Genomic DNA, 288,358 nt, shown 5'->3' with positions numbered 1-288,358 from the left:
TGACTATAGTATGGTATTAATAAATTCTTTTCATATACTATTTAATGTAACTGGCAATAAGGCAGCAAAGGATCTAGATCTGCAGGCAGCCTGACCTAGAATGAAGCAAAGCATTCGTAAGGTTCCTCTGTATAGAAAAGCAAAGGACCGTCCATAGGTGCTTTCAAGTGACAAAAAACACACTAGTGCCAGTTGTGGCATCTTCCAACATTCTGAAAAATCACTGACTTCTGCCAAACACCATGGCCTGAGACCAAGCATCTGAGCATGAGAGAAGATAACCCACACTCCTGCAGTGCACAAGGGAGAGAAAGAGAGAAACCATTGGCTCAGTTGTGATCATATGACATTCAGCATCACATGCTACTCGTATTGCAAGACATCACTCATTTATCAAGTTAAAACTTATTAGAAATGTTTGCTCATCTTGCAGAAGACTTGCAGAACAAGTTACTCACAATCCAGGATTTTACTGTATATAGACTTTCCCATAAGATGACTTTTTAGATCTGATCTAAATGGAGTTCATTATTTTTTTTTTAATTTAAATCAGAAAAACATGGTGAACAGGAGGCAGGAGAGAGGAAGAACGTAGAGATAAGGGGGAAAATGTATTTTTCATCCAAGAAAGATTTTGGTGCCAAATGACCCCTAAGCAAGTAGACCAATGCCAGATAAAACTGAGGTTCAAGGAGGTTAGGGATTTCCTGAAGTCAACCAACTAATCAGGAACAAAGCGAGGACTAGAATCCAAACCTCTTGGCAACCAATCTGGTAGGGTAGGTTTCACTGTACTTAGTTTCCAAGATAGTTCATTGGCATAAAATTAGAGTCCATGATGCTTTCTCAGATTTAAAGAAAAGGATCTAAAAGAAAACAACACAAAGAATACAGCAAAAGTCCTTTGTCCGGTGCTATTATACCCAATAGCTATGTTAAAAAGATATCAATATTCAGTAAACATATGAATTTTGGTTTGGCATCTTCAAAGTGGAGTGAGAATATATTACTTATTTAGCGAACACGTATACCGTGTTTCTCATATGTCGGCACTGTTCTAAGTGCGTTTCAGACAGTAACTCTTTTAGCCCTTGTCTGACAGAGCATTCAGCTGGTCTTTGTCCCTGGTTCTTGGGAAACAGCTGCCAAATCCTGGGAATTATCTCCAGTGAGAGGCATGTCCTTATTATTTATGGTTTTAATGTATAGGTATATATATCACTATATTCAACATTCCCATTTTCAGGTTACACGAATAATAAATTCCTATTTAGAGAGGGGATAATCCTAGTTTTTTCCTGTTCTTCTCAATGAAACATTTGGAGATACAGTTTAGCAGATGTGCCCGCTTATATGATGTTGAAGAATGTCCATGTTAAAGGACAAAACAGAAAAGAACATTTCAGAGAATGAAGAGAAATGATTCTTTTTTTTTTTTTTTAATTTTTTTTTTCAACGTTTATTTATTTTCGGGACAGAGAGAGACAGAGCATGAACGGGGGAGGGGCAGAGAGAGAGGGAAACACAGAATCGGAAACAGGCTCCAGGCTCTGAGCCATCAGCCCAAAGCCTGACGCGTGGCTCGAACTCACGGACCGCGAGATCGTGACCTGGCTGAAGTCGGACGCTTAACCGACTGCACCACCCAGGCGCCCCGAGAAATGATTCTTTAGAGAAATCAAAGATGTTAGTAGGGAATGTAGAATTAAGAAAAGAAATAGCTTTCTAAGACCTTCTGGTGAATTTCACTGAAGAAATATTTCACTTCAGCATAGTATCTGCTAAAATGAATTAGAGAAAAGGGACTCTGCCAGCCTGCACGACCAAGCCCTGACTCATCTCAGCTCCTAAGCTGCATGGAGGTCTATGGCTAATTAGACAAAAGTGACTCCAAAATTCATATGGAAGTACAAAGGATCTAGAATAGCCAAAACATTTTTGAAAAAAAAAAAAAAAAAAAAAACACTGGAGGACTTAGACTACTTGATTTCAAACTTACTATAAAGCTACAGTAATCAAGACAGTGCAATATATATAGATCCATGGGACAGAATAGAAAATCCAGAAATAAACCCTCATATTTATGGTCAATTAATTTTCAACACAGGTGTCAAGGCAATTCAAGAGGAGAAAGAATAACATTTTCAACAAATGGTGCTGGGACACCTGGATACTCATATACAAAAAATACTCACATACAAAAAAGTACTCATATACTCATATACAAAAAAAATAAACCTAGACCTTAACCTCACACGATGCACAAAAATCACCCTCGACGGACTGTAGACCAAAATATAAGAGCTAAAACTATAAAATTTCCAGAAGAAAACATAACACAAAATCTTTTTGACCTTGAGTTAGGCAAAGATGTCTTGGAAATGACACAAAACATAAAACCCAGAGAAGAAAAAGTTGATAAATTCAACTTCATCAAAATGAAAAACTCTTGCACTTCCAAAGATACAATTTTTTAAAAAGAAAAAGAAAAAAAAAGATATAATTAAAAAAATAAAATATTAACACAGACTGGGAGAACCCTTCCAATGGTTGAATTATATAGACTTTTTAGTATATATCACTGAACAATACCATTAAAAAAAATCCTCAAACCAGGGCTTCTGAACACTCAGAGGTACAGGGTTAAACATAGTGTTACACTGAAACATTCATTTTACTCACCAATAATTTCAAACATTAATGTTAAACATTATTGTTTCATGAAAACAAACATATATGCTATAGAAATTGGTAATAAATGAAAACAACCCAAATGCAAACAGAGGATATTTACTCACAGCTTGTTATAACAAGGAAGCCAGCACCCATCACTTGGGTTTGGTGGAAACCCAAAAGCAGGCACAGATGTGGGAAAGCTTTGTCGTGGAAAAAGGGAAGACTTCGGGTGTGCTCTGGTTGGAGGTTGTTGCTGTGGTAAAGCAACTAATTAAAAGCAAGTGGGTCATCTTATGTGATTGGTTGGTAGAGTGTATCTGGCTTTATCTGGCTGGTCCTGAGTTGGAAGTGGAGGCAAAAACAGGGAACTTGACAGTTACACAGTCCTCACCATTCTGAGCTGTCTGTTGCACAGATTGTGGTTTGGTTTCCAGAACTGGTTGCTAAAGATATTGTGGTTTGGCATTCAGGTTTCCTACAGGGGTCAGAGTTCTATTGTCATATATGCTTTAGCCACTCTCTGTTTCTATAGCCAGTCTCTCAAGAGTAAAATGCAAAATCTGACTAGCAAAAGACAAACATTGCATTAGGTCGGATGAACCATACTTTGCCCCTTCGTTCTTCCTCTCTTAAAAGCCCCCTCCCACTTCATGCAAATAGACCTCCAGCAATTAGCTCTACTAGTTTTTCACATCATCTAAAATTGTCTTAAATCTAAGCTGATGTGACCACTTTCCCCAAATTTGACATGTATCCTTGATGAGGGGGACAAGAGCTTATCTTTAGAGAAAGCCCTCTTCATGCCTGTGGTCTCTTACATTTCCTCCCTCTACACAACCCCCTGAGAATAATGGTGGGGGTCACATTTGTATTTTGTGATTGCTTTATATGATTCTGCATATCATTTGGTTGTTATTCATAATAATTGGAATAAGAAGAGTTACCAGCAACTTTGCAAGTGTTAATTTAATCCCATTTTATGAGATTATCATTATTATGCCACTTTGAAAATAGGGAAAGTGAGAGGCGCCTGGGTGGCTCAGTCAGTTAAGCATCTGACTTCAGCTCAGGTTATGATCTCTCAGTTCATGAGTTCGAGCCCTGCATCAGGCTCTGTGCTGACAGCTCAGAGCTCAAAGCCTGGAGCTTACTTTGGATTCTGTGTCTCCTGCTCTCTCTGCACCCACCCCTGCTTGTGCTTTCTCTCTCTCTCAAAAATAAATAGGCATTAAAAGAAGGAGAAGAAGAAGAAGAAGAAGAAGAAGAAGAAGAAGAAAGAAAGAAAGAAAGAAATGTTTAAAAAAAGAAAAGAAAAGAAAATAGGGAAAGTGAGTCTTGGTAAGGTTAAATAATTTATCCAAGGTCACCAGTGTCTGACCAATCAGGAATTCAACCCTAAGTTTGTGTGATGGCAGAGACACAACTTTAACCATAATTTTTGCCATTAGAGAAAGCAATGACGCATCTAATTGGAGGTATTTTTTTCTGGATTCAAACACAACAAATATTGCCTCACCCCACTCCTTCAGCATGTTCTGTGAATGCTCTGATCTTCTGGTGCTGTCAGCTCTTTTCCGCCCTTCAAGTCACACCTGGCACATAGTAAACCATGTCTTAGGCAATTTTCCTCAGACTCTGAGGCAAAATTCCTACAAAGTCTTAGAATCTCTGTTAGTAATACTAGTGGCTCCTAGTTTCTCAACCCTTAATAATTTGGAACAAGTATTGATTTCTAAAGATACAGATAAGGTACCATATCTAATTTTGTTGGATTGGTTATTTGGATTTCTGCATGTGCCACTGAAAGTAGCAACCCAGAAAGCTTTCAGAAATGCTGGTTGTGAAGAAAGGAGGGCTAGAAGCATCTTTTCTCTTCAACACTTTCACCTCTTAATAGTTTCCTTTAGGGATCCTCCCATCCCAGCTCCCATCCATCCCATTTACACCCAACCCACTATCAAAATAAAGGAAGGTGCATCGGGTTATTGAAGGCATCCTCCAGTTTACAACGTTCCATGTGTAATTGCCCCCAGGCCTAGCCCACACTCACGGCTGGCACAGCTCACTAGGACAGTTAGTCTGTGACAGTTTTATTTTAAACACGTCCCCTGTAAAACCATGCATTATTGCTAAAGAGAACATGCACAGCCTTGGCCTACTAATTTCTAGTAATAAGACAGATTTTTACCCTCTTGATTATATTCCTTTCATAAATCTCACTTTTCCACACAGATCCAAATCTCCCACAAAACTGTGCTTTGAGGATTATGTTACTACAAACAAGCTGTTTGGTTTCATTTCAATTAACTTATCCCTCACTCTTCCTGGCTACAGTGGTTCTCTCAGCTATGCCTCCTTCCTTTCATCCCAGTAGACTAAGAACTGTTTCCTTACGAGCACCATTCACAGAGGACCTCATGAGAATCTCACACCAATCCTATGAGGCGAACTCACTAGCCATCTTCCAAGGGTGTTTTCTCTCTTGCTTCGTAGACTATCTTCTGTTGAGATTATAATAAAAAAAGAGAATAATAAATACAGAAGAAGAGCTGTTATACCTCAAAAATCTAGGGTGTCCTCAACAGAATGTATCCCTTACAATCCAAAAATTTCGTATTTTAAAATCAGTGCAGTAACTTCTTGTTCTCAGCTCCTTACCCTAGAAAATCCTCAACCAGTGTGATGTCATTAGTAATGAGGGGTGTTGAAATAATTTTAATAGTAATAATTAGAATGTCAATCACACAAATGATTTACTTTCTCTTCTAAATCAAAATAGAGTCAAGGTTATAGTATATAGTACTGCTCTCTCACTCTCATGCTTTCCTACCTGCTTTCTAAAATTGGAAGAAATAGTTGAAATTGCAGGTAGAAAGAATTAGACATAACCTGCAATTTATTTTTCCTCTGCCACATCCCTTAGTGAGCCATCATTAATGATATGCCATTAATAACTACAGCAATTATGAATCATTATAGTGTTCTTGGTGCTGATTTTGTGTTTGGTTCCATTTTCATTTTAGTTTTACCCATGGATAAATTTTTATTAAGAAAAGAGAGATAGGGGCGCCTGGGTGGCGCAGTCGGTTAAGTGTCCGACTTCAGCCAGGTCACGATCTCGCGGTCCGTGAGTTCGAGCCCCGCGTGGGGCTCTGGGCTGATGGCTCAGAGCCTGGAGCCTGTTTCCGATTCTGTGTCTCCCTCTCTCTCTGCCCCTCCCCCGTTCATGCTCTGTCTCTCTCTGTCCCAAAAATAAATAAACGTTGAAAAAAAAAATTAAAAAAAAAAAAAAAGAGAGATAAAAAGAACATAGCAAGGCATTTATAGCAGAAGTTTTCAAGTATCTTCTTTGTAAAGGAAAAAGGAAACTTTTTTCAAAGGGAGACTTTTGTAGAATCCCAAAATATAAAACAGGTAAAGGTGAAATTGCTCTGATCCAAACCCTGGGCAGGGGACCAGGCTGCCTACTTAGCCTCTAGCTACTCCCTTTTGCTGACACCTGAGGCACATCCATGGAACCCCAGGATTCCACTGACCATTTTTAAACCAGTGATCTCCATTGACTTGATAAGTGAGCCACAGTGATGCTGTTGACATTGGTTGGCAGTTCAAATGACCAAATCAAGTGAAGACCAAATGATGATGGTGGTGATACTAGCCATGATGCTCATCGTATGATGGGTTAAAAATCCACAAATAATCTTTTTTTTTTAATTTTTTAACATTTATTCATTTTTGAGAGACACAGACAGAGCGTGAATGGGGGAAGGGCAGAGAGAGGGACACACAGAATCTGAAGCAGAATCCAGGCTCTGAGCTATCAGCATAAAGCCCGACGTGGGGCTCGAACTCACCAACTGTGAGATCATGACTGGAGCCGATGTCAGAGGCTTAACTGACTGAGCCACCCATGTGCCCCCAAAATCCATAAATATTCTTAATTAGCAAGAAGATATATTTAATAATAGTGCCTTCTTGAAGAGATAGCTACACTCCCATGTTCATTACAGAATCATTCACAAAAGCTAAGATGTGGAAACCACCTAAATGACCAACAACAGAATGAATAAAAAAATATGTGATATATAAATGTGCATATATATATATATGTACACACGATGATACACACAGTGATACACACACAAACACACACTGGAATATAATTCAGCCTATTATTCAGCCTTAAAAAAAAAAAAAAAAGGAAAACCTGCCATATGAGACACATGGATGAACCTGGAAGACATTATGCTAAGTAAAATAAGACAGACACAAAAAGAAAAATACATCATGTTCTCACCTAACCTATATGTGGAATGTAAAGGAGTCAAACTCATAAAAACAGAAAATAGAAGGGTGATTGCAGGGGCGGGGGTTGGGAAGGCGAAAATGGGGAGACATTAGTCAAAGGTACAATGGTATAATTGTGCATAGTATTCGTTGCTTTATATTGCCATAACTTTTTCAGAAGGTCAACATCCAGACGTACCCATTCGAGTGTGTTGTGGCAAAAAATGAACATGTTGAAATAACCCATTTCCATTGTTTGAAGCACTTATTCATAATCTACTTTATCTTTTATTATCCTTTCATTCAGGCCTTGATTCAATTGTTACAAAACTGATTCAGTGAGTTCGTAAAATAGAAAAATGTTACAGTTTAGATAATTTACAAAATTAACCACATACGAAAATGTATCAGGAAAGAAAATTTGTCAGAGAAGGATTTGTCCTAAAATAGAATCTTTTGCATTTAGAAGTCAGCAGATCAGAAAAAGAGTATTGAATTCAGTACAGATCTACTTCAATTTATGGTAGGGATTACATCCCAATATTCTAATAAATCCATCATAAGTCAAAAATGCATTTAATACACCTGACCTACCCATCATCCTAGCTTAGCCTAGCCTACCTTAGATGAGTTTGGCACACTTACATTAGCCTACGGTTGGGCAAAATTGTCTAACACAAAGTCTATTTTATAATAAAGTGTTGACTATCTGATGTAATTTATTCAATACTGTGAAAGACAGTGAAAGTGAAAAACAGTATGTTGTGTATGCACAGAACTGTCATGTTTGCATCAGTTTTTTACCCTCATGATCATGTGGCTGACTGAGAGCTGCCCAGTGCCATAGGAGAATATTTTACCACATATGACTAGCCCAAGAAAAGATCAAAATTCAAAATTTATGGTTTCTACAGAACGTATGTTGCTTTTGCATCATTGTAAAGTCTAAAAGTTGTAAGTTGAACCATCACGAGCCAGGAATGTGTTCTTCATTATTTTTCTAAGATCATTTTTTTTCTCCAAATTACATGGTTAAAAACTTGGAAACAATATCAACATGCTTCTAACTATGCTTTTTTTTCTTCTGCAATACATCTTTCCTATAGTCTACTTTGCACCACACTCTGGGATGTGTAAGCAATCCCCATGGAAAAAAAGAGATTCAGCTATGCTCTGTGCTCTTTAATTTTATAATACAACTGTTTCAATATACATAAGTTAAGAAAAAAGAGAAAGGAAAATATTTCCCTCTTAGTTCAGACCTTGCTTGGAAAATGGGCAAGGGTAGCAATCATAAATTATGAAGAAAGTTTAAAATGCAGATGGTAACTTTGTCAAGGCATATCAAAATCTTCCTAAAGGTTATCTTTCTCAAACTAGGCTTGCTATCTTTTTTCTGTATTTACTTTTCATATGGCCAAAGCAAGAATTATTCATAGTGTAAAGGAAAATCGTTGAGAAGTACCTTATGTTTTAATTTCCAATTCATCCTTGTTAGGGTTTGTCTTCTTGACCCCAAAGAAAAATTTTATTTCAGAAGAAATAAACCATGGCTAGTTAGTAAACATCTAAAAAGTAGATTCCAAATTTTGCTAGCAAAGTGAGAACTGAATAATAAGTGCTCAATATATACATTTGTTCAACTAACTAATTAACTAATTAATATATTAGACCCAAGAATTTCCCTGTCTCACTGGCCTTGTGACAGTGCATTAGATGGGAAAGAAGACACAAAACACCCAAACTAAGCTTGTTTCCTCTTCCTTCTGAGAAGCAAAAAGGTAAAATTTTTTATCCTTAGAGTTACTGGAGAGGCTCCTTTTTCCAATTTATTCATCGTTCACTCTCTTTGTGTATTCTTGCTGGTCCACATACACATTAATAAACTCTCAACATGTGCAGAGATAAATTTTAGATTAAGATACAGACTATTTGTCTTGCTATAATAGTGGACTGTTAGCCTTTTCAATATTGTTTCAACTTACATATTTATTTATATCCCAATTCATCCAAATAGAGTTTGAAATTTCTTACTTTCCTAAGACCTTTGCATACCTCATTTAATTAATCCTATCCAATACTTACTGAGGAACTGTGGGGTTTAAAAACATGAAGAACAAGTTGTTCCTGCCTTCCAGGAGCTAAAAATCTAGCAGAATAAAAAGATACAAACACAAACCGTGCTAATAACTGATATAGTAGGTCTAAGATAAAATATGCACTATGAAAGTATTGGGAAGACAAGAGGTATTCTATGATGAAGTCAGCTAAAACGCATAGCCATTCTACTTCCTTAACCCTGACAGCAGTTGCCAGTACTGATTCATTTCAATGTCTCACATCTTCGACATCAACATATAAGCATTTGTGTTAATAAGGATGATTTTGGATCATCAAGGTGTGGTTAAATTATTTAAATATTTTTTTTTAAATTTTTTTTTCAACGTTTATTTATTTTTGGGACAGAGAGAGACAGAGCATGAACGGGGGAGGGGCAGAGAGAGAGGGAGACACAGAATCGGAAACAGGCTCCAGGCTCCGAGACATCAGCCCAGAGCCTGATGCGGGGCTCGAACTCACGGACTGCGAGATCGTGACCTGGTTGAAGTCGGACGCTTAACCGACTGTGCCACCCAGGCGCCCCTATTTAAATATATTTTTTATGCTAAAGTTAGGAAGTATATCATACAGTTTTCAGGATTTTGATTAGGTTGAGTTCAAATAATTTTTTAGCTCATTTTTTAACCTTAAAGATGTCCATAAATGGAGTTTACACAGAACACCTAATTCCCCTAGGACTCTGGATAAACTGAACGTGGCTGCATAGTCTTGTTATTTCACTTTATGCTCTAACTCTTTTAAGTATCATGTCTTTAAATAAGAATTCTCAATAGGATTATACACATTGTTTAATATAATTCTGGCCAAGTACTAGGCATTCAATGTTTCTGATAAGTGTACAATTTGAAGTATCTCAGTAAGTATTCATTGTTCATGCAAAATTCAGTGCAGTTCAGATAATATTGAGAACAACATGCATTACATCTCATTTGTAAAGAAAACAAAATGGAACAACTGAAATACCCTTCAAGAAGAAAATAGTGAATAAATTACAGCACATAAACACAAAATATAGTGCTTCCTTTAATAAAAATTGAAACACATTGAAACATTCCTATATAGGAAGATGTCTTCAAGTTTTAGCTTCTCACCAAGATGTAGTAAGAGAAACAAGATTTACATTGCCCCCCCCAAAGAAACCAACTCAAAAAACAGACAAAAAATACGAAACAATGATTTGCAAGACATGGGATATTAGGTAATGAACGACAATGGTCCTGAGAGATAGGTAACAAAACTTATGACTTTATTGCAAAACATTTCCAAGCTGAGGTACAAAGTTGGGGTACCCAGAGAGAGCCCATTACTTAGTTCCCCCGAGTTAAGAAGAGAGGTCTGAAAGCCTGGGAAGTCAAAGACCCTAGAGTTCATAGGGTAGAGTACTATAAACTAGAGAGATGCACACAAAGAGCTCTGAAGATTACAGAGGGTCCTCCTCAAGTCTTCAGCCACATACTCACCAATACTGACATGATTGTCTACATAGAAATTCCAGTGGATTCTACATAAAAGTTCTAGAACTAATAGATCCGGTTAGCAAGATTACAGGATCAAAACACAAGATCCACACACAAGAATCTAATGTATTTTTATATACCACCAACAAACAATTAGAAACTGCAATTTATCATTTTAAAAATATAGCATCACACCCCATGACCAAATGAAATTTATGCCAGGTATGCAAAGCCAGTTCAACACTCAAAAATCAATTAACGTATATGATACCAAAAGTACACACAATGAATGCAAAAATCAAGGAGTGGGACTACATGAAATTGAAGAGCTTTGCACAGCAAAGGAAACAATTAGCAAAACAAAAAGTCAACCAACATAATGGGAGAAAATATTTGCAAATCATATATCTGATGAGAAGTTAATATACAAAATATATAAGAAACTGGTACAACTCAAAAGCAAAACAAAAACAAAAACAAAAACAAAAACAAAACCCACAACAACAAAAACCTATAACCTGATTTAAAAATACACAAATGATCTGAATACACATTTTTCCAAAGAAGACACACAAATGACCAATGGGTACATGAAAAGATGTTCAAAATTACTGATCATCAGGGAAATGCAAATCAAAACCACAATGAAGTTTCACTTTATAATGTTAGGATGGCTGTTATCAAAAAGACAAGACACAGCAAGTGTTGGCAAGGGTATGAAGAAAAACTGTTGTATACTGCTGGTGGAAATATAAATTGGTACAGGCATTATGGAAAACAATGTGGAAAGTTCTCAAAAAATAAAAATAGAACTACTATATGATCCAAAACCCCATTTCTGGGAATATATCCAAAGGAAATGAAATCAATATCTCAAAGAAATATCTGCACTCCATGTTCATCTGCAACATTAGTCATAATAACCAAGATAATGGAAACAACCTAAGTGTTCATCTGTAGATAAATGGATTTTTAAAATGTTTCTCTCTCTCTCTCTCTCTCTCTCTCTCTGTCTCTCTCTTTTACACACACACACACACACACACACACAGAGGCACACGTGCACTCACACACACAAAACAACATATTATTATTTAGTCATAAAAAAGAAGAAAATTCTGCCATTTAGGAGAACACGAATGAACATAGAGGACACTACACTAAGTGAAATAAGCCAGATATAGAAAGACATATACCAAATGATTCCACTTATATTTGGAATCTAAAAAAAAAAAAAAAAAAGGCAGACTCATTGAACCAGAGAGTAGAACAGTGGTTACTAGGAGCTGCAGGTGAGGGAAATGGGAAAGTGTTGGTCAAAAGATACAAAGTTTATGCAGTTATGCAAGTTATACAGTCATGCAAAGTTATATAGTTATGCAAAATGGATACTTTCTGGATATATAACATACAGCATAGTGACTATAGTTAATAATACTGTATTATATACTTGAAATCTTCCAAGAAAGTAGATCTTAAATGTTCTACACACACACACACACACACACACACACACACACACACACACACACTGTGTGAGTGATGGATATGTTAATTAATTTGATTGTGGTAATCATTTAAAAATACTCATGTATATTAAATCATCACATGATTAAAAATTTTGTACAACCTAAATATATACCATTTTTGTCAGTCACACCTCAATAAAGCTGGGGGAAAGAAAGAAAAAAATCAATTAATATATTTTATCCACATCAACAGGTTAAAGAACAATTACATGATCGTATTAATAGATGCAGAAAAAACTGACAAATTCAATTCCTATTTATAGTACCAACCCTCATCAAACTATAAATAGATAGGAACTTTCTCACCTTGTTAAAGAAAATCTACAAGGGGCGCCTGGGTGGCTCAGTCGGTTAAGCGGCCGACTTCGGCTCAGGTCATGATCTCACGGTCTGTGAGTTCAAGCCCTGCGTCGGGCTCTGGGCTGACAGCTCAGAGCCTGAAGCCTGTTTCAGATTCTGTGTCTCCCTCTCTCTGACCCTCCCCCATTCATGCTCTGTCTCTCTCTCTGTCTCAAAAGTAAATAAACGTGAAAGAAAAAAATTAAAAAAGAAAATCTACAAAAAACCTATAGCTAACATCAGACTTAATGTTGAAAACCTAGAAGCTTTCCCACTAAAATCAGGAAGAAAGCAAAGATTTCCTCTCTTACTGTTTCTTTTCAACATCACACAGTAAGTCCTGGCTAATGCAGTAAGATAAGAAAAGGAAGTAAAAGATATACAGATTGGAAAGGAAGAAATAAAACTCTTTGTTTGCAGAAGATATGATTAGCTATGTAGAAAATCTGACCAAAAAAAAAAAAATTCCTGGAACTAATAAGTCACTATAGCAAAGTTTCAGGATACAAAGTTAACATACAAAAGTCAATAACTTTCCTATTACCAGCAATAAACAAATGGAATTAGAAATTAAAATTACAATACCATTTACGTTGGCACTCCCAAAAATGAACTACATAGGTATAAATCTAACAAAATACAAACAAAATCTATGTATAAATACCTCTGATGAGAGAAATTAGAGAAGAGCTAACTAAGTAGATATTTCATGTTTGTGTGTAGGAGGACTTATTATTGTCAGATATCAGTTCTTCCTAACTTGATCTATGGGTTTACTACAACCCCAATCAAAATCTCAACAAGATATTTTGTGGATATTGACAAACCGATTCTAAGTTTATATGGAGAAACAAAAGATCCAGAATAGCCAATACCACACTGAAGGGAAGAACAAAGTCAGAAGACTGACACCACCCCACTTCAAGACCTAACTATAAACCCACAATAATCCAAACAGTGTGGTATTGGCAAAAGAACAGACAAATAGATGAGTTAAGCAAAATGAAGAGTGCATAAACAGACCCACACAAGTATAGTCAACTGAGTTTTGATTAAGGACCAAAAGCCATTCAGGGAAGGAAAGATAGTCTCTGCAACAAATGGTACTAGAACAACTGGATATCCATTTGCATAAAATGATTATAGATACAGACCTTCCACCTTTCACAACAATTAATACAAAATGATTCACAGATCTAAATGTAAAATACAAAATTCTAAGGAGAAACATAGGAGAAAATCTAGAGGATCTTGGGTTTGGTGATGACTTTTTTAGATATAACACTAAAGCATACTCCATGAAAGAAAGAATTAATAAGCTGGACTTTATTAATATTAAAAACTTATGCTCTGTAGGGGCACCTGAGTGGCTCAGTTGGTTGAGTGTCTGACTCTTGATTTCGACTCAGGTCATGATCCCAGGGTTGTGGGACGGAGCCCTGCCCTGGGCTCCATGCTGAGAGTGTGGAGCCTGCTTGAGATTCTCTCTCTCTCTCTCTCTCTCTCTCTCTCTGTCTCTCTCTCTCTGCCCCCTCCCCTACTCTCTCTCTCAAATAAAATAATAAAATAAAATAAAATAAAATAAAATAAAATAAAATAATAAAATAAGATAACATGCTCTGCAAAAGATACTGCAGAGAGAGCGAGAAGACAAGCCACACATTGGGGAAAATGTTTGCCAAACACATATCTAATAGAGGACTGTTATACAAGATGCACAAAGCACTCTTAAAACTCCATAATAGAAAACTAACAACTCAACTAAAAAATGGGCAAAAGAAGGGTACCTGGGTGGCTCAGTCAATTAAGCATCCAACACTTGATCTGGGCTTAGTTCATGATTTCAATGTTCATGACTTTGAGCTCTACGTTGGGCTTATGAGGAGCCCGCTTGGGATTCTCTGTCTCTCTGCTGCTCCCTCTCCCACCTTAGCTCTCTCCCTCTCTCTCAAAAGTAAGCAAATTTTTTTTAAATGGGCAAAAGATCTGAACAGACACTTCACCAAAGAAGATATACAGATGGGAAATTAGCATATGAAAAGATGTTCCACATGATACATTTTTAGGGAATTGCAAATTAAAACAACAAGAAAGCATTGCCCATCTATTAGAATGGCAAAAATCCAGAACACTTACAACAACAAATGCTGGAGAACATGTAGAGCAACAAGAACTCTCATTCGCTGCTGGTGGGAATGCAAAATGGCATGGCCACAATGGAAGACAGTCTGTAGTTTCTTACAAAACTAAACACACTCTTACAGCATTATCCAGAAATCATGCTCCTTAATATTTAACCAAAGAAGCTGAAAACTTATGTCCACACCAAAACCTCTGTCAAGATGTTTATAGCAGCTTTATTCATAATTGTCAAAACTTAGAAGCAACGAAGATGTCCTTTGGTAAGTGAATGGATAAGTAAACTGAGGTACATCCAGACAATAAAATATTAGTTGTCACTAAAAAGAAATGAGCTATCAAGCCATGAAAAGATATAGAGGAAACTTAAGTATGTACTACTAAGTGAAAGAAGCCAATTACTAAGTGAAAGACCCACACAAATATAGTCAACTGATTTGGCTGTATGATTCCAGTATATTTGACATTCTAAAAAGGGCAAAACTTATAGACAGTGAAAAGATCAATGTTTACCAGGGGTTAGAGGGAAGGGAAGGATGAATTGTGGAGCATAAGGAATTTGTAGGGCAGTGCAACTTACTATATGATAGTATAATGGTAAATAAATGTCATTATACATGGGCTAAAATCCATAGAATGTACAATAATGAACTCTAGCATAAACTGTGAACTGTAAGTAATTATGATGTAATAGTATAGGTTCATCAGTTGTAAGAAATGTACCACTCTGGTTGTGGGATGTTGATGGTGAGGAAGAATATGCATATGTGAGGACAGAGAGTATATAAGAACTCCTGTACTTTCTGTTCAATTTTGCTATGAACCTAAAATTGTTCATTAAAAAAAAACAAAAAAACTCTTCTTCTTTTTAAAGATGGAATCAAAGGGCACCTGGGTGGCTCAGTCAGTTAAGCATCTGACTCAGTTTCAGCTCAGATCATGATCTCACGGTTGTAAGATTGAGCCCCGCATTGGGCTCCATGCTGAATGTGGAGCCTGCTTGAAATTCTCTCCCTCTCTCTCTGCCCATCCCCCACCCTCACTCTCTCTCAAAATAAATAAATAAAAATTAAAAAAAAAAAAAACAACCACACAACACCACTGAGAGGAATTAAGGATCTAGGTAAACAGAGAGATATACCATGTAACAAGGTGGAACATTCAATATTGTTAATATTTCAGTTCTCCCAAATTGATGTATAGCCCATCACAATCAAAACCAAAATCTCAGCATAAGTTTTTGTAGATATTGACAAACTGGTTTGAGAATTCATATGAAAATGTAAAGAACCTAGAATAGCCAAAATAACTTCTAAAAAGAACAAAGTTAGGAGGTTAACATTGTCTCATTTCAAGACCTATTTAGAAAACTACAGTAATCAAGATAGTGTGGTAATGACATAAACACAGACAAATAAATGAAAGGAACTAATTATAAAATCCAGAAATATATCCACACATATATGGGCAACTGAATGTTGACAGAGGTACCTGCAAAGGCAATTAAGTGGAATATAGGAGTGCAGATAATACTGACTGCATCCTTGGCCCACCATCTTGTTCAGGATGACCTCTCTTGGGGCTATGTGATCCAGGCCCCCTGAAGATGAATACACATACCTTAGAAATGCCAACCATGGCTGGAATGTAGAGAGGCTTGCTTTGGCCATCTGTGAATCTGTTCGAGATAACATAGTCTTACCCCTTCCTGATGCACAACAGGTAGCACCATAAGATCGAGTTAAATGTTAGCTGTCAGTTAAGATCATGCAAATCCTTTGAAGGGCATGGGAACCCTCTGTTCTCACTACAATGCCCTCCTGGCATCCCCTTGCTCTATAAAATCTGTAGACTGACATCTAAACTGAGCGGAGAATAGCTGCACAGCTCCAGATTGACATCCATCTGACCCTCCCTGCCAGTCAGTTACCCTGAACAAAACTCTATGTAAACTGTGTGGAATTGCCTGCTTTGTTTTTTCGGTCTCAAATTGTCTTATCAGTTTGGAGGATGCTTCACAGTCCCTCCCCTCTTCCACTTTCTAACAATTAGCCAACCAACCAGGCAGGAGATGGAAACAGAAATAAGCATGGGTCACGGGGCTGTGCAGGGAAAGCCCAGTGTCTGTGGGGGAAATCCCAAGCTGACCAGCCACCTTCATGTCAGGAGGGTTGGCCAAGCCTTTGAGTGTTTGAGACCAGTAAGCAAGCTCCCTGAAAACATCCAAGGGATTGCTGGATAGCCCAAAGGTGGGGGAAAGGAAATGGAAACGGGTAAGTGATTAAGCTATTGCAACAGTAACCCCAGCCTTTGCTCTGTGCGTTACAAGACTCCACAGAAAAGGAATTATGAGTAAAGAGTGCTTTGAGACCTATCTCCCTATCTCCCTGCTTACATAATAAAATGTCCTTCGCTTTCAACACTCCTTTGGGTTATGTCCAATTTAATGTACCCCAAATGACGAACCCTTTAAGTTGGGTTATAAATTTGGGCGACCCTGGCGAGACCTGTGGGCGGTTTGTGTGCCTGGGTGGTCTGAGAGTGGGAGCAAAGCAGCTGGCAGCAGACCTCATTCAGTGCTTAGTCACTCTGGACAACTGTCACCTTGGGTTCTCAACTAGGACCATCCCATTTTGCCCCTGGTGACTCTGAGCTCACTGACCCCGTGACCTGAGGGGTGAAGTAGCCACCGGAACACCCTCTGTTCAGCACCTGAAGAGACCGACAGCTAAATGAGCTTTGGCTCCCCCACGATAATCAGTGCTCTCCGCTTTGTTAATCCAAAGACTAAAGGAACACTCTGGGGAAATGTTTTGAGAGAAAGACCCCTTCAGTAAAAGGCGATGTGGGATTAAATGTTTGTTCCTGTTGAGCCTAGAAATCCCCAGGTGAAGGAGGTCACAGGAAAGGTTTTAAAAGGATTATACCACAGATGATTTTAACTCTCAAGGGGCCTAAATGAGGATCCTTTAAAATACCTAATTCCTGCATTTGTGGACCCAACTTGAGAAAGCCAGCCACTAAACTAAACAATCTGACTGGGATGCATATTTTGATTGGTATTTTGAAGCTTCCAAAAACACTTCAGGATACTATCCATGCAGAAAACTAAGAAATAGGATGTAACCCGAGGGGAAGAAGCAAATGGAGGAAAGTAGAATCAGATGAGTAGATGAATCTACAATGTCATTTGAGTTGCAGCCCAGTTCTTTGAAGATGTGAAAGCAGTTTTGCTTATCTTACAAAATTTTACAAAGCTAGAAAGGCAACTCTGGAGGCAATCCAAAGTTCACCGATTCCTTTACTGATCCCAAAGCCTCCCCTATTTATCTTAAAGGCTTGTAAATTATTGGCTTTGAGAAACCAAAGTCCTTTTCAGGAAAACTTGCATTCTTTCTCCATCTTAAATTCTACAACTTGTCTGGTCCTGGAAATGCAAACACAGCCTACAATCACCTGTCACTGAAGGAAACAAAAAAAGTGGATGGGGGTGGGGGTGGGGAGAATGCTTTTAAAAAAACCAAACTGCTAAGATGGCTCTTGTGTCCAAACTCTAGCACAGTCACCTCAAGACTAATTCCAGGGACAAATACAAATCTTGGAAATCTTCTCCACAACTATAGGGTCTTTACATCTGTCTCTGTGTGTATCCACATATGTGTTTGTAAGTGTGAGATATTTTTCTGCCTCCAAATGGTATTGCTAAAATTAATTTGTAAAAGAGATCTATTTAGGTGGTTTAAAGGCAAGCAGTTACAAGCAACATTAAAATTATTAAAAAGCATGTTTCTAGAAATTATGAAATACATTTATAAATTTGCCAATCCAAAGAATTCTGGTGTAACAGACAGTTCACCATTGCTTACTACTTAGTTTCAACTAGAAAGTAAAGTTTCTAAGCATTAAGAATTCTAATAAATGTAATGAAGACTACTAGAAATAATAAGGGGGACAACTCTCTATGCAAGGAAAGTAAGGTATGCGTTTTTGGTAAGAAAGGGATAAGAGGTGGGAATACATTTTTGTTGAGGGAAAAGAAAGTAATTTTGTCCTAAAATGAGACTGGTTGTTTGGAGGGAAAACTTAGGACAAAATCTAAATAAAAAAGAAAGTTGTAGAAAGTTTGTGAAATAGGAATCTTTGGAAAAGAATATTATGCATGGTCAGGACGAAGACTGAAATGAAAGAGATTTAAAAGTACGCTGGAATAAGATTGGAATTTGGCTTTTCTCTATTAAGGTAAAGTTTTCTTAGATTATTGGTCTATTCTTGATAAGGAATTGTAAACAAAGATTTTTTTCTTTCCCCAGAAAAAAACAAAACAATAGTTTCTGTATTTCTTTTTTATCAGGTCTTCAAATACTTAAGAAAACCGAATCTTACCAATATTAAAAAACTAAGTTTTGTTAACAACTATGTATTTGCCTTAAGAATCTCTTATTGCCACCTTGGTTAATTAGGCAATTGAGTTTTAATTTTTATAATGATTTGTGCTCCTACTTAGGCATGTGTTTTAAAACCTTCTGACATTTTTAACAAACTTTCCCAAATTCAATGACCGAGCGAAGTTCTCAACTAATTAGGCTCGGTATGTTAAGTTACATGGGAAGTAATGTCAAATAAGTGATGATAAACCTTCTCTGGTTATATTATCTTAGGTTATATTATAGTTATGCTATAACTATTCCAGAAATCATATAAAATTCTAAGATTTTGATATGTCCCGCTATAATGTCATCCCTTCCAATTCTAATTATTGAAGTGTTGTATGTCATAGAAATAACCAAATGTTCGTGTCAATTGCACTACAATGGATTTTCATCAGGGCTTTAACCATGGCCATTTTTGGGTCTTTTGTTATTTGCAGTTATTGCTCTGATGCTTTTGCAAAATGTGTTTTGTTTTCAAGAAGATTCATGGAGAGAACTTTTGACAAATACAGGTTTCTTATACCCTTAAGATCATAAAACTAAGCTGAGTAAGAATTTCTGGAACTAATGGAAAAACTGAATTTAAAAGAGCAAGAATGATTAACATGAGTCTGAATGAATTGAGAAAAATGATTATAGTTTTTTTTTATCATTCTTACTTAAAACATTACCGGTTCTCTAAGGTTTGGTCTTCCAGATTTAAGGAAACAGTTATCTTTTTCTCCCTACCTGATCCCTCCAAAATTTGGAAATTCTCAGTGAGCATTTTTACACTCATGGCAATTATAAGTACTTGCATATGTTCAGTAAGAATTTGTACTCCTTGTAACGGGACACCATTGGAAACATTGGTCATATTACCAAGGCTTTGACTAAAATGTCATATTTAAGAGATATGCATAGACTCAGACCAGATAGCTTTAAGGAGCTAAAGTTGACTTTTTGGAATTAGTGAATCCTTTTGGGAAAATTGGCCTGGTACCTTGCTTACAGAGTCCCTAGGAACCTTAACAGGTGAGTAAAGAAGGTCACTTTCTGGCAGGCTCAGGAATCTCAGAATATTTGGTGGACCTCAAGAAGAGAGGAAGTAACCCACATGTATAGGTGTTATAGGCAAGTCTGGTGGCGAATGTTTTGCTTGGTTCTTAGCCTTAAAAGGCTGTTAAACACTCAATCTGAAATTCCTTATGGAAAGTTCCAGCAAAGCAGATTTAAAAGAACCTATATGGCCAGCCACTATTTTTGCTGTATTTATGTAAATTATTAGGCCAAGTTTGTGAAAACTGGACTTGTCTCACAAACAGATTAGTTTTAGTTTGGCTATCTTTGATGGAAATGAGGGTGATTTTAGAGAGGAAAAAATTGTGTTTTAGTAACACACCTTTACGGGTGTTAGATTCTAGTTCTGATTAATTGTACTTGGATGTTTCTTGTTTACAATTAATTGTCCTTGAATGTGTCTTGTTTACCTATAAAACTGATTTGGATCCTGAATTCTTTTAGTTTCCTTGCACATCTGGCTAATTTTCTGCCTATAGGCCCAATTTTGAAAGCTCACCTGTGGGACTGGCTCCTGAAACGAGACAACTGTTTAACCCAAGTGACCTCGTTATAAAATGAAATGAGATGCTATCTAAGACTATATATGAGAGTTCTAGGGGTGCCTGGGTGGCTCAGTTGGTTAAGCATCTGACCTCAGCTCAGGTCATGATCTCACAGTTCGTGGGTTCAAGCCCCGTGTCGGGCTCTGTGCTGACAGCTCAGAGCCTGGAGCCTGCTTTAGATTCTGTGTGTGTCTCTCTCTGTCCCTCCCCTGCTCGTGCTCTGTCACTCTCTCTGTCTCTCTCTCAAAAAAGAAATAAACATTAAAAAAAATTTTTTAAAAAAGACTAAAAAGACTATACATGAGAGTTCTAAAACAATGGCTCTTTTATTGGATGCAAGCCAGTTTCCATCCTCAAATCCTGACCTGTGCCCCTTTTCAGTAGGAAGTAGCTGGAGTGGTTATCACTCCATCCCTCCAGAATGAGTAATGGTGAAAAGCCAAGGGTGGTATTGGTTCATGGAGACCGAACAGCTACTGTGTTGTTACTAAATGAAGATTTACCATATCTATTGGTCCTTTAAAACATTTGTCTTATTATCCCTGGCCCCACACTGATGATGTCCCTCCCTGGTGCCTCAAGTAACCATCTCCCTGTCATGGGCCACCACTTATGTTGAAAGTCACAATCACTCTGACTGCTGGGTCTACAGAACGCTGAACTTAGTGTCTCATATGCAAAAGGATATTGATCACGTGAAGATCTCTTTTGCTGATGCCTTCACTAGATGGCTCACCTCCTTTTTTTCTTAATAATTTTTTAAATGTGTATTTTTGAGAGAGCAGGTACAAGCAGAGAAGGGGCAGAGAGAGAGAGGGACAAAACATCCAAAGCAGGCTTTGCACTGACTGGAGCAAGCCAGATGCGGGGCTTGAAATCTCAAACCACAGTGTTTTGTCTTAATTAATTAATTAATTAATTAATGTCACATTGCTGTCTTGTTACTGCGGCATCAGGATACAAGTCACCTCCTGACACGTGGCTCCAGGGTCATCACAGGAGAATGGCATGTACAAGACTGTAGTGGCCATAAAGATGTCAGAGGTGGAGTGTAGGAATGCTGACAACACTGACTCCATTCTCGCCTTCCATCTTGTTCTTGTCCAGTCAAGGACCTCTCTCGGGACTATGTGTTCTGGGTCTTTGGAGATTAATATACGTATCTTAGAAATGCCAACCAGGGCTGGAATGCAGGAAGGCTTGCATGAATCTGTTAGCACCTGTGGCACCACAAGATCCAACTAAATGTTAGCCATCAATTAGGTTCATACAAACCTTTTGATCTCACTACAGTGCCCCCCTGGGCATCCCTTCAGCCCATAAAATCTGTAGACTAAGGTCTGGACTTTGTGGAGAATAGCTGCACAGGTCTGGATTGCCATCTGCCCAATCCTCCCTGTCAGTAAGTTACCCTGAATAAAACTATGTAAACTCTACGAAGTTGCCTCTTTCATTTTTCAGTCTCAAAGTGACTTCTCAGTTTGGAGGATATTTTGCAGTCCCTTCCGCCCTCTCCATGTTAGAACATGGAGAAAGGATGGTCTTTTCCAATAAATAGAAAAAAAACAATCGGATGTCTAATGGAAATAAATAATTCAATCCATACCTCAACAAACATAAAAACTAATTCAAAATGGATCACAAACCTAAACTTAAAACCTAAACCTACGGAGCTTTTAGAAGACAAGATGAGGTAAAACCCCTGTGATTTGGCTTAGGCAAACTTTTTCTTACATACATAAAAAACATAAACCTTAAAAGAACAAACTTGCAGCAGCTATAGAAAACTGTACAAAGAGTCCTCAAAAACTTAAAAATAAAACTTGTTTATCCAGCAACTCCACTTCCAGGAATTCATCGAAAATTATTGAAATCAGTATCTTGAAGAGATACCTGCATTCCCATGGTCCCTGCAACGTTATTCACAAGAGCCAAGATATGGAAGTAACCTAAATGTTCATTGGTGAATGAATGGATAGAGAAAATACAATATATACATATAACGGTATATTATTCAGCCTTAAGAAAGAAGGAAATCGTGCCATTTGTGACAACATGGATGAACCTGGAGGACATAGACTAAGCAAAATAAGCTGGTCACAGAAGATACCTGCACGATTCCATTTATATGAGGAATCTAAAATAGACTCATGGAAGCAGAGATTACAATAGTGGTTGCCAGGGACTGGAAAGAGGGTGAAATGGGGAGCTGTTATTCAATGGGTATAAAGTTTCAATGAGGCTACATGAGTAAGTTGTAGAGATCTGCTGTACAACACACTGCCTGTACTCAGTGATAACGCATTGGGAGCTTCAAAACGTGTTAAGAGGCTAGATCTCATGTTAAGTGTTCTTATCACAAACAAAACAACATAAAACAAAAGGACACAAGGAAACTCCAGGAGATGGTAAATATGTCTTATCACCTTGATTGTGGTGATAGTATCAGCAGATGTTTGCATGTGTCCAAACTCATCAAATTGTACATATTAAATATGAACAACTTTGTCAATTATACCTCAATAAAGCTGCTTTTAAAAAAGAACAAACTGATAAATTCAATTAGGTCAAAATTAAAAACTTTTGCTCTTTGAGGGGCACTTGGATGGCTCTACTGGTTAAGCTTCCAACTCTTGATTCTAATTCGGGTCATGATCTCATGGCTAATGATTGAGCCCACATCAGGCTCTGTGCTGACAGCATGGAGGCTGCTTGGGATTCTCTCTCCCTAGCTATCTGCCCCTCCCCTAACTTGCACGCATGCACGCACTCTCTCTCTCGCTCTCTCCCTCAAAATAAATAAACACTAAAAAAAAAAAAAAAAACTTCTGCTTTTTGAAAGACACTATTAAGACAATGAAAAGTCACAAACCAGGAAAAACTATTTGCAAATCATATGTCTGATAAAAGACATATCCCAGAATATATAAAGACCTCTTAAAGCCCAATAATAAGAAATAAGAAATAACCTAATCTTTTTAATAGGCAAAAGATCTGAACAGGCACTTCAAAGAAGATGTATGAATGCCTATTAGTACATGAGAAGATATTCAATATCACTAGACATTAAGAAAAAGAAAAATAGAACCACAATGAGATACTACTACTTGTCCATTAGAATGACTAAAATTTTCAAAAAGACTAACCATAGTAAGTGTTGGCAAAGATATGGAGGAACTAAAAGTCTCATACCATGCTAGTAGGAATGTAAAAAGGTAGAACCACTTTGGAAAACAACATGGCAATATCTTTAAAAATTAAGCCTAGGGTCGCCTGGGTGGCTCAGTCAGTTAAGCGACCAACTTCAGCTCAAGTCATGATCTCAAAGCTTGTAGGTTTGAGCCTCACATCGGGCTCTGTGCTGACAGCTCAGAGTCTGGAGCTTGCTTCAGATTCTGTGTCTCCCTCTCTCTCTGCCCCTTCCCCACTTGTGCACGTGCGTGCTCTCTTTCTCTCTCTCTCTTTCTCTCTTTCTCTCAAAAACAAATAAACACTTTTAAAAATTTAAGCCTATATATGCCTTTTGATCTTCTGAATCCACTTCCAGGTATTTACCCAAGAGAAATAAAAGTATATGCCTTTATAAAAGCTTGTATGGGAATATTCACAATAACTTTAGATTCAATAGCCAAAGACTAGAGACAACCCAAATGTCCATCAATAAGTAAATGGATAAACAAAGTGTGCATATCCAAGAGTGAAACTACTAAGGAAAAAAATAATAATAAAAAAGAAGAAGAAACAAAGGAGGAAAGAGGAAAGGAAAGGAAAGGAAAGGGAAGGAAGAAAGGATGAAAAAGAAATTAAAAAATGAAATATTGACACACATAATGACATGGGTGAATATCAAAATAATTATGGTGAGTGAAAGAAGCCAGCGGAAAAATGAGGGCATACTGTATGATGCTCTTTAAATGAAATTCTAGAAAATGCAAACTAATCTAAAGTGACAGAAAGCAGATCTGTGGTTCCTTGAGAAGGGGAGAAAAAAGGGACAAAAGGGAAGGCTTACAAAAGGACACAAGGAAATGTGTGGGGTGGTGGGCGTGTCCGTTACCTTGATGGTAGTGATGATTGGACAGGTACATAAATATGTCCAAAAATACCTAGATATGTGCAGTTTATTACATGTCAATTTTACTCCAATCAAGCTGTAAGGAAAAATAAATACAGATTAAAGCCCAACGACAAAATAAAAAGTCCTCTTCTGGGCTCCCCCACTTATATCAGTGGCGGTAGCTGGCAACTTGTTACAAGCCTCTGATCCGACAATCAGGGTGTTCAATGGACCATGTAATTCTCACAACCAACCACTGACCATCTCTGCTCCCCTACAAGGTTTCTGGGATGGTCCTTTGTGCCCCCACTAGACTGTATACACAACACCCACATAACACTCACCATCCCGATTGTAGTTACTTTCCCAAATGCCAAAGTTCATTAAGAACAATATAATGCTGGGGCACCTGTGTGGCTCAGTCGGTTGAGCAACCGGCTCTTGATTTTGCCCCAAATTCGGGTCACAGTCTCATGGTTCATGGGTTCAAACCCCGTAACAGGCTCTGCACAAGACAGTGTGGAGTCTGCTTGGGATTCTCTCACTCCCTCTCTCTCTCTCTCTCTCTCTCTCTCTCTCTCTGTCTCTGCCCCTCCCCTGCTCATGCTCTTTCTCTCAAAATAAATATAAATAAACTTAAAAGAAAAAGAACAATATAATGCCTTGTTCATCTTTACTCCCCAGGTCTAGAATGATGCCTGGTTCAGGAATAAATCTTTAAATCAGAGAACAAACTGAAAATCTTGGTGGAGGTTTTCCTTCTAAGGTGCTTACATTCTTATTGGGGATCTACAAGTTTTGGCAAATGTCTTTTTTTCTTGGCCCCACATAGTACATACTGTGCCAAAAATAAATTCGAAAGCTGAAGAATAAACTCAATCAGAATTTAAGGGGTTATGTTTAAAGCTCAGACTCCAGAAGATCTTTCGCAGTCTGTGTACTCAAAATAAAAAAAAAAAAATTAACTTTTGACTCTGTCGCTACTACTGTGTTCAAAACACAACATGGTTTGAAAAAGCCATATTTGACACTAGGTTTCTAAACAGTCTTTTTCCCTCCTTGTGTAAATGGGCCTTAAGTGGTTACCGTTTTACCTCAATGAAAACAAAGAGCAGGCAATTTTTCCAGACAGAAAATTGCTGAGAGATATGGTTAAAGTGTGTGAGATGAAGAACACAGAACTGACAGGCCACACAGCAGTTGGTAAGTAATGAAAACAAGATCCGAGGTAGAATGTCCAAAGAGAGCCAGGGAAGGGCTCTTAGCTTATAAATGGGGAGGAGTGATTTGCCTAGTAATCTAAAAACGTATTTGCCATGTTAGTGCAATTCAGTTCAATAAACACTTCTCTGAGAGAGTGCCCTTCATAAGCAGCCAAAGAACATTTTCATAGCGCCCGCCATAAAGGTAAGTATCTTGGACACAGAGAGACCGTCTTCTGAAAAGATTTTATACTTAATTTTTATGATAACATACCCTGTAGCTTTCAAGGTACTTTTACAGGCTTTGTTTCGAATGATCTTCACCCCAAAGCCACGGAGGAGGTAAGGAAGGTATTTCACAGGGAGCTGGAGGGGCAAAGTATAGTGCCCAAGGTAACATTGTGAATTAGTGATTGAGCCTGCCCTTGAAACAGACCTGATTATTATAGCTATACTCTTTTCCATTCTTCCTCTTTATTTTGCTGACCTTTAAGAAATTTAAGGATATCATCTCCTAATCTGGAAAAAGAAAAAAAAATTCCTTACTTAAACCCTTCAGGCTTCTCCCTCTCTTCTCTGCCCAACTTTGAGAAAGAGGATGAGCAGGGGATGGGCAGAGGTGGGGGGACAGAGAATCTGTAGCAGGCTCTGTGCTGACAGCAGCAAGCCTGATGTGGGGCTTGAACTCACGAACCTGAGAGATCATGACCTGAACTGAAGTCAGACACTTAACTGACTGAGCCACCCAGGCGCCCCTCTGCCTAACTTCTTGAAGGAATTCCCTGTTGATACTCACATGCCTGCCATCTGGCCTCCACCCTCACAACTCGTGAAATTACCTCTCAAAAATTATCAACAGTTGCTAAATGCTCCCCACCTCCTTCAATGTGTGGCTCTGTTAACTATAGTTTGCTTTTTCTAAAAACTCAAAACCTACCAGATCATCAACACATAAAGACAGAGGAAAATTAAACAATTCTGAGGCTTTTTAGATTTCAAATAACGATAGTAAATTATTTTTAAAGAACCTTTATTATAGCCTCCTGTTTTGTAAGCAAGTACTAGATGATTCCATATATTGGGTCTCATTCTATTTTCACAATAATCCTGGGAAGCAGACTTCACCCTCGCTCTTTCACATCTTAGAAAACTTGGATTCAGAGAAATTTAAAAGCTGTATCCAGTGTAACAAAATTGCTAAGTGACCAGTTTCCTGATAATAGTGCTTTTTTCCTTCAAGTTATAGCTACATTTTCCTTCCACGACCTGGCACTGAGATGTTTTGTATAAATTAATTTTCCAGATAACAGAAGTTTACCAATAAAACAAACATTTTAAACAAAGGGTTTTTAAAATCATTTTTATACAGATACCTTGCCAAAAATGTGTTCTTATACAAAGATCATAAACATAATTTAAGTTCTCCTTAATGCCACAGTCACACTATGAACATCTGTTATATATTCTGTTTATATCCATTTTTTATATTTCTGCTTCCTCATTCAGCATTACAGTCTTGTTAAGATCTGCTGATAGTTTGGCTTTTTATAATTATTTCAAACTAACTAACATCTATTCTGCATTGCTCTTTTAAAAAGTATTAACCAGGTAATAAAATAACCAATGCACTAAGGACTACTTGGAAAATAGAAGTCAAATTCTTTCTGTGTGAGATCAAAAGTACATTGTTTGCCTTTGGTTAAGGGCTACTTTGAGACATGTTTGGGGAGAGGGGTTGTTTGTTTCCTTGTTTGTTTATTGGGATTTTGTTTGCCCTGTTTGGTGTTCCCTGTGGCATTAATGAGTATTTCACTGAGAAAGAATTACATGGGTAAATACATTTGGAAAATGCTGTATATGTCTTAACCTTGAATATTCGCAAGGCATACGAGCTTCTTTTTTCTTTAACTGAAAAGTACTCCAGTATTTCCCAAATATATCTGACTGCGGGACCCTTTCCTATCTCACAAGAACCATGCAAGAAACGCTCTTCTACAAGTATGACCTTGTTGCAAGACCAACCGCTGGATATAAAGGATATAAAAAGTTCAGATAGTAACGAATATTTTTAATGTTATGTTCTTTATGAAGGAAAAATAAAAACAAACTTCACTACCAATGCCTTAGAAACTTTTTACAGAACATATAAATGTCTTTTTAAAGAACATAGAAATGTCTGTGACTGAAGTAACATCTTTTCATTATCATCAGTGAGCTTTATACAATTTTTCATACTTTGTTCATCCCATTGGTCTTTATATATATAACTGTTAATAACTATCTAGCTGTTGATAGCTAAATAGATGAGAGACAGATATAAATATAGATCTAGTTATAGATGTAGATACAGATATTAGGTTTCTGTCTTGCTCTATTTTGGGAATAGAGTCTGACATATATCTTACAGTTAGTAAGTGCTAGCTACAAATTTATATTAAGTCAGCACTGAATAACAAATATTTGGACAAACCATTTTTTTAAACAGTGAAAACAGGATAAAAACATGTTTGAGCCATGAAATTTTACCAGTTCGTGGCGTTTTCACCATCTCTTTCAAAATTTACCACCATCATAATGATGCTGTGATTACTATTCCCTCCTTGAAGGCAGTGACCTGAATAATCATAATACTAATAACATGAGTAATAACACCAAATGAATCAGAATATTGACTTTCCCACAAAATGATGTTTTAGATCTGATCTAAATGAAGTTCATTATTTTTTTTTTTTAAACTTAAATTAGAAAAACATGGTGGACAGGAGGCAGGAGACAGAAAGAATGTAGAGATAAGGGGGAAAATGTATTTTTCATCCAAGAAAGAATTTAGTGCCAAATGACCCCTAAGCAAGTAGACCAATGCCAGATAAAACTGAGGTTCAAGGAGGTTAGGGATTTCCTGAAGTCAACCAACTAATCAAGAACAAAGTGAGGACTAGAATCCAAACCTCTTGGCAACCAATCTGGTAGGGTAGGTTTCACTGTACATAGTTTCCAAGATAGTTCATTGGCATAAAATTAGAGTCCATGATGCTTTCTCAGATTTAAAGAAAAGGATCTAAAAGAAAACAACACAAAGAATACAGCAAAAGTCCTTTGTCCGGTGCTATTATACCCAATAGCTATGTTAAAAAGATATCAATATTCAGTAAACATATGAATTTTGGTTTGGCATCTTCAAAGTGGAGTGAGAATATATTACTTATTTAGCGAACACGTATACCGTGTTTCTCATATGTCGGCACTGTTCTAAGTGCGTTTCAGACAGTAACTCTTTTAGCCCTTGTCTGACAGAGCATTCAGCTGGTCTTTGTCCCTGGTTCTTGGGAAACAGCTGCCAAATCCTGGGAATTATCCCCAGTGAGAGGCGTGTCCTTATTATTTACGGTGGGCCCTGGTAGTTAATGGTAATGAGGTGATTCATGGTGGAACCCAGATGAGTTTCTGCTGAGGAGATGACTCAGAACTGGGGCTGGCCATGTCACCAAGACCACGTGATTAGAGGGTTGGGGCTTTGAGCCAGGTGACAGTACTCCAAACTCTGAGAAGCAGAGAGGAGCTGGAGATTGGGTTCAACAGTGCAGCCGTTACTTAGTCATGCCTCTGTAATGAACCCTGAGTGAAACTGTGGCAGCAAAGCCGCTCAGGTGGGCTTCCCTGGTTGGCCATATTGCTGAGTATTGTCACACATGGATGTGCACAATGGGGCTCCACAGAGAGAAGATGCTTGGAATCTGCCTTGTATTTGGACTCCTCCCAGACCTCACCCTAGGCATCTCTCCCTTCAGCACATTCTGATTTGTATCCTTCTGCTATAATAAAAGCATAGTCATAAATGTAGCTCTTTCTTGAGTTCTGTGAGTCATTGTAGCAAACTCTCAAACGTGAGAGAAACTTTAGCAGAAATCCTCAATTGTAGCTAGCTACTCAGAAGTGAGGGTGGCCTGGGGACCCTGAACTCATGGCTGGTGTCTGAAGTCAGAGAAGGAGTCTTATGAAAAACTGTGCCATTGACCTGTGAAGTTTGGCCTAACTCCAGTAGTTAGCATACAATATCATTGCAGCCACAAAGCAACCTAATGAAACCGAGGCTATTTATTATCCCTATTTTTATATATGAAGCAACTGAGGCACTGAGTATCACCCACCTGCCAAGTGGGTGAAGTGGATTTCAACTCAGGCAGGTTTGGCTCCAGAGTCCATGGTTGTATCCTCACCATGATACTGCCTCATGCAAAACGAAACAAACAAAACAAATGCAAATGCAGGATGCTTCAATTTTTTTTTCAGTTCTTTATGTTTCTCTCACCCACATCTACTTGGAGAGCAATCTTTTTTTAGCAATTAAATTTTATTGCATCTCTACACATCATTCAACTTAAATTTTCATGGAAATGATAGTCTCATCTTTTTGCCTTTATATTTCATCAGTTTACATTGTGTTTAAATAACTTACATAATTTCAGGTGCAACTGGCATAAACAGATTTGGGGAAGAACAACACCCTCTGTAAGCAGACAGTTCAAATGGGGAAAGCAAATGCGTCACAGCTTGCCGGAAAGTAGTCTTCTAAAGGTGAGTGTGCGTACGGCCAGGCATCAGGTTTATGTACAGTAAGAATTATGGAGAGAATGAAAAGCATTAGTGAAAAGGAGGAGCCAGGTCACAAGAGGTCTAATGTGTGAAAGAAAAAGTCTGAAAGGACCACACCTCCTATTGGTCCTTTCCACTGGCTCACTTTGTGAACCCTGTTCTCACTCAGAATGGCATGTGTTCCTTTGGTTTTCTCTATTTTTCCACTCTCTTAACCCTTTCCAGGTTCCCAACATTGATTGAGAGCCAATTCTTTATTAACTTATGCATGATTCCACCACTAAGCATGGCAATTTGACCAGCATTATTCCAGGTGCTTTCACGTCCATCACCTTCATTAGACCCATTTGACAGATGAGGCACGGCTGGGAGGTAAGTAGCTTCCTGAATTTGTTTCCCATCCCCCACACCCTCTGAGACCCTTTACCTCTCTACCCACTTTGGATCTTAACCTTTTTGGTGATGTTGTCACTAGTGCTCTGGAATCTGCAGGCCTTGAACTTCACTGTATTGACTTCATCCAACCTTGGGAAATATCCTGGGTCCCAAAGGGCAAGGATGTATCAATGCTTTTAGCTATGGAATATTACAGGAGAAATGTTCCACATGCCCAAACTATCTGAATCATCCCCAGATTTCTCCAACTGAAAGAAATTATTTCTTCAGGGAAATTATCATAAAGTTTTATAATTATCTTTTAGCACTTAGAAGTATTTTTGCACATCTCTTATTTGCCTTTTTTAGACAACTGTTGCTCTAAAGCTCTTATCCGTTCGTTCAACAAATATTTAACTCATGCAGTTTCTTGTCTATTAGTATATGTGACCTTGATCAAATTACCTGCAGGTACAGGTGGGAGAGCTCCTGTTTGCCACTTTTCTACTTATGCTCTAAGAATCACTAAGGTGACATTTTCTGAGAATTATACAAATATCCTACCCACAAGATGGGCAGTAAATTCTTCAAAGAGAGAGTCCGTTTCCCATCAGAATTTAAGAGGCATATTTGAATTATTTTATCAATACAGGGATAAAAACAGGTAAGAATTTCTGTATAATAATTTGAAGTTAAAGCAAATTTAGTTGCAGCTCTGCTTTTCAGAATCAATACAAGCAGAGTCACTGGAGTGTTAGTGATTTAGTTCAGCCTGCTTTTCCCCCTAGATAGCCCATTTTAAATTTCCCTTCTTCTTGATTTATTCCTCAGGTGGTAAAACCAAACTGTTCTCAAATATAACTAGCACTTGAGTCCTCTGACAGAACAAAAAGCTACGATACGACCATAACCAAGATTCCTTTCTAAATTTCAAAAGAGTACTCCTTAATGGTCAGTAACATAAAGGCTAGCCATGACCTCAGAAAGCAGCCCCACACACTCTCATGTTAATTAACTTCTTCCTCTGGATCCAGAAGGATGGAATCCACCCTGTTTGAAAGATCATACATGCCCACAGTTAGTGGCATGGACTCCCACATTTACAGAATGCAGCCCCACGGAGCTATAGGAAGGAGCTGCTAGACAGAGACTAGAGAATGAGGTCTAACACTGACCTACACCACATTCTATTTTCAATTTCCTCTATGTACTTCATGTCTTTATTAGCCATTAGTGGGACATTCAAAAGGCATCTTGTTAAGTTCACAACCTACATTAATTCTAAGCTTACAATTTGGTACAACTTGTCTTAGAATTGAGTCATGATTGAATAAGGAATGGCATTTTTGGAAGCCCTCAAAAATAAGGAAGGGAAATGGAAGACTTTTGAAAGGGTTATGACACTCTTTGTACATAAATACTTTTCGTAGACTAGCCTTTTATAGATTGTATGGAGTGATTATTTTTCGTGAACCAAAGGCTTAATCCTCATGGGGAGAAATTCTTGACTAAAAGCAACTGATACCTTGCCAAATTCAATCTACTGAAAATAATATCCATTAACTATTCTGCTGAACCCCAACTTTACCTGGTCCTACCATCCATTAATGCTGAGTCATGATGAGACTTAAGGCTCATGATTTAGAGGTCACTATGTTACATATGGGAGCAAAAGCTCATAGGTACTATTCCTCTTCGTGGTTAAAGTGATGTTATTGACAACTGTATCCCAAGACCTAACTGTGTCTCAATCTTGATTAGCGTTTGAGCAGATCTTTGGCAAACCTCTAAAGTAGCATTCTAGGGTGACAGATACTAAGTAAACTTCATGTGGTAATCATTTCACAGTATGTGCGTATATCAAATCATTATGTTGTATATATTAAAGTTATACAATGTTAAATGGCAATTATATCTCAATAAAACTGGGGAAAAATAAAGCAGCATGCTTGGTGGTGATAGTGGTGGTGATGACAGTTTTAATGGAATTTACAAACTCCAGAAGGACATTTTTTTTTTTTTAATTTTTTTTTCAACGTTTATTTATTTTTGGGACAGAGAGAGAGCATGAACGGGGGAGGGGCAGAGAGAGAGGGAGACACAGAATTGGAAACAGGCTCTAGGCTCTGAGCCATCGCCCAGAGCCCAACACGGGGCTCGAACTCACGGACCGCGAGATCGTGACCTGGCTGAAGTCGGACGCTTATCCGACTGCGCCACCAGGCGCCCCAAACTATTTCTTTTAAAACACGAGGCCTGGGGGGACGCCTGGGTGGCTCAGTCGGTTAAGCGTCCGACTTCGGCTCAGGTCACAATCTCACAGTCCGTGAGTTCGAGCCCCGCGTCGAGCTCTGGGCTGATGGCTCAGAGCCTGGAGCCTGCTAACGATTCTGTGTCTCCCTCTCTCTCTGCCCCTCCCCGTTCATGCTCTGTCTCTCTCTGTCTCAAAAATAAATAAATGTTAAAAAAAAATTTTTTTTTAATAAATAAATAAATAAATAAATAAATAAATAAATAAATAAAACACGAGGCCTGGGGCTTTTTGTTATACAGTGGTAGAAAGCTAATACAGTTACCAACACAAAGATAACTGATCAGGGTATAAATATAATACTTAAACTATTTTTTAATTTTTTAATTTATTTTGAGAAATAGAGAGAAAGCGAGCCAGGGAGGGGCAGAGAGAGAGGGAGAGAGAGAATCCCAAGCAGGCTCCACACTGTCAGTGCAGAGCCCAACACAGGGTTTAATCCCACAAACCGTGAGATCAGACATCAAGAGCCAGACATAAATGGACTGAGCCACCCAGGCAGGTGCCTTTTTTAAACTATTTTTATTTTTTTATTTTGAGAGATAGAGAAATGTAATATTTGACCAATAAGTAAATACTCAGAAAATTATTGGTGATAGAGAGTCCTATGCCTTATCTTTCCTGATTATTGGTATCATTCATTTTGTATCACTGTAACAAAATTCCTGAATTTCTCCCCTAAAAAGACTGTAAAGAAAAGTAGCAAAACAAACTGTGAGGACAAAGTCAAAGTGTTGCTAGTGTAAGTATTAAAAAAAAAAAAACAAAAAACAGATACAGGATCAAACTTGAATTGTTCTTAGTCCAACTGGCGTGAAAACCTTTCAAAATATAATGTATTTGCGGAAAGCATGAATTAAAAATGAATACTCTATTTGTACTTCAAAAGACATTTTGTCCTTTATCTTCATTTCACCAGGTGAAGCCAATGCTGGACTTGGATTTCGTCTTATCCCGTGTAGCCTGATGAATAAAAAGCAATTACATGTTCCATGGACAAGAATTCTTTACACTGAAAGGATTATATTTATTAACTTTCTTTACTGAAGGTGTAATTGCACATTTCTAGGTTTCAGAAAAGTCTGAGAATAGTGTTTCCAAAAACCCCTAGGCCTGAAGTCCAACTAAATGCTCATTAGTCCTCTCCCTTTTAATTTGTTATTTCTACTCCCAAACCTAATCAGTGTCTGTGGGCCAGTCTTCCAGATGCCAGGCCTTTCTTTTTCCAGAATCCACACTAGGAAAAATGCAGCAGAATAAAAAAGCAGTTGAAGGGGAGCCTGGGTGGCTTAGTCGGTTGAGCACCTGACTCTTGATTTCGGCTCAAGTCATGATCCCAGCGTTACAGGATCGGGCCCTGTGTTGGGCTCTGCACTGAGAGGAGATCCTGCTTAAGAGTCTCTCTCTCGGGGCGCCTGGGTGGCGCAGTCGGTTAAGCGTCCGACTTCAGCCAGGTCACGATCTCACGGTCCGTGAGTTCGAGCCCCGCGTCGGGCTCTGGGCTGATGGCTCAGAGCCTGGAGCCTGTTTCCGATTCTGTGTTACCCTCTCTCGCTGCCCCTCCCCCGTTCATGCTCTGTCTCTCTCTGTCCCAAAAATAAATAAAAACATTGAAAAAAAAAAATTAAAAAAAAAAAAAAAAAAGTCTCTCTCTCTCTCCCCCTCTGCCCTTCTCCCGCCCCCCTCTCTCTAAATACCTACGTACATACATACATGCATGCATATGTACATAAATATTTTGTTTTAAAAAAGCAGTTGAAGCTTCAGAGCCCAGGAACGGCTGATGAGATTTCCCTTGTGTTCGCATCCCCCAGGGTTCTGTTCTGAGACTTTGATTCTTCTCTTTCACGCAGTTTTTTCTGCGGTGTCTCAGGTTCCGTCCTGACCTCTCATCACACTCCACTCTGATGGTTCTTAAACTTTTCAGGGTAACATATCATAAAACTTCAGAATCACTATCCCCAGTAAAATGCATATGAAAGTTATTTTTTTTTTTTAAAGAGAGAGACAGACAAACCCTTATCTATATTTAGTGAGTCAAAACACTACATTCTCTGATAACTATACTTTAGTTTGGGGATTTTCAATGAAATCTGGCCTCAGACGTCACAGAGACTATGTGGCTCTAGCAGAAAGCACAGCCGCTTAAATCGGTGACTGTGAAGTTTTGCTTTCATCAAGGAAAGTGATTTCTCTCCATTAAAACAGCTGAAAGTTAACTATGAAATCATCAGTACATTAAGTAGGACACACTGAAGAACAAAGCAACTATTGGTATATGTGTCTTCTAATACACGGCCAGCAAGGCAAAATGGAAAACATGGCAATCAAAAGTTTGTTTTTGGTTCCATCACTGTGCTAACCCAGATAATTTTTACAGATCTCTGATCCTAAACGTCCTCACCTGTAAAATGGATGCAAGACTCTCTACTTCCTAAGGTTATGGTGAGGATTAACATAAATATATAGTGCCTACACATAAGAAGCACTTGATATAGGGTAGCTTCTCATAAATATGATTCTCAGAATCTTCACTAGCTCCTTTAAAACATGTGCCTAATCTCAGAGAACAGATTAATCTAATAAAATGCAGAAGTTTAACCTGGGCACGAACACTGTAAAGATTTTGATACCCACATCCTCCTCCCTCCCTTCCATGCCCATTTTTTTGGTATGTCCACTATACCCTATAAACATTTCCATCGTGATAGCACTTCACTGGTATTGTACTTATTTTTTTTTTGTAGCATATCTTTCTCCTCTCTCCATACTGTCCATTCTCTAAAGCCAGGAGCTTAACACTTTTTCTCTGGAGAAACCCCCACACCTAACACAATTCCTGACATACATACTGAGTAGTCAATAAATGATTGAGGAATAAGTTAATGAATAAACACCAAACCCTTCAGAAACTTCCTTTACCAATGATCATTAACTCCCTATTGCTCTGTCTTTGGTAGAAAATCATTACCGGGGTGCCTGGGTGGCTTGGTCAGTTAAGCAGCCGACTTCGGCTCAGGTCATCATATCACAGTTCATGAGTTAGAACTCTGTGTGGGGCTCTGTGCTAACAGCTCAGCGCCTGGAGCCTGCTTCAGATTCTGTGTCTCCCTCTCTCTCTCTGCCCCTGCCCTGCTCACACTCTGTCTCTCTCTCTCTCTCTCAAAAATAAATAAACGTTAAAAATTTTTCAAAAAAAGTCATTACCAAATTCTTGGCTTTTCTCCTGCGATAACCTCTTTGCAAAGTCTCTACCTTCTTCACCTACAGTCCCTGCCCCTTTTCCCACCCCCATCCTACCCCCTACACATACAGGCCTCCCCCCTTCCTTTTTCTTTAATTGAGGTACAACTGACATAAAACATTAGTTTTGGGTGTAAAACATAATGATTCAATATTTGTATATATTGTAAAATGATCATCACAACAAATCTAGCTAACATCTCTCACCATACATAGTTACAGAGTTCTTATTTAATTTTTTTTTTTTTAATTTGAGAGAGAGAGAGAAAGAGCACAAGTGGGGGAGGGGGAAGAGGAAGAAAGAGAGATTTTAAGCAGCCCCCATGCTCAGCACAGAACCCAATATGGGGCTCAATCCCACAGTCCTCAGGTCATGACCTGTGCCAAAATCAGGAACCAGACACTAAACCCACTGAGCCACCCAGCTGCTCCCAGAATTTTTTCTTGTAATGAGAACTTTTAAGATTTCTTCTCTCATCAACTTTCAAATATGCAATACAGTATTAACTATAGTTGCCATGCTGTATATTATATCCTGATGAATTATTTTAGTTTTTTATTTATTTTTAAGTAATCTCTACACCCATTATGGGGCTTGCACTCATGACCCCAAGATCAAAAATCACATGGTCTTCTGACTGAGCCAGTTTATAACTGTTTACAAACTGTCTAAGTTTGTAACTTTAGACTCCCTTTACTCATTTCACAACCACACCCCTGACCCCTGGTAACCACCAATCTGTTCTTTGTATCTCTAAGCTTGGTGTTTCTTTGGTTTGGTTTGGTATGGTTTAAATTGCACATATAAATGAGATCATGTGGTATTTGTCTTTCTCTGTCTGACTTCTTTCACTTAGCACTATACCCTCTAGATCCATCCATGTTTTTGCAAATGGTAATATTTCATTTCTTTAGGGCTGAATAATATTCCATTATAAACATATACCGTATTTTCTTTACCCATTGATCCATGTATGGACAGTTAGATTGTTTCCATATCTTAGCTACTGTAAATAATGCTGCAGTGAACATAGGGGTGTAGATACCTTTTCAAGGGAATATTTTGTTTTCTTCAAATAAATACATACCCAGAAGTATAACTACTGACTCACAGGGCAGTTCTAGTTTTAGGAGTTTTTTCAAATATAAATATAATTTCTATTTATTTTTGCTGTAGGTCTTGGCTATGGCATCAAAGGTGGCCTTGGTGAGGTCACACAGGACAGTAGTATAGCTCCTGGCCAAGGTATAGCACAGTGGTCTAGATGATGACAGTGCAGGGTGCCAGCACAGAGCCACAGTGGCAGGTCTCCTTGCAAGGGATGGTATGGGGTTTGCTGATCTTGTTCACCCAGTAGCTTTGCTATACAGGATGATGAAGAGTTGGCATTAGGGGTGGAAGAGCTACCTCCTGGGAGCACCTAACACCCAGACCGACATGTCCATTGTAATCCCTGTTGGTGACAAATGCCTTTATCCTGGTCCACTGGCCAACACAGGTCTGCTTTTACAACAGGCATAATCTTCAAAACCTTATCCTAGAAGGTTTCCTAGATGCCCCAGGAAAAAGTCAATGATCTCAAATTCCTTGATGTGCAGGGAGAAGAGACAAATCTCCTCCACAGACTTGATCTTCATGTCTCAACCAGGCAGCCCAGTCTGGTGAAGGGGATCCACTCCTTGTCCTCAGCCTTGACTCTAAGAGCTCTGTGACCTCAGCCCTAGTTCCAGATGCTACCACGGAAGCCTCTAGAAGCCAGCACAGCCTCCCACCAGGATCTCCCTAGAGACTCTGGGACCTCCAGCAGCACCAAGAATCATCCACTATTTGGTGTTTCTCAGTTTTCCTTCTCTCTCTCTCTCTCCTTGCCTGCCTAAAGACTCTTAATTGTTCAATTGTAACAGAGGAGGTGAAATTGTCTTTTGCTTGGGTATATCATTCAGCACACTTTAGTCAGAAATAAAGCTGATAGAAGAAAACCTTTACATAAGGTTCTTTTTACCTAATTTTCTCACCACGGGCAAATGTAAGAGACATATGAAATCCACCCAGTTCACTTAGTCTTTCATTAAATAAAACTGAGATGTGGGCCATTTCAGTGCTCTGTTCTTATTCTCTTTCTCTCTCCCCCCACTGCTGTCCCCCACCCTATTTGCCTATTCCACGGATTCTGAAATAAGTTTAATTACTTATTTAATAGCTTGCATGGTATGTGTGCTTAAAAACTCACAAGGGAAAAAAAGAAGTGACTACAAACATTAAGAATACAAAATTTGGGGCGCCTGGGTGGCGCAGTCGGTTAAGCGTCCGACTTCAGCCAGGTCACGATCTCGCGGTCCGGGAGTTCGAGCCCCGCGTCAGGCTCTGGGCTGATGGCTCAGAGCCTGGAGCCTGTTTCCGATTCTGTGTCTCCCTCTCTCTCTGCCCCTCCCCCGTTCATGCTCTGTCTCTCTCTGTCCCAAAAATAAATAAACATTGAAAAAAAAAAAAAAGAATACAAAATTTAAACAGAGGAAACCAGAATTTTGCCTCATGAGTGGTATTAGTTGCTCCTGAGGCATCAGAAGAAATAATGGTCTTGTAGAGGTTCCTCACTCATTGCTGGAAACACCTGCACACCTCCAGGAAAGACCACCTCTCAATGTGCACCATTGAAGGCTATTTTCAGTCTAAGTTTTTTTTTTTAATTTCTGTGCTTTAATCTACCTATTTTCAAGCTGAATCTAATAAACTGTTGGTAGTAGAAATAAGAGACAGTCATTAATTCAATCTTAATTCCCCTGAGATGTAAAAAAATTAAGCCAGGATCAGATGGAATTTAGTTCTTACTTTTTATAATCATAAGAAACAAATTAGCCACTCCTGAGATAGTTTTAGATCAGATTTAGAGCATCAGAAATCTTTTATATTTCCAAGCATTTTGCTTAGTTAATTTTCTGGGCAAAATTTCAGGATTTTGTAGCATATTTAAAACTCCCATGACACCAATTTCATTTTCTTTTAGTTACTTAATAGACTTAAAAAATTGTTTTGATGCCAATTCTTACTTGGCAGAATCTATATATCATTCCCAGCCAATTCTTCATTTTTCAAAAATTCTTGGGATTAGAGTAAAATTGCCAAATTTAGCAAATAAAAATGCATAATTCCAAGTTAAATTAGAATTTCATATAAATAACAAAAATTTTTTAGTATAAGGATGTTCCAGGCAATATTTGTGTCATACTTATACTAAGAAATCATTCAGGTGACTTGAAACAACAGAAATCTTCTGTCTTCTGGAAGCCAGAACTCTGAATCAGGTTGACAGCATGGCCACAATCACCCCAAAGGCTCTGGAAGAGAAACCTTCCTTGCTTCTTCCAGGTTCTGGTGGCTCAGGCATCCTTTGGCATATAGCTGCATAACTCTCATCTCTGCCTCTCTTTTCCCATCATGTTGTTTAGTTTTTCAAATCTCCTTCTACATTTACCAGACATTAGTCATTGGATTTAGGGCCCACTCAGCTAATCTAAGATGATCTCATCTCAAGAACCTTAACCACATCTGCAAAGACCCATTTTCAAGTAACTGAGCATTCACAGGATCCAGGTATTAAGACATGAACATAACTTCTGGAGGTCTACCATTCAACCTGCTACAGAGGAAAATGGCTAAAACTCCAAATACCATCTGAGGTTGATAAATTGATGGCTCAGGTATAACACGCAGTACACCCAAGTCAGAAATGAAACTAATAGAGGTAAATTTGTATAAGGTTCTTTGTACCTGATTTTCCCACCATGGGCAGGCATAGTCTTCAAAACCTCATCCTATTCGTAAGAAGCATGTGAAATTCACCAATTCATTTAGTCATTCATTCGACAGACATTTGTTAAGCTCTATTTATGTTCCAGTGTCAAGAATCAGAGGTAAATCAGACTTTCCTCTTAAGGATCACTTTCTAATCAAGAGACAATTGATTAATCTATAGGTAAACAAATAGGCTTGTTATATTATTTAATAAGTGCTATGAAGGGAATAAACAAGGTGGCTGATAAGGAGTAACTGGAAACAAGACATCTGCTTACAGCAGTCAGGAAAGGTTCTCAGAAGAGATGACATTTGTGCTGAATGTCAAGAGATGAGGGTAAGCCAGCCACACAGAGATCCTTGCAAAAAAATTTCTTAGACAAGGAATAGTGGGTTTAAAGGTCTGAGGCTGGGAATGTGCTCTAGAAAAAGGTAGAAGCCAGAGTGGCCAGAACATGCTGACCAGGCAAAAGCATAGTACAAGAATGGGGCTGGATAGACTAGAGCCTGGACGTTGCTGGGTCCTACGGGTCATGATGGAGAGTTTATACTTTACTCTCTAGAAATGAGTAGACACCAAAGGGATTAAAAAGAAGAGTGATGAGCTTTGTTTTATATATTTAAAATTCAGTGACTACTCTGTGAGAAATGACTTAATGAGGCAAGAGTGGAAGCAAGCAAACCAGTTAGGTTATCACAGTAGGCCAGGCAAGGGATGTAGAGTATTGTTAGGAATATGGAAAATAATGGAAATCATTTGGAAGTCAAACTATCAGACTCACTTACAGATTACATGCCAGTGGTGGGAGACAGAAGAGGAAACGATGACACCACCAATTATAGGGCATAAACTTTCCCAGCTAGAAAGTACGTCACCCAGCCTTTCTTGCAGTTAAGTGTGACCTTGTAAATTCTAGACAGGAGATGTGAATGGTAGCAGTATGAGCAATCTCTGGGTCACATCCACAAAAAGAGAGGCTCACCTTTCATTTCCTCTTTCACGCTCCTCGGTGGCTGGGAAATGGGTCACTTAAAGGAGCTGCCCTAAATCTACTGAAAAAAAGTCACTACCGTCCAGCATATTTGGTTGGATAGTCTCACTGATAAGGTCATGCTACCTTCCCTGGACTACCTGCATACTTTACTCTCTGTTATCTGAGAGAGAAGTAAGATCCTACCTCACTTAACCCCCACACTTTAGTTTTGGTTGCAGTACCCCTGTTTATACCCTAATGCCCTCAGAAATGCTGCAAGAATTCCAAATTCTCTTTATTTCTAACCTGAATGTTCTCTGTGCATGTGCTCTCTTTCTTGATTCCTGCCAAGACCTGGGTTCTGTTCTCTTGGATAATGTGGGCCGGAGCATCGGGGATCATTTGAAGCTATGTTAATGGGAAGAATTCCTTCTTCCACAGATTCTAAAGTGAAAAGGATTTCCTGTTGCACAGCGTCATGACAGGTCTTGTACAACACATTAAGTGTCACCTCAGGTGCAGAAAATTATGATTGTTAACTATTCAAATATTTAATACTAAATATCATGTTGATTACACAGGGGCTTAACATTCAAGTTAAGATTTGTTAATTAGGGGTAGATATTTAACATCTGCCTAGGAATTCCATTAGGAGACTGAATCTCTGAACTTACAACATTAACTATAAAAAATTAAATTAACATTTAGTGAAATGATATTATATAAAGTGTATTATTTCCGGGGCACCTGGATGGCTCAGTCGGTTGAGTGTCCGACTTCAGCTCAGGTCATGATCTCATACAGTTCAGGAGTTCGAGCCCCGCGACGGGCTCTGTGCTGACAGCTCAGATCCTGGAGCCTGCTTCAGATTCTGTGTCTCTCTCTCTCTCTGCCCCATCCCCACTCATGCTCTCTCTGTCTCAAAAAAATAAATAAAACATTAAAAAAAATTTTTAAGTGTATTATTTTCCACTTGTATATTGCACTTACTTTTCCATTATTTCTGGCTTACAGTCTAACATGAAATGAATCCTTTTGGTTAACTTTAGCTGTATTCAGAGTATATACAATTTATAGTTACTCTTCCATGTCTAGGATTTTATTTTATTCAAAGTTAATTAAACACACACACACACAAATCTACCCCATCACTGCTGTTAGCAGGAAGAACCATAAGAATTATTCTTCCGAAAACAAGAGAAATCACAACACTTAAAGTACATTCAGGGGCTTTTTAAATCTGTGTTTTGGTTTTGGTTTACATTAGATTAAACTATATATAATTATCTCTCAAATATTTGTAATTGTTAAATATAATAAAATTAATAAACATAATTAAGATGTTTTAACCTCATTATGCCATTGTCATAACTAAAAATGAACCCTTAAGCATCTTTTTCAAGTAAAATGTTCCTTGAAGGAAAATATCGTGTTTAATTAATATTTGTTACAAATATTTAAACTTCACAGTTGAAAGGGGCTCCTGTATATTTCATCAAATTTTTACAATAATCCTAACCATTATCATTCATCTTTGGTAAAATAAAAATTTAATGAGATTACATGAATTGCCCAAGTTCACTCATCTAGCAAATGGAAAAGCCTCATTCCCAGGTCTTCTAATTCCAAGTTCAGTGCTCTCAATACTCAACACCCTGACTGGAGTCTAGAAAGATCCCACACTTAATGAAGTATTTTGTTACGCTAGATAATGTTTCATAATCAAAGTAGGTAATGCTATGCAATTACTGACTATATTTTCTGTTTGTCAGAACCTTCTTAAATTATATACTAACTAATTAAAATATGTATAAATAGCAAAATTAAAATAGCAATAATAAAGTATATATTATACATTAAGGAATTCCAATATGTATAAATAGCAAAATAACAGTATATTCTTTGAAGAATTCCAATCTTCTTTTTTAGGCTTGTTTATTTATTTATTTTGAGAGAGAGAGAAAGCACACATGCAAGTGGCAGAGGGGCAGAGAGAAAGAGAGAGGGAGAGACAGAATCCCAAGCAGTCTACATGCTCAGCATGGAGACTGACACAGGGCTTGATCTCATAATCATGAGATCATGACCTGAGCCGATATCAAGAGTTAGATGACTGAGCCACCCAGGCACCCCTCAATAATACCAGTCTTTATGTTACCCCTACTTTGCCCACTTGAAACTGTCTGACCACAATGATCCTGAAAATTATGAAGCTGATAGACAAATACTCCCTTTCTTCCCATCTCTCTAGATTACTTCTCCCATTAAACATCCTCCCTATCTCCATTAAGGCATTTAATCCTTTGGTTCCTTCCAGTTCTCTCAGACCAATCATCCCAATATGTCTTCTTTTACTTTTTTACCCAGCCTGGTTCTCATTGTGCCATTTTCACAATACATAGTTCATTTACTGCCATACTGGTTGTCCTCGATCTCTTGACCCTCAGTAGGTCTCCATGTGCTGATTCCCATAGTTCACTTTTTCTGATGAAACTTCCAGAGAACTAATGTTATTATAAAAAATTACAAAGCTGTCACAATTTATTCATCATGAGTTTGTAGCAGCAAATCTTAGCTGAGCCCTTCATCATCTTTTTCTTCAGCTTATTTGACAAACAACAAGCATTTGTTGAGCACTTTCATAATGCCAACTATTGTGCTATGATTTTAGGATACAAAATGAATAAGATAAGCTTCCTGCTCTGGAAGAATTCATAGTTTCATATACCCACCTAAAACTTCTTTGAAAACTCTTCTACTTTCAAGCCTCCTCCTCATTTCCATTACATATCTCAGTCCCCATCTTACCAAAAATATTGACATCACTAACCTGAGCATCTTCAAAACCTTTCCACTTCTTCCTGAATCTATGTATTGGTCAGGGTTCTTCAGAGAAACAGAACCAGCAGGATATATATACATTGTTGAAGGTCACTGAAAGGACATGACTGCTGCTTGACCCTCAAGCTGAACCTGAGCAATCCAAGTCTCCTTAAATACTCCCCTCGTTCTTGGAATGTACCTTCCACTCACTATTCCTGCACTAGGAGCCGCTTCAAGGATGCAGCCTTGAGAGAGTATGTGTTATTAAGACTATATGGACTTAATACGTGACTGAACCTTCTAAGCTTTCTGCATAGATTCTTATGATTCTGGCAGGTAGGTGAAATCGACTTGTCATGGCCTACCAAGATAAATCTCATATCTAAGTCCCCTTGCCTAATAAGACTGCTACCTACCAATCTGGAGTGGTCTCTTTCTTAGGTCTCTCCTTGTCCTCCATGTACAGACAGGAGCCAGTTTCATATTTCACCCAGAAGATTCCTAAGATTGTGAACCAACATATATGCAGAAACAGAGATTTATTTTAAGGAATTGGTTCACACAAATGTGGGACTGGCAAATGTATTAGGCTGGAGACTACGGGAAGAGTTGATATTGCAGCTCAAGTCCAAAAGCCATCAGTAGGCAGAATTCCTTTTTTCACAGGAACCTCAGACTTTGCTCTTAGGGCCCGCAACTGATTAGATGAGGCCTACCCACTTTATGGAAAACAATCTGTTTTGCCCAAAGTCCACTACATTTAAATGTTAATCACATCTAAAAGAATACCTTCACAGCAAAGCCCAGACTGTTTTTTGACCAAACAATTGTGTACCATAGCCTGACCAAGTTGACACATAAAATTAACCATCACATTCTGTATCTCCATAATTCTTTCTCCCCTCATTTTACTCTCTCAACAGGTATTCTGCTTCCTTGCAATTGCTAACCCCTCCACATGAGCTCCTGAAGTTTCTCCTTCTATCTTCCTCCAAGAATTTTTAACAGTCTCTCCATTTGCACTGGCTCTTCTTCTAGGTAAATAGGCTCAAATCTATTCTACCTTTAAAGAAACTTTCCTCATTCCAATCCATTCTTTGATCTCCTTAACTTCATGATCAAGTTTCTTACAGAATTAGTCGATCTGCATTTGTTGCTTTTACTTATCACTGACTCATTCCTCCTTACTTGAGGCTTTCTGGCTTCATTCCCATGACCCTTTGAATCTGCTACCTCTTCCGTTTAGGCTGCTCTCAGGCCATTCTTAGGGAAATGCAATTCTAGGTTCTGATTCTCCACCCCCACCTGTCTCCAAGTCTCACCACAAGGTCACGCAAGGGACTTTCTGCACTGAAGGGGAAGGATAGGAGAAGGATAAATGACTCAGAACTCGAAACCTAACAAAGTTTGATAATATTATACTAAATAGCACCATTTTTACTAAATAATACTGGTTATCAGGAAGAGAAGCAATCTTTCAGTCACTGAGTAAATCTTTCAAAGAGATTACAGAATATAAATTTTGTAGAATTACTTATAAATTATATCTATGACAAGTTGAGTATCTCTGCATATGAGGTTTTTCCAAAGCATAATTATAGATGATTGATTACCAGCTGCATCTGTGTCCAATAATGGAGAGGGTTGATTCAGACTAACAGAAATCTACCCAGAAAATACCTTGCTTAGAAATAATCCTGGGCTACAGAAAAAAAAAAAAAAAAACAAAAACAAAAAAACAAAAAATAAAAAACAGAAAGAAAGAAAGAAAGAAAAAGAAAAAGAAAAAGAAAAAGGAAAAAGAAGAAATATTCCTGCGGTGCCTGACTGGCTCAGTCAATGGAGTACATGACTCTTGCTCTCGGGGTTGTCAATTGGAACCCCATGCTAGGCGTAGAGATTACTTAAAAATGAAATCTTTAAAAAAGTAAAGAAAAGAAAAGATTCCTAATTAATATAGTCATCTTAACTGTAACAAAAATACACAAACAAGAGGGTCTCAGAGATTAAGTATATTACTATTGAAATATACATAAATAGGAAAACACAAAAAGAAAACAGCTCTTGCTTCTCCTACAAGACAGATCACAAATGTTAAGGAAAAGGCTGGCTTGCCTAGGAAGATGCAAGAATTGCTGAAATTCCCAGAGATACAGTTAATTTTTCTCTCAGTTTAAAGTTAGTGACATAATCAGAATGAGAAAAAGCTCACTCTCAGGTTGTTCTAGAAAGGGGAACTATTAGATGAGATAACCTGGTAGTGGCATATAAGTGTCCTGTAAGCTAACAGACATCCAAATTCGTTTCGGAAGTATGGCAAAGGGATATTTATGAATGCTTCGGCAAAATGAAACCATCTTACCCAACCCCTTCTGTTTCAGGGGATGTGGCTTGAAATAGCTAGATCTTTGCAAATGAATAATTTATAAAAGCTCCAGTAGCCTTTGAATAACATAATTTAAAATGAAGTCGTTACTGAGTAAAGGGAAAAAGAGGAACTCCAAATTCCTCTAATTTCAACATGGATTATCATATCGTTTCAATTTAAGATAATCTAATAACCATTTTAGTTTATTGCACCAGTCTCAGATAAATCCCTGCTTATGCAGCAGCCAAAGTGTTGCACGGAAGTTAGAATTCAAAGGAGCTTAGCTTGAACAAACTAATCTAAGCCGAGTCCTGGTTTAAGTCCATTTATAAAATGAGTTTTATCATACATTGGTGCATTTTTTTCTAAAACGCATTCTGATTCTAGTTTAAAAAAAAAAGGTCTAAGTACAAACAAGAATTAAACCTGACAAACCATGCAAAAAAACCAATAGACTATCATTTTTCTTTATTGTGTCAAAAAGAACCTGTTTTATGTCACTGACATTCTTATTTAAAAGTTCATGTTCTAATTAATTATACTGGAGTTACATAAATATATCATTATCACTGATTTCAAATTTTCTATTAACAAGTCTAGATCTAAGAAATGAATAAAACAGAGCTAGACTAAAATAGTCTTTCTACCCTCTGAAAAAGAAAATCATGCCCACAGTAATACAGTGATCAATCAGCTGGTTAGCACCTCCACAGTCCTCTTTCTAAATATATTTAAACATCTCATTCTTAACACCTCGAACACCTCACATGGGCTTAAACATTTTTTTTTTGCATCAGTGCTTATCTGTGCCCCTTGAACATACTTATATTATTATATGTAAAATACTATATAAAATTAAATTTGTGTACATGTATATTTACTTACCTAGATATTTAAATACCTTGAAGTACAGATTAGTTTGTTCATCACTTTCTCCCTAGTACATAGCAAATCATAGGCTCAAAATTGAATTGAATTGAATTGAATTGAATTGAATTGAAGAGCTATTCACAGATTTGGGGAAGGGGGGGAAGGAGTGTTAGAGGAAAGGAACACTGCAATAAAGGTCCTGAGGAAGGTAGAGGTAACCAATGTATATGTAAATCATAAAAAAAAGCATTTCTAGACCTCTACTACTTGCTTATTAGTGGGTTATTGTCTTTGTGCTGTTCTTTTTTTTTTTTTTATGTGCTCCTCCCACATTAACGTTAATGCTGGGTTTCTTTTTTTCTTTTCTTTTTTTTTTTTTTTTTTGTTGTTTCTTCCCCCCAGCTTTATTCAGGTATAAATGACAATTCAAAGTTGTATATATTTAAGGTATACAATTTGATGTCTTAATGTATGTGTATGTATTATAAAGTGTCCACAATTAACTATTAACAAAAACTAATATTCCAAAAGCTAATACATGGTGTATATGTATATGCATATATAAATATGCCATTTTCTTTATCCATTTATTAGCTTGACAGACATTTAGGTTGTTTCCATATCTTGGCTATTGTGAATAATGCTGCAGTGAACCCAGGAGTGTAGATATCACTTCAAGATCCTGATTTTCATTTCCTTTTGACTATATATTCAGAAGTAGGATCAAAACAGTGTGGTCCTGGCATAAAAATAGACATATAGACCAATATAACAGAATAAGAAAACTACAAATGAATTGAACCATTTAGGGTCAACTGAACTTTGATAAGGGTGCCAAGAACAAAAATAGGGAAAAGATAGTCCTATCAATGGTGTTGGGAAAACTGGATAACCACAGGCAGAATAATGAAATTGGACCCCTACACATATACAAAAATCAACTCAAAATGGATTCAAAACTTAAATGTAAAAAAAAAAAAAAAAAAGAAATGGAAAAAAACCTCTAAATGTACAGCCCAAACTTGACATTGGTCTTGGCTATACCATCAAAAGAATGGGCAACAAAAGCAAAAACAGGCAAATAGGATCACATCAAACTAAATACTTCTACTTAGCAAAAGAAACAATAAATAGAGTGAAAAAGCAACCTTAGAATGGGAGAAAATATTTGCAAACCACATATCTGGTAAGGGTTTGGTATCAAAATATATAAGGAACTCAGACTCCATAACAGAAAAACAAATAACCTGATTAAAAAATGGGCAAAGTATCCAAACAGACATTTCTCAAAAGAAGGCATACAAATGACCAACAGACACATGAAAAGGTGCTCAGCATCACTTACCATCAGGGAAATGCAAATCAAAACCACAATGAGATATCACCTCACACCTGCTTGAGTCACTTTTATGAAAAAGACAAAAGATAAAAAGTGCTGGCAAAGATGTGGAGAAAAGAGCACTTCCATACACCGTTGATGAGAATGTAAACTGGTGTAGCTTCTATGGAAAACAATATAAAGAGTCCTCAAAAAATTTAAAATAGAACTTTTTTATGTTAGTACTGGGTTTAAGACTAGACATCCATTTATCCCTCAAAACTTCTAAACTCAGTTTCAATCTTTCCATCCTTACTGGGAATGCGGCCAGGCTTGGTCCCTGTCCCATTCCATCTGATTGGGCCACTTCCCTGAGCACAGATACGTGTCAGTGTTAATTAACGATGCATAATTCATAACTCATAACCAAGTTATTTTAGCAGAGGTTTCCCTCAGGGGTCCCAAATAAATACAAACACTGGCTCCTATGATCTTCCATGAAGCCTTCTTCTCTTCATTATTCTGATTTTTTAGTAAAAAGCCAACCAACCTGACAGAATAGGAAATAAGTCCTGGGAAAGAAGGAGAACAAAGCCCATTTCAAAGTCAGGCTTTTTGTTCAGGATTTTGCTACAAACCTCTATTGAGACCTCTTGTAAACTTGGGGCTTTCCCCCTTTTCATTTGTAGGTAAGAACTACAAAGGTGAGGCCCTTATAATGGAGGGGAGAAAAGACTGGAAAGGCCTCCATTCCACTAGAATTCAGACACAGAAGCTCTTAAGTGAAAGAATCTGGAAATTAAAACCTTGGCCTATTATACGCCCTAAGAATGTAATCTCACCAACCCACACTGCCTCTCTAAGGGCTTGATTTAGTCAGCTTTCCACTTCCACACCTTCTAATTGTGGAATTTCCTTTCGTTTTAATTCTCCTCAGGGCCAAACTCTGATTAAACTAACACATATGGTTTCTAGGATTTTGAAACTGAGCTCCCTCGGCAAGAAGCTACTTAGAGAATAAACCAGTCAGCCCTCTCCAGTTTTCCCTGCCTGAAACAGATAGGGCAGTACCCCAGCAGGCAATTAATTGACCCGGGCTCCCTTGCATTTTCTCTCCTGTGCAAAAGAAACAAGACAAAAATCCTCTGGCAGCTACAGGCTGGATATCAATTTACCACCAGCTCAGCACATTCCAAGTTAATGTACTTAGCTTTTTAGAGATGAGTACAATGCTAACATATTACTTACATCTCCAAGATAACCTTACTTTCTAAAACTTAATTGAAATTTTCCCTTTTTTAGAGAAAGAGCACTGTTGCTTAAGTAAGATTTACAGAAAGTAGCCTTTTCAAGATGACACCCTAATGTGTCAGAGAAATGGCAGCTGGCAGGAAGGCACAGTAATATGGAGACTTGCACGTTCATACTAATAACAGAACCACTCACACTGGCACTTGACTTCTCTGGTCTCTTGAACACACAGGCTTTTCCCTGTCTCTGCCTTTCTCCCAATAAGCTTAGAGCTCACAAACCTATTTGTCTTTTGCTTCCTACTTTATCTCTGTGTCAGTTGGTAGTTTTAGCAAGTCTGAAACTTTTCCATATCTAAGGAAAGAGGGGTAAGGATATTTCAGCTTTCTAAGTCTTGTGCTCTGCAAGTTCATATGTATATCCACTCATTGTAGTTTACTGAGCACCTGCACACTATATGTCAGGCACTGTTCTAGACCCTGGGATATAATATGGAATAAGAAAGACAAAGTCCTTGTTCTCAGCTCTCATGGAGTTTCTGTTCCAGAAGGAAAGTTCACAATCACTTTATGTAGTTTAAGTTCTATAAAGAAAATAAATCAGGGAATGTGATGGAACATGATTTGGGCCACTTTTGTAGACTGGAGCTGACATTTGAATGACAAAATGAGCTAGAAATGACAAGATTGGGAGCAAAACATTGTATGTACACAGAGGGTATGGTAAGTTCAACAGGCCCTAAGTTCAGGAGTGACCACAGCCTGGTTGATGAACAGGAAGAACATCATTGTGGCTGGAGGGTACTGAGAAATGTAGAACAAGGTCAGGCAGAGGAAGAGGAGGAACTTAGAGTATAGACGTTCTTAAAACCACAATAAAGAGTTCAGAATTTATTCTAATAGTAGAGGGAAAGCATTCTGAAGTGGTTTAGGAATTTTAAATAGCACTTTTGGTACTGTGGAGAACAGATGATAGAGGGGCATTCAGAGAAACCATTTAGAGGCCACTGCAGATGTCCACATGAAAGACAGTCGTAGCTTGTCCACATGAAAAATGGAAAGGTGAAGAAAAGTAGACAGATTTGAAAAAAATTTTTTGAAGGTATAGCTGTCTGAACTTACTGACAGATTGTATACAGAGAGGGAAGGAAAAAAAGAAATCAAGTAGCCATTTACTTGAGACAATTAAAACATGGGTTTGACTTAGAATGGATTTGGTTTGCGAAATTAGGAGGTATATTGTGGACATGCTAAATGTCAGATTCCTGTCAGCCAAGTGGAAAAGTCAAGTAGGCATTTGGACATTCAGTATCTCCAAACAGTGCTCAGAATTTTCTGCAAAGTCAAGATAGGGCACTCTTTCACTATGGACAATATCTGCGTTGGGTGATTCATTTATCCATTTATTCAACCAACATTTAACATCTGCTGTGTGTCTGTCACTCTCTAGGTAATAGGAATATAGGTTTATAAAATGAATGTTCCCTCTCATAAAAGTTACCATCTAATGGGAAAACATAAACAATAAGCAAACAAATAAACAAGAACATACCAGATAGTGATAAATGTCATGTGAAAATAAATCTCAGTGGTAACACATGGGATGCGATGATTTTATTATAATTATGTTCCTTTTATGTGAATATACGTTAATTATTGGCATATATATATTGGGGGGGGGGGTGGAAGAAGGATTAATGTTTTGGCCATAAAAGAACCAGCAATCTGTTCAGTTATCTGGCATGGGCTTTCAGGTGAAACACAGATGCTCAAAATTCAGAAAGAAATTAGAAATATATTCAAGTAGAAGAGGTAAAACGAAAAAAGACATTTGGTAACAATCTAAATTCAGCCTAACAAGATTATCAGAGTTCTTTTTTTCAAGTAAGACTTTATGACTATCCATCTCTTCAGCTCCTTTTACGCTTCTAGACAAAAAAAAAAAAAAAAAAAAAAAAAAACTACAAAAATAATAAAATATTTTTATCTGCTTCTATAACCTGATTCTATGTGAAAATACCCAGAGGGAATTTCCATTCTTTTTTGCCTTAAAAGTCACTGATATTGCTTCTCTCTAGTTTACTTCTCTTGATCCTTGATGTTCAATTTCCTTCTCCCTGACTAGTGATATCAAGTTATCTCTATCCCTGAGAGAAGGACAAAGGTCAACACTAAAATAGTTGAATCTGTTGAGTGAGAGAAGTCACAAAAGGTCTCAAACCAACTTTGGCAGCTGTTTTTCCAAAGCCAAAGAAGAAAGTGAGAGGAAAACTAATAACATGGAAGCTGATACAAATCTGATCCTAACATTTTATCTACCTCAGAAAGAACGATATAGTCAAGTATTGGAATGTTGGGACTCTGAAATCACATTTTTAGTATAAGCTTAAAATAGAAGAGTAATATTCTGAAGACTATAACAAAGAAAGTTTTACTGTGAGATTTCCTATTTGATTTGTGGCAATAATGTTATAACAAAAAAGTTCAAATAAAAAAAAAGCTTAATAAATGACTATTGTCTTCCAAAGTGCAGTTGCAAACCACCTTTTATCTCAGTGCTATGTATTCTATGCAATGAATTAAAAAATAAAACTCCTCTAACCTTACTAATCCTCTACAAATCTCACTCCTGATAAAACACCAGCAACAAATCACCAGTCTACCTAAAATACAAAATACAGTTTAACTCTCAAAACAAAGTTACTGAAAATGATCTTTATGGTCAAAAATTAAAGGGTAGTGATACAGCTCCTATTCCAATTTCCAGCACTAAATATTCCCTTATAAAACTTCATTGCAACACATCCCCTCTTGGGAACAGGTTTCCCGTAGATAATCCAAATTAGAGACATGGATTAAAAAAAATCAGAATCAGATTTTGATCATTATAATAGAAACTCTTTGCATAACTTGATGGAAATGGAATGATAACAAAAGAGTTTATAAAACTCTAATAATATCCCACTTAACTAACATCATGTATCTTCTTAAAGTAAAATTTACACTTAAGGGTATATACCAGTATTTTCATTTTCAAGATTATATTTCCATTAAAAACAGGCAAGATATAGTCTCTACAATATATCCTCTAATATATTCTTTAATACTCCCAGATGCAATGAGAAAATAAAAATTTTCATTCTACTAAATATTTGTCCTTTGACAAACATCTCTGTATTTCTCGCTTTTCAGGTGTATCTCCTAAAATGGCAATGTTCTTTTATTTACTTCTGGGCTAAGTATACCAGCCTTAAAATAACACCAAATCATCACTCTTAGAAGACATTTTATTAGTCAAATGTGGCTGTAGGAATATGAAATAGAATACATACCTAATTGATAACAAGGTAAAGAGATGTGGCAATAAAATTGAAGGACCATTAATCTGTCACTTCATAATATTAGCATACTTAGAAGCCAAGATGTTCAATAATCAACCAACACTAAATAGATTAGAAAATCATGTTTCTGCAACTACTTTCCTTTACTTGAAAAGAGGTAAAATCCTACAGTGAAGACAGGCTTTTCAATCTACCTATGATGACTTCTAATAGAATTATCTACCTGTTAATACCATTTCTGAGTTTTTGCTTTTTTATTTACCTTAATTTTGTTTCAAATAATTTTACTGCAATATTGAGCCTAATTTTTCCTGAAAAACTCATAAGATCAATGAGACAATTAGAAAAACTATTTTTCAGAATCCATAGTTTATAGTTAAAACTGGCAGACAATAAACAACCTGGTTGTGCCGATAATCTGCAAAAGTGGATGTGGGCAATGGGAAATGCCAGGCCAAGGTTCCTTGAAGGGATCCCATCTTAGTATATGTGGAGCCAGTAGAGGCTTTGGGGCAAAGAACGACCGGTTCCTTTTTTTTCCTTTTCTTTTCAAATTCTTATTTAAATTCGAGCTGGTTAACACACAGTGCAATATTGGTTTCAGGAGTAGAATTCAGTGTATCATCATTTATATACAACACCAGTCTTCATCATAACAAGTGCCCTCCCTAATACCCATTAACCATCTAGCCCAACCCCCCCCAACCATCTCCCTCCATCTACCCTTAGTTTCTTCTCTTTGTTGTTGTTGCTGTTGTTTATTTATTTATTTATTTTGAGAGACTGAAAAAGAGAGAGAATCTTAAGCAGGCTCCACGCTCAGTGTGGATCCTTACACAGGGCTTGATTCCACATACCCACAAACCACAAGATCATGTCCAGAGTGGAAATCAAGAGTCAGACATTTAACTGACTGAGCCATTCAGGTACCCCAATTTGTTCTCTATCTTTTAGAGTCTCTTATGGCTTGTTTCTCTCTCTCTCTCTTTTTCCCCCACTCCCATATGTTCATCTGATTTGTGTTTCTTAATTTCCACATACGGTATTTGTCTTTCTCTGACTGACTTATTTCACTTAACATAATAGACTCTTGCTCTATCCACATTGTTGCAAATGGCAAAATTTCATTTTTTTTATGGCTGGGTAATATTCCATTGTGTATATATACCATGTCAAGAATGACCAGTTCTAACTAACTTTTGGCAGGATCATCCTGCTTACTCAGTAGAGAAACAAGAGTATTGTTAGAAATCATAGTTCCTATGAATACTTGCCCTATATCACTAGATCATAACAAAATCTAAATATCTTACTTAGGTGACCACTATGAGACAACTTTTATTATCTTTTAAAATATATTAATATAAGCAAAAATAATCTATATTTGACAGTAGAAACTTAGTCACATGTCATTTACAATTTATAATTATCTAAAAGTTATCTTGTTAATACTGCTTTCACCAACAGTAGTGCTAATGCTTATTGGAGAGAAAAGTTAACATGTTTACATTTTGTTAATTCAACAAATATTTACTGAATACACCACTATGTGCCATGCAGAATACGAGATGTGGAAAATACAAAAGTGAGGGAAAAAACATTATCCCCCTTTTCACAAAATGTCTCCTGGTAGTAGTTACAGTAAAGTCTCTTGGAGAGAAAAGAGGTTTTACTCACTTTTTGTGAGAGAGTTTCAAGTTCAAACCTTCTGGTTGGAAAACACATTGTCAGAGGCTTTTCAGGCATTTATCAATACCATATTGATATTCACACAACCATTCCTTCTTCAGCTATGTAGATGAGACGAGAAAGATCTGAGGAAGTCAGCTTGAGCCACGAAACAAAACAAAACAAAAACCTCATTATTTATCATCACATTCAGTTTTATTTCCTTCTGCAAAACTATAATACCTAACATTATCAGCCACTTTATTTACCATAGTTCACAACAAATAACTCTTGGCTAGTTCCAAAAATCAAACTCACCAAGAAATGATAAAAAAAAAAAAAATTGTCACTATTGAGAATATGCAAAATAATTTGCTAAAACCTCTAAAAGTAATTTCTATAAAGAAGATTTTAAGACATTTTAAGTAAAGGCAGCAACATCAGAATTCTTTTTCAGTGAATACAATATTTATTTGAATGTAAATTTCATGTTATATTTACTAAAAAATAAGTCTCATTAGAAACAGATGTTATGTAGTTTATTGGCCACATTTATAATGGGACATGCGGTAGGCAAGGATACTAAAAATACTGTTCATCAGTTTTCAGTATAACAATTTATTTAGCTACTAGTTGTTCCCTGAATACACACAATGGGTATACACACACACAATATTAACATATCAGTGGTTGGGCTCACCAGCAGCATCTGGAGGAATAAGAAAGTCCATCAGGTGCTAACAGTTTCAAAAATGGTTTATAGGTGGAATACCTCCCTTCCATTGCTTTGGTGGTAATTTCATATGACCAATCCAGACCTTTTTTTATATGGGCACTACCATTTTGGCAGACCAACCACTATCAAATGGACTACAGTAACGACAACACAACACAGGCAACTGAACCAGACTCTAATGTATGATTAGGAACCACAGTAGGATTGAAATAAGTAAAATCCTATCCGTCTCGTATTCTATGAGTAAATCATAGAAAGCTTCACAAATAGGTGTGGCTGATCATCCAAGCCTAAGAAGCTCCATCATCAACAGATAGAAGAATCAATTATCAATAGGGCTGCAAATCTACTGAAAGAGAAGGCTGTCTCTCATATGTCAAAATAGAGTGAATGGTCCCAAGGTTACAAGGAAATAGACTTCATGATTTAAAACCAAGTCTTTTGCAATAGTCTAGATCACAAGCAGATGGGTCATTAGAAAAGCTCTTGGGTGTCAGTACAACAAAGTGACTGGTCCTCAGGAAGTGCCCTACTAGGGCAGAGACTGGTGTCTGATAAAGGTGTAGGTAAAGAGGGGAGCCATAGAAGGCACCAAGAGGAGTGCATGAGACCTTGGAGGCAACAGTGTAGCTATCTGAGAATCAAGAACTATGCTGAAAATTTTTAAATAAAAAATATTTTTAAAGTCTTCCCTATTGGGAATGCAGAGTACAGCCACTCTGGAAAACAGTATGGAGGCTCCTCAAAAGTTAAAAATAAATCTACTCTACGACCCAACAATTGCACTACCAGGTATTTATCCAAGGGATACATGTGTGCTGTTTCAAAGGAGCACACATACCCCAATGTTTATAGCAATGCTATCAACAATAGCCAAAGTATGGAAAGAGCCCAAATGTCCATCAACAGATGAATGAATAAAGAAGATATGGTGTGTGTACACACACACACACACACACACACACACACACACACACTGGAGTATTACTCGGCAATCAAAAAGAATGAAATATTGCCATTTGCAACTATGTGGATGGAACTAGAGGGTATTATGCTAAGCGAAATTAGTCAGAGAAAGATATCATATGACTTTGCTCATATGAGGAATTTAAGATACAAACAGATGGGAAGCAAAAATAATATAAAAGAAAGGAGGGGGACAAAACATAAGAGACTCTTAAATACAGAGAACAGAGTTACTGGAGGGGTTGTGGGTGGGGGGATGGGCTAAATGGATAAGGGGCATTAAGGAGGACACTTGTTGAGATGAGCACTGGGTATTATACATAGGGGATGAATCACTGGAATCTATTCCCGAAATCATTATTATACTATATGCTAACTAACTTGGATGTAAATTTAAAAATAAATAAATAAAATTAAATAAATAAATAGATAAATAAATAGGAAAAAACATACAACCTCAAAAAAATAAAATAAAGTCTTCTCTGTTTAAGTTTTATAAATATATATATATATATATATATATATATATATATATATCTTACCATGTAAAAGACATATTTGTTAATGCTTCTTTGTGTCTCCCTTGTGTTGAAGGAAAAAACACAAAGGATTTCCATATACATGGGGGCTAGAGTTTCCTAGGGAGAGAAGCACAGCCATAGGGGCTGAGGTTGGTCCTCAGTGCAAAAGACAAAATGACAGAAATCAAGTGAGTGGTACAATTCTGGGAAAGAGCACTGGGGTCTATTGGAATCACAACCACTGACCCTCTGGAGATTCTGTTCCTAGATCTCCCTTACTTAAATCTCAGAGGGCTTTTTGTTCTGCTTCTATCAAGGATAACAGCTTCCCTGAAACAACTCTGTTGTGTTATTGTTGTTTTATTATCACTGTTTTCCCTTCTACAAGCGTGATACTGTGCAATACAACAATTTCTTTGCCGACTTCAGTAACTGCATTCCTGAAGTCACTGCTGAGGCATGTGTCCCAGCTAATTTCTAGGCCCCTGTAATTTAAACCCTTCTGCTGCTGGATAATTGGACTAATGCCCAATAATCCATCCATTAAAACAAAATCTGTTTATTATACTGTCCAAAGTAACAGAATTTTCTCAGACTCAAACATAATAACACAAAACAGCACAACTTCTGAAATCAACTTTAATCCAATTGTTTATTCATACTGTGTCTTATACTGGGAAGAGTTTTCAAATGACCATAAAACTGAAAGGAACAATCCAAATGACAGCCCTACCTTAGTTTAAAGCTAGGTTCTCTTTTCTGCTTATTATGGATCTTTGATAAGAAATACAATTGCTGAGAAGTCTGTTTTGCTTGCTGTTTGCTATGAGCATTGTGAGACCTTTCCTGAATGTAACCCGCTGTGTAGTAGAATGGGTTGTAAACCTTCCTAAATGTAGTCTGATATGTAATGGAATGAGTGATTGTACATAAATTAACCGGCATTTCTCGCTTCTGTAAACCTGCTTGCTTAACACATTCCTCCCCTTCCCCCTTCCCCTTCCCCCTTCCCCTTTTTCTCTCCCGCCACAAGTAACGGACAAAGCCTTCCCGCCAAAGGACAGACAAAGGACTCCCAATCAGAAAACAACAAATGTCCTTACTTTAAAATCGACTAATCAGGGCCCTCATAATTTGAAACCTCCCCTGTGCTATTTGTCTCTGTCTATAAAAACGCTGTACCAACCCTGATCAAGGCCTCTTGCGTCACCGGCGACGAGTGCGCAGAGGACCAGGTTCGAACCTGCAATAAACGACCCTTGCCGCTTGGCTTTGACTTACGACTCTGGTGGACTTTTGTGGGAGGTTTCGGAACTTCGGGCATTACAAAAACCAGTCTCCAGACTGAGGATTGCACACTAAAATACCTTTAGGGGCAGCAAGAAAACCTAAGTGTATGAAGTACACACACAGAGCAATAAAGACATGTGGAAGTTGTTGCAAACTGGTAAGTACATTCAAACTTAAAAAGAATTTTTTAAAATAAAAAAAAATAAAAAATAAAATAAAATAAAATAAAAAGAATTTTTTAAATGGTTGTGCTGGCCAAGTAAAACATGTCCACAACGAAATTCTTTAAATTTGTAGTTGTATCCAGAAGCATAGCTGCATAGCATAGGTTGGTTAATACTAATCTTTAAGCGGTTGGTACTAAGAAAGAGTTAAATAGCACTACCATAAGTTGATACACAATGGCCCAAAGCCATACATTGCACTAGACAACAATAATCACCGAAGGACTTTAATTTCAGGAAGTTGATTTATATTTACATTTGCCTTATCACCATCTTATCTTCTAAGACATTAGCTGTGTTCTTTTCCTTCTACTCTTCTCTCCATTTCTTTTTTATAGCTGCAACTTCATTATCTGATTTTTTTTAAAGTCTTTGACCTTGTTTCTATGTTCTAATTGACAAGTCACTTCCTCCCAGGTACACTCCCTATTATTTTTCGAGCAAACTTAAACATTCTTCCCTAGGATTTTTATAGTTTATGTCATTTTTACATCTTTCAGAGCGAATTACAGATTTCTGTGACACTTTGTGGGGTGGGACTATTTTTTTTTTAATGTTTATTTATTAATTTTGAGAGAGAGTGAGCAGGGGAGAGGCAGGAAGAGAGGGAGAGAGAATCTCAAGCAGGATCCATGCTCAGCAAGGAGCCAGATGTGGGGCTCAATTTCAGGACAGCAAGACCACAACCTGAGCCAATATCAAGAGTCAGTTGCTTTACTGACTGAGCCATCCAGCCACCCTGGCAGGGATTGTCTTATTCACGTATATGTAACTAACACTTAACACCACACTTAGCATGTAGTATATATATAAAAAATGTGCATAAAGGAATAAATGAAGGAATAAATAGGTTTATTAGTTAATGTTACAAGAAAATTTAAGAATGCAAAATAATTAAATTCAATCCCATTCAGTCTATGGATGAGCAGAAAGTTCCAGAGCTTGTCCTAAAATTTCTTTTCACTATCTCAGTCACCTTTATTTCAAAAAGAAAAAGCAGACCATTTATTAACATTAGCTTTTTATGTTATTTTACTAGAATGTTCTTTATAAATTGGTCCAGGTTCTCTTACTTGGCAAAATGGAGCTTTCATCATACATTAAAGTTTAGCCTATGTGACATAAAGTGACATAAAACCACTGTCACTCACTCTTCTGAAATGCATTAGTGCATTAATACTTCTGGAGTCTTATCCTGAGTTATGGTTTGTGAGAAATTAGAGCAGATGAGTTCAAGATTTAATCTTCCTCTTCCCTATTGACCTGCCTCTGACCTTGTGGCTGCTGGAATCAGTGACCTAGAGCCTTCTTCTGCCTTTCAATTGCATAAAATTACATATATTTTTCAATGTAAATATTTTATTAGTGTTAAAATGACTAAACCCAAAATACTGATCACTTGTGACAAAATTCAGTATAGGAAAATCAAAGATCTCTGTAAAAATGGAAGTTTCATGAAAATCTCAGTTTCAAATTTCCATTTCAAGTATATCCATTTTGTTTAATTCTTCCATTCATTTATTCATTTATCAATAGATTTGTATGTTCAGTGCCTACCAAGTGCCAACTAATGAGCCAGATATAGACAAGGTAAAGCCCTCATGCCTGCCATAGCCAAAGGGGTATATAAACAAGTAAGTTAATTATCACAACGTAGTACTGTGATCAGGAAAAGTACTAAGTAAAGGTTGGGAAGGAGAGAGGAAGAAAATGCTTCAGGCTCAAAATGCTGAGGCATGCAGAAAAACATGCATTTAAAACAAGTATTAAACATAATCTCCAGGGAAAGAAAACAAAATGAGACCAGAGAGAAAGGAAAACATATTTGTAAATATTTATCTAATCACTTCTCAAATTTCATACTTTGTTATGTTTACAATACAAAACGTTTAGTTTGAAACTCATTCTGAAGTCAAGTTTTAGTAATGGAGAAGTAGTTTATTTTGACTAAGCCCCTGAAAGATAATAATCATAACTCTCAACAAAATATGGGGCGCCTGGGTGACTCAGTTGGTTAAGGGTCCAACTTTGGATCAGGTCATGATCTCACAGTCCGTGGGTTTGAGCCCTACATCAGGCTCTGTGCTGACAGCTCAAAGCCTGGAGGTCTGTGTCTCCCTCTCACTATGCCTCTCCCCTGCTCACACTCTGTCTCTCTCTCTCAAAAATAAATATTCAAGGGGCGCCTGGGTGGCTCAGTCGGTTAGGCGTCCGACTTCGGCTCAGGTCTGATCTCACTGTTCATGAGTTCAAGCCCCACATCAGGCTCTGTGTTGATAGCTCAGAGCCTGGAGCCCTCTTCAGATTCTGTGTCTCCCTCTCTCTCTCTCTCTCTCTCTGTGACCCTCTCCTGCTCACACTCTGTCTCTCTCCCTCTCTCTCTCTCAAAAGTAAAATAAACATTAAAAAAAAAAATTTAAATAAATATTCAAAAACAAAAATTTTTTGACTCTAAACAAAATACATTTTAAAAAATAAAATAAAATAAAACACCTATTGAAGACACCAGAGAGCAATCATAAGCAGGCAGAAACTGTAGATTTTAGACCCTTAAGAGCAATTAAACCACATTCATTGGGTGAGGTGCACATTTTCATGGCTTTTCCCCTGGGGGCACTTCCAGTCCACATTTGATGCAGGGTGGAGAAAACTCAAGCAAAAAGACAGTATAATAAGAAGTCAGTTAATAGCATTCATGGATCCCAAAGTAGTTGGTATTTGATGGGGGAATCCAAAAAAAACAAGGCAAAAGCCCCTAAAATCTACATATAAATTCTCTTAAAATTCTTGGCTAACTCTGAACCAATAATCAAGAACAATTCGAAGAGATCAGAACTGCTAGAAGTCTGAAATTGCAAAAAAATTATTCACTGCACACCTCTTGGGGAAACAAAGTTTAGAGTCCAATCTTACAAAATTAGAGGGCTTTAAGAGAAATTAAGGCTTTTCAGTGTTAAAAAGAACAGCTTCAAAATGGAGTCACCTACATGTTAAGCCCCACCAAGACTTAATACCTAACCTAATTGTAGTTTTAGCCCCTCCTAAGGGTAGAATTTTAAACTAATCAGTCTGGAATTTCCTGATGAGCAAGTATGAGGTAATCTGCAGGATAAGACCCCCCTGCTTCCCCCCCCCCCCAAGGGACCTTGCCCATAACAATACTCTCTTTTCTTTAGCTAATAAGTTACTAGTCCTGCCCTGTTTCTGCCTACAAAAGCCTTTGATTTTGTACAACTCCTTGGAACTCCCTTGTATTTGCCAGCAGCAGGATGATTTGTATTTGCCAGCAGCAATAGGATGCTGCCTAATTCATGAATTCGTAAATAAAACCAATTAGATCTTTAAGTTTACTCGGTTGAATTTTTGTTTGTTTTTAACACCAGAGATATGTTATAACAAACCAAGCATACCTAAGATCAAGGTGACAAACCAGCAACTGAACCACTAGACCAAACAACCAACACTCATGAGAGGAAGATAATAGCATCTAATGTCTCTATAGTGCATTATGTAGAGTGTTTTTATATATATATATATGTAAAATATATATATTTTACATATATATATTTATATATATATTATGTAGAGTATTGTGTATATATATACAAAATATATATTTTATATATATATAAATAAAATATATACTATATATATATATATATACAAAATATAATCAAAAATTACCATACATTTTAAAAAATGGGTAAAGGTGACCCATAATCAAGAAAAAAACAACCCACATCATCAATAGAAACAGTCTCTGAGGTAGCTCATGTATTAGAATTAGCATAGTAATACTTTAAAGAGGTTATGATAATGTTGCAGGATTTTTTTTAATTCAATACTGGGAATTCGTTGTCTCACCACTTTGAAGAATGAAGAAGTGGACACAAAATGAGCAACAGGCAAAGTTTATTAGAGTATAAGATTAGAAAGGAAGAATAGTAGGAAAGTTCTCTTTACAGAGGGGACATTCAAAAATGAATGCCTGAGGACTATTGGCAAGGGTCCTTGTTTTATAAGGTTCTGGTCAGCCCTTCTCCTCCTCTTCCCCCTTGTCCCTTCTTGGGTTCTACCCTTATTGGCTTGATAACTCTAGGTACTGGGTTGTCCATTCTTGATTGGCTCATTTCCATTGTATGAGGGGTGGCCTATGGCCATACTTAGGTCTTTTGTCAAATTCATGAGGGAAACCTGAGGGAGCATAAGTGGGGTCTGTTACATTCTTAAGAGGAACCTTACACCTGAGGGGGTTTGCTGTGGTCAGACACTCCCAACATTGTTCCAAAATAGGTATTTTTCCCCACCCAGGGACATCAGGCCCTAATCCTTCCTTCTCTCCCTGTTTTATCCTATATTTTCCTATCATCATCATGTGTTTAAGGACTTAAAGTAAAAACTAGATCATAATAATCCCACAGAGAAATAGAAACAATGAAAAAAAAGCCAAATAAAAATTCTACAACTGAAAATTATAATACCTGAAATAAAATTTTACTGGATGAATGTAAGAGCAGATTAAAGTATATAAGTTAGTGAACTTGAGGAAATATCAATAGAAATCTCTTCTGAGGAAAAGAGAAAAAGAGAACTGGAAAAACTGAGCAAAACTTCTGTGATATTAATGACAATATCAAACAGTCTAATCACAGAATCCAAGTCCCACAAAGAGAGGACAAAGAATGAGATGGAAAACAAACAAACAAACAAAAACACTCAAAGAATAATGGCTGAAATTTCCCACTTGGGTGAAAAAATTAACCTACAGGTACACAAGCTCAGAGAACTACTGATACATGTAACAATAAGGACAAACCTCAAAAAATATTATAGTAGGTGAAAAAAAAGCCAGGCATAGAAAATACACATACATGACTTTATTTACATGATGTTCTAGAACAGGCAAAACTAATCTATGTTGACAAAAAGAATAATGTTTGCCTATAGGGGGTCAAGAGAATAGAAGTAAAAGTAAGGAAACTTTCCAGGGTGATGGAAATAGTCTATATCTTGATTGCAATGATGGCTCAACAGGAATGTACATTAAGCAGAACTCATTAAATTTTTCATATGCTTAAGATATATGCATTTTCACTCTATGAAAACTTTATGTCAAAAAAAAGGAGCATAAAAAAGAAACTCATTTTTATCAAATTCAGCTTTAGGCTAAAAGTGTGAGTATAGATCATTCTGAGAGTTAAAAACGAGCATCTGAGATAACAGGAGAAAAATGTTGCTTTTGCTATAAGTTATGTTGCCCTTGCTGAAAGGTTTATCCACTTTGGACCTAGTATCTTTCATTAGAATACACAACTGTTTTTATCAAACAAGTTCCTAGAATAATAAAGAATATCATTCCAAACATCTCTGAAATAACTCACAAGACTTTGAGAATTCCTTAGTAAAATGAAAAAAGCAAACTGAACTATGGAATGGCAGCTGCTGTCTAGCAGAACATGGTAGCAGCATCTCAAGTTAAAACTAAGCCACTTCCCTTTGAAAGGACTGCATTCATAATGCTTTAGAATCACTGCATCTCCCTTTCCCACTGAGCTTGCCCTGTAAGTAACCTCTGATGAATTGAGTGTCTCTTAGTAATGCTGACCAACTGGAAACTGAATAAAATGCCTGCTCAAAATAGAGAACTAAAGCCATATTCTAAAAATGACATACAGCTGGCATAGCACATGCAAAATTCTTAATAGCTACTTTTTCCAAATGGTCAAACTTGAGTCATGCTGGAGTTTCAGCAGAATGAAGCACAGTGAGGCTTAAGAAGTTCATGGTGCTTTAAGGCAATGGCTGCATTTACAGCTTCTCATCATGATCCATGGACTTCTTCATGTCTATTGTTTGTCTTTTCATTTTTCACAATCAAGAACATCCCTGATCTAAAGCTGTAGAGGAGAGCATCCATATGCTATTGAACCACCTAAGATTCAAACAGGATCCTGGCCACTTCCCCAAATTGATAAATAAAGATTGAGAGTCAGTTGAACATCCATGGGGACCAAAGTTAGGTGTCCTAGGACCTTACCTGCTCTATCCATTTACTATAGAATTACTTTGATTTCAGTCTAAGTGGTCTATCTTGGAACCCTACATTTGCAAGAGCAAAGGCACCAAGGCATAATGAAAGAGGGGGCACATCCACGAATGTCATAGTAGAATCTCTGCCCTACTTCCAACATCTGAAGCTGAGCCTCACTTACTGGGGTTAGATCCCTACTCTGCCTCCTGGGACCTTAGGTCAATTACATATGGAATGCAGGCAGATATGAAAGGGAAACAAACATACATAATCAGAACCCCAAACATGTCTTTTGTGGGGGTACATCTTCCCTATCCTTCTCATTTCTAAATAAAGACATGAAATGTTTATCTAAAAGGGCAAAGCAATATGAGAAATCCTTAAATTTCTGTCTATTCTCTCTTAACTTCTGTTATAGCATTTTTCATTTTATACTTTGACACATCAGTACAAATTTGTGTAAGAGAATGTCAAGTGAGGTTATCTTCTTTTGGAATTGAGGTTAATGTCCAAAGCAAATACTAACTACTTCACATTCTATATAGACCCCAGCCCTAGTAGATGGGCTACTCATATTCCTGCAGGAATTACTGAGAAGCATTGGATAACAGCCCCAACCAAAAAACAAACATTCTTAATTCCCAGCAATATAAAAGTAAGCCTGGGGAAAAATTAGTCAACAGCCTTTTAGGGCATGCAGTGCCTGTTGAGAAAGGCTACTCTTTCTTTCCTTCTCAACTGGAGAGGGAAGGGAGATGCATTCTTTTACACCAAGCTAAGAGAGCTCCAAGAGAACCCAATCAGAGCACTTGTAAAAAATGAAAACTGGCATCTCCCTCATCAAGTAGAAGCCTGCTGAACTTCCTCTCCCACCAATCACTTTGGTGTTTCATATGTAAATGTTTTTTCTTTCATGTAGCAAAATATACATAATATAGAACTTACATTCTAACCGAAGTTAGAATGTAGAAAGTACAGTTCTGGGGCATTAAGTACATTCATACTGTTCTGCAACCATCACCACCGTCCATCTCCAGTCATATTTAAATGTATTCCTCCATTTCTGGATCACTCAGGTAACATCACTCACATTGTGAGACAGATGTTGGGAGAGGGTCCTATGAGTCTAGGTACTGATGCCCTGTTCAGCCGCTGTATACCACTGAAAGGAAGAAAGCGCTGCTTGCCATAAGTTCTCTCAAATTTGGCAAAGATGAATGCTCAATTCTGGTTTAGATTTTTCTGGAGGCAGTAGGTTTGCTGGAGTAGTCCATGTTGGGAGAGCCTGAAGGAACAGTATTATAATATGTCTCTGAGGATTCAGGGAGCAACACTTTACAAAATTGGGAGGGTATGAAAGAGGACTTTAGGAGTTTGGTAACTCCACATGAAGAAATGTAGAAATTAATGTATGGACAGACCCATAAAGCCACTCAGGCAGGCATAAGACCAAGCAATGGTATTCCCAACCTAGAGAAAGTAATGTTGGGAGTATCAGAATAAGACACGGCTGCTCCTCTAGGGGAGTTCCTCAGAGACAGAGGGGCCATGCAAAATCTACATGGAAACCATATCAGCAAAGGTCAACAGCAAACTAAATCAGATTACCCTCTGCTTCTCCATCCCTCTTCCCTACTCCAAACTCCTACTTTCACACTAGTGCTTAGAAGAGATATAAAAATGAGATATCTCAGAGCCAGACCACACCTTTCTCCAGCTGACATGAAGTGAGAGTTTGCAGCAAACTCTGAACTGATTTTGAGGCATAAGGATTTTAAATAGGCCAGACCGATTCTTAGGTACTGAAGGGTTGGGCTGCTCTAATAAAGATGACCAGAAAGTTGTGGAACGATAATAAAACTTTAGAAGAATGATTATCCAATGGAAAAAGGTAACCTGACAGGGTGGGTTGTAAGAAAAAATCTAAGAATTCATATATATACTTCAACAAGTTTTAATTCCTCAATAAACTTGTTTCCTACACAAGAGGCAATATGCTAGGAAAGTGAAAGATAACACTGGAGGAAGACAATAGCAACCAAGAAAGGAATGAAAATTGTGTACCAATCAAAAGCAACAATAAACCTCTAAAGAGTTTGAAGTAAGTCATAGTGTTAGAATTATAGTAATGCAAAGTATTGCAAAGGAGGGGTGAGAAAAAAAGGAAAACTAATTAGGAGGTGCTATTTTCATTGCAGTAAGAATCTCTAAGGATCTGAATCACAGCAACGATATAGTGAATAGGAGCGGGGGGGGGGGGGATCCAAGAGGAAGTAGAAATGACAGGACTTCAGTCAAATTAGAATTAGGAGTTTAGACAGAATATGTGGTCTAAGGAAATGCCTAGGTTATGGTTTAATTGAACAGAGGGATAATAGTGATTCATCTCTCTGACAAAAGAAAGACAGAACAAAGAGAAAGCTTCTTTGTGTAACCAGGTGATGACCATAAGCTCCATGAATGTAGGAATATATATATATATCTTGGGAACCTAGTGGATACTATTTACTGAACAAATAAGTTTAGTTTGGGGCAAGTTTGGAAAGAGATACTCATGGAATAACCAAGAGACTATGGTTGGCAGTTGGATATGCTGGTCTTCGAGTTAAGGAAAGGAAGATGATATGACAAAATAGATTTAGGATCATCAGTGTATAAGTGTTTATGGATGAAAGAGCACCAAGGTCAAAAAATTGGGGAAAATCAATATTTCAAGAGGTGGGCAAAAGAAGCTACCAAGTAGAAGAGATCAGAGAAAATCCAGGAAAACCAGTAGAAAGTGGTATCACCAAATCCAAGAGAAGTCCAAGCTTTCAGGAAGGAGTGACCAGCAATGGTAAGTGCTACAGAAAGATCAAGTGAGATAAAAACTAGTAATTTTTCACTATAGAAACTAGAAAGCAATTGGTTACATTGGAAACACCTAGTGAAGGCAGTTGGGAGCAGATGCCAAACTGCCATGAGTTAAGAAGTGAATGGGAGGTAGAGAAGTGAAGGTTCTCAGTGTTGACTTTTTATCAACGTTTATTTATTTTGGGGACAGAGAGAGACAGAGCATGAACGGGGGAGGGGCAGAGAGAGAGAGGGAGACACAGAATTGGAAACAGGCTCCAGGCTTTGAGCCATCAGCCCAGAGCCCGACGCGGGGCTCGAACTCACGGACTGCGAGATCGTGACCTGGCTGAAGTCGGACGCTTAACCGACTGCGCCACCCAGGCGCCCCAGTGTTGACTTTTTAAAGAAGTTTAAATTCAAAGGGAGACATGAAGACAGAGTGATAGCATAGTGGTTAATGAAAATATTGGCTCAAAAGGGTAAGAAAAGGATGTGGCACAGAAGGACAAGTCAAGGGAAATGTGTTACCTGGTTTTCTGGTATTGGTAGTCACTAAGAATGTTCATAAACTGAGGGGAAGGAGCCACCAGTTGGGGAGAAATTGAAGACACTGAAGAGAAAGGATAACAAATAGAAAAAAGTAGAGAAGAGACTCAAGGTTATGAAATCAAGAACATAAGTAATGGAGTTAGTCTTCAATAAGAATAATTAAGAGTAGATACCAGAGAAAGTCACCCTCTTGATGGGAAGGGCAACATCTATATTTCAGTCAGGTAAAGAGTAAATGAGATCTTCTACTTTTGGCCTAGGCTGACTAGGTGCTCTGAAAAATCCTCCATAAAGAGTAACTAAACCTTGGAAAGGACACACTGTTTTGAGATATCACTGGGAAGTGTATCAAATAACATCATTTTACAAAAACAAAAACCTGTACTACAGTCAAGAGGAAGTCCAGAAGAGGAAGTAGAAGAGTCTGAGTCACAGCCCATGCAGCAAGGTTGCCTGAAGTTGATGTTTCTTTCACCGCTGCTATTGAAAAATAAGTCTTGTGTCAGGGGAAGAATGGTAAATTGCAAGATTCACATACTGAGCAGACCCTCAAAAGAAAATGAAATAGTTCCAGGTCAGTGGCATCTCCTGAGTTTCCTCATGAATAATGAGTAATTTCTCTCTAAAGCATTGCATATACAGTCACCAACTTAAATCCACAGGACCACATATTTTTAGACTGAAATAAATACAAAAATTCTAAACAAAGTTTAGCAAACTAAATCCATAAGTGCTTATAAAAGATAATATACAACTAAATAGAAGACCAATAAGGAAGTAGAAGACTTGAATAACACTATAAACCAACAAAATCTAATAGACACCTATATAATACCACCTAGCAACAGCAGAATAGACATTCTTCTCAAGTACACATAAAACATTCTCCAATGTTTTGGATCATATGTTAGGCCATAAAACAAGTCTCAATAGATGTATGGAGATTAAAATCATACAGGTATATTCTCTGACCACACTCAATAAAATTAGGAATCAATAAGAAAAGGACATTTGAAAAATTCACATTATGTGGAAATTAAACACACTTCTTTAAGAAGATAAACTAAAGAAGAAATTAGGAAACAAATTAGAAAATACTTTGATACAGATAAAAAAATGAAAATATAACATCCTAAAACATACAGGATGGAGCTGAAGCAGTGTTGGAAGAATTTTGTAGTGGTAAAGTCCTATATTAAATAGTAAGAAAGATCTCAGAAAATAACCTAAACTTCCACCATACAAAACTAGAAAAAGAAGAACAAATTAAATCCAAAGCAAGGAGAAAGGAGAAGATAATAATGATTATAGCAGAAATAAACAAAATAGAGAATGGGATATAATACAGAAAATTAATAAAACAAAAAGTTGGCTATTTGAAAAGATAAAGAAAATTGACAAATATGTAGCTAGAATGACCAAGAAAAAGAAACAAAGATTCAAATTACTAAAATCAAGAATGCAAAAGGAGTCATTTACTACTAATTTTACAGAAATAAAAAAATGTACTATTAATAGTTTTACACCAACAAATTTGATAACTGAGATGAAATGGACAAATTCATAGAAATAGACAAATTACCAAAACAGAAGATACAGAAAGTCTGAAATGCCTAAAAAAAGTAAAGGGATTGAATTAATAAACAAAAACTTCCCACAAATAAAAGTAAAGGATGAGATGATTTTGCTGGTGAATTCTATCAAACGTTTAAAGAAGAATAATATCAATCTTTCTTAAATTCTTTCAAAAGAGTAGAAGATAAAGGAACACTTCTCCATTCATTCAGTGAAGCTAGTGTTCTGATACCAAAATCAGAAAAAAAAAAAAAATCAAAAGAAAATCACCACAGACCAAAATCCCCTAAAAATAAAGATGCTATATTTATATCCCTCTATAAATATAGATGCTAATCTCCTCAACAAAGTACATTTTAAAAAAATTGAGGGGCACCTGGGTGGCTCAGTCGGTTAAGCCTCTTGATTTTGGCTTAGGTCATGATCTCGGGGTCATGAGATCAAACTCCACATCAGACTCCACATGGAACCTACTTGGGATTCTCTCTCTTTCTCATGCTGTCTCTCTATCTCTCTCTCTCTCAAAATAAATAAGTAAACTTTAAAAACATGGAGCTACATATGAGAAGTTTATATACTATATCCAAATGAGATTTATCTCAGAAAAGTTATCAAATTAAGCCATACTAATAGAATAAAGAACAAAAATTACATGATGATCTCAATAGATGCAGAAGCATTTGACAAAATACAACACTCCTGAATGATAAAAATGTTCAACAAACTAGGAATAAAAGGAAACCACCTTAACCTAATATAAAGTATCTACAAAAATCAAGCTAACATCATACTTAAAGGTGAAAAACTAAAAATTTCCACCCAAGTTCAGGAACAAGGATATCCCCTCACACACTTCTTATAACATTGGAGTAGAGGGCAGTTAGGCAAAAAAGTGAAATAAAAGACATCCAGATTGGAAAAGTAGAAATAAAATTATCTTTATTTGTGAATAATATGATCTTTTATGTAGAAAACCCCAGGAAATCCATTCAAAAATTGAATTTTTAGATTTTTTTCCAAAATGGGAAAAATATTAATAAAAGACTTTAGTAAGGTTTCAAAATACAAAATCAATATTGAAAAATCAACTATGGGGGTGCCTGGGTGGCTCAGTTGGTTGAACATTGGACTCCTGATTTCAGCTCATGTCATGATCCCATGGTTATGGGATCCAGCCCCGTGCTGGGCTATGCACTGAGCATGGAGCCTGCTTAATATTCAGTCTGTCTGTCTGTCTCTCTGTCTCTAAAACTTTTTTTTCTTTTTTTATTAAAGTTTATTAATTTATTTTGAGAGAGCACAAGTAGGGGAGGGGAAAAGAGAGAAGCCAAGAGAGAGAATCCCAAGCAGGCTGGGCACTGACAGTGCAGAGCTTGATGTGAGCTTGAATTCACCAACTGTGAGATCATGAGCCAAAGTCAAACACTTAACCGACTGAGCCACCCAGGTCCCCTGAAAATAAAAAAAAATTTTTTTAATCAACTATATAAGAAAATAATTTAATTTATAACAGCACTGCAAATAATAAATTACTCACGAATAAATTTTTTAAAGTGCACTACCTATACTAAGAACACTACACAATATTGTTGAAAGAAAAAAAAAGATCTAAATAAAGGAAAGACACCCATGTTTGTGGACAGAAAGACAATATTGTTAAAATGGCAATGATCCCCAAATTGACCTACAAATTCAAAACAATTCCTGTAAGAATCCCAGCTGCTTCTTTGTAGAAATTAATAAACTGACCCTAAAATTCATACGGAAACTCAAAGGACCCAGAATAGCCAAAAACAATCTTGAAAAAGAATAAAATAGGAAGACTTACCTTCCTGACTTCAGATCTTACTACTGAAGAACAGTAATCTATTGTGTGGTACTGAAAAAAAGGATGAACATGTAAGTCAGTGGAATAGACCTGGGTGTCTAGAAATAAATCCACATATCTATGACCAGTTGATTTTTGACAAGGGTGCCAAGACCACTAAATGAGGAACGATTAGTCTTCTGAACAAATGGGGCTAGAACAACTGGAAATCTATGTGCAAAATAATGAAATTGGACCCCTAACTCACACCATATACAAAAAGCAACTCAAAATAGATAAAATAGTAACTCAAAATAAGAGTGAAACCTATAGAACACTTTCAAAAATATGTAAATGTAAATCTTCCTGATTTTAGATTTGGCAATGAATTGTTAGATATGACAGCAAAATCACAAGAAACAAAAGGAAAAGATAAACTGGACCTTATCAAAACTAAAGACTTTTGTGCTTCAAAGAAAGTAAAAGGACAACCTGTAGAATGAGAGAAACTATTTGCAAATCACATATCTGATAATAGTTCAGTATCCAAAATACATCAAGAACAATTATAACACAAAAAAACCCAAATACACTAATTTGAAAAATGGGCAAAGGATCTATTAGACATTTTGAATAAATAAGATAAAAAAAAGATATACAAGTGACCAAAAAACAAACAAACAAACAAACAAAAAACCATGAAAAGCCACTCAATATTATTAGGCATCAAAGAAACACAAATCAAAACCACAATGAGGTACCACCTCATACCTAGTAGGTTGCCTAAATTAAAAAAGACAGCAACAAGGGGGTGCCTGGGTGGCTCAGTCGGTTGAGCATCCGACTTGGGCTCAGGTCATGATCTCACAGTTCGTGAGCTCATGCCCCACCCGCTCTGTGCTGACAGCTCAGAGCCTGGAGCCTGCTTTGCATTCTATGTTTCCCTCTCTCTCTGCTTCTCCCCTGCTCACATTCCATCTTTCAAAAATAAATAAAGATTTTAAAAAGTTAAAGAAAAAAGACAATAACAAGTGTTGGTGGGGTACTTGGGTGGCTCAGTCACTTAAGCGTCCAACATCAGCTTAGGTCACGATCTTAAAGTTAGTGAACTCAAGCCCTGCGTGGGGCTCTGTCCTGACAGCTCAGAGCCTGGAGCCTGCTTCAAATTCTGTCTCCCTCTTTCTGACCCTCCCCTGCTCATATGCTGTATGTTTTTTTCTCTCAAAAATAAATAAACATTAAAAAAATTATTTAAGGGGCGCCTGGGTGGCTTGGTCGGTTAAGCGTCCGACTTCAGCTTAGGTCATGATCTCACGGTCCGTGAGTTCAAGCCCTGCGTCGGGCTCTGTGCTGACAGCTCAGAGCCTGGAGCCTGTTTCAGATTCTGTGTCTCCCTCTCTCTCTGCCCCTCCCCTGTTCAAGCTCTGTCTCTCTCTGTCTCAAAAATAAATAAATGTTAAAAAAAAAATTAAAAAAAAATTATTTAAAAAAGTGTTGGTAATAACATGGAGAAATAAAAACTTCATACATTGTCAGTGAGAACAGAAAATGATACAACTACTTTGGAAAATGGTCTAGCAGTTCCTCAAATGATTAAGATAGAGTTACCATATGACATAGCAATTCCACTCTAGGTATATACCCAAGAGAACCAAAAACATCGGTACATACAAGAACCTGTATAAAATGTTCAGAGCTGCATTCTTCATAATAGCAAACAGTGAGGAAACAAGCCAAATGTTCATCAACTGATGAGTGAACAAATAAAATCTATACAATGGAATATTATGCACTCATGAAAAGAATGAGGTACTGATTCATGCTACAGCATGGATGAACCTTGAAATATTAGGCTGAGTGAAAGAAGCCAGACACAAAAAGCTACATATCTTATCATTCCATTCATATGAAATATCCAATGCATGCAAATCCATACAGTCAGAAAATAGATCAGTGGTTGCCAAGGGTTGGAGTGGAGAGGGACTAGGGTGTGACTTTTTTTTTTTTATGAGTAAGTGAACAGCATTTTTTTTAAGTTTATTTTGAGAGAGACAGAGACAGTGCGAGTGGGGGAGGGGCAGAGAGAGAAGGAGAGAGAGAGTCCCAAGCAGGCTCTCCTCTAACAGTGCAGAGCCCAATGCAGGGCTTGAGACCATGAAACAGTGAGATCATGAGCAGAAACCAAGAGTTGGACACTTAACTGACTGAGTCACTCAGGTGCTAGCTGAGGTGTGACTTCTAATGAATATGAAGTTTCCTTTGGGGATGATGGAAATGCTCGAGATTTAGATAGTGGTAATGGTTGCACAACATTGTGAATACACTAATTCACACTAATTTTTAAGGGCAAATTTTATGATATGCAAAATTCATCTTAACTTTTTTTTCATGATCTTAGTAATGTTATTAAGATATAACTCACATACAAAACAATTCACCCACTTAAAGTGTAATTCAATGGTTGTTAGGTCCTTTAGCATATGCACAAAGCTGTTCAACCATCACCACTAATTCCAGGACACTTCCATCACCCCTAAAATAGGGGTGCTCGTTAGCAGTCACTTCCATTCTTCCCACCGTACTACTCAGCCCCTGGCAATGATTAATCTGCTTTCTGTCTCTATGGATTTACCTGTTCTGGACATTTCATATAAATAGAATTACACAATATGTAGCCTTCTGTGTCTGGCTTCTTTCACTGAGCATAATGTTTTCTAGGTTCTTCCACCTTGTGGCAGGTATCAGTACCTTATTCCTTTTTATGGTTAAATAATATTCCATTGTATGGATATATCACATTTTGCTTACCCAGTTATCAGTTGGTGGACATTTGTGTTGTTTTCACTTTAAGGCTATTATATGTATTAATATTAATTAGCGGGATGCCCGGGTGGCTCAGTTAACTGAGCATTCCACTTCAGTTCAGGTCATGATCTCACAGTTCATGGGTTCAAGCCCCATATCCAGCTCTGTGCTGACAGCTCAGAGCCTGGATCCTGCTTCAGATTCTGTGTCTCCCTCTCTCTCTGCCACTCCCCCACTCATACTCTGTCTCTCTCTGTCTCTCAAAAATGAATAAACGTTAAAAAATTTTTTAAAAAATAGTAATTAGTGCACAAATTTTTGTATGGAAGTGTGTTTTCAATTCTCTTGGATATATATTTAGCTATGGAAATTCTGGGTCCTATGGTAACTCTATGTTTAACTTTTTTTTTTTAATTGTCAAGTTAGCTAACATGCAGAGTAGTCTTGGCTTCAGGGGTGGATTCCCATGATTCATCACTTACATAAACACCCACTGCTCATCTCAACAAGTGCCCTCCTCAATGCCCATCACCCATTTTCCCCATCTCCCAAGCTCCCCACCCCCATCAACCCTCAGTTTGTTCTCTATATTTAAGAGTCTCTTATGGTTTGCCTCCCTCTCTGTTTTTATCTTATTTTTCCTTCCCTTCCCCTATGGTCATCTGTTAAGTTTCTCAAACTCCACATACGAGTGAAATCATTTGATATCTGTCCGTCTCTGACTGACACATTTCACTTAGCATAATACACTCCAGTTCCATCCACATTGTTGTTGCAAATGGCAAGATTTCATTCTTTTTCATCACCAAGTAGTATTCCATTGTGTGTGTGTGTGTGTGTGTGTCTGTGTGTCTGTGTGTCTGTGTGTGTGTGTACACCACATCTTCTTTATCTATTCATCAGTTGATACATATTTGGGCTCTTTCCATAAGTGGGCTATTGTTGATAGTGTTGTTATAAACATTGGGGTGCTTGTGCCCCTATGAATCAGGACTACTGTAACCTTTGGATAAATTCCTGGTAGTGCTATTGCTGGGTCATAGGCTAATTCTGTTTTTAAGTATTTGAAGAACCTCCACACTGTTTTCCAGAGTGGCTGCACCAGTTTGCATTCCCACCAACAGTGCAAGAGAGTTCACCTTTCTCCACATCCTTGCCAACAGTGTTGTTTCCTGAGTTGTTAATTTTAGGCACTCTGACTGGTGTGAGGTGGTATCTCATTGTGGTTTTGATTTGTATTTCCCTGATGATGAGCAATGTTGAGCATCTTTTCGTGTGTCTATTTGCCATCTGGATGTCTTCTTTGCAAAAATGTCTGTTCATGTCTTCTGCTCATTTCTTCACTAGATTATTTTTTTTCAGGTGTTGAGTTTGGTAAGTTCTTTATAGATTTTTGATACTAGCCCTTTATCCAATATGTTATTTGCAAATATCTTCTCCCATTTCATTGGTTGCCTTTTCATTTTGTTGATTGTTTCCTTTGCTGTGCAGAAGCTTTTTATCTTGATGAGGTCCCAATAGTTCATTTTTGCTTTTATTTTCCTTGCCTTCAGAGACATGTCAATTAAGAAGTTGCTGTAGCAGAGTTCAAAGAGGTTGTTGCCTGTTTTCTCTTCTAGGATTTTGATGGTTTCCTGTCACACATTCATCCATTTTGAGATTATTTTTGTGTATGGTGTAAGAAAGTGGTCCAGTTTCATTCTTCCACGTGTCAATGTCCAGTTATCCCAGCACTGCTTGCTAAAGAGACTGTCTTCTTTCCACTGGATATTCTTTCCCGCTTTGTTGAATATTAGTTGGCCATATATTTGTGGATCCATTTCCGGTGTCTCTACTCTATTCCAGTGGTCAAATGCCCGTTTTTGTGCCAATACCATGCAGTCTTAATTACAGCTCTGTAATACAGGCTAAAGATTGGGATTGTGATACCTCCAGTTTTGGTTTTCTTTTTCAATGTTACTTTGGCTAGTTGGGGTATTTTTGGTTCCATACGAATTTTAGAATTGTTTGTTCTGTGAAGAAAGCTGGTGTTATTTTAATAGGGATCGCATTGAATATATAGATTGCTTTGGGTAGTATCAACATTTTAACAATATTTGTTCTTCCTATCCATGAGCATGGAATGTTTTTCCATTTCTTTGTGTCTTCTTCAATTTCTTTCATAAGCTTTGTATAATTTTCAGCATACAGATCTTTTACCTCTTTCATTAGGTTTATTCCTAGGTATCTTATGGTTGTTGGTGCAATTGTAAATGGGATCGATCCCTTAATATCTCTTTCTATTGCTTCATTATTGGTGTATAGAAATGCAACTGATTTCTGTACATTGATTCTATATCCTGCAACTTGGCTGAATTCATGTATCAGTTCTAGCAGTTTTTTGGTGGCATCTTTCAGGTTTTCCACGTAGAGTATCATGTCATCTGCAAAAAGTGAAAGTTTGACTTCTTCCTTGCCAATTTGGATACCTTTTGTTTCAATTTGTTGTCTGATTCCTGAGGCTAGCACTTCAAACACTACGTTAAACAACAGTGATGAAAGTGCACATCCCTGTCGTGGTCCTGATCTCAGGGGGAAAGCTCTCATATTTTCCCCATTGAGGCTGATATTAGCTGTGGGCCTTTCATATATGGCTTTTATGATGTTAGGTATGTTCCTTCTATCCTGACTTTCCTGAGGGTTTTTATTAAGAAAGGAAGTTGCATTTTGTCAAATGCTTTTTCTGCTTCTATTGACAGGATCATATGTTTCTTATCCTTTCTTCTATTAATGTGATGTATCACGTTGATTGATTTGCAAATATTGAACCAGGCCTGCAGCCCAGGAATGAATCCCACTTGATCATGGTGAATAATTCTTTTAATATACTGCTGAATTCGATTTGCTAGTATCTTGTTGAGAATTTTTGCATCCATGCTCATCAGGGATATTGGCCTATAATTCTCCTTTTTAGTGTGGTCTTTGTCTGGTTTGGGAATCCATGTAATGCTGGCTCCAGAGAATGAGTCTGGAAGCTTTCCTGTCATTTCTAATTTTGTATTTCTTTGTATTTTGCCAGTTTCACTATGGTATGTCATGGTGTTGGCCTGTTTTTGTGGGTTTTGAAGAGAGTTTTCTGTGCCTATTGGACTTGGATGGCTGTTTCCTTCCCCAGATTAGGGAAGTTCTCAGCTATAATCTGTTCAGATAAACCTTCTTCCCCTTTCTCTCTTCTTCTTCTGGAACTCCTATGATATGGATATTGCTTCATTTCATTGAATCACTTAGGTGTCTAATTCTCCATTCATGGTCTAGTAATTGTGTTTCCCTCTTTTTCTCAGCTTCACCATTTTCCATAATATTATCTTCTGTTTCACCTATACTATCCTCTGCTTCTCCAATCCTTGCTGTCACTGAATCTAGTTTATTTTGTGTCTCATTTACAACATTTCTTCATTCATTATGACTATTTCTTAGGTCTTTGATCTGGGCAGTAATAGATTCTCTGCTGTCTTCTATGCTTTTTTCAGGCCCAGTTATTAGATGTGGGTGTTATTCTAAAATCTTGTGCAGGGGCGCCTCGCTGGCTCAGTTGGTTAAGTACCTGACTTCGGCTCAAGTCATGATCTCACAGTTCATGAGTTTGAGTTCCACATTGGGCCTTGTGCTGACAGCTTAGAGCCTGGAGCCTGTTTCAGATTCTGTGTCTCCCTCTGTCTCTCTCTCTGCTCTCTCTCTCTCTCTCTCTCTCAAAAGTAAATAAACATTAAAAAAAAACTAAATTCTTGTTCAGATATATTGTTTATATCTGTTTTGAGCAATTCTCTGGCTGTCATTTCTTCCTGGAATTTCTTTTGAGGAGAATTCTTCCATTTCGTCATTTTGACTAGGTTTCTGCCTTTTAAATGTTGTTGCTGATGTTTCTTTCATTTGTTTATTTATTTTTTGAGAAAGAGAGATCAGAGTGTGAGCAGAGGGCGGAGGGGCAGAGAGAAGGAGAGACACAGAATCGGAAGCAGGCTCCAGCCTCCTCACTGTCATCACAGAGCCCGATGCGGGGATGGAACTCATGATCCATGAGATCATGACCAGAGCTGAAGTCAGATGCTTAACTGACTGAGCCACCCAGGTGCCCCTTTTACGTGTTTTAATAGCTTGTTATGTGTCCTGCACCTGTGAGCACTACTATATTAAAAAGCGGTCACACACTATCCAGGGCCTGGCCCTTCAGGAGGGGTTTTTGGAGTGTGTTGCATGCCCTCTGTTGTTGCGTATTTGGCTGTGCTATCCCACTGCTTGTAGTGGTGGATTGTTTGGACCGTCCAGCAGGTGTGCTTTGATTTGTTCATTAAAGTAACCCTGGAAAAAAGGAAAAGGAGGGGGGGCCTTATCTCATACAAAGAGAAAAATGAAAGAGGTGAAAAAAAAAAAAAGACCAGGCAGAGAATCAAAGAAAGTATAAGGGCTTAATCCAGAGAGAGAGGAAAATAAAGAAGGGGATACAGAAAAGGTATCAAAAGAATAGAGTAAAGATGCCTGATTAAACAAACAACCAGAGCAGAGGAAGGAAGAAAGAAAGAAAGAAAGAAAGAAAGAAAAAAAGAAAGAAAGAAAGAAAGAAAGAAAGAAAGAAAGAAAGAAAGAAAGAAAGAAAGAAGCAAATATATATAAAAAATATATAAATTATATAAATTTATATAAATATATATAAATATATTATATATATATTTATAATTGACTAAAAATCAAATCAAATCAAAAACTATGAGCCTCATTCCAAAGGGAAGGAAACAAAAGAGGAGGGTAGAAAGAAAAAGAAGGGAGAAGGAAAGAAAAGCGAAAATAATAGTAATAATAATAATAATAAAATTATTAAAAAGAGACTAACATACTAAACCTGTGGACAGTTATCTGTTGGTGCCTGGGACCAGTGGCTGCACACGTCTGGAAGAGAGGCTGTCCCGTTAGATCAGTGTCAGTCCCAGTCCAGGAGATAAGCAGCTACCAGGCACCGAGAGGCAGGGATGGTGTAAGCGGGTCCCACCTCCTCTGGGCGCCGCTGTCCGTTCCCTGAAGCCACACCCTGTTGGTGATGGGGAGAAAGGCGGCCACACCCCAATCTCTCCTCCCAGGACCACGCGTCTCACGCCACACTCTTGAGTCAGCCCTCACAGAGTGGCACCGGCAGGTGGCTTGTCCTGCGGCACCGTCCCCTGCGCCTCCTGGGCCCTCAGCCGGGATTCAGAACCTGATGTCTTAAAGGACCAGGTTCCGGGGTAGTGCCACTCTGCCCTGCCCATATGGCTGGTGCCGCCTGCAGGGTCTTTCGTCCTTGTTGGGGGCAATATACCCTCTTCCCACAGTACTGAAGGCAGGAGACCGTTTGCTCACAATGCACCCCTGAGATGGCTACCATGCCCCAGGGCTGGCTCCCCACCTCCCCAGGCCAGGCAGAGGCCTCGGTCAGGAGAAAAGTCCCGCACTTTTGAGAACTCCAGCCTTCAGCTCCTAAGGCCGTTCACAAAGTAGAAACTGGCACACTCTGTATTTCTCATTCCCCTGTCCAGGGTCCGGAGAGGTTTTTCTCTTGTACTAACAATACTGCAATCCACAGCTTCTCTTTCTCTCCCTTTTGTCTCTGGCAGAAGGGGTTCCCTCCCCTCCTGCCCACACTGTTTGGTCTCCCCCAATTTGCATACACGCACCTCAGTCCCTCCAAGCTGTCTCCCTCCACCTGTGGACATTTTTCTGTCACTCTGCAGACTGACTTTGTGGGTGTTCCAGGTGTTCTGACCTCAATACTGCCGAGTTGTGGGTTGAGGGAAATCCTGGTCCCCCTACTTCTCTGCCATCATAACTCTTCCTCCTTAATTTTTAAAACAACGACCGTATACCTATGAAATACAAAACCTAACCTTTGTCAATGCCCTCCAGCTAAAGACTACCAGGAACACACATCTAATTGGACAGATTGGGTTTATTACTCATTGCAGCAATAAATAAAACAACCAATGGGAAATTGATGGGCATCTCAGTAAGAAGATATTAGAAAGAACTAACAGGATTTAGGTTTATGTTAGGTGATTTTGAGGAGAATTTACGGCAGCCGTGCTTTGTTTTAGATTGGATGGGGTCAGTAAGCAGGGGTATTTCTATGAATGGATACCTTAAATTTTATCTAGTATGAGGAAAGACTATACTGAGGCTAATGATGCAACTGGTATTAAAAAGAGAGAGAAGAAGAAAAGAAAGAGAGGGAAAAGCAAAAGCTGTGGTCACTTGCTCAGCCAGGACGTGACTTTTCTTGTGGTGTGGACCATGTTCATGTTTTTTATTCAGACATCGTTGTGGGTGGGCTCGATCTTGCCTTGATCCATCATGGTCACAGACTGACTCTGTCTAATTTTGATATTCTGTGAAATTTTGAAACAGACCCAAAGAACACCAAGGTCAAGCTGGGAATTCTTGAGCAGCTCATGGAAACACAAAGACCTAGCTGATAGCACCAGGGCCTGCCTTTCACATTCGATTAGAAGGAACAAAATACATGAAGAATAAAATACACCTGACAAAAGTCACTACCAACCCAGTTTTTAAATTAATGAACTAAGACTTGAAAGTAGCTTCCTTGATCTGTAAAAGGGTGCCTGTGTCCATTTCCTTTTGCTACTGTAACAAATTACCACAAATCTAGTGGCATGAACAACAGAAATTTATTACCTTACAGTCGGAAGTCTGCTATGGGTCTCACTGGGTTAGATTCAAGATGTCAGCAGATCTGTTCCTTCTGGATGCTCTAGGGGAGACTTTCTTTCCTTGCCTTTTTCAGTTTTTTGAGGCCACCCACGTTCCTTGCTCCTGGCCCCTTCCTCCATTTTTAAATCCAGCAACAGAGCCTAGGAGTCTTTCTTATGCTGCCTTCTTTCTTGTTGTCTCTTCTGCCTCCCTCTTCTTCTGACAAGGATCCTGTGATTTTAGTGAGCCTATCCAGATAATCCAGGATAATTTCCTCATCTCAAGGTCATCTGACTATCAAACTTAATTTCCCTTGCATTGTAACCTAACATATTCACAGGTTCCAGGAATTAGGATGTAGACATCTTGGAGGAAGGAGGGGAGGAGGGCAGGATTGGACATTATTCTGCCTACCACAGCACCTTAAAAAGCCCACAGCAGATGTAAAAACAAAAAAAAAAAATTTTTTTTAAATCAGGACAAAGAATGCCTATAATCACTGCTTTAGTTCAACATTGGAATAAAGGTTTTCAATTTGTCACTGCAATGTTTCTCGGACTACACCACATTGCCATGGCTAGTTTCTAAAATGCAAGCAATGGTCCTAATAGCAATCTACTCACAGTTGCACACAACCTGAGAACACACATTTTCAGTAAGATCTAAGTCAGGGCTAGCAAATGCATAGCACCACACCTCCCACTTGACTCCTCAGCTGCTGGGGGATGTTATTCACACAGCCCTGTACTCTCTCCCATGGATCAGGGACAAAGACACAGAGTCCTCTGCAATATATCATTTGCAGCAACCACAACCTGTGGATAAGGGCTGGAACGTGAAATGAAATCTATTTGCCCATCCTGATCTAGATGAGTAAACCCTGATATATAAAGGATGAGAAGAGTCAGCTGCTTTTGTTCTAAACCTCACATAGCAAAGTGGGAGTGGGAAGTTTTACAACCAGATTTAACTTCCTAAAGATGTCACAGATCTTTAAATTGGTATTTAATAAACCTCTAAGGGCAGTGGAATAATATTCCCTAGACTCATTTTATTCTTTATGCAAAAAGAGCAACCCCAAATTGCAGCATAGCCTGCTTAAGCTATCATTTTTTCTATATATATAAATATTTATATATATATTAAACCTTTTTCCTTAATGTCTAAGGATTAGACACCAGGGTAAAGGTATTACAAGACTAGTTTATTTTTATTTTTATTTTTCTTAATTTGTTAATTTATTCTTGAGAGACAGAGCACAAATGGGGGAGGGGCAGAGAGAGAGGGAGACACAGAATCTGAATCAGGCTCCAGGCTCTGAGCTGTCAGCACAGAGCCTGACGTGGGGCTTGAACCCTGTGAGATCATGACCTGAGCTGCAGTCAGACGCCCAACCAACTGAGCTACTCAGGCTCACCACAAGACTAACTTATTAAGGTAACTAGCTAATATAAGATGCTAATAGCTCAATTATGAATACTTGATCTTATTCATAAGGAAAACAAATTGAAAAATTCAGGCAAGGGCGCCTGGGTGGCTCAGTGGGTTGAGCGTCCAACTCTTGGTATGGCCTCAGGTCATGATCTCACAGTTTCCTGAGTCTGAACTCCAAGTTGAGCTCCATGCTGACAGTTCAGAACCTGCTAGGAATTCTCTATCTCCCGCCCCTCTCTCTGCCCCTCTCCCACTCACACTATCTCTGTCTCTCTCAACATAAATAAACTTAAAAAAAAATAATAAAATAGAGATAATAACAGTATACTTCCTAGAATCTAGTTCCCCTCAAATCTGTGTACTTTCTTTCTGAGAAGCCTGAAACTCACTAATGAATTTATGAAAATAGAGACTGTTTTATTACCCAACTCTGTGGTATAGTTCTTTTCTTCTTCTTTTCTTTTCTTTTCTTTCTTTTTTCTTTTCAAGTAGGCTTCACAGCCTGTGTGGAGCCTGGTTCAACAGACTTGAACTCATGACCCTGAGATCAAGACCTGAGCTGAAATCTGGAATCAGATGCTTAACCGACTGAACCACCCAGGCACAAGTGTTGTATAGTTTTGCAATAACTTCCTCCCAATAGATCTGTTTTTTTCCCTTACGATGATATTGTTATATACTGAGTCTTAAACTATGATCAAGTGGGAAAAAAATCCATAGAGCATCCTCAGAGGTACTTTTACACACTGACTGTCACATACCACTCGGGGGGCGGGGGGGAAGAGATGGGGCACCTGGGTGGCTCAGTCGGTTGAGCATCCGACTTCGGCTCAGGTCACGATCTCACAGTTCGTGGGTTCGAGCCCCGTGTCCAGCTCTGTGCTGACAGCTCAGGGCCTGCAGCCTGCTTCAGATTCTGTGTCACCCTCTCTCTGACCCTCCCCCGTTCATGCTCTTTCTCTGTCTCAAAAATAAAAAAGATAAACATTAAAAAAAATTTTTTTAATAAAAAGAGAGAGAGAGAGAGAGAGAGAGAGAGATTCCATTCCTGAAATTGCTCAGGCAGAGCCTAGCTTTGTAGAACCACCTTACCTCAGGTAAGAAAATCCCTAGACAGGGTGGATAAAAATTTAAATTTCTCATAGCTGAGTACAGGTAGGTAGAGTTTCCACAGAATGATAGAGACTTTCTTTGGCTCTTCTCTTCCCTAAGTCTAGGAAGTTTTGGCAAGTTAGAAAATAGGATAGTAATCACAGCAGTCAGACTAACCTTTTTTCTGTAGACGTAAGTCGGTTTATCACTCCTTTGCATAAAGCCATCCCATTGCTACCCATCACATTTAGGGGGAAAAAAAGCAAACTACTCGGCAAGACCTATCAGGCATTTCCTGAGCCAGTCCCTGCCTACTTCCCTCTCTAACCTCCTACCATTCTGCCACCTGCTCAATGGACCAGCCTTTCTGCTTTCCCTCTAACAGGTGAAACTAATTCATGCCTCAGGACCTTTGCACTTGCAGTGTTCCTTCCTGAAACAATCTTCTCTGAGATCTTCACATGCCTTATTCTTTCACATCATTTGTGTCACTTCTCAAATGTCACTCACTAAGTTTCTTCCTGACTTCCTAGCTCAGAGATCCCCTATTTTCTTCATAGCGCTTATTACTATGTTCTTGCACATCCTGTCTATTCCGCTGAAATGTAAGTTTCAGAACAACAGGGAGGGACCAGACACCCAAATAGTTCCTAGTACTCAGTGCACGCTTAATCAATGTGGGTTAGGTGCTTAAAATAAGTGCCATTTCCTTAGAAAAAAATAAGTCTGGTGGTTTCTGCAAATGTCTCTCCCTTTTAGGTCAGTTTCCTACTCCCTAGATTAGGTTCTGACCCTCTAAAATCACATCAACCCCTTTATCTCACTTCCCCAACCCTACTGGTTCAGGTCACCCCACAAGTCATTTGGGAAATGGCCAATGCCCCTTTAACGTGGTATGCCTGAATTTTGACATCACAAGAACTGCCTTTCTCCAAGAAGTGACTGTGAGTTAAGCAAGGAAACATAAAGCAAGATGTGATAAATGTAAATGTGGAGTTTTAGGCATGTTTGGATGTTACTGCTTATATAAAAGCTTTTCTTCCTTTAATAAAAATAATACTTCAATATGGGAACTCTAAACAATATATTAGCCAAAAGAAGAAAATAAAAATTGATCATGATTCTCTTAATCAGAGAGCCACTGTTAAAATCTTGGTACTGTATATGTATACCTTTGTTTTCTATTTATGCATATACTCTACATCTACCTTTGTAAGCTACTTTATTTTAATCTAATAATATATAATGAGTATTTTTATGCCATTAATTATTTTTCCATAGCTTGATTTTAATTACTTTGCCAACAAACATGTATTGAGCTTAAATGGATTATTGTCCTTGAGCAAAGCAGGTGGGATTCTCTGGGGTCCAGCTTTTGACTGCAGCCTCCTCATGGAGAAATGGCAACATCAGGCCAGTTGTTTTGGAAGGCAAAAGAACATGAAGATCAAGATTTGGGGGAACTAAACATTAATTTTAGTTCTATTAAGAGTTCCAAGATGAGGCTTGACAAAACACAAAAGGAGTCCGTCCAGAATAGGTAACCAAGACTCAAAATACTTCTTGATTAAAATAGAACTCATCTACCAGAATCATGTTAAGATCAAGACTAAGACAAAAAGGACATTAGAGGGAGAATGGGAAAGGCGGGGGGGCAGCGGGGGGGGGGGGGCGGAGAGTAGGAGACACAACAGAAGTGTGATCTCCGTAGGAGAGTAAAATCCATTGTCCAGAGCCCCAAACCAGAAGAAAGACTCATTGGAGGTATGATAGGTGAGCAGAACCCAGAGGGCCCAGTGACACAGTAAATAGCTTCAACTTAAGCTGCAAAGGGCTTAAAATGGGGAAGCTTGCTGTCAGGCAGGACCCACAAAAGAAGGTTCAGTGCAGATCCGGTGGTAGATGTGGGTACAGCAGGAAAATAACGATGTCTGGGTCTTAGAGAAGGGAGAGGCCTGTGGACTTCAGGAGACATAGGTAGTAAGTTCTCAAAGACAGCATTGAATTCTTCAGCCACGTGCCCAGGTTCCACCAGTAGGACTACCAAGAACATAGATGAGAAAAGAGAAAACTTCACTGTTGTTATAGCAGGAGGGTCAGTGTGGAAAGGTTATGCCTTGCCTTCTGGCATTTAGCAAGGCTTTATGCAATCTCTAAGCTCTATCTTACAGGTGCTCAGGTTGGTTAGGGAGAAACAGGAAGAAGAATACAAAAACATTATGTGCATGAAAACAAATGCCCTGAAAGCCTCACAGAGCCTCTGTGTGGGGTTCTCAGGTGAAGGCAGTAGGACGTCTTTCTCTGACTTTGAATGCTACATTCTTTTCCGAGTTACCCAAGCAGCTGGCCTTGATCCCTAATACCTTTTAGAATGTATGTGTTTACTCACAAGTGCCTCTCTCTTCCTGGAGACTAGATAGGAGCTCCCGGGAAACAGGGCATGTGACTACACACTGAAATGCCCCTCTTGCCTCAGCTCTGAGGATCTGTTGCTGGATTCACTTTGTCTCAGTCCTTTCTTTTTTCTTTTTTTCTAATGTTTATTTATTTTTGAGAAAGAGAGCATAAGCAGGGGAGGAGCAGAGAGAGAGGGAGACACAGAATCCGAAGGAGGCTCCAGGCTCTGAGCTGTCAGCACAGAGCCCAACACGCGGCTCACACCCAGGAGCCGTGAGATCATGACCTGAGCTGAAATCAAATGCTTAACCGACTGAGCCACCCAGGAGCCCCTGTCCGAGTCTTTTTTATGAGGAGAAAGCCAGACCCCCCGGGAGGCAGCTTAGTCCTTCAGGTAAACAGACTTTGCCAGCCCAGTTTACCAGGCACACCCAGATTTACTCTTCACCTGGCCTCCCTACTAACAGCTCCCCCACCCCTGTGCTCATGTATCCTCTGCCCCCACATGCGTTGGAACCATAACAAAGATTAAATAGCACTGGGGTTGTTATGTGAACTCAACCACAGTAGATGACAATGGGTCAAGGAGAAAAGCAGAGATGTCAACCAAGATAACTTTGCCCATGTGTTCAAATGGAATAATTGGAACACCTATTCGTCTTGCTTCAGGAAAGCCCGTGGCCCTACCGTCTCTCTACGGACATGCTTATTTCTCACTCAGTCACATCCGGCTCAAACTTTCTGTATTGTCTCAATCCATCCCATGTTTGGAACATCTTGCCACACAGTACCAGGAGCACTTTTTGCACACTGTATCACCTCATGTTGGGCATTACCTCCGATCTGTTCGCGCCCCCAAATGCCACCGACAGAAGGTGGCATATGGAGCAGATTTTAAGTATAAATTTCAAGCAATGGGAAGAGTCTACGGCACATCGTTGCCAATAAAGTCAAATAGTAAATTCGATGCTTGGAGCATTTTGACTGCTTTTCCACCTACTTTTCTCTCAGGTCTCCTTCCCGAGAAGAGCTCATCATATTGTGACCTCCCTCCTGCTCATCTCTGACCTCCTCTTCTTCCTCAAGTTGCTCTTACTTCTTCTGGCAGAGCCATTTCATTGTTCACCATTTTGTTGTTACACACTCTCCAGATCAAAACCTTAAAACTTTCCCTTCCTCCTCTAAAGTAGCCTCCGTGGTATTATCCTCAGACATAACAAGTATCTCTCTCTCTCTTTTAGCAAGTATCTCCATAAGAGCAACTCTAGCACTGGTTATTAAAAGAACACTTTGTTATCCTGCAATAGCCGGAAAAGAAGAGAATGTTTGGAAATCCTCTAAACCTAAGGTTGTATTCTTTGGAAGAAAAAATAGTTATTACCCTTCTACCCCAGCCCCTCCTGGGGTCACAATGAATGACCCTCAAACCATCACGGAAACGCAGAATCCAGCTCTGGAGGGGAAGGCACACCTCTGGGTGTGACGCCATGTGTAAGGAAAGGTGGAAAAACAAGAGGGAAGGTGCATCTGGACACGACAAAATATATGCATCCAAAGCTCCACGAAACAGCATGAAACCCAGTCTTGCTGAAATAAAATCCCATCTGTCCCACACAATCATTTTCCCCTTGTTAAATAAGATGCCAAGTTACTTTCACCAGATTGGCATTTGGCCTATTCGAGAACAAACAGGAGAAACTCCCTAAGTTTGTTTCTGGATATGAACAATGGTGATTGCTGCCGTTGTTTGTGGAACCTCCCTGTCAAAGCAGCTGAGCGATTGGCAACACGCGGGCATGGGAATGGCAGAGCGGGGCCGCCAGTATCTATTGCAGTCATTTGCCAGGATAATGTGGGCTTGTCAATTACGCTGTCAGGCAGCAACTTATGTTGAATTTGAAACAGTAAATGTCATACAAAAGCATAAGTGATTTATAGATGAGAGTACAGGAGCACTTAAAATCTGCAATGTAATGAAATGAGATACCAACAGATTGCATGTTTTGTGGTTATTACCACAGAGGGGGGAAAAAACCCTCTAGAAAAGAAATAACTATTTGAGAGCAATCAGCTCCGAAGCGCGAACCACTTCCCACCTCACCCCCTCTCCCAATTCTTGGAACATTCAGTCGATCTATCAATCTGACTAACTAATAATGCCTTGGTACTTTACTTTAAGTAACAAAAGCTACAGCACTCAAATCAAAAGTCTGCTCTCCGGTGCACTTTGCAGCCTCACAATACACCACGTGACAAAATGCAAAAGGCCTTGCTAAAGGCAAGGGGAAAAAAAAAAACAGAAAAATTCAAGGTAGGTCATAAGCTAGAGCTAAACTGACCGTTCACAGGGTGACCTATTTTGAAACAGCCAAGCTTCCATTTGTTTTTTGAGGCTTGCCCTTTGAAACCACATTGTTACATTGAAATGTTTGCTTCTGTTGCTAGATCTGCTTGCAAGAACAAAACAGGTTCCGAGACAAGAAATCTGAAATTGGTTGCACACCTCGCTCTTACCCTCCGTTGCCGGCTCTGCAATTCCATTCTGGAGGCTGCTCTGACCTGTGCTTCCATTACTTCCCATCTGCTGACAGGACTTCAGTCTCTCTCCCACCTCCCTCTCCCAGCTCCCCGGTGCATTGCTCTTGGCTTTGTTTTCAGGATCCTGATGGGGATTCTAACCAGTTTCCATAGCTATTTGACCCCCTTGACTCGGCTTCTTGCACTTGGCTTACATATTTTATCCTCCCTGTCCTGTCTACACCTCCATGCTGCCTGAGCTATTTCCTGTCTTGCCCTTTTGCCTTGTAGCCTTCCTACTGTCTCGGCTAACTTTTAAATCTTTACCGCTCTTTTTCCTACAGTACTTTTTCTGTGGCTCCTTTAATGATATGTTCTCATAACACAGTCCACAAGCTAGCCACCAAACTTTCAATGCAGAAAGCTCACCTCCCCAATGCACAGTCAAAATTTCTGCCCTCCCCTGCCCAGTCTACCTTGACACTTCTACAGGAAGCCAGGATACTTCTGCTCAGGCAGAAACCGATCATCCATAATGAAATGTAATACAGAACAATTCTAAATTATTCCTGCCCACCAGAAAGAGATGCTGTATTCTTTACTTAAAGAGATGGAAACCTGGAGCTTTCATACAAGCGCCAAGTATATTTTCGAGCCACGGATCTCAACGGTAATATTAATTATTGTTACCAAATGAGGGAGCTCCATAGAGGATTTTCTTGAGGGAAGGGAAATGTTGGAGATTCCAACTTTGATTTTTTTTATTTTTTATTTTTTTTAATTATTATTTTTTAACGTTTATTTATTTTTGAGACAGAGAGAGACAGAACATGAACAGGGGAGGGGCAGAGAGAGAGGGAGACACAGAATCCGAACAGGCTCCAGGCTCTGAGCTGTCAGCACAGAGCCCGATGCGGGGCTCGAACTCATGGACCGTGAGATCATGACCTCAGCCGAAGTCGGTTGCTCAACCGACTGAGCCACCCAGGCGCCCCCCAACTTTGATTTTTAATTCTTCCCTTGCCACGGTGATCGCAATATCAGAAGTTTATGAGGTGGGGTAGTCTTTAGCACATCCTTTTTTGTGTGCTTTTATATTGGGATAAACTGACAGACCACCATGTCTGTATATCTTACAGTTGAACCACCATATCTCAGTATATCCTATGTTTGTTTGTTTTTTTTTTTTTTTCATTTAAAAAATGTAAGTGGGGTCATTTTCCCTAAGGAAAATGGAAATCTCTTTTTTCAAATGTAAGTGCTCTGTTCTGTTTGGCATATACTGCTACATTCCTTGGCATCATCAACAAGGAAAACTGGAATATAAACTCTAGGATTACATATAATGAGCCATTATCTCTCAACTCCTACACTGTGCCCTTATCATAAGGGAGGTTCTGCTGAGAGGCACATTAACTCCTTTATTTATCACTGAAACTCAATCCTGATGGGTTTATATTTAAACATGACTAAGTACAGTGGGGAATGTAAGATTGAAATGGTTCATGACTCCTTGTAGTTTACTTTCTTAAGCAGAATGATATCACACATATAGAAAGAGATAACTACTATGCAAATAAAAAATGAATAAAGGACATTCACGGATAAGCTCTTCAGCACAGATAAACATCCTGAATTCTTTCACCAAGAAAATTACCTAAAGTGGGAAGTGTATCTAAAATCAGACATAACAATTCAGACTCCATTCTACCGCTGCTGGCTGGGAAAACCTGGACAAGTTATTTAACTTCTAGGAACTTCTTTTCTTCTCATCTGGTAAAAAGGGATAATTTCTAATCTCTTCAAAATTAAAATGAATTACATAGATAAAAGCCTCAGTAAATGCTGGTCCCTTTTCCCTCGTCCATAGATGCTATTCAAGATTCTCATCAAACTATCCCTCCTAGAGATCACTCTCCAGAATATTGGCCCAGACTGACACCTCCCTAGAACCTTTGCACTTGGCTGTTCCCTGTGCCCACAAGGCTCATCCCCAAGATCTTCTCCTGACTAACTCCCCATTATTCACTTTCAGCCCATTTCTGGCCACCTCAGAGATGTCTCCCATGTTGCACACTCTCTCTATCCCATTACTGTTTTATCATCTTTGTGGCACTTACTGCTACATGAACTCCTCTTATTATCTATTCGTTTCACAATTTATTGATCAGTCTACACACACACACAGAACAATCTTCACGGAAGGAAGGAACCTGAGCACCTAGTTCACTGCCAGATCAACATAGTGTTTATACTCGACCCTGAAAACAATGAAGAGCCAAGTCAGTGAAGACAGTGAGGGTTATCATCTCAGATCACACTCTGGCCACAGTGTGAAAAATGGAAGGCTCTGGAAAAGGCAAACTTATGGAGATGGTAAAAAGATCAGTGGTGGCCAGGACTTGGGAGGAAGGAGAGATGAATAGATGGAGCACAGAGGATTTTTAGTATGACAAACTTTCTGTATGATACTATAATGGTGGATACACTGTCATTATCCATTTGTCAAAATCCATAGGATGTACAACACCAAGAGCGAACCCTAACATAAACTACGAACTTTGTATGAAAAGAATGTGTCAGCATTGCTTCATCATTTGTAACAAATGTGCTACTCTAGTGAGGATGTCGATAGGGGGAGAGGGTGTACTTGCGTGGGGGAAGGGAGTATATGGGAACTCTATATTTTCTGTGCAGTTTTGCTGTGAACCTAAAACAAAATGAAGTCTTTTTTTTTTTTTTTTTTTTTTTTTAATGGATTGAAGAAAGCAAAACTTTAGACAGGGAAATGGGAATAAGACTGGAATAATCTAGGGACACCTGGGTGGCTCAGTCGGTTAAGCATCTGACTCTTGATTTAGGCTCAGGTCATGATCTCACAGTTCATGAGTTCAAACCCTGAATCAGACTCTGTGCTGATAGTACAGAGCCTACTTGGGATTCTCTCTCTCCCCTTCCTCTCTGCCCCTATCCTACTTGCTCTCTCTCAAAATAAATAAATAAACTTAAAATAAATTGGAATAATCCAGGTAAGAGAGGACAAAGGCCTAACCTACAGCTAGACTCCCATACAGGCTAGGGTTTATGTCCTTTTGGTGTGTAAATGTTCCTCTCAAGCAGAACACCTTGACAGGGAAACAATACCAAGAATGCGATCCTTCTGGCATCTAGTATAATGAGTCTATTACCTACACCGATCTATCTCTTTTGCTTTTTTTAGTTAAAATATATACATATATATTAATTTAAACAGCCAGTCCCTATTAATAGGCTCTTAAGCAGTTTATAGTCAACTAAATCCCAAAGATATTTTACATAATAATATACCATCAAAATACATTTTCTCCATCTTCTATTTTCAAAAATCTTTGTTGGTTTCAAGCCAATCTGCTTGGCTATCATGATTGTTTTGATTCCTCATTTATTCAACATAATATCAGGTTCATCTGTCTCTCGAGTGGGTCACCCACATATTTTATAAGCATGCCTTCTATATTTTTATCCCATTGCAGCAAATGATTCTTTTTAAAAAAATTTTTTTCCAACGTTTATTTATTTTTGATAGACAGAGAGAGCCAGATCGTGAGCGGGGGAGGGCCAGAGAGAGAGAGGGAGACACAGAACCCAAAGCAGGCTCCAGGCTCTGAGCTGTCAGCACAGAGCCCGACGCGGGGCTCAAACTCACAAACCATGAGATCATGACCTGAGCCGAAGTCAGATGCTTAACCGACTGAGCCACGCAGGCGCCCCTGCAAATGATTCTTTATAAGCAGCCGGAGAGTGGAGGGATATACAAAGCCTAACAGTGCCCTTAACCTCTCATCTCAACCTATGTTCTATACACTAAATTCCAGGGTAAGCAAGAAGCTGCCACGAATTTCTGTGTTTCTTTATGGAAAACACTTGTGAAAAATTGACGATTGGAAGGCTAAGAGGTCCCGATGGGACAAATCTTGAGAACTTCATCCATTTTTATATAAATGCATTAATCTAATCACTGTCATTTTAGTTGTCGAATCACATTTCTCCATCTGGACCACAGGCCATCAGGAAAGAACTCCTGGTTCTGGGGGCTGTGTTGAAGCTGGATTGCACGGCTGACTCTGTATGCCTGCTGCACCCTGGCCCCATTCTAGGTGGACACAGCACTGATTAAATCCCTGCCCTCATCAAGCCTACTCTCTAGAGAAGTGACATTCTAGTGGTACCTGAACATTCTAACCTTTGCCATAAACTTCAGGTTATTCTATTTATTAGTCTTTCTTAGAGGATTTTCAGGTCAGGATGCCTTTAAAAGTCTATGCCTCTTCTAGATATTGGTCCTTAATTTCTTACCCCTTCTAGTTTTATACGTGTCCTCTTCAGATTCTGAGCTCAACAGACTAATTCTGAGATGGAGGCATTTACTTGTTTACATGCCTCCCTGTCTGCATACTGCTCCTGACCACAGCTGGGGACAGACGGATTCACTTCCAGTCCTGGCTCTTCCACTTATTGGCTGTTATTTGGGTGAATTACTCAGCCTTTCACAGCCTTTTTTCATCTGCAAAGTATAGATTACCAGACATACTGTAGAGCTCTGTTGTAAAGTGTAAATGAGCTAATGAATATAAAACACTCAGCAAAGTGCCCAGCATGTAGGAATCCCTTAGCATTTATATACACAAAGCCTAATGCTCTTGATTTATGCTCTCGTTGTGAATTTCTGACAATGTCATCAGATCTCTTTTTTTTTTTTCTGAAATTTTAAATTTGTGTTCTCACTTAAATGTCCCTTATTGCAGGATATCATGGATTCCTCTAGCCCAGGTAGCCACTGTCTCACCTGTAAGGATGTGGGCTCCATGAGGACCAGGGGCTCGCTTTTCTATCTTGTCCAAAACAGCATCTCCAGCAACTCGGTAGTTCCTAGTACATAAAAAAGCACGCAAATATTAAATGAAAGAACTGATCCCATTTAGGAAACATGTGCCTGCTCTCCTTTACTCTACTAATGCTAACTCAGGGATGACAAGACACTGTCTCAATTCCCATTAATTATAAATCACTAACCACATTTTCTTGTCTGTCAGAATTAAGTAATGAAAATTCTCCTCATCGATGCTTTGCATTTTGAGTGATGACACTGTCATTTTAGTAGACATAGAAATAAACTATGTTCTTCTTGAAAGCTGAACACACACTCAAAACTGTTCTCGTGGCTGTTATGTTACGTTTGCAAAAGACTTCGATGGTTGTTGCCACACAGATATGTTTGAACAAGAAAATATAAGACCATGTTATATATAGTAGTTTTGATCTCTTCCTGACATAGGTTAAAATCTAACAGTGATAGTATACTGAGTAAGCATAAGGCCACATAGGCCTACTAGAAGTATGAATAGTATAACTCTACAGGTTATTCAGCTGGGAAGTTCTTAAGTGTTTAGTGAGAATCTACTATGTGGACAGCACTATAGAAGTTACCAAAATAGTATCAAAAACACATCTATTCAGGGACGCCTGAGTGGCTCAGTTGGTTAAGCGTCTACTTCAGCTCAGGTCATGATTTCACGGTTCATGGTTTCAAGCCCCGCATCGGGCTCTGTGCTGACAGCTCGGAGCCTGGAGCCTGCTTCTGATTCTGTGTCTCACTCTCTCTCTCTGCCCCTCCCCTGCTCACACTGTCTCTCTCTGTCTCTCAAAAATAAATAAATGTAAAAAAAAATTTTTTTTGAATAAAATGTAAAAAAAAAAAGAAATTTTAAAAACACATCTATTCAAAGAGTAAAACTCTATATTAAAACATACAAATGACACTTCAACTAAATAAATCTTTAGGACTTTAGGACTTCCTCTCTTCCTACTTCTCCTACAGTGGTAGGTTTTATAAAAACCTACAACCTACAATCCACACAGTCCAACCCAAACATAGATCTCCTTGGTTCATTTCCATTTTCCTGTGATGAAAAGAAAACACACAAGGTGAATTCTTCAGAAGCAATATTGCAAGCATAAATATCTGAGGGATAAATTGTTAAGAGAATCAGGGGTTGGGAACAGGCTAGCAATGGCCTGAGAGACATTTACGTATCTGCATGTTGATTTTCTCCCTCACCATATAAATGTATCTCTTGGTGATTGTCTATCCTGTAATACATTCAATAAGTATTCCCTGTTGAATTCCTGCTTGAATTTCTCAAGTTCAAGCACAAGGATGCCAGGCAAGACTGTTCAGAGGGCTCTGTGATTGGTCTCCCCTCACCTAGTCTGGTACCAGGCTTATTCCATTCTCATGACTCAGGTTGACCCAAATACAACTAGGAATCAATCTACTTGAAAAGTAACTTCCTTGAAAATAGTCCTTAACGAGAGAAAAATCCTAAAACCTCATGTATGTTAAACTTTTAAACAATATTTTACACAGATACACAACTTTTTTCTGTGGATATGATTTACAAACTGTTATATTTTAGATGGAGGTAGGAGGAGCTGTTCTCTATTATGTCATGACTGATTTTTTCCTGTATATTATTTCTTTGAGTTACTTAAGTGAATTATCTGTAAGGGATATTTTTATAAACATTTTCAAAATGTTAAAAATTCCATGATTGATCACCACATTGTATACTTTAAATATCTTACAATTATGTCAATTATACCTCAACAAAACTGGGAGGGGGTGGAATATATACAGCATCTCCAGGACCATTAAAAATAACTCCATGTTTGAAACACCATCAAAAAGTATAAGCAGCCTCCTCCATAAAATAAAATCATTGGAAGTAATCATTATTAGGCAAAAGAGTAACAAATGCCACGTAATATGGAATCTACCAGAATTCAGAACATCAAAATGTGACTTGTGTCCCAAATCTTGCCTGTCTTCTACTTTGGTAAATGAAGTCTCACTGAATGTAGCCACCCTCTTGTGTACATTCTGTGGCTGCTTTCTCACTACAATGACAGAGATCAGTAGATGCCACAGAACCTATATGATACTTGAAGCCAAAAATATTTATTACCCGGCCCTATAGGGAAAAAGCTTGCTGACTCTTGATTTAGCTTATATAACTTTCTCTGGTCAAAAAAGAGGACAATGTATTTAGTACCGTTAAAAAATATAATAAATACTAAATTAACTCTTTAGTTATCTCCAAAGCCAAATAAAATTGAAGGACTATAGAGTGTAGGCATAATAGTCAAGCTTTGTAGTTGTAAAAAGACCTCAACAAACTCACCAATTAACAATTATAGTTGATATTTGCTGTGTTCCTACCATTGTTCCAGGTACTCTGATAGCCACCTTAAATACATCAGTTGTAATTTTCAAAGCAACCCTCCAGGTAATTATTAGATATATCCATTTTACATACAAGGAAGTTGAAACAAAGAGAATTTTCTAAAGGCCACATAGATCAGGCCAGCTCCAAAGCCTGCATTCCAGGTGTCTCCTAGGCATTTTAAAGAACTTATCAGGAACATCTTTTATAAGCAACGCTAAACATGAGTTAATATCACAAATATCTCCAACATGCTTCTACACCCTGCACTGAGAAAATGCTAATATGAAAAAGTATTTCTGGAGACTTCCAATTAAAAGCGGAGGAGCAGGATCATTTCTGCTCCACTCTCTTCTTTGAAACCAGCTGAAAAATGAGACACAGAATGAAATACAATAAGTAGAAATAAGACACAACTCCACACCATAATTAATTAAGAAGAGGCACCAGATGCAATGAAACCTAATTTATATCCAGGTAGAACATTAAGAGTGGACTTAAGAAGTTGTTGTCAAATAGTCCATGATTTATTTATTTGTTAATCTGCTCAATTTGTTTTTTTTCAAGTCTTTGCAGAGATGGGCTCATTTCCCCACGATCTAATCAACTGAGTGTATCAGGCTACATGACTGTCGGCAATGACATTAAAACCCCATAAGAAATACACTAGCTGATCTTATCAGTGTGTCATAATTCCCTTCCATATTCAGTTCTTCCTAACTTTTCTCTCCTTAAACCCTCACTTCTTTCAGTAGCTAATCTTGCCTCTTACTTTGATTGTATAAAACAAGACCAGTTGGAATAAACAACTACTTTCATGCTCTTTATTAAAATTTTTGCTATTATATGAAAATCACTAGGTTGCCATGTGTTGGGTACTCTCATCACTGTTGAAGTAGTCTGTTCTCATACTAGCAGTACTTTACTGAGGTAAAATTTACATGCAGTGAAATGTACAAATGTTCCATGAATTTCGATGAATGTGTACACTCATATAACCATCATCCAGATAAAGAGCTAGAAAAATTCCATCACCTGGAAGTTCTCTCACGCCCCCTTTCCAGACAAATTACTCCCATACCTTGAGGCAAAAACTACTCTCATTTCTATCATCATAGATTCATTTTGTCTATTCCAGAACTTCATTTGAATGAAATCATTCAGTGTATACTCTTTTGTCTGACTTATTTAGCTCAACATGTTAATGAGATTCATCTATGAAGATTCCACACGTTTATGCTGCATGTATAAGCAGCTCATTTATTTTTATTATTATAGATATAACATAGTTTATCCATTCTCCTTTTGATGAGAATTTAGACTATTACTAACACAGCTAATATGAATAATCTTGTGACTCTTTTTGTGAATATATGCATTCCTTTTTCTTGGGTAAACACCTAGAAGTGGAATTGCTACATGGTGAAAGAGGTATTTAACTTTATTAGAAACGGGAAAACAAAGTTGCCAACGTGATTAATATAATTGCTATTCTTTACACATACCACATACAAATTTCTGAGTTCTGCACCATGACCCATTCTCCCCTCAGTTCCCAGAATGCCCTTTCGGAGTTGAATTCTATCATCCTGTTAGATGCAACTCATTGGCCTCATCTACCATGAAGTTTTTTCTACCTCAACTCCTATCCTAAACAGCCAAAATTCTTTATTTTTTTCCTGCTCTAGTCTCTCTTAGTATGTTTTGTTACTTCTAGGGCTTTTTTCACTCAGCTTTTTTTGTATCACGTCTTATGAAAGCAAGATTATTCTGTATACTGCTGCATTCCTCGGGCCTAGCTCACAGACAATGCTAATCACATAGCAAGTACAGGCTAAAGATTTGTTGAATTAGTAAATGATTGTTTTCATATATATTTTTAATCTTTTTCCTAAGATTATAAACTCCTTGGTGGCATAAACCACGTTTTGTTTCTATAGCACCCAGAATTCCCTGCACTAAAATAATTGAACAAATATCTGATGTGCGCTTATAACAGTTTATTAAAAATTCAAGGAAATTATAATTAAGTTAGATTTAGTAGATATGCAAAATAATCAGTGGATTTAAATCTTATCACATGGTTCTAATAATTTGAGTTTCTCATTTGATTGAAAAACCTACCTTTTGTTGTAATATAAGGTGAAAGTGGAAGCATATAAATACTCTCCCTCAAATCTTTATTTCAAATCAGAACTGATTTCACATAGTGTTTTCAAAATACATATGAATGCAAATGTATTCATAAAGATTCTTAAATATTAATCAAGGGCACTTATGCATTTGGTTACTCCAACTGATCCTCATTTGATAGGAAATTTAATTTTTTGAAAGGGCTGTTGTATTACAACTCAATTATTTCCTAGGACACAGTTGTATTAATGTTCTTAATTTTAAATCGCCATTTATTAAATGACAACAATAAAATTAATGTATAATTGAGTGAAAGCTTCTAGCTTTTAAAATAAAATATTTCTTTCAAGAGAATCTTATAGGCTTATTTAAACTCATGAAGTGAATACTTATTTTAGAAGGAAGAAGGAAAAAATAAAAATCCCTGAAGTGTTGCTCCATTATCTAGAATATCCATTCACCTCCTGAACTCAGGAGAATACTTCAGGATTCTGCTAGATAAAACTGGTTATTAGATGTCTTCTGATATTTTATCTTCTATTCCAACACTTAGCTCTTATGAGAAATGTCATAACACAAAATGCATGTTAGTGTCAGTGGAAATTTAAAAGGAACTGTGGACATGACATTGAATTCCAATATTTTATTTAACTAGTCTAGGAGGAGAATTTTCAAGCAGCAAGGGTATAAAAAGAAAAAAAAATGAAATTAAAAAAAAGCAATGCATAGCAACTTTTCTTGATAAGAGAAAAATGCAAAACACAGGCAACTAAACCTTTGGTAATTGCTTTCACAAAAATAATATCTTAAGAATTGAAAAGACTTGTTTACTAAAGGTTTCCTGGGGCAGGTTGCATGTTTGGTCTGATGCTTTAAAAAGTTTGTTGTCATCATTTAAGCCAGGAGTTTCCAAATTTTTCTGTAAAAGACCAGATAGTAAATAGTTTGTTGCTTTGCAGGCCATATGGTCTCTGTTGTAACTGCACAACTCCTCCTTTATAGCTCAAAAACAGTTACAGACAATATGTAAAAAAAATGGGCATGGCTGTGTTTCAGGAAAACTTTACTTACAAAAAGAGGCAGCAGGCTAGATTTGGTCTATAGACTGTGGTTTGCTGACCCCTGATTTACACAATACAAGAAAAATAAAATCCAATAGATTTTTCCCTTCAGTTGAAACCAATGCTCTCTCTTAGCATTGTACAACATCTTAATGATAAACAAGGTCCAAGTATACATCACTCAAGAGAGATGATTTTACATTATCCTTTTTATCACCACACTCCTGGTCATTCTGAGACCTGCCCTTCTAAGGAGAAGTTAGCAGTCACTATCACTTAGTTTAAGACTTTGTCTATGCTATGACACTGGAAATTTCCAACCATCTGATTGCGTTTCTTCAGCATCTAAATGATAAACTCAATATTTCTTTTTTTGTGTGTATATATTGTCATCTTCTAGATAAGTTAAAAAAAATATATAGATTTATATAGATATGTGTGTGTGTATATATATATATATATATATACATATACATATATATATATATAGAGAGAGAGAGAGAGAGAGAGAGAGGTTGAGAGAGAGAGAGAGAGAGACAAAGTTCTACTCAAAAATTTTAACATCAACCAACCAAAAGATCTTGGGTGCCAAAGCAGAGTCCTAGAGTCTTCCTGTTGTACCAGCTGTTAATCTGTTAGTTTCCTGATCACAGGGAAGTTCCAGGAGACTGTGGGGAGGGCTGGGAATGGACGGGGTTTGCGAGGTGGGGGCATACATGGGACTCAGGGGAGCAGCTGTATTTCACTAGGGTAAGTGTTTGCCAGCTACACATTACTTGCAAATCTATTTTGAGCTGCCAGTGGGCAATGGTGCAAATAAAATATATCTCACAGAACCACATACCTCTTCAAATTGGAGCCATGTTTGAGCCGTCATCTCCTACCTCTAATCAGTCACAGATATTATCATTTCTTTGTTCAGTTCAGTTTGTTGCACTTGGTGTCTCACTGTTTTGTGTTAGTTTTAGCTTCCCAATTGGATTATAATGTACTTAAAGGCTGGTACATCCACAGTGCTTAAATCAGTGCCAGGCAAATGAACTTCAAAACCTTGGGTCATTTGATTAAAGAAAAAAAATCCACAGAACTGGGGCGCCTGGGTGACTCAGTTAAGCATTCAACTCTTGATTTTGGTTCAGGTCATGATCTCACAGTTCGTAGGATTGAGCCCTGCATCAGGCTCTGTACTAACAGCACAGAGCCCACTTGGGATTCCCTTTCTTCTTTTCTCTGCCCTTCCCTCTCTCAAAATAAATAAATAAACTTCCAAAAAAAAATCCACAGAACTATATTATAAATATATACATATCTCCTAGGTAATTTATAAGGAATATAACACTTATCATCTGTTTGTATTGATATTTTTATCTTAATTTGACACTATTTTATTCAAAAATATAGCTAGAGTTCAGACCAAAAAATACTTTTCATGAAAATAAAGAATTCCAGTTTTATTTTTAAGTAAACTCTTTAACTCAACAGATAGTAACAATTCCTAAAGATCACTTCAGCCCATTTGCTCTTTTAATAATTCCCATTACTATACACCTTAACTAAAATGGTTATACCATGGAGAAAAAAAGCCTTTGACTAATGTATTCTTAAATTTTTTTTAACGTCTTTTTATTTTTGAGAGAGAGAGAGAGAGAGAGTGCAAGCGCATGAGTGGGGGAGGGGCAGAGAGAGAGGGAGACACAGGATCCGAAACAGACTCCAGGCTCTGAGCTGTCAGTGCAGAGCCTGATGCAGGGCTCGAACCCACGAACTGGGAGATCATGACCCGAACTGAAGTTGGACGTTTAACCTACTGAGCCTCCCAGACGCCTCTGCATGATGTACTTTTAAATGCAATAAAGGACTTCTAATTTCAGTTCCAACATGAAAAGAGTTTAGAAACTATCACTTCTGTCTTTACAAGAGAAAAAGCTGAACAAACTGCAGATCACTTTTCTTAAATCAATTGAAGAAATGAGGTAACAGGGAATGATCATCCTGAAATCTGAAGAGACAGGCAAATATAGAGAATAACAATCAACACCAGCTTACCTGGAACAAAAGCCACTGGAGCCATAAACTGATAAGAAAACTTAATTGGTAATTTTGACCAATTGCTGGAGGAAGAGTGTGGATTAGGTTTATGAGCGACAAATTTGTGGGGGCCCAGTGTTTTGTGGGTTTTACTTCCAGGAATTTGACAGATTCTCATAGTGAAAGTCTGAAGGAAAAAATCCTATTATTTCAGGCAGGGGCAGGGGGAAAGTATCCATTTTAATAAATCCAGAATATTCTGCATAGCAAAGGCTTTCTATTCAAGAGAAACTACTTTATCAGAGCTTCATCTATCTGGGAGCCTTATTTTCCAATTTCACCTAAAGGGAGAAAAAAAAATGCTAAGAAACACCTATGAAGGTCACAGTCCAGAAACTTAGGCACACTAAAAGATTGAGATTTAATCATAAGATTAAAAACATTTCTCCTCCTACCCAACTTATCATCACATCAGCAGGGCTCTAGTATAATAATAGTGAATTTCAATTGATATGGCTACAAGACAGACTCTATCTGAGAAACAGTTCTTAGGGAAACCCAAAGACAACAGAGGAAGAAAATCATAAGGGCACTACCAGAAACTATAGCTATAGCAAACATTTAACATACTCCAGCTACCAGCCAAAGTAACATAAAACTCCATGTGCGAGGCCTATTTATCTCAGCTTCTATTAACCTGACACATTAAGTGTGGCTTTCATCAAAAAATTACAACACATGTTAAAAGTCTAAAAAATATATATGAAGAGACAAAACAAGCATCCAAATAAGATTTGAATATGGCACAGATTTTTGAATAATCAGCAATATAATTTCCTGTGATTAATATGTTAAGGCTCTAATGGAAAAGAGTAAACAAAATGCAAAAATAGAATGGTAATGTAGCAGAGAGAGAGAGAGAAACTCTAAAAAAGAATCAAAAGCAAATTCTAGAAGTCACAAGCCCTGCAACAGAAATGAAGAATGTCACTGATGGGCTTATCAGTAAACTGGACACGGCCAAGGAAAGAATAAGTGAACTTGAAGATATGTCAATAGAAACTTCCCACTGTTTAATAGAAACTTCCTATTCAGTTCAACTTGAACTGAAACACAAAGAGAAAGAATTTTTTTTAAAAGAATATAATATTCAAATAGTGTGGGACAATTAGAAAAGTTATAGCATATGTGTAATGGGAACATCATAAGGAAAAGAAAAAGAGAATGGGTCAGAAGACATATTTAAAGTAATAATAGGGGCGCCTGGGTGGCTCAGTCGGTTGCGCGTCCGACTTCAGCTCAGGTCACGATCTCACGGTCGGTGAGTTCGAGCCCCGCGTCGGGCTCTGGGCTGATGGCTCAGAGCCTGGAGCCTGCTTCCGATTCTGTGTCTCCCTCTCTCTGCCCCTCCCCCGTTCATGCTCTCTGTCTCAAAAACAAATAAACGTTAAAAAAAATTTAAAAATAAATAAATAAATAAATAAAGTAATAATAGCTGAAAATTTTCTAATATTAATAACAAACACCAAACCACAAATCCAAGAAGCTGAGAGAATAGCAAGCAGGATAAATAGCAGAAACACTACATGTGGGTATAAAAATTCAAATCACAGAATGACAAAGCAAAGAGAAAATCTTGAAAGAAACCAGTAAAACAAAACTCCTTATCTATGAAGGTATAAAGATAGGAATTACATCAAACTTCTCCTCAGAAATCATGCAAGCATGAAGTCAATAGAATGAAATATTTAAAGTAGGAAAAGAAGAGAACCATCAAACTATAATTTTATCAGCAAAATTAACCTTCAAAAGCGAATGATAATGTAATTTTTTTAATGTTTATTTTTGGGAGAGACAGAGTGCTAGTGGGGAAGGAACAGAGAGAGAGGGAGACACAGAATCCAAAGCAGGCTCCAGGATCCGAGCTGTCAGCACAGAGCCTGATGCGGGGCTTGAACTCACTCACTGTGATATTATGACATGAGCCGAAGTCAGACGCCCAACCGACAGAGCCACCCAGGCACCCCATAAAGTGAATGATAGTGTAAATCAAGACCACAGTGATAGATCACCTCACAACAATTGGAATGGCTATCATGAAAAAGACAAGAAATAACAAGTGTTGGTGAGGATGCAGAGAAAGGGGAACCCTCATGCACTGTTGGTAGAAATGTAAACTGATGCAGCCATTATGGAAGTCAGTGTGGATGTTCCTCAAAAAATTGAAAATAGAACTACAATATAATCCAGCAATTCCACTTACCAAGAGAAACAAAAACACTAACTTGAAAAGATACCTGCACTCCCATGTTCACTGCAACATTATTTATATATAGCAAAGATATATACAATCGTGTATTATTCAGCCATTGAAAAAAAGAAAAGAGGGGTGCCTGGGTGGCTCAGTAGGTTGAGCATCCGACTTCAGCTCAGGTCATGATCTTACTGTTTGTGAGTTGGAGCCCCACGTCAGGCTCTGTGCTGACAGCTCAGAGCCTGGAATCTGCTTCCCATTCTGTGTCTCCCTCTCTCTGTGCTCCTCCTCCACTCATGCTCTGTCTCTTGTCTCTCAAAAATAAATAAATGTTTAAAAAAAGAAAAGAAATCTTGCCATTTGCAACAACATGAATGGATCTTGAGGGCATTATGCTAAGTGAAATAAGTTGGACAGAGAAAGACAAATACCATCTGATCATACTTATGTGTAGATTTAAAAAAAAACAAGCTCATAGATACGAAGAACAGATTGGTGCTTGCTGAAGTGGAGGCGAAGGGTAGACAACACAGGTGAAGGTGATCAAAAGGTACAAACTTCCAGTTATATAATAAGTAAGTCGTGGGGATGCCATGCACAGCGTGGCAAGTGGAATTAATAATACTGCATTGCATATTTGAAAGTTGCTAAAATCGTAAACGTTCTTAATCATAAGAAAAAAAAATTCTGTTAACTATGTCTGGAGATGGATGTTCGCTGGGGGAAAAAAAGTGAATAATTACACCATATCAGAAAAACAAAAACTGAACTTGTTGCCAGTAGACCCGCCCTGCGAGAAATAGTAAAAGAAATTCTTCAGAGAAAAAGTAAAGGATGGAGGTTGGAAACTCAAATCTCCATAAAGAAAGGAAGCAGAAATAAATAAAGATTGCTTTCAAGTTTGGGCAATTATGAACAAAGCCGCTATAAACATCCATGTGCAGATTTTCAGGTGGAAATATTTTTGACTTCTCTGCGTAAATAACAGAGAACACGGTTGCTGGATAAAAGTATGTTTAGTTTTGTAAGAAACCACCAAACACTCTCCCAAAGTGGCTGTACTATTTTGCATCCCCACCAGTATTTTAGGCTCCAGTAAAATAGTTTCTCTTGACAGCAAGATTTATTAAGAAAACAATGCATGTTTCAAAATGATTACTTTTCTCCTCCCTCTGAAACAGAATAGGACTTTTCTCCAATCTTCACTGAGAGAACTTGGTCGGGCTCCTGGAAATAAAATTTATAAAAATATGGGGTCTTCCTAAGACTGGAGGTTTTAATTCTCAGACCTGTCCACACTAAGCCTCCAGGGATTCATCAGTTTCAGTTCAGATTTCCTATTCCAACACTGGTTCCCATGAAAGCTTCTGCTCATGGGTTTCTGCTTCAATAAGTGTGACTATCTACTTTTCTGCCTCTGCCATTTAGGGGGCAATGGGTTGTCTTGTGACCTCAGTTTTCTGACAGATGTAAGAAGAGATGCTGATTTTTCATTCTATCCAGACTTTTACTTGTTAGGTTAGAGTGATGACTTCCAAAGTCCTTCTACACCAGACCAGAAACCAGTGTCAAAGCAAAACTGTGCTGGACACTTATTCAAGGCAGCAGGACAGATGCTATTCAGACTACTACAGTAGAGGAGACTCCATATAAACCGAGCTCTACTCTAAGGCAAAGGTGACTGAGGGAACAAAAAAGGGCATGTAGGGTCATGAAAAGGGAGGAACAAAAGAGGGACAAGGGGGTAGATGGGAAATTACAGAATGGGGGGGTAAGTGGAGAACTACTGAAAATGGTTGGCAAGGTGGGTGGAGAGAATGGGCACATTGTGGTTTGGCAGCATTGTGTTTTCTTAAGCAAAACTCAGCACGGGAGTTGGGATCATCATTAGGAACATAGTCTAGTGCAGGTGGAATCCAGGTTAAAATTTGGTCAAATCTCTCAGCACAGTGTTAGGCAAGTCCTTTGTGCCATGTCAGAGTTCACAGTTCACACCAGTCGTTCCTCCTTTTGTAGGTTTAGCCAAAAATCTAAAACTGCTAAGTGTGCAATCACTTTATAGCTGATTATCTGGCACATGCAATAAAACTTTAAAACCTTAAAGAAAATTGACTTTTAAAGTATGATAGCCTATTTGATCTGTTAAATAGTAACCAAATGCGTATGTAATTTACCAGTTTTATTGAAACTCTCCAGGACATTGTATATCTGCCCATACTTTACCCTTTGAAACAGTCCTTTTTGTCTTTCTACTGGTTTCCTTTTTAAGACTTAAACTGTGCTGTGTAGTAGCAAATATATGTGTTTGAGAAATTTGTTTTAACAAGTATCTAATCTTTTCATATCTAAACCACTAATGATTTGAAACTAACTCAGTTTAAATTTTTTTTAAATGTTTATTTATTTTTGACAGAGAGAAAGACAGAGCATGAGCGGGGGAGGGCCAGAGAGAGAGGGAGGGAGACACAGAATCCGAAGCAGGCTGCAGGCTCTGAGCTGTCAGTCCAAAGCCCGACACGGGGCTCAAACTCACAGACTGCGCGAGATCATGACCTGAGCCGAAGTCGGACGCTCAACTGACTGACTCACCCAGGCGCCCTGACCTATCTCAGTTTTAACTCAACTGCCTTCAGAAAAGAAAAACTCAATTTTTCTGTGAAACAATGTTAAAAAAAGTTAGCACTTTATCTTGCTTTGTTAATATAATAAGAATGATTCATAAAGACTAAATATTGACTGCTCCATAAAGACTTAACTCTTGATAAATAATGTTTCTTCTCAAAGCAACTAGGAGAATAAAATGAATATAATCCAAATTAAAAATAAGTTCACAGTTCATTCAGTTTGTCAGTACATGTCTACAATACTTCATTGAAAAGCCACGGGGCCAGATGCACAAGAGAATTCAGAATTTTTTGGATTTTAGAGAAGTAATATGGTATATACACAATTTATTATGTAACACCCACAATGGAGTTTGGAAAAGGACCACAGAATTAAACTCATTTTGCTACAAAATATATGAATATTCACAATGAATGTGATAAATAAAAACATACATAATCTCATGTCAGGTCAGGTCAGATTCTATATCCAAATGCATTTTTTTTAGTTTAATTATTTTGAGAGAGAGAGAGAGAGAGCAGGGGAGGGGCAGAGAGAGAGAGGGAAAGAATCCCAAGCCAACTGCGCTGCCAGCATGGGGCTCAAACTCACAAACCCTGAGATCATAACCTGAATGGAAATCAAGAGTCAGAAGCTTGACTGGCTGAGCCAGCCAGGCATCTCTATATCCAAATGCATTGTGATGCCAGACTTATTTTTAAAAATATCACTTTACAGAGAATTTTATTTTATTTTTGAATTTATTAGTTTTTAAGTAATCTCTGCACCCAATGTGGGGTCTGAACTCAAAACCTCAAGAACAAGAGTCATAGCCTCTACTGACTGAACCAGGCACCCCTACAGAGGTGCCCCTACAGAGAATTTTAGATTTCAGAATTACATAAGAGGGATTGTGAATTTTTACTGCCATATGCTTTTTCCTCACTAAAGTGAAGTCTTTCAGAATGAATTGAAACCAGTGTGAAACTGATGCAAACAAATAGGATTTGGGCTAAATGCTATGCCTCATAACTTGTAACAAGACAGACTTGGAACATCTTTTCCTTCAAAATTAATTGTGATGGGTAAATGTGTCTAATAGTTGATAGCATCATTCCCTTTGGGAGATAATGTAGTGTACTGACACACACTGAATTTTCTTTATTATTATTAGAATTTCTTCAAGTGAAATACTTTGTTTTAGTCTCTGTTGTAATTGTCTGCATGCTCGTGCGTGACAACGTCTGCTTCCTGTGCTCCCCCAAGCATGCAGTCTGTCAAGTTCCTTCTTGGCAAGCTTTCTCCTGGGCTGATATTTTGACAAGCGTCTGATATGCTGTAGCTCTCAAAATCCATTTTTTATTTGGTAAAGGAGTTAGAGTGACCACAGGTTTTCTGTGTCCCCTCTGCCCCCTCCCCCACGCATTCCTTTTGGAAGTTTCTTGTGACAGGCCGTTTGAGGAGCATTGTGTTAAGAGACAGCTCTCCTCTCAGCTCCTCAAATGCTACTTTAAAATTGGTTTGAATGTGCTTTCTCTTCAGTTTTTTTTTTTTCCAGTGAAAGACTTCCTTCCCAATCAAGCTTTATCCATTCATTTATCATTGTCAGAAAAGATGAATGGCAATATTATCACCCAGAGAAATATTAAAACTCAATGTTTTAATACTTGCCGATTTATGCTCTATTATTCTTCGTGGAAGCTTTAAGACTGTTGATGAGAGTCAACAGTAAAATTCTGCCTTGGTTCAAATTCTGGATTTTCTCATTAATAGATGACCTTGAACAAGCTATATTACTGCTTTGTGTTCTAAGTGTTTCATGTATATCATAGGCTGGGTGTGAGGATTAAATTAATTAATGCTTATAAAGTACTGGGAATAGAGCCTGCATATAGTAAGCACTCATTAAGTGTTTATTATTATTATTATTATTATTATTATTATTATTAAAATGTATCTGGAACTGCCTAGAAAGCTCTATTCTGTACATAAAGCATTAAAATATACATATATATACATATATACATATATATGTATATATATAATACTAATAAAAAACACATCTCAGAACATATAAACTCTGAACAGTAACTCTCTGACTCCATTTGTCTACGGTATTATAAATTCATATGTGATCCCAATACTGATGGAAGTCATAAATTACTCTTCTGTGCATATAACCAATGCTCAGCAATTTTCTCCTGAACCTAAAATAGAATGACTCAAAAGGTAAATCTGCCTCTGTCTCTGAAATGGCCTTCTCTTTGGTAGCTTCAAGGTTAATCTTAACTATCCTTTTATACTAAAGCTGACATTTCTTCCAAGAAGCCTTCATAGATTCCCTGCCCCACTTTTAATGTGTATCTCTATGACTATTCTTCTATACTGTTTAATAATTCTCTATTTTCTCTCTCTTCTACCAGTTTCTTAAGGGCAAGGAGAGCCTTACTCATCTTTGTCTTCTTCATGATTCTTATAATGCTCAGCACAGCACTCTAAGATGGGATAAGGGATTCAGGATGAGTTAGTCAAGGAACTGACTAACTGAATGAATGAATGAAGCAAATCAAGGTTATGTCAAGGCAAAATATCAACAATTTCTTACCATATTGATCTCATTTCACATACATTGCATACCTCACTTGAAAATATTTTTGTTATTTTTTTTTTTTTTTTTTTTTTTTGAGAGAGAGAAAGTGGGGTAGGGGCAGAGACAGGGAGGGAGAATCTTAAGCAGGTTCCATGCTCAGCACAGAGCCCCATGTGGGGCTTGATCCTATAATCCTAAGATCGTGACCTGAGCAGAAATCAAGAGTCAGAGTCTTAATCAACTGAGCCACCCAGGAGCCCCTCACTTCAAAATATATTGAAGTAAGTGAAAGAGCATTCAGAATTCAAGTAACTGTGACTGATCAGCAACAAATTAGTCCAAGCTGTCTCATTTTATCTATCTTTATATTCCACTGGAATCTTCCTTCTCACAAAGAAGAACATTTCATAAAACAAGCTAATTTAAAAAATATCTTTTGAGGCACCTAGGTGTCTCAGTTGGTTAAGCATCTGACTTTGGCTCAGGTCATGATCTCATGGTTCATGAGTTCGAGCCCCGTGTCAGGCTCTGTGCTGACAGCTCAGAGCCTGGAGCCTGCTCTGGATTCTGTGTCTCCCTCCCTCTCTCTCTGCCCCTCCCCTGCTTGTGCTCTCTCTCTCTCTCTCTCAAAAAATAAATACACATTTTTTTAATGTTTAAAAAAGAAAAGAAACAAAGAGAAGAGAGAAGAGAAGGGAAAACAAGAGAAGACAAGACAAGAGAAGACAAGACAAGACAAGAAACCTTTCCCTCAGGCACCTAGGTGTCTCAGTCAGTTAAGTATCAGACTCTTGATTTTAGCTCAGGTTATGATCTCATGGTTCATGAGATGGAGCCCCAACAGCACAGAGCCTGCTTGGGGCTCTCTTTCTCTTCCTCTCTTTCTGCCCCTCTCCTACTTGTGTGCAATTTCACTCTCTTGCTCTCTCTCAAAATAAATAAATAAATAAACATTTTAAAAAAGAAAGAAAGATGGCAATGCAAGCTGGTGCAGCCACTCTGGAAAACAGTATGGAGGTTCCTCAAAAAACTAAAAATAGAACTACCCTATGACCCAGCAATTGCACTACTAGGCATTTATCCACGGGATACAGGTGTGCTGTTTCAAAGGGACACATGTACCCCCATGTTTATAGCAGCACTATCAACAATAGCCAAAGTATGGAAAGAGCCCAAATGTCCATCGATGGATGAATGGATTAAGAAAATGTGGTATATATATACAATGGAGTATTACTCGACAATCAAAAAGAATGAAATCTTGCCATTTGCAACTACGTGGATGGAACTGGAGGGTATTATGCTAAGTGAAATTAGTCAGTCAGAGAAAGACAAGTATCATATGACTTCACTCTTATGAGGACTTTAAGAGACAAAACAGATGAACATAAGGGAAGGGAAACAAAAATAATATAAAAACAGGGAGGGGGACAAAACAGAAGAGACTCATAAATATGGTGAACAAACTAAGAGTTACTGGAGAGGTTGTGGGGGGGGGGATGGGCTAAATGGGTAAGGGGCACTAAGGAATCTACTCCTGAAATCATTGTTGCCCTATATGCTAATTTCTATGTAAATTTTTAAAAATAAAAAATAAAATTAAAAAAAGAGAGAAGGAAAGAAAGAAAGAAAGAAAGAAAGAAAGAAAGAAAAATGCCTTTCCCTCAATGATATAACAAACACAGTTGGTCTTATTGGCAAACATTAAAGCAAACAAATATTACAGAGAAGGCATCTAGAAATTTCATTAAGAAATTCCAAGAAGCCAGAATAATAGGGAAGCATGGCATCTACCTATTTTTGGCTATAAACTGACTTTCTAATGATGTAATATCCCCTTCCCTTAATCTGAACTATTCACTTTTAGTGGTATAACAAATTCTTAATCATCTACCACCTTATTCCCCATTCTAGATCTAATTCCATTTGGCCATTGCTCCCGATACTCCATGTCTTAATTGGTAAATTCTTCTAGAAGAATGGTATACAACCTTGGTTGTATATCTTGAATCACCTGGGAGCTTAAAAACCAACTGCTGCTTGGACCAACTCCCCAGAGATTTTGGTATTAATTAGTCTGTGATAAGGCTGGTACATCAGGAAATTTAAAAGCTCCCCTAGGTGATTCTAATGCATAGCCAGAGTTAAGAACCACTACTCTAGATCATGTTTTATGTATATCAGGCCTATTTATCTCAATCAAATCCTTAACAAGAACCCAGGACCTCCACCTAATTGCACATTGCACCTTGAGGAGCCCAGATCCTAGTGTTTATTTTGGCAGTTTGGGGTAGGAGAACCTTATTAGGACACTGTTCTTTAGATTTTAACAATGTGTTAGTGCTATTTGTTCTCTAATATTACTACTCGGTTCTTATTACTTACATTGATTTCATGTAAGAATGATAGATTTTTGTCCTGGTATGCCCTCAAACTCGACCAAATGAAGCTCCTTAATCCATATCAACAGATTTCTGCCCCACAACAAACCATGGTACTATTACTGTCCCTAAGCTTGGAAATATCATCTGGCAATTGGAACTTTCTTGTGTCTGGTTAAGTTCTGGCCTTGGTTCCTAGGTCCCCACCCTGAATTATGAGACTTAGTAACAGGGCTTCTGCTTTGTTCCCTTCTTTTTTTAAAGAGAGAGAGAAAGAGAGCATGTGCAAGCAGGGGAGAGGGGCAGAGGGAGAAAGAGAGGAGAGAGACTGGGAATCTTAAGCAGGCTCCACACTCAGTGCAGAGCATGACGCAAGGCTTGATCCCACAATCTTGGGACCATGACCTGAGCCGAAATCAATTTAGATGCTCAACCAAATGAGCCACCCAGTCACCCCTTCTTTGTCCCCTTCTAGGTAAATCTGGAGTGAAAGTAGCCCAGCACTCCTAGCAGCTGGACTTTCTCTTAGAACCACCACTCTTGAAACAAATATTGTTAAAATGTCGATACTACTCAAGGCAATCTACATATTCAATGCAATCCCTATCAAAATAACACCAGCATTCTTTACAGAGCTGGAACAAACAATCCTAAAATCTGTATGGAACCAGAAAAGACCCCAAATAGCCAAAGCAATCCTGAAAAATAAAGCCAAACTGGAGGCATCACAATTCCAGACTTTAAGCTGTATTACAATGCTGTAATCATCAAGATAGTATGGTACTGGCACAAAAACAGACACTTAGATCAATGGAACCAAATAGAAAACCTAGAAATGGACCCATAAATGCATGGCCAACTAATCTTTGACAAAGCAGGAAAGAATATCCAATGGAATAAAGACAGTCTCTTCAGCAAATGGTGTTGGGAAAACTGGACAGCGACATGCAGAAGAATGAACCTGGACCACTTTCTCACACCATACACAAAAATAAACTCAAAATGGATGGAAGACCTAAACATAAGACTAAAAGCCATCAAAATCCTAGAGGAGAAAGCAGGCAAAAACCCCTTTGACCTTGGCCGCAGCAACTTCTTACTCAACATGTCTCCAGAGGCAAGGGAAACAAAACAAAAATGAACTATTGGGACCTCATCAAGATAACATGTTTCTGCACGGTGAAGGAAACAATCAACAAACTAAAAGGCAACTGACAGAATAGGAGGAGATATTTGTAAACGACATATCAGATAAAGGGCTAGTATCCAAAATCTATAAAGAACTTATTAAACTCAACACCCAAAAAAACAAATAATCCAGTGAGGAAATGGGCAAAGGGTATGAATACAAACTTTTCCAAAGAAAATATCCAGATGGTTAACAGGCACATGAAAAAATGCTCAACCTCACTCATCATCAGGGAAATACAGACCAAAACCACAATGAGATACCACCTCACACCTGTTAGAATGGCTAAAATGAACAACCCAGGCAACGACAAATGTGGCAAGGATGCAGAGAGAGAGGAACTCTTTTACACTGCTGGTGGGAATGCAAACTGGTACAGCCACTCTGGAAAACAGTATGGAGATTCATCAAAAAATTAAAAATAAAACTACCCTATTGCACCAATTGCACCTTTGTATTTATCCAAAGGATACAGGTGTGCTGTTTCAAAGGGGCACATGCACCCCAATGCTTACAGCAGCACTATAAACAATAGCCAAAGTATGTAAAGAGCCCAAAGTCTATCGACAGATGAATAGATGAAGATGTGGCATATATACATACAATGGAGTATTACTCTGCCCTCAAAAAGAATGAAATCTTGGGGCGCCTGGGTGGCGCAGTCGGTTAAGCGTCCGACTTCAGCCAGGTCACGATCTCGCGGTCCGTGAGTTCGAGCCCCGCGTCGGGCTCTGGGCTGATGGCTCAGAGCCTGGAGCCTGTTTCCGATTCTGTGTCTCCCTCTCTCTCTGCCCCTCCCCCGTTCATGCTCTGTCTCTCTCTGTCCCAAAAATAAATAAACGTTGAAAAAAAAAAAAAAAGAATGAAATCTTGCCATTTGCAACGACGTAGATGGAACTAGAGTGCATTATGTTAAGCAAAATTACTCAGAGAAAGGCAAATATCATTTCAACTTCTTTCATATGTGGAATTTAAGATACAAACCAGATGAACAAGGGAAGGGAAGCAAAAATAATATAAAAACAGGGAGGGGGACAAAACATAAGAGACTCTTAAATATAGAGAACAAACTGAGGGTTGTTGGAGGGGTTGTGGGTTGGGGGATGGGCTAAATGGGCAAGGGGTATTAAGGAGGACACTTGTTGAGATGAGCACTGGGTGTTATATGTAGGGGATGAATCACTGGATTCTACTCCTGAAATCATTATTGCACTATAAGCTAACTAACTTGGATGTAAATTTAATAAGTAAGTAAGTAAATAAATAAATATTAAAAATAATAACAATTAAAAAAACCAACCACTCCCCAGCTGGATGCTATGAAACCAAGCACCTGCCAACATGGACTTTTATCTACTCTTTGGATGAGCAATACTCAATGACTGGACCAATGCTCTGAAGCTTTAAATAAGGACCACACAGCCATCCTGTCTCCTCTTTGGATCTACATTTGAAAACACATCTCCATATGTCTCTTTCCCAAATAACCTATGCCTGACTTACCTGATCTTGTGTGTGAATACAGAGCTCCCTCATGATTCTGTGAAACCACTTGTATCCTTATATCTACTGTTCTCAAATTCTTATTCTGACTAAGAACTACTTCTGGTGGGATGTGGAGTGGAAAATATACAGAATATTGCATATTATGAAAATTAACTTTACTTTGTAATGTGGCTACTAGAGATTTAGAAATTATGTATTTGACAGGGTTGTTCTACAATACACCTTTTAAAGTTCACTCCATTATTCTTCTTCTCAATTCATGTGGCAGAAATTTAGAGACGTATCCCAATATCTTTTTGCTCCATCTTCTTTTCTGGTGATAGTGCCTATAATTTTCAGCTAGGCAGGTTAAGTTCTCAGCCTCCCATGCAGCTGAGGGTGGCCCCCTTTGCATTGTGAATAGTATATGAAAGGAAGTGGTATGTGGCTTTTAAAGAGAAAAGATACCTTCTTCCATTCCTTTTGCTTCATTCCCACTGCTAGCTGGAATTTAGACAAAGTGATGAACCACCTTGGACCTTGCAAATGAGAACAAAAATCTACAGATGGTGGAACAACAAGATAAAAAAAGATTGAGCCCCTGATGACTGTGTATATCACATCATTTCATGAGAGACACATAAAATTCCATCTTTTTCAAGGTGCTGTTAATTTGAGTCTCCGTTGCAAGCAGTCAAAACAACAATTTAACAAGTACAACTGATCATTATAAAATATTAATTTCATGGTACATTCATATAGCACATCTCAATTTTTCAAGTATTTCTTGGTGTCTCATTTGTCCCTCACAACAACTTCATCTGGTCACTAGAACAGGTATTACTATTCTAATTTTACAGATGGGGAAACCAAGGCTTACAGAGTCTTTGAGACCTGTCAAAAGCTTAGATGGAAAAAAAAAAAAAAAAGCAAAATTATTGCTCAGGTTTGTGACTCATGCCTTGCAGTGGAGTGAACCGTGGGCCACACCCATGAAAACAGCATAGTGCACATTTGATCAGGCCTTGTGTAAATGAAGACAATAAAAGTTAAAAAAAAAAAAAACAACACTACTCCGACTTTCTATGTGAACAATATTTAACCCTGGAGAACATGAGGGCAAAAATCAGGTTCTCTATGACTCATATCTTCCTTGGCACCCAGTGCTTTGCCCAGTGAGTCCCGTCAGTGAAAAGAAACACAGGGAATAGAACAGAAGGATCTCAGGGGCAGAGCAAAGGCCAGAAGTGACATGTCACAGATTAAAAACACACTAATGAAAAAGAATAAATTCAGCACATGCCATGAAATTAAGCCACAACCATCTGCAGAACTTATAGATGAGGAAAACTAGAATTTGTCCAAAGACAGTACTATAATAAAGGAATAAAATCATTGATACCTAAAGCAAAGGTTACAGTTGTCCTTATATTGAACTATTTTGCTTTTCCACATGCAATGTCCTGTAATTTAAAAAGGGAAAGGAAAGAGAAACAAATTAATCATTAAATGAGACTCCAGGAGTCTTTGCAACACATATCATTTCTTATTAACCTGACTTTCAGTGAGGCACCACATGTAGTTTGATGCTGTAAAACAAAATCCTCGTTTCAACAGTTGAGGTGCTGGAAGTTCCCACACCATTGTCTACTTAAACTTCTTAGCCTGTATCCAAATAAATCAATGGTTGGGGTTCTGCTCAGTCTGCTTTAGCCCCTATGCTAAGACTACCAATAAAGTAGCTATTGAAACAGCAATTGAGGGATGTGAAGGTGTTGGCCTATAAGAAATGGAATTGAGAACGGTTCATTTTACACAATATCCAGCCATCAAGTGATATAATTCAATCTCTATCAAGCCATGACAGACGTGAAAAGTGCAGTAATTCTCTTAGGAATGGAAATCTACTCCCTACCCATCTCCATCTTTTTAAAGGTGAACATTTTTTTAATTGGAATATTGCAAACGAGTACATTTAAAACCACTTTAAGAATAATATATAAGTATGTATTCTGCAAGCTTAAGACTACAGTAATCAGGGTTTGTTTGTTTTTTTTTGTTTTTTTTTTTTTGTAAAAATTGCATGCAAATCATTATACTTTGTTTTAGATGACTTTCTAAAATCATTGCTTTTTTAAATCAAAGTTTTGAACTCAGGCAATGATAACTCACACACTTCTACAAATGGCTTCCAAGTCAGTAAAACCAGAATGCCTTAATGATGAATCAAATATCAATTTCCACATTAAACAACTCAGAAGCATTGAAGGTACTACTGACATTTGCCCTTATTTCATCCTTTATATGTGATCAGTAACTAAGTTGTGACAAGCTCCAGGATCCATCAATCTGTCATCTTCACTGCCAACACCTTTGTCCAAGCTACCCCCACCTCGGCACTTGGACCCCTGCAAGACATTCTCCATTTCTCTCCACATCTACTCTTGCCTTCCCTCGATTTCATGCTACCACAGAAGCACAATGTTCTCTTTAAAACATCAATCAGCAGAAATCCATCCATATGCTATGTTCACCAAAAGACAGGTACAAGATCATTCCTTGCATCATTATTTGTAATAGTATCAAACCATATACAACCCAAAAGTCCGTATCAGTAGAAAGAGTATACTGGAATTCTACAGAGCATAGAAAGTAGAACGAGCTACATGTAGACACAGCAGTATGGATGGATCTCAGAGACATGATATTGACTGAAGTAAATCGACACAAAGAAGTGCATATTTATAATTCCACATATGTAAAGCTCAAAATTAGGCAAAGCCACTTTGTTCTTTTCCTCCAGCTTTATTGAGGCATAACCGACAGATAAAATTGTATAGATTTAAAGTGTACAATAAAACAATTTCATATATACTTTGTGAAATGATTATCATGACGAAGTCAATTAACACATCTATTACCTCAGAGTTATTGTGTATGTGTAAGCGTATGCGTGTGTGCATGCATGTATGTGTATATGGTGAGAATGTTGGTTTTAAAAAATTTCTTTAATGTTTATTTATTTTTTCAAGAGAGACCATGAGCAGGGGAGGGGCAGAGAGAAAGGGAGACACAGAATCCGAAACAAGCTCCAGGCTCTGAGCTGTCAGCACAAAGCCTGACACGGGACTCAAACTCACGAACTGCAAGATCATAACCTGAGCTGAAGTTGGATGCTTAACTGACTGAGCCACCCAGGTGCCCCTGTGGTGAGAATACTTAGCAAATTCAAGTATGTAATACAGTATTGCTAACTATAGTCACAGGGCTGTGCATTAGGTCCCCAGAACTTACTCATCTTAGAATTAAAGGCTTATACTCTTTGACCAGCATCTCCCCATCTCTCACCCCTAAGCCCCTGGTAACCACCATTCTACTCTCTGTTTCTATAAGTTTGACTTTTTTTCTTTTTAATTTCACATATAAGTTAGGTCATACAGCATTCATCTTACTCCAACTTATTTCACTTAGCATAACACCCTCAAGATCCATCTATGTTGTCACAAATGGCAAGATTTCTATATATATCACATTTTCTCTATCCATTCATCTGTGGACAGACACTTGGGTTGTTTCCATATTTTGGTTATTCTGAATAATGCTGCAATAAACATGGAAGTGCATGTAATTCTTCAATATCCTATTTTCATTTCCTTTGGGTATATAACTAGGAGTGAAATTTCTGGATCACATGGTAGTTCTATTTTTAATTTTACGAGGAACCGCCATACTGTTTTCCACGGTGACTAAACCAGTTTACATTCCCACAAGCAGTACACAGGGTTTCCTTTAATCCACATCCTCGCCAACACTTGTGATACCTTACCTTTTTGATAAAAGCCATTCTAACAGGTATGAGGTGACATTTCATTGTGGTTGAGAATTGTATTTCCTTGATGATGAGTGATGTTGAGCACATTTTCATGTACCTTTTGGCCATCTGTATGTCTTCTTTGGGGAAAGAAACCATCTAGGATGTTTAGGCAAAACCCATTTTTGATGTTGGGAGTAGCATTGGGGTAGGTAACAACTGGAAGAAGGAATTCTAGGTACTACTACTTCTGTTTCTCGATCTGGGTACTAGTTTCATTCATGACAGTGTTTACTTTGTAAAATTTCATTACACCGCATGCTTATGATTTGCACTCTTTTCTTTACATGTTATACTTCAACAAAAAGTCTACTTTAAAAAACCCACTGATCTGATCATGCCATCCTCCTATTTGACATCAGTCTCGGGACTAAAGGTCAAAACTATTACAACACCTACAACATTATAACTTAAAAAAAATTTTGTTAATGTTTTGTTTTTTTTTATTTTTGAGAGAGACAGCGACAGAGCGCAAGTGGGGAAGGGGCAGAGAGAGAGGGAGATAGAATCAGAAGCAGGCTCCAGGCTTTGAGCTGTCAGCACAGAGCCCGACGCAGGGCTCGAACCCACAAACCAGGAGATTAAGACCTAAGCCAAAGTCAGACTTCACCGACTGAGCCACCCAGGTGCCCCATAACATTACCATTTTACCTTTACAGTGTGGCTCCAGCTTCAGAAGAATCGCTGTCCTTTTCTGCATATTTTCAATTTCCTCAAAAGCACAATGATCCTTCCCACCTCAGGGCCAGCTCATAGGCTAGTTCCTCTACCTGGACATCTCTTTTGCTGCCCTTTGCCTGGCTAACTACCACTCACTGTTCAGATTTTCTTGGGGAGGCTTTCCTGACCCCTAGACTAGGTCACCTCCTTCTGTTACGCCTTCTCCCCACTCCTCAGCACTGGTAACATTTGTGGCCTGCTTCACCAATATCAGATCTAAACATAGGCCTCTCTCGGTCCCTCCACTGAACTGTCCAGAACCCACCAGCATCATAAAAAAGGAAGCCTGCCATCTCCTTCTTGAGGTTTCCCTGCATGATCCAGGCACACAGGAATCCAGCCAGTCCAAAGGCATTTGCTTCCAAGTGCAGAGCACAGTGGAGTCCGAGTGGCCCGCCACAGTGTCACTTCTCCCTCAACAGAGGGCTGGGCCCACAAGGTCGACTGCCTGCCTGTGCTTCTGTGGTGTCTGGCTGACTGTGGAAGTGCCCCAGGTGTGGTTCTGCTTGGCCAGCGTGGCTCTCATTCTCCCACACAGCACACGGTGCTGGAACCCTGGGTGTCTGTTCCACATACCATTAAGCCCCAGCATGTGGCAGCTCCCAACTTAAACTCAGCCTCCGATGAATTTTGCTTGGCCTAAACGGTGTTTCATTGTTTGTCTAAGACTGACCTTTATTCGTTTACTTTTTATTAGAGAAGGCACTCTTTTTTTAAGTTTTGATTTTAATACCAATGGCATTTTTCATAGAACTAAAACAAACAATTCTCAAATGTGTATGGAACCACAAAAGACCTTGAATAGTCAAAGCAGTCTTGAAAAAGAAGCAAAGCTGGGGGCATCACCATTCTGGACTTCAAGTTATATTACAAAACTGTAGTAATCAAAACAGTATGATACTGGCACAACAACAGACACATAGATCAATAGTAACAGAATAGAAAACCCAGAAATAAACCCACAACTATATGGTCAATTAATCTTTGACAAAGCAGGAAAGACTAGCTAATGGGAAAAAACAGTCTTCAACAGATGGTTTTGGGAAACCTGAACAACAACGTGTAAAAGAATGAAACTGGACCACTTTCTTACACCGTACACAAAACTAAATTCAAAATAGATGAAAGACCTAAATATGAGACAGGAAACGATCAAAATCTTAGAGGAGAACACAGGCAGTAACATCTTTGACCTCGGCCACAGCAACTTCTTTCTAGATACGTCTCCTGAGGCCAGGGAAACAAAAGCAAAAATGAACTATTGGGACTTCATCAAAATAAAATGCTTCTGCAGAGTGAAGGAAACAATCAACAAAACTAAGAGGCAACCTATGGAATGAGAGAAGATATTTGCAAGTGACATATCCGATAAGACCAACCTTTAAATCTTTTTTTTTTTTTAACATGTATTTATTATTGAGAGACAGAGAGACAGAGTGCAAGCAGAGGAGGGGCAGAGAGAAAGGGAGACACAGAATCTGAAGCAGGCTCCAGGCTCTGAGCTGTCAGCACAGAGCCCAACACAGGGTTCAAACCCACAAACTGTGAGATCATGACCTGAGCCAAAGTCGGAGGATTAACTGACTGAGCCACCCAGGCGCCCCTGATAATATTGACCTTTAAATGCCAGGCGAGGGCGCCTGGGTGGCTCAGTCGGTTAAGCGTCCGACTTCGGCTCAAGTCATGATCTCGCGGTTTGTGGGTTCGAGCCCCGCATCGGGCTCTATGCTGACAGCTCGGAGCCTGGAGCCTGTTTCAGATTCTGTGTCTCCCTCTCTCTCTGCCCCTCCCCCACTCGCACTCTGTGTCTCAAAAATAAATAAACATTAAAAAAAATTAAAAATAAATAAATAAATGCCAGGCGATTTCACACAAAAATTTGGAGTGACAGTGTCTCTTGAAAATTTGGAAGCTTTTCCAACAATGGGCCCACATTCCCAAAGGGCAACATGGGCTAAACCTGAGCAGCAGCTGTGTCCTTTAACACGGTGTCCACTCACCAGTTTGCCACAGTCTCTGCTATTCCATGTTGCCGCCTTAACTCGAGGCCAAATATCAGTTTGCATTTATCAGTGTGGATGTGCTACTTTTTCTGTTCAAGAGCAGAGGGAAATGAACTATTTCTTACATATATTTGCTTCACGTGTGGGGGAATGGAAGGCAGACCAAGCATTTTTGTGTTTCAAGAAAAATGGGGAAAACCTATTTATTTCAACATGTAAAAATATTCCTATATATTTATTGTAGGAAAAAGTGTGTCTCTATCAAAAGACAACTTAAGATACCATCATGACAACAACCACAGAAACAAAGCAAAAACTGTGACCAATTAACCTAAAAGGCTTGATGAAAGCTTAATGCACTAAAAGAAGATGAAAATTTCAACTGTTTTTTTTAATATAAATAAACTAGAGGATATGAGGCACATCAAATATTAAATAAACTAATTGCCCAAGCATCGATACCTTTAATGGATTATTAATTTATTTTTGAATGTGTCTAATGGCGGCAGCAGAGATTATGTATACCTAAAAAGAAACAAATTTCTGTAATTGTAAGTCTTCCCAGAAACACTATTGTTCAACATGCTGAAGTTATAGTGAGAACCTAAGGATCAGGTCATAGGAGATGACGTGTGTTCTGTTCTCAGAACTCTGGCTGGCTTCTCTGAACTCACCACATCAACAAAAGCAGCAGTTTGCAAGCAACCTACCTCCTCTACCAAAATTAAAAACAACAACAACAAAAAAAAAAGACCTTATTCTAAACCCAAGATAACAGTTGCTCATTCATTTTATGGTTGCATAACTCTTAGGCTTCTAAAGATGAGTTCGAAGCTGACTTTGTGTCCATGCCTAGAAGAGGCCCTGACACTTTCTATGGACTTTAAAACAAATATGACAATAAACTTCATTTATTGAAAAAAACTGCTGCCATTACTAATTGTAATTAAGTGATTACCTGTGAAATTAGTTAATACATATCTCATCTATCATACTGAAAATTTTATAACGGTCGGGGTGCCTGGGTGGCTCAGTCAGTTGAGCACCGACTTCGGCTCAGGTCATGACCTCGCAGTTTGTGAGTTCGAGCCCCACATCGGGCTCTGTGCTGACAGCTCAGAGCCTGGAGCCTGCTTCAGATTCTCTGTCTCCCTCTCTCTCTGCCCCTCCCCTGCTTGTGCACTATCTCTGTCTCTTAAAAATGAATAAACGTTAAAAAAAAGAAAGTTTTATACGGGTCAAAATCATTTCTATTTGTTCACCACTGCATCTCCAGGGTTCACTACATATGCTGGGATGAAATACGCTTATTAAAGGCTATGTAGGTAGCTAGACAGAGGTAAGATCAAAGGGATGGTTCAAATCTTATATTTCTGACTTCTTGCCACTGTAAGCTGCCCACATCTCCTCAAGATTCTTGAAATGAAGGCTATCTCAGTCAGCCAGCCGTGTGGGCCCCAAGCAGACCATTATAAACAGGCCAGCTGCCAGCAGGCAAGATCTTGGAGGCCTTTCATTAGCTATACAGGACAGCCCATCAGCTGCCTCAGATGACTAGCCGTTCTTCCTCTGCACAGCTGATCTACCTGCCTGTGTAGTCCACAGCCTCCATAATGGCTCCCAATAAACCTTGCCTCCTGATACCCACCCTCTTGTGTAGTCCTGGACACATTTTACCAGAATTAGTCTGATATGTCACTCTCGAGTTAGGTTACAGAAAGACTGTGACTTCCACCTTGGGCGTTCATTCTGTTTCCCTCTTAGATGGCTGACTCTGAGGGAAGCAAGCTGCCATGTTGTGAACAGCCCTCTGGGGAGGTTTACATGGTGAGGAACTAAAGCCTCCCCCAACAGCCATAAAAGAATGGAGACTGGCTGATCCTGATATGAGTCAGCTTGGCTAGAATCTCCAGCCCAGTTAAGCCTTGAGATGTCTGCAGCCCTCACTGGCAGTTTGGAACCTCAAGAGAAATGCTGAGCCAGAGCCACCTAGCTAACCCCCTCTAGGATTTCTGACCTTGGACTGCATGAGATAATAATTTTTGTTGTGTTAAGTCATCAAGTTTCAAGACCCTTTGTGACACACCATTAGATAAATATACTCAGAATGATTTTCAAGCACAACCTTATCAGAGTAGTAGCTCTACATTAACATCTAATCTAGTAATTCTCAGTGGTACTATTATCTAATGTATCTTGTGATTTTTTTTACATTTCCCAAAAGTCTTAAGCTTTTCATTAGAATGAATATTAAAGAATTTTTTTGAAGCCTCTAAAACAGCACAATGCCAAGTGCATGCTAAACAATCAAAGCAATCAGATAAATATATAATACTTGCTGAATTAATTTTTTAAACTATGCTTCAGTAGAGCATACTATTTGTATGTTTGTTCATCTTGATGCTGTTAGAGAATTACTCAAGGTACTGTGAACTAAGTTACAAATAATGAAGCACACAAAGAAAATATTTCTCTCTGAAGAACTGATTCTAAACAAACACCCTTCAAATAATTTGGCACAAGGGAAGTTTTCATTAAATAAGACCTCTGACAAGGATCTCTTATCTTTATAACTTTGATTTCTCTTTCTTGTAGCCAAAGCTGACAGGAAAACACTTTAGGGGAGCTAGAGATCTGTTTCACAGCAATATGAATATACTTAATACTACTGAAATGTATACTTCAAAAATGGCTAAGATGGTAAATTTTATGTTATGTGGTTTTTATCATAATTTTTTTTAAATGAGCACACAACTCTTTTATTTAAAATTCCTCAATAGTTTTCTATCACCTTTGGACAAAGTCTAAATTCCTTCACACTTCAAGCATTGTCTTGTACCATCTGGCCATTGTCTGTCTTTCATTCTCAATCCGTTTAAACCACCCTGGTTATATCACATACAAGTAATTCCCTCAATTCACCATTTTCTCTCATTCCTTCTTTCCTTTGCACATGAACTGTCTGGAACAATCTTCTCATCCACCTTCAAGATGAATTAAAGCATTATTTTCTCTTGTATTCCTCTTTGAGACCCCTACACTGAGGTAGGACCCACCTACCCCCTTCTCTCACTCACCCCATACATATTTGAACTCAAGCACTCTACTGCAATATAATCATGGGATTCATTGCCTGTCTTTCCACATGGTGATGATCTAAGAAACACAGACACACACACACACACACACACACACACACACACACACACACACTTGCTTTTTCTGTATCTCTAACCCTTGCACAGTGCCTTATTCATGGTAGCAAGTCAGTAAGTACTTGGTGAATGAATATATGAATTCCTAATCAAGCTGGCTCTTAAATAATCTTTTTTTCTTTTTAAACACCCTAACATTAAAAAAACAAAACAAAACAGTTACAGAGAGGGAGGGAGGCAAACCATAAGAGACTCTTAAATACCGAGAACAACCTGAGGGTTGATGGCGGGTGGGCGAGAGGGAAAGTGGGTGATGGGCATTGAGGAGGGCACCTGTTGGGATGAGCACTGGCCGTTGTATGGAAACCAATTTGACAATACATTATATTTAAATAAATAAATAAAATAAATAAATAAATAAATAAATCTCACAAAATCTTTGTGAAAACAATAAATAAACACCTTAACATTTAAATATTTGTCAATATCATAAAACACTTTTTTTTTAATTTTTTTAACCTTTATTTATTTTTGAGACAGAGAGAGACAGAGCATGAATGGGGGAGGGGCAGAAAGAGAGGGAGACACAGAATCGGAAGCAGGCTCCAGGCTCTGAGCCACCAGCCCAGAGCCCGACGCGGGGCTCCAACTCACGGACCGCGAGATCGTGACCTGAGCCGAAGTCGGACGCTTAACCTACTGAGCCACCCAGGCGCCCCAAAACACTTTTTAAACAAATACTCGGTGTTATTCAGTAAGGGCCCTTGTAAGTATTTTTGTCTAATCAATATTCATTCTACCTTTTGTAGGAGATTTAGCACATCCTCCATTGGATAAGGACTGGTGGAAATGACAAGGTGACCTGCTCTCTTCTAGCCAATGTGGGCACACATGACCCAAGTTGGGTCAATTTATGTGTTTATTTACAGAATTGGAATGGTGAGCAGGAGGACAAAATAACTGAAAATAGCTGTCCCTAAAATAGGCATCCATCAGCTACTCTTCTGAGATCTACATTGTATCAGTTATGTTTTGCCATAATAGTAGTATTATTTAATCAACTCTAAGTCCCAGTTCCTTGAAAGAATGAGCATTATTTGGCTCATAAATCTGCAGTTCAGAAAGTGAGTAGTTCTTCTTGTCATGGATGAGCTTGTCCACATGTCTGGCAGGGAGCTGACTGCTAAAAATGAGGATGAGATATTGGGCTATTTGCCTCTCATTCCCAGTAGGCTAACCTGGCATGTTTTCGTGGTCATGACAGAGCAGTAAGAGCAAACAAACATTATTGTGCAAACACTTTTTCAAACTTCTGCTATGTCCATTTACTACACCCTGTTGACTGAAACAAGTCCCACTTAAGGAGTATGGCAGAAAATCCCATCCACAGTGGAAGAAAATTGCAAAGTTACATGACAAAGAGTGTACCTACAAGAGGAGATGAAGAATCCCAGTCATTAAATGCAATCTGTTATGTATACCAACCCAAAGCCACTCAAACTCTTGTGCTTCTTCTCTGTTTTCCTTCTAGTTCTTTACCCATCCCCTCAATCCTGGGAACTCTACCATGCCCCTCCAGGCCTTTCCCTTAAGTTAATTAAAATTTATTTTGGTTGCTTACCACCAAAGAACACTAATGCAAGCTTTCTTGAAGTTTTCAACATAGATATGCTTACGATATATGATATTGTAATATTTTCTTTCTTAGATCTCCTAATAGAGGAATAAGAAACTATTATTTTCAGAACCGTGAGCCTCTGTTTGTTGGATTTTATTTTACTTGTTTAAATTCAAAACTGGGCTTTTGCACACATCAACATATAGAATCAGCTACTCAACTAGTAAATTTAATTAGCCTATTATATGTTCGTAGTAGTGATACTCATATTTTCTCCATCATTAGTTTTAATGATTTATCTTATAAAACTAATAAAAATACAAAATTATTTCATTCACTTATTTGTTTAGTTGCTTATTATTTGCCTTCCTCCCAGAGGTAAGTTTAGTGAAAACAGGGTGTTGTCTGTCTTGCTCACTGTATTCTCAGCATCTAGAAGTGTCTGGCATACAGAGAATCTTCATAAATATTTGTTCTCAATTGAACTAATATTTGTTAATTGGGTAGATTCAGCATACACTGTTTAAAAACAGTTTTTAAATTTACCAACTATTACAATTTTTCTTTCATTTTCTAACTCAACTGTAAATCAAAATTTTATTCTTGTCACCCTATAGTATTTGGAGGGGAAAAAAATAAACAGCTGCACTGTAGTTATTATAATTATAATGGATTGTGGGCTCCTAACCCTATAAAGGGGAGATATGCTGAATAAGAGTGGATATAAAGGAAAGCACAGAATACGTAAAGGGATTATATGACTTTATTTAGAAGGCAAAAAATAACAAAACACAAATTCTAAGGTTGAGTATATTTGTTTTACCAAGAGGTTGCTTTTGTTGTTTTAGTTTGTTAAATGATAGCCTCTTGATAAAACTAAGAGAAAAAAAAAAGCTATGACATCTGTGTTAGATTATAAAGATGACTACAAATGCTTTTGTTCACATATACATACCCATAGCAGTATGACTTCACAGCTCCTCTTGTTAAAAAAATATGGTCTATATCTTTATACTTTGAATCTATGTTTGGTTGTATAATTTGTTTTAGCCAATGAGACATCAACATACATGATGTAAGCAGATGTGCGAAAAGTGCTTGTTCATTAGGGCTCTCTCACTTTGTTTTTTGTTTTGGTTTGTTTTGTTTTTTAGAACCCTGAGACCACCTGTGAAGAAGCCTCTGATAGCCTGTGGGATGATGAGACACTGCATAGAACAGAGAGAAGTTGTCTCAGCTGAGCTCCATCCAGACCAAGCTTTCAACTAAAGAAGGTCATACAGATGCTTTTAACCAAGATTAACTAATCAAAACTATTGCCAGTCATGAGAGTGATGCCTTCATAGACTATTCAGCTCTGGCCAAGCCAGCCCAGACCAGAAGAACTGCCCAGCCAACTCAGAGAATCATGAAAAATAATAAATGTTTATTGTTTTTTTTTTTAACATTTATTTATTTTTTTTTTAGAGGCAGAGAAAGACAGAGCATGAGCAGGGAAGGGGCAGAGAGAGGAGACACAAAATCTGAAGCAGGCTTCAGGCTCTGATCTTTCAGCACAGAGCCCGATACAAGGCTCAAACCCATGAACCGTGAGATCATGACCTAATCCAAAGTCAGATACCTAACCAACTGAGCCACCTAGGTGCCCCATGTTTATTGTTTTAACCATTAAGTTTTTCTGTGGTTTGTTATATTCTAAAGCTATTCTTCCTCTAAAATAGTAGTTGTTGAGAATAAGGGAGCTAAAAGTGTCATCAATTCTGAGGCCGTGAAAAACCTTTTAAGATGAATATATAAATAAAATAACTGGAAAAGTACAGTAATAAATTGAAGTGGGATTTATGACTCTTTTAAGTTTAATTTTAGGTTCAAGGCCTTCAATTTCTTTAAGGGACTGATCAAAATAGTCTGAATGGAATTCTTTCTCTTTCTCTCTCTCTCTCTCTCTCCCCCTCCCTCCCCTGCTCACAGGTGCTCTCTTTCTCTCAAATGAGTAAACATTTAAAAAATAAAAAGATTGGGGCGCCTGGGTGGCTCAGTTGGTTAAGCGTCCGACTTCAGCTCAGGTCACGATCTCGCGATCTCGTTGTCCGTGAGTTCGAGCCCCACGTCGGGCTCTGGGCTGATGGCTCAGAGCCTGGAGCCTGCTTCCGATTCTGTGTCTCCCTCTCTCTCTGATCCTCCCCCGTTCATGCTCTGTCTCTCTCTCTGTCTCAAAAAATAAATAAACGTTAAAAAAAATTTTTTTTAAATAAAAAGATTAACTACATCTTTGTGAAAAAATATATTGCACATAAAAGACCAATATTATTGACAACTTCACTAAGCTGATTGCTGACTTCCATATTTTTAAACTGATATTGTTTTGTGTGAATAAGCAGGATTAGTTTTCTCAAGTGACCAGAAATCAGATTCTTTTCTTAGAAATGGTTCTAAAAGAGTGGCATGATTAAGCAAAGGACTAAATTTTTTCCACTGCCCTAGGTGGCAGGCTAAATAATAAATTTAAAGTAATTTTCCAATGTTTTGGTACAGAATAAGAGTGTGACCATGTAGAATGTAAGCTGATATAAGCCACTAATAATACTTCCTGGGCTTTTCAGTAAAAGAACATTCATCTCTCATTTATAGTCCAGAAGAGATTGTATCATATAGCTCTCTTATTGTAGCCTAGGAGACTTCAGATAGGCTCCTATTTTCCACACTGGTAACTTCAGAAATCCTAATGACTTTCATTTGAGGAAGACAGGTAATAAAGAAATGTAACAGGATGTTAAAATTAAAGCTTTGACTGAGATACAAGATACAACAGATTCAAAATTCTAAAACCTAATCATCATCAACATAATTCACAAAGGCAGTATTGAGAACGTTCTTGTTCTTGGAGTTTTGAAATGACTCATCCAGTAAGAGGATATAAAAGGACTTACACAGAGGAGAAGACTTATTTTTGAGATGATCACCTTTAGAGAGAATTGGAGACCATGTTGCAGCTGGGGGAGAGGGTGAGGGGATAACAAGGGTTAGAGGTGTAGAGGAGACACTAGTCACTTCAAGCATTATGAAGGGATTTCTTACTGGGGTCTCACCAGGACCCCAGGGAGAACTGGAACAATGTTTCTTGCAGTTGGAGATCTTAGGGAATTTGTGCTACCTCATGTCAGAGAGAGCTAACACAGATGGCTGGCTGCCTGAGCTACAGCTGGGCAGATGTTTTCCATGGGCCATAAGGAGACGCAGTTGGTGTGGGTTGTCTCCTGGAGAAGCACAGTGACCTTGGAAAACAAAAAGCTGGAAGTGAACACTATATTCTTAGGACTGGAGGAAGTTCTTTCAAGAAGCCACCAGGAGGGCACCTGGGTGGCTCAGTCGTTAAGGATCTGACTTCGACTCAGGTCATGATATCATGGTTCGAGAGTTTGAGTCCTGCTTCGGGTGAGCCCCGCTTCTCTCTCTCAACTCTCTCTATGCCCCTCGCTCACTTGCACCCTCTCTCAGAACAAGAACAAAATACAGAAGCCACCAGGAAAAGAGTTTCCCAGGCCCACTGAACTGCAGAAGAGAGGCACCTGGCAGGAAACCTCTGAGAATCCACAAAATATACCCACAAGAGCCAAAGTCTGCTTTGAACCTATGCCAGGCTAAAAGGGTATGAAGTCAACTTCCAAGAGTACTTATAGGAATATATACCTATATAGGTATACCTGTATACCTATAGTAATTCCTATAAGAATTTCCCATGTCTAACCATTTCTTTCTCCTAACTCTAAACTTGGAGTTGAAGTGGGGGTAGAGGGGCAGGTCAGCTTTGGGAGGGGAGAAAACTGGGGAGGAGGAAATGGAGAAATAGAGAAGCTGCCGAACCCTGACCACCCCCCCCCACCCCCCCACTCAGTGCTTCCAACCAACCAGAACGGGCGTGGGGATGTGGCATTAAATCAAATTTGAGTTTTGCTTAATGAATATCTGAATTAAGCCTATATTTATGACTTAAATAACTATAATACTATCATGTAAGAGGTAGCACAAAAGTAAAAGGCCTGATGAAAATTTCAACTGGAGGAAAATGAAAAGATTAACATTCACAAAAATTACAATTTGACAGCATTGCAAGATAAGCTTTTCAACATATTGATTACACTAATCATGCTCAGTTTATAGATGCTATCATGTAAACATATTTTGTAAAAACTTAGATTTCAAGAGCTTCCAAAGGATTGTAGGGAAATATAATGACTTTTTCCGGTTCAACATTTATTATGAGCTATTTACATTTAAAGTAATTATTGATAGGTAAGGACTTACTAATGCCATATTGTTCATTGTTTTCTGGCGGTTTTGCAGGTTTTTTTGTTTTTTTCCATTTTTCCTCTCTTGCTGTCTTCCTTTGTGAATTGATGATTTTCTGTAGTGATACACTTTGATTCCCTTCTGCTTATCTTGTGTCCATCTACTCTAAGTTTTTGCTTTGCAGTTATCCTAAGGCTCACATGCAACATGTTTTAGATATAACAGTCAATTTTGAGCTGATAACATCTTAACTATGATTGCATTAAAAACTCTGTCCCTTTTATACCACCCCCACATTTTGTTTTTGATGTCACAATTTAAATCTTTTTATATTGTGTATTCATTATAACTATATTTAATATATTAACTCATATTCACTATATTAACATATATTCATTGTAATTTATATTAACTATATATAATATAATTGATTTTATATATAATTATATAATATATAATATGTATAGTTATATTATATCTTATATATTATTATATGATATCTTATATAAGATATTATATACTTCTTTTAATTTTTATACTACAGTTAAGTGATTAACACATCACCACCTCACAGTATTAGGGTATTCCAAATTTGACTTTGCACTTACCTTTACCAGTGCGTTTTACATTTTCATTTTCATATTTTAATGTTTCTAGTTACCATCCTTTCATTTCAGACTAAAGAATTCCTTTCAGTATCTTTTGTAAGGCATAAGGCAGGTCTAGTGTTGATGAACTCCCTCAGTTTTGTTTCTCTGTAAAAGTCTTTATCTTGTTTTTACTTCTTTTTTTTTTTTTAATCTATTTTTCATTTCTAAAGGATAACTATCCAATAAAGTATTCTTTGTTGGCAGTGTTTTTCTTTTAGCACTTTGAATATATCATCCCACTTTTTCCCAGCCTGTCAGGTTTCTGCTGAGAAATGCATTGACAGTCTTATGGGTGTTCCTTGTAAATGACTAGTTTCTTTCTTCTTGCTGCTTTCAAGATTCTGTCTTTGGTTTCTGACAGTTTTGTTATAGTGTGTCTTGGAGAAGATCTCTTTGAGTTGAATTTGTAGGGAACCTATTAACTTCTTGAATTTGGATGTGCAAATATTTCACCAGTTTTGGGAAGTTCTAAGCCATTATTTCTTTAAATATGTTTTCTGCCCCCCTTCCCTATCTTCTTCTGGGACTCTAATGCATAGGTTGTTCCTTTTAATGATGTTTCAATAATCCTGTGTCTCTTCCTGTCTTTTTCTTTTTGCTCCTCTGGTTGGATAATTTCAGATGATCTGTCCTTGGGTTTACAGATTCTTTCTTCCACTTGGTCCAGTCTGATGTTGAAGCTCTCTATTGAATTCTTCATTACAATCATTGTATTCTTCAGTCTCAAAATTTTTGTTTAGTTCTTTATGTTTTCTATCTCTTTGTTGAATGTCTTGTTCTTCTATTGTTTTCCTGATCATTGAGTTGTTTATGTGTGTTCTCTTATAGCTTTCAGAGCATCTTTAGAACGATTGTCAGACAATTCATGTATCTCCTTTTCTTTGTACTCAGTTAATGGAAGTTTACTATATTCCTATGGTGGTGTCATGTTTCCCTAATTCTTCATGATCCCTTTAGCCTTACATAGGTGTCACACATTTGAGGAAGCAGTCACCTTTTCCAAACTTTATGGACTGATGTTGGTAGGAAAAGACATTACTCAGACTCAAAAAAAGAATGAAATCTTGCCATTTGCAATGATGTGGATGGGGCTAGAGAGTATTATGCTAAGTGAAATAAGTCAGTCAGAAAAAGACAAATACCATATGATTTCACTCTTGTGTGGAATTTAAGAAACAAATGAGCAAAGGGAAAAAGAGACGAAGAGGCAAACCAAGAAACAGATGCTTAACTATAGAGAACAAACTGATGGTTACCAGAGGGGAGGCTGGGGATGGGGAGGAGATGGGTTAAATAGGTGATGGGAATTAAGGAGTACACTTGTGATGAGCAAGGGGTAATGTATGGAAGTGCTGAATCACTATGTTGTACACCTGAAATTAATATTACACCATCTGTTAACTAACCAGAATTAAAAAAAAAAAAAAATCAGTGTGTTTCTATACACTAGCAATAAACTATCTGAAAAAGAAATAAAACCATCCCATTTAAAATAGCATCAAATACAATGAAATACTTAGAAATAATTTTAACCAAGGAAGTAAAAGATCTATACACTGAAAACTTTAAGATATAGATGAAAAAGATTAAAGAAGATACAAATAAATGTAAAGACGTTTAATGTTCATGAATCAGCAGAGTTAATATTATTAAAATGTCTATACTACCCAAAGCCATCTATAGATGCAATGCAACCTCTATCATAATTCCAATGGTATTTCTTTTTTACAAAAGTAGAAAAAAGAAAAACACTGAAATTTGTATGGAACTTCAAAAAAACCTGAAACACCCTAAGTAATCTTGACAAAGAACAAAGCTGGGGCAACACATTTCCTGATTTCCAACTATATTACAAAACAATGATAACCAAAACAGTGGTACTGGCATAAATACAGACACACAGATCAATGAAACAGAATCAGGAACCAGAAATAATCCCATGTTTATAAAGTAACTAATATTTGATAATGAAGCTAAGAATATTCAAGAGGGAAAAATAGTCTCTTCAATAAATGGTACTGGAAAAACTGGATATCCATATGCAAAAGAATGAAAATAAACCCCTATCTTTAACCACTCACAAAAATTAACTCAAAATGGATTAAGGACTTAAATGTAAGACCTAAAACCTTAAAACACCTAGACGAAAACATAGGAAAAAAGCTCTTTGACATTGATTTTAGAAATGATTGTTTTAGATATAATACCAAAAAACACAAGGAACAAAAGCAAAAAAATCAACAAATGGGGCTACATAAAACCAAAAAAACTTCTGCACAGCAAAAGAAACATGTAACAAAATGAACAGGCAACCTACCAAATGGGAGAAAACATATCCAAGCCAAATAAATCTGTTAAGGGGCAATAATATCCAAAAAATATAAAGAACTCATATGACCCAGTATAAAAAAAATAATAATCCAATGAAAAATAGGCAAAAGAAGAATAACATTTTTCCAAAGAAAACATACAAATGGTCAACAGATACATGAACAGGTGCTCAACATTATTAGTCATCAGGAAAATGCAAACCCAAACCACAGTGTCACCTGTTCGGATGCTTATTATCGAAAAGACAAGAGATAAAGTGTGAGTAAGAGTATGGAGAAAAAGGAATCCTTGTGTACTTGTGGTGGGAACAGGGTAAATTGGTGCATCCACTAGTATGGAGATTCCTCAAGAAGTTAAAAATAGAACTACCATATGATCCAGGAATTCCACCTCTGGGTATATATCCAAAGGATACCAAATCGCTAACCCTAAGAGATATCTGTACTCTCATTACCACTGCAGCATTATTCATAATAGCCAAGACATAGAAACAACTGACATTTCCATCAATGGATGAATGACTAAGAATGTGGTATACGAGTATTATTTAGCCATAAAATAAAAAGAAATCCTATCATTTGTGACATGGCTGGACCTTGAGGGCATTATGCTAATCTGATCTCGCTTAAATGAGGAATCTAAAGATGCCAAATTCACAGAAGCAGAGAGTAGAATGGTGGTTGCCAGGGACTGACTGGCCAGTGAGAGAAATTATGAGATGTTGGTCAAAGCATATAAACTTCAAGAAGATTAAGTTCTGGGGATCTAGTACAGTAGAGTGAGTTTGCTTGGACTGTAGATCTTAAATGTCACCATAACAACAACAACAAAAAAGTAATTATGTGAAGTGAAGGATGTGTTAACTAATCTTATTGTAGTAAACATTTCACAATATATACATGTATCAAATTATCATGCTGTATACTTTAGACTTACCCACTGTTATATGTCAATTATATCTCAATAAAGCTGGTGGGGTAAAAAAAAAAAAAAAAAAAAAAAGAACTGTTCCAAATAAAAAAGAAAAAAAAAGTCACGTATATCAGAACTTGAAAAGTGAGAATTGCCTGTATAAAGAACCTTCAAAACTCAAAAGTAAAAAAAAAAAAAAAAAAGAAATAAAATGGGCAAGAGATAAGCAGACATTTTGACATTTCACCAAAGAGAATATACAGACAGCAAATTAGTACCCAAAGATATGTTCAACAATATTGGCCACTGGGGACATTCTAATTAAAACCATGAAGATACATCACTACACACCTATTAAAACAGCTAAACTCTTAAAAAAAATAATGACAATATAGAATGCAGGCAAGGATGTAGAGGCACTGGGTCTCTCATACACAGCTAGTGAGAATGTAGAATGGTACCATCATTCTGGAAAACAGTTTGACAGTTTCTTTAAAAAACTAAAATATACTTACCACACAACCCAACAACCATATTCTTGGGCACTTATCCCAAAGAAAGAAAACACACGAAAATGTGTACATGATTGTTCACAGAAAATTTATTTATCATAGCCAAACGATGGAAACAACCAAACGCCCTTCAACTGGTGAATGGTTAACCAAATAGTGGTACGTCTGTATCACTGAATGCTACTCAGAAATAAAAAGGAACAACTACTGACACATGCAAATGTTGGATGGATCTCAAGGGAATTATGCTGAGTGAAAAAAGCCAATCTCAAGGGCTACATGTTGTATAATTCCATTTATAGAATATAGTAGTTCTCCCTTACCTGCATGGGATACAGTCCAAGACCCCCGTTAGATGCCTGAAACCAGGAATACCGAACCCTACATATATATTGTTTTTCCCTATACATGCATACCTATGATCAAGTTTATTTATAAATTAGGCACAGTAAAAGATTAACAACTAAAGTAGGTACCTATTATTTAGTTAGTATAATAATAAAATAGGACAATTATAACAACAGACTGTAATAAAATTTATGTGAATGTAGTCTTTCAAACTATCCTACTGCAGTGTACTCACCCTTCCTTTTCTTGTGATGATGGGAGATGACAAAATGTCTACATGATGAGATGAAATGAAGTGAATGACACAGGCACGTGACATAGCGTTAGGCTACTATTGACCTCTTGACAATAGGTCAGAAAGAGGATCATCTCCCTCCAGACAGCTGTTGACCATGGGTAACTGAAACCTGCAGAAAGTGAAACCACAGATAAGAAGGGTCTACTGTATTCTCAAAATGACAAAATTATAGAGCTGGAGAGCAGATTAGTTGATTGCCAGGAGTAGGAACCGGGTGGTGATGAAGGGAGGAGTGTGGGTGTGGCTATAAAAGTGTAGCACAAAAGATCTTTGTGCTGATGGAACAGTTTTGCATATTGACTTTGGTGGTGGTTACACAAATCTACTTGTGATAAAATTGCATAGAACATACACACACATTCACAAATGAGGGCATGTAAAACTGATGAAATGTAAGTAAGATTTGTAGACTGTATTAATATCCTGGCTTTAATATTGTACTATAGTTATATAAGATGATGTCATTGGGAGAAATTGGGAGAGGGACACCTGGAACCTCTCTGTAGTAGTTTTGTAACTTTCCATGAATCTATAATTATTTCAAAATAAAAAGTTAAAAAAAATAACATGACCTCTGAGCCAGTGATACCACTTTTAGGAATTTACCCAAGACACACTCAAACACATGTACAAATAAATATGTACATGGATGTTTACTGCAACATTGTTTATAATGGTATAATGAGAACTGTACTCAACCCAGATGTCCCTTCATAGTGCTGGCATAGCCATAGTGTGAAATAGCATGTAGCCGGTTCAAAGGAAACATATTCACTATACGATGTTTACTTCACTTAAAAAAAAATTAAGAATAAAACAGGAAAAAAAAAAACCTGAAAAAACATACAACAATTTCCAAGGTATATTGTAGGTGAACAAAGCAAGATACAGAAGAATGCCAAATATGTTTAAAAAAAAAAAAAAAAGGGAGAGAGACTGAGAGATGTGGTTATTTATTCATCCATTTATGTATAAAATAGCTCTGGAAGGTTCCCAGGAATCTGGACACAGTAATCACCTCCTTTTGTATTTTTCTTTGTAACATGTGAATAAATTAATATTTATTGATCTAAAGTTTCCCATGTCCATCAGCATGGTTTCAATCAGGTCAGCCACCAAAACTCTATCAAATCGTTCTCTCATTTCCACACAATTACTTCATCACAGTATTGTTTTTCTCATTTGCTATTTTGAGACTTCAAATATTTATGTAAACCATAATTCTAACACATGTTCTCCCTGATTCAACACAACTTTTAGGAAGTAGTTTATCCCCCACTCTCAAAGTAATCTCTCTTGAGCAGCATACCCCATGTATCAGTCAGAATCCAATCAGGAGATAGGAACCACCACATCAGTAATTTTGATACAGAAAATTTAGAGACTGTTAATAAAAGGCGGTGTAAAAAGATTCTAATGGATATAGAAATAAGAGAAGCAGAAAGAAACTACTCCCTTTATAGTGGTGGGAGAATAAAAAAGAAAGTAAGAACTTGTAAGAGCCACCCCACCCCTACTCCAGTGAGATTCAGAACTCATTGGAGAGGGCCTAGCTCACACAGGAACATAGACTTTGGAAGAAACATGCTGGAGGGGATGGTGGAGTTGGCCTAGTTGGAGCACCTCACCAAGTGGCGGGGTCCACGGAGACTATGGGTGGGCCACAGCTGGGTCTTCCAGCAGAGTAACCTTCAGGAAGATGTAGGCTGCAGATGACCCATGAAGGCTGTTGAATGGGTGCCCCCGACCTTCTGCATGCTAATCTGCTGGCAGCCAAGTTGAATACAGTCCACCAGAATCATTAAAAGACACTCTTTCCCCTGTTATGACCTTACATTGTTCCTCCAGTGACAGCCTAACATTCAGCCTGTACAGGAGAAACCTGTACAGGGCCCAGTTCCAGCCATTACAAAGCAGGGCAAAGAAGGGTGGATTTGGAGCTGAGATAGTAAACTTGATAACTGGTCAACCCTAAAACCTTAAAACATGACTAATTACAGTGCACTGGTACTATAAATACACATAAGAAAAATGTGAATACTTACTCCTTACTAGATACTGGTATAACTTTGCTTAGTCTTTCATATAGATTTCTATTATTGTGTTTCATTCCTTTCAAGACAATCTCTGTAATAATCCTTGCATAGGTAGATTTCTTTAAGGTTTTAAAGTGAGTTGTAGCATCATATATATGGGAAATGAAGATGTGGTTGTCCATTCTTAATCAGTATATAGATGACTGATGCAAACACATCTCTGTTCAATTGGTTTTAAGAACATAAACTTTGGTCTGATTTTTTTCTCATATGGGATAATACTAACAATGGCAAATCCCTCATGCTGCTCGTAATGAGCAGAAGAAATCACAAAAACACAAATATGTTATTTTATAAGTAGAGATGTGAATTTCACAGGTGTGAATTTGTCTTGAAAGGTAAGAACCCATTTTCCAGGCAGAGAAAGGGACATTTACTAAGGCATGGAGCTGTGAAAATGGATGGCATGTTGAAAGACTGCAAGGCAGTATATCTGGACCTAAATTTTTGGGAGGGAAGCATTTGATGAGGTTGAAAATACAATCTGGCTTCAGGTTTTCAGTCATTGACTCTCAAAATAGTACATCCATGAATCACTTGAGAATCTTGTTATATATGTGGATTCTCTGTCTCTATCCCACAAAAACCCATTCAGTAAATTTGAAACAAAGGTCAAGGAATTCACATATGAACAGTCACACAATTCACCCTCACTGGAATGCTAACACTCCTGATCCACACACAACACTGTTTGACAAATGCTGTATGAAACATTTTTACTTCATGCTATTGGTCTGCAAAGTAGGGCAAACACATTCCAGGGTGCATGCAAGATGATTCAGTTGGGTGCAGGAAGAAGACAATAAATATATATTTGCATTTAAGTTAAGCTTTATTAATAGTTAATATATGAATTGACACAGATGCCTTCACTTTATCTGTACACAGTACAAGGTGAACTGAGGGAAGAAAAAGACCTGACAATGAAGTTCCCATTCCCTCACCCAGCATAATGAAACAGACAACACTTTATAGATACTTTACAAAATGGAAAAGTGGCATAAAGAGATCTCTGAGGAGGGAGGGAAAAAACAAAACAAAACAAAAACACAAAGATAACAGTAATAATGGAACCATGTGGGAACAAGAAAATGAGAGTTGACCTTCCTCTTAAACCTAAGTTAGCTCTTTGCTAAATAACAAGGTTAGAAATTACTATGAAGTCAGATGATCAGAAGTCTGTGAATGAACAAGAAAGTAATTACTGTTGGAAAAAAATTGTGCTATGGAAAGAACATTTTAAAAATGGTTATTGGAGATATTTATTTTGTGCTTTTGCGTTGAAAACATAAATATACCTATCAAAATGTTCATACCTTCACAATTTCACAACTTGCAAATAATTTCCTGACCTATTTAAAAATCTCCAAAACCTTAAAACAAGTTTGTTTTTTTCCCCCCTAAATATTCCAAAGTGCTTTAAGTGGGTTTTAGAAAACTATTTGTCAAAAATATAGAACTTCTGATTAGTTGCAAGAACAAGTGTTGGTCATCTTCCATGAAATCATTTTTCTCATCAGGGATGAGAAATTTAGGGTGTTCACTCTTTACTCCCTGCTCAGCTCAGCCCCCACATCTTTGCTGAAATAGCTTAATATCTGTAGTTACTGATGTGAGATTTTCCAGGTAGTATGTCTTTCCCACTTGAGGAACTCTTACTTACCACTTAACATTTCAAATTCCCACTCTATCACAGAACACAGATCTTTAATTCGTCATTTGTTTGAAGTTCTTAAAAGTTCTAATGTCCCTGTTCCTTAACCGAGGTTACTTGGGAGATATACTCTTTGGATCCTTGCATATCCTCAAGATAAATGGTCTCACTTGGGAAACGTTTATTTGTAGTCATTCTTTAAAGCCTGGAGATGTGTTTTTCTTTTTTTGTTCCTTTATGAAGTCCTCTCTTTATCCTGAAATTAAAGAATTTGAATTATCTCTTCCTGCATGTCTAATGAGCATCTCAAACTCAACATTCCTCAAAACTCCAGTTTCCCTTAGCTAATATCATCCCCAAATATGACCTTTACACAACCTTTCTTATCAGAGTAAGCAGAAAACTACATCCTTCCAGTTATTTAGGCAAAAACCCAAAACAAAAAAACCTTTTTGTTGGCTCTATTATCACACATCACACCCAATCCATCTACTTGCAAAATATTTCCAGAATCTGACCATTTGTCACTCCTCCCCAGTAACCACACTGGCCCAAACCCTAATCATTTATCTAAATTACTGTAATATCCAATGATCTGATCTCCCAGCCTCTGCATTTACTACCACATAGTCTATTCTCTAAGAGCATTATGCCTCTTAAAACCTAAGGTCACAATGAGGTCACTCTTCTTCTGCTCAAAAACTCTCCAATGCTTCCCCTATGTACCAACGAATAAAAGCTAAGAGCTTTACAGTAGCCTACAAAGTCCTACATAATCTTGTTTCCAGCTCCCACTCTGCACTCACCTCTTAACTGTTCTTGCTGCCTCATCTCTGCCCAAGTGGCCTCCTTGCCAGTCTCTGAGTTGCAGATATGATACTACCTCAGGATTTTTTAAAAAAAATTTAATGTTTATTTATTTTTGAGAGAGCGAGAGTGTGAGCTCAAGGCGGGAGGGGCAGAGACAGAGGAAAACACAGAATGGGAAGCAGACTCCAGGCTCTGAGCTGTCAGCACAGAGCCCGATGCAGGCTCAAACTCAGGAACCACGAGATCATGACCTGAGCTAAGTCGGACACTTAACCAACTGAGCCACCCAGGTGGACTCACGACCTTAGGACTTTTAAACTTCCTGTTCCTTATTTTCGCCACAGATATTTACGAGGTTGGCTCCCTCACTTCCTTCAAATTGCTGTTCAAATATCACCTTGCCTCCAACCACCCAATAAAACACTGTATCTTGCCTCTGCCTTATCCCAGCACTGTCTAGTCACTCTACTTCACTTTTTTCTCTATCACTTATTCACATCTGACACATTCATTTTATTATCTACCTCTTCCTATTCAATGAGGGCATGGCTCAAAATTGTTTACCCTGACTTCCAGTGACTAAAATAGTATTATCATTGACATGAAGTAGACCATAAATATTTGAATGAAATGTCTGCCTAAGTGTCCACCCCCTTCCCCTCCATGTTACAGGGAGCCTCCAGAATGAGAGCTCTTTCAAACCAGGGAAATTTTCCTCTAGTATCTATGAACAGTTTTCCTAAATCTGTTTCCTTTCTTTCTTCCTTACGGTTCTTTACTTATTCACATTAAATATCCAAACTTTTCTTCAAGGTGTTTTCATTTTTATTACAATCTTCAGGTCTTTGGGCCTTGCGTTTCTAGAGGTAACTACTACTGCACATATTCCATCCAGGCCTCTAATTTGGTCCTCAGGAGTGGCCATTTCCCTCTTTTTCTACTACATTTAATGCATTGGGTTTTTGTTGTTTTAATTTATAGAAAGTTTATTTCACACTGATTGAACTTCCTCATGTGCTTTTTCAAAATCAAAGCTGTTATCCATCTCCACCAGCAATTCTTTTTCACCACCACCCACTTATGAATGTCCTATTTTTCTGTAGACTTCTTTACTATTTTCCTTTGTCTACTCATTTGCCCTTTTGCACAAGTCAAACTGTGGGACAGTACGAGTGGCAATAAACCTGTGAGCAATACAAGCAAGCCAGTTATCTCTACTTCTGTGGGCTAAGGATGTATTAACCAGAAAGATGCCAGTCCCCATACAAACAGGAACTGAGAGCCTACCACGCAGCAGCTCAGCAGGTACTCTGAAGGTAGTCTTCCTAGTACCATACCTGTGATACATCTAAGCCCACAGATCTTTGGGAGTCACTCACATACTCCGTAGAACCCTGTTTAAGATGTAAGGTGCAACCCAGTTTAAATGTGGGTGGAAAGGTATAAGTAGAGGGTGACAGGATGAAGACACAAGCTAGAGGGAAAACTGTAACAGAGCAATACTCATGACAGCAGGGAAGGCTGTAGGAGAACATATGAACAGACAAGTCCTTGATGGGTGACAGGACATTTAAATCACTATAATAGGAGGAATGAAAGGATGCTTATTATATGCATACAAGTTTGTGAGATAAAGTACTAAGAAGTCCATGGCTTCTGTTTCCTCCACCAAAAATAGGTAAGGTCACTTCTGGGTGAAGACAGTGAAGTCAAGTGGGACCATAGCTCGATCATACTTAACAGCTAATGAATTGGTAGGGGATTGAGAAAAAAGGAAAAGCCGTAAAGCCATCAGCCACCAAACAAGAAAATATATACCACTTCACGTTAACAAGGAAACCAAAGAAAGAAAATAGATTCAGGTAAGATTTAGATTAGGCTCAAAATAACATCTAGCCCACCCCAGTATAGGGGGAAAAAAGCTTGCAACATTTTAAGAATTCTCATCCAAAATCTAGAACAAAACAAACAGAGGAAATAAGATGTCCACAGAAAAGTCAATGAAAAACCCTTTCCAATTTCCCATATTTCCAAGTATTCCTTTTTTCCAGCACCCTGAACCCATTATGGGAACCATTCAAGATGTTCTCCCTTAGTAGTAAGATGCACATACGACTAAGGAGAGACCTCAGTTTGGGCTCATTACGAAACCTCAGAACAGAGCAGTGCTCAGGTCTTCCAACAAAGACTTTTTCCCACTTCCAGTTATTATTGGGCTACAGAAGAGGCAAAGAATACAAGAACTAGCCTGATGTGGGAGCAAATTGGAGAAAACGAGACTCAGAGAAGGTAGAAAAGGAGGATTTACACTTAGTATAGTAAAAGCCCTCATAATCTGTCCTAATGGAACAAGTACAGAATTTTATTTAAAAAAGCACGTTAGAGGGGGGCATTGAAATGATGATCCATACCTTTAAAAAAAATCTAAAAATATCTAAATGTACGTTCACTCATCTCTTGATAACAAAGCCAAAGATTTTTGTTTTGAGCATGGATCCTTTAAAGTTCATGCTATCTAGTTAGAATTTTCCTGTTGCTATCAAGCTGAGTCACTAGCCTGTGGCTATCTTCCCTGCCACCTTTATTTCTTGTAGTTCTCAGTTATTTCAACACTCACATGAGTAATCATGGCCTCAGATCTTTGACTCCCCACCTCAAAGAGCCCTTCTTCTATCTCAGTCACTTCCAAGGTTTTGACTTTTCCTCATCAATATCAGATCACATCTGAAATCCTGATTTCACACACCCAATCTTCTCACCTTCTTGTCTTTTAGGCTCACTTTTAGCTTCATTTCACTGAAGGTTTCAGTTCGTGGGTCAGCACCACTTTCATACAATCCACCACTTCCTCTCCATCATTTATCCCTTGAAGAGCTTAGATTCCATGTTCTGGTACTATAATCATCACCTTTGTGAATATCTTCACCTCCCTGGTCTGTTTCTACTTCTATCAAAAGTTAAAAATCTATTTGCTTTTTCTACACCTGGAATCAAGTACCTAAATGCTGCTGGAAAAAAAAAAAAAATCACACCACAGTTTGCCTCGTTTCATTTAAATTTATGACCAATCCCCCAAAAGATACATCACTGCCCAATTCCTACTATGTATTTTTTTCCCCATGGAGTTGTGAGTTCCCATATAATTTCTTCTTTCTCCTCAAATTCCTACATCAACTTGCTTTAATCTACATTGACACCCTCACTTTATTTCATCATCAGTAACCCTTACACTTCCTTTTTTGTACTCAGTGGTGCATTATGAAATAAAAACATGTAAATAAAAATACAAATACTTTAAAACTGCTTTACAGTCAAAATGACCATAAACATTAGTTATGTCATGATCGAATATGCCATGAGCAAGCCCATTTGATCTTCCCCAACCATTACATACACCAACTTGATAAAATTTCAAACTATTCCATTTTAAAGAAAAACACATCATTATTTAACAATTTTAAAAAGAGAAATTGATGCCATTACCATATTTACATTTTTAACATGTTAAACTCCATGAAGGCAAGTTCTGTGAGTATACATTATCATATTTTATCATAGTCCATGCTGTATAACCCAACGTGTTTCCATTTGGATTTTTTTTTGGCAAATCAATCACAGCACAATAAAATATTCAAATGTGATTAACTAAACCTCTGATGTCTTCGGTCTTATGTGGCCTGAGCCCTATTTACATTAGTCATGTAATATAAATCAATATTCTCTAGATGACGGTGAATTATAAACTACAGTTCTATGATAAAGTATCTACAAATAATTATGACAGACTCAACACCATAGCCTTCTCTAGAGCTGCTTTTTTAATGTTTTTTTTTTATGGTCACTGAAGGAAATTAAGAGGATATTTTCCAACTCACCATAAACACTGATCATTAATTAAAAATAAAGGAAACTGTTTTAGAAAATGAGAAGAAAAAAAGCTTATTTGGCAATGTGCTCTTATATACTAGCACCTTTGAGCCTTAAAAAATCCAACAGCATTTACAACTCCTGCTGTATCTATTTTAGTTATGTGAATGCTCATCTGCCTAAAAGCAGATGATCAAATGAACAGAAGAGCAGGATAAAATACATATTTAGTAGGCACTTATGAACTGAATGGAAATTAAGTTTGAATAGGGCCCATTAAACACTTCATTAAAGGAATTTTGTTGCAAAAGAGTTAAACATTATTACTGGCACCACCAATAATACCATGATGTTGTTAATGATTCGATTATATGCGGAGTGCAGTCTGTTTTCAAACTACAAAATGTTAAAATCAGGGTGCCCAAACTGCTGAAAGATAATAGAATTAAGAGTGTATGCTGGTAAATAACATTCTAACAATAAGGACTTGGTAAGTTGGACCATAACCAAACTAAGCTCATTAGAGCATGTAGCTTGTTACTTTTAGGAAGAATTGTGATTCTCTCCATTATTTAACACATTAACAGAGACTGTAAATGTACTTAACTCTTTAGTTTTCAAAGTGAAAACTTCCATTACGTTTATTTTCAAAACAAATACAATGCCTGAAAAATCTCATAAATCCCTTTTTGAAAAGACTGTCATCGTCCATATCCTACACCACAATACAGTTTCTGTATTCTTGGTTGAATGTGTTTTCGGTTGGAAGGATGAAGACTAGGGCAGAAGTGGGGGTGGGAATATACCCAAAACTTATTTACAAGTTGAAACTTAAAAATCCACTGAAATGGAGTAAGAATGAGTAGAACATTTAATCAGGCCACAGGGCCTAAATTTAAGTTCCACTGAAGAACCCACTTTGCATGAGAAATATACAAACTGGGGGGTAAACAATCATTTATAGTGCCTATACCATGTAAATGAACTACATTATATATAAAGCACTATATAAACAAACTTGGAGGTTAAGGAGCTTTTAGCAAACTTAAACTGGATAGAAATGGAATTCAGTAGCAAACAAAACTCTCAGAGAGATACATCACCTACCTAAATTTGACATAGCATCACTTCACTTTTTGAATTTTGGCAATAAAATTAATCTCCTTAGTTTTACTCATTTAAATGGCATACATTTATATATAACTCTCAAGATCACTCTAATAAACACTACCTAAAATAATACATATAAGCCCCAAAAGATGAATGACCTGAAAGTATTATTGCATATTATGCATTTACTAAATATAATTTTTATACACCTATTATACATTTCCAATTTTTCCTTGGTTATCATTCCAACATATACAGATAGAAACCATGCTGGCATCACTATACAGCCAAATGTGGCAATGGATAGGCCAGAACATACAGGACATGACATTTCAAAATTCCTAATCCAGTTCTTAAGTCAAATTCAGTGATTTTTACTTTTTTATTTCTAAAGTTAATTTACTATGGTTAGGGTAACCAGTTGACTATCAAATCCAAGTGAATAAAAATTCAGTCAAGTAATATTTAAGGCTCATGTAATCAAATTTATTTTTCATGTTTTAATTTTGGTCAGCTTTTATAATATTTATAAAATACACTGTTGGTCTCAAAAAGTTTTATAAACTAATTAGTTCGAAAACTAAGACTCAGATAATTGTTATCTGACAAAGTGGCATTTTATTTCTGGCCACATAATGTGTATCCTATCATCATTTTCTACTGTTAATACCAATAAAATGGAATTGTTATATAGTAAGAAATATGGAAACTAAATACTCCCTCCCCACCCTCCAAAAAAGAACAATGTATCACTTTAACTTTGTTAGGAGTCACAAAAATTTTTATTTTGGAAAAATATTTCCTTCAATGTTTGATAATGAATTTTATTTAAATGAATAATTTACTTTTCTGTGCAGACCAATTAAGAAGTATGCCTCTTTCCTTTCATAAGCAAACTAATTCTGCATGGCAGATAAGAAATTAATCCTTTACGTTCTTCTACCTTAAAAATTATTATGAAATTTTCCTCATTATGAACTAGTTATTTCTGTATGGATTGTTATCATGCTGCTGTTAAAAAAAAAATAAGGATAAGGACACATGGGAAACAAATCATAAACTACAATACTAGTTTATAATGCAATATATTAAACATTGTTTAAATATTAAACAGCAAAATACTCCTATATTAAATAAATAAGACTTGAATTTGTTATGTGGAACTACAGGCCAATACCATCAATAAGGGGGTCAGTCTAGTGCAAAGGGTGGCCACCAAGAGGAAAAGTAAAAGCAGGAAAGAAAGAATGAAAGAAGGAAAGCAGGGAGAAGGAAAGAAGGGAGAGAAGGAGGGAGGGCAGAACGGAGAGAAGGAAGGATGGAAGGGAGGGAGGGAAGGAAGGTGGGAGATGAGGAAATACGACATTTAATACTGGCATTGTTTTCAACAACAAATTAAATCAGTGATTCTCAATCCTTTCTGAACATGAAATTACCTAAACAACTTTTTAAAGATACTGATGATCAGGTCTCAGCACAAATTAAATCAGAATCAGGAATCAGGCAATAAATATTTAAAAGGTCCCCCAAGTGATTCTAACGTGCAGTCAAGGTTGAACAATTAACTGACTGAAACCTACAAGTTTCTTAATGTTACCTGACTCAGAAAAGTGTCCTATGAATAAAGAAATGGGAGTTTTCTTTTACCAATGGGACAAGCAAGGGTGTCTCCAGTTAACAGTAACTTATGGTAAGTCAAGGTCATTAATGTATACCTCATTTCCATTAAACATCTATGTGTACCTCTTCATTCCCTGTATTTCTGTATTTTCAAACTCCAAGACCTAGTCAAAGTACTTTTTGGAATAAATCAGTCACACTGAAAAGTTCATTAATTCATGCATATAAATATTTACTGAATGCCTACTATGTGCAAGGCACAGTGATAGGTGCTGCTGTAGGACTTGGGAGTCATGAGATAACGAATAATGACTGGCTGAAAAAAAATTGTTTTGGAATTAATGACTATTACATTAATTACATGGACCTAAATGAGGGACTGAACTGCTGAAAAAAGAAAAAGAAAATTAAGTACATACTAAGGGTTTGATTTTAAAATACATACAGCATAGCATATTTGTACTTTTCCTAATGTTCCTTTACAGTATTTCCAGAAGCCTTTGAATATACATAAGGCAAATTCAAGATAGAAAAATAAACCCTGTTTAAAGTAGATGTTCCCAATTTTAACCACACTCTGTATCAAGTAAATTTCATATATGACATAAGTATAAATACTAAAAATTTTTATAGAAAGGTAGTTCTCGTCCACTTGTAGTAGTCTTAACAAGTAATCTTACATTAAAATAGTACAGATTCTAGTCTTTGACGATTTCATCATGGAGAAAGTTTATACAATACATTAATTCATTTTGAAAACAGTTTATATGATGAGAAAGTCTAAAGTGAACAAATTTGAGTTCTTTTGTTTTCAAGAAGAGAGGTGCACAGAAAGGAAGGGGGTAGAATCTGTTCAAACCTTATAAATATCCTATAATCTAATAATTTAAAATGCTGACTGCTTTTCTTAAGAACATAGTGAATTCCACATGAATAAATACTTTTTTCTATCCACTATTGGTATGGACTTTTGTGATTACTTTAAAAATAAATAAGTGCTTCTCATTCTTATGATAGCATTAAATTTCAAAATGAAGCTAGGTAATGTCAGCATAACATAAGAAGGAGCTAAATGTTTACTAAAAAAATGTTCATCTAAGAGAGATCACTGGGGAAAAAATGGAGAAAAAAATGACACAAGATGAACAATCAGCAACAATCCTAATGGCGAAAACTCTTTAGGGGAGTAGAGGTTCCAGTTGCTTTTAAGTAATAAAAGGTGAAATCAAGACTCAAGGAAAATGCTCATTCATTGTACCTTGGATGCAACACTCTAGAGAAGTAGTAAAATATTTTACTAAGTTAAAATATAGGTTTTATATTTTATACGATATTGAATACGCACATAAAAATACCAGTGTTTTTATCTTGTTTCTGTTCAGACACTTAATTAAGCAAATGTGTTCTTTGGTGTCTGGGAGAGTTATCAATATTTAGGGATAATGGAAGATAAGAACTCCAAGATCAACATGCCTAGAAACAGAAGACTCAAAACCTATACCATACATACAAAGTAAGATTCAAAGGTGAACTTATGAGAAAGATAAGAAAGTTAAAGTTACATTGTAGTAGGACTAATACATTTCTTTCCCCCAAACATACTCTGGCTCCCAAAACAAAAAGTACTACAGCCTATCATGTTTTTAATCTGTCTTCTGAGATTTTTCAAGTGGAAAGATAGCACAGATAGAAATATATCATTCTAAGTTTTAAAATCACCAAAGTCAGTGAGAAAGAAGAATGTACATTCATTCAATGTATTCATTGTAAGTAAAGAAGTCTTGAAAAGGCCGAACAGTTCAACCAAAGCTGAAGAATTGTTCTTGATTTTTCATTATTCTTTTTTAAATAAAGAATAAGTATAGGTATAGTATACATACAGGTTGACATTCTGATTCATTCAAAATAGTCACATCCCTTTGCTAGTTTTGGAAGTTCCAGAGACTAAAATTTGATACCGTTCATAGCATACTATTTTCAATAAAAGGAATTATAGAGCAATGAAAAATCAGAAGATGGCTTAGAGAGCCTTATAACCTCTAAATATACACACATTTATAACCTGCATTTATCTTCTAAAGAAACAAATTTTAAGTAATGCTAATTTAACCAATGGAGAAAAAACTTCTATCAAAATATACAATTTCCGTTACAGACTAGAAGGCTAATATTAAAAAAATAGTTGTAAGCCAAAAAGTTTGCTTATATGGATGACAAGCATCATCCCTTTGAAGCATAAAGCATCAAATAAGGTCTTATAAAAGATGGATCTGTGACCTTCTTCATTTGTAAGTTCTTGATAAATTCATAAAGCTTGAGTCTCAGTCTTTAGGTCAAGGTATATCCATGCTTCTTAATCCAGATCTCCAGAAAAAGGGAAACCAAGTAAAATTCAGAATCTCAAGTGGGATTTATGCTTTACCATGTACCTGGAAAATAATATTATAATAGGTTATAATGATTATAGGAATTTTAGAATTTTTAGAAATGTAAAAATAAGTTGACTTTTTTTTAAACTTAAAATTCAAAAGTGAACAGGATGCTTTGTTTTCTAAAAAACTGGAAGCCTGATACTATACTTTGGGAATACAGAATAAGAACTTCTGAAGCCAGAAGAAACACTCCTCTTATTAAATTCTATAATCAGAGCTTCTGGCTAGAATAATAAATGTTTTTCTTTAATATATTATCAATTATAATCACTGGGTTACCTCAGTAACCTCTGACTTTAGAAAACCCTTAGTATTCAGCAAGAGACTTACACCAAGAAAGTGACAGATTTTAAAGAGCACCACGAGAATAAATTCAGTGGTACTGTGATCATAAGGCTGTTCTTAAATTTTCCAATTACAAAACTGATATTACTGTAAAAGGACTTTAAGAATTCTGTTTATAACAGTAATTAAAATAAATTCAAAACCTGAATTCCTTTCACAGGCTACCCTTAACTCAAATCCAGTCAGAGACCTTTTGATGCTGGCAAAAAAACAAAACAAACAAACAAACAAACAACAAAAAAACCCTGCAGGGAATCATATAAATCCAAGCCCCTGGGATAGACAGAACACAAGGTTCAAAAAGGTCACAAAGTTCATTACAGCCAGATCATAAAATCAGGACTAAAATCTAGGTCTTCTGACTCAGAGTTTACTGTTCTAACAAGCTTATAAGCCCTTTCTCCATCTATTTCTAAAATCAGTACAACAAAGATATTTATTAATATCTACTAGAGATCAGCATCATACAATGTTCAAAAAAGGAAACTGGGGGATATGTATACAATTTTAAAGAGCTTAAAATCTAACTGAGGAGAAAGGAAAATTACTATAATAAAGCAGAAGTAAATGAATTTTAGGATCAGAATTACCTATCCAATGTTTCCCAGAACCGTAAGAAAACTGGTCTATCCAAATGACGTTTGTGATAGCTGAGTTCTAATACTGTTACATCCCATTTCTGAACGTTTGGATCTAGACGAACTTCATCATATTTGAGATGGAAGGCTTTAACTGTATGGGGGGAAATAATATTTTTAATTCAAACTGCGATCAAAATTATAAAAATATTTTATAATAGAATAAAAACACCCCAATAAAGACATTAAGAAAAAAAAACTTTTTTCAAAAGAAAACAAAAACTTAAAAAAAAAGAAAACAATCTTTCTTCAACCAGATGAAGCTACATTATAACCAAAGAGACTTTTGAAATAGATTCTACTAAGTACTGTGGTATCCTCAAAAACATTCAACAAATACCTACCAAGGATTGGGTCACTGGGACTGAAATGAGGAATAATGCATGTTATGAGGCTAATAAAATGCATATGGTCTTGTGAAGGATAACAAGAAAAAAACTATTCAAATACAGTATGATAAAGTTAGGAGTGTACCACAGAAACATAAAAGAGTATCTTACCCAGACCATGGAGTTCAGAAAGTCTTGCGTAGGTAATGATATCTAACGTAAGACCTAAAGGCTGAGTAAGAATTAAGCAAACACAGAAAATGACTTTTGTTTAGCATGAACATGCTCAAAGAGAAAACAGTTTCATCTAGGAACTAAAGAAATTTAATGGAACTGCATCATACAAAGTAATGTAAAGAATGAGCAAAAGGTAAGACCCCAGATTCAGAACAATGCTGGCCTTGTAGGCCATATTAAAGAGTTTGGATTTTCATCTAAGAGATATGGAGAATCACTGCAAAGTGTTTAGCAGCGACTATTGATACAATTTAACAATCTAGAGAAGAAAGAGATTTGCTCAACTAGGGAGAAGGTACGTGCCTGGCAAGAGAAAGATTCAAGAAATAATTAGGGAGTGAGAACTAATGGGACTTGGTAAGAAATGATGAAAAGGGAAAAAGAAAAATTTGGAAAGTTACCTAGAAGGGGATAATTAAATGATATAAAAAGCGAGTCTAGCAAAGATCAAGAAGAGGATTTCAGGCATAAGAACAGTGGTAAAGGGCTCTGAAATGAAAGCAAGCTTGGCACACACCCTATAAACAAGAATAACTTCTTCTGTAGACAATGTCCTATACTGTAAAATTTGGCTATGGTTAAAAAAAAAAAATCCGAATTTGTTCCAAATGTGATAGTAAACCACTAGAAAGTGATTAAAGCAAGAAGATGAAATTATCTGATTTTCATTGTTAACAGTTAATTCTAGGGTCGGGTGAATAAAAGACTCTAGCGGGCAAATCCTCCCAGCTGGTGTATCCTACAAAAGGTTAACAAATGGACCATAAAATACTGACTTTGAATCTCTCTCCCTGATCATCCAGTTGAATCTTACTTTTGTATCTGCAATCAGTTTACCATCAGTGAAGCTTCTGTTTTACAGGTACACACATAAGAGTTAGCTTTTCTTTCCATTAATTTTTTTTTTTGTATATAAGATATGATTGTTACCATCATCATCATCTAGTATTAGGGGTCTCTAAAGAGAAAAATGATTGACTTCGTTCATTTTTTTGATAGCTACGTTATGGACTGTTTATTCCACATTGCTTGCTAGCCTACTGGCTTTGGATGTTAACAATGAATCGAAGTGTAATTCTTGATGCAAATCCAAAATGAATCATTTGTGCTCACAAACAGAAACACTTAAACATTACTTCTAAACTATTTGCTTTTCCAATTAAAGGTCCCCTCACCAAACACATCATTCATTTTGAGTTTAATTCAATTTAATGAATTAAACTGATTCATTAAAGGGGCTACACACTATAGCTTCAAAAAACCCATTTTCAAAATATTTATATGTGTAAATATTTTTTAATTTAGAAAATTTTTAAATTAAATGAAGCCAACAGTTTCAATACTTCCTATTTTCCTTACTACATGTTTCACTTTTCTAATTTTCTCAGTATGAATTGTTTTAAATCATTCTCTCTCTCTCTCTCTTTTTTTTTTTTTTTTTTTTTTTTGAGAGAGAGAGAGAAGGAGAGAGAAGGGAGGCACAGAACCTGATGCAGGGCTCGATCTCACGAACTGTGAGATCATGACCTGAGCTAGAGATCAAGACTTGGACAGTTAACTGACCAAGCCACCCAAGCGCCCCTACCTTAAATCATTCTTAAAAATATATTATATTTTTAAAAATGATTTATCTAAATCTATAAAAGCATACAGTACTCCACTCCCTACTTTCAATAGATTTAGTTTATACAGTATTTATTCCACCAGAATAGACAACTTTTAAAATTAATGGTGAAACATTAGAGTCTAAAAAGTCTAAGTCACAAATAAGAAAGCATGAGGCTTCTCTCATTATACAAAAATTTTATTGGCATGAAGCTGTGAAGGCAAGCAAACTTACACCAAGACATTATACAAAACATCTTTCTGATTCAGAAAAAGACTTTTAGTTTACAAACCTCAGCAAAAAATAGAACAAATGAAGTTCTTTTTTAAGAAAGCCAGTCTTCTAACTGGTAGCACAATGAGTACTGAAGCAAAGTATTTCACACAATTCAGAATTGTTCATTTTTTACAAACTGCATGAATCTTGTCAACATTATTTTACAGGAACAAAGAAGCAAAAGAAATAGACAAAATGCTCTTGAATAATATTCAGTAGGTACAAAGATGGCACATCAGATGACAAAGGGGCAACATAATCTAGAAGATTAATGAAAACTTTTTCTCAATGATAACCAGCAAAAATTTGAAGAAATCATCATTTAAAAATCTTGATCAACAAATACATGTAGCTACCTCAAACATAAAAATATTTTTAAAAAGCTATATGCAGTTGGAAGCTCCAATTTCTTGTAACGTTTAAAAGATTTTATTTGCCCATTTTATACAAGTCAATACTTAATATCTTCTGAAAATTTTTGGATTTTACTATTATGCAATATGAAGAAAAATAGTACAAGCTTTTACCATGGCCCATATAGATGCTCCTGTTAAAACCCTCAGTTTTCCGCTATGCTATATAGATGTTACCATTTTCTAAGTGTGTTATGGGGCAAAGGGTGAAAACCTAGAAAAGGCAAGAGTAAAAACAAGGAGATCAACTAAAAGCTAAGAGATAATAATACTCCTAAGTTTCTAGCTTAGGCAAATTACTAAAGAAAACTAAATGAGGAAAAGAAACAGTTTGGGAATGAGGGAGTGAACAAGACGATTCCATATGGAACAAGCTGAGTCTGACATACCAACAGGACCTCACAGAGGAGTTATCTGGTAAATACTGAGATATACAGGCCCAGAATATAAGCTAGAAACCTTAGAATAAGGGGAGGGATATAGATGATAATTGAAAGCTATCAGATCTCCTTGAGAGAGTATCTATACTTAAAGGAAAAGAGAAACAAAATATTAACAGGTAGTTGAAAGCCAGAGGGAAAGTAGCTAGAGTCTGAAAAAAGAGTAATAAGCCTTGGAAAAGAAGGTTTTAAGTCTGATAAGGAGGTCAAAGGGATCTAATATCTGGGTCACTGGTAAGTTTGGTGAGAACAGTTTAGTGGAGAGCAAGAAAGCTGAACAGAGGACTGAGAACTGAATAGAAAATGAGTTAGTAGAGACATTTCTTTCAAAATTTCATAAAAGGAAAAAGAAAAGGAGCTTTGAAGTCAGGAGAAAGGGTTTTATTTTATCAGGAGAAAGGGTTTTATTTTATCAGGAGAACGGGTTTTATTTTAAGAGGGAAGAGGCAAGAGTACTTTCATTTTCTTTTTATTTGAGAGAGAGAGAGAGAGAGCGAGCGCACGCACGCACTCACACAGGTGGGGGTGGGGGAGAAAGAGAATATATTCCAAGCAGGTTCCACGTGCAATGTGGAGCCTAACATGGGGCTTGATTCCACAACCCTGGGATCATGACCTGAGCCAAAATCAAGAGTCGGATTTACTTTCACTGTAAATCCTGACAGAAAGGATTCAGTAAAGAAGGAAGATTAAAAAGAGAATAATTCATGGAAGAAAATTGTAACTTTGTTAAAAAAAAAAAAAGACTCAAGTTATCTAAATTTCAGAAGACTACCAATACGAACGAAACTACTACATCATTATATTCTAAATGAAATTTAGACAGCATTTACAAAGGCACAATCATTCTTTTTATTAAAACACTATTCAACAGGCAAGCAAGTAGGTAAAATATTCGTGTTCATGGATACTTTACTTTCATTAAAATCCCCATTCTCTATCTTTAACTTTCTATTTATCAACTCTGTAGCTTCAGAAATAACATAAAAAGCTATCATAATATTAGTAATATTAGAATAATTAATTAAAATGAATGAAGGCAGAACAGAATAAATGAGTAAAGCTTTCAAGCTTGGGTAGTTTCTATCTTGGAAGAATGGTGATACCACTAACAAAAACTGAGGCTGCTTTAAAAGAGGCTGGATTTTACAGTAGCACACTCTACGTTCAGAATAACTGAAGCTGTTACTTCTAATAAACATACTTGTTTCATTAGAATGGTTTTTTAAAAACAATTTTACTGTGGTTACTAACTTAATTGGGTACTTGAATTAAATAATAATTGGAGTATCTCTACCAGCAAAAAAAATAGACCAGATTAATCTACATTTGGTATATACTGATATATTAATATACCAAAAGATAGAAGCCACATGAAATCCATTAATTTAACATGTATCTATTGAATGCTTCTTTTATGCCACGCCCTCTTCTGTGCTGACAATACAAGAGCAAACAAGGCAGAAAAGGCTCCTCCCATTAAGCAACTTGCCATTATAACCAGGAAGACTGAAAATAAAGATATAAAAACAAGATAATACCAAACAGCAGCAAGTACTATCATGAAAATAAAAGGGCTTAATGAGTAACTGGGAGGAGGTAATGGCTTTCCAGGATGGCCAGAGAAGGATTCTCTAAAGGAGAGAATATTTGAATTTAGAGTTGAATGAAAAGAAAAAATCAATCATGCTACAATCATTCAAGACAGTGGAAACAGCTGGTAAAAATCATATGGCACTTCAAATTACAGCTATACACTACTGTTAGCAAAAGTCAACCCATTTTAAAACTAGTCATCAGTTTTAATAAAAATATATGGACGTGCAAAAATATTAATGCTTTTGAAGTTTAAGGCCTAAAGTAATTCTATTTAACTCAGGGGATAATTCACTTTTAGATATAAGTACACAAAAAATAATAATGTCCAAAAAAAAAAAAAAAAAGTAGTTCACAGGTGCTTAAAAATTAAAATATATTAATAGGAATCCTTTGATACATACATCATATATGCACAGCCATAGATGGCTTTCTCTTACATAAAGCAAGAGCATTTCTATATTGGTAAATGTAGGAATATTTAAAGTAAAAGTAAAAATAAAGAGAATCTTACTTTTAGCAAATATGTCAACTGGTGATCCATCAGGCAAAAGCCAGGGCCAGCCTTTGAACTGCCATGCAGGACCCTGCACAAAAACTGCTACAACCCGATCCCTATAAATAGAAACGGGGGAGGATTAGAATAGAGAGACAGTATCTCATAGATGAACTTTGGTTACTGTAAATCCTTAAGAAAAGGACTCAATGATTCATGTGATATAGTCTCCTGTCAACACATCTGTGAGGCAAACAAAGTCCATTACCACAACTCTTCATTACGTTACCATTAAAATACATTAATGATTGCTATACGTCTCATGCACTGCACCTGTGTCTTTTAAACATAATTACATACACAATCCTTATATGCAATCTTTTTAACCTTTTAATTTGTCCTTCTCCTAGACTAACAGGCCCATTCTTCCAATGCAATAGGGAACACTGGTGGATGTATTAATTGAAAAAGTTGGTTTTAAAAGGAAATCATTTAATTCAAGTAGATCTTAAATATTTTACATTAATTAAAAACATTATAAATAACTCACCAATCATTTTATGAAGCCCCAAGGCCTTATTTTTGAGTTCTTCTGAGTATTTGGAAAGTAATTTGAGTATAGAAACCATCAGACTTCTTAAAAATTTTTCCAATTGTTTTACAACTGTTTCACTCACCCTAATTTTTTTTTAAATTTTTTAATTTTTTTTATTTTTGTAGGAGAAAGAGACAGAGTGTGAGCAGGGGAGGAGCAGAGAGAAAGGGAGACACAGAGTCCGAAGCAGGATCCAGGCTCTGAGCTGTCAGCACAGAGACTGACACGGGGCTCAAACTCACACACCGTGAGATCATGACCTGAGCCGTAGTCGGATGCTCAACCGACTGAGCCACCCAGGCGCCCAGTCTATAAGAGTTTTTCTAAAAACGCAAGTTTTTCTAAAACCTTGTTTTTCTAACTGTTAGACTTTATTTTTCTGAAAAGAACAAATCTCTTTCTAGGCCCTCGTATTTCATTAGTTCACAAAATATTTAATTAAATTGAGAAAGTATAGTAAGTGTAACAGTCATAAACAGCTTATGCCTAGAACTAAAGAGGTGGAAACAAAACCATAATAAACAGTAACACAGTTAACATTAATAAGACTTATTATGAACATTCACTATGTGCCAGTGCTGTTCTAAGCACCTTACACAGTACCTACGTTAACACACTGAACCTTCCAAAAAATCCAATGAGGTGAGTGCTATTATTACCCTATTTTACAGATAGGGAAACAGAAGGGCATGGACAGTCCATTTGTAGAAGAGAAATGAAGGGAAGAAGAGGAGGAGTGAGAAGAAGAAAGGGAGGGAATGGCTGATCCTGTGCCCCGGTTATGCTACTATTCCTGGGTGAGGACTGATAAATCATGAGAACAGCCATTTTAGTAGTATTATGGAAATCATTTTAACCTTACAACTCCCTGAAATGGTCTTAGGAATGCCCAGAGGTCCAAGATCACATTCTTTTTTTTTTTTTTTTTAATTTTTTTTTTCAACGTTTATTTATTTTTGGGACAGAGAGAGACAGAGCATGAACGGGGGAGGGGCAGAGAGAGAGGGAGACACAGAATCGGAAACAGGCTCCAGGCTCTGAGCCGTCAGCCCAGAGCCCGACGCGGGGCTCGAACTCACGGACCGCGAGATCGTGACCTGGCTGAAGTCGGACGCTTAACCGACTGCGCCACCCAGGCGCCCCAAGATCACATTCTTAATAACCATTGCATTAGATGAAGACTCTACACATCCAACAAAGAATTAAACCAGGGCCACCTTCTATTCAGATAAAAGATCTACAGCAACAGTTCAAGTTACTGTGAAAAAACACAACTTAAAATTCTAACCTGCTCAAAATCTCTAAGGCTAAAATGAAATCTTAAATTAAAAATCTCCTCCTTTCATGGAATACATGTCCCATACTGCCAAATGATCTTTGGTAATAAGAGCTCACTATTAAATGACCTCTTAATTTCATGACCTAGCTTTAGCCATACAATAGTTGAAAGCAGAAGGTACCTCCCAAACTAAAGGAAATTTGCTGGAGAGACATCACCTAGATCCTACTGGGCTTCACAGGGTTAGCATGTAAGCAGGATAATATAAATACTACTCTTGGTGAATTCTTGAAAGGATTAACAGAGAAGGAAAGAAGAAAGGTAAGGAAAATATTCCTAAGTTAAGATACCAATGACTAGGGACCTAGCTAATATATACAAGCATTATTCTGTAGCACGGTGAGATGGCACTTGTACACACTGTATTATCATTTTCTGCAAATAACTGCAAACATGTAATACTAATATGGAATAACTTTCTTACAAGTTTTAAACTTGATAACTGACATTCTCATTTTACTTCATATAATACATTTTTAACATACTTATATTCTCAATGCCCTGACTTCCTAATGTGTGAAGACTGGTAAGTACCTCAAAGGTAAATTTCAGTTAATGCATCAATGTGTTGCATTCTCTTACGTCACACAGAGATACACTCTCAAGACTGTTTTTACTCTACCTTATATTAATAAAATGTAAGATAATTCATGTATCTGAGCTAATAGACACTGTTAAAAATACCTTAATATTTTATTAAAGAACATTTTATTTTTTTTATTTTTATTTTTAAAATTTTTATTTATTTATTTATTTATTTTTAATTTTTTTTTTTTTTTAACGTTTATTTATTTTTGAGACAGGGAGAGACAGCATGAATGGGGGAGGGTCAGAGAGAGAGGGAGACACAGAATTTGAAACAGGCTCCAGGCTCTGAGCTGTCAGCACAGAGCCTGATGTGGGGCTTGAACTCATGGACCGCGAGATCATGACCTGAGCCGAAGTCGGATGCTTAACCGACTGAGCCACCCAGGCGCCCCTTCAGAAACATTTTAATGCAATTGAAGAGCTAAACCAGGGTAGGGTGATCATGTTGTTTTTATTAATAAATTAGTCCTCATAATAAAAGTAACAATTTCTTCACTTATCATTTCTTACTCCAAAATGTGAATTCTCCAAAACAAAAAACTAAAACAATAGGATCTCAAAACATTAGTCTATTTGGAAGTTTTGTTCTAAAAGCTGATCCAGAACAAATAAACAGTGTTAAGAATTTTTACTAAATTTTCCAGAAGTCAGTGTTTCTTATAAGTAAAATAATGTTTAGCTATCCAGAATACAAATTTATATAGGTATTACTAAAACATGGACATTATTAATGACCAAGTTAGACACTAACAATGTCTTCAGGGATAGTTTCTATCTAGAACTCATGACAAAACTTGATACTTTTTAATTATACAAAAAAATTAATGACTACATAAAATAGAAATAATCTTACCAGTCTTGAGGCATAAGTTTAAGCGGCTGGTCTACTACTCTATAAGGAACTGTGACGCTAATTGCAGTGCCCCCTGGTTGCATCTGATCTTTTCTTCTCTGTATTAAAGTTTCATTTTCTCGTTGGCAGCCTTGTTTCTTCTTTTCATCTGATGGGACAAATCTTTGAAAAAACAGAGATGAAAAAAGGTCAAATGATTCAGTGGGACACAAATGGGAAAATAAGTTAGAAATTATTTTTAAAATACTGATAGTTTTAAACCAAACCTTTTTTCTTTTTTTTTTAAATGAACCTGCTTCTGCATGTACAGATTACAATGTGTAGAGAGTATAATCTTTCTTCCCATGCCAAATAGTACTCAGCTCACTTAGTCCATAAGTTGGCTCACACAGAGACACACACAATTTATGTTCTTTCATCTAGCACTTAGCATTCTCCAAAGTTACATAAAAGACCATACTAATCCTTGGTTTTTCAAATGCTACTAGAAGGATATCCTATTATAAATCAAAAGGTCACTTGAAATAAGATGATGTGGCTTCTTCCCAGATACATGACTTAGTATATCCAAGAGCTTCACAAAATACCCCTTTTCATGGATTATGACTAAGCAAAATTAGAAAAATGCCATCTAATTTCAGGGTTGCTTTGCAAATTTTTAAGGAGGAAATTATATAGGTGTATGCTAATTGTCTTAGTAAATACTGCTAGTAATTTAGTAAATTACCAACTCTACCATGTGATTCAATTCTCCACTGTACCATCAACAGATTATCTTCAAATATAACTTAGCAATCTGCAGAGCTGTTGCCACTTCTAGATTGTTGGTGTTCACAAAGCATCTCAAAACAGTCGTTTTTTGTTTTTTTTTTAAGCTGCATACTCCTAATACAGTCTATTAGCATATTTTATTAAAGTCCTTTGAAAATTTTGAATATCACATGCTGGATTCATCATTAGTAAAACTAGTCTCATACTCATGAAGGTCTTTAGTAGATGGTGACTGTGATAAACTAAACTTCATTTCTGAGCTATTTTCATATCCATGTCCAAATCTAATGGAACAGTTAAGATTTCCATAAATTTAAAAATTTCCTCCAGATAATCATTTTGCTCCCTATGGATTCAGTTTATTTATAAATCAAGCCTACTTAGAAAATGCCAAATATAGGAGCGCCTGGGTGGCTCAGTTGGTGACTTCGGCTCAGTTCATGATCTTGTGGTTCATGAGTTAGGGCCCCACATTGGGCTAACTGCTATCAGTGCAGAGCCCGCTTTTGGATCCTCTATCCCCTTCTCTCTGCTCCTTCCCCACTCGAGTGTGTACTCAAAAATAAACATCTTTAAAAAAACAAAAAAGGAAGTGCCAAATACTAACACTGAATCATTAGACATGTTAAAATTAATATACATGCACTGTTGGAAACAGTTTTAATATAAAGCTACAACAAAATGTATTAAGTGAACAGTAATACACTGTGCTAAGTTACACAATATACATAGTTGTACAAAACACCGTCCCTGCCCTCTCGAAGCTTATGCTCCAGATACAAAGAACAAAGTTGTCTCACTGGCAAGTGAAAGATGCTTTATTTCAATCCTCTCTATCCAGATGGGATTAAAATGTTTACATTTTTAAATATAATACTGAATCTATTTTCTAGCTTTTGAAATTGTAAATGTTATAAAAGTATACAATTACTTATAAACTTTAATAAATTACTATACACACACACACACGAGTGATTTATAATATCCAACTTTAATGTCTATTAAACACCTAATTCAACTTATAAAGCATAAGGAAGGAGTTACATAGCATTTGCAGGTTCACTTATTTGCTGATGAAAGTTTTATTGAGGTTCAGAGTATTAACATGGTTCTTTAACATCCTACAACTAATGCCCTACAATTTTTACATGCGCTAGTATTTTTAATTTCTGAATATATCTAGGTCTTTCTTTAGGATAGCAGCCTTCTGTAGAGTAAAATGTGTCTGTATTTCAAAATGCTTTTCAGCTTTGATCTCATGTATTAACACAAGGATAGATCTTCTAACCTACTCTCCTAAACTTAAAGTTAGAATAACAATGCAGACTTTTCCGTCCATGGAAGGCGCTGGCAAACTAATTAAGCTCAAGCTATTTTATTTCACTCAGTTCCTGGAATAGGAAATAAAGGTCAAATTCTGCTCAAGGGAGGGAATCTAACATAAGTTTCTTCTTTCATAAAGGTAGGACTCTCAGGGGTTAAGTTCAGTATAATGGTAAACTAGAAATAAACCCACTGCCCACTCTTTTTCCTGTCCCCTAGCTCTTATCAACGCCCTGGCAACTGCAAGGAAAATCAAATCTCCGAATTGTAAATTGGCCCTTGCTTGAATCTAAAGCAGGAATTAACCACCCTGACCACAATAACTAATTGACAAATAAACACATTATCCAAGCCAGGCCAATGAGACTTAATCCTGGATTTTTGCTGGAATTATTGGAAAACAGGCACTGTCCTTCTACTGTGCTAGATAACCTGGAGTTTTTGATAGTCATCTTCAACCCTGAAGGGGGAGAACCCAAGAGATGGAAAGACCAACCCCTGATGATATCATTTTAGCACTGTGTCAGAAGCCAGGACTGTTCAGTCATGTTGAGCCAAATAAATTATTTTTTGGTAAAGCTACTACAAATTGGTATTTATCACTTCCAATTTAAAGTGTTCTAACAAATACAACCAGAAATGCACATGTGATATGGTAGATGAATATATGTAATTTGGAGAAATATTATGATGTCCACTGACTCATCCAATATTTGCAATTTATTTATTCTATTTTACATTCCATGAGTGAAGGAGTATGGGTGATAGGACTAAAGTCACTACTATCTAAACTGGTACAGTTCTAGTGAAATAACTATGTTAGTATTGTCAAAGAATAAAATGCAAATAGTTGATATAGCCAAGTTAAGTTCAAAACTGTATGTTATTTTTAAAACAGAGCAAGTTTATGAATATTTCCCAGCAGGTTAAAAATACAGTTTTCCTTTTTCCTAAATAAAAGAAGCTGAAATTTGAAAAGTAGAGAAAAGACAAGAAAAAGCAACAATGTCTGGATGTTAAAAACCCTCAAACTGAAAATTTCATTTAAAGTGATGTAATATTGGCAACACTCCTAGGTACTTTGCAAACACAAACGTAAACCTTTCCTGGAGTCCCCTCCACCCCTGCCATCCACCCACCTTCAATTTGGAACTCAAAAGAATTTCCACAGAAAAAAACTCCAAGGAAAATGAACAGTAAATGAGTAAATGAAGACAATCAAAAATATTAAATGTACTAAAAAACTAAACATGCAGGGAAATGAGAGGTATCATGAATGAAACAACAGTCAAAACAGTCAAAAGAAAAGGTAACTAAGGACTTCAAATGCAAATATCAAAGATCAAAGCTTACAAAACAAGCTTGCAAATATGTACAGTAGAAAAATTCATTTTGAAAGAGACCAAAGATTTGAAAAAGAACTAAATAGAACCACTGAAATTGAAAAAGTCCCAAAAAAGAGAAGGGAAAAGGGGGGGTGGGGGGAGGCAACACAGAGGTATTATCTAAAGCAATAAGGGCCAAGACTCAGAATTGATGAAAAACACAAATCCATACATTCAATTTTAATGAATCCCAAAATGGGATATATAAGAAATCTACATCTAGGCAGAGCAGATAAATTTAAAATGGTCTTTAAAATAACCAGGTAAAGCAGACTTCCTTCATAGGATTATCACACTAACAGCTGACCTATCATCAACAAAGGAAGCTAGAAGATAGTGCAATATCTTCAATGTAAAGAGAAAAAAATTAAAAACTTCTATATTGTAGGGGCGTCTGGGTGGCTCAGTTGGTTGAGTGGCCGACTTCGGCTCAGGTCATGATCTCACGGTCCGTGAGTCTGAGCCCCACATCGGGCTCTGTGCTGGCAGCTCGGGGCCTGGAGCCTGCTTTGGATTCTGTGTCTCCTTCTAACTCTGCTCCTATCCTGCTTGTGCTCTATCTCTCTCTGTCTCTCAAAAATAAATAAATGTTAAAACAAAAATTTTTTTTTTTTAAAGAAAAAACTTCTATATTGTTTTCCAAAGTGGTTGAATCTTTTTGCATTACCTGTGGTTGTTTGGAACATGAATTATTCATGGTCCGGTGTAAACTCCAGTATTTGTTCTGCTTGCTTCTTCCCCAGGCATCAAGCAGTTTTCTCACATGAATGTACTCCACAGTATTTGACTACTGCAAAGAGAATCCTCCGCATATCTTTGAGGCACTCTCTATGTGCAATCTCTCCCCTTTGGAACCTTGGTCCTGTAAGGCTACCATTAATGGCCAGAATCACGAGTGTCATCCAATCATTTTATTTTAAATAAACTTACAGTCCTACTAAAACTTCTCTCAGGATCACATTTATAAATGTAAAATATATTTTTTAATACTTTCATAACACAACCTTAATTTTGTTATTTACAGATGTTAAAGGTTAAGGGTTTTGTTTTTGTGTGATTTTTTTATTGAAGGGCCAAAAAAAAAAAAAAAAAAAAAGAAAGAATCCTTAATTTTACATGAAACCAAATAGAATCTATGCCAAAATGAGCTATGGGGTACAGCCAGTACTGTAATTGTGTGGAGGAGGTTTCAATTATGCATTAATTACATAGCAAAGCCTCCAGCTGACTCAAACTGTAGGGGAGATGTCAGTTGCAATGAGGTGTTAAACAATGAAGGGAGTGTTTTATACTTAGAAGAAAAATTAGGCTTGGTCTACCCTAAGAATGTGGTCTATTTAATTGTTTGGTTTCTCTGTTGTAAACCTAAAGAGGGGGAAAAAAAAAAAAAACACTAAAATTTACTTTGTGATTTCTTTGCACTGTTTACTATCTACCATTATAAACAATATTTAAGATTTAGATTTGTAATGCATTCAGATGAGCACTGCAAAGGTTCTGGAGAATGAAAAAGTAAAGATAGAATTTCTTCTTACACACTCCAAAATCTTACTGTGAATTTTCTGTAACCATTAAGATATTTATAAAAATTATAAATAGCTGTCAATTATTAAAAATTGTGAGAGTTGGAAATACCAAATTCACAAATCATAAAAATCAAAGAGCTAAAAATGACCTTAAAAATCACCTGATCCAAATACAGTAAGTGCATAAAACGCAATACCAACAAGTATAATGACACTTCTCAGGAACTAAAATCAAGTCCCAGGTACAGATACAACTATCATATATCAAAAAAGAAATCTGAAATTAGAGGGGCACCTGGGTGGCTCAGTCAGTTAAGGGTCCAACTTTGGCTCAGGTCATGATCTCATGGTTTGTGGGTTCAAGTCCTGCGTCCGGCTGGGTGCTGACAGCTCTGAGCCTGGAGCCTGCTTTGGATTCTGTGTCTCCCCCTCTCTCTGCCCCTCCCCTGCTCATGCTCTGTCTCTCTCATCTCTCAAAAATAAATAAATGTAAAAAAAAAAAAAAGAAGAAATCTGAAATTTGAAATAAATGCACTGAATGAGTTCACAGCTTGCACAAACACACACACAAAACAAAACTTGAATTTCAGATATACAAATCTACCCCTGTCCAATTTTCTCAGTGTGATCCTTTCTGCTTCTCATTTTCCTAGACATTTACTTAATATCCTTTATTGGGCAAACACTGTTTTTCAACAACGGAGATACAAATGACAACAGAGTAACAAGCCCTTTTCTCTAAGGAATTCACAATTTAGTTGGAATTGTGAATTCCAACTGGGTGCCAGATGCAAAACACAGAAGCCATCACAAAACAAAAAAATAGATACATATTTCACAGAATATAAACAATGAAAAAACAACTCTTGTATATTCATTAGGTGGAAAGAAAACACATGAATCCTCAAACTAAAAAAAAAAAAAAAAGTTAAAGCAGTTAAGCAAATCCATTTTTTGCATGGGTCTGGCACAGTCTCAGTTACATTATCAAATCTATTTCAAAGAAGACCAAAATAATATCTCTTATTCACCCAATTGTAGATGACATGAGGAATTACTTGAGTAATCCACAACACTGTAAGAACACTAAATGATAAAAACAAAAATTTCTTCTTTCCCTACTGTTAATGGAAAAAAGTTCGGTGAAAATTTTATTCAAAAGTACTAAACAAGACTGTACAGATATATTGGTATGCGTCATATTACATGGATTTTTATACAGCTATTTTAAGACACAGGCACTTATATCCAATTCTGCGCTTGGTAAAACCTGAAATTAGCAAGTTTTACAACTCATTTTGTGTCTCATTTATAATTAGTCACAAGTTTAGAAGCAGTATGATTTTCTGTTTGGCAGTAAAGTTGCTTTTGTTTTCTTTCTTCAAGAATTATTATCACTGTTATTTCACCAAGAGAGAAGGCAGAGCATTCACATTCTTCCTTTGGCTACAAATTATGTTAATGACCGAAAATACTTTCCTAGTTACCACTAAAAATATTTAATAAGAATTTTCATTGTTAAACCAAATTACAAAATATTGTTATTGTAATTAATAGTGAATGTAAGACCTTGAATACTGCAAAAGAGTATTTTGTTCCAGAATAAAACCCAATTTCTTAATCAGAATGTTGGTTAAGAATCCCCATTATCCAAAAGTTAGAATAACTAAACTGGACATTGGGAGACCTGGTTGTATTTTCTGCTCTGCAACTACCAGAGTAGGTTTTAGGATTATCTCTCAGCATTTTCATTGAGAATAAGAGTATATTCTGAGATTCCTTTTTAGGTCTCAAAATCTAGAAATAGTAATTTTCAAGTATTTTTTTAGATTATAAAAAAATCACTAGAGTTACATACCTTCTCACTAACACCACATAATTTATGAGAGGAGGCAGGTAAAGGTTTTCATGGCTGATATATTATTGCTGAGGTCTAATCTGATTTTGAATTTATCTTCAAGATGCGATTTAAGTTTGTAAACTGGTGTCAAAGAAAATTATACTTTTCATTATACTCTCAATAATAAGGCATTAAGATTCAGTTTTATCCCAAATGCTGGAACATATTTTATTTCTCATCAGTTGCAATAGGTGACTCCTAGTACACTAACACCACTATCATGTAAGCTCCAAAAAGGCTGAGCTCGCAGAACATTTATCTACATAGCACTTTGATTGTTAGTTACTGTTCTATGAGTGTTGAATAAATAAACTCAATATAGAAAAATTAAATAGACCTTATAAAATTCCAGTTCCAATAATACAGTGTTCCAGTAATTATAAAAATCCTTCCAAGAAATGTCAGATAAAATATAACAAATACCTGAAATGCATAGGTGAACTGGAAAGAAAATAGTCATGAGTCAGAAATCAACTGATGCTGCAGTGGATGAGAGTGGAAGACAGGAATACCTGCTTGAGACTTGGTTTTTACCACCCACAGAAAGGAAGGGCACAAAGAAGCTAGAACTGTAACCTTAGAAGAGGTAAATAAACAAACAACAAAAGGATGAACTTGGAGAAAAAATTCTAATCAAGTTTTCTTTTTTTTTAAGTTTATTCATTTGAGAGAGTGCAAGTGAGAGCAAGCGGGGGAGGGGCAGAAGGAGAGGAAGAGAGAGAATCCCAAGCCCCATGGGCTAGATCCCATGAACCGTGAGATCATGACCTGAGCTAAAATCAAGAGTCAAAGGATCAGCCAACTGAGCCACCTGGGCGCCTCTCCAAGTTTTAAAGACGTGTATCCATCTTGATCTGGTTCAAGAGTAGGGGAGGAAGAAAGGAGTCCCAGATAATTTGTCAGCCAAGGGCCAACCCCTTGAGAGTTGAATTGAGAATTTAACATAAAAAAACAACTTTAGATGTATTACATTCCTGCAGCACCCAACAAAAACAAGTTTATAGGGGCGCCTGGGTGGCGCAGTCGGTTAAGCGTCCGACTTCAGCCAGGTCACGATCTCGCGGTCCGTGAGTTCGAGCCCCGCGTCGGGCTCTGGGCTGATGGCTCAGAGCCTGGAGCCTGTTTCTGATTCTGTGTCTCCCTCTCTCTCTGCCCCTCCCCCGTTCATGCTCTGTCTCTCTCTGTCCCCAAAATAAATAAACGTTGAAAAAAAAAAAATTAAAAAAAAAAAAAAAAACAAGTTTATAAAATAATTATGTAAGGGCGTGTCTTCGATCCAGAACTTCTTCAAATAATTAAGGTTAAAGCTTAGTGAGCAAAAGTCCAAATTCATAACAAATGCCAAGATTTAATCGCCATGTGTATAAGATAACTGGACAATTTGACAACCTCTATTTAATAAGGAGTACCTAAACAGAGTACAAAACACTAGAAAAGTATTGCTGCAGAATACATTTAACCCCCTTCTCTCCAACTAATGACCACACCACCACTCTTAGCCTCCAAAACACTATGCTGGGTTCTTCCATTTTCTTTCACTTACCCAATAAAAAACAGAATGAACTACCTTAAAACAAAACCCTAAGTACCCACGAATGTTCAATATATATTCACCCATTTTAATAATCAGCATGATGGGAAAAAATTTAATTGACAAACACCACAGGATAGAGTGACCACTGTTTCCTCAGAATAGCATTTTACTACACTCAAGCTATATGAAGTCTGCAATAAATGTTTATAAATTATTCTGTCTTAACTCATGAGCCTCTATGTGGGAACAGGAAAAAACAAATTTTTCCCCTTGAAAATATTTTATTAAAATGATTTTATTTAACTTATTACGCCTAGTACTACGTAAGCAACTATGTTTTTAACTGTGTTAAAAAGGACACAAGGGGCGCCTGGGTGGCTCAGTCGGTTGGGCGGCCGACTTCGGCTCAGGTCATGATCTTGCGGTCCGTGAGTTCTAGCCCCGCGTCGGGCTCTGTGCTGACAGCTCAGAGCCTGGAGCCTGCTTCATATTCTGTGTCTCCCTCTCTCTGACCCTCCCCTGTTCATGCTCTGTCTCTCCCTGTCTCAAAAATAAATAAACGTTAAAAAAAAAAAAAATTAAAAAAAAAAAAGGACACAAATATCGCCTACCTGAGCGAGGAGGCTGAGAACACTTGCGCCCCGCCATGCAGACATACATGCACACAAGCTCACGTTCACACACACCCCTTTCAGTTTTTAATGAAAGAAGATAGTTAATTTAGGTTAATGTACACTATATAAAAGTGCAATGCCTTAGAACAAAGTCCACTAACAATTCACAAATGCAAACAGCAAAAGGCCAAGAGCACAAATAAATCATGAGAATCTGGTATATGAAATTTAAAATGAGAGGAAAACAGTGGATATCCTCCCGTCAAAAGCAAAAGTAGACATCCAGAAATCACTAGCAACCACTCATTATCTGCCATGCTAATAATAATGTTCATAAACTTGACAGCATTCCGAAAATCACTTATCTATCGCCCATTTTAAATCTTACTAATGTACATATCATTGCAAATTATTTAAAACAATTTTAGCATCACCATTTTTCTTCTGTAAATGACAACCACTATAAGTAGCATAAAGATTAAAAAATAATAATCATGATCCTAAAAGTGGCACACCTATTCATATTAATTAACATGAAGATAAATACTTCTAGAGAAGCTAGCTAGGTAAGGGAGAGATTAACTTTGTACACATTATCATGATCTGTGTTTACTATAGCAAAGTGATACTACTGTGACTATACTCATTTTAAACAAGAAATGAGGAAAGAGGAGACTAAAAATTTCAGATACAAAATTCCAGTTACAAATAAAATGGTACACATTTCTAGCTACCAAATAAATAAATCACAGGTAATGTACAACATATCGACTATAGCTATAATACTGCATTGCATATTTGACAGTACTTAAGGGAATGGATATTTAAAGCTGTAATCACAAGAAAAACATTGGGGGGAGGGGGGTAGTTAAGGTGGCGGAGCAGCATGGAGACCCTGAGCTTGTCTTATCCCTGAAATACAGCTAGATCAGCACCAAACCGTTTTGAACACCTAGGAGCTTGATCTGAGGATTAACACAACAACCTGCATAACTTGAGCCAGAGAACTCAGCAGGTACACAGTGCGGAGAGGTGAACTGTGGAAGAGCAAAGCCATGGAGAGTAGGGAGCTGTTTTAGCGGAAAAAGGAAAGAGAGAAAGGGGGAGAGTACGGTACATCAGGATCATGCAAGAAAAGCACTCCACCAAGAGTAGCTAGAGAGAAAGAGAGAGAAAGAGTGAAAACACTCACAGGGCACTGAACAAGAAATCTGTTCCCCAAAACCACTGACGGGAAGAAAAGAGAGGGTTTCAATACCACCAAAATTCTATAAACAGTGGAACAAAGTCTGTAGTTTCTGAGTTCAGTGCCTGGCGGTGCTCTGGTGAGGAAGTAGGGCAAATCCCCAGGAGCAAGGCAGAGGGGTCTGCGGGGTCTGAGGGCCACACGGGAAGAAGCGGTTCCTCTGCTTGGAGTGCATTTGGTAGAAGCCATATGGTCTCCCCACAGGCAAAGGTCCCAGAGGACCCTGAAGAGCAGCCACGTTTGCTAGTATTGGGACAAAGACCCCAGAGTGTGGTGAAACCTAGCACCAGCTGTGTGCTGTGATTTGCTATAATCTCTGAACCTCTGACACTGTGTGATTGCACAAAGGTTTTCTGGAGCAAGCCGGCACCCAACCATTGCTCAGCAAGACCCTCCCCCAGAGAGCTGGAGCAGGTCCAAGCCACAGGGGTCTCTGAAATGTGCGGTTTTGAAACACAATCCCATCTGAGATAAACTCTGGAAGGAAGTGCCACCTGGAAGGTAGACAGCTTGGACATGGAAAGGGTAGTGGACGGAGGCCTGAGACAAAGGAGGGGTGCTTGATGGCAAGTTGGTGATGGCACAAAGTTTCTGTGCCAGAAGACTAGGGAGCTGAGTGAAGCCATTTCCACATCTCCCGTAAAGACAGATGCGTGTCACACTGATCCACCCCAGTAAGCTAAGCAATGCCAACTCGTGGAGAATGGAGCTGTTACACCAAGCCCAACCCAACTGTGCCCTCCAAGCACATCCCCTAAAAGACCAGCACAAGTCATTCCACCTGCTTAGCCTACAAACTACAGAAGGCTTCACAGTTTCAGTTCTAGGGCAAACTGGATGTAACTTTATTTGGGTTTCATTCTGTTTGCTGGTTCATTTACTCATTTTCTTTGCTTAAATTGTTTTCTTTTTTTTTTTTTTTTCATTCTTTCCTTTCTTCCTCTTTCTTGGCTATAGAAAGAAATTTTTTATTTTTTTTTTTACTTTATTTTTAATTTTTTAAACTTTTTGTTCTATTTCATTTTCTTTAATTTTATTCTATTTTATTATATAAATTTCTTTTTAATTTTTAATTTTCTTACCATTTTTCTTTCCCCCTTTTCTCTATTCTATCAAGCTTCTTTGTACAAGCAGATCAAAACACATCTAGAATCTAGCTTCCTTTACTTGATTTTTTTTTGGTTTTAATTTTTTAATTTTTCTTTTTTATTTTATTAATTTTTTTCCTTCCACCAAAATGACAAAATAAAGGAATTCACTCCAAAAGAAAGAAGAGGAAGAAATGACAGTCAGGGGCTTAATCAACACACATATAAGCAAGACGTCTAAACTAGAATTTAGAACCATGATAATGAGAATACTGAGGCTGAAAAAAGCATAGAAGGGTTTCTCTGGAGATAAAGAAATAAAATATAGTCAGGACAAAATTAAAAATGCTGTAACCGAGATGCAAACTCGAATGGACGCCACGACAGCATCCAGTGAATCAGTGATACAGAAGATAAAATTATGGAGAACAATACAGAAAAAGAGGGAAACAAAGGGAAAAGATCACGATACAAGACTTAGAGAACTCAGTGACTTATTAAAAAAGAATGACATCTGAATCACAGGAATCCCAGAAGATGAAGAGAGAGAAAAAGGGGCAGAAGGTTTATGTGAGTAATAACACTGGAAAACTTTCCTAATCTGAGGAAGGACACAGACATCAAAATCCAAGAAGCACAGAGAAATCCCATTAGATTCAACAAAAACCAAACATCATTAAGGCATATCATAGTCAAATTCACAAAATTCACAGAAAAGGAAAGAATTATGAAAACAGCAAGGGGAAAAAAGTCCTTAATCTGTAAGTTAAGACAGATCAGTTTGTAGCAGACCTATCCACAGAGACTTGGCAGGCCAGAAAGGAGTGGTAGGATATATTCAATGTGCTAAATCAGAAAAATATGCAACCAAGAATTCTTTATCCAGCAAGGCTGTCATTCAAAATAGAAGGAGAAATCAAGAGTTTCCCAGACAAACAAAAACTAAAGGAATTTGTGACTACTAAACCAGCCTGGCCAGAAATCATAGGGGGCTCATTGAGCGGGGGAAAAGACAAAACAAAACAAAAAGACAGGGGCGCCTGGGTGGCGCAGTCGGTTAAGCGTCCGACTTCAGCCAGGTCACGATCTCGCGGTCCGTGAGTTCGAGCCCCGCGTCAGGCTCTGGGCTGATGGCTCAGAGCCTGGAGCCTGTTTCCGATTCTGTGTCTCCCTCTCTCTCTGCCCCTCCCCCGTTCATGCTCTGTCTCTCTCTGTCCCAAAAATAAATAAACGTTGAAAAAAAAAATTAAAAAAAAAAAAAAAAAAAAAAAAAAAACAAAAAGACAAAAAGCAACAAAGACTAGAAAGGACCAAGAACATCACCAGAAACACCAACTCTACATGCCTGCAGGCAATACAATGAGACAAAATTCGTATCTTTCTGTACTCACTCTAAATGTCAATGGACTAAACGCTCTAACCAAAAGACCTCAGGTATCAGAATGGATAAGAAAACAATACCCATCTATATGCTGTTTACAAGAAATTCATTTTAGACCTAAAGACACCTGCAGATTGAAAGTAAGGAGATGGAGAGCCATCTATCATTATAATGGTCATCAAAAGAAAGCCAGAACAGCCATATTTATATTAGATAAACTAGATTTTGAACCAAAGACTGAAACAAGAGATGAAGAGGGACACTGTATCATAATTAAGGGGTCTATCCACCAGGAAGATCTAACACTGTAAATATTTATGCCAACATGGGAGCACCCAAATATATAATTCTATGAATCACAAACATAAAGATACTCACTGATGATAATACCATAATAGTAGGGGACTTCAACACTCCACTTACAGTGGAAAGATCATCTAAGCAGAAAATCAAGAAGGAAACAATGGCTTTGAAAGACACACTGGACCAGATGGACTTAACAGACATATTCAGAACATTTCATCCTAAAGCAGCAGAATACACATTCTTCTCAAATGCACATGGAACATTCTCCAGAATAGATCACATACTGGGTCACAAGTCAGCCCTCAACAAGCACAAAAATATCAAGATCATACCTGGCATATTTTTAAACAACACTATGAAACTTGAAATCAACCACAAGAAAAAATTTGGAAAGACCATGAATATTTGGATATAAAAAACACCCTACTAAAGAATAAATGGGTTAACCAAGAAATTAAAGAGGAAATTAAAAAGTACACAGAAGCAAATGAAGATGAAAACACAACAGCCCAAGACCTCTGGGATGCAGCAAAGGCAGTTGTAAGAGGGAAGTATACAGCAATCCACACCTTCCTAAAGAAGGAAGAAAGGTCTCAAATACACAACCTAACCTTACACCTAAAAGAGCTACAAAGAGAACAGCAAATAAAGCCCCAAATCAGCAGAAGCTGTTAAATAATAAAGATCAGAGCAGAAATCAATGATACTGAAATCAAAAAAACAGTAGAACAGATCAATGAAACCAGGAGCTGGTTCTTTCAAAGAATGAACAAAATTGATAATCCCCTAGCCAGACTGATCAAAAATGGAAAAAAAGGGCCCAAATAAAATCACAAATGAAAGAGGAGAGATCACAAACACCGCAGAAATACAATCGTAAGAGAATATTATGAGCAATTATATGCCAACAAATTGGGCAATCTGCAAGAAATGGACAAATTCCTAGAAACATAAACTACCAAAACTGAGACGGGAAGAAATAAAAAATTTGAACAGACCCATAACCGATAAAGAAATTGACTCAGTAATCAAAAATCTCCCAATAGACAAGATTCCAGGGCCAGATGGCTTTCCAGGGAAATTCTACCAAACATTTAAAGAAGAGCTAACATCCATTCTTTTGAAGCTGTTCCAAAAAACAGAAATGGAAGGAAAACTTCCAAACTCATTCTACAAGGTTTTGATTCCAAAACCAAAGACCCCACTAAAATGGAGAAGAGTACAGACCAATTTCCCTGATGAACACGGATGTAAAAATTCTCAACAAGATCCTAGCAAACCGGATCCAACAATACATTAAAAGAATTATTCGACATAATCAAGTGGGATTTATTCCTGAGATGCAAGGCTGGTTGAATATCTGCAAATCAATCAATGTGATACATCACATTAATAAAGAAAAGATAAGAACCACATGATTCTCTCGATAGATGCAGAAAACGCATTTGACAACATATAGCATCCTTTCTTGATAAAAACCCTCAAGAAAGGAGAGTTAGAAGGATCATACCTCAAGATCATAAAGGCCATATATGAAAGACCCACTGCTAACATCATCCTCAGTGGGAAAAAAAGAGCTATCCCTCTATAGTCAGGAAAACGACAAGGATGTCCACTCTCACTACTGTTATTCAATATAGTGTCAGAAGTCCTAGCCTCAGCAATCAGACAACACAAAGAAATAAAAGGCATCCAAATCGGCAAGAAGAAAGGCAAACTTTCATTCTTTGCAGACAATATGATACTCTATGTGGAAAAACCAAAAGACTCCACTTTAAAAACTGCTAATCTCCACTAAAGAACTGATAATACATGAAATTCAGCAAAGTCGCAGGATATAAAATCAATGAACAAAGCGGCTGCATTTCTATACATCAATAATGAAGCAACAGAGAAATTAAGGAATGAATCCCATTTACAATTGCACCAAAACCCATAAAATACCTAGGAATAAACTTAACCAAAGAGGTGAACAATCTATACACTGAAAACTATAGAAAGCTTATGAAAGAAATTGAAGAAGACACAAAGAATTGGAAAAACATTACATGCTTATGGACTGGAAGAATATTGTTCAAATGTCGACAGTACCCAAAGTAATCTACATATTCAATGCAATCCCTAACAAAATAATAACATCAGCATTCTTCACAGAGCTAGAACAAACAATCCTAAAATTTGTATGGAACCAGAAAAGACCCCAAATAGCCAAAGCAATCCTGAGAAACAAAACCACATAGCTGGAGGGATCACAATTCCAGACTTCAAGCTGTATTACAAAGCTGTAATCATCAAGACAGTATGGTATTGGCACAAGAACAGACACACAGATCACTGGAATAGAGAACCCAGAAATGAACCCACGAAAGTATGGCCAACCAATCTCTGACAAAGCAGGAAAGAATACCCAGTGGAAAAAAGACATCAGCAAATGGTGCTGGGAAAACTGGACAGTGACATGCAGAAGAATGAACCTGGAGCACCTGCTTACACCATATACAAAAATAAACTAAAAATGGATGAAAGACCTAAACCTAAGACAGGGAGCCATCAAAATCCTAGAGGAGAAAACAGGCAGCAGCCTCTTTGACCTTAGCCACTTCTTACTTGACACGTCTCCAGAGGCAAGGGAAACAAAAGCAAAAATGACCTATTGAGAGCTCATCAAGATAAAAAACCTCTGCACAAAGATGGAAACAATCAGCAAAACTAAAAGGCAACTGATGGAATGGGAGAAGGTATTTGCAAATGACATATCAGATAAAGGGTTAGTATCCAAAATCTATGAACAACTTACCAAACTCAATACCCAAAAAACAAATAATCCAGTGAAGATGTGTGTAAAAGACATGAATACTTTTCCAACAAAGACATCCAGATGGCTAAACAGACACATAAAAAAATGCTCAACATCACTCATCACCAGGGAAAGAGAGATCAAAACCACAATGAGATGCCACCTCACACCTGTCAGAATGGCTAAAATGAACAAGTCAGGCAACATTAGATGTTAGCAATGATGCAGAGAAACGGGAACCGTTTTGCACTGCTGGTGAGAATGCAAACTGGTGCAGCCACTCTGGAAAACAGTATGGAGTTTCTAAAAATAGAACTACCCTACGACCCAGCAATTACACTACTAGGTATTTATCCAAGGATACAAGAGTGCTGATCCAAAGGGGCACATGTACCCCAATGTTTACAGCCGCACTATCAACAATAGCCAACATATGGAAAGAGCCCAAATGTCCACTGACTGACGAATGGATAAAGAAGATGTGGTATATGTGCTATATATATACACAATGGAATATTACTCAGCAATCCAAAAGAATGAAATCTTGCCATTCACAACAATGTGGATGGAACTAGAGTGCATTAGGCTAAGCAAACTAAAAAAGAGAAAGACAAATGATATGTTTTCACTCATATGTGCAATTTAAGATACGAAAGAGATGAATATAAGGGAAGGGAAGCAAAAATAATATAAAAACAGAGAGGGAGACAAACCATAAGAGACTCTTAGATACATAGACCAAACTGAAGGGTGCTGGTGGGGTGTTGGGTGGGAAGAAGGACTATGGGGTGAGAGGCATTAAGGAGGACACTTGCTGAGATGAGCACTGAGTGTTGTATGTTAAGTGATGAATCACTAAATTGTACTCCTGAAACCATTATTACACTATATGTTAACTAACTTGGATTTAAAATTAAAAATAAATAAATAAAATTATTTTATCAAAGTTAAAAAAACAAAAAAAATTTTGTAACTATGTACGGTGATGGATGTTAACTAGATTTCTGTGGTGATCATTTTGCAATATACACAAATATTAAATCTTTACCCTATTCACCTGGAACTAATAAAGGTCAATAATACTTTAAAAACTTTTTCTCAGAAAGCTAAGTATCTGGAAATTTTAACATAAGATATGAGCTTCAGGGGCGCCTGGGTGGCGCAGTCGGTTAAGCGTCCGACTTCAGCCAGGTCACGATCTCGCAGTCCGTGAGTTCGAGCCCCGCGTCGGGCTCTGGGCTGATGGCTCAGAGCCTGGAGCCTGTTTCCGATTCTGTGTCTCCCTCTCTCTCTGCCCCTCCCCTGTTCATGCTCTGTCTCTCTCTGTCCCAAAAATAAATAAACGTTGGAAAAAAAAAAAAATTTAAAAAAAAAAAAAAAAAAAAGATATGAGCTTCATTCAACTAACTTTTCCCAAGGTCTGGGTTAAAAAACTACATTCCCAACCTCCATCCACCTCACAAGTTATATACCTAATATATACAGAAGTTGGTATCACTTTTCCCATTCTTCAACTAGAACTTGGGAGAAGGGCAGAGGGAGAGAAACCGAATTTGTTTTAAAACTTCCTCAAGCTCTTCAGGTAAAAGTCAAAAGAAAATAATTCATATTAAAATTTACTATAATAGTACCCTTTTTATTAAGAACTTTAGCCAAAAATTTCTGTAATTTTCCCTAAAGGATCCAGAGTGAAAAGAATATACAGCAGATCTTTGAACCACATGTTTAAACTGCATGGGTCCACTGATCCATAGATTTTTTTTTATATAAATACAATCAAGTACTATATATTTTCTCTTCCTTGTGATTCTTCTAATGAAATTTTTTCTCTAGCTTATGTTATTACAAGGATAGAGTATATAACACATATAAAATACAAAATACTTGCTATTTGACTGTTATGTTATATATTAATTATGTTATCAGTAAGGCATCCAGTCAACATTAGGCTACTAGTAGTTAAGTTTTTGCAGGAGTCAAAAGTAGTACATAAATTTTCAACTGTGCAGGGGTCGACACCTCAATCAAACCCCTGGATTGTTCAAGAGTCAACTGTACTTTGTTTTGAAAATAATACTTCAGACTATCTGTAAAGTCGATAGTACAGACAATGAAATTCTGTTTTCTCCAAGTAAGGAATACCAAATTCTTAACTCTAATTCTCAACATTATCTCCATATCCTAACAAATTACTTACTTCAGGTCCTGTAGAAGGTCCTTTGCATTAAGCATGGTTATTAAAGAGGTGGTAGCTGCAGGAATTATGATAATGGGTGTTCGAGATCCTGTAAAGACAAAATTTTAAAGGTACCAAATATGCTGTTATTATCATTAAAAGACATAGACTTGCCCAATTAAAACTTTAAAGTTTGTAAATTTATAATCTTAGTTCCTTTGACCTAAAAACATATTTTAAGTCACCAGTAATATTCAAAATATTTGGTAATGAGTATGACCTGAGCACTGACTACCAACCACAAACATTTGGTGTAACTTCAGAGTCTCAGCTTTCATTTTGTAATCTAGCTTATTTACTTTTACTTTTTAAAATAAATTTAGAATCAATAGGCACAACCTCACCTTTCTTCTGATTTGGGGGAGGTCTTGCTTGAGAAACTGTTAAGAGGGGAAAAAACTGAGTGTTAGAAACATCGCATTTTTATTTTCAAAATACAAATACAAATAAAATAAGTAAATAAAGTAAAAAATGGCCTAAAACTTATTTGTATTTACATATGACCAGTTATAAAATTTTAAAATATACTGGAATCTTCTCAAATAACCTCGATCTTCTCAAATAATTTACTTCTCTGTTTCACAAAAACATTAAAATGTCCTACCAATACTCAACATTCTGTAGTAACAATGAAAGTGGATATACTACATTGCTGGACACTGAGTATCTACATTAATGGATTTTAAAGTCTAGCAAAGGAAGCAAAAAGTTTAATTAACTGATAACCAATGTAATAAATGCAAAAACAGAATATTACAAGAACACGAAACACTGTGGGAAGGACTGGGAGGGGAAAATGTGCTTAAACATTTGGGAGGAAAAGGTATTAATGGGAACTAAGACCTAAAATATTTCTTACATTTTTGTTACATTTGTTTTTTGTTTATTAGAAGAAAACATTATAGGCAATGAGTCATGTGAAGGCCTATATTATTTTGAACTGCCTATATTTATTAATAATTGTGAATGTGTTATAAAAACACAAATATTCATCTTCTCATTATTTGGATATGTAATAGACTTTATAATGCACAGAAACATTTGTTGGTATAATAAGAGTAGTATCAGACTGGTTCAAGATTAATATATTTTAGAATTTGAAAATGCTGTACATTCAATTTTCAGTATTTACATATATAATAAAAACATGCTGACTGCTTTCTGTGTGTCATGTACTGTGTTAGAAATTCCATTTTTTAAAATCATAAAAATAAATAAAAATTTAGGAGATTTAAAATTCTAACTCAACATCAGTTGTTAAAAACAGATTACCATTTTTAAAGGGATACATGCATTTTTGGAATATGTTCTATTTTAAAAGCAGTAAAATTCTACATTTTAATTTAATACTTTGTAATAGCTATTTATTGTGGTAAACTTCTATGGAGTCCAGCAGTAGGATTCTTCCAGTCACATAAAGCAGAGAAAGATATATATAAATAGAAGTCAACACACATACATATTTATTGTAGTGTCATCTCTTCTTGCTGAGAAAAAAAACCCTCAAACTTTCTTAAATCATTTTTAGAACTAGGATTCACAGATACACTTGATTAGCTAGATAGCATCATTTGGAATATAATACAGTCTCAGTAAATATCTGGTATTTGTTAGAGGAATAAAGCAATGACAGGATGGATAGAATACATGGATAAACAGGAGACAAGAGTTGCTAGGAGAATGACTAAGGGGGAACAACAAAAAAGAAATCTTTGAAACAACATTGGTTTGGTAAAGAAGCTCACGATGGACTCCTGAATTTAGGAAAAAATTCACTAAAATCAAGGCTGAGATGTGATGTAAGAAAAAGACAAAATATAAAAGCTCACATATTAAAAATAAAGTCTAAAGATTTGATTAAAAAAAAGCTACAAAAAATATAAATAGGTTCCCTAGTAAAGTAAGGACCAAGGTACAGACACTGTGACAAACTTGAGTTGTTTTTTTTTGAAAGAGAGAGAGAGAGAGAGAGAGAGAAAGCACAAGCAGGAAAGGGGCAGGAGAGAGAAGTGAGCAATAATCCCAAGCAGACTCCACACTGCCAGCCACGGAGCCCGATGCAGGGCTCAAACTCACCAAAGGTGAGATCATGACCTGACTGGATGTCAGACACTTAACCGACTGAGCCACCCAGGCACCCCTATGATAGACATAATTCAAAATGAGAGGGGGAGGAAAGTGTAGAATAACACCAGTCCATATGGCAAAGTGATTAAGAGCAAGAATCTGTACTCAGATGATCTCAATTCCTATCCCCATTTTGCCACTTCCTAGGCAAATTACCCTAGCAAGTCGAATTGAGAGACTGCTCAGTCTCGGTTGTCCTCAACTATAAAACAGTAATAATAGTTTCTATATCCTGAAACTGCTGTGAGAATCTTAAAGACAACAATGCACCTTAACTCCTTAATCAGGTCTTGGCGCATGCATATTCAATATTTAGTGAACCCTGTGGCTACAGCTAAATGCTAAATGCTACCGCTCCTGGTACCACTAACACTACCACTGCACTTTAGCAAATGCCATGACTGAAAATGTACGAGCTGAGAGTAAGTCATTATTATTGTTATGTTTGATTTCAAATATAATTACAGTCTTCACTTAAATATTCAGAGCCTTATGTACAAGGCACTCTTATTACTATAAATAAAACAGAAATAATCCCTGCCCTCAAAGACTCTCCAGTGAAGTAGGGGAGCCAGAGCATGAACAAGCAAGCACACAAACACACATAAACAAATTTGAACATGTGATATTAAAGAGCAAAAGGAACATATCCTGACAGAAAAGTATCCTTTGGCTAGAATGCTTACAGAAAGCCTCTCAAAGGAAGTGGCATTTAAACTAAGATTTCAAGAATGAAAAGGAGCCAACTTGCAAAGAACAAGTGTCCGAATGGTCCAGACAAGAGGTAGGAATGTGAGCAAATGCCGAAGACAGGAAGAAACTGCTGTGCATAGGGAACTGCACATGTGCACACTACAGGGACAAAAGAAAGAGTGGCGGGAGATGAGGTTAAAAATACACACAGGAACCAATTTATATAAGGCCTCTAGGTAATGTTAGGTTTGTATTCAAGTGCCACTGAAGAACTCTGTAACTTTTAAGGCAGCATGTGACATAGTTTGATTTTCATGTCACATCTTCTGTAAAAGAAAAACAATAGATTTAGGTAAGAGATCAAAAGGGGACACACATGAAAGCAGAAAGCTCAGTCAGGACTCATAACAACAGTCCACAAAGGTGCTACTCAAATTAGGTGTAATGGTAAGGGGGTTTTTTGTTTGCTTTTTTAATTTCCAATCCAAGGTCAAGTGAATAAAATGCAGTAACAATGAATTGCTAGAAAATGATCATGCACGTAGATGTTGTGACAGTATCATACTACCAATTTCTATATGTATCTTGTTGGGAACCAGAAATAGGTCATGGACTTCATGATGTACTGGTATAGAGAAATGTAATTCATGTAAACAAATGAGTTGTGGGAGAAGATAAAGAGACAAATTTGAAACACAGAAAAAGTAAATTTGACAGAAGTCAGTGACATATTAGATAAGAGCAATAAGCAAATGTGAAGAGTGAAGGATGAAGAATAACTCCTGAATTTTTTGCTTAAGAAACATAGATGATGGTGGTACCACGTATTCATGAAGAAGATATCCGAGAACAGAGATTTTACACCAGTTTTAAGATGCCTATGGCATATCCAAATATTAAAGAGACAGTTTGTATAAGATACCAAAGGTAAGAAGAGATGTCTGAATTGGGAATACAAATTTGAAAATCATCGGCACATAGATTAAAACTATGGAATGAGATAGTACAATCAGCACAATCTGTTGAAATTACACGAGAGGCTAATTCTCTCTCTCAAAATCACATGTAAGAAGATAAACCAGAGCTACGGGCCACCTATCCATTTCAGGAAATCTATGAAATAAAAGTAGAAAATTAAAGCTGGAGAAGTGAAGTATGCAATGTAAATGCATTAGAAAGAGGCAGGAAGCAGGGATATGTGCAAAAGATTTAATCTAAAAAGAAAATGACAGGGGCATCTGGGTGGCTTGTTCAGTTAAGTGTCTGACTTTGGCTCAGGTCACAGTATCATGGTTTGTGAGTTTGAGGCCCACATCAGCTCTCTGCTGTCAGCTCAGAGCCCGCTTCGGATCCTCTGTTCCCCTCTCTCTCCACCCCTCACCCATTTGTGCTCTTTCGCTCTCTCAAAGTCAAAGTCGCTCTCTCAAAAATAAATAAGCATTAAAAAAAGATAGTTAAAAAGAAAATGACAGTCAGGTACAGAACTATGGCTCATCAAAGGCTTCTCCTCTCTAATCCACTGAAAAACATGTACTTTTTGTTAGTTATGTTCTCTAAAGAAATGTTTAGAAGTTGGGAATAACTTTAGACACTTTTGAATATTAAATTTACCCAGGGACTTGCCTGGCACAATTAGTGCCCAATAAATACATGGTGAAAGAATAATAAAAAGGAAACAATAATCGACAATGGAATTCTATACTTGAGCTACCACACTGGAGAGGGAAAAAATAAATGATTCAAATTCTACCTACAAGTAACAGTTATTATAACTGCATAATTGCTGTCTATAGCCTACTACACTGTCAGATATGTTTTCAGTATTCTTATTTTTTCAATTTTAAAAAGATAACATAATGAACATGTCATATATGACACAATATCCCTTCAAAATTGGGTAGCATCAGAGCACCTGGGTGGCTCAGTTGGTTAAACATCTGACTCTCAATTTTGGCCAAGTCATGATCTCAGAGCTCCTAACCTCAAGCCCCAAGTCAGGTTCTGTGCTGACAGTGTGGAACCTGCTTGGGATTCTCTCTCTCCCTCTCTCTCTGCTCCTCCCCTACTAGTGCTTTCTCTCTCTCTCTCTTTCTGTCTCTCTCTCTCTCAAAACAAACTTAAAAAAATCTTTAGTAAAAAAAATTAGGCAGCATTCCATAAGCAAACACAATAAACATTTCTACAGCAGAAGAAAAATTCACTAATCTAGACAAACACGACAAACTGCTTAGCATCCACTCAAACCAGGTTTTATTGATGCTAAAAACTTACAAAAATTTTTTTATCTTTATTTACTTTATTTTTTGAGAGAGAGGACAGGGAAGAGCATAAGGAGAGGGAGAGAATATATATATATATATATATTTTTTTTTTTTGAGAGAGAGAGAGAGAGCGCGCGCGCATGCAGTGGAGAGGGGTAGAGGGAGAGAGAGATAATCTCAAGCAGGCTCCACACTCAGCGAGGAGCCCAACGTGGTGCTCAATCCCACAACCCTGGGACAATGACTCCATACCAAACCAAAAGTTGACACTCAATTGACTAAGCTACCGAGAGAGAGAGAGAGAGAGAGAGAGAGAGAGAGAGAGAGAGAGAGAGAGTCAATCTTAAGCAGGCTCCAGTCCCAGCATGGAGCCCGCCCAGTGTGGAGCCCAACATGGGGCTCAGTCTAACAACTGTGTGATCATGACCTGAGCCAAAATCAAGAGTCTGATGCTTAACTGACTAAACCAACCAGGTGCCCCAATTTTTACTTTTAAAATGGTGTACAGGCGGGTGCCTGGGTAGCTCAGTCTGTTAAATTTCGGACGCTTTGATTTCGGCTGAGGTCATGATCTCACCATTTATGAGTTTGAGCCCCACATCAGGCTCTGCATTGACAGCACAGAGCCTGCTTGGGATTTTCTCTCTCTCTCCCTCTCCCTCTCTGCTCCTCCCCTGCTTACTCATACACACACTCACTCACTCTCTCTCTCTCTCTCTCACTTCCTCACTCACGCGTACTCTCTCTCTCTCTCAAAATAAATAAATAAATTTAAAATTTTTTCAAATATAGAGGTGCCTGGGTAGCTTAGTCAGTTGGGCAGCTGACTTCAGCTCAGGTCATGGTCTCATGGTTTGAGGATTCATGCCCCATGTCAGGCTCTGTGCTGACAGCTCAGAGCCTGGAGTCTGCTTCGGATTCTGTGTCCCCCTATCTCTCTGACCCTCCCCCACTAGCACTCTGTCTCTCTCTCTCTCAAAAAATAAACATTAACAAAATAAATAAATTTAAAAAAATAAACTTTTCAAAAATAAAATAAAATAAAATAAAATAAAATAAAATAAAATAAAAATAAAATGGTGTGTAGGGACTGAGAACCGATGGGAGTCAAGCAGTAAGAGAAGACCTCACATGGATGAGCAGCAGAATATCTGTTATGAGACATTAGTTCACATTAATTTCAATCAGTTTAATTGCCAGTGCACCTCGGTAGAACAACTGAAAAAGAATGTTAGAATATTAAGAGTTGAAAAGACTCAGAGCTCCTTTATTTACATATGATCTTCCCCAAGGTCACAAAACTGGCTTGTAGAATCCAGCTCCCTTAACTTCATTTTATCACATGATATATTTGAACACCCTGATTTAGGTATTAGTGCCTCTCCCTACCCCTTTCCTTTGTCTGCCAAATGATTTTGAGACAATGATTTAGAGAAATGAGAGACAATTTTACATTACACAACACAAAACTGGGTTAAAATCCTCACTTAGGTGGTGGTATTTACTCTCTTAAACTCTTTCTGAATTTCTAAGGCAATCTTCTTTAGAATGACCAACTATAACCTCCCATCCCTCCTTTCCAAAGAAAAACAATTCTGTATCAATCATTCAACTACCTCTACAATATCTTTCTACTTCAGATGTTATATTTTTTGGGCCCAACTCAGTTCCTTCACTTTCTTCCTTCCTAAAGAGAGATCCTTCTTAGCTTTTCCTGGTTTCTGGCACTGAGTACATGGAAGGCATTCGACTAATATTTATTGAATTTAATTGCTCTTCCTTATACTCTTTAAATTTTTTGTTTAATGTTTATTCATTTTTGAGAGAGAGAAAGAGTGCAAGCAGGAAAGGGGCAGAGAGGGAGACGCAGAATCCAAAGCAGGCTCCAGGCTCTGAGGTGTCAACACATAGACTGATGCAGGGCTCAAACCCATCAACCGCTAGATCATGACCTGAGCCAAAGTCAGACACTTAACTGACTGAGCCACCCAGTTACCCCGCTTCCTTACACTCTTATAATGGCTTTTGGTAAGGTTCTCTACTTACTATTAGTTTTTTATTGTTTATTTATTTTTGAGAGAGAGAAAGAGAGAGAGAGCAGACACACATGAGCAGGGGAGGGGCAGAGATAAAAGAGGGAGACCCAGAATCCAAAGCAGGCTCCAGGCTCAGAGCTGTCAGCACACAGCCCAACGTGGGGCTTGAACCCATGAACTGTGAGATCATGACCTGAGCCAATGTCCGATGCTTAACCAACTGAGCCACCCAGGCACCTCTATGGTCCTCTCGACTTAAAAACAGTCTGACAGTCCTGTCATCTGAAATAAATATATCCAATGTTCTCCAAATTCAACACGTGACTAATGGAACATTCTTCTTCCCTACTCCTTCTCAAAAACAGGAATGAGAAAGATTTCAAACAAACTCACTGTCATTAAAAAAAAAAAAAAAAAAAAAAAAGCAAATATTAGTCGTGTCAAGATCCAAATGTACAGATCCAGGACACAGTGAGACAGCCTACAAAATTATTCCAACATGAGCCACATATAATCTTCACACCATACTTCTAAAGTGTTTCCAGAAATATTTAGTATATATAACCTACATAATTTTAGGGTTAGCTTGTAAATGTACTATGAATAAAAACACATCCAAATCCACACTACTGATACTGCCAAATTTAAGAGGAACATTGCCTAAATTCTTGCCTGTGCCTTTCTGATCCTTTTAATTTTTTTCACAGCATTTTCAACAGCACTAATGAAGTAAAAAAAGACATGTGGTATAGCCTAACACTGTAATTACGCTAAATATAAAAATAAAGCACACACCAAAGTCAAGCCCAAAGCACCTAAAATGGATATAATGTTGGTATCTACACGCATTTATAAACATCAATCTTTTCAGGAACTAGGAAGAGGGAAGAAAAATATTTCTAACATAACTTCAATAATGCCTTTGTTTACCTTACAAAACCTGGTTACAGAAACTTATATGATCAATAACACAGACATCTGATAGTCCAAGAATCAAAGCTACAGAAGAGTCTATTAAAATTACGGTGCTGTGCTTCTAACGGGGGGCCGAAAAATCACATCCACATGTACTCTCAGGGAACTCAAACAAGGAATTGGTGAGGGGATGGGTACATATAGATAGCTTTTTATTTTTTTTTATTTTTTTTTTTTATTTAAAAAAAAAATTTTTTTTTTCAACGTTTATTTATTTTTGGGACACAGAGAGACAGAGCATGAACGGGGGAGGGGCAGAGAGAGAGGGAGACACAGAATCGGAAACAGGCTCCAGGCTCTGAGCCATCAGCCCAGAGCCCGACGCGGGGCTTGAACTCACGGACCGCGAGATCGTGACCTGGCTGAAGTCGGACGCTTAACCGACTGCGCCACCCAGGCGCCCCTAGATAGCTTCTTAAAGGGACTCCTGGGTGGCTCAGTCAGTTAAGCAATCGACTCTTGATTTCAGCTCAGGTCATGATCTCATGGTACATGGATTCGAGCTGTGCATCAGGGTGCACAGCCTGCTTGGGATTCTCTCTCTGCCCCTCTCCCACTCACGCTCTCTCAAACTTAAAAAAACAAACAAACAATATTTTTCTAAGAATTTAAAAACATTTTAAAAAAACTTTTCTTTATCTCTTCAACTATACCTATTGTTTTCAAATAAATGTTCTTACTTTATAAACACTTTAATTAAAAATTCAATTCCGGCACAGCATTATACATATCAAAAAATTTCACTGTCATCATTAAAAAACAAACAAACAACAAAAAAAGAAAACAAAGCCAAAGTTTTATATTCTTACCTGGTCTTGGTACTGGCTGTGCTGCAGGAGTCTGGGTCTTACGGGCTGATGCACCCTCCTTTAAAAGAATAAAAATTGACACATGATGCCAGAGTTCCTTTACATAATAAACACTTTCATTTAATTACTGCAAAGAAATTCCATATTTAGCTCTCATTCAGTCAGCCCCTCTACTGACCATGCTATGATCCCAAGCATTAAAAAACAAAACAAAACCAAAGAAAACCCCTCATTTATCTTTTATGTTATTGGTCTTGAAGCAGTAATAGGAATCTTGGTAGAAAATAAATTTAAACTGTTCATTACCACACAGTAGTTACCATAAGCATGTAATATTTTTCTAATATTCAATGATTTGCTTAATTGTTGACAATTTTAATATTCTCAGAAGTATCATTATCCATTTTAAAATCAAGTCAATCTTTTTTCCATTGAACAATTTCAAAACAAATAAATGACACATAATCTCACACTAGAAAGATGTACGTAATGTTACTTTGGAACACATTAAAAAAACCCACAAACATTTCAAATTAAATGCCTTTAAAATATTCAGGGAAAACAATCACATTTATAAAGATGAGATTTGTTACATTTAAGATCTGTTATGTTTATATACTCAGGAACAAATGCCTCTGAAATGTTTAAGATCTTAAAAAGCTATCTATACTGTACAGTTTACTATCTTTACAGTTTCAATCATATTCACACCAAACTTTTCATTATAACATTTTTTTCCTTTTCTCTCTCTCTTTCTTAAGTAAGCTTCACGCTCAGTGCAGATCACAACATGGGGCCCAAACTCACAACCCTGAGATGAAGATCTGAGCTGAGATCAAGAGTTGGACGCTTAACCAAATGAGCCACCCAGCCAACCCTTCGTTGTAACATTTAAAAAAAAATTTTTTTAATGTTTACTTATTTTTGAGAGAGATAGAGTCGAGCGAGGAGAGGCCGAGAGAGGGAGACACAGAATCCAAAGCAGGCTCCAGGCTCTGAGCTGTCAGCATAAAGACTGACACAGGGCTCGAACCCACGAACTGTGAGATCATGACGTGAGCCGAAGTTGGACACTTAAACGACGGAGCCACCCAAGTGCCCCTATAACATTTTTAATAGAAAGCTACAAATGTAAATTTCAAAACAACTAGTAATTTATGGAAATCTTACTCTAGTTGTACTCAAACCGAATGAAATTTGGTAACTAGCAGGGAATTTACATAAATCCATAATAGAAAGCAGTTTTAGAATCACAGAAGTATTTCTAAAGAAATGCTCCTAATATTAATTTTAACCATAATACATTCTCTTCAAAACTTAAAGAATTTACATAGTAAAATCATTTGGAATGGTAGACTATTATCACAGGGTTTTTTTTTTTAATAAACTAAATCAATTAAAGAGATTTTAGCTTTCCATACCATTGTTCCTGCATAAAGAGGAATAAACTAGATATTATATAATAACATGAAAGTAAAATAAATGTTATCCATATTACTTAGAAACCCTTATATGAAAATGCTGATTCATGGAGTGAGGTTTGAATACCCACAGAAACAGAAAAAATAAATGAGACGGGAAGAAAGATAATGAGCACACACATATGCAGACATCTTTCTGTCTACATTTGACTATAAGGCTGGCTGGATCCAAATCAAAGCTCTCTTTTTTTTGAACAGAGTAGATGAAGTTCAGAATCACTAGAACACAGCACTAGGTGCAAACTGAGAACTATCCAAACCAAAACTAATTCAGCTGACTACTAAAATATACTTATACTATATGACCAGCTATGGCTATTATAACATGGGTCAGCAAAAAGTACAAGCAGATATGAGTACTATGGGAAAAAAAGTATTATCCATTACAAATCATAACCCCTAAGTATTTTTATCTACTTTTGAGGAAACTTAAAACTGGGACCCCTTTAAATGACAAAAATGGGTATTTTCTGTTTGCAAAGTAAGCTATCATTGTTTGATGACCTTCTCCTTCTCCAAATTACTCCTTTTTGGCAATAAGCCTTTTAGGTTACTGGGGGAGGCATATGTCCTATGCCAAGTCAATCAAGAGTTCTCCCTCAGGATCTGTTTTACAAATTAGAACTAGCAAGTTATACCTCTAGTTGTACACAAGGCTACAAGGCAGTAAACTAAAAATTACAGATGATCCTACCTTTTGACTCATGGGGGAACACCCATCTATGAGGGACAGAATGACACTAGTATGCAAAAAAAAAAAAAAAAAAAAAAAGTGGAATATGACATCCCTTATAAAACCTATCTAGTTAAAATAGCCTGCAAGGCCTATTCTCCCCCTACCTCTTCTCGATTATGTGAACCTTTACAATTCTTCATCTCACCACTCTGTGCAATTCTACACACATCTTACCTCAGTTAGTTGAGCAGTTTGTTAGTTGCAACTGAAAAGAGTTTTATCCAATTTTGTCTTCTCAGATGTACTGAAAATTTTGAGTTGCCAAAATCATTATAACACTGCTTAATTTTGGAGTTAGTAAACACAAATAAGTGTAAGCGTAAGTGCAAGCACACATTCACACATTTTCTCTCTCACACCCACTGTGTATACACAGCTATAAACCCACTAAATAGGAGACTATGGGCTCCATGAAAGAAAAGAGGGAAGAAATCTTTGCTAATCATGTCATTAGTTTATGGCTGTTTTAGGGCTCCCTAGCCAACACTAAGAGCTAAAAGTTCATTCCACTCTGATCTGCACTCTTTTGAAATAAAATTATAGAACTCATTGCATTAAGAACCTCATAAACCATATAAAAACCACAACCCTTTACTCTAAAGATGAAGAGACAGAGGTGAAGTTTTCCAAAGACTACAAAGTGGTATATCTGGCATACATTAAGAAACAGGAATAATAATTTGGCAGTACTATGCAAGAGACTGACACTTCTACATTTTTAAAGATATTTGGATTGGGGGAAAAAATAATACCCATCTGGGAAAATAAAGTATCAGCAAAAAAAAAAAAAAAACAACTAAAAGAGCTGACAAATTACGCTAACTGGAGAGGAAAACTTGCTTTCTCTTGAAAAGTCAGAACCATTACAATTTCTACTCAGACTTGAGGCATTCCAGAAAAGAAATAACTGATAAAGAATGGAGTGAGGTGACAGAGAAGTGATAGAATCATTTTTGCAAAACACAACAAAACAGAGTATACTGTTTATAATCCTTACTTGCCTTATTTTAGCAAGTGAGAAAAATCTAAAAATCTTCCGTTACTGGGAGACAGAATATTGGTTGCTGCTTAAACAAGTAGGAAATAATATAGTATGTACTATCATAAGAAAAATATGTGTAACAATTGTCAGTATGAAAAAGAATACATTATATTTACTCAATTTGGGAAAATGCTATTTACATGCAACTTCATGAAATACTGAAATTCTAAACGAAGAATACACACAGAATATATACGCAGACTCTACAAGTTTATAATCTACCCTCCTGACTACTGTATTTATGATGGCAAAAGTACACTGAGTGAGTCCTTTAAAAAAAAGTATTTTGGAAAAGCTATGTACAAAAAGAAAACTGTATCTCTATAGACAAATGACAATGAGGCTGAAAACATAAAAGATTTCAAGAACAAAACACAAATTATAAGCACAATTCTCTTTCTAAATCCTACTATAACCCAGAAGTATATGCATACAATGTATGCCAACGTGGAAAATAGAAAACACATTCCTAAAATATATTATATCTATAAAACATATAGATTTGATACCTATTATCAATTCTTCATTTTGCTCTAGAATTCTTTACTTACTTGTCTATTTCTCTCAACCAGAATGTAAGCTATCTTAGGTCAGGGACTGTCTATTATGCCTCCAATGCCTATTCCAGGTTGCCTGGTGCATGGTACATCCTTAAAACTATACATCAACTAATTAAAACAATTCCATTTGCCTTAGAACTACTGACTCACAACTATTAAACTGTTTTAATCTGTTAAATAAAAGTGGTAGAAATATCATAAAGGATTATTGAGAGAATTAAACAACATTAATTGTTGTTTATTCATTCCATACACATTGTCATTCCATACACATTTATCAAGAGCACTGAGTACCAAATAAAAAACTGGGAATGCATCAGTATAAACAAAAGCAAGTATTTCTTCCTGCCTTCATGAAGTTTTGCAATCTAATGGAAGAGACCAGTGAAGGAATGAAAGTTCAAAAATTATAAATATAATTACATATACATTTACTTATTTGTAATATATATGTGTATTTTCTATTAATGTGTATGTGTATATATCTATATGTGTATGTTCAGCTCAGTTCCCAAAATAAAGAGCAACTAATAATTATTAAACCAACTTCTTTCCATAAAGAAACATTCTTTATAAGAAAAGAAGTGGCAAACCAAATTCAGCAGCATACTAAATTCATTAGCATATTAAAAAGATTATATACCATGACCAAGTGGCACAGATTCCTGGAATGCAAGGATGGTTCAACATGAAACTCAACAGATACAATATATCACATTAACAGAATGAAGGGAAAATACATGATCACTTCAACTGATGCAGAAAGAGCATTTGACAATTTAATACCCTTTCATGATTTAAAAACAATATACCCACCTTAACAAACTAGGAGAGAAAGTAAACTTCAATATAATAAAAACTTAAGCATGAAACATCCAAGCACCTAACATCATAGTCAGTGGTGAAAGATGGACACCTTTTCCCTTAAGATCAGGAACAATATGTCCACTTTGACCATTTCTATTCAACATAGCATCTGAAATTCTAGCCAGAGCAATTAAGATGAAGGAAGGAAGGAAGGAAGGAAGGAAGGAAGGAAGGAAGGAAGGAAGGAAGGAAGGAAGAAAGGAAGGAAAGAAGGAAGGAAGGAAGGAAAGAAGGAAGGAAGGAAGGAAGGAAAGGAGGGAGGAAGAAGGGAGTAAAAGGCATCCAAATTCAAAAGGAAGTGATAAACTTATCTTTTTGCAGATGACAAGATTTGTATGTAGAAAACCTAAATATTCCACAAAACCTGTTACAACTAATAAATGAATTCAACAAAACTGCAGGATACAAAACAAAACATAAAAATCAGCTGCATGTCTATACACTAACAACAAACAATCTGTAAAAGGAATTATGAAACAATTCCGTGTTTAATAGCATTAAAAAGAATAAAATATTTAGAAATAAATTTAATCTAGGAAGCAAAAGAATTAAAGTCTGAAAGCTATAAAATATTACTGTTAGGAAATTAAAGCCATAAATAAGTGGAAAGAGATCTATGTTCATAGACTGAAGAATTAATAATGTTAAGATTTCAATTCTACAGATTCAATGCAATCTACAGATTCAATGCAATCCCTACCAAAATCCCAATGGTATTTTTGCAGAAAGAAAAATCCATGCTAGATTTCATATGGAATCTCAAGGGACCCCAAACTAATCTTAAAAAAAAAGAAGAATAAAGTTGGAGGACTCACATACTCTTCCAGATTCCAAAACTTACTCAAAGCTACAGTAATCAAAACAGTGTAGTATGGGCATAAAGACAGACATATAGACCAATGGAAAATACAGAAAACTCTCAACATATATGGTCAACTGATTTTTGACAAAGGTACAAGAACATGCAATGGGGAAGGAAAGTCTTTTCAACAAATGGTACTGGGAAAACTGGATATCCACCTGCAAAAAAAACCAAGTTGAATCATTATCTTACAATATAGGCAAAAATTAATTCAAAATAGATCAAAAGGTGTAAATTCAAGAGCTAAAACTGTAAAACTCTTAGGAAAAATACACAGTAAAAGTTTCATGAGATTAAATTTGGCCTTGATTTTGTGGCTATGATACAAGAAAGTACAGGTAACAAAGAAAGAAAAAAAACAGATTAAGTGGACTTCATCAAAATCGGACTGTATCAAAGGGTGCTATCAGCACAGTGAGAAATCAACCCACAAAATGGGAGAAAATATTTGCAAATCATTATCTGATAAGGGGCCAATATCCAAAATATATAAAGAACTCCTACAACTCAAAACCACAAGACAAACATTCCAATTCAAAAATGGGCAAAAAAACTTGAATAGATATCTCCCCAGAGAAAGTGACAATTCTCAGTAAGCACATGAAAATATGCTCAAATATCACTAATCATTCAGGAAATGTACATGAAAACCACAATGAGGTACCACTTCTACCTGTTAGGACAGCTAATGTCAAACAAGCACACACAAAAAAACAAACTGATAAGGATGTGGAGAAATTAGAACCCTTGTGCATGGCTGGTAGGAATGTAAAATAAGCAGCTGCTGTGGAAAACAGTACGATGGAACCTCAAAAAATTAAACATAGAATCACCATGTGATCCAGCAACTCCAACTCTTGGTACAGAACCTAAAGAATTCAAATCAGGGGCGCCTGGGTGGCGCAGTCGGTTAAGCGTCCGACTTCAGCCAGGTCACGATCTTGCGGTCTGTGAGTTCGAGCCCCGCGTCAAGGCTCTGGGCTGATGGCTCAGAGCCTGGAGCCTGTTTCCGATTCTGTGTCTCCCTCTCTCTCTGCCCCTCCCCCGTTCATGCTCTGTCTCTCTCTGTCCCAAAAATAAATAAACGTTGAAAAAAAAAAATTAAAAAAAAAAAAAAAAAAAAGAATTCAAATCAGAGACTTGCACAGGTATTTGTATACTGATGTTCATAACAACATTATTCACAATAGCCAAAGGGTGAAAACCCAAATATCCACTGACAAATGAATGGATAAACAAACTACAGTTTACATGTACAATGGAATAAAAATCAGCCTTAAAAACAGAATGAAGTTGATACATGCTATAACATGGATGAATCTTAAAAATACTACGCTAAATGAAGTAAGCTACACACAAAAAGACAAATACTGTATGACTGCAATTACATGAAGTACCTAGAAGAGTTAAATTCACAGAAATAAAAAGCAGAATAGTGACTTGGTGAAGGAAGATGGCGGCGTAGGAGGACGCTGGGCTCACCGCGCGTCCTGCTGATCAATTAGATTCCACCTACACCTGCCTAAATAACCCAGAAAACCGCCAGAGGATTAGCAGAACGGAGTCACCGGAGCCAAGCGCAGACGAGAGGCCCACGGAAGAGGGTAGGAAGGGCGGCGAGGCGGTGCGCGCTCCACGGACTGGCGGGAGGGAGCCGGGGCGGAGGGGCGGCTCGCCGGCCAAGCAGAGCCCCGGAGTCTGGCCTGCAAAAGCGGAGGGGCCTGACGGACTGTGTTCCGACAGCAAGCGCGACTTAGCGTCTGGGAGGTCATAAGTTAACAGCTCTGCTCAGAAAGCGGGAAGGCTGGAGGACAAAGGGAGGGAGAGCTGCTGAGCCCCCGGACGACAGAGCTCAGTTTGGTGGGGAACAAAGGCGCTCGCCAGCGCCATCTCCCCCGCCCATCCCCCAGCCAAAATCCCAAAGAGAACCAGTTCCTGCCAGGGAACTTCCTCGCTCCGCGCAAACACCCAACTCTGTGCTTCTGCGGAGCCAAACCTCCGGCAGCGGATCTGACTCCCTCCCGCTGCCACAGGGCCCCTCCTGAAGTGGATCACCTAAGGAGAAGCGAGCTAAGCCTGCCCCTCCTGCCCCTGTGCACCTTGCCTACCCACCCCAGCTAATACGCCAGATCCCCAGCATCACAAGCCTGGCAGTGTGCAAGTAGCCCAGACGGGCCACGCCACCCCACAGTGAATCCCGCCCCTAGGAGAGGGGAAGAGAAGGCACACACCAGTCTGACTGTGGCCCCAGCGGTGGGCTGGAGGCAGACATCAGGTCTGACTGCGGCCCCGCCCACCAACTCCAGTTATACACCACGGCACAGGGGAAGTGCCCTGCAGGTCCTTACCACGCCAGGGACTATCCAAAATGACCAAGCGGAAGAATTCCCCTCAGAAGAATCTCCAGGAAATAACAACAGCTAATGAGCTGATCAAAAAGGATTTAAATAATATAACAGAAAGTGAATTTAGAATAATAGTCATAAAATTAATCGCCGGGCTTGAAAACAGTATACAGGACAGCAGAGAATCCCTTGCTACAGAGATCAAGGGACTAAGGAACAGTCATGAGGAGCTGAAAAACGCTTTAAATGAAATGCAAAACAAAATGGAGACCACCACAGCTCGGATTGAAGAGGCAGAGGAGAGAATAGGTGAACTAGAGATAAAGTTATGGAAAAAGAGGAAGCTGAGAGAAAGAGAGATAAAAAAATCCAGGAGTATGAGGGGAAAATTAGAGAACTAAGTGATACACTAAAAAGAAATAATATACGCATAATTGGTATCCCAGAGGAGGAAGAGAGAGGGAAAGGTGCTGAAGGGGTACTTGAAGAAATAATAGCTGAGAACTTCCCTGAACTGGGGAAGGAAAAAGCCATTGAAATCCAAGAGGCACAGAGAACTCCCTTCAGACGGAACCTGAATCGATCTTCTGCACGACATATCATAGTGAAACTGGCAAAATACAAGGATAAAGAGAAAATTCTGAAAGCAGCAAGGGGTAAACGTGCCCTCACATATAAAGGGAGACCTATAAGACTCGTGACTGATCTCTCTTTTGAAACGTGGCAGGCCAGAAAGAATTGGCACGAGATTTTCAGGGTGCTAGACAGAAAAAATATGCAGCCGAGAATCCTTTATCCAGCAAGTCTGTCATTTAGAATAGAAGGAGAGATAAAGGTCTTCCCAAACAAACAAAAACTGAAGGAATTTGTCACCACTAAACCAGCCCTACAAGAGATCCTAAGGGGGACCCTGTGAGACAAAGTACCAGAGACAACACTACAAGCATGAAACATACAGACATCACAATGACTCTAAACCCATATCTTTCTATAATAACACTGAATGTAAATGGATTAAATGCGCCAACCAAAAGACATAGGGTATCAGAATGGATAAAAAAACAAGACCCATCTATTTGCTGTCTACAAGAGACTCATTTTAGACCTGAGGACACCTTTAGATTGAGAGTGAGGGGATGGAGAACTATTTATCATGCTACTGGAAGCCAAAAGAAAGCTGGAGTAGCCATACTTATATCAGACAAACTAGACTTTAAATTAAAGGCTGTAACAAGAGATGAAGAAGGACATTATATAATAGTTACAGGGTCTATCCATCAGGAAGAGCTAACAATTATAAATGTCTATGCGCCGAATACCGGAGCCCCCAAATATATAAAACAACTACTCATAAACATAAGCAACCTTATTGATAAGAATGTGGTCATTGCAGGGGACTTTAACACCCCACTTACAGAAATGGATAGATCATCTAGACACACGGTCAATAAAGAAACAAGGGCCCTGAATGAGACATTGGATCAGATGGACTTGACAGATATATTTAGAACTCTGCATCCCAAAGCAACAGAATATACTTTCTTCTCGAGTGCACATGGAACATTCTCCAAGATAGATCATATACTGGGTCACAAAACAGCCCTCCATAAGTTTACCAGAATTGAAATTATACCATGCATACTTTCAGACCACAATGCTATGAAGCTTGAAATCAACCACAGAAAAAAGTCTGGAAAACCTCCAAAAGCATGGAGGTTAAAGAGCACCCTACTAATGAATGAGTGGGTCAACCAGGCAATTAGAGAAGAAATAAAAAAATATATGGAAACAAACGAAAATGAAAATACAACAATCCAAACGCTTTGGGACGCAGCGAAGGCAGTCCTGAGAGGAAAATACATTGCAATCCAGGCCTATCTCAAGAAACAAGAAAAATCCCAAATACAAAATCTAACAGCACACCTAAAGGAAATGGAAGCAGAACAGCAAAGGCAGCCTAAACCCAGCAGAAGAAGAGAAATAATAAAGATCAGAGCAGAAATAAACAATATAGAGTCTAAAAAAACTGTAGAGCAGATCAACGAAACCAAGAGTTGGTTTTTTGAAAAAATAAACAAAATTGACAAACCTCTAGCCAGGCTTCTCAAAAAGAAAAGGGAGATGACCCAAATAGATAAAATCATGAATGAAAATGGAATTATTACAACCAATCCCTCAGAGATACAAACAATTATCAGGGAATACTATGAAAAATTATATGCCAACAAATTGGACAACCTGGAAGAAATGGACAAATTCCTGAACACCCACACTCTTCCAAAACTCAACCAGGAGGAAATAGAAAGCTTGAACAGACCCATAACCAGCGAAGAAATTGAATCGGTTATTAAAAATCTCCCAACAAATAAGAGTCCAGGACCAGATGGCTTCCCAGGGGAGTTCTACCAGACGTTTAAAGCAGAGATAATACCTATCCTTCTCAAGCTATTCCAAGAAATAGAAAGGGAAGGAAAACTTCCAGACTCATTCTATGAAGCCAGTATTACTTTGATTCCTAAACCAGATAGAGACCCAGTAAAAAAAGAGAACTACAGGCCAATATCCCTGATGAATACGGATGCAAAAATTCTCAATAAGATACTAGCAAATCGAATTCAACGGCATATAAAAAGAATTATTCACCATGATCAAGTGGGATTCATTCCTGGGATGCAGGGCTGGTTCAACATTCGCAAATCAATCAACGTGATACATCACATTAACAAAAAAAAAGAGAAGAACCATATGATCCTGTCAATCGATGCAGAAAAGGCCTTTGACAAAATCCAGCACCCTTTCTTAATAAAAACCCTTGAGAAAGTGGGGATAGAAGGAACATACTTAAAGATCATAAAAGCCATTTATGAAAAGCCCACAGCTAACATCATCCTCAACGGGGAAAAACTGAGAGCTTTTTCCCTGAGATCAGGAACACGACAGGGATGCCCACTCTCACCGCTGTTGTTTAACATAGTGCTGGAAGTTCTAGCATCAGCAATCAGACAACAAAAGGAAATCAAAGGCATCAAAATTGGCAAAGATGAAGTCAAGCTTTCGCTCTTTGCAGATGACATGATATTATACATGGAAAATCCGATAGACTCCACCAAAAGTCTGCTAGAATTGATACATGAATTCAGCAAAGTTGCAGGATACAAAATCAATGTACAGAAATCAGTTGCATTCTTATACACTAACAATGAAGCAACAGAAAGACAAATAAAGAAACTGATCCCATTCACAATTGCACCAAGAAGCATAAAATACCTAGGAATAAATCTAACCAAAGATGTAAAGGATCTGTATGCTGAAAACTATAGAAAGCTTACAAAGGAAATTGAAGAAGATTTAAAGAAATGGAAAGACATTCCCTGCTCATGGATTGGAAAAATAAATATTGTCAAAATGTCAATACTACCCAAAGCTATCTACACATTCAATGCAATCCCAATCAAAATTGCACCAGCATTCTTCTCGAAACTAGAACAAGCAATCCTAAAATTCATATGGAACCACAAAAGGCCCCGAATAGCCAAAGGAATTTTGAAGAAGAAGACCAAAGCAGGAGGCATCACAATCCCAGACTTTAGCCTCTACTACAAAGCTGTCATCATCAAGACAGCATGGTATTGGCACAAAAACAGACACATAGACCAATGGAATAGAATAGAAACCCCAGAACTAGACCCACAAACGTATGGTCAACTCATCTTTGACAAAGCAGGAAAGAACATCCAATGGAAAAAAGACAGCCCCTTTAACAAATGGTGCTGGGAGAACTGGACAGCAACATGCAGAAGGTTGAAACTAGACCACTTTCTCACACCATTCACAAAAATAAACTCAAAATGGATAAAGGACCTGAATGTGAGACAGGAAACCATCAAAACCTTAGAGGAGAAAGCAGGAAAAGACCTCTCTGACCTCAGCCGTAGCAATCTCTTACTCGACACATCCCCAAAGGCAAGGGAATTAAAAGCAAAAGTGAATTACTGGGACCTTATGAAGATAAAAAGCTTCTGCACAGCAAAGGAAACAACCAACAAAACTAAAAGGCAACCAACGGAATGGGAAAAGATATTTGCAAATGACATATCGGACAAAGGGCTAGTATCCAGAATCTATAAAGAGCTCACCAAACTCCACACCCGAAAAACAAATAACCCAGTGAAGAAATGGGCAGAAAACATGAATAGACACTTCTCTAAAGAAGACATCCGGATGGCCAACAGGCACATGAAAAGATGTTCAGCGTCGCTCCTTATCAGGGAAATACAAATCAAAACCACACTCAGGTATCACCTCACGCCAGTCAGAGTGGCCAAAATGAACAAATCAGGAGACTATAGATGCTGGCGAGGATGTGGAGAAACGGGAACCCTCTTGCACTGTTGGTGGGAATGCAAATTGGTGCAGCCGCTCTGGAAAACAGTGTGGAGGTTCCTCAGAAAATTAAAAATAGACCTACCCTATGACCCAGCAATAGCACTGCTGGGAATTTATCCAAGGGATACAGGAGTACTGATGCATAGGGGCACTTGTACCCCAATGTTCATAGCAGCACTCTCAACAATAGCCAAATTATGGAAAGAGCCTAAATGTCCATCAACTGATGAATGGATAAAGAAATTGTGGTTTATATACACAATGGAGTACTACGTGGCAATGAGAAAAAATGAAATATGGCCTTTTGTAGCAACGTGGATGGAACTGGAGAGTGTGATGCTAAGTGAAATAAGCCATACAGAGAAAGACAGATACCATATGGTTTCACTCTTATGTGGACCCTGAGAAACGTAACAGGAACCCGTGGGGGAGGGGGAGGAAAAAAGGAAAAAAAAAAAAAAAAAAGAGGTTAGAGTGGGAGAGAGCCAAAGCATAAGAGACTGTCAAAAACTGAGAACAAACTGAGGGTTGATGGGGGGTGGGAGGGAGGAGAGGGTGGGTGATGGGTATTGAGGAGGGCACCTTTTGGGATGAGCACTGGGTGTTTTATGGAAACCAATTTGGACAATAAATTTCATATATTATAAAAAAAAAAAAAAAAAGCAGAATAGTGGCTACAGGAGCTGAGGAAAGGGCAACAGGAAATTATTTAATGTGTACAGAGTTTCAATTAGGGATGATGAAAATGTTCTGGAGACACAGAGTGGTGATGGTTGCCTAACATTATGGATATACTTATGCCACTGAACTGTGTACCCTTAAAACATTTATAAACATATATGTATATATACACACATATTTATATAAATACATATATATAATTCAACAATAAAAAAGTCTTCTTAAAAAAGTATAAAATATGCTTTAAAAATAAACATAGTCGGGACGCTTGAGTGGCTCAGTCGGCTGAGTGTCCAACTTCGACTCAGGTCATGATCTCACAGTTGATGAGTTTGAGCTCCACGTCAGGCTCTGTGCTGACAGCTCAGAGCCTGGAGCCTGCTTCGGATTTTGTGTCTCCCTCTCTCTCTGCCTCTCCCCTGATCATGTTCTGTCTCTCTCTGTCTCAAAAATAAATAAACATTAGGGGAAAAAACTTTTTAAATAAAAATAAACACAGTCCAATTAACAATGATGGCAGACTTTTCAAGGGATGTCTACTGAGACAACACCCAATTTCCCCTTTTCAGAGCTGGACTATACCCACAAGGGATAAACTCATGAACTACAGTGACCCTATCAAATCTTCTCTTCTTTGGAATTATGAAATCCATACTGAGATATGCCCAGCAATGTGAGCTACAGTTATCTGTAGCTGTAGCCTGTAGCCAGACTGGTTTTAAGGAGGACTGTGTATACAAAGGACCAGAAAGCTGGGGTGCAGATGCAGAAAAAGTGACAAATAATCATATGGCACCACACAGAAACAGAAAAGCTTCTTTGATTCCTGAAAGTTTTCCAATTTCTCACTGTGTTCTTTAAGAAAGGCCAATTTATATTTCTCAGTCTTGGGTTCTGCAGAATATTCTTATACCATTATCATGTATTTCCTTTTCTTCCTTTGGCTGACTTGAGCAAGTTTCTGCTATGTGAAATCAAAGGAGCATAAAGTAAATATTTTAATCTCAATGAAGAAAAAAGAAAAATTTTATCCCTATCCAAATCCACTCATAGAATTAAAACTTTGACCTGGGAATACACATCTTCTTTATAGTCACAGACAAAACTGAAATACAAGTGTTAATGAATAACATAAGAAGATATTCATTGATTAAAAAAAACTAAATACCAGTTTCCCATTCATCATTCTCTAGAATGCTTTCAGAGGATAACTGTGAAGGTTAATTTTATGTGTCAACTGGGCAATGGAGTGTGCAGATAATCTAGTTAAAACATCATTCTGGATGTGTCTGTGAGAATATTTCTGGATAAGATTAAATAACACTGGAATCAGTAGACTGAGTAAAGCAGACTGTTCTCCCCAATGTGGGTTGGCCTCATTTAATCCACTGAAGAAATGAACAGAACAAAAAGGCTGAATAAAAAAGAATTCACTCTCTGCCTGGCTGTTGTCAAGGTGGAACATCAGGACTCAGCCTCAGACTTGAGCTGTACCATCAACTCTCCTGGGTCTCCAGCTTGCTGACTACAAATCCTGGGACTTTTCAGTTTCCACAACCACATGTGTCAATTCCTCCTCATCCATTCATCCACCCATCCACCCAACCCATCTAATCCATCCAATAGGTTGTTTCTCTGGAGAATCCAGACTATTACAAATACAGTAACTGAAATTTGGATCAAAAGAGAAGAAAAGAGAGTGAGACAAAACACAAAATCTTTAAAGGGGCATTCTTATATAATGGGAAAATGTCAAAATTTTTTTCATTTATTTATCTACAGATTAAAAACTTATATCCACGTAAATGTCAATGAAATGTTTAATTATAAAACTGCAAATCAGAAACAAACAGAAGTATGGGAACTGATCTCCTTTAATATCAAAATCAATAATGGTCACATACCTTTCTAGCACAAATGAGCAATTCTTTTATATGTGTCACTAAGGTCTAATGCACAATGTTCTCATTTAAAACTGGTGGGCTTGTTTTTATAGTGGCAGAGGGACTGGGTAAGGGATCATCTGCATAACTTATGGGTCCATGGACTAAAAACTGATGTAATCAGAGGCAGTGTAAATCAGTGCAAAAAACTTGACTTAGAAGTCTTATATTCCAGGGGCACCCGGTGGTTCAGTTGGTTAAAGCGTCTGACTTTAGCTCAGGTCATGATCTCACACTCAGTGAGTTCAAGCCCCACGTTGGACTCTGTGCTGACAGCTCAGAGCCTGGCGCCTGCTCCAGACTCTATGTCCCCCCCTCTCTCTCTGCCCACCCCCTCGCTTCTGCTCTCTCTCTCTCTCAAAAATAAATAAATGTTAAAAAAAAAAAAAAAAAAAAAAAAGAAAGAAAGAAATCTTATATCCCAGGTTCTAGTTCTGGCTATGACATATTAAAGTGGAGAGCTCTGAGAAAATGACATCTCAGGGTCTTCATGAACTTGCCTCTAAAATGAGGAAACTAGATTTCTAATGATTAAAAAGGCCTAATTCTGCTCTAAAATTCCATTATTCTAATATAAGTAATACCCTGTCACTAGGAACTATGACACTGCAGTACAACCTCAATGTCCAGTTAAATGATTAAGTTTAAAGACATAATTCAACATGGGCTTCTTGGTATAGCCATAAACATGTGCTCTTCTTTTGTTCCATGTGAATAAAAACATAACATTCTCCTGCCCAGCTCCCTCTATCAAAGGGTACATGTTTGGAATTAGCTAAACTTGGTTTTTTGAGAATCACATAATTATAGATACTGGGAATAGAGGTAGAAAAGAAAATAACAATATTTTAAGCTTTGAAAGAAACCATTCAACATTTCACCATTTAATATAATTCAATAAACTGACTGAAGCCAAAATAAAACACAGACGTGTATATATTTAACTATTTGACCCCCACATTCCCAACACAGAGTCAACTGAAATGTTCTGCAACATTACAAATGCCAGAAATTTTAATAAATATAAAATCTGTGAAAAATTACAGAGAAAATATAGAAAAAATTCAAAGTCAGCTAACTATGAGAATATGGAAAAGAAAGAGACTCAGTATGTTAGTAAATGATCAGGGAGATGGTAAAAAATGGATGGTACAACAGAAACAAAAATTTTCATTTTTCACGTTTGGTTCACTAAAACACAGCAACTGTATTATTTGTGAGACATCATGTTATTTATCTGAAGGGAATAAAAATACTAGAAAAGCATGAAAAGTTAAGAAGATAAAAATGTAATGCAAACCAACCACAACTGGGAAGATCAAAAGTATCAAAAGAGTGAAACTGAGGGATGCCACAATGAATTGCATAAAACAATTTCAAATGGTTTTTGAAAAAAACTTAACTATATAATATTTTCTTTCAGTTATTTTGTTATCTATATAATAATCTACGTATCCATTAGCTCTATCAATTCCTTCAATAAAAGGAACCTAATGACATATCTTATATCCCCCCCTGTAGCTTGCATATAAAAAATTCTCGAAGTATTTACTGAATATAAGTGAATCCTTTAGGTATCTTCTAAGAACCTGAAGAAGGGGAAGAAAATCAAACCCTAAAGTTAAACATTACCCCTTCCTAATCCTATAACCTTTGCCTGCCTCTTTTCTGCTTTGCAAAGTTTCTTTATACTAAAGTTCCTATTTCCAATCAGATCATAAACAATCACTCTGAAGAGAGCTCCATGAATTTAGAATTAAGTATATTTACGCTCCCAGCTCTTCTCAAAAAAGCCCTTTGGGAAAAACATTCTATTTACTTACTTGTAACTTTTTGCTTTCTTTCCTTAACTACTGAAGCTATTAAATAAAAAGTATTTTCTGATACTAATAATTCATATGTGAATAATTATGCTTCTTTGTGAAGTTTAAGCAGTTTTAAGTTTCAACATACTACATCTACTTGAACTTACAAATTGTTTGTTATACTTTGTAATGAATTAATAGTGTTTAAATTTTTAAATACTATCCATGTATTCAGTTGTAAGGAATAAGATGCTTGAAATAACTTATTCAAAGATGCTGACCTAGTGAGCTTCACACCCCTATCAAACTCAATATGTCTCCTTTGTGTGAGAAATATTACACATTGATCCCTCTAACAATCTGAAATGAAATGCACAATATAAGCAACCTATGTATGTAATGTAATGAAAATCAATATCCTAATACAAAAATGAAATTTTATAAGAAATTTATGATAAGCACAAGCATTTCAATGTGAATCTCAGAAATTACACCAGAAGACATTATGAATTAATCAAATACTAGTACCCATTCAAAAAATCACAGTGAATGTAACAATCACACATGTTCACAACTGGTATACTCTACTGGTTAAGTCAACTACTATAAGCATCACAGCCACAGGCAACAGGATTTTTCAAAATGGCCAAGTTCAGAACAAAGTTGAATACAATCTTCAATATACACTGTGGTTGTATACTTAGGGAAATTCAGTGCATGTTAAAACTTTACAAAATATACTTTGCATTTCAATTATGTTCTAGGTTCATTTAAAATTGTACCACCCACTACAGACCTCTTTCCCTGGCCTCACTCACTAAATGCACTTCAATTATTTTGTCAACCAAAAATATTTCTAGAATACCACCTAGGAAGTATTATTTCTCCATTGAGAACCAAAGCTCTAAACAAGAGCATCTCCCGTGCGTCAAATAACAATTGTAAGAAGCCAGCTGATTTATACTTAACTGAAATAGCTATACTACTAAGAAACTGAAGAATATACAAGCATAATATAAACTACTACTGATTTTCATGCTTATCTTTTCCCTTAGGATCATTAACAGTTTGTATGAATTAAAACTATAAGGATATTGATAATTAGTTCTAAAAGTGACCCTTAAATTTGGCTCTGCTTTCAAGTCAAAAGAAATTCTTAGGCAGTATGAATATTTGCTGCACAAGTTAGTGAAAACTGAAGAAGAATAAGGCAGGCAAACACTGACACTTGTGGTCATTCTGAGATTGCTAATTTACAATCAGGCTAATTCCTGCTTTGTAGGTTCAAAGAAAAGTAAAACTGGTTCATAAATCATCTATTGACTTCAAAGGAAAATTATAAACTCTTAATGAACACAGTTAATTTTTCTTCAAAAAGAGAAAACTACTTACTAATAAAAAAATCCAAAAATATGCCATTTGTCCATATCTTATATATAATGAAAAAGATTTCAACTGACTTTAAGTCAAAAGATATAAACCTCAAGCAAACATTACTGTGCAGAACTGTTGACTGATCTCAATTAAAACTAAAACTGGTCTCTAAATAACTATGTCAAATGGCATTTTTCAGAGTACTATGGTGGAAATTATACATGATCCAAAACATTAAGATTTTTCTCCAACATTGGAAAAAAAGAACTAGTTCTTCATGTGAGCACTGGCTGAAAATAAAAAACTCGCTGGCATTTAGGGGCCAATTCCTCATGCTAAAGCACAAACAGGAATGAAGACCAATGTAGGGAAAACCAGATTCATGTCTCCTCTTCTCACATTATTCAAGGATATTTGCTCATTCTCAGTGAATCACCTTGCCATGGTTGAATTGTTACCCCCCACTCCCTTTTCTTCATTTTTTTTTTTTAAGTTTATTTATTTTGAGAGAGAGAGCACAAGTAGGGCAAGGGCAGAGAGAGAGGAGACAGAGAATCCCATGCAGGCTCCCTGCTGCCAGCCCAGAGCTCAATGCAGGGCTTGAACTCACAAAAACCGTGAGATCATGACCTGAGCCGAAACCAAGAGTTGGACGCTTACCGATTGAGCCACCCCAGCGCCCCTCTCCCTCATTCTTTTTACCAAGGACATTTAGTTGAATTTATACAGAAAGTAGAATTCCATGAAATGACTTATCTTTACTATCAGTGAGCAAATCTATACCTATTTTATCATGTAATAATAACTCAAAAGCTACTAACCACATGAATAAAGTAACAATTACTTCTGTACTCAATAGAAATTAAGAGTCAGGAGGCACTGCAAATCCTGTCTTTAAATTCTGTCTCCTAGAGAACTACTGTAGACATGCCCAGGAAAATCCAAAAAAACAAAACAAAACAAAAAACAAAACAACAACAAAAAAAAACCTGGACAGTTCTGGCCAAAACAGAGTAATAACAGCCTACTTCTTCCATCAGGGATGTGTTATAAGATTAAAAAGTAGACCTATGGAAGTAAAAATTACAAGGCATTTATGACTATAAAACTTAATAAAATAGCTGCCAGTTTGCTGAGTGTGACAAAGAACATGTCACATTTACTGAGAAAGTTTAACCATAGAATTCAGATGTTAAAAGAAACTAGACTAAAGGAAGAACTTCTACAAGCTTGCCTGTCATAAGATTTTTACAGTTTCTCTTGGCTGGAAACATGCAGGTTGCTAGAAAAAGTCACTAAAGGAACTTTTATCTCATGTCTGCTGTTTTTCTGTACTTTATGTAAAGTGCTTAGCTAGTTTAATTTAAACTTAAGAAACTGATGGCAGGTGTAACTAAAGTTTAAAGTACATTCTGATTAAGTACACAGGCACCTTTTTATTAGTTTCTAGGAGTCTCTTTTGCTACATTAACCCTTAGCAAGCATAACTGAAAAAACAGTCTGCTGGGAATTCAGGGGCTCCAATCAGTACTGGGAGAACCATTAACCAGTAGGTTATCTAATAACGCTCTCTTAATAATCAAGATCTATAATATATCCAATGGGACACCAAAAAAGAGTCAAATCAAAAGAAGTAGCAAAAATAATTGTCTTATCCTTCCTAGAGAAAGGATAGGGAATATGTCTAAGACTCTGTCTCCCTAATATTTAATAAACTGTGCCTAACTACATATATTGGCAAAAAGTAGTTTTATCAATATGTATTTGGTAAGTGAAAATATAAACCAACATCCATTTATAATTCTATGAATGATTTCTGGGTGTGCTGTGCCACTCCTATAAAAAACTCCCCACAATTTCTCCAATGTTATACAGTATAATGGTTAAGAACAGTGCATAAAGACTTATATAATCTTGCTTTAATTCCCAGCTGGACTCTCTTATCACTAATTAGCTGATATCTGGGATAATTATTTTACAACTCTAAGCACTGGCTCGTCATCTTTAAAATGGGTATTCTGATACTAAAACTATTATGAGGAAAAAAAATTCTTTTACCTAACAATTTAGGTAGGCTTAGCCTGCGATCTGATTTTGGGTAAATAATAGTCACTGCTGCTAGCTGCATAGTCAAATCCTATGTAAGGAATTACTGATAAATACAATACTGATCTTCTAAAATCCACTTCCACTTGTGTAAAATACATTATTTTAAGTAGGCACTTAAGCCTTATTCTGCTACCTACATTTAAGTAAAAAAAAAAAAAAAAAAAAGTAGTGAGCATGTAATGAGTGGACATAGGAACTAAAATAAAAGCCTGGCTTTCAATTTTCTCCTTCATATTTAACTAGGAAAAGCCAAAGCTCTAGGCCTTAGGCTTCCCATTTATAAAACTCTTTAACATTCCTCCTAGCATTTCTGGCAAAGTTGCAAATACTCCTTAAAAAAGTCAGAGGAGATTCCTACAAGTACCAAACACATGTCATCAGCTACACTAAAAAATAGGACAGGCTCAGATCTCTGGAGAAGGATCTCCTCTGAGCCCACCGGTGGGCTTCCAAGATCTCTGAGTGCCGCTTGGTTTTTCCACCAGCATTCCAGCCTGGTTCCATAACATATTTGGTTCCCTGACTGGGAAACCCAACTGCCCTGGCCCACTGTTGCCACCGGTTTGGGAGAGGGGCGAGGGGTGACAGAATGAGGAATTGCAAGGGAGAAGGCGCGCCCTGCCTGAATTTCGGCAGTCTCCTGCTCCGTTGCCTAGGGCCGGCCCCATTCCCCTGTCCCCTCTGGACTCAAGGAGACTTGGCAGGTGAGGACCTGGACCCGACGTCAGAACCAGTAAGGCCGGGGCCCCAATCTAGTGAGGCCACTGGCAAGAGTGGAAGAGGAACCTGATCACTCCTCGGAGACAGACCTCAGATGTCTTACAGGAATTCTGTGGGAGGGAATGTAATAACCTCTGGTGTGTGTGTGAGTGTCAATGTGTGACTCTGTCTGGCTCGCCTGCCAAGTTCGATTCTGTGGCTCCACAGACGGGCACCCTTAAGGTTTCCAAAAGCCCACGGTGCCTGAGTGGGCCCGTGGGTGATTCTGTGGTGAATAGCATACAGTCTATGGCGGCATCGGGATGGGGAAGGTCCAGCCGCCAAAAGGGGGGAAGCCCAGAGCCCCCCCTTAGCAAAATACCAATGTGTCTACTACAAGGAAAAGGGAAAAGAATGAGTGCCCGAATCGGAAGGGGCCTCCAAAACCCAGCCGTTATCAGAAGGAACCTTGAGAAGGGGGCCTTATTGGTTTGGCTGAGACAGAATCAGATTGAAGAGGACATTGACTCTCTCTCTCTGTTCCTCTGCCTAAGATGTGAGGGCTTCTCCCTCATTCATTTCCGGGTTAACAGCTATAATTGGAGCCAACTGTGGTTAGTCTACCTCGGGATGGGGACTTTAAGGAATATTCTCAAGCAGTTGCTGAAACTCTATTTGTTTTGGGGAAATTCCAGGTCTTCACTGGCCTGATGTGGACTCCGTATTTCCACTTTGGTGAAAAAAACACGGCGTCTGCTCCTCTGTCTGAGCTAAGGTTTTCAATCGGGTTTTCCTTCTCTGCCTTCTGCTGGCACCTTGCCTCTTCTGCCTTCCCCTCCCCTCCTGTTTCTGTGCCAACTTGCGTGCGGTCCACATAACTGGTTCCTATACCATCCTCAGTGCCTCAGGTACCACTGGCTCCTCCTCCCACCCTCGAGGTCACGGAGCAAAGTGCACTCCCTTGGACCACCCACTTCAGAAACCTCCACTGGTGTCCCAGGTGAAAATTGACAATGGGGAAAGATTGATTGACTTTTAAGTGGACGCAAGTGAAACTAATTTAAGTTTGTTGGCTCTGTCTTTAAAGTTATCAGCATTAAATATGAAACTTCCATTCTACCAAGGTTGACTAAAGATCAAATAAGCTCATGTTATCTCTGCTGCAATTTGTTAGCAAAAAGATGACTTAAAATGATAGTTAATTTTGTCTATCCCAAACTTTTCATGGGTAATTGCTAAGATATCTTTCAAATTGGTAACCTGAAACTTTAAAGTTTTGTTGCATGATGCAGTGCTAAAGCTTTGATTACTGAACATAGGTTTGTGTTTTTAACTTCTTATTGCAGAGAAACTAAGGCTATTTGGACCTATTGGAAAACATGCATTGTGCTTAATTGGTTCGTGAATTTACCATCTGAAGTGTACCAACCCTAATGTAGGAAAGTAGGAGGTATGCAAGACACATCTTTTATTGAGGGTAAAAGAAAATAATTTTGTCCTAATTGAGACTGGCTATTTGGAGAGAAATGGTTTGGGGACAAAGTTTGAAGGCAAAGGAAAGTTGTAGAAGGTTCGTGCAGGAAAATCTTTGGAAAGTAATCTTATGTGTGCTCAGGATGGACTAAGGTTGAGATGCATGGAATTTTAAAAGTACACTGGTATAAGGCTGAAATTCTGCTTTTCTCTCTCTTCAAAAGACAAAGTTTTCTTCGACTGTTGAAGACAATGTAAACAAAGGTTTTCTTCTCTTTTGACTGCCAGGAAAACCAAAGCTTTAGGTTTCATTTGTATCAGGTCTTTGACTGCTTAGTTAAAACTTCTCAGTGTTAAAGGAGCTAGATTTTGCTAACAACTATATAATGCTATAATAAATAAAGTTTTAAATGAAGTATTTTTGACCAATTAGGCCCTTTTATTTGGGATGCTAAGTTGCTTGGAAAAGCACTGTCGCACAATGGTAATAAACCTTAGGTTGTACTGCACTGGTAAATGCTGTTAACTAATTACTTGAAGTGTTATGTGTCACAGAAATAACCAAATTTCTTTGTCAACTGCATCATAATGACCAATGTCTATTTCTGAGATTTTTGTCATTTAGATTTGTAAAAAGGACTTTGAGGACAAATACAGGTATTTGAAAGATTTCCAGAACTAAAAAGCTGCATTCAAACTGAACAAGAATTAGGAACATGGGACTAAATGAAAATGTTTGCTCTTCCAGATTAAGGAAACTTTCTCTTAAGATGATACACAGAAATATCATAAAGTATTCATTTGTAAACTGAAGCACTTATCTTTTCTCTCTACCTAAACCCTCTGAAATACAAAAAGTCTCAGTGAGTATTCTTTCTTTCATGGCAATTACAATTGTTTGCGTAAGTTCAATAAGAATCTGTTCATCTTGTAACAGGTCACCATTGGAAATACTGGTTATTTTACCAAGGCCTTGACTGGAATGTCATCTTTGTGAGTGACATTCATAGACTCAGATATGACCAGACAGCTTTAAGGAACTAAGGCTGGCTTTATGAAACGTGGAGTCATAAAGCCACTTGGAAATGTTGGCTGAATACCTCGCTTACAGAGTTCCCAGCAGCCACACCAGGTGAGTAAAGAAGGTCACTTCCTGGAAGGTGCAAGAACCTCAGGATATCTTGGGGACCTCGTGAAGAGGAATTCACCTCATGAAGGGGAATTCGTGAAGAGGTACTGCAGGCCTGTCTGATGACAAGTATTTGGCTTGGCTTCTGGCCTGGAGAGACTACTAAAAGTTCAATCTGGAGATTCCTTATAAAAGGTTCTAGCAAAGCAAACTTTAAAAGATCCTCACGATCAACAGCTATTCTTGCTGAGCTTATGTAAATAATTAGGCCAGGTTTTGTTAAGACTGGACTTGTTCTACAAATGCATTGGTCTTGATTTGGCTATCTCTGGAAATGGGGGATTTTAGAGAGAAAAAGCTGTTTCAACAATGCACCATTATAGATTTAAATTCTAGTTCTGTCTTTAAATGTTTGTTGTTTGCCTAAACTAGACAACTTGAGGTAAACTACAGAAAAACTGTCACAGTATTTCATGTATAGACAATCTTCTATGGTCATTATTCTGTGGGGATAATAATAAGACCCCATGGGTCCATCACTCCAGAATTAAGGCGGCCAACTCGGAAGAGTCCTCAACCTGGTGAAGTGACTCAGACCTAGTCAACCCGCTCAAGCTGACCCTCAAAAAGACGCTGGCCCCTGGAATCTTCAGCCCTACTCCAGCCCTACCCCGGAAGCTGGCTGGCCTGCACACAGCAGAAGCTTGAGGACTCAGTGTGTGAACCAAGTCCAGGTGCTCAGATGCAACTCTGCCAACCCTTGCTCCTTACCAGGGTCATAACCCTGACCTTGCTCCTTACTATTGGACTAATAGAGGCTGCCCCACAAACTGGACATCCTGGCTCCCTGCCCTGGCAGGAGTCCTCCTTTCCAAAATTTTACTTGTGACCACCGGCCCCTATATTCTAAACACCCTGGTACGCTTCACTGCAAACACCACTGCTCGCCAAACTGCAACACGCATCTTAGCCATCCAAGAGTACCAACCCCTAGAGCCAAAGGGTGATGCCTACTAATAAAGATTTTTGAAAGAGGCATCAAAGAGGGGAACATTGAGAAAATAAGTAAAGTTATGCACCATACCATGGCCTACGGGACTGATATAAGCTCTAGTTCCTAGCTTAGAGACTCCTCTTCCAGGTTCTTCTTCCTGCCCTACTTGCTGTGTGCACCAAATTACTACTAATGCAGAATGCAGAAGCAACGGACTGTAAATTGTCCCCCATACTTGTGCTTGCATCTCAGATCTCTGGAGAAGTATCTCCTCTGAGCCCAGCCGTATAAAATAAACCTCCTGCCTTCCAAGAAAAAAAAAAATAGGACAAAAATAATAGAGAAAAGGTAACAGACTTAACTGGGGAAGACAGGTGGGATAAAGCATATTTATGACTACAAATATATAGCTTAGGTTCTAAAACGATAAATTTTTAGGAGTTAATATCCCTCAAGTCTCATAGGAAAAACTGATAATTCAGGCTATTTAAAAAAAAAAAAGAGACCATGCCCCAGTATTTTGCAGAAAAAAAGCAAGGTGCCCAGGAGACTAACCATACAAAGAAATATTTCAGAATAAGTATCTAGTGCTTACTAAAAAATCTTCTTGGAGGCAAGTTACTAAACAATCTTGAAATATTTGGACAATTAAATATGATTAGTTAAACCTCATTATCCACCAAGATCCTGTACAAGTGTGCTGTATCCACTGCATCATTTTATTGAATTCTATCATACATGTAATTTTAAAGAAAATAAAAAATAAAAAAAATAAATGCTGACATTAAAAAGTAATTAAAAATAAAGTTTTGCTGCCTTCAAGAACACTGGAAACCACATAATAGCAAAAAAGAAGTGGGCTATGTCACATCATGCATCATTAAAGCAATCCACTCCAGCTGATTTATAAACTCCAGAAAATTGGGGGTAGCGGTATAAAAAATAAATGGTCTAAGTCTTCTCTAGATATTAGTAAAATTGGAATAATTTGAGAAAATAAACTTCAAAGGAAGAAGTGCACTGAAGGGGTTAAATTGCACCAAGTTACATTTTATAAAAGCTTATATTGCTTATGTCCTATAAAATCATGTAAGAAACATGAAAACCAACATCTAACACTGAAAACATTTAGAAAGCCTGTGCTTAAGCATAAAGTTAAAAAAAAAGGAAAAAATAAAATTATAACCATTTCATAATCATCCCATTTTCATATTATGCACTCACCACTATACTTACACTGAATATATATAATTTATCTCACAGAAGCAAAATCTCTAAGCTTCTCCCTACCTTAGGTTTTTAGTCAAAATGAATGCAAACAATCACGTGGGATTCAGCCAAGCAGTGACGTTAAATTCTGCTCTGTCAGAGAGAGCATCTGTCAAGCCCACATTTAAACTGCTGCCTGCCTGTGCAGCAGCTGAGGAACTGTGGATTTCATATTATAGACTAAAACCCCAGTAAAACTGCTCAAAATCCTTCCTGCAGCTGCCAGGCAACAACGAAAGAGAGTTAAATCCTATTCTATTCCAATACAATCGGAGCACTACATTCTAGCTCCGGCTGCTTTACATTGCAGCTCAGTGTTATTACTAGAAATATGGATACTGAGAAGAGAATACAGCACTGCATTGTCCGGCCAGGAAAACAGCAGATGTAAAAAGCTTCAATGCATCAACTGTCGGCAAGAGTCAACAGTGCTCCGAATAGACCGGACAACTACAGCTCTTTTGTTTAAAGAAAGAGAAAGAAAATGAAAGAAAGGAAAAATCTCAGAAGACTAGGACCCATATGAACAAGGAGGGTAACTCGAAGACAAGCAGACAGATGGACACTTTGGATACTGTGAAAAGCAATCGCAGGAGGCAGACTATTGGGGGATGTGCGCATGTTCGATAGCATCTTTTTTGCTGAAGTGATGGCGTGCCAAAAGTATTTTCAGTGGGCATAATCCTCTCCACATAAATGGCCTGACCAAGGAAGGTATGTCGATATCTTGTGTGTAATATTCATTTAAATGTCTGCTACCTTTTTATAGCCCTGGAGGCACTAATATCTGATAAACAAGTTCATCCTGTTCACCGTCCTTGAAAACTATGAAAGGGTTTCTAGATATATGATTTTAAAATCTGTCATTGTTAAAACTGTCATTGCTATATTCAAATAATTATGTAGCTTGGAGTAATTACAGATTACGGATGTATAAAAGAGAACAGGCAAATAGTATCAAGATGTGCTTAAAGGATTCTCTGAAAAATTAAACTTAAAAAGAAAAAAACTAGCCCTCTAAAGAAAACATAGCAAGCCTCTACCAAATTAGGTCAAAATGAATTCTTATCTAGTAAATAAAGTGATCTCTTAAAAATGGCTATCAAAGAGACAATGCAGTGAAATTACATTAAATAGTATCAAAGATGATCTTAATATTAGGAGCTTTTTTCCAAAGTCCTTTTCAAACAAATTATTAACATATAACAGCTTTTACTAACAAAATTATCCCAGATCCATCTCCCTAAATAAAGACAACAAACACAATCTAAGAGAGTATCAACAAATCTTACTCTCGAGCTGTAAGAATATTAAAAGGAAAGCATTTGCACAGGATCACACAAGGCAGTGTGAGTTTTATGCACAGAACACCACCACAGCAGATCTGCATGTTATTACCGTGTCCATGAATACAACTTTAAACAAAGAAACAGCAATAGTTGCTAAAAATTCCCCCACTTGAAACAGTGAACTTTCATTTTAAGCAACTCATTCTAAATGATCAAATATAAGACTGTCCTTGGTGATAATTTTTCAGTGAAATTCAAAACATAATGTGAAAATAACCTGATATAAAAATATTCATGAACAGCAATACAAGGACAAAAAATTAAATATAAATGTAGCTACTGTGCTTCTAGGCTATTAATATGTGCTAATGAACTACCATCATGGTATGTATGTGCAGGGCAGAAATAAATCTAATAAACTATTTAAACAACAATCACAGAAGAGCAACTCACGGGTCAGGAGCTCAAATATATTTCAAATATTTTTTACAATCTACTAGAGAACCTGATATTTGCTCAATCTCACAATACAACTCAATAACCTATTATTTAATAATCACAAAAGGCAAATATTTTAAAGACATATGTAAGCATTCTATTCTAAAATTAAGATTAATCAAGTTTATCAAGCCCTATAATTATTACATCTCAACATCAACTCTGTCATACCATGAATTTTTATTCCACTATAGAATGAAATCAGATGGTATTAAATAAAAAAATACAGCTGTAAAAATCTCAAGTCTCTCTTAGTGCTTTTTCTGTTAATGTTAACAACACCAATTAAACACTTTTATAAACTAGATCTCAAAACAAAAGTATAGAATTTTTTTATTCAAGCACCACTTAATCTAGGACTGTTCCAACAGACTAGATATCAACACTTTTTAAAGACAAACGATAAAAAGTGTGTGTGTGTGTGTGTGTGTGTGTGTGTGTGTGTAAGAGAGAGTGCAAGTATGTGAGAAGTAACTGAACATTTCACAGCAACATTCTCTCCATGTACAATTCATAATATGTAAGTATACATTAATAACTTAAAAAAATTATCATAAAAAACCCTAAGAGCTAAATCAAAGGTACTTCTATGCTGAAAATGCAGAAGTGTGAAACTATTTAGATTGACAAAAATATTTTAACTTTCTTGTCATGTTCCCACTTTTTAAGAATATATAACAGGCAATAACTGGAGAGTAATTTAGATATTTAATAAAAAGGAGGAACAGAAATTATGATGAATGCCTGAGAAACTTTCAATAAAGAAATTTTTAAAGCTAGACACATATACTTTATTTATCAATGGGAGATTACCCAATGAGTATATACGGATTTTAAGCCTGGGAAGCTTAATATTTACAAATATTAAGTCATGAATTTAACTTAAGATGCATCTCTATCACTTATTGCTACAAAATCATATAGGACCATAAACTATGTATTTATGCTAGATTATACTATATAACAATATGCTGTTTTCTGTAACATGGAAATACTTCAGAGATATCACTTCAGGTATGTTGCTTTCATAAAAATATTAGTTTATTACTATGATATTTATCTTCATTCATTTCTTCAGTCGTTTATTCAAAAATCTGACCTTGTATGTACTGCTTCTCAAACCATCAAATTTATACTTTTAGAAGATGTAAATGATTGGACTTCAACCAGATATCAAGCACATATCAACAAAAAGTTGACATATTTAACTTAGCTTTGGAATGTTTAAAATGGATTTCTAAATAAATTTAAAAAGCAACTTTGTTTCTTTTAAATTTATACACCTAACCCTTATATCTACTGGCTTCTATGCGGAGTGGAGGAAGAATCATTGCTATTTATAAAATATTTCATTTGAAAATAAAAGATTAGAAAGAGTTTCCTGGTCTAAATAGAATGGCAAACTATTAACAAGTACAGGAAGGAAAAAACTGAGTTTCTAAATCAGAACACTCAGCCTATTTTCAGTTTAGCTCACAGCAGCTATGTTTTGCTGGTACAGTGAACAGCCTTGGTCTTTATTGTAGCAATGTGAAATTAAAATTCATGTAAATAAACTCTAATAAATAGCAAAATAGATTCTATGTTTTTAAACCTCCATACTTAAAAAAGAATCACTTTTCCGTATCTCACAGGATGATTAAACATTTTTTTTTTATATTTGAGAACCATAACTTCTAAAAGTACTACATAATTTCAGATACTAAAAATTATCAAAAGCTGGCGCCTTTAGTATTATACTTTAGAAATTTGTTCAAATTCCCACCCACTTGCTCCTCCTAGTGGCTTTTACTAGAATAGTACTTTCATTCATATATGTTTAACACTTTCAATCATTATTTTCAAAGTACTTCATACACCTGATACGTGAGTTTTACTATAATTATTCAATTATATGAAGGCTTCCATGTAACTACCATTATTTTCCCAAAATAATTAAGTTTCATGTCAAAGTTAAACAAATTTGGCATTAAGCACGAATCTCTTAATATCACAGGCTAAACAAACACATAGGTATGTATGTACAGAATTTTAAATAAACAAAATGCTTCTAAATTAAATTTTTAAATTGGCTAGTTTCTTTTGCTTAAAGAAATAATTTTCATAAGAAAAAGTTGAAGAAATTGAAATTATTAATTCCCTTCTCGAGAAGGGTTTTCTCTTTAAAAATAGAATTCAAGCTACAGCCCCTTACCCACCTCTACCTCCACTCCTTGATCTAGAAAAACTAAGAACAAACTGAAAACCATGAAAAATCTGTGCTGTGAACCGAAAAACCTTGCTAAAAGGTAACACCAGCAGTTTTTAATATGGAGAATAATGAACCTCCCATACTGACATCTTAAAATCTAGGGCTTTAATGCTTCAGATTCCACGTCTCTCTCTCAATCTCTCTCTCTGCCCCTCTCCTGCTTAAGCTCTGTCTCTGTCTCTCTCTCTCTCTCTCTCTCTCTCTCTCTCTCAAAAACAAATAAACATTAAAATAATAATAATAGTAGTGAAAAATAATCTAGGGCTTTAATGAGTGTCACACCACCAGAAGTCCTAAAAATGTAACAAATTCTCTACACACAAATGTAGAACACAGCAAAACTCAAGAATCTTTTAAAATGCATTTTGTAAAATTCAAAATTTTAAACAGCTGGATATGATAGTACCTAGTGCCTGTATTTTGTAACAAACCTGAAAGGATTGTTCAAAGTAGTTCTTTGTTTAATTCTAACATGGAGACTCAACTGAGATATGTGAGAGTGTTCTGCCAAGGCCAAAGATAATTAAAGATAATTAGTTACTATATTTTAAAACTCAGTCTTAAGTCTAAGTAAGGATCATGATCTCCTGAATACCTCATCTTTGAAGTGGAAGGTTAAAATTAGAAAGAGTATTTGAAAATGTTCATCATTTATTAGTCTTAAAATCCTGTACTGAAGTTACTGGACCCTGAAAATTAATTTTGACAGGTGCATCTTCTCATTGACTTTCTCAACACAGTAGGGGCCAATGGAAACATGCCAAGCAGTGTACTGTGACTAACAGAACTCTGCCATAATCAACCTTGCACCGTCTGTCCCACAACTGATACATGACCGTTTTACAAAAAAGGCCGCTGACTGTGCACCATACCACCAATGGTATGTCAAATCAATTTTAATTAATGCCAATAAATTTTCCATCTGCTCTCAGGCCTTCTTACATGGCCTCTCTCAGGAATCTAGGAACATTGTTCTCTTCTACATGCATACAACTTTTAAATCTTTAACTCAGGTCAAAAGCACAAATGACCAGAACTACTCAGACAATGAAATAAGTGGAAGAAAATTAATCCATCACTTTTCTCTTTAAAGTGCTCATCCTATTCCCAGTGATTATATGTTACCAAGGATAAACAAACTATAAATTTCATCCCTGGGTTATCATATTTTCACAACTTAAAAACTCCTATTTGCCCTAATATTATTAACACCCAAAGTCTCTTTTCAGGCAGTTCTATAATATTTTGCATTTTGTAAATTTTTATGCTTCATCTTTATAGAATGACTGCATGGGAGACAACGTGACCGAATTAAAAAATGATTACCAAAGAAAAGTATTGATTCAGGAGAAGGAAACAACATTTTCAGCCTCCAGTATCTCATATCCCATTACTGGATATTTACAACATGCTTCAGTGGAGGAGAAGACACTGCTGCTTTGCAAAGATGAGCTGGAATGCCAAGAGGTCTCTGTTCCGTACCCATCTTATTGGTGTACTTTCTCTAGTGTTTATTTTTGCTATGTTTTTGTTTTTCAATCATCATGACTGGCTGCCAGGCAGAGCTGGATTTAAAGAAAACCCTGTAACATACACTTTCCGAGGATTTCGTTCTACAAAAAGTGAGACAAACCACAGCTCTCTCCGGAACATTTGGAAAGAAACAGTCCCTCAAACTCTGAGGCCTCAAACAGCAACTAACTCCAATAACACAGACCTGTCGCCACAGGGAGTTACAGGGCTAGAGAATACACTTAGTGCCAATGGAAGTATTTACAATGAAAAAGGTATCGGACATCCGAATTCATATCATTTCAAATATATTATCAATGAACCTGAAAAATGCCAAGAGAAGAGCCCTTTTTTAATACTGCTAATAGCTGCAGAACCTGGACAAATAGAAGCTAGAAGAGCTATTCGGCAAACTTGGGGCAATGAAAGTCTAGCACCTGGTATCCAAATCACAAGAATTTTTTTGCTGGGCGTAAGTATTAAGTTAAATGGCTACCTTCAACGTGCAATACTGGAAGAAAGCAGACAATATCATGATATAGTCCAACAGGAATATTTAGATACATACTACAATTTGACAATTAAAACACTAATGGGCATGAACTGGGTTGCAACGTACTGTCCACATATTCCATATGTTATGAAAACTGACAGTGACATGTTTGTCAACACTGAATATTTAATACATAAGTTACTGAAGCCAGACCTGCCTCCCAGACATAACTACTTCACTGGTTACCTAATGAGAGGATACGCACCCAATCGAAACAAAGAGAGCAAGTGGTACATGCCACCAGACCTCTACCCAAGTGAACGCTACCCTGTCTTCTGTTCTGGGACTGGTTATGTTTTTTCTGGAGATCTGGCAGAGAAGATCTTTAAAGTTTCTTTAAGTATCCGTCGTTTGCACTTGGAAGATGTATATGTAGGGATCTGTCTTGCCAAGTTGAGAATTGATCCTGTGCCCCCTCCCAACGAGTTTGTGTTCAATCACTGGCGAGTTTCTTATTCAAGCTGTAAATACAGCCACCTAATTACCTCTCATCAGTTCCAGCCTAGTGAACTGATAAAATACTGGAACCATTTACAACAAAATAAGCACAACGCTTGTGCCAACGCAGCAAAAGAAAAGGCAGGCAGGTATCGCCATCGTAAATTACACTAGAAAAGACAATTTTTTTTTCAAATGTGCAATCTGTAAAATATTGCTAAAAGCATGTATAGTTAAAACTGATTACATCCATAGGACAAGTTTTAGTTAAAATTCATCACATACAGAAATTCAAAAACTATTTTTTTAATTTCTGAAAGTAATTCTTAAAAATACCATTATATAACAAAAAAGGTATCCCAAAAGAAACTATTAAAAAAAAAAAAAACTGTATAAGGGGATTCTGTGTATTAACATGCAATAAAAAGCATGCACACATCAATGGTTCAAGGCTTACGTTAAGGGCCAATAAGATGTATTTGCATATATTTTCCACATAAATTTTAATTTAAGAAATGGAGACAGTCAAAAGACCCTTCTCATTTTAGATTCAGTTTTTCATTTTAACATATAATTAAATGTAAATAAAACATTATTGTCAATCTTAAGGAAAATTTGTAATTGTGCAAAGGACAAATTTTCTGACCTGACTCTTCTAGGGTTCTAAAACTATATTCCATGCAATAAGATTTAGTTGAATTACTCCATAAACACATTTATAAAGTTCAGATGTTTCATCAATGCAATTCTCATCTAAGTATTTACCTTTTAATAACAATTGAGATACTCATTTTCTTTTATTAATACATATACTGGGGGAAAATTATTTTGACATGTGATAAAATGTGAAAAATCAATGTGTCTCAGGCTCAAGTTTTTATAAGAAAAAAAAAGTAAATGTTTCAAAATAGACAGTTTGTTTCCTTGTTGGTGTTAAGGGCCAAGCTAGTATTTAAATGAGTTATTCTATTAGATCAGTTATTGCACTCTTAAGGAGTACTACCACTTAACTTCAAGGATATCTGTAAAAATACAACAGGTTCCTCCAACTGAAGCAAAAGTAATTACAGGCACAAAGAGAATGTACTGTTGAAAAAAGATACAGGATAAAGAGTGCAGCAGCAGTTTCATTCAATACATTTTTAAGATGCATGTCTGCCAAACTGCAACATATGGGAAGTTTATTTCCTGACAGCAGGTGTACACATGCCAATACTTAATCATTTTATGGCACCTACTTCTTTCTCTGAGTGCCAAGTTTACAAACCTGCAGTTTTTAATTTGGTAGATGACAACTATTCCATGTCACCAATTTAAAACCTTTTTTGGGAGGGATGGGGGAAAACTACAAATGTTTGATGAACACTTGATTCTAGGATGACAATGTATACAACGCACTTTTACCAAGTTTTTAATAAAAAAAGAAGTAAACAAAAAAATCTTTACTGAGTGTTACAGTACAAATATTTTCACAGTAATTCTGTTTGGTTCCATTACAAAGTTTAAAATCAAGAAATAGTAACCCACTAAGTTTGAAAGTGTTTTTAATTCATAAAAGTATGTAAAATTTAACGATCTAAATCTAATGAAGATGTTACTTATCCTAATTGTAATGACAATCATTTTTATCCTTGATTCTATTCTGAAGAGATACTGTACCAAAACAGAACTGTAATAATTGTTAAAGTTCAGAATCACAGAAACTGTTTAAGTACTTATTATTTAATATGTTACATTCTATTTATACTGAATATATCTCCCATTTTCAATTCAGTAGTCTTAAGTATTCTATTCTACATAGAGTAATTTTGAAAGCCAAGCTATATAACATCCCAGCTCTTGGTTAAGTCCATTTCTCACTTAATTTATTCTATATGATTATAAAAACACTAAAGTTACTAAATGCCAAACTCATTAAATAAAAGTCACACATAAGAGGATAATACCAAATTAGGTAAGTAAGTTTCAGGAAAGACAAAAGTAATCTTTCCTTCAATGTAGAGTAATTCTCTCATTTCTACTTCAGAAGTTTTTTTAAAAAAGGGTATATGTGTGTACATGTATGCATGCGCAATTATGTACCCAGAAACAGAACCCAAGCACTATCTGCCTAAATTATGATTATAGTGCAGGACCTTTAAAAGATAGTATTTTTCTTCCGGAAAAATTCAAGTTTAAAAAGTTGACTTTGAAAAGCAGAATTCTTAACAGACAACTAAATTCCTCCTATCTTACACATCAATTTAAAATCATTTCAACATCCCTGAGAATACTATCTTGAGAAGTGACAGTAATCTGGTAACATAGAGTTCTCAAAGAAAACTCGATCAAATAATAAAGTTTCCTAATGCTGCTGAAAATCTGTATTTTAAAATAAATATTCTATTAATTTACTCTTGACCTTCCACTCTCAATATGCAAGAGTAATTCTTCAGAAAACATGAATTTTTATATTATAATATCTCAACATCTCACCAATAGTAGCTGTGCCTTATTCATGCCCAGTACTATGTGATTATGATTACACATGAAAATATAATGTTAAATTCTATTTGCACTACATTTGGTCAAAGAAAAAAAATCAGGAACGACTATGTAATCTTTATGCTCAAAGTGTTAATAAATATTTTAGAAGATAAAAATACCAACACTTTTGATAGTTACACTAATTTTGATCAAGATTATAGGTAGTGAAAGTCTAATTCAAGTAAATAATTTAAATTTCTCACCTTTTAGTATGCAGCAGAATCACATATAACCTCAACTGGAATCTTACTGATATCTATTACCAAAAACCCCTATGACAATAATAGCAACAATGGCAGCAGGAACTATTTACTGACAGAGCATACACTATATGCCTGGTTCTGTGTTACACCACTTTACACACATGATCTCACAGAATCCTTACAAATGACACTAAGAGACAGGAAAGAAAGACTCATGCAAGAAGTTACATACCTAAGATCACACAGCTAATAAAAGCAGCAAAGCTTCATCTTAAAGACCATGTTCTCAACCAGTATGTTATTCTGCTGTATATTTCACATATGACACCTGCAGTAAGATCTAAAGAGCTAAGCAAAAATGGCCTGTCCTCTAATTCTACTATTCTCTGCTTGTTCTTCATCTTTTGCCAGGGAAGGCTTCATAACCATTTTCTCACACTGGAGGGGCACCTGATGTTAGGTGCAAATAAAGAGAAAGGGAAAAGAAAGGAAACCTGATCCCTCTTTTTTTCTTCTTCTTCTTTTCAACCGTTTACATCTGGTGGCCAAAACCTTAGAAAACCCTAAGTTTACTGCTTATCTCTTGCTTCTTTGGGCTCTGAGATACATCTGTAAACAACAGACATATGTCACAGTTAGAAATTACAAAAGGTGCCTACTTGGAAGCACATTATATCATTAGTAACAGACAAAAGTAGCACTGCATTTACTCACTCTACTAGTCAGTCACCTACTGTTTTGGGATGAGGTGGTAAAATCCTTTTATCCAACTGATTTCAGGGTTTTTTTTTTTTTTTTCCTTTTCAGTTTTTACTGCTCAACTACAAAATCTATTAAATTAACATAGCTTTAAGAAGACAAAAAAGAATATCCCCACTATGCATACATTTCTAATAGACCTCACAGAATATCAGTTTATCACTTAAACAGTACTCTCAAAAAACAGAGAATGTACACAAATACTAAAAAGTGACGTTCTGAGTTTCAGGAAGACACCTGTCACACACTACATCAACACACACGCACAACCTTCCTCTAAGCACGATATAACTATAAATCTTACTATTTCAAGATACAATATGTCAAAAGAGGAAGAAAAATGTTTCTGTATCTACAGGAATTGTTTCTTCTCTCTTTACCAGAGCAAATATCTGTGCTAAAGGACAACTGGAGCTAACGTAATTGTCTCAGTCTGTCTATTAATCTAATCATTTCAACTTCCAACTGAATGTGACAGATTCTAAATTTGAATCTCACTGTTGACAGTATCCTAAACACTGAAAAAAATAGATCGACAGATCTAATAGATCATAAAAATACTAAATAACAGAAAACTATATAACATTATATGAAAAATCTTGAATTCATGTTTTTATGAATTTTTAAGCAAATGTTTAAAATCACAAATTTATACAATAGAATAAAATAAGGGTGTATGCCATAACTAAAATGCTATTAAAACATTAGAATATAGATAACGGAATTAACATGACATTCTGACAGCGATGAGAATCTTCTAATATACTGAAGGTTTGAAACAATAAAAATCACATTAAAACCACAAAACAGTTATTTGAAGTAATTTCATAAAACTGTTTCCAGTTATGATTTGAAAAATAAATACTATCAGAAAATTAGAACTAGAAGAAATTACCATAAGCCCCAGCCAATATCTACTTGATTATCAGATAAAATTAAGAAGAGAAATAAAAATGTTCAGTAAGCCCATAATGAGATAATGTGTTATGGTTTAACAACAGTTTTCAAACTAATTTCCTCATATGTCTCAGTTACTATAATTAGTAAAACCAGGAGAGCTGTGTTTTAGAGTCCTGCCCTCACTTTAGTACAACTGCAATTTTATATGTTTAAATGAAAAGTTTCCATGTCAAAGTTCATTTGAAAAGAGTGACCAATGTTTATTTGCTTTTTGTTTGTTTACTGAAAACTACCTCAATGATTCTTGAACTGAAATACAACTACAGAAAAGATAAAAATACATATATTTACTCATCATGTAACATCCAACATATCAACTTAAAGAATAAAAGGAACTCAGATAATCAGTCAAAAAAAAGATTAAAATACTAAAACAAGAGTCTTAGACACGAGCCATTATACAATACAAATAGTGAAAAAAAATTCACAAAGGCAACATTTTAAAAATAAGGGATAATCAAAAGTAAGAGGAAACTCTGGTGAAAACTAAACTTTTACCAAGAGGTATAAAAATTCTGACAAGTAAGAACACACCATCTTTTTTTAGTTAACAAGAATACCTACTTTTAAAAATGGACATTCTTCCCCAATCAGCATGTTTTCTTCATCTGTATTTTCCAAATAGGGAAAAAACTGTTGTAGTAAGCCCAGTCAAATCTTAATGAATATTTTTTAAAGTTTTTAGCGTGTATGGATGGAAATCACAAAATGATTATAAAATTAATATGGAAAAAAGGTATCAGTAGCTAAGAAAATACTGAAAGTGATCTTAAAGAATGTACTATAAAGCTGGGGCACCTGGGTGGCTCAGTTGGCTAAGCATCTGACCCTTTGTTTTGGCTCAGGTCATGTCTCATGGTTTGTGAGTTGGAGCACATCAGGCTCTGTGCTGGCAGTGTGGAGCCTACTTGGGATTTTCTCTCTCCCCCTCTCTCTGTGCCGCTCCCCCACTTGTGCTGTCTCTGTCTCTCTCATTAACAAGCTAATGGCTATCATATCAAAGTTTGTACTATATCTCGCATTATTAGCACATGTTCACTAAAACTGTTCTAAGATTTAATAAATTTTAAATATTTTTAAAGAACTTTCTAGAAGTATATATGATAATCAAAATTTTAATAAAATGACAGGATTAGAAGACCTTTGAGGTACTTTTTTCAATCATTCAAACATCTTTTGAGAGACTACAATATGTTGGGTACAGACACTATGATGATAACCAGTTAAGATGGTCTATCTAATAAATGATGTTTGGTTACTTGGACAGCCATAAGAAAAAAAAATAGATTTGTTCTTCAACCATGTATTAGAAAAATTTCCAACCAGATAAAAGATCTAAATCTAAATAACGAAACAAACCAGTTCAATGGTGGGGGGGGGGGGGAGTGCATTTCTTTATAACTTGGGAGAAGAGTTAACTTTCCTAATTACGACAAAACTACTTTCCACAGAAGAGATTTATAAATGTGATTACAAAATACTTTGAAAGAAACTCTGGCATGGCAATAAAAAATCAACAAAATCAGAAGACAAATGACAATCTGAGAGAATACTTGCAACCTATAAAAGTTTAATATCCCCAATATACCAAAATGATACAAAATAAAAAAGGAAGAGGAAGAGACCAACATTCTGACAGAAAAATGGGGAAAAACATTAATTTACAGAGAAAGAAATGATAAGACCCTTAATCATAATCAACCTTGATGAGAATGCAAATAAAAACCACTAAGAAACCATTACTCACCTATCAAATTAACAGAAAGTTAAGCCTGACATCATACCCTTGATAGACCTGTAGGAAAATAGGCACACTAAGACATACTGGTGGGAATGGTACAACTCTTAATGGGGGGGGGAGGAATTTGATAACATCCTGCAACAGTACAGAAGGATTTACCCTTTACTTATCAATTGTCCATCTAGGAATCTCTTCCCAAAACACTTGATAGCAATATAATATTCAGTAGGCATAACACTAATCATTAGGACATGATTAGTAATAGCAGAGGACAGAAAACAACCTAAATGTCCATCCATATAGGCCTGGTTAAATAAACCAAGGCACACTACAACATATTGGACTATATATTCATAGTGGGATATAGTCTAAGGAAAAAATTATATCCGACTACCTTATAGTAAACAATAATATCAGCATTGTTATTTTGAAATTTTTACTGAAAAACAGAGCACACAAGAAATTATGCTAGTATGATTAGGAAATGCTATGAACTGTTTAAGAAAATTCTTTCTTTCTACTGATTATCCATATAAGCCTGTCCTTACATACATCTTCAATAGAATAGGTGTGGAAAAGCAAATTTATTGAAAAAGAATAGGTATTACTTATTCTTAAGGATACCATCATAAAAAGGGTAAAAGAAAATAATGAATACAGGTTGACTGGTTTTATATACACACACTCATTATGTATTTGGCAGGAGGAGGGGGGATAAGAGGATGACTGAGAGAATTAAGGGGAACTCTGAGCATCAGAAAAGGAAAAACAACAGACTCAGATCTGGATAACCACTGTGCCTCAACAAGGGAAAAGTACAGAACCCTCTTCTTTCCGAAGTACAAAATGCTGTGGTTTAGGATGGATGTAAGAATACAGAGCATAGACTAAAGAGGAGTTGCTTATTAAGCATTAAAAAAAAGAAAAAAGGTTAAAACTGAGAACACCAGATTTGAGTTAAAACTATGTATTCTTAAACTATACTCCTATAAAAATCCATCATAATCTTTAAAAACTTCTAGAAAATTCCCAACACTGGCAGATTTTCCTTGGAAACCTACTCCACCCTCAATTTAGAAAGTTCTAGGAAGACTTTCAATCAAGGTAGCCTGCCTTGCACTGCTCAAGCTAAAATAATCCAAGACCCTCTCTTCTAGTAAGCTGAACCCTAAGGGAAGGAAACACACACACACACACACACACACACACACACACACAAAATGATTAGAGCTAACTCACTTGAACTTCAGTACCCTGAAGAAATTATCCATTAATTCTTGCTACCTAGATCCTCAAAGCTGCTTATGGTTCCTGTCCCTTCTGCCACTGGGTTCTGATTTTCTAAGCTCACCTACATATAATTTTTCAGTACTTTTTTTCTTTGCTACAGTTAGACTCAATTTTTGCTAGTTACCAAAGAATCCTGACAGAAAACCTACCACCAGGAAATTTTGAAGTAATAAAATGATCCCTAGCTCCTATGATGAATGCTCCATAAGACCATGCCCTCTGTGTTCTGCTACCTGAAATCAAGAGTGCAAAGGGATCCAGGAACTTCTCTGCTAAAGAAAACACACTGAAAATTTCAGACCTGTTCATCATCCATATCCATGGTTCAACCCTCAAAAGAGCAACAAAGTTGTTTTCAGCATACAAAATAACACAACTGAGACCATGTTGCTATAAATACCTTACTGCTGAGGAGAGATCAGGGAAAGAGTCTGGGACCTCACTTCCTGAAGTCATACTACTATGAGGGAGAGCCAACACATCTGGAAAGTCACAACAAAAACTGACTGCCTGAGCCTGATACACTGTAAAATGTTGTCTGAGCTTAAAAAGTAATGAACAGGGAAGGGAGGACTGGACTATACCATTTCACATTTGCTACTTAAAACTGTATTCCTGGGGGTGCCTGAGTGGCTCAGTCAGTTAAGTGTCCAACTTTGGTTCAGGTTATAATCTCACAGTTTGTGAGGTTGAGCCCCACATCAGGCTCTCTGCTGTCAGCATAGAGCCTGCTTCGGATCCTCTTCTCCCTCTCTCTCTGCCCCTCCCCTGCTCACGCTTATGGGCTCTTTCTCAAAAATAAATAAAAGATTAAAAAAAATAATAAATCTGTATTCCTTTATCAGAAATCTGTCTGACGAGGTAAAAAATAAACAAAAAAAAAAAAAAAAAAAAAGAAAGAAAGAAACAGTTACAACCTTCTTCCTAGTAGGTTTATTTAAGAGAGAAAAGAGAATAAATGACTCCTCTACACTTAAGAGAGAAAACTAACAGCTGGGCAAAAACAAGATAATTTTTACAAAAATAAAATGAATTTTTAAAGAAACTTCATAAGCAATAACCCCAAATTTAAACTATTTATATGTCTGAGTGTCTATATGTATACCTACATTTAACAATATGTTTAAACTGAAGTTATCCTCTCTCATCTTGAAATTTAATACTTTTTCATCATTTCACGTCTTGGTGAATGGCCATCTCCAGTCAGTGGCCACATGAGAACACCAACAGTCATCCCTGCCACTTCCTTCTCTTGTTATCACCATATCTTTCTATCCCCAAAATCTGGATTCTGAATGGAATCCATTTACTTTTCTTCATCCTACTCCTCTGGTAGTTCAAATGAGTATCTCTCACATGAACCTGCAATAACTTCACAACTGGTTTCCTCATATTCATGCAATCTGTTTCCCGTACTACAGCCAGAATGGCACTTTCAAAACACAAAGCTGTTCACATTACTCCAGTGCTTAAATGCTTCCCAGTGTTCTTGGGACAAGAACCCTGGCTAGCGACAAGATCCATAAATGGGTCTCTTCCTTGCTAATAATCTCTGCCCAATCTTCTCATCGTTATCTGTGCCTTGTCCTTTGTTCTGTAAACTACCTCTGTCTTAAGATTAGTTTTCAAGGCAATAAACAACAACAACAAATCCTAGACTAGAACCTGAGTTGAAATCTGACTCAATAAAACAACTTCAGTTTTTGGCTTCAAAGTATTTTTATCTTATTTGAAAGGAAACCTTTCTAAGGTATCGAATCTATTTTTCTCTACAGTGATAAAACTCACCCACTGATTTGGATACTGGCTCACCTATACTGCAAATAATAAAGCAATATTTAAGAAAATATATGTTGACCAAAAAAAGTATGAGTATCCTGGAAATAGTAACTATAACTGGTTACACAAACTTTAAATTCCTCTCAGTCATCTTGGGACTATACAGAAATGGATTTACAAACTGCCTATTAGAACTCAATCATAAACAGAGAAGCAATGGTGAAAGTGCTAATGATCAAGCTTACCAAAAGCCCCATGTTTTAAGAGCCTGCATATCAGTGCATTTCTAACCAGGGATTATTATGCCTACAAAGATCAAGAGGAGAAACATTAGCTTTCCTCAATATAAATTCAATACACATGAAACCACTGGGCATGATTCCCTAAACCAGTTTTACCATACTAAAATTCTAGAACTCCAACATTAGGCTAAACAATTCTTGAGCCCAGTCCTCTTTAGAGTTGAAGAAACATTCAGAAGTCTGTTCCTTACTTGATAAATATTTACTGAGAGTCTAGGCACTGAGTCATGATCTGTAGATACAACAATGAACAAAAACAATCACTGTATTGTTGAGATAATACTCCTTTGACCATTTATCAAATCTTCATAAAAATGAGTGAAAGGACAGGAGCACCTGGGTGGCTCTGTCGGTTAAGCATCCGACTTCAGCTCAGGTCATGATCCCTCGGCTCCTGAGATCGAGCCCTGCTTCCAGCTCTGTGCTGACAGCTCAGAGCCCGGAGACTGCTTCAGATTCTGTGTCTCCCTCTCTCTCTGCCCCTGCCCTGCTTGTGCTCTCCCTTCCTCTCAAAAACAAATAAACATTAAAAAAAAAAAACCCACTTTTTTAATGAATGAAAGGACAAATGTGATTATCTGTCATGTAGAAAAAAACACAATGCCTCGCAAGCATTTAACAGGAGATCTAACCTAATCTGTGTCACCTAGGGTCAGAAAGCCTTGTGAGGAAACGTTAAAGCTAATGTCTAAGAGATAATTAGATGGGATTCAGGCAACGGGAGAATAATTCCAGGAAGAAGGAACAACAGCTACAATGGCCCTAAGGATGAAAAAACAAACCAAGGCACAAAAATATAGAGAAAGATTATTAAAAGCTGATGCTAGAAAGGTTAAAAAAGGCAGAGGGGGAGGGGGGAGACAGATAAAACCATATGAACACTTATAGCACATATTAAGAATTATAGTTTGGGGCACCTGGAATAACTCAGTCTGTTAAGACTCTAACTTTGGCTCAAGTCATGATCACACAGTTTGTGAGTTCGAGCTCTGCATAGGGCTCTGCGCTGACGGCTTCAGATCCTGTCTCCCTCTCTCCCCTTCCCCCACTTGCTCGTGTGCGCTCTCTCTCAAAAACAAACATTAAAAAAAAAAAAAAAGAACTATGGTTTTTAATCCTAAGAGTAATGGAAAACCACTGAAGACACAGCAATATTTGGAAAACAGAAAAAAAGCTGAGGCTAGTTCATGTCTAAGGGCCTCTGTCTTAACTCCTTCTGAAGCACACTGGCTATAACAGGAAGAACATATTGGCAAAACATATGAGTGATATGAGAAGAGCAATTATGAGACTACTGCATAATCCTGGAAGATATAAAAATAATCTGGAGCAGAAGTATGGTAGTGAAATAAAGAATTCCAGAGATGTTAGAAGGTTAACAGGTCTTCATGATGCTAGATATTGGAGGTGAGGGAGAAGGAAGTGACAAGGATGATGCCCAAAATCCTGGCCTGGGCACTGAGGAAATTATGATGCCATGTTTACAGAGAGAAACACTGTACGAGATCCTAATTGACCAAGGAAGGCATAATAAAGGGCCATCAAGAAATATATAAAAGGATTGTGAAGTGGCACTGAGGGTCAATGTATTACTAAAACATCAATAACAACAGCAAACTGTAACTACTACTCTGTACTCATAAAAGAATGGAAAGTAAAAATACAATGTATATTATGAGCTTAGGACAAATTCATTAATTTAATAAATATTTTTTAAGCAACACCTCTCTGCCAGGTACTCTGTAACCAGAACTAGAGATATACTAGAGAGCAAGAAAGATGGGGTTCCTACCTTCAGATCCACATATTCAAAGAAAATCATCATAATAAACAAAACCAAGATTACTAGAAGAAAAAACAGGGCAGTGTTCCTGAGAAAGTGACCTTTGAACAAAGGTCTGAATCAGGAGGAGCCAATCTTATTAAGAGCAAGAGGAAGAATGATCAAGACAAACAGAACTGCAAAGACAAAGAAAGGCCAAAAGGTTGAGAAAAATTTGACAAGTTTGCAGAAAAACAGAAAATAAACACTAAAACACAACTACAGCCGGGACCTTCCTTAAAACCTTTACCCAAAAAAAAAAAAAAAACCAAAAACAAAAAAAACCGTTACCGTAGCGCAAAGAGTTGTGGATCCCTAATCTGGATGGGAGAAAAAATAAAATTATAATTCTGAAATAAAAATAATTAAAAAAAAATTATAATTTTATTCTCACCAACCTGTAACAGAAATTAACATTTCCCTCCTTCATGAATGTAGGCAACAAACCACAGCACTACTAACACTGGCATGACTCTGTCACCAACAGAAAGCAGGTATTTTGATATCACATTACAACTGTTACAGGGATCTTGAAATATGTATGTTCACACTTTAAAATTCTGGCATTTTATTAGATCTGTCACTAGATCTTGTTATAATGATAATTATAGTAATCTGTGTGATGGGCAGATAGAAAATCATATGCTATTCTCTCTAATTATATTTATAGTTTTTCATAATTAAGGGGGGGGGTGGATTCATTAGTTGTTCTGCAAAAAGAAGTCCCTAGAAGCAAAAAAACACTTACAAAGCACTGTCTTTTGAAGAACAAATTAAGAAAGATGCCCCTTTTCCCCAGTTTGATGATATCCCAGACTAGGGTTGTCTGATTTAAGAAGGTGCAAGCTAACTAGGATTTTCCTCTTTCTTCCCTCAAAATGTTCAGGGAAGACAGTAGTAAAAATTGCTTTGGTATTATTCACATCTTATGAGTATGTACTTCTTGTCTAACAGCACTCATTTCAGAGAAAAAAATAAATTCCCATTATCATCAGCAGCCTGGGCCTAGAAAATTAGTCTTTGATCAAACTAGCATATCTTGGTATTAGAAATAGTAATGGTTTAAGAAAAAGTATAAGTTATCATCTTAAGCTAACAAGTACTGATTTAGTTTAGCCTTTTGGAAGAACAGGGTAGGAGAGAGAAGAGTAGCTAGGTAATTTGTGCTTCTTTACTAATGCATTATATAACAATGCAGTGTGCCAGGTCACTGGAATCTTCATGACTGCTAGAAAACAAAAAATCTGGATGGGGGTGAGGGAATGCTATACTCAGGCAACTGGACCATACAAGATGGTTCTCAGGATGTCAAATAATGACTAACTGAACAGGAACCCTTTCCACCTGTGTAACTGGAATAGGCTGTAGACACCTCTCCAGCTTAGTGTATTTAAGGCAGGAACACTAAGGAGGCCCTGCAACCTGCAGGAAGGTGGGCTCGTCAATGCTCTCTTCTTGCCCATGCCTGTTACACTATCCTGTTCTCCTCACTCCTCATCTACCTGAACAGACTATCAACTGCTCCTCTATTTTTGCATATATGTTTTCCCAGTCTGGCAGACAGACCAAAAAGCCTTATAACTTTGTTCCCCAAATATCATATTCTCACAAATCAGGAAAAATGTCTTAGCAAAACTCAATACATTCTTTATGAGAAATTTTCTTTTAAAAAACGACCAAAAATCCATTTTATTTGGCTTTAAGCAATAAAAAATTGCTTACTGTAAAAAATTAATAAAATTTTAATTTCTTCAGTACTAGGAAATAGATTATTTCACACTGTTGTTAGTCTAAAAGCCAAGTCCATCATTAACAATTGTCATTTAATATTTGTGAGTTTCCTAAGACAAATAGAAATAATAGTTTTAACTACAGTACATAGGCCAATAGCCATTATGTAAACAATGGCTCTTATAAATTTAATGTCAGAAGTTACTGTTCTTTTTTTTTTTTTTTTTTTAATTTTTTTTTTTTTTTTTTCAACGTTTATTTATTTTTGGGACAGAGAGAGACAGAGCATGAACGGGGGAGGGGCAGAGAGAGAGGGAGACACAGAATCGGAAACAGGCTCCAGGCTCTGAGCCATCAGCCCAGAGCCTGACGCGGGGCTCAAACTCACGGACCGCGAGATCGTGACCTGGCTGAAGTCGGACGCCCAACCGACTGCGCCACCCAGGCGCCCCCAGAAGTTACTGTTCTTAATGACTATGCCAGGTGTGTATTTAAATAGGATACTTCCTAAAATTCATTTAAATATCAATTCCTAAGGCCATAAAATTCAAGTCAAGTACTGACTGCTTGATTCAGTATTTAAAAATTACTATCTTACATCAGTTCATAAAAATTTTAGTCAAGGCAAGAATTCCCCAATAGGATTCAGAGGGAGCATGGCCCTGCTCACATCCTGATTCAGACTTCTGGCCTCCAGAGCTGAGAAAATAAATTGTTATAAACAAATAAAAAAAAATATTATCCAAAAGTTAGCAACCTATAGCTGTGGACCAAATACGGACATTGCCTTGTTTTTGTATGTCTCATGGGCCATGACTGGCTTTTACAATTTTTAAAGAAGCTTATTTGAGAGAAAGAAAGAAACCACATATGCGTGTACAAGCGGGGAAGGAACAGAGAGAGGCGGCGAGAGAGAATCCCAAACAGGCTCTGCGTTCTTACGACAGAGCCTGACACAGGGCTTAAACTTGAGAACCATGAGATCATGACCTGAGCTAAAACCAAGAGTCGGAAGCTTAACCGACCAAGCCACCCAGGCACCCCTGGTTTTTACATTTAAAACAAAAATTTTTTTAATGTTTATTTATTTTTGAGAGACAAAGAGACAGAGCACAGGAGGGGGAGGAACAGAAAGAGAGGGAGACACAGAATCTGAAGCAGGCTCCAGGTTCCAAGCTGACAGCACAGAACCCAAAGTGGGGCTTGAACCACGAACCGTGAGATCATGATCCAAGCCGAAGTCAGATGCTTAACTGACTGAGCCACCTAGGTGCCCCTGGTTTTTGTATTTTTAAAGTTGAGAAAAAAAATCCAGATGATAGTCATACTATTTAGTGATATGTAAAAATCATGAAATTTAAATTTCAGTATCCATAAAGGAAATTTTACATCTATTGGAATGTAATCACACTACCTCACTATATACTGTCTATAACTGCCTTTGCACTACAACAGCACTTATGTACTTGAGACAGAGACCTCTCGTGATTGAGCACTGCTGACTGGCACACTGCATGAACTCAATTATATCATCTCATTCTATTTTAATTTTCTAAAAATTAATCACTGATATTTTATCTTCCTCTATTTATCACTGCATCCCCAGAATGTATACTACTGCCCAGCATATGGCAGGCACAAATCAACACAACAAATATTGGTTAAAAAAATGAAAAGAAACACTGTGTATCCCATATTTGTCCATATAGCAACATCTGAGCTTCAACTGCAATTTTGGAACTTCTACCTAACCTTCAATTGACAATAATAAATCTGAAATGTAATGATGTGCTAAAAAGGCAATTATAAAGAAAATAATTTAACAGAGTTCAAGAAATGCCTTCCAAATGACAAATATGCTCAGTTAATATCATATGTTCATGGACTGATACAAATATTTGCCAGTATCTATCTGTATAAAAAGACATTTCAGAGACACAATACATAAACTTTCATTACAGATCAATCTTAACAGATGGACATTTACAAACAATTTTGGTGATAGAGAACACCAACTTTGAACCACAAAATGTTTTCATGCCACCAAAAGATATTCCAATCTTCTCATTAGTAGATTAGTATCACACAAAAATGTACTATTACTATATTTGTCATCGAAAACTTGTGTAGATTTTATTTATCTCCTGTTACGTAAGTACCTAGTCTAAAGTCTGATTTTACCTGTAAGTCTAAAATATTTACTATCTGGCCCTTCATAGAAAACGTCTGCCAACCCCCAATTTTAATCATTACATTTAAACCTTTTAAATCATACACACTAGAAAATGTAAGGCAATAATGAAAACATACTTAAACCATAAAAATTCCTTTACATTAATTACTTTTGTTCATACCAAACTCTACATTTCTCTGCACTCATTAAAAACAATTTCACAGTAAAGTTTTAAGAGTTCAGCTTAGATAACAAACACTGAGTATTTTAGAAATTAGCTTTCCCTACAGACTTGATAACTGTTTCTTAATGAATTCAACCAAAAATTACAAGGCAAAACTGAGCTTATATGTGAAACTCATATTGTAGTAATAGAAGGCTTGCTTATTTTTTTATAGCTGAGCACCAAAAATTAATACAGCATAAAAAAATGAAAGCCTAAATAAAAGTTTTTCACTGTAGGCCAGATACAAATGTTAGCATACTTAGTTTAAATGTACCAATGAACACTTCAAGCACATTTTTATCAGAATTATTCATGCATTTACAGGGGCCAGGGGAGCATGTGGCATGTTGTGTACATTTATATGCATATAAGAAAATTACCTTTCTTCTCCTATTACTGAAAATAGTTCTGGTAATTTGCCTAACTGAATTTTATATAAGAAATATAACCAACAGGGGTGTCTGGGTGGCTCAGTCAGTTAAGCCTCCAACTCTTGATTTCAGCTCAGGTCATGATCTCACAGTTGGGGAGATTGAGCCCCACATCGGGCTCCATGCTCATAGCACAGAGCCTGTTTGGGTTTCTCTCTGTCCCTCTCTCTCTGCTCACTAAATTAATAAATAAGAAGTATAACCCGCGCTCACTAAATAAATAAATAAGAAGTATAACCACGTAAATTGTGAACTAAAATCAGGAAAATTTTCTATACGATTAGTTATATTTATTTTTTAAAAATCCTTAGGGGCACATAGATGGCACAATCAGTTAAGCGTGAGACTCCTGATCTTGGCTCAGGTTATGATCTCACAGTTCGAGCCCAACATCAGGCTACAGACCATCAGCGCAGAGCCTGTTTGGGATTGTCTCTCCTCTCTACCCTATTCCTGCTTGTGCTCTCCTCTGTCTGTCTCTCTCTCAAAATAAATACACTTTAAAACATTATGTTTTTAAATCCTCAGTACTTAGCGTTACACTACGTACATACGTACATCTTCCAAATAAATATGCCAAAGAAGCATTAAACTGGGTAAAATGTTTATCCCAAGACAGCATGACTACATAATTATACATAAATTCTACAACACTACTCATATTAGTACTTCTTCATTTGTACTTTAATCACATTTGTTTCTGTACTCATTCTGACTGCATTCTAAGTCTTAAATACTTTTATATAATGCTAAGAAAACACTTCAATTTTAATATCTTTGTAGCACTGAAATTATTGAATTAATCAGCAGAATGGGATTTAAGTTATATTAATTTATCACTCTGAGAATAAGTGGAAGATAGAAATAAGTGATTTTCAGAATCCTGTAGGAAATCCTTGCTCCTGATCTCCCCTTCCAAATCAACAAAACTAAATAGGACTAATCCTAGATCTACAGCTCAGATTTCTAGCCAGGCCATCTAGCATTGCCTACTCTCTCTAGTGACAAATCAGAACTTTTGGACATCTCTATCATGAATTTTAAATTCAAAACGCCTAGTCTGTAACCAACACTTTTTAATAAATCAAACAGAACAGAATGAGATATCAGTCCTAAACCTGAAGGAGTAACCTAAAAAAATACATCTAAAAAAAATACATTGGGGGGGGGCCTGTGTGGCTCAATCAGTTAAGCGTCCGACTTCGGCTCAGGTCATGATCTCATAGCTAATGAGTTTGAGCCCTGTATGGGGCTCTGTGCTGACAGCTCAGAGCCTGGAGCCTGCTTTAGATTCTGTGTGTCCCTCTCTCTCTGCCCCTCCCCTGTTCTCACACACACACACACAAACTCTCTCTCAAACATAAACATTAAAAAGAAAAAAATACATCATATTCATTTGGAATTAGTCAGACACACCAGTAAGAACAAAAGTTACAATGAAAAATGACAATGCCAGGGAGAAAGGTTCTCTGACCTTGCAACAGGTCTGTCTTTATTAAAAGAGATGCAAATATCAAGCAGTTTTACTCTAATACTATTCAATGTTTAAAGGCTATAATGTAATATGTGTTCATAGTGCAAATTTGTCATTATACCAAGATCTCCCATGAGTTTCTCTACATGGAGAATATGCATATGCTAAATATAAAAGTTGTGTGTCCAGGGGCGCCTGGGTGACTCAGTCGGTTGAGCGTCCGACTTCGGCTCAGGTCATGATCTCGCAGCTCATGAGTTTGAGCCCCACGTCGGGCTCTGTGCTGACAGCTCAGAGCCTAGAGCCTGCTTGGGATTCTGTGTTTCCCTCTCTCTCTGCCCCAACCCACTTGCATTCTGTCTCTGTGTCTCTCAAAAATAAACATTTAAAAAAAATTTTTTAAAAGTTGTGTGTCCAGTGCAATATATACTTCTCAGTGTAAATTAATAAATCAGCATTTAGCATTTCAAATGCTACTCTCATAAGCTTGAATAACAAATCAATCTCTCATGGTACACTATTATTACCCAGTTTTTCAGCCTTTCTCTGGGCCATAGCAAATTAATAAGGAAATGTCACCCTATTAGGCAACCTGAGATCCAACTAATCTTCCAGGGGAGCATAACCTTTTGTGTCACTGTTCATCATCAGCAGTTATTTTTGCTTTGATCTGTTATATAACAAAGTTGTTAGCAAAAATTCTTAAGGCAGTAAGAACCAGACTATATGACCATGGATTGGGTCTTTAGTAATCCACATGAGGGTTCCAATATAAAATATAAATGTAATCCTACCAGTATGCCATAATGAAGCATGTTTTTGTAAAAATCTACCATACTATGACCTTCATGCTGATGTTTAAAGCTTTAAAAAATAAATTACACAAATTTTTCAAAAATATTAATAATGACTCAGAATGTTCAAAAAGAAATCAAATGTGTACCATGGATCTCCCAGAATTTGGTATCTACCAATTTATTGGATGATACTAGATCAATTATATCACTTACATTTAATTAAGATAATGGAAAAATGTTACCAAAATAAATTTTTTTAAATAAGTTAAGCTTTTAATGTTTATCTTTCCTGTTAAAATAACTTTTGTAGAGGAAAAAAAGACAATATATATTAAGGTTCTTGATGAATTATAATGTACCCACAAATTTACCACCAGAATGGTTATGACGTAGCTGCATGTTAAAACTCAACAATTCCTGAGTACAATGAAATATTTTATATAACCCTTTAAGACAAATTATATTTTAATCCTATCAGAATCTGAATTTTGGGTTTTTTTAATAAAGGAAACTAGAAGCCTTCAAATTCTTCTGAAAGGTAAAAGAGGTGCTTGATTTTAGTTCTGAAATTTGATATTAAAATAGATAAGGAATTCAATTGCAGAAGGTCTATAGCAGCACATACACAAGATAGAAATGACAAAAAGATGCTGCATGTCTGATGCATCTATCAAATTTAGGAAGGTAAATCATTAGATTGACAGTGTCCAGAATTCATTGTCTGTAGATGATGGTATTAAATCAGTTATTTCTGACTTAAAAATTTGTAAATACTAAATTGACTTGATTTCAAAATAACTGTTTGATCTTATATACTACTGCAAAACTCTAAATGCAAAGAACAAATGTTTTTTCAATGACAACATAAAATATGACAACTTCAATAGTGAAAAAAATTACCTGAGTTCTATGGTATGATTTTCATCTCCAATGAAACAAAAAATAAAAATCTTAAAAAAGTTTTAATTCCTCAGCATTTCAAATGAATGTCTTCAACTTATTCACAACAAAGCACCATTCAGAAATTTCAAAGAATGTAGTTTTGAAATAGTAAGATTTGTCCAGACCAGAAGTAAATAAGAGTTTAAAAACAGATACTTAAAATAAATGTGGGAACAGTCACTCACAGAGGAACATGAGAAGCAGGAAAGACAAGAAGAACAACACTAAAAGAAACATCCATCAAGAAAAAGACCTGGAAAAGAAATCAAAACTTAGAATTAAAGATCAAATGAGGTTTGGCAGGATTGGGGAGAGGGAAGGGAAGGGGATGAACTAACTAGAAATGCAATGAATATAAAGACAAATATACTAAGACGACAAAGAAAATAAAATCTGAATGTATTTATATAAAAGATTGGAAATTCAATGAAGACTTAAATCAATTTACGAAGACCTGGAAATTGATACAGCAAACTAAAACTCAGCCAACAACAGCCAACAGAAAAGTACCTACCCATCAAGAAAATATCTAAACACCCAATTATATAATGTTATTAAATATACTAGGGCTTTTTTGTATGAATAAACAGATTCAAATAATTTGTTACGAAATTAAATGAAACATTAAATATTAACCTTTGTTCCTCAAAATAATGAAGAGAAATATATAATACATAAAATAAATCACGTCTATGTTAAACAACAATGGTGATTAGTCTAAAACTATACTTGAGAAGGAGTTAGAATTTAAAAGTGAAGTATGTCCAATGGATTGAAGTTGTATTGATTAAGGTAACTAGAAATCAGAATAAAAAGCTATACTATAGCATGTCCAAGACAGAATATTAAAAACAAGTTAAAGTTTGCTTTTGTGCACATGAATCATAAATAACTATAACATTATACATGGAATTACAATTAAGATTTATTTAATTAAACTGAGACTTCATAGTACAAATTTTTATCATGCTGTTAGTGAAATATTGTTATTTCCAAACTGGTTTCTATTTTCTCCTGTTCTTACATTAATCAGTATTAAAACACTGAAAAAAGGTGACATTAATACTTTTATTAAAAATGACCCAACAGTTTCTAGATTACTTCTGACACATGTGCCAACATTAACTTGGTCTATGCGTCTTTCAAAAATAAGTCTCAGAAGTTCTGTGACCATGATATTAACTACATGGTCATGGGTAGATTAATTTTAAAGATATTCCTATAGATACATTAAAATCTCTAAGACACTTTGGATAAACCAATAATTAGTCTTTAAAGAAATGAAAAGCTATATTAATGCAGTTTAATTGAATTGGCTTATACCAAAAGTACTATCTACTGTGCAATGGGTTTTTCAATAAAGCTCAATAAAACACACAAACTAAAAAACATAAAGAGCAGTATTATAAAAATAACATACTTTATATGCATGAAACGTTCCTGACACCTATTAATGTTTTTATAATTCATTTCTCGAGTTATATTAGCATCAAATGTCAATTATGCTGACACAACCTAAGATAAAATGAGACTTTAATATCTCAAGAAGGTATCAGCGTAAGGAGACTAATACCCAACCCATTTAAATAAGTGTTCAGTCTAAATACTATCCAACTTAAAAAAGGGAAGACTGTTTTCTGTATCATTCAGTATAAAGAGTTTACAAATGTTACGTATGTCTAATATAAAAATATTTCCACAATAACTACAATGAATTCAGTGACACAAGCAAACAGCACTGAAACAATGTGAACAAGGTATACCTGTACACATGTAAACCTCAAAACAAATCCCAGAGAAAGTTATTATAATACCATTTCTCAGATGAGAAAACTGAAGCCTAATATGCTCAAACAGGCCAACAAATAATAACAGATCTCTCTTATACTTTATCTCCCATGTACACAGACACAGTCCAGATCTATAATGAGCATGCTAAAAAAAAAAAAAAAAAATGTTGGGGAAAATACTAGGGCAAAGCTACTATAAAAGGGATAGGAGGGAGTACAGAAAATTTAGTGATGAACTCTTAGAAAAGTCTATAAAAAGACATCTAAATAAACTGTATAAAGTATTAATACGTTAACATTTAAGCATTACTTCATGTAACAGGTAGTAAACACATAAAATTAACTTTCAAAAGCTTAAGACATATAATGAGTTACTGGCAGAAACTAAATGTTTTGTTTCGTTCAGGGGGTACACTTTATATTGCTCATGATGACAGGACAGAATCACCCTGTTCCCTGAAATATTAAGACAGTCAACAAGTTCTGAAAATTATTTCAAGTGCAATGTAATATCTAAGCAGAATAATCTAAATCAGAATGCTATCTAAATTAGAATGCAAACAATTAGGGATTATAAAACTAATATTCTTACTTACAATTCTGTGACCATGTATTAAAATCCCAATACTTATGTTTTTTAATTTTTTAAATTTTAATTGAAGTATAGTTAACATATATTAAAGCATTTTCAATATAAAAAAACAGTGATTCAATAATTATATATATTACTAATGCTCACCATGATAAGTATATTACAATACTGACTCTATTCCCTAACTATACTTTTCATCCCTGTGACTTATTTTATAACTGCAAGTTTTTACCTCTTAATCTCCTTCACCCATCTTGCCCATTCCCCAAATATACTTTTTGAACAAATTAAATAATTTAAATTTAAATAAATTTCATTTATTTTTTAAAATATTTTTTAAGTAAGCTCTATGTCCAATGTGGGGCTTGAACTCATGACCCTGAGATCAAGAGTCGCATACTCTGCCACCTTAAGCCAACCAGGTGTCCCTCATTTCTTTATATGAGCCTCAATGGGTAGACAGAAAAGCCTAACTAATCTATCTCCCTCTATATGATAACTTCTTTGCAGCAATTTTCTCTCACATGATAAACAATGCTAAAATAAACATACACAGACACAGTAAAAATATCCCAATAACTAGAGAGGAAAAGAGTTCTCATATTTAAATAAACTAGTCTTCATAACTTTGAATGAACACGTTATCATTAAACACATAATAGTAAATACACCAATGAAGCTACAGTTGCCAAATTTACACCTATGTCAAACTGAAATTATATACAAAATTATAAATTCATAATAAAAGTAACCATCATTTCTTTTTTGAGTCCTCTTTGTGCTAAGCATTTTACACACTCTCTTTTAATCCTCACAGTACTATCATGTAAGTCCTATTATCTTTATTATGAAATAAAAACAAGACCCCTCATAGAAAAGTTAAACAATCTCTCCTTCATTAGTGGCACAGTGAGTGGAAAAGTTGGGACTCAGTCAAGACTGACTTCAAACAAATATGTTCTTTCATATGTGCTTTCAACTTACTACCTTCTCTTTAACAAGATAACACTGCCTTTATTTAGATCAAGAATTTCAAACTGAAAGGCCAGTGAGGTCTAAGCAGGTGGTACAGTTGGCCCTTGAACAACATGGGTTTGAGCTGCATGAATGCACTTGTATGTAGGTTTTTTATAGTAAATAAATTTGTACAGTAAATAAATTCATAAATTTTCTCTTCTCTATTTCTAAACATTTTCTTTTCTCTAGTTCACTTTATTATAAGATACATTTATAACACATACAATACACAAAATATGTTAATAGACTGTTATCAGTTAAGGCTTCCAGTCAACAGTAGGCTATTAGTAGTTAGGTTTGGGTGAGTCAGAAGCTATATGCAAAATTTCAACTGCATGAAGGGGATGGGGGTTCTCAGTGCTCCTAATCCCAGTGTTGCTCAAGGGTCAACTGTATAAGTAAGTCAAGACCACTAGATCAAAAACAACAGAGTAGTGAGGCCTATGGGCAACCTAAAGAAAACATTCCCATTTAAAGAAGGTAGTCACTGCTTTGTATCCGTGTGACTCTTGCTACTCTAGATGTGGACCCAGTACCCAGTCATGCCAGATGACTTTTCAAAAGAAGCTGAAAATCCAGACTTCGTGACATACTTTTATTTTTAAATATTAATGCATAAAATAAAATTTTAAATGACACTGATGTCTAATAAAACATGCGGGGCCATGTTTAGATCGGCACAATGAATGATCCCGAAAGTATGCTAAGAGAGGCATATGATGTCAGTGCACTAGCATGTATAAACAGGATGCATCTAACTCTAGGAAGAAATTTTCCCATTGGCACCCTTAAAATCTACACGATAACATTACATAAGCACTCGAAAATTATTTGCTAAAGAAAAGAAGGGAAGGAAAGAAGAGTGTTCAGTAAGAAAGTCTTAATCGTGGTCTCTATCTTCTGCTGGCCTAGACTCTAGACATAACTCTAGAGCATTACTGCTAATATAATACTCCCATAACACTTCAAGCAGAGATGAACAATTAACAATCCAATGAGAATGAAGGAAATTTTATAAACAGGGGAGCTGGTAGGTTACTAATATATGCATTCCTGCTTAAGAATATAACTTTATAAGGGCACCTGGGTGGTTCAGTCGGTTAGTGTCTGACTCTTGATTTCAGCTTAGGTCATGATCACATGGTTCTGTGCTGTCAGTGCGGAGCCTGCTTGGGATTCTCTCTCCCTCCCTCCCTCCCTCCCTCCCTCCCTCTCTCTCTTTCTCTCTCTCTCCCTCCCTCCCTCTCTCTCAGCTCCTCCCCCATTGGTACTGTCTTTGTCTCTCTCAAAATGAATAAATAAACTTAAAAACAAGAATATAACTCTATAGAGAGATTACGATTCTGGATTTTTCTAAATAATGAAAGTTGATGGTGATATTACATCTCTAATGTAGGTACTGAATACCCATCTAAGTTCACTTACTAGCAGGAAAATGGTTCCCCAAAAAAGGCTTAAAATGTTTTAAGAACTATAATATCTGTTGGAGTCCATTCAAACAGTCTTAAAGGAAAGCATTGGATCTGCACAACTTCAGAGTGCAAAATGTTTCCTCAAAAATGAAGAAAGCAAGGTAATTGAGAGTCAATGATATTCAATTAGAACTAAGAAAAGAATAAAGAATAAGCAAGGAAAAGAGTATGTGACCTTCCTACCTAAACATTAACAAGCTAGAATGGGAGGCTAAAATGAAGTAGTTCCCAATTCAATTACCAAATCTCACAAATAAAAAGAGTGAAGTGTGATCCTATCTTTTTACTCCTTCTCCAGGGGAACCACAGATGAGTTCCTGACTACTACCCAAAAAGAAGGGTCTTCATCATTTCCTCTTATTTTCTACATAATGAAAAGCACTGTCAAGTGGCACTTTCTTAGTCTAAGATGGCTCCTATCAAAAAAGGAACCCATGTAAACACATTCCAGTGTTCCCTACTCCCAACCCAATGGTTTCTACTCCCAGTCGAAAACTACTAAGACAGTTTCACTTAACTGATCCTACACAACTCTAGTTCTTCCCAGTATTCTCAACAGGAGCAAGGAACGGGGCAAACAAGCCTGGGAATGAGTGCATATTCTTGTCTTCCAATTTATATATTTATATATTAAAAATGATGAGATTCTTATACCAAAGAATGTTTAATCTAGTATTTCTTAAACATTATACAACCCAACTAACACATTTTGGGGAAAGTCTCCCAGCTTGCAAAAGTCCCTTAGCAATTCCAACATCCATGTCTTATGCCTCTGTATTTCTTGACCTGACTCAAAAGTTAACCAGACTCAACTATACAACCTTCTAACTTTAAATATACCTGGGCTTCCATTCCTATAATGAATTTCTCTAAATTACTATCTTCATAAAATATTAATATTAGCAAATACCCTGCCAGACCCTTAATTTTTATAACTCTCAATACCTTTTGATTCTTATGAAATTTTATTGTCCAAACACATACTCCTTTCTCTGTAACAAATGAAGAAAAAAAAAAATCAACTGTATAAAAATTTTCTAGCCATTTGATAACCTGATTAATTTATTTAGTCTTGTATCTAACAGAACTCTAGTGTCTTACATTTAAAAGATATGCAGACCAACTGTAATGTAGAATTATCTTAATCTTAGTAACTATGTAGATCAACTAAATGTGTCAAAACCCTGAAAAAGAGCGGTAGCTACAATGAGCTCATACGTAAACTAGAAAGGAAGTCATACCTGTGCAACAAACCCTTTAACATACATTTAACTGCATTGTGTATCTGGGTGGATATCCCAAGAGAAATCTTCTTAACTGGAGAATAAGAAAGTTGGTCAAACTCACAAGCTCATAAATAGGTAATAATTCCAAAAGAAAAAAGACAAGGAAAAAACATTATATTGGAAGCATTAAGACTGAGATTCAAATAAAAGAAACAATTATCAGAGCAACTTCAGAGCTTTCACATTCAAACCTCTCCATATATTCTCTAACAACTGCTAAAATAAATCAAGTCACAAACAGTAGAGATTCAACGGGGTATTAAATTATGAAAAGTACCAGCAATCTGACCATTTTTAGTCTTTCTGTTGCATTCCTACACAATGTCTTTTATGTGATTATTTCTGTAAAAACAGACACCATAAATTTGTTTAAATTCACCTCTCTTGTAAGTATATTTAGAAGCAAAATCTAATGAGGAAAAAGAGCTATATCATTCTCAAACTGTTTAATTAAGAAGCTGTCCTTGAATTTCAGAAAAACTGTTCTGTAAAAAGCATCGCTATAAAAATTGTCACTGATTTTACTATTTCCACAGAAGCTCAGTAATGAAACCAATTTCATGACATTTCAGGTGAGACAAAAGTTAAAACAACAATGACAACCACCATAAAAAACTTACCCTGATGTTTACCTCAGGATAACAACTGTAGTTCACAATAATTCACTTAGGGAATGGCCAGTAGGCAAGTTCAATTCCCAAGAAAATGTCAGTAAATTAATCTTTTAAAAATTTAAGTTAAGGGGTGCCTGAGTGGCTCAGTCAGTTGAGCGTCTGACTCTTGATCTCGGCTCAGGTCATGACCTCAGGGTTTGTGAGTTCAGGACCTGCATCAGCGCACAGCCTACGTGGGTTTCTGTCTCCCCTTCACTCTGCCCCTCACCTGCTTGTGCCCCCTCTTTCTCTCAAGATAAATAAACTTAAAAAAAATTTTTTTAAGCTAAATTTTACAGCCGTGAGTTACATTTTGAAGTAGGAAGAACTAGGCAGATCTCGTAAGATGAGTGTACCTTATCTTTTACCACCTTCACCTCATCCACTAGGTCATGGAGACACTGGCCTTCATGCTGTTGCTCTACTGGCCTCAATCTTGACCCTTGAGCTGTCTTTCATAGAATGCTTTTCTGCAAGATCTCTGCTCAACAGTCACCTGCTCAGAGAGGTCTCTCTGACTACTCTCTCTACAGAAGCCCTGTCTAATTCATAGCTATAGTCCTAACAACTAGAACAGGGTGTGACACACGTGCTAAGTACTTGTTAAATGAATCATTGAGTTCACAGACAATTTCAATAATACAAAAACAAATCTCATAACAACTTAAAAACAAACGTATCAGCAAAATATCTAATACTCAATTCCAATTTGTCCAGAAAAAAAGGAAGAAAAAAAGAAAATAAGAAAGGTCAACTTTTAATATCACATTCTCCACATTTATTTGCTATCTGTTCTGGAAAAGCATGACAAGATATATCTTAATTCTGAGAAATCACAGCAAATATATATGATGATTCCATGTCATACTGAGTCCTCAAAGATCTGATGATTTGTAAACAAAGACAAAGTTTGGTATTAGCTTTAAAATATATAGGTACTCTAAAATATATACACATAGTATTTTAAAATATAAAAGGTATAATAATCTATAATATAAATATGCAAAATAGGGTTAGCAGAATTCCTGCTCTACATCACCAACTCCTATCACTGACTAAATAAAAATTAGGTGTTAAATACAGCCTAGTCAGAACATCCAGGAATAACCATTTTTAGGCGGTTAAAAATATATAAAAGAAAGTCTGTTAAAGGTGACCCGAAGGCTTATAATTGTGTACACCTAAGACCGTGGTTCTGACAAGGATACATTTTGTAAGTATTACATCAACCATGATTACAGTCTGTCTTTTTAAAGAGCAAAAGGTATTACGTTTTAAAGAACATAAGATATTATGGAAAATAACTCTCCCAGATTGGACCTTGTAACTCCTCAGTGGCATTAAATACTCTAACCAGGTAGCATCCACCCTACTTGCAAGTTAATCAAAACAGCTTTTATTTATACACACTACTCAGTTAAACCAAAGAGAGGATATCCGCAAATCAAATAATCACCATACAGATCTATCGGCACAATTAGTCATTAAAGATAAATGTCTGAAATAGAAAATAATGGAGAACAAAGATTTTCCTCGACATCTGCTACTCACATTAAATGCCTGGGACAAAAGAACCCCTGCAGTCAAAATGACTTACCGTTACAGATTTCAGCGTCATACCATGGTAGGTACCCATAGTGTCAATTTTGAAGCCTTCCGTTTCTATAAAAAAAGGGGGTTTGAGAAAGGGGGTTACACTTTATGTATCTTATGATCAATAACAAATCTGTAGTAATCATCTGCATTATAATCTGAAAGTTAAACAGTGTAACAAAACATCCAATGTACTATACATATAAAGTTAAATTACATACCTGTGAAGACAAAAACTTTAAAAGGGATATTAGTCTCAAAAAGATATTTAATACACACCAGCAAGCCCTTTATGTAGAAGCTGGTTAAGACTATACAACTGTGCTCAACAGTCATATAGTTAGGTGGGAATATAAAAAATTGGACTGAATAAAATATAACGTCCAAAGTATATACTCCTAATACTCAATTACAGTAGCACTAAAAGCTTCTAATATCATGAGAAGACCTTAAATTATAAAAAGTTGGGTTTCAAAATTATAATCATATGCGTATATTATATAATTTGTAGAAAAGCAATGCCATAAACAGTGTGATAAAGGTTCCAGGACAGTCTCAATACACCTTTCCATACAAGGTCATACATTAAATATTTTACACGTTGCAAGCTATCTGTCTATATCACAGCTGCTGAATTTTGCAGTTATAGTGCAAAAGCAAGATAAACAATATATGTAAACAAATGGGCACAGCCTGATTTGGCCCAAAGAGGATCAGATTTGGTCTCTGGGCTGTAATTGGCCAAACCCTACTTTACATAATTCATTCCACAAGAAAAACACTGCAGCGAATAAAAGAATGAACCACTACTACAGCATGTATTCACAGAACACACCTTTATCCAGTATATTAAGTCAGCACCCAAAATTCACTATATAGAAGCAGTATATCCTTTACTAAAACTTAAATGGAGATTTCAGATTTTGCAGAGAAAAATCATAAATGTTAAACTTACATTTAACAACTTACAGTTGCTTCTATCTCATTTTTTTCACAAATTAAGTCAAGATAAATGATGGTGCCAAATGAAATTACAAGGACATTGGTGCCACTTCACTAACTACCACACTAACATGGAAATGGTTCACTACCACATTAGCCAGCATACCATGTAGGCTACCACAAAATAAGTCCTTATATAGTTACTACAATCTATGCTTCCCAAGTTCTCAATGTATACATTTACAATTTGAGAAATATGATTTGGTATACAGAACCTCCAATCTAAACTTCTGAAAAGCAGAATATTAATAACAGCAAATATTTATAGACAGTTTATTATATGCCAGTCCCTATTCTAGAGGCTTTATTAACCAGTTTCACCCCACAATAAAGCTAAGAGATAGATACTACTACTACTATTAGTATTGCAATGTAACACAAGAAGAAACTGAAACAAGAATGCAGTTAAAGTAATTTATCAAAATTCACACAAAAAGTAACTGTGACACAGGCAATCCAGATCCAGAATCCAGGCTGTTAACCAGGGGTTGGTAAATTTATTCTGTAAAAGACCAGATAGTATTTTAAGGCTCTGCAGGCTACACAATCTCTGTCACAACACCAAGGAACCACATATAATACATAAATAAATGTCACCACGTTTTAGCAAAAGTTTATTTATAATAATACGTGTTGGGCCAGATCTGGCCTGCAGATGTTTGCCAACACCTGCTCATAAACATCAGGCCACACTACCTCTCAAGTTCATCATCACCACAGTAAGGGAGAAATAAAAATTAAATAACTTGCCTTCTTTTCCTTTGAATCTTTCCTGGTCATATCTATTGTAGGCAGCTGGGATAGGCTGTTTGGTACGCAACGTAGGATCCTGTAGAAAAATTAGGAGGTACATGTTAATATTTTAACTTCTTACTTAAAACTCAGAATAAAAACCACAATAAACATATTATTTTCTAAGCTTTTTTTCTTACAAGAGCCAATAAGACAAAAGTGGGGAGTCATATGAATCTTATTTTCAAGATAATGCTTACTGCTAAAAAATTACCAATCCTCTAAGGGACAAGAGCAAAGGACTCCAAGTAAACTTGTATCAAGGCAAAATGCAAACCTCTTAGAAACTGTAGAAAGAAAATGAGTGTGCTTAATAATTTCACTGTGATTACTTCAATTTCTTTATGAAAAAATGAACTTCTTCCAATTATGAATTGTTTTTAACAAAAAAAAATTTAATTCAGTTTACTGAACTGACATTTTAGAACCTTCTACCTAAATTATTCTGCTGTTAATCCCTAAATTAAATAAATATGACAACTATGACAATAAACCCATATAAATGTACAAGATAAGACTGAAGTTACGGTATTATTTAGTTAAAATACTTAGAATAAGTTGCCAATCTAATGATATAAACTTAATTCACAAATACTTTATCTGAAATTCAGCCTATAATAACCTAAAAAAGCATATTTAAGGAATATTACCAAAATTGCTTGGGAAATTCATGGTATTCCAAAAGACAAAAAAATACTCTTCATTTTGTTACAATAGGATACTACCTTAAGTATTAATCCAGATAAAAGATAGTTCATTCAAGACTGTCACTAAGTATATACTTCTGTAGTTAAATGCCAAATTTAAAATTTTTATATATCTTAATGATTATGGAAATACAGAGATAACTAAATCACAAGGATAACAGTTTAACTGTTTTAAGATTTTACATAAGTTTCCTACCAATCGCTATTCAAAACATTAACCAATTCACAATTATAAGTACCCTTATTTTATCACCGTAAGTTGTTCCACTAGTTTTTTTACTCATCTCTATGTCCTACTAGACTTTAAGCTCCAAGACGGCAGCTATCTCTTCTATTTTTGTTAGCACACTGTCTGACAAACAGTAGGCACTTAAGTACTTGCTGGAAAGTCAACTCAAAGTAACCTAAATACCAACAAAAGTCCACTACCTCTAAAAAATTAAATACCAATGATTTCATGAGCAAGCAAAACTACTAGACCTTGCAGACTGTATTAGTGCTCTTTCAAATTTCAATATGCTTCTGAAAACTATATAAAATAAAAACAATCTTATTTGTATTTTTTATCTTTTGTTGAATCATATGACTAGCTCGAAGGAGTTTCAACAAAACTGGAGGGTATATCTGGGTTTAAATATAGGCTATAGGTCATACATGAAATTTACTTTGGAAAAGTCCTAAGTGGCAACTCAATGAGGCAGTCAACCCCTCAAGTGGCTAAAACTAAGGTACAATGAAAGAACCAAATGATCTGTGATCAACAGAAACACAATACATTCACCAAGAAGTCACAGATACGAATGATTCAGAAAAAGCTCCCAGTGTGGACTGTTCATAGGGTTTATATCTCTAACAATGGTAATGACTCTCCCAAGCAAAAATGAATAGGTACATTACTTTATTTTTTTTTTTTTAACGTTTATTTATTTTTGAGACAGAGAGAGAGCAGAAACAGGGGAGGGGCAGAGAGAGAGGGAGACACAGAATCTGAAACAGGCTCCAGGCTCTGAGCTGTCAGCACAGAGCCCGACGCGGGGCTCGAACTCACGGACCGTGAGATCATGACCTGAGCCGAAGTCGAACGCTTAAACGACCAAGCCACCCAGGCGCCCCAGGTAGGTACATTACTTTATACAACAGATTTACCACTTTCAGATTCTAACCCAAGTATGTCTCTAGTTAAGAATTATTGCTGAAGTAACTTTTTTTTGTTTTGGTTGCTTGGGGTTTTTTTAATTATTGTTGTTGGTTTATCTTTTGACCCCCTTTATCTATTTCTCACACTCCCACCCAACCCCACCTCTAGCAACCACTAATTTGTCCTCTGTATCTAGAAGCTGGTTTTGGTATTAAGATTCCACATATAAAAGAGAGGATAAGCTATGTGTCTCTAACTTATCTCACTTAAGCATAACACCCTCAAGGTCTATCTATGCTGTCACAAAAGTCAAGATTACAATCTATTTTATGGCTGAAAAATATTCCATTGTTTGTATATACCACAATTTCTTTATCCATTCATCCATCAATGAACACTTAGGTTGTTTGCATATCTTGGCTATTGTAAGTAATGCTTCAATGAACATGAGAATGCATATATCTTTTCAAGTTACTGTTTTCATTTTCTTCAATAAATAGCTGGAAGTAGGACTGCTAGTTCATACAGTAGTTCTATTTTTAATTTTTTGAGGAACTTCCATGCTGTTTTCCCTAGTGGTGACATCAATTACATTCCCACCAAGGATGCATAAAGGTTCCTTTTGCTCCACATCCTTGCCCACACTTTCTGTCTTTTTGATAAAAGCCATTTTAACTTGTGTGTGGTGAATCTCATTGTGTAAGTGGTGAGATCTCATTGTGTAAGTTTTAACAGTGGGGAAGATTTTCAAATCCTTCAGGACTGTTAAAGCAGCAAAAGAATTAAAAGTTACTGATTTAAAAACTTTGTTTTCAAATTATAATACTGAGGGGCACCTGGGTGATCCAATCAGTTAAGAGTCTAACTCTCGGTTTCGCCTCAGATCGTGATCTCACAGTTCCATGGGTTCAAGCCCCGCATCAGGCTCTGTGCTGATAGTGTGGAGCCCATGGGATTTTCCCTCCCTCTCTCTCTCTCTCTCTCTCTCTCTCTGTCTCCCTCTCCCTCTCCCTCTCTGCCCCTCCCTTGCTCACATTGTCTCTCAAAAATAAATTAAAAAAAAAAAATTTAAATCAAAATTACAATACTGAAAAACAAGAGTCATTTTCATTAAAATTAATTAATTAATATATAAGCAAGAAAACATTCTTACCACAGGTGCTGCATTTGGAGCTGGTCGCTGTTCAGGAGCACGTCCTTCTTCTCTGGCTTTTACAGACTGAAGAATTGCAAAAATATTCTTGGAAAAATTCTAAAATATAAATGGATTTTAATTAGCCCACTTAAAATTAAATAGTCAAAGAGAGTAAGTTTATTTAATAAATAACTTCAGACTGTTTTCTTCCTATCAGTTCTTCCCTACTACATCATTCTGAAGTGTTTTTTAGTATATACATAAATAAAAATTAAACTACCACTACTAAAAAACTGATCCAAAAACCAAATACTATAAACACAGCTTATTATTTTTATTTTACTTAAACTGTTTAATTGGCTATAAATATATTCATATTCTGCCTCTCTTGAAATATGTAGCCAGGAAAAAAGTTAACACTGAAGTAAAAATGGTAGCTATATTATCAAAAAAGGCTTCTTAATTCTTAAAGAAATCAACTACTATCTCTTCTTCTAGATATGATAAACTCCAGTACTAACCTCAGGTTGCTACAATTTATATGAGATGTGGAAAGTTTTGAAATACTGTTTGTTAGGAGTCAATGCACACTTTTCAAAGATTTTTTTTCTTTTTTTTTTAAGAGGGAGAAAGACAGCACACACGAGCAGAGGAGAGAGGCAGAGGAAGAGAAAGAATCTTAAGCAGATGCCATGCTCAACCTGGAGCCCGACGCAGGGCTCAATCCCACAATCCTGGGATCATGACCTGAGCCGAAATCAAGAGTCAGCTGCTCAACCAACTGAGCCACATAGGCGCCCCTAAAAGATCTGTAAAAACTTGACTCATGCAAAGATGCCAGCATTTAACCAACCACTGCTTTTTACCAGCAGTACAAAGGCCAACACAGGGACAAATGCAAATAAATTCTTAATCCTGCTATGAAAATCACTGAAAATACTTGAAAATCAAATCTCATTACTTTAAAAATAATCAAGTATTGTGTGAGGAACACTTACTCCAGAAGAATCCATATTATCAGTTATTTTTGTGTGGTAGAATTATAAGTGATTATTATCTTCCTTTTAATGATCTCTTCCAATCAATTTTTCAACAAGGAACACTACTGATTTTTAAGTTTAAAAGTTATGTTTTTAATGGCATTATAAACTCAGGTTGCTTTATTTGGGGTGCTTGCAATAATGATATAACTATAAAGTAACATACTTATTTTTCTCATGGTACCTAGAACATTTTATTCCACAAACTCAGAAAGAAAGAAGGCACTAATCCCTAGAATAATGAAGGTCTATCTAAAATCATAGGACCTGGGGGTATCTAGGTGACTCAGCTGGTTAAGCGTCTGACTCTTGATTTCAGCTCGGGTCATGATCTTATGGTTTGTGAGTTCAAGCCCTGCGTTGGGTTCGGCACTAACAGTGCAGAGCCTGCTTGGGATTCTCTCTCTCCCTCTCTGCCTCTCCCCTGCTTGCACTCTTTCTCTTCCTCTCTCTCTGCTTCTCCTCTGCTCACACTCTCTCTCCCTCTCCAAATAAACATCAAAAAATAATAGAATAAAATAAAGTAAAATCAAATCAAATCACAGGGCCTTTCAGACAGAGTACCTAAAAGATTTTTTAGTGTTTAGAAGATAAAAATGGGATACAGAAAGACTATTAGTCAAAACATTGTTTCTGGTTTCTAAAAATGTTAACACTCATAGAAACAAACTCAGCTACCAAACAATTCTTAAACCATTATTTCTTAAATTATACTCTGGTGGCAATAACACTAAATGAAATCAGAACACTAAGTTTTGAAATGATGGGAAAACCCTGCCACCTAGAGCTCAAAGAAAATTGTTCGTCCCAGTTTCTTGAAAATTCAATTCTAAAAGTAAGATGGAGCATAGCACCTAAGTTTTATTCCTTTGCTAGGAGATTCAAAAATTTTGGCTACTATAATGAACATTGGTAGAACATTAGCAGGTTGTGATATTCAAATTTTAGTCACATTAGGCAATGAAAATTAGTATCGGCAGATCACTTTACAGTAAATACAAAAACTGAAGTTTATTTATATTCTCAGATTTCTCTATATAATTCTAAGCTCTGGAAAATGATTCCTAATCTTGACCTCAAGTACTTTGTAAAACATGTCAAAATACAAAAGGACAAAAATTCCTTCCTTCATATACTCTTTTCAAGTGATCTGATTCATAGTAACAAGGCACAGTAAACTTATAAGGCCAGAATCCAAAATCTGCAAATAAAACCAATCCACCTAAAACAATGTTAAAGTTTGCTTTCATTGGCAATCTCACACACTCCTGCAAACTCCCTTACTAAATCACCATTAACAACTGCACATCAGTGGAGAACTAATATTTAAGAGCAAATTGGGAGGTGAGGGAGAGAAAGACAGATGGAAATATGTAAATCAAACAGAACCAATGCACTCTTTATGGAGATCCATTAAGATACCAAACATCCAGGGCCGCCTGGGTGGCTCAGTCGATTAAGTGACTAGGACTCTTGGTTTCAGCTTAGGTTATGATCTCACAGTCCGTGAGCTTGAGCCCTGCATCATGCTCTCTGCTGTCAGCGCGGAGCCCACTTTGGATCCTGTCTCCCTCTCTCCACACCTCCCCCACTCATGTGTTGATGCGTGCGTGCATGCGTGTGTGTGTGTGTGAGTCTCATGCTTTCTCGCTCTTGCTCTCCCTCTCTCTCTCTCTCTCAAAAATAAATAAACATTAAAAAAAAAAGATACCAAATATCCGGTATCTTTCAAATTTTTATCTTTCCTTTTTTTTTTTTCAATGTTTATTTATTTTTGACAGAGAGAGAGAGACAGAGCATGAGTGGGGGGAGGGGCAGAGAGAGAGGGAGACAGAATCCGAAGCAGGCTCCAGGCTCTGAGCGGTCAGCACAGAGCCTGACGCGGGGCTCGAACTCACGGACCGCGAGATCATGACCTGAGCCGAAGTCGGACACTCAACCGACTGAGCCACCCAGGCGCCCCTCAAATTTTTATCTTTCAAAATTTAAAGTATACATCTCTGTTAACCAGAAATTTTCTTCTAGGAATTAATCCTTTTGCTGTATACAAATAAATGCATAAAGGTATATGTACGAGGATTTTTTTAATGCATTATGTGTAATCATGAAATGAGATGGAAGGAGACAAAGGAGGAAAGGAGAAGGGGGGCGGGGGGAATCCCACAATCCTAGAACCAAAAAACCAAAATAAAACCACCTAAAACCATTAATAAAGAAAAATATCGCTACACCCACACAACAGAATATGTATAAAATACACAAATAAATGACTGCTGATTCTCATAATGTGGGGAAAAACAATAATTATTTTAATGACCACACAGCTGGCCATCAGTATTCCCTGTTCATTAGAGTAAACCAAAAACCTGATCAACAAGAAAACTGGGCTATTCTTTGGATTTACAATAGAGGAGTAAATCAAGGACTTGCACCATGATTCAGACATTTCATCACTTTCTTATATACTACGATGGAATAGTAAATATGGCCACTTAGAAACCTGTATTATTACTGACCTTTCAAAGATAAAACTTGAAAATTGCTCCTAATAGCAAATTTTAGCCAACTGTATAACCAATCACAGATTAGATACACACACACTCACTCTAATGAATGAGAGAAATACTTTAATTACCTTTCCTGTGCTCTGTAAGATAGTTGTTCGTGTCCTCCATACTCTCTCTCTGCTGACAATATCTCGTGTCACATCCACCTCAGCGTCCACAAAACTCCTCTGTTTGAGGGCAGTTATATCATCATCTAAATCAGTCTTGATAGTAGATCTTTTCTTAGCCATAATTTTGGCTTTGATTGCAGCAATTTTTTCCACTGACATAGCTTCAGACAAAGACCTGAAAGCAATTTTTTCTTTTAAAATTTTTACAGCAGGATCTTTTGAACACGTCATAAATATATTTTGTTACACTTATAAGTTCCTGGTAAAAATGCCTTAAGTGGCAATAATTAAGAACTTATCTAAAACTTACATACTTGGTACTTAATAATCACGTTAAGATCTATAAAAAGTCCATGTAGAAATATTACTCAATGAGTGAATCAGTAATTTCTTAGAAGGATCAATGCAGAAGAAATCTTCTCATGTGTTTAGCTCTTCCCCCCAGAAACAGTAGAACCCATTAATATAGGTGCTTAACATTTTCTCAAACTTTTATTTGCCAATGCCTCTCCATCCACAGAAACTATACACACATACACAAACACATGCCAACCATGCCGGGGCGGGGGTGGGGGGGGGTGGGGGGGATGGGGGGGTGGGGGGGGGTGGTGAGAGAAAATTTCATTCTGTAAAGAATTCAAAGCTTAGCTTTTCCCTGAAATTCATTTCAAGGTTTCAAACTTACACGTCATAATGTATAACATACCCATTTTACAGGTGATGGAGGTTTTTATATGCCACATAAACATATACTCCTTATACTATCTGAAAGATTAAACCGTATTTTGCAGTTTTCTTTTTCCTTCCTTTACTTGATTTTCAAGTAACAGGCAAAACAGCAAACAGGGGCTATGTTTGGAGACTATAAGAAAAAGACTTAACACAAAGTATAAATTTCATTAAGATGATAAGTTCAGTGTCTTTTTTTACAATGTAAAATGAGAAAAAGAGTTAAAAAGGGTTTGGGTACCTTAACAGTTGACAAAATTATTATTCTAATCACAAGATGACAGTCTTGAAATACATTTAAACAACATCTGGAAAAAGGACAGGAATTCCTGCAGTTTTAAATATGGTAGTATTATATAGTACACTAGTTAGTTTATATAAAATATGAAGGTACTTTATAGCAGATGCTCAACATGCATCTAGTATTTGACTCATTTTATATAATGCTATGCAATTTTTCCTTATGATCTAAAGCATACCAGTATATCTTGAATCAAATGCAAATACTTTCCTAAATTATAATTAAAGTGAATTGAACTTTCAATCACTGGAGTTTTACTTCCACCTAAAATCAAGGAGCAAAGACTTGATTAACCCTCCTGCTTCGAAACAACCAGTCAAAAATACATTAAAGAGTAACTTACTAAATACCTGGTATCAAGCAGTAAGAGACCATGATCTATGACAAATGAAAACCAGAATAAGTGAGCCCTATGAATGCTGCAGTTTACACCCTTGAAAGTTTCCAGAAGTGGCACAGGGAGGACAATCCAGGCAAAACTAAGTGGATTACCTGAGCTGAGAAATGGAGCTGAGAGTCCACCAAAACCAAAGTGGCTGGAATTCAGAGGCCTAAGTACTGGAGAAGAAAGAGCTACACTGAAGTATACAATATTCCAGAATACTGATTAGCACAGGAATATGAGGAAATAAAAATTGGGTATAGAAACCAGCCAAAAGGATTAAAGGGAACAATGCCCAGAGCTCACAGAGGGTAAAGGTTAGTTCCTGTTCCCACAAGCAGAATGAAAACCTCACACCCCTGGGGCAGTAGGTACTCTGAATGATCTTGTACAGGCAATGGGTGGGGAATAATTATCTTAAGTGAACGCTGCTCACATAACAAATCTTAAAACCAGACACAAAAGGAACAAACTATTTCCAAGTGATTTTACTATATCCCAAAACAAAACTAAAGAAAATTTAGGAAAATTCAAAAACAATTATAAATTGACACAGATGCAGGATTAGCAAAGACATTAAAATAATTATTGTAACTCGATTCTACACATTCAACAAATTAAAAAGAGACATGGAGTATATATTTAACCAACTTATAGAGATAAAAAAAAATACGATGGATACAAATATATCACAAATATAACCACAGAAGAAAGTTATTAAACTATCCAAGTGAATAGAAAAAAAGAACCCAGGGGCGCCTGGGTGGCGCAGTCGGTTAAGCGTCCGACTTCAGCCAGGTCACGATCTCGCGGTCCGTGAGTTCGAGCCCCGCGTCAGGCTCTGGGCTGATGGCTCAGAGCCTGGAGCCTCCTTCCGATTCTGTGTCTCCCTCTCTCTCTGACCCTCCCCCGTTCATGCTCTGTCTCTCTCTGTCTCAAAAAAAAAAAAAAAAAAAAAGAAAAAAAAAGAAAAAAAGAACCCAAATATGTGAAAAAACAGAAATGTTCTCAATTCAATAAAAATTATGAACAAAACATTCCCTGAAAAAGCTCGATGGGCCTCAAGCACAAAAACCATTAAGAAAACACCAAGTTATGGGACAATTAAACAGCTCAAAACCTGTAATAGAGAAAACTTTTAAAGTAGCCAGAGGAAAAAAAGACACATTTCATTAAAAAATTTAAAAATTTAAAAAACACTGATAGACTTCTCATCAACAACAATGTAATCAAGGAGACAGTGGTACAGGGGCACCTGGGTGGCGCAGTCGGTTAGGCGACCGACTTCAGCCAGGTCATGATCTCCCGGTCCGTGAGTTCGAGCCCCGCGTCGGGCTCTGGGCTGATGGCTCAGAGCCTGGAGCCTGTTTCTGATTCTGTGTCTCCCTCTCTCTCTGCCCCTCCCCCGTTCATGCTCTGTCTCTCTCTGTCCCAAAAAAATAAATAAACGTTGAAAAAAAAAAAAAATTTAAAAAAAAAAAGGAGACAGTGGTACATCTTTAAAGTAGAAATGGTCCTGACTTAAAATGTTTCAACTTTATGTGATGCAAAAGACATATGCATTCAGTAGAAACCGTGATCCAAATTATCACTTTTTCGCAGGCTAGTGGTATGACGCTCTCTCATGATACGTGCAATGGCAGCAAGCCACAGCTCTCAGTCAGCCGTGAGATCACCATGATAAATAACTGATACTTAAAATCATTCTGTACCCATCCATCTATTCTGTTTTATACTTTCAGTACAGTATTCAATAAATTACATGAAATATTCGACACTTTATTATAAAACAGACTTTATATTAGATGACTTTGCCCAACTGCAGGCTAATGAAAGTGCTCTAAGCATATTTAAAGTAGCCTAGGTTAAGCAATGACGTTTGGTAGGTAAGGTGTATTAAACGCATTTTGGGCTTATGACTGAGGATGTAACTCATCATAGTCAAAGATTTGTCCTTAAGAGGATATAACTTAAGAATTTTATATCCAGTCAAAATCCTTAAAAAAAAAAAGGCAAAATAAAAACTTTTTTAGCAATAAAAAAGTTGAGGGGCACCTGGGTGGCTTGGTTAAGTGTCCAACTTCAGCTCAGGTCATGATCTCACGATCTGTGAGTTCAAGCCCCTGCCTGGGGCTCTGTGCTGACACACAAATCCTCTTCAGATCCTCTGTGCCCTCTCTCTCTGCCCCTCCCCCACTTGTGCACATGCACACTCTCTCAAAAACATATAAACTTATTTTAAAAAAGGTTGAAAGAATTAATCACCAGCAGGTCTACATAAGAAGAAATGTGAAAAGGAGTCTTTCAAGAATAGAAAAAAACAGGTTAAGAGGATCTGCACAAAAAAATGAAGAACAATGGAAATGGTATCTATAAATACATAATATTTTTTTCTTACTTAAATCTCTTTAAAAAAGAACTCTTTAAACAAGAACATGCATACATCTAAGTATTTTAACGTACCCATATGATATATGAAGTAGCCTAACACTTGCAGGTAGACTGTGATGCTATAAACCACACACAGAAAAAGTCCAAAAGCAAACACTAATAACAAAACGTAACTAGTAAGTCAACAGATATAAGAAAAAACAGAAGTAAAACAAATATTCATTCATTCCAAAAATAGGACAAAGAAGAGACCAATAAAAAATAAGCAAAATGAACTAAAACTAACCATATCAATATTCACACTAAGTATAAAAGATCTAAACACACAAACAAGGCACTTAAACTATAGACAGGTTAAAAGTAAAAGGATTCCAGTTTTCAGGATGAAGAGAGTTCTGGACATGGTTGCACAAGAATATGAAAGTACTCAAGACTATGAACTGCACACTTTAAAACAGTTACAATGATACGGGTGCCTGGGTGGCTGAGTCAGATAAGCGTCCAACTCCTGATTTTAGCTCAGGTCATGATCTCACTATTCATGAGTTGAAGCCCTACCTACCTTGGGCTCTGCACTGTGAGCACAGAGGTTCTCTCTCTCCCCTCTTTCTCTCTGCCTTTATCCTGCTTGCTCTCTCTCTCAAAATAAATAAACTTAAAAGTTTTAAAATAATAAAAATAAAAAAATAAGTTACAATGATAAATTTTATGTTATGTGTTTTTTTACCACAATTTGTTTCAGAAAGTAAAAAAATAAAGAGATATCATAAGCCAAAAAAAAGCTGGAGGAGCATCTAGGTGAATTATAAGAGAAAGTAAATTTTTTCAACAAAAAATATTGCTAGGGATAAAGATCATTTTATAACAATAAGAAGATTCGTTCATCAAGAGAACAGAATGCTAAACATTTACACCTAATAAGAGAGCTTCAAAGTAGTCAGAGAACAAAATCTGATAGAAATGCAAGGAAAAACAGACAAATCCAGAGAGTTCAATAATTCTATCTTGATAATAATACAAGACAGAAAATAAGGATATAGAAGACTTGATTAACACTATCAACAAAGTTGACCTTCCTGCCCATTGCAAGACACTGCAAAATAACAGCAAAATAAACATTCTTTTCAAGTGCCTACAGAAAAGACCATATTTGGGGCCAAAAAACAAGTTTTAATACTTATCAAAGGATTCAAAGTCATATAAATATAACCATACTTTGTAATAGACTGGAAATAAGTAACAAAGATCTCTAGAAAACCCCAAATATTTGGAAACTAAACACCTCATTTGCAAACAATCCATGAGTCAAAGAAGAAATCACAAGGGAAATTAGAAATTTTGAACTGAATGAAAATGAAAACACAACATACCAAAATATGAGATGCCATGAAGGCAGTACTTACAGTGGAAGCTGAAGTTATTGATTTTCCTCTAAGAAACTATAAAAAATAGAGCACATTAAACCCAGAGTAAGCAAAACAAAGTAAATCATAAAGATCAGAACAGAAATTGAAGAATCAAAAACAAAGAGGAAAAAAAAAAAAACTAAAGAGGAAAATCCCAATCTGATTCTTTGAAAAGATCAATAAAATTGATCAATTTTGGTTGGACAATAAAGAAACTAACAGAAAACACACAATTGCTAATATCAAAGAATGAAAGAGGGGACATCATTATAGATCCTAGACACCATAAAAGGAAATTATGAACAACATTACGACAATAAATTGAACAATATAGATGAAACGGACAAACTCTTTCAAAGAAACATTCAAAGGACAGAAAGAGAAAAAAGAGGACCAGAATAAACATATAACTATTAAACTGAAGATGTAGTTGAAAATCTTATGTGAAATACATAAAAATAAAGAAAACTATAGTACAATTTTACTAATAAATTTTCCCAAATGCAGGAAGAAATAATACTAATTCTAAACAAAGTTTTCCAGAAAATTGAAGAAACGGAAATACTTTCCAACTCATTCTGAGCTGGATTATCTTGATAGGAATTATCTTGATAACAAACCAGACCAAGACATCGTAAGAAAACTACAGACCTCATGAACATAGGTACAAAATTTCTATATAAATTTTTAAAGTATAGTTCAATGACATATAACAAAAATACATCATGATCATGGTAAGCAACTAGTGAAACGATTATTAACAACATCCACCTCTTGGCATTCACACTCGTGTAATCCTCTTCCTATGTGTATGTGTGGGCTAAACCTTGCTTCTAAAAATTAAAATGCTGTACAAGTGACAGGGTGTCATTCTAAAGATTTGGCTATAAAAAACCTCTATCTTGCTTGACAGCTCTCTTCCACTCTTACTTGCTCACTCTGATGAAGCAAGATATAATACCGTGAAATATTCTATGGAGAGACCAAATGTGGCAAAGAACGAAGAGAGTCCTCTAGATAACATCTGAGGAACTGAAGTATTAGTCTAACAACCAGTAAGGAACTAAATTATGCCAACAAGCACATGAGTGTGCTTGGAAGTAGATCCTTCTCCTATCAAGCCTACACATGAGAACACAATCCTGGTCAACACCTTAACTGAAACACTGTGAGAGGCCCTAAAGCAGAGTCACTCCAAGACTCCTGACCCACAGAAAACTGTAAGACAATCAACACACTTTCTGGGGTACTTGGGTAGCTCAGTCAGTTAAGCATGTGACTCTCGTTTTCAGCTCAGGTCATGATCTCATGGTTTGTGGGTCAGAGTCCCACATCAGGCTCCACGCTGACAGTGCAGGGCCTGCTTGGGATTCTCTCTCTCCCTCCCTCTCTCTGTGTCCCACCCTTGCTCACTCTCAAAATAAACTTTAAAAATAAATAAACATGTGCTGTTTAAGCCACTAAGTTTCAGGTTAATTTGTTATGCAGCAAGACAATAAAATAATGAAGTAAAGGGGTGCCTGGGTGGCACAGTCGGTTAAGTGACTCTAGATCTCAGCTCAGGTAATGATCTCAGTTCGTGAGTTCAAGCCCCAAACAGGGCTCTATGCTGATGGCGCAGTGCCTGCTTGTGATTCTGTCTCTCCTTCTCTCTGCCCCTCCTCCACTTGTTCCCTCTCTCAAAATATATAAACTTAAAAAAAATTTAAAAAAAAAATGAAGTAGAATTAATCCATGAAAATGCAAACATCAAAACATTAATTTACCATATTAACAAAAAAGAAAAACTACATGATCAATTCAGTAGAATCAGAAAAAGCATGTGACAATAGCTAACATTCCTTTCTGATACACTATGAGCAAACTAGGAACAAAAAGATACTTCCTCAACCTGCTGAAGGCTACCTAACAAAAAAACCTAAGCTAACATGCTTAATGGTGAAAGACTGCTTTCCCCTAAGATGAGGAATGAGGTAAGAATGTCTAATCTCACTGCTTCTTCAACATCAGATTAATAAGCAATTAGTGAGTCTAGCCAGTGCAATAAGACAAGAAATATAAGGCATCCAGTTTAGAAAGAAAAAGAGAAAAAAGAAAAAAATGTATTTTATATGTAGACAACATAATTATCTATGTAGAAAAATTAATGATAGCTACAAAAAAGTTACAAGAACTAATCAATGAGTTTAACATGACTGCAGGATACAAGATCCATACCCAAAAATCAACTGTATTTCTATACTAGCAGTAAATCAAGAATTGATATATTTTTAAAATATCACTTACAATAGCACCAAAAAGTATGAAATACAACAAAAAGATGTATAAGACCTATACACTGAAAACCATGAAACATTAAAAGAAATTAAAGATCTAAATACCTCTCCATTACTAGAAGGGAAAATAAGTACATCTTATTCATAAGTCAGAAGACTCAAATTTTTAAGATAGCAATTCTCAAACTGGTCTATAGATTTAATGCAATCCCAATCAAATCCCAGTAAGCTTTTTGTAGGAACTGACACGTTAATTCCAAAACTCATGCGGAAATGCAAAGAACCTAAAAGAGCAAAAACATCCTTGAAACAGAAAAACAAAGTTGGAAAGCTAACACTATCTGATTTTAAAACTAATGAAACAGTTTGGCACTGGCAAAAAGACAAACAGATGAACAGTATAGAATGGATCCAGAAACAACTGATTTTTTACACAAGTGCAAAGAATTAATTGGACACCAGTAACACTGAAACTATTGGGCACAACTGGTACAAAACTGAACTTCAATACCTACATCATAAAAAATGAATGAATTTTGAGCCATACTGTGCACCCCATGCAAAAATTTTAACTAAAGGTAGATCACAGACTTAAATGTAAAACCTAGAGGTGCCTGGGTAGCTCAGTCAGTTAAGTGTCTGACTTCAGCTCAGGTCATGATCTCGCGTTTTGGGAGTTCAGGCCCTGCATCAGGCTCCGTGCTGACAGATCAGAGCCTGGAGACTGCTTCAGATCCTGTGTCTCCCTCTCTCTCTCTGCCCCACCCCCATTCGTCATGCTCTCTCTCAAAAATAATTTTAAAAAATAAAGTAATAATAAAAATAAATACATAAATGTAAACCCTAAAATTAAAAAAATTTCTACAAGAAAATACAAGACAGTCTTAGGTGACTTTGTTCAAGCAAAGATTCCTTAATTACAACACCAAAAGATAATTTACAAAAGAATGCACTGATAAATGAGACATCACAAAAATTAAAACAAGCTGCTTTTCAAAAGGCAGCTAGAGAATGTAAAGATAAGACACAGACTGGGAAAAATACCTGCAAAGCCAATGTCTGAAAAAGGACTTCTATCCAGAACATACAACAAACTTACAAAACCCAATAATAAGAAAACAATCCAATCCAATAAAAAAAAAAAAAAAATGGACAAAAATTTGAACCTTCACTAAACATGATATAAGATGGCAAATTAAGCACACAAAAAGATGCTCGTAATTTCATTAATCATGAGGTAAGTGCAAGACAAAATCATAATGAGATATAATCTCATACCTTTTAGCATGGCTAAAATTAAAAAGCCTGATCACACCAAGTGTTGGCAAGGCTGTGAAGAAAGTAGGATTCATATATTCATGGTAGAAATGTGAAATGGTATAATCACTTTGAAAACTCTGGTGATGTCTTAAAAAGGTAAATCTAAAACAAAACACTACATGATTCAATCATTCCTCCTCCAGGTATTTACTCAGTAAAAATGAAAACTTATGTCCATAAAAAACTTGTATACAAATGATCACAGCTTTAGCTGTAATAACCAAAAAACAGCAACAAGTAAAATGTCCATAAACAGTTGCCTAGGAAAACATTGTTACACCTATACAATGGAAAACAATAAACTACTCACCAATAATAAAGAATGAACTGACACATTCAGCAACATGGATGAATCTCAAAATAATTATGCTAAATAAGAGGCCAGACCACCAAAGAAGTATATACTACATAACTCCATTTATACTTAACTCCAGAAAAAAATTAATCAACAGATCATTGGTTTCCTGGAGAGGGAAGGATGTAGGGACAGGTAGAAGTGTGGAATCATAAAGGTACAGAAGAAATTTATAGCAGTGATGTTACATTCATGTTCTGGATTATGATGATGGTTTCACAGATGTATACACATGTGAAAGCTTATCAGCAAATATGCTTTAAATATGTGCAGCTTCCTGCTATGTTAATCATCTTTAATAAAGCTTTTAAAGATCCGCATTGAATTTTCTAGTTTGGATAGAATTTCCAAAGCACTATATTGTGCCAAGGAAAAATTATGAGGGGATTCTAATTATAGTAAAATTCAGAGATAAACAAAATAATACCACAAGCCAAATCTAGCCATGCTAATTCTCTTATGAATTAGAGCAATCACAGACTGCTTTCCCTACCACAAGCATTAAATAGCTGCAAAAAAAAACCCACATGACCTTCAAAGCCGAAAGTATTTAATACGTGTCACTGTACAAAAAAGTTTGTTGACCTCTGCTATAAATCAACAAGAGATCACAAAATAAATGAGTGGCTTGGTTATGGAGTAATTTTAAACAGGAAAGATCAATGTGGTAATAGCACCAAGAACAAGGCTTTCCAGAAAGCATCATTAGCTTTCAATCTCCCCTACCATAAAATAGGCTCACACATCATCTTTTAAACTTAGGGCACAGAAGCACGTAATAAATGCAAAAGGTAAAATTAACGTAGATGGCATATTAATATCTCTTTTTCCATATACACTTATACAACACTTTCTACTAAAGAAAATCTTACCTGATCTGCTCAGTCTGTACAATCCCTTCTTTGTGACCCTCCAAACGAGCAGCCAATCTTTCTTTATCAAGACGCACACACTCTTCATCCTGAAAATAATCGCTGGTTAGTGAATATTCTAAATTTTTATTTAACTTTTATTTATTTTGAGAGACAGTGCGTGCAAGTGGGGGAGGGGCAGACAGCGAGGGGGACAGAGGATATGAAGCAGGCTCTGTGTTGACAGGCTGACAGCAGTGAACCCGATGTGGGGCTCGAACTCACTGTGAGATCATGACCTGAGCCGAAGTTGGATGCTCAACTGACTGAGGAACCCAGGTGGCCCTTTATTTAACTTTTAGAACAACAAAAAAAACTACATGTAACTTTTCTTTACATACGTTCCTGCCTATAACTTTCTAGGCATCACTGGCCTTAAATCAACTCAACTTTAAGATTACTTTTAGTTACACAAATACAAGTTGGGGGGGCGCCTGGGTGGCTCAGTTGGTCAAGCGACCTACTGATTTTGGTTCAACAGGTCATGATCCCAAGGTGGTGGGATCAAGCCCTGCACCAGGCTCTGTGCTGAGTGTGAAGGCCTACTTAAGATTCCCAGTCTCTCTCCCACTGCCCCTCTTCCCTGTTTGCAAGCTCTCTCTCTCCCTCTCTCAACTAAAATTAATGAAAAAATAATGATAAATAAGTAAATATTAGATGACTGATTAAACTGATCACTGATTAAACTGTAGAACTGATTAAAAGCTTACCAAAGAACTTCAGCAACTTTTTTTAATGTTTATTTACTTATTTTGAAGGAAAGAGACACACAGAGAGGGCAAGTGGGGAGAGGGGCGGAGAGAGAGATGAGAGAGAATCCCAAACAGGCTCCACACTGTCAGCCTGTCAGATGGAGCCCAACACAGGGTAGGGCTCAATCTCACCAAGACTGAGATCACGACCTGAGTCAAAATCAAGAGTCAGACGCTTAAAGGGCGCCTGGGTGCCCCAGTCACTTAAGCAGCAGACTCTTGATTTTGGCTCAGGAGTTTGAGCCCCGGGTCAGGCTCATTCGTGTGCTGCCGATGTGGGGCCTGCTGGGGATTCTGCCTTGCCCCCTCTATCTGTCCCTTACCCGGTTGTGTTCTCTCTCAAAAATAAACTTTAAATTTAAAGAGTCAGATGCTTAACTGACTGAGACACCCAGGTGTTCCACAGCAGCTTTTTTCTTCCCATAATGTAACACAGCTACTTTTATTCATAAAAATACACCACAAATAAATTCCTTCTCTTCAGAAAAGTTGATTAGTAAATTTTATGAAAAGCCCTCACCACAGTCAAAAATTTCATTTTGGAGCTAGTTATTTGCATCTGTTGCCCCAGGTCGTAAATCCATCAGCATTTCTGATGACAGGAAGTGTAACTTTAATGGTTTTCAAAGCATGTTCCTCGGAACATTAGGCTTTTCCTACAAAGTGACCCATGGGACACTGCTCTGAATTCAATCTTGGTAGCTCAGCTTTTTTCTAACCTGCATGTTAGAATTTCAGGTAAAATTTACTCTGAAATATGTTCATTTAAAACCAAAACTTGATTGGGGCACTTGCACGGCTCAGACGGTTAAGCATCCAACTTTGGCTCAGGTCATGATCTCACGGTTCATGAGTTCGAGCCCTGCATCTGGCTCTGTGCTGACAGCTCAGAGTCTGGAGCCTGCTTCAGATTCTGTGTCTCCACCTCTCGCTGCCCCTCCCCCACTCAAGCTTGCTTGCTCTCAAAAATAAAAACATTAAAAAAAAAAAAAAAAAAAAACTTGATCTAGTTTAATGCCCACATTCAACAAATGAGACAACTGAGGAAATGAGTCAGTGTTTATGGCTAACAAAATATGATATTGTATAAAACGCCATCAGTATACTCAAGAGATCTAAAAAGATGCTCTGCTCCAATTCATGCTCTATTATTAACCTATCATTTAAAACAGACATATTGCTGACATGAACACAAAGTATTTTAGCAAACTGCATTAAATTTTAGACATCTGTAATGAAGGTACAGCACAAGGAACTCAAGTTCCTTAGGAAACTACTGATTTTAAAGACAACTGCAGCCTAGACTTTAATAAGTTCAGAATCTTTGCCCTCAAGGTTTCTCTCTCTGAGCCTAGTGCCTTGCAAGTTCCCAACACACACACGGTGAACTAAAAACTGTTAATGTAACATAACTGTTTATGTAACTCTTTTAACTCTATAAATACTCTGGAAAGAATTTTATTATGCTATTTCTTGTTGATTTTCAAGTTAATGGTATCCAGGCAAATCAGCATTTCTGACACGTTCAACTGTTTTCCAAATAATTAAAACTGTAAATTTCGGGTTTTCCAAGTAATTAGTATCTTTAAATTCACTCATTTTGTTCACAGTGGGTCCCAATCTTTCTTCATACAGAGAGAACAGGTGGAAACTCATTTTATTGCTGCAAAATTTGTAATCAGTATATATAGTGGAATGGCTAGGAGCCAGACCGTCTAGGCTCTATTCCTGGTTCTGTGAACCTCAGCAAGTAACTTGTTCCGTCTGAGGTGTTTGCTCATTGATGGCATGCACAAGACTGCCAACTTCAGAAGGTTGTGGCTTAGGATTACACAAGCTAATATAAAGTGTATAAAACGTCACCCAGAACAGAGTAGCAACAATGAGCTAACTATCATTACTATCCTTAACTAAAATACCATGTCCATGTCTCAGAGTTTGCTTAATGAAAATTACGTTGTTTTAAAATTAATTAATTAAAATTACACTGTTTCAGCATCAAATTTTGTCAATGAATATATAAAGATTACATGTCGACAACTCTGTCCCTTTAACAGTTACCTTTTTATCCTTAATTGTGGATGCTCTGCTGTTTATGTAGTAGGCCAAAGGTACAACTGTTTGATTTTTATATAAGTGTAAAAAGAAGAGTTATGGTTTCTAGTAACGTTAAATTAATGATGACTACAAGTGTTATTTCCTATACTGTTAATTGGTACTCATTTCTCAGATTTTAAGTGTATCTCTAGTACCTAATCTTCCATTTGCACTGGGTTTTATATGTAACTGATCTGAGACTTGTTAAAAATTTTAAATAAAGAGCCTTATACTCATATAATTAAAATTTCCAAGGCTTAACTGTCTTATGCTTCTTTCTAAAGTTAACTGCATTTCTCATACAGCTTCTATTTCATGTGAACTATCCTTATTTACCAATATTAGTATTCCACTGCTGGCTAAGCATCTGACTTTAACTCAGGTCATGATCTCATGGTTCATGAGCTCGAGCCCTGCATCCGGCTCTCTGATGACAGCTCAGAGCCTGGAGCCGGCCTCTGATTCCATGTCTCCCTCTCTCCGCCTTCCCCCGCTCACGCTTGTTCTCTCTCCCTCTCAAAAATAAATAACATTAAAAAAAAAAAAAAAAAAGAGTACAGCAAATTCTCATACCATGTTATTCCAGGGATAGGCAAACTACAACCCAAAGGTAGGCTCACCATCTGTTTTATAAAATTTTACTGAAATACAGTCCTGTCAGTTCATTTACGTATTGCTTATGCCTGCTTTCACACTATGATAGCAGGGTGGAATAGCTGAACAGAAACTAAATGGCCCAAAAAGCCTAAAATATTTACTATCTGGACTTTTACAGAAGAAATTTCCCAACTCCTGATGAAGCCCAACATTTTCATCGAAGAGGCAAAGAAAAATAAAGTGATATGTCCACCACACAGTTTGTACATAAAAGATCTTTTTTTTTTTTTTTTTAATGTTTATTTTTGAGAGAGACAGAATGCGAGTGGGTTGGGGCAGAGAGAGGGGGAGGCACAGAACCCGAAGCAGGCTCCAGGCTCTGAGCTGTCAGCACAGAGCCTGACACGGGGCTCAAACTCACAAGCTGTGAGATCATGACCTGAGCTGAAGCTGGACGTTCAACCGACTGAGCCACCCAGGCGCCCCTGTAAAAGATCTTAAATTATACCTCAACTGCTACTAATCAAACACTCATAATACTACGACAATTTTTCCAGAAAAAAACTCCTAGAACTACTATGAAAAAGAATTTGTATTCATATACAATCTCAATTTTGTAACACTACGATTCATATTTAAAATAAAATTCCATTACCTCAATTCGTGGTTTCTTTGCTTCTGCTAAAACTTCGTCTGCAGCTCTTTTGACTTTAAGAAAAAAAAAGAAAAGTAAATATATGGTTTTGGAGTAAGTTTTTAAAAGTTCAATATAAATACACAGCAAAACATACCTTGGGTAGATCGCTGAAGACCTATTTCTAGAGGGGCACTTCTGTCTATGCTTGCTGATGTTGCTGAAGATTTAAAAAGATTTAGGTGAGAAGCTCAATATTTGAACACATATACTAGGCATTATTACAAGTAAAATGCTCAATATTTGTAATTTCTTACTTTATATGTATAATTTCCTAAGGGGGGAAAAGTTTTAAAGCAGCTTTGTAAAACAGTTTATTATAAAAGACTAATTTATATTTAAAAGTCTTTAAAGGACAAATTATTTTTAACAATTTAGCTTACAAACTACTGCGATGATTGAAATTAACTGGTCACTTCAAAGAACATATACTCCGTTACCACACATGCACATAAAATGTATCTAAACATAAATACATAAATACATATCCATACGAAAAGGTTTTTTTTTAAGTTAGCATTCACTTCAAAAATGCAAATTTTAGTTATTCACAATTGGTAGAAAAAACACTGCAATTACTTTTTATTTTTTTATTAAAATTTTCTATTAATGTTTATTTATTTTTGAGAGAAGAGAGACAAAGTGTGAGCAGAGAAGTGGCAGAGAGAGAGGGAGACACGAAATCCAAAGCAGGCTCCAGGCTTTAAGCTGTCAACACAGAACCCGACGTGGGGCTTAAACTCACAAACTGTGACATCATGACCTGAACCAAAGTCAGACGCTTAACCAACTAAGCCACCCAGGCGCCCCGCAATTACTTTTTATATTAAGTCATTTAAATTGTGAAAGGTTGAAAATAATGAAACTAGTCCCATCCACCTAGTTCCCACCACCCTACATGACTATTTAAGTCTTGAGTGTATCTTTCTAGAGGTTCTTTCTGTAGATACAAGAAATACAAACTTATACCTTTATTCCCCCCCCCTTTTAAATTTTTTTAATGTTTATGGGGGGTGGGGAGGAGCACAAGAGAGAAAGGAGAGACAAAATCCCCAAAACTGTGACATCATGATCTTAGCCAAAACCATGAGTTAGATGCTTAACTGACTGAGCCACCTACATGCCCCTTTCCCCTTTTTCACATAAAAGATAGCACACTATATACACTGTCCTGAACCTTTTTTTTTTTATCCTAACAAAAGAGCTCTAGCATACTGATATGTGGAGCATTCTTTCTTTTTAAAGCTACATAGCATTATCGATATAATGAGGAACCGGTTCTTTCAAAGAATTAATAAAATTGAAAACTCCTAGCCAAACTTAACAAAAAAGGAGAGGCCTCAAATAAATGAAATCAAGAAACAAAGGAAAGATCACAATCACAACTGCAGAAATACAATTATAAGAGAATATTATGAACAATGATATGCCAACAAATAGGGCAATCTGGAAGAAATGGATAAATTCTTAGAAACATAAACTACCAAAACTGAAAAAGATATAGAAAATTTGAACAAACAAGGTGCCTGGGTGGCTCATTTGGTTGCGTGTCCGACTTCAGCTCAGGTCATGATCTCACAGGTCGTGAGTTCAAGCCCTAGTTTGGGGCTCTCTGCTCCAAGCACAGAGTCCACTTCAGATCTTCTGCCCCCCCCCTTTGCCCCTCCCCCCGCTGGCACTCTCTCAATAATAAATACCAATTTTTTTTAATTAAAAAAAAAAAAAAAAACAGAAAATTTGAACAGACCCATAACCAGCAAAGAAACTGAATCAGTAAAAAAAATCTCTCAACAAACAGTCCAAGACAGGATGGCTTCCCAGGGGAATTCTACCAAACATTTAAAGAAGAGTTAATACCTATTCTTTCAAAAAATTGAAATGGAAGGAAAATCTCCAAACTCATTCTATGAGACCACCATCATCTTGATTCCAAAACCAAAGACCTCACTAAAAGAATGACAGACCGGGGCGCCTGGGTGGCGCAGTCGGTTAAGCGTCCGACTTCAGCCAGGTCACGATCTCGCGGTCCGTGAGTTCGAGCCCCGCGTCGGGCTCTGGGCTGATGGCTCAGAGCCTGGAGCCTGTTTCCGATTCTGTGTCTCCCTCTCTCTCTGCCCCTCCCCCGTTCATGCTCTGTCTCTCTCTGTCCCAAAAATAAATAAAACGTTGAAAAAAAAAAAATTTAAAAAAAAAATAAAAAATAAAAAATAAATAAAAGAATGACAGACCAATATTCCTGATGAACATGGATGCAAACATTCTCAACAAGATACCACCAAATCAAATCCAACAGTACATTAAAACAATTATTCACCGTAATCAAGTGGGATTTATTACTGGGCTGCAGGGCTGGTTCAATATCCACCAATAACTCAACATGATACACCACATTAATAAAAGAAACGATAAGAACAACATGATCCTCTCAACAGATGTAGAAAAAGCATTTGACAAAATACAGCATCCTTTCTTGATAAAAACCATCAAGAAAGTAGGGACAGAAGGAACACACCTCAATATCATAAAGGCCATATACAAAAAAGAACCACAGTTAATATCATTCTCAACGGGGAAAAACTGAGAGCTTTTCCCCTAAGGTCAGAAACATAACAGGGATGTCCACTCCTACAACTGTTGTTCAGTACAGTACTAGAAGTCCTAGCCTCAGCAATCAGACAACAAAAAGAAATAAACGCACCCAAACCAGCAAGGAAAAAGTCAAACTTTCACAGTTCACAGAAGACAGGATACTCTATATGGAAAACCTGAAAGACTCAGACTCCATCAAAAATTTGCTACAACTGATAGATGAATTCAGCAAAGTCACAGGATATAAAATCAATGTACAGCTATCTGTTGCATTTCTATATATCAATAATGAATCATCAGAAAGAGAAATCAAGGAATTGATCCCATTTACAATTGCACCAAAACCCGTAAAATATCTAGGAATAAACCTAACCAAAGAAGGAAAAGATTGGTACTCTGAAAAATATAGAACACTTATTATGAAAGAAACTGAAGAAAACACAAAGAAATGAAAAATATCGCTTGCTCATGGATTGAAAAACAGACACTGTTATAATGTCTACACCACCCAAAGCAATCTACAAATTCAATACAATCCCTATCAAAATACCACCAGAATTTTTCACTGAGCTAGAACAAACAACCCTAAAATTTATATGGAACCAGAAAATATCCCAAATAGCCAAACTAATGTTGAAGAAAAAAAAAAAAAAGCAAAGTGGGAGGCATCGCAATTCCAGACTTCAGCTGTATTACAAAGCTGTATTCATCAAGACAGTACGGTACCAGCACAAAAACATACACACAGATCAATGAACAGAATAGAGACCCCAGAAATGGACCCACAACTCTATGGTCAACTAATCTTCAACAAAGCAGGAAAGAATATTCAATGGAAAAAAGTCTCTTCAACAAATGGTGTTGGGAAAACTGGACCATGATGAAACTGGACCACTTTCTTACACCATACACAAAAATAAACTCAGAATGGATGAAAGACCTAAACATGAGACAGGAAACCACCAAAATCCTAGAGAACACAGGCAGCAATTTCTTTGACCTTGGCCATAGCAACTTCTTACTAGACACGTCTCTGGAGGCGAGGGCAACAAAACCAAACGTGAACTATTGGGATTTCATCAAGATAAAAAACTTCTGCACAGCGAAGGAAACAATCAACAAAACTAAAAGGCAGCCTACAGAATGGGAGAAGACATTTGCAAATGAAATATTGGATAAAGTGCTAGTATCCAAAATCTATAAAGAACTTATAAAACTCAACACCCAAAAAATAAATAATCCAGTTAAGAAATGGGCAGAAGACATGAACAGACTTTTCTCCAAAGAAGACATACAAATGGGAAACAGACACATGAAAAAATGCTCAACATCACTTATCATCAGGGAAATACAAATGAAAACCACAGTGAGATACCATTTCACACCTGTCAGAATGGCAAAAATTAACAACTCAGGAAACAGCAGGTATTGGAGAAGACACAGAGAAAGGGGAACCCTCTTGCACTATCGGTGGGAATGCAAACTGGTGCAACCACTCTGGAAAAGTGTGGAAGTTCCTCAAAAAGTTAAAAATAGAACCACTCTATGACCCAGCAATTGCACTACTTTAAGAATAACCACTCAATAAGTACTTGCTCAATGTTCAGAGGACAGTACAGAAAGATAATACTCTTGAGCACGGTCTTTCCATTATGCAAAAGACTCCATGCAAATCAGTATTACTGTTAAAGTCATGGAACTCAATATGTAACAAGACAGCTATTAACGACTTAAAGGTAGTAAACACTCCAAGAAAGGTTACGACCAAACAGTCTCATATTGATTTATTCATACTATCATATGATTATATCAATTTATTCATACTCACCAATTTATATTCTATTAATTGTACCAACTTATAATTTTATTCATATTCTTTAAGACAGCAAATTAATGATTACTCACTTAAACAGGTAAGCACCTACTATTAACCACTGTTCTAAATACTGGGTATTTAACTACCTGCCCCCTTAGAGTTTACCCTCTAGTGGGGCAGACAAATAATATATAAGTAAACCAATATATAATTTCAAGTCAATGTAAGGGATTTGACAAAATATAAATTAGGAAGATACTATACACAGATGGATGTATGTGGAAAAACAACACTATTTTCTTTTTTAGAGTGAGAAGTTCTTTCTGACAGATTATTAAAGCACAGATTGAGGTGGTAAAAAGTAAGACATGTGACAATGTAGAGAAACAGAACTGAACACAAAAAATAGCAAGTACAGGGGCGCCTGGGTGGCACAGTCGGTTAAGCGTCCGACTTCAGCCAGGTCACGATCTCGCGGTCCGTGAGTTCGAGCCCCGCGTCAGGCTCTGGGCTGATGGCTCAGAGCCTGGAGCCTGTTTCCGATTCTGTGTCTCCCTCTCTCTCTGCACCTCCCCCGTTCATGCTGTCTCTCTTTGTCCCAAAAATAAATAAACGTTGGAAAAAAAAAAAAAATAGCAAGTACAAAGGCTTGAAAAGTCAGGATAGTTAAAAGAATCAGTAAGACTGGACCGCAAATGAAAGTTGGAAGAAGATGAGGCCACAGATATTTAGGCAGAAGCAAAATCACATAGGTCAGGATAAGGAGTATGAGCTTTATCCTACATGTGACGGGAAGCCACAGGATGGACTTGAGCAGGTAAGTGAATCAAGCTTATATGTGTTTTTCAAAACAGGTCACTCTAGTGGGTAGGCAAAGACTATACTAGAAAATACAGAGTAGGGTACTGTGAAAAGGCTATACAACTCTAAAGGGGAAGAATGGAACATAGTGGGAGTAGAATGGTTAAGAAACTCATCCTTTTAAAGAAAAGGACCTGCCCACAAAATGAGATGTGAGAAAAAAGTAATCAAAGATTTCCCCAGGGTTTCTGGCCTCAGCAACTACATGAATGGTATGCCATTTACTGAGATGGGAACAGTGGGAGACCAGACCTATTTTGTTTGAGGGGAGAAGGGAAAGAGGAAATTGGCATTCTATTTCAGATACATTGAATTTCAGATACCTATTAAATATCCAAGGAAAGATGTGGAGTGGATTTATAATTTAAAGCTTAGAAATAGGATGAATATAAGGAAGTAAGCAAAAGAAAATGAGAGATGGACAATGAATAGAAAGAGAACCAAAAGAATCAGGTGCCCCAAATGCCAAGCTAAGAAAGGGTTTCCAAAAGGAAGCAGTCAACAGTATCTAATGCTGTAGAGAGATCAAGCAAGATACAGATAAGAGAGACCAAAGGAATGAGTAACCCTTAAGTCAGTGTTAACCACACAACAGTGATATAAGTGGGACATGAACAGGAAAGCCAAACCGGAATGGATTCAAGAGGGAAGCAGTGATATCACACAACTGTTACAAAGAATTTTGCAATAAAAAGGAAAAAACAAACAGTACAGTAGATAGTAGGAAATGTGGGGGGGAGGGGTCAAAAAACCATTTTTAAATGAGATCTTGCTGTATGCACTTTAAAGGGAATGATGCAGAGAAAAGAGGAAGATGATGACGCAAGGCAGAAGCAATAGTTTACAAAAGCAGAGTCTTTGAGAGTGTGAAAGGAAATGGAATCTACAGAGAAGTGGTGACTGGTCTTAGGAATGAAGGTAGTGTATTCACCATAACAGAAAAAAAAGGAAAGCATATGCACATAGCTGCTGGAAGGTTAATTTTTTAGTGGAAATACAAATTCTCTTCCCATTGCTTCTTATTTCACAGGAGAAAGAAAGAAACAATGGCTATTTAAGAGTGAGAGCAATTTAAAAATTACTCACATGCTTCACCATTGAGATATCCAAGCAGATCTTTTCGGTCAGGTCTTCTAACCACAGGAATATTTTCAGTCTGAAATCAAAATTTTTAATTAGTTATCAAATCAACAACAATTACAAGAAATATAATAAAAACAAACATTGTGTAATATCTGAATTTTATTCCAACAGATCTTGGTAGTATTTATTCAGAATCTTACCTTTTTTTTTTTTTTAATTTTTTTTAATATATGAAATTTATTGTCGAATTGGTTTCCACACAACACCCAGTGCTCATCCCAAAAGGTGCCCTCCTCAATACCCATCACCCACCCTCCCCTCCCTCCCAACCCCCATCAACCCTCAGTTTGTTCTCAGTTTTTAACAGTCTCTTATGCTTTGGCTCTCTTCCACTCTAACCTTTTTTTTTTTTTTTTCCTTCCCCTCCCCCATGGGTTTCTGTTAAGTTTCTCAAGGATCCACATAAGAGTGAAACCATATGGTATCTGTCTTTCTCTGTATGGCTTATTTCACTTAGCATCACACTCTCCAGTTCCATCCACATTGCTACAAAAGGCCATATTTCATTTTTTCTCATTGCCATGTAGTATTCCATTGTGTATATAAACCACAATTTCTTTATCCATTCATCAGTTGATGGACATTTAGGCTCTTTCCATCATTTGGCTATTGTTGAGAGTGCTGCTATAAACATTGGGGTACAAGTGCCCCTATGCATCAGTACTCCTGTATCCCTTGGATAAATTCCTAGCAGTGCTATTGCTGGGTCACAGGGTAGGTCTATTTTTAATTTTCTGAGGAACCTCCACACTGCTTTCCAGAGCGGCTGCACCAATTTGCATTCCCACCAACAGTGCAAGAGGGTTCCCGTTTCTCCACATCCTCGCCAGCATCTATAGTCTCCTGATTTGTTCATTTTGGCCACTCTGACTGGCGTGAGGTGATATCTGAGTGTGGTTTTGATTTGTATTTCCCTGATAAGGAGCGACGCTGAACATCTTTTCATGTGCCTGTTGGCCATCCGGATGTCTTCTTTAGAGAAGTGTCTATTCATGTTTTCTGCCCATTTCTTCACTGGGTTATTTGTTTTTCGGGTGTGGAGTTTGGTGAGCTCTTTATAGATTTTGGATACTAGCCCTTTGTCCGATATGTCATTTGCAAATATCTTTTCCCAAGAATCTTACCTTTAAAGAACTACTAGGCTAAAAAAATCTAACCCAAGTCTTCAAAAATTTTAAGGATATTAATTTTTAATAACTTCATTCTTGAAATTCAATTAAGATACCTAAAAGATAATCATTAGCAACAATGACCAATCCCTCTTCAAAATATCAATTCCAGTCTTTTTTGTTCCCTTGGCTTACTTTAAGTATTTTTTTATTTTATTCATGATACTTTGCATGCATATTTGAGGTAATTATCTTTTTAGTCCCATTGCTTGATCATTACATGCAATGTTTCCAAAGTGCTTTCTTTTCTCAAACACAAAACAGACTTCTCAAAATATTCTACTTGAATTCTGAAATACACTAACTTAGCCATAAAAACTAAATTTTCAAAACAATAGGTATACTGTTTAAGCGTGGGAAAAAATTTAGGACATTATACAGCAAAACATTAATGTCAGTTGCTTACTTTCCATGCTACATATTTCTTTTTTATCTTTGAATGCACACAAATTCTGTAAGGAAGGGGAAAAGACTAAAAAATTAAATCTGGAAAATGTAACTATTTTGGTAAAATGGATAATTTTCCTTAAATCTCCTACATTAGTCATTGTAAAGAGGTGTACTGACAAATAGAGCTGTATACTTTAGTCACCAGGTCATCTTGAGGCCATGAATTCAATGAATCCTGTAATTACCACAATTTTCAATATCATTTTTATAATGTAAACAAACAACTAAGGGGCACCTGAGTGGTTCAGTCAGTTAAGCGTCTGGATTCAGCTCAGGTCATGATCTCATGGTTCGTGGGTTCAAGCCCCACGTTGAGCTCTGTGCTGACGGCTCAGAGCCTGGAGCCTGCTTCAGATTCTGTAACTCCCTCTCTTTCTGTCCCTCTCTCAACAATAACTAACATTAAAAAAAAAAAAAAAATTAAAAAAAAAAAAAACTAAGTATAAGAAAGCCTGGTGGCTGCAAGATTATATAATTAAAATCCCTTTGTCACTTTATATACACAATGATAAATAACCAGAATCCTTAGTAACCTCGGCTATTTATCTTATATTGTGTACTAATTACATTTCATTTCAAACATTCTGCACACACTCCCTGATGATAGAGTTTAACTATATTTAATCATTTAAAATTAATCTTTTTTTTAAAGGGTAGGCTAAATTTTAATTTCTACTAGGAGTATAAACATTTAAGAGCCCACAGGTTTTTGTGTGCTTGTTTTTAAAAACTAGTCTACATGAAGTATCATAAATAGCTAAAAGATTTTAATTAATTTTGTTAAGTTACTGTTTGTAAGTCTGATAACATACTTCATTATTTGGTTAATAATGAATTATGGACATAATACAGAAACTGAAAAAGATATGAGTCTACTCACACTAATATAGGAGCTATGGGTCCAGAAAACTTACATCAGACATGGTCTGCTCACAAGAAAGAACAAGTAGCACAGTGGAGGAAAAAAAATTTGTAGAACCCTAGAACTGTAGAATTCTGCCCTTTCAATCTGCCAAGTATTTAAGAAAAACAAAAGACTGGGGCGCCTGGGTGGCGCAGTCGGTTAAGCGTCCGACTTCAGCCAGGTCACGATCTCGCGGTCCGTGAGTTCGAGCCCCGCGTCAGGCTCTGGGCTGATGGCTCAGAGCCTGGAGCCTGTTTCCGATTCTGTGTCTCCCTCTCTCTCTGCCCCTCCCCCATTCATGCTCTGTCTCTCTCTGTCCCAAAAAAAATAAATAAACGTTGAAAAAAAAAAAAATTTTAAAAAAAGAAAAACAAAAGACTTAAATCTTATGTGAGCAAGGGTCCCAAGGTCCACAGTAACAATTACAGCCATCAGTTATAGTTATAACTATTTGCCAAGAACATAATCTCTATATATAAACCAAGCATCTGGATCATCTTTATTACCACAAAATGAATGGATATAGCCAACAATACATTCTAATTACTGCCTAATCAGATTTTAAAGATTTAAGATGAAGTAACATAACTTCATAAAGATGCTGTTATTTTTGGGGCGCCTGGGTGGCGCAGTCGGTTAAGCGTCCGACTTCAGCCAGGTCACGATCTCGCGGTCCGTGAGTTCGAGCCCCGCGTCGGGCTCTGGGGCTGATGGCTCAGAGCCTGGAGCCTGTTTCCGATTCTGTGTCTCCCTCTCTCTCTGCCCCTCCCCCGTTCATGCTCTGTCTCTCTCTGTCCCAAGAATAAATAAACGTTGAAAAAAAAAAATTAAAAAAAAAAAAAAAAGATGCTGTTATTTTTATCCCACTATTTCCCAAATCTCAATACGTAGTTTCACCCTAGTATTATTTTTTTCTATATGTATTAAACACTGTATGTTTCCCATTCAGAAAAGCAGAGTTCAAATACTGAGATGCTGAAGGCAAGAAAAACTGGAAACAAATGAATTTATCAATAAAGTTCAAAAGAGATTTATTAAACAGATTAAAAATTAATTTTAAAGTTGTCTGTTAGGGGCACTTGGGTTTGGTTAGGTCTCCGGCACTTGATTTTGGCTCAGGTCGTGACTCATGGTTGTGAGATTGAGACCCCCATCAGCGTGAAGCCTACTTGGGATTCTCATTCTCTCACTCGCTCTCTCTCTCTCCCTCTCTCTCTCTCTCTCTCTCTGCTCTTCCCCTGCTCATGTGAACACACACACACACTCTCTCCCTCTAATAATAATAATAAAGTTGTCTGTTAATCTTGATTCTGATACCCAAAAAAAGTTTTTTTTAAGTTTATTTATTTTGAGAGAGAGAGGGAGAATGAATGGGGGAGGAGCAGAGAAAGAGAGAATCCCAAACAAACTCTAAGCTGTCAGTGCAGCTTACAAACTCAAACTCACAAACTGTGGTATCATGACCTGAGCCAAAATCAAGAGTCAGACGCTTAACCAACTGAGCCACCCAGGCACACCCCAAAAAAGTATTCTTGAGATCAGAGTTCTGAATATCAGGGTCCTTCTACAGACTTATATATATTTTTTTTAATATTCCTATAAATATCTTCAAAACTTCTGTTCTTGTAAACAGTGCCCACATTTTACATGAAAGTCGCAGATCTAAAAACATGCAAAGATCTAATTTTGAACTTCCAGTAGGCTTTCATACAGATGAACCTTTTATTTTTTTGATTTGAAACCCATGAGGGAAGTGATCCATGCCAAATAATACCTATTAACCAAAAAAAAAAAAAAAAAAATTAAGTTTTAAAATGAATTTTACTTACAGCGGCACGTCGGACATAAACAGGATGAGAAAGGTGCACATTATTAAGTAGAAACAAGATAGAATCCAATGTGTAGTACTCTCTGGGCTGGCCTTCCTTTCCAGTCCTGAAATAATTAAGATTTTTACTCAATTTTAATTCAACTCCTTAGACTTGTATGTATGAATTTATCTATATTCACTTTGCTACTCAACAATGGATTTAACATGGTTAACAAAAATACACATAAAGTATGAAATCTAGTAGGCGGAACTATCATTAAAGTAAAAGAACACAAAGGTAGAAAATGAAAAAAAAAGAAAGCACACCATATCCATACTCTAAGGTAGTACACACTTTTTAGAATTTGGCCCAAACTTCATTCTGGTCTTTGCCAATAAAGAGAGAAACCTAGTCAGTTACAGAGTGGAGAGAATCCGCAAGAGAAAAACTGATTAGAAGAAGCACAACTCTAAACTTAATAGAAATTTATTCTTTGTCTCCTAAATAAGATACTGCTAAAGAACATCCTTAACATTCTTACAGCAAACACAATAATAAATTTCAGAGGTATAATTCTTATGACATCCCTTAAATTAAACCAATGATGCAAAAAAAAATCACAATTCTACCTGTGGTAAAGCAATGCTGTATAAAGGTTTATTTTTTTTTAATGTTTATTTGAGAGAGAAAGAGGGGGAGGGAGAACACAAGCGGGGGCAGGGAGAGAGGGAGAGAGGGAGAGAGGGAGAGAGAATCCCAAACAGACTCTGTGCTGTCAGTACATAGCCCAATATGCGGCCCAGACTCACGAACCGTGAAATCATGACCAGAACCAACTCAAGAGCCGGACGCCTTACCGACTGGGCCACCCAGGCACCCCAATGCAGTCTAGAGGTGCAAGCTCTTTAACGAAACCGCATAATACTATTGCCTCAACAATATTTGTGTCCAATCTCACTCTTCCTACTACATTCTCATCTAAAAAACGTCAGCATATTATTTGATCTCATCTGAATACAGTGCAATATAGTCAGCCCTCATCTACATTTCTCTAGCCTTCATTTCCACTTTTCCTATGAATTGACATTATTTCAAACCATACATCACTACCAGTTACTGTACAATAACACGTAATATCCAGGTAATCAGGGTTTTTTTTTAACAATACAGAAAAGCAAAGTAATAGAACGTACTACATGCAATAAGGATAAGTATTGCTTAAAGTTCCGAAGTTGGACATATGTACATGTGCATAAAGAAATGAGTAACAAAACAAAAATATGTTTAGTGGTGTAATTCACTATTGTTAAAGTTTGAAATTATTCTAACACCCCTTTTTCACTACTAGCTTCACTGAAATGCTATCAAAATATTTCCTTTCCAGCTCTCATGGCTTTAAGCATATAGTTCCCTGTCCTTTAAGACCTAACCCATCATGTCACCCTCAAAGTTCCTAACTCACTCTTTAAGGCTTACTCATCTGTTCATTCATTTGTTCAAGAAAATTTGTAGCCTGTCTACACGCCAAACATATTTCTATGAAACCCTTCCTAATACCCCAAGCTAGAAGTGATTACTCTCAAGAGCCAGAATGCAATTCTTACCAAGTTATGTTTTATTTCACCTATTCTGATTAAGTTAACCTCCCCTGAGTCAGGAACCAAGGTGCTAAGAATTTTCTATTTCTCAAATTGAACCACCCTACATCCTGAGTACTTCTAAACCATTTTTTAAAGAAAAAAAATAAATCCGTTAAAATTCCAATCAAATATAATTCTGTCTGTGCAAATTTTTTTTGACAGGACAAAACGCAAGAAACTCAGAATGATGTCATTGCATCAACATTTCATAAAGCTAATCAAATCATAAGTCCTCAGGGCCAAAAAGCTAGAAACCAACAAACTAAATTTTCCCCAGCTTTTCATCAACTCTTCACAAAGCCCAGTGCTCCCACTCAATCAAGCAAAATGAGTATGGAAGTTCTAGCCCAAGCTTCTAATCATCCAGATGAAATACCAAAGAGAGAGATATCACCTTTAAAAAGGCCCCAAACCATTATCAGACCTATCTCTAGATATTTTCCTTAATGCCTTCAATTCAAAAAGCCCCGCGTAGATCAACGTTCCCAAATATTTCTTGTTAAAACCCATTTCCTACAAGCACACACCATCATCAATATCTTACTTAGATCTGTAAAGCTCACTCCATTTTACCAATAACTTTCTCCCTGAAGAAATTCCTGCCTTCACCTCCAACACGGGTTTTGAGGACTATTCCAAAGTGACCAAATCTTTTTCCCGTTCTAATCTCAGTTAGTTCCCTTCTCTCTACCTCAGGGAATTACGAAAGGAAAAAGAAACAGACCAGGAGTTGCAAGGGGCAGGTGGGATAGTGACAACACATGGTAGCCTCGAAGAGAAAGAAAAAACTAAACACAAAAAGACGACTCTAGGACCGGACGGTACGCCCCTTTCTGCACCTACACACGTCGGTAAAAATGAACTAGGAAAGTCAGAAACTCCTGTGGTACCTTTCCCTTTGGCGTCCCAAAGACTTAAAGAAATGGAGATGCACCTCCTCCTATTTCCTCCTCACCTAAAAGTGTAACTTCTTTTCTTAAGAAAAACTTTTACCCAGAGACCCGTTTTTTCTCCATCCCCAAAGGGAATCGGGGGGAGGGGTTAGGAAAGAGGTCGCCTGGGGGCGCCCAACTCTGCCCGGCCAACCCCAGGCCACAGCCATGCCAGACTTACCCCCAAACTACATAGTTGGTCTTCACATTCTTGGGCCAGGAGAACTCGCCGAAGATCACCTCGTCTCCCTTCACCACAATCTCCTTCTTCTGGATGTTGTACTGTCGCAGGACGCTGAGCACGTCCGCCATCTTCCCCCCCCTCGCCGCCGCCGCCGCCGCCGCCGCCGGCCCCGGGCGAAGCCGCCGCCGCCGCGCCTGCCTCCTTCTTCCCCTGTCGCCTCGCCCTCTTCCTCCTCCTCCTCCGCCGCCGCCGCCGCCGCGAACCAACAGCAGCCGCACTAGCAGCCGTCCTCGCCTACGACAGCAGCAGGGGCAGTAGACACCCAGGCCGCCGAGGACCCCGCGCTATAAGGCAAGGCCCCGCCGCCGGCTGCCCGCGGAGAACGCCTGACTGCGCGCCTCCAGCCAGGCCGCCGCCAGGGGGAGCCACGACCGACCAGGAACACGCCCCTCCCAGACTCCCACTCGGCACCGGGCCGAATCCCGGCCCGAAACTCGGAGCGCAGGGACACCGCGCCCACGTACGGAGCACGTACGGGGAATACTGCCGGGCGCACGCGCGCCGACACGTACCTCGTCCGTCGTCCCTCGCAGCGCGCACGCGACTAGCGACAGGTGCGCGCGCACCTGCAAGGAAGCCCGGGAATTCTGTCCCCAGACTACGCACTGGGTGACCGCCCACCCACCTTGACTGCGGCCAAGGGCTCTCGGGCCGTTCCTTGGGCGAGAGTGGAGCTTAGCAAAAGGTTTCCAGAACGCTAAGATTACCTTCCCAACTAAAGGGGACCCATTAAATGGCCTGTAGGTCTTAGTGATCCGATTAAGCCCCTTTTTAGAAGGGTGAGGTTTTGGAGGCGGGGTACGGTTTGGGGGTTGTTTTTTGTTTTTAGTGTATTCACGTAGTGATAAAGACCTAGTCCGGAGGAGACCAATCCCAGGTACCTGTATTTGTTACGTGCTGCTTGACCTTGGACAAGATACATACCTTCTTACAGCATTAATTGGCTAGTGGAAAAAAGAACTTAGTATGAGAATAAGATGAAAGAAAGCATCTAGCAAATCAACAAAATATCATAAATGTTGATCTTCCACTTCAGTTCCTTGGATGATGACTTTTTCCATCCTGGCCCCTTCTTCCTGCCAGGCCCAAAGCGGTACCCTTAAATAGCTCTATTCAAAGATGCTAATGAAAAGGAGAACACAAACTCCAAGCTGTCAGAACACTTTCGGATTACTTGATTTTTTATTGGCACTCAGAAGGCTAAAGGGTGCCCTTGCTGTGCTGGAAACAATGAAATAAATTCAATATACTGTGGCCTGTATACCTTAAACTGAACATATTCCGTGGGGGCCATAATTTTTTTTATCCCTTTTACTATAGTGGAAAGGGGAGGGAGGGAGGCTATTTCTTGACTGACATAACCAAATACTTTGATCTGCTTTGAAAGGGATCCATTTTTATTATGTGCACTACAGAGAGATATAGAAGTGTATGGTTTATTTCCTATACTATCTATAGCGAGTTTCCAAATGAATTTGAGAAATTTTGTCTATTCTGCAAATGTTCCATCCCTGTGGTAGATTCCTGAATCTCACCACAAAAACAGACACAATGAAGCACTTACTACTCTCTAATCTCCCATAGTGTCTATTCATACTTGTATGAGAGCACCCAGTATTACTTGAGAACCCACATTAGTTTCCTTGCTTGCCTCATCCTGCAAAACTAAAGGGCAATAGACCTGTATCATCATATCCTAGTGTCTAGCACATTATTGGCTCTTAGAAAATGTTAAATTAATAAATGGATAGATGAGTTCAACAAACTCAGTATTTAATGGGTAGAAGAGCCAATAATAGTCTACTCAAATGACTCTTAATTTTATTTCATACACAAATAATGACTATATGAGTCCATTCAGACTGCTATAAGAGAATACCGTAGGCTGGGTGGCTTATAAACAACAGAAATTCATTCTCATAGTTCTAGAGGCTAGGAAATCCAAGGTCAAGATGCCAGAAGATTCATTGTCTGGTAAAAGCCTGCTTTCTGGTTCATAGACCTCTGACTTCACATTGCATACTCACATGGTGGAAAGAAAAAAGGAGCTTTCTGGAGTCTTTTTTATAATGTCCTAATCACCTTTCAGAGGCCTCATCCTAACACCATCACCTTAGGTTTAGGATTTCAACATATGAAGGGGGATGGGGTGGGTGACCACAAACATTCGATCTATAGCAATGACCAGACAGTCTTTCTTTTAGGAAAAATTGTGGTTCTGAGGATAGTGATTCTTAAACTCAGTGTAATGGGATATGGCATTAGTAATTTGTTGCTTATAACAGTTAAAGAAATGCATGGATCATTTTGTTTTTATTTAAATCCTGTGCCATTACCCCAGTAATATTGGTTCAGTAATGTTCGTGCCAAAATACAATCAATAAAAGACAAGATTAGGGGCACCTGGGGGGCTCAGTCAGTTAAGCATCCGACTTTGGCTCAGGCCATGATCTCACAGCTTGTGTGTTAAGCTCCAAGTCGGGCACTATGCTGACAGCTCAGAGCCTGGAGCCTGCTTCAGATTCTGTCTCCCTCTCTCTCTGCCCCTCCCCTGCTCACACTTTGTCTCTCTCAAAAATAAATAAACATTAAAAATTTTTGTATCATAGAAGAAAAGATTAGTACTAGATCTGAAAACTTAGAAAATTAACTAGAAAAAAAATTAGAAAATCAGTCTTGTTTCTTTGTCTTGGGTGAAAGCTGCCCACTTCTCCAGTCATCAGCATCTGAAAAATTCCTAACAATTCTCAGTTTGAATTCTCCTGAGAATAAATGTCTAGCAATTGGGATAAAGTGGTACATCTTTTTAGTTGAAAACCATGGATGAGAGATCATTACCTTAGAGTTTTGCTGCTATGTCCATTGTTAACAATACCTGATAAGATCCTTTCCATCAATGTCCAAGAATGGTTGTATTCAGATACCTTTACCAGATGACTAAATATCCAGGTTTTAAATTAGGAAGGGTTTGTTAAAGTACGTATTTTGAAAACGCAGCTTGAATTTTCTAGTGATAATTCTGGAGGGATCACAAATCACTTGTAGTATTTATTCATATTAGTCTGTAATAAATAGAATCTAGGATTAGGAGTAAATGTTTCAAGGGCGCCTGGGTGACTCAGTTGGTTAAGCATCGACTCTTGATTTTGGCTCAAGTTATGATCTCTGCGCTGAAAGCTCAAGGCCTGCTTGGGATTCTCTAATTCCCTCTCTCTCTGCTCCTCCCCAGCTTGCTCACTCACTCAAATAATTAAACAGTAAAAGGAAAGGAAAGGAGAGGAGAGGGGAGAAGAGGAGAAGAGAGGAGAGGAAAGGAGAGGAGAGGAGAGGAGAGGAAAGGAAAGGAAAGGAAAGGAAAGGAAAGGAAAGGAAAGGAAAGGAAAGGAAAGGAAAGGAAAGGAAAGAAATGGGGTGCCTGGGTGGCTCAGTTAAGCGTCTGACTCTTGATTTCTGCTCAGGGCATGATCTCATGGTTCATGAGTTTGAGCCCCGTGTCAGGCTCTGTGCTAGTAGTGTGGAGCCTGCTTGGGATTCTCTCTCTCCCTCTCTCTCTCTACCCCTCCCCTCTCATGCTCTCTCTCTCTCAAAATAAAAAAATAAACATTTTTTAAAAAGTAAACATTTCAAATGCAAGGGACGGGGGTAAATTGTTAATTCATGAGGAGATAATTCATGGGTTTCAGAGAGGGTAAATCTTATTGACACTGAGACCAACGGCAAAATTAAGGCCATCAAAATTCAAAATTTTCTGAGAGCTTTGCTAATTTTAATTTTAGGATTCCATTAATTCTTTTTCATTTTCCTAAAGTTTGTGGAAGATAGAGATATGGAGCTATACTTTCCCAGCAAGGAAAAACGTCTGCCCAATGCTAAGAGTTGACAAATAACCTGAACATATTCGTAGCTTATTACTAGAAGAGTTTGTGTAAAATCCATTTTGCAATGTTCAAAGGAGACTCAAGGCTTTGGCTTCTGTCCATTTCCTATGTTTACAGTCTTGCATGGATTATGTCCTTGATTCATAAAATGCACATTAGAAACATTCTCAGTAATCCCTTTACAATTACTCCACTAATGTTGGTTCCATATTGTTGTTAGTTTATCTCTGCTATTTTGTTTGATATCACAGGGCATTCTGGTTAAAATTCACCTTTTAAATTACATTTTCCTTAGGTAATAGTAAATAAAGCATCTAAATGTGTTTAACTTGTCCATTTTAACAGGTTACTGTAGAGGTTAGGGATTCTCTTTGTTTTCAAAGCATTCCAAGGTCATGGGATAATTTATGTCTTATCACACTTCACACACACACACACACACACACACACACACACACACACACATTAATACTTGAAGATTAGTATTTTATTATGATGAAGACCGCATAGTATTTAAGCTTATCATTATTGAAATATAGAAAACACTCACACACACAAAATATATACATGTATACATATATATACTTACATAAACACACATACATATATACTCTTACCTTTTGTAAAGTAATCCACAACTGGATTAGTTGTGATAGTGGTATGTGAGTGACACAAGGGTGTTTTATAGGAGGTTAGGCAACTACCTGAGAAGTGTGGGTGGAAAAGGCTATGTGACTTACAGAACAATAGGTTTAGTGGAGACCCTAGAACAATTAATTGAAGTTTTCCCATGTTTTACCACCATTTCTTTTTTTTTTTTTAATTTTTTTTCAACGTTTTTATTTATTTCTGGGACAGAGAGAGACAGAGCATGAACGGGGGAGGGGCAGAGAGAGAGGGAGACACAGAATCGGAAACAGGCTCCAGGCTCTGAGCCATCAGCCCAGAGCCTGACGCGGGGCTCGAACTCACGGACCGCGAGATCGTGACCTGGCTGAAGTCGGACGCTTAACCGACTGCGCCACCCAGGCGCCCCCACCACCATTTCTTACAGCTCTCAGACAAGATGAGTGTACTTTGGCTACTGGATCTAAAGGAAGTCTGAAATAAGTAATAAATTTACAAAGAGTCAGCACCCCTAGTGCTGTTTCAGACTTTTCATGAACAAAAAGAAAAAAAAAAAAAGATTTTTTTAAATCTAAGATCCTGGAAACAAAATATTTTGATAGGCTTCTTTTAACTTTGAAAGTATACAATCATACAAAAATACTTTTATTAACACATTTTGTTTACATATAATTAGCCTAAGAAGATGAATCTCATTTTTTGTTCTCAGTTTTCCCTAACTTTTGTAAACAACAATTTCTCATAATAATCTTTTCAAACTTGAAGAATTCTAGAATACCTAATTATGTTTATTGTCCTTTCAGGTTTAGGGTAAAGGAGCAATTATTTTTGTTTCCTAATGGCCATTTTGGGAGACCTAATGAGAGTTTTGGCATTATTCTGAATCTGGGGCCTAAATTGAGAAAAAGAAAAATTAAGAATAGTTATTAGAGTAAACAAGAATTTTCTAAGTGTCTAAAGACAACAGGGGTACCTGGGTAGCTCAGTCAGTTGAGTATCCAACTCTTGATTTCAACTCAGATCATTATTCCATGGTTTGTGAGATCAAGGCCTGCATCAGGCTCTGTGCTGACAGCATGGAGCCTGCTTGGGATTCTTTCTTCCTCTCTCTGCCCCTACCCTGCTCATTCTCTCTCTCTCTCTCTCTCTCTCTCAAAACAAATTAACATTAAAAATTGTTTTAATTAAAAAAAGATCCTCTTTCCCTCTGCCCCTTTCCCCGCTTGTGCACACACACACTCTCTCTCTCTAAAATAAAAAATAATAATAATAAAGACAAGAAATATTTATAGGCAATATTGTAAAAACATAGCAATAGACAACAATGGTATTAGAAACAGAATGTTTCAAAATTAAAGAGTAGTCTTTTTGGGGTGCCTGTCTGGCTCAGTTGGAAGAGCATGCAACTCTTGATCTCTGGGTCATGAGTTCAAGCCCCACATTGGGTGTAGAGATTATTTAGTAAATAAAACTGTATTTTAAAAAAAGGGGGGGAAGTCTTTTCAAACTGGTTTAAGAATATGTGCTAAAGCACTAAGAATTAACAATTATTTTGATGACAGAAAGGAACCTCTACTAATTTGGGCACTGAATAACTGAATCATTTTACAGAAAAAAAACACCCATATTCTAGCCTTACTATTTTTCTACATTATTCACATAACTTTGGCAATATGAGATTTAGAAGTATACCTTTACATACATGTGTATTTAGGCACAAATGAATATATAAATATATAAATAACATATTTGAAGTTTCTAACAATAGCCTTAATATATGTATATTAAATGAAACAAAGTATATGTCATATTAAATTTAACATCTTGATAAGCAGTACTACCTCTCGATAAACAGTAATCATATGCATTGTCTACCATACATTCTTGTATTTCTGTGTAATTATTGTCACCTAATGTACATTAGGTGTACATATTAATTATCATACTTAACTGGGGCACCTGGGTGGCTCAGTCGGTTAAGCCTCCGACTTCAGCTCGGGTCATGATCTCCTGGTTTGTGAGTTCGAGCCCCGCGTCGGGCTCTGTGCTGACAGCTCAGAGCCTGGAGCCTGCTTCGGATTCTGTGTCTCCCTCTCTCTCTGCTTCTCCCCAACTCACATCTCTCCCTATCTCTCCCTACCTCAAAAATAAATAAATAAATAAATAAATAAACATTAATAAAAGATCATACTTACCCAAAGTAACTATCTTCTTTTTTTTAATTTTTAAAACTAGTCTTTTAATAATTTTGTAGTTCTAAAGTAAGTCCATAGTAACCTGAGAAAGAAAACAATGGCACTAGGAAAATGCATGAGGATTTATGACATTTTAAAAACCTTTATATGATCATATAAATTTAAAAAAAAAGGTTTAAACAATTTTTTAATGTTTTTTTTGAGAGAGAAAATGAGAGAGAGAGAGAGAAAGAGAGGTGCAGAAGCAGAGACAGAAGGAGACACAGAATCCAAAGCAGGCTCCAGGCTCTGAGCTGTCAGCATAGAGCCCAATGCGAGGCTTGAACCCACAGACAATGAGATCATGACCTGAGCCAAAGTCAGACACCTAACCAACTGAGCCACCCAGGTGCCCCCCAAAAAAACTTTTTAAATTTGAATACAGTTGACACAAAATGCCACATTAGTTTCAGGAAAGTAATCATCTTCCTTTTCTCCAAACAAAAGGGAATATCAGAGGACAAAAAACTATGAACAGTTGCTTAGCTATTTTCTTCTGCATCAATGTGCATTTTATATCATTTTAACAATTTTAAGGTAGTAAAGATAAGCACACAGATACATATATAATGTCACCCAGAGACATTTGTGTATTTTGTCAAAGTATTGACATTCTAAGAAGTAAGAATAAAATAAAATTATGTTTAGTAACCGATTTTTAAAAGTTTATTTGAGAGAGGAAGAGAAAGAGAGAGAGTTCATGGGAGGGGCAGAAGGAGACAATCTTGTTTTAAATTTTTGAGAGAAAGAGAGCACGAGTGAGGGAGAGGAGAAGGGGAAATCAGGGAGAGGTAGAGAGAATCTCAAGGAGGCTCCATGCTCAGTATGGAGCCGGATGTGGGTCTTGATCCCAGGGTTCTGGGATCATGACCTGAGCTGAAATCAAGAGTCAGATGTTTAATCAACTGAGCCACCCCAGCACCCGAGAGAGAGAGAAAGAGAGAGAGAGACAGAGAGAGAGAATCTTAAGCGGGCTGCATGCACAGCATGGAGCCTAACACAGGGTTCCATCCCACTATCCTGGGATCATGATCTGAGCCGAAATCAAAAGACAGATGCTCAACTGACTGAGCCACCCAGGTGTCCCAGTAACCAATTTTTTAAATCTACATTTTACTAAGAAATTGTCCAGGCATCAAAAGATTACTTCATAGTTAACCATTTGTTTAAAGTCTTAAAATTGGTTAGGGATCTGGAAT

At 37.0% G+C, this 288,358-nt stretch overlaps 2 protein-coding genes and 2 long non-coding RNA genes across 6 annotated transcripts; 1 reads left to right on the top strand and 3 right to left on the bottom strand.

The window, feature by feature from the left end:
* Window positions 1-54,418: 54,418 nt before the first annotated feature.
* LOC123586333 lies at window positions 54,419-71,389 on the bottom strand. Its single transcript, XR_006706743.1, has 2 exons — window positions 71,324-71,389; window positions 54,419-54,927 (listed from the first exon to the last, which is right to left on the bottom strand). It is a non-coding gene; the product is annotated as an uncharacterized LOC123586333 (long non-coding RNA).
* An 8,810-nt stretch (window positions 71,390-80,199) lies between these two features.
* Window positions 80,200-118,437, bottom strand: LOC123586752. The gene is made up of 3 exons (XR_006706923.1): window positions 118,105-118,437; window positions 93,087-93,169; window positions 80,200-80,499 (listed from the first exon to the last, which is right to left on the bottom strand). It is a non-coding gene; the product is annotated as an uncharacterized LOC123586752 (long non-coding RNA).
* An 18,428-nt stretch (window positions 118,438-136,865) lies between these two features.
* Window positions 136,866-280,808, bottom strand: CDC73 (cell division cycle 73). Of its 2 annotated transcripts, XM_045456142.1 has the most exons (17): window positions 280,358-280,807; window positions 277,623-277,728; window positions 273,214-273,283; window positions 266,959-267,021; window positions 266,823-266,875; window positions 262,683-262,771; window positions 252,609-252,825; window positions 248,952-249,050; window positions 245,912-245,990; window positions 244,164-244,228; window positions 184,305-184,362; window positions 175,748-175,783; window positions 175,365-175,452; window positions 157,297-157,458; window positions 153,940-154,040; window positions 148,481-148,622; window positions 136,866-147,542 (listed from the first exon to the last, which is right to left on the bottom strand). In XM_045456142.1, exons 1-17 carry the CDS (start codon window positions 280,486-280,488, stop codon window positions 147,506-147,508), a joined length of 1,596 nt encoding a protein of 531 aa, XP_045312098.1. In that variant the 5' UTR covers window positions 280,489-280,807; the 3' UTR covers window positions 136,866-147,505. The 2 variants fall into 2 exon arrangements, with proteins under 2 accessions (XP_045312098.1, XP_045312099.1); XM_045456143.1 differs by lacking the exons at window positions 136,866-147,542; window positions 148,481-148,622 and adding an exon at window positions 148,892-149,089 and having other exon boundaries at window positions 280,358-280,808.
* On the top strand, window positions 210,177-222,132 carry B3GALT2 (beta-1,3-galactosyltransferase 2). Of its 2 annotated transcripts, XM_045456144.1 has the most exons (3): window positions 210,177-210,773; window positions 214,838-214,977; window positions 215,379-222,132. In XM_045456144.1, exon 3 carries the CDS (start codon window positions 215,506-215,508, stop codon window positions 216,772-216,774), a length of 1,269 nt encoding a protein of 422 aa, XP_045312100.1. In that variant the 5' UTR covers window positions 210,177-210,773; window positions 214,838-214,977; window positions 215,379-215,505; the 3' UTR covers window positions 216,775-222,132. The 2 variants fall into 2 exon arrangements, with proteins under 2 accessions (XP_045312100.1, XP_045312101.1); XM_045456145.1 differs by lacking the exon at window positions 214,838-214,977.
* Window positions 280,809-288,358: the final 7,550 nt, after the last annotated feature.

This window comes from Leopardus geoffroyi, chromosome C3 (assembly GCF_018350155.1).
Source record: "Leopardus geoffroyi isolate Oge1 chromosome C3, O.geoffroyi_Oge1_pat1.0, whole genome shotgun sequence".
Lineage (NCBI taxonomy): Eukaryota > Metazoa > Chordata > Mammalia > Carnivora > Felidae > Leopardus > Leopardus geoffroyi.
Note: the sequence above shows the minus strand (reverse complement) of the source record. Positions and strands in the feature narration are given on the sequence as shown.

Bases quoted from the DNA above. Each gene is read 5' to 3' on its own strand.
- CDC73 (XM_045456142.1), bottom strand. From the start codon at position 280,488: ATGGCGGACGTGCTCAGCGTCCTGCGACAGTACAACATCCAGAAGAAG. The intron at 157,459-175,364 runs GTAAGTAATTTG...GTTTTTTCAAAG, and splicing joins GACCTTCTACAGGACCTGAA to ATTTGTCCCATCAGATGAAA. The intron at 148,623-153,939 runs GTAAGATTCTCT...CCCCCCATACAG, and splicing joins AGTTGACATATTTGCTAAAA to TTAAAGCCTTCCATCTCAAA.
- B3GALT2 (XM_045456145.1), top strand. From the start codon at position 215,506: ATGCTTCAGTGGAGGAGAAGACACTGCTGCTTTGCAAAGATGAGCTGG.